We start from the raw sequence: 288,358 nt of genomic DNA, 5'->3' as shown, positions 1-288,358 counted from the left end.
GATATCTTATATAACACGAACCAAATTCGCTTATGCACGATTTGCCTTTGTGTTTACAAGAAATGGCAGTCGAACACAGAATCACCCCAACCGAACGCAACACGATAGGAATGAAGAGAAGATTCTGAAAATGTATTTATGTGTTTTATATCAGTGAAGGGGAAACACATTTCACCATAATAACGTAAAAACCAACACAATTCCAGCAATCGGTATAATCACAAATGCAATTAGATCGAGTTTACTACCAGTTTATAACAGATTCCACTAGCAGAAACGCAACTGGAAATTGTTTTTATTGTTTTATGGTAGTAACCCCTAGAAATGTACTTTAGTAAAATGTGAGGTGTTAATAGTGTATCTCTGCCTTTACGGTGTTGTTTATTCAGTTGCTACATGCGCGCAGCTTTGTTTATGTGTATCAAGCGTGCCTCCTCGTTTTGTAATTGTGCTTTATTCCATAAAAATGAGTAAAATACTTAAAAGGTGTGAAAAGGAAGAGTCCTGATGAAGACACTGCAGATTCAGAGAGAAAAAGAAAAGCAATATCGATAAACAGAGGCAGACTGGGTCAAAATTCTTATCCGGGAAAATTTATAGTGGCCAAAATCACACCGGCACCGGCCCACCAGGGTTTCCCCGGTAAGGCTTATGGCCAGTCTACCTCTGTTGATAGAGAAAAAATATGAAATTGTGAAACGCTTTGAGCGAAATGAAAGACCATGTGATATTGCACATGCTATAGGCCTAAATGAGGCAAAGCCGAGAATTACAAAGAATGCAGAGAAAATAAACACTTTCATACCAGAAACAACTCAAAATGTAATAAAAATCCATTAGATTAAGACACAAAGAACTGGAAGAGATGGAACGGCTGTCATCTGTTTGGATAGAAAATCAAATAAAAAACAAGTTTGCTTACGATAGAAGCAAAAACATTAGCAATATTTTATTACGTAATAGTCGTAATAAAATACTTACGTATTTTATTACGATTATTTATTGTGTTTGATAATGTTTTGGTTACAAATGTGGGTTCAATCTTGGGTGGTCGGCACCTAACTCTATTTTTCCCATAGTGCCTGTTGTTTATATTGCACGATTTTGCAGTTTCTAGGAACACAACTATCGTGCTATACGAGGACTAACTGTACATGTATATATGCATTACTTCTGTAATACATACTGTGAAGAAAAATCTGTGAAGAAGTAATACATGAATATGTCCACACGTCTACTATTTGTTTTTGGTTAAACTATATTAATCTATTTTCTCACACAGATTTAATTTTATCATCCTTAAATATTATAGGCAAGCAGCAGCAATTAAATTATCCATTTTTCCAATTATTTTCAAATTTCCATAATTAATATAATTAAGATGATAAAACCTAACTTTAGTGTAAGTTAGGCTTAATCTTGCAACTTGATGGTTAAGGCTAAACTGACACTAAGTACACTTAAGTTTAAAATACATTTTTTTGCTTTCCAGTTTCTTAAAAATGTCTTGATTTACAATTTCTGAAAGTTGACATAAAATTTAAAAGCAACATTATTCCTATTCATAATGTACTGGTTATAAAAAGATTTGGGTAATAAATTTAAGTTAATATTCCTAATATCATTTGTAAATTTAGTGGGCCACCTTTTGTTTTTTTCTAAGATTACACTTTTAAGGTGTAACTGTTTTTAGTATGTCACTTTATTGTAACTGTGTACATTTTTAATGTATGTCTATATAGTTATGCTTGAATTCCTAGATATTTACTTATAATGAAATGACTATACTTACTCTTTCCTTTAGAAATTGATGTATGAGTATGCAGGTAACCCTCGTATAACACGGTAGTTAGGTTCCTACAAAATCTTGTGTAGTGTGAAACCATGTTATATGGGACTAAGAACCAGTACATAAAAGGAGGGGGTTAAGTTCCAAAAGCTATCAAAAATACACCATTTTTATATAACTATCAGAAACTTAATTTTTATTAAAAATAGTAATAACTGAACAAACGTCTTACAAACCGTTATACATTGATGCCAGATAATGTATGTTCATTTAATTTTCTTCCTCTTCATTGCTGCTAAGCACAATCAAACAAAAACGTTTTCTCTGCTGCAGAATATCTTCACCTTCTGAGCTTTCTTCTGCAGCATCTGGATTTTCTGTATCTTCTGCTCTCTTTAAAAAAATCAGTAATCTGCGATTGTTTGCTTTTGCTTCATAGATCTTTGTAAATTTCATTGTATGGAGCTAAGCATGTTTGAAGCTCCCTTTTGAACTCTGTGCTCCTTTTAGTTGAAGGATTTGCATTTAGAAAATAAGATTCTAATTGCTCGGCTAAGCTTATGCCTTCCCTTATGCTTTTCAGGTAAAATTTGGAACTTCAGAATTTTCATCTGCGCTATCATCCTCTGAATTGATTTGGTTTACCTCCAATGCCATTTCCACCAAATTCGCTTCTTCAGCCACTTTTTTTTTTTTACCAGTAATTCTTGAATGTCTTCGATAGTCATATCATCAAAACCTTCCCTTCCTACCGACTTAGCAAGCTCTACTATCCCACCAATTCTGCTTTCTCCTGGTTCAACCATATTTCCTGAAGGAACTGACCTGGCCTTACATTTTGCCAACACGCTTTTAATGTTGATGGTTTTACTTCTTTGAGCAATAAAGCTATGATTCCAATATAGTCCACAATTTAAAAATGTATCCATGCCTCCATCACTTCAATAGATTTGGAATAAATTTTTTACAAAATCCATTGTAACGATTTTCTGTTTTTATTTACACCTTTCATTGCACCAGGATTAGAGGAGCTATAAACTAGCATAGGTGTTATGTAATCTCCTGATGCATTACTGCACATAAGTAACTTACACGATCTTTTGATAACTTAAAATATGGTGGACTTTACTCTTTTTTTGAAATAAACATTCCATTGTACATTTTTTCCCACCAAAGACTGTTTTCATTGGCAGTGAAAACTTGATGTGGTGTGTATCCGTGCTCTTCAATAATTTTTTGAAATTCTTCTGCATACTTCTTGGCAGCTTCATTATCAGCCAATTCCCTTTTCCCTTGAATTCTTATGTTCTGTAATGAGAAGCAGTTTTTAAGTCACTTAAACCAGCCTTTACTGGCAACAAACTCCAGTTTAACAGAAGATTTTCCATTTTATTTTTAAATGGTTATAAATTTTTAGTGCCTTTTTGTTTAATTACACTGCTGTCTAATGGGATCCTAACACGGATATCCCAACAAAATAAAATACGGGGATTTTCCCGTAATTTTTTTTTTGAATACCAACTAGGGAGTCAACAGCAGGGATTCACAAAAAAGAATGGAAATTTCGAAAAATTAAATCCAAAATAGCAGGGTTTTCCCTGCACGAAAGCTCAAAAATACCGTGTTATGTGAGGTTTGCCGCAATTCTCTAACCATGTTAGAGTGAAACCGTTTATATAAGTACCGTGTTGTGCGAGGATTGCCAAAATTTATCAATCGTGTTTGAACAAAACTGTGTTGTAGAAGTACCTGTTATACGAGGGTTTTCTGTATTTACTTCCTTCACTTTAATAGTTAAGAACTCCGTTGTTTGAAAATTATAAGCTGAATTTATTTTGAAATTATTGTGTTATAGTCATATTTTTTTAAAATTAATTGTTTTGTTATTTTTTTCTCTGTGGCAGTAGTGCATTTAGAAAGGTTTTGATTCAGTTCCTATTGAAGACTGGAGGAATTCCTAAAGGTCTTTTCAATAAAGCTGCTCTTGGGCAGAGAGAATATGCATTCCCCTTACTGCCCGCCATGAATTATTCAGCCTACAGAACGTGCAGGTCAATCCATGAACACATTATATAAATGTAATACACATGGAAAAGGTTACCTGTAAGACTTAATGAATTCAATGGAAAGAGAGAGAGAGAGAGAGAGAGAGAGAGATTAGTGATAATTTTCGATTTTCTTCAGAGGTAATAGCCATTGAGGCCTGAGCACGTTGCATTGCAAAAATGGGACTGTCATTTGGAAGTGAATGTTAGAGCTGATGTTCATGTCATACATGATCTGTGTGTGTCTACAGATTTTTGACAAAGTCCAGTTGTTCAGCAAATATCACATCTGATGCTTAAACTTTTATGCTGGTGAGACTATCAATAACCATTCATATATCCACCACATCAAAATACTATAAAAGTCTGGCATTCTGGAGGTGTTACACATATGCTACAGAGAAGTGACCAAGTCTCTGCCCAAGCACTGCTAATTGGATCATTCTCATCATCCAGTATGATACCACTAACTTTATTATTAGAGGACCAAAGTGGAAATGCATGTTTTGTTTTCAGAACAAAGTGTGATGGATGTCCTTGAAAGTTTGAGGGCATCATGGCAAACTCTACAGTAGCAAAACTACCATACCAACTGGTCTGCCACTGTGTGTGTGGGTGGTGGGGGAGGTGATGGCTAATTTGGTATGGTTGTTAAAGGTCACATTGGGTGGGTCAGAATTTATAGTTTCGCAACTGAAACTCCATCATCCTTTACACTTCGAGATTGCATCTCTAAAATGGTTTAGTATTAGTGTTGACAATGCGGTGCAAGGAAGCTAGGCTTTTACTGGCTTAGGTAAAAATAAATAAAGACATTAACACACTACTTATGTTTTTCATCTCCTCAAGTACCATTTCATCCGGGCCTTTCAATTTTCCCAAGCCATTGGCCTCAACTACCTATGGAGATAACTTATTCTAGCAATTAACTTACTGGCTAAAGGAATCTTTTTATATTCCAATCTATAACTCTACCCCCCTTTAGTTTGAAATTATGTTCCTAGTTCAAGCATCATTTACTACATCAATTCTACCTTTATTTGACTACTATTCATTCTCAGAGCCTTATAAACTTGAGTCAAATCTCCTTCTGTAGCTTATCTCATGGATGCCCTTTTTCCAATCTCATAGGCATGTTGCTACTGTTTATACCTTTCAAAGAAGCTCGACGGCTATTTTTATAAGTATGCCCTTCATACCTGGATGCAGTATTCCAGTTGCATCGGGTTTTGATACACTTGAAATACTGCATCTCATAGCTGCCTTATATAGTGGAATTATAACCTTCTCTCTACAAACAATTGTTTGATAAATCATCAACATGACATAATAGGCCCTCCTTGCTACATGTCTGCACTGCATGGAGAACTTCATGTCTGCCTGGATTGTAACTCCTAAATCCTTTTCTTGCTGTACTGATTTTGATTCAAAGTATATAAGTTATCATGGATCTTTTTTTAACCATTTGCAATTAGAAAAAGAAAATATTCGCACAGTGATATTATAGGCTTCTGAAGATTGGAGTGAAAAAAAAAAAAAAAATGAAACCACGTGACTAATAATTTAATACCATGAAAATTTCACCTTTGAACTAGGTTTCAAAATTTTATTTTTTAAAAAAATATTTACTGCCATTATGAATATAGTAGTTAAGTTTGTTTTTGTAATATTTAAAGTATTAGCATTGACTCTAAAAACAGAAGGCAACAAAAAATATTCATGTGAAGGCACATAAGCTTCTTAAGTTACATAGTACCTGGTTTTCTCTTCATTCGATGGGCATTTCTTGAAGTTTTAGAGAAATCGAGACTGAAATCTTCATGAAAGGTGTGATAAATTACCAGTGGTTGAATAAGGGCAGTTTTATTGTGCAAAAAGAGTGAAAAATTTGATTGTTGCAGTGTGAAAGTTGCCCCATGTAACCAGGTATTGAATTAAGGACCTGAGAAACTAATTGCTATTATGAATATCTTAAATAATTATAAACATCTGTGCTAAAATTTTGTGTTAACAATTTTAATTGTTAATGCCTAAAAGGTAACATGCAATTTTAATTGTATGTTACCTTTCAAGTGCATTTAATTATGAAATAAAGTGCTTTACAAGATTAAAACTACAAACTTCATTGTTTTTGTACATTATAGGTAGCCTCAAGGTGGGATTTGTATAGAACTTCTTGGTTGGAGGTGGAATTTGGGGGGGGGTGTTCACTTATCAACATGAAATTTGGTATAAAGGATCAAACAATTTGATAGAAAATGATAGCACTCCTGAAATTCTTAAAATGTATAAAACTATTTATGTTTTGAGGGGGGGGGGTGAGAATTTGATTTAAAACCTACCTGAGAACTGAAGAACATCCCCAAAAATTTGAGATTGGTCTGACTTTTATTCTACTTTTTCTCTTTTTTGTTCTAAAGTTATAGCAGTGTTTTGGTTTGGCCACTAGTTCATACGGAAAAGTCAGATTTACACCACATTTTCAGCATGTTTTGTTGGATTCAGGCCTAGGTACAATTTCATAGCCCTTCCCCACAAAAAAAAGAAAAAAAAAAGTGTATGTATGTGTATATATATATATATATATATATATATACACACACAGGGCATCCAACAAAAATGTATACACGCTTTATCAGCCCATAAGTCAGTAACCTTTTTTCTTTTTCAGTTGCAAGTTGGTGGTAATGATGGAGAAAACCAGACTTACATTTTAACAGCAGAATTTTGTGTTGAAGTGGTATTGGAAGTCAGAAAATATCAATGAAGTCCAGAGACGGTTTAGGAGTGAATACCACACTGAACCACCAACGTGTCTCACAATTTTGTGTATCCATGATAAGTTTGAAGTGGATGGTACACAAGCAATGATCAGGAAGACCTCGCACATCCAAGAGATCACAAGAGGTGCTGTAACTTTTACGACAAACACCAAGGAAATCTGTCTGGCAAGCTTGTGAAACAGCAATCCCCAAATCCAGCATGCATAACATTTTAAAGCGTGCAAAATGCACTTGCTTCAGGAATCAATCATCCCACACATTCGTGAGCTATTTGAGGATGATGATGAATTTTATTTTTGTAGCGATGTTAGGGCTTATCTGTATGAAACTTTCCCAAACAGATGGATTGGATGAAGAGTCAGTATTCAGTTCCCTCTGCGTTATTCAGATCTAACACCATTGGATTTTTATTTATGGGGATACCTCAAAGATAAAATTTATGCCACAAAACCAGCAACAATCACTGAATTACAGCAAGCAGAATGTGCAGCAGTATCAAGAGATATCTTAGTTGATATATACACTTCAGTTTCTCGACGATGTCAACAATGCCTGGATGAGAATGGAGGACAATTTGAACACTTGCGTTAATACATATTTTTTCTCACATTTTTACTTCATTATAAAATTGAATTTATGAAAATAAACATAGAAGTTATTAACAATCAAAGTGTATACATTTTTTTGGACACCCTGTATATATAATTTATTTATGAGAATTTTACCAAGAATGTAACAGTATATATTATTAATAATTAATGATTTATGGACCAGGGACACTGCCAAAATTAAGCAGAAGGAACCCAACGACCATAATGGACACATAAGTTTTGGGTACATAAGTACTGAGGAGGATGCTACTATAGAACGGGAATAGGAGCCCTGAACTGCCTGAGCATGATCTTTTTCCGTATTCTTTACGCTTTCCTACCATTCTATATTTTTATTTTTCGTGAGCCATTAGTTTACCGAATGTGATATTGAGATGCTCCTTTTCTGCTATAAAACACTTTTCTTGCCCAAACAAAGTTTAGCACTATTTACCTTATTACTAGTTAGCTTATTATTCCTCTCTATTCTGGGATGTACTACTTCGTGTGTTTAATACTTACCCCCAATGCACATCCGTAATTTTAATTTAATTTAATTTTGATTATTTCCTTAACTTGCTTTTTTCCAATTTCTTACACATGGGATCACTAGCATATACCATAAATACTTTATAGCAGACTTATTCGAAACATTTTTTGTAAATGTTCACTGCAGTACAGACTCTCTCTCTCTCCTGCCCTCCCTCTCCCCCCTCGGTCATATACCAACTCGACCTCATTAAGTTATCCTCTTTCGTTTTAACCTTTCACTTTATATTCTGCCTTTGTCGGATCAGCCATGAAATATACGTATGCCTTATAATTTAAATTTCAACCCTTATCTTCTATACCAGCATTTCAAATCTACCATATGCTGCATATATTTCATGTCAGAAACAGAGGCCTTATGTCTTGCTGTTTTTTTCATTTGATTTTGGTGGCTGGCCCTCGAAGAAAGCGTTGAAATCATATGATAAGCAGCGTTAAATACTTCTAATTACTTATTACTTTCTGTCTCTTGTCTCCATAGTTATGATTTCAGTTCCATTAGTCCTTTACCTATTCCACACTCTACCTACAAACTTATATACAGTAATACCCCGACTTACGCGAACTCGGAGTTACGCGGTTCTTGATTTTTTCGTTTGGCAACACTGCTGCCCACTATCTTCAAGGTCGTTTTTCATATGTTATCGATATACGGTGCGACGGTGGAGAGTGAGAGCGAAAGATGAACAAAATTCAACTTTACTGCGCATGAGCTGCACACATATACAAGAATTTGTATTCCAACTGTCATATTTATATGTGTGCATTCAAATTCATGCTCAACGTTTGTCAGAAATTACATCGTTTTCACGAGAGAAATGGATCGCGTCGGTCGAGCCGTATACAGTCAGTCCTCGTATAACACGTGTTTACACTACACGAATTCAATCATACACTATTTATAAATACGGTAACGATATCTTATAATATAACACGAACCGAATTGGCTTATTCACGATTCGCCTTTGTGTTTACAAGAAATGGCAGTCGAACGCAGAATCACCCCAACTGAATGCAACACGATAGGAATGAAGAGAAGATTCTGAAAATGTATTTGTTTTAGGGGAAACGCATTTCACCATAATAACGTAAAAACCAACACAATTCTATCGGTATGCAATTAGATGGAGTTTACTACCAGTTTATAACAGATTCCACTAGCAGAAACACAACTGGATTTTTATTGCTTTTATGGTAGTAACCCCTAGAAATGTGAGGTGTTAATAGTGTGTCTCTGCCTTTATGGTGTTGTTTATTCAGTTGCTACATGCGCGCAGCTTTGTTTATGCGTATCAAGCGTGCCTCCTCGTTTTATAATTGTGCTTTATTCCCTAAAAATGAGTAAAAGACTTAAAAGGTGTGAAAAGGAAGCGTACTGGTGAAGACACTGCAGATTCAGAGAGAAAAAGAAAAGCAATTATCGATAAACAGAGGTGGACTGGGTCAAAAATTCTTACCCGGGAAAATTTATAGTGGCCTCATACTATGGTTTATGGCCAAAATCACACAGGCCCACCGAGATTTCCCCGGTAAGGCTTATGGCCAGTCCGCCTCTGTCGATAGAGAAAAAATATGAACTTGTGAAACGCTTTGAGCGAAATGAAAGACCATGTGATATTGCACGTGCTACAGGCCTAAATGAGGCAACGGCGAAAAGCACGTGACAATTGCAAACTTGACAGAAGGTCTCAGCTCAATTGAAAAGGGCTTAAAAATTTTAGAAAACCTAGACTGCAACGAAGAACGCGTTATAGCTACAAAGCAAGATATAAAAAAATTATTAGCGTGCTACAAAGAAATTCTGCGTGAAAAAAAGAAGTCTCTGTGTCGTCAGACGAATTTGTTAGATTTTATGAAGCCATCGACATAGAAAACTTTTTTACCTAAGTCATTTATTTTTTTAATACATATTTTGTATTAATATGTATAAAGAACTGCAATTTTATTAATATTTTTCTTCTAAACTAGTGTTTTTGTTAGTCCTTGGTCCCAATTAAACAAAATTTATATGTATTTATATGCAAAGTTGTACCCCGACTTATGCGAATTCGACTTAAGCGATTTTCGTCGGACCCACCTATCGCGTAACTTCGGGGTATTATTGTATACACTAGTGTTTAACAAAAATGCATCACCTGGGAATTTCACATTTCCAACTGTTTTTTACGATGGTATGTTACTTTAATGACTAGCATCACAAATAGAAATATAAGCAAAAGATATTTATTAATAGTTGGGGCAAAGCTAAGTAATATTTGACAGGTGCTCTCAAAATATTCCAAAATGAGCATTTGCAACCTTTATACAACAATTGGTAAACACGATAATTATGGCTGAAATGTTATCAGAAACCTTCAGTTTATCATTTTAAATGGAAAACAAATCGAAAAGTTCACTAGGTGCAAACTAATATTTAGTTGAACTGCTTCTGGCCCTGATGACAGTAGCTCACCATCGAAGCATTGACAAGATCAATTTCTGAAGAAAATCAACTGATAGTTTGTGGTTCCAAACACGAATTATGGCTTCCGGAAGTTCATGAAGGTCTTTGTTTTCTTTGTGGCAACTGCAGATTCCACACGATGGCAACAGTTCTCTATAGCATTCACGTCCGGGCTGTTTCCTGGCCAGCTAAGAGTTGTAATGGACCATTTTTTCACTTGTAACAAATGTAAATACATTACAGCCAAGCCTCGCATAATGCAAGTTCGATCAACACGTTTTTCAGTTACTGCTATTTGAAAAAATTATACCACTTTTCACTTTACACAATGCAAATTTCCAGTTAATGCGATCTTTTTTTTTTTTATGTGATAGTTGAAAAATATTTGAATCGCACGTTAAGCTTACTGCTCATCAGACGAGCAATAAACAAACGTTTGCCTGCCTCAGTGTGTTCCATCAACCATCGAAAGATGACGTTACTTGTTTGTCTCCCGCTAATAAAGTCAATGCAGACTTGCATTTAAAAATTCTAATTTTTAAATGAGCCAGATGAAAATGTTACAGTGAAGGAGATAACGGTCGAAATAAATATCACAGAGAACCTCAAACAAAAGGTTTGAGGTTCTCTATGATATTTATTTCACCAGGGCCCAGAGAAGATTGTTGTCGGCTATCGGAAATTGATTGATGAAAAGAGAAAGTCAACATTGTTCAAATATTTCTGTAACAAATTTTTTCTTTGTTGTGTATTTTATGTCAGAGGTTCCCAAACTTTCTCGGTTCATGGCATAGTGTCTCAGTAATTTTTTCACTGTGCATCTAGATCAAAAGAAATACCTAACAGTTCTGTTTATTAAGTAGTTTGCGCTGTGTCCGACAGATGTTGAGTATCGCTGTTTCCCTAGAAAATATAAAATATTCCGTGGCACACAGTTTGGGAACTATTTTTTTATGCAATAAACATTTAATTCCATAATTATTTTCATTATCTTTTACATGGTATACAGTTAAAAAGTTATTTAAAAGGTATTTTAAAATTTTTTTTATGGATGTTCCTGAAGCTTAAGGACCAATTATAATTTTTCCTATTAATTATTATATTCAATTAACGCGTTTCCATTTTGCGCAATGCACTCGCGGGACAAATTAATCGTGTTAATTGAGGTCAGCTTGTAGTGTCAAACCTGTAATGCAGAAATGAAGCTAAAGTAACTACAGAAGTGCCTACTTACACTTTTTGCCCAATGACAAGGAGCAGAGTCATCCTGAAAGATGCAGTTACTTGGCAGGTTGAAATGGTCTAATGGTTGGCAGCAATTTGCCTTCCAATAAGCCAGGTATCCATTGGTATTTATGGAACCTTTTATGAACTGCAGGTGATCTACTCCACGATACGAAATGAACCCCCATATCATTTGGCTGGTAGGGAATTTCACTGTAGACGCCATACAGTCTGGATGGTATTCTTCACCACGTCTACGGTGAATCGTTTGTCTCCCATCAGAGCCATGTAGGTTGAATTTCTTCTCATCCAAGAAAATAACTGACTTCCACTGCTCGGGGATCCATTTGACATGCTCCTTACACCAAATTAATAGGGCTTTTTCATATTTTCTGTGAGGAGGGGCTTCTTCTTAGGACGATGAGCTACAAGTCCATTTTTGAAGAGGCATCTTCTGACTGTTACTGCACTTGCTACCACTCCTGTATGTTCTTTCCATTCTATTTTCAGCCCAGATGAAGAAACTTTACAGTTTTTAAGGCATAACACTTCAAAACGCAGTCCTGTTTTGGTGTAGAGACTTGTTTGCATCCGGTTCCTTTTTTCCTATCAGCAGAACCAGTATTCTTGAGTTCGGAAAGAAATCTACTCACTGTCGACTGATTACAAGATACTCTATAAGCAGTATTGACGAGAAGAACATCCTTCCTCACATAAAGCAACAATAGCACTCTTTCTTTGTGACGTCAACTGCACGTAACTCACCATCCTGACCCAAGCAAGGAATGACTGCAACTCTTGCAGAGTGTGCTTATATAGCTGAAAGTAACAGGTGATGCAATATTACATCATCACCTATGCATGTCAATCTTATCTGATGCAATCTGTAAGAAATATTGCCATATACTTACGTCGTTCGGATGCAATTACAATTTTAAGGGGTGATGCACTTTCTTTGAAGACCAGTGTATATTAAACCAGAAACTTATATATATATGAAAGTATATTTAAAATGCTAACACTTCTAAAGCTCCTGCATAATTTCCTTTAGTAATTGTATTATGTTAGACTAACTGCTTTAGCAAGTGGCTGAAATTGTCAAATAAAAAAGTTTCAAGAAATCAGGTATAAATTCTTAAACATTTATAATAAAGTAAAGTAATTTACATTCATTGAATATAAACAAATTACAGACTGTGTGCAATAAAATTTCAAGAATTCCATTGTAGATTTCTCTTTTTGCTCTAATGATGGGATATAAATGGTGATTTTTTTTTACTACAACGTCAAAAGAGAATTATTTGTGTCAAATAAAAATGTGTAATAAGGACAGATGTTGAAGGTGATGCAGAGTGCCTGTGGAACTCAATGGCAGTTTGATTGGCAAAAGAGGAAACCAGAAAATTAGAATGAACTGTTCTTTGTTATAGCTGAAATTTTGAGCTGTCAACAAGAAAAAAAGGTCAGAAAAATAATTAACAGCATTGCCAAAATGTGTGGAAATATGTTTTGAAGGCCACAGGATAACTATTTTATTACTAATAATCATTAAAGTATTGCAATAAAAACATTAATTTAAAGAAAATATTTTGAAAATTTTAAGTGTCCATCAGCTTCATTTTGGCAAACGTACATAGTAAAAACTGCTTGCAAATTAAAAAAATATCTTTTGTACAGGTTGCAGAATAACTGGAAATGTTCAGTTTTAAGTTTGACCTTACTTATAAAATTCATGTTGATATTGTTTCAGTATGACTGTATAACATAAAAAATCAAAAAAGTGTTATGAATTTGTTTAATTTTTATTCATTGAAGAAATGAGGATTGCATCAATTGAGTATAATGTACTAAATTGTACAATTTAGTGCATGGTAGGTCAGTGTATGAGACAATTTGGTGAAATTAATGGCTATAAACATTTGGTGAGCAGAACTCGGTGTAAGCACAACAATTCATTGTTGTGCATGCTGGCTAGAAATTAAGAAAATTGATGAAGTAAAAGGTTGGGAAGAAAGATTTTGGTCACTTAGACAGTGAGGAATGCAGAAACTAAGAAAATAATAGAAAAAAGAAAATAATGTATATGTTTAACCAGTTTATTTTGTGTAAACATATTCAATCTGATTCTACTCATAGACAAGTTGGAAAATGAATATGTGCCTATTTTCTTCAGCAGAACTGGCCATTCATATTGTAATAACTTTGCGATATGGACTGACAGCCAAGAGAATTAATTTATTGTGAGAAAAAATATAAACCACACATTGAAGATTATAAACACATAATCAATCAATGTTGCTATTCAAGGACCATACAGTCCTATCCAGGACCCCAGGTGCATGGATAGTTTTTGGATCCCCTTTCCTGGAGTCCCCAGATTTCTGTTTGTCAGATTTTAATGAAATGTCAGAACACACTACAAATATTTCTAAAAGAGCTAAATGTAAGATTTCAGGAACATCTGCTTGCTGAAAGTAGTATTATTACATTGGAATGACAAAAAAATAATTGCCAAATGTCTATTGCTCTGATTTTAATGAAACTTAGGAGGGCCACAAATATTTCTAAAAGAACCAAATATAAAATTTTATAAAAATTCATCCACTAGGAGTCAAGTTATTACATGCAGACAGCTGAATGGGCATGGCTAAAAGTAGATTAATTATACATATATGCTAATGCATCTATAAACTAAGGTGATTAATGCATGTTATCAAAAATATGAACCATACTTGGATCACTAACTTCATCTTTTAAAGCAAAGCATTTTGATCTTGCTTTTTTAAACACTGAATTCTCTCATAGAATTCACCAAAATACTCTTACACCAAACTATCATGTACAGAATTGTCACATACAGCAAATTGTCATAATTAAAATAATTTATAGAACTTAAATAATTAAAATAATTAATCTGCTGTTAGGTTTATGAATGTTTATGAATCTGCTTTGGGATTCTGTAAAGTCTGCTGCTCCCGTTTTTACCTTGATCATCCTGATTTGTAGATACAATTACATATCGTAACCATGGATATCTCTGACTTCTGGCTTAAGTATGTCGCACATATTAATTTCACTGCTTCAAAAAAAAGTTTTTTTTCTTTTGCTGTCAGCATTGCTTCTTAACATTTTAAAGATCATAAATCTTCTTTATCATGAAATATTATTCCATGACTAGCTGGTACCTCTTGTTCTTTGGAATAAATGGATTGTATCAAAGCACACTCTTTAGAACAACCTGCTTCCTTACATATTTCCTGAATATTATAATTAGAGAAACTTAAGTCTAATGTTAATAAGTATCTTCTCAACTCATTATGGTACTATAATACAGGAGAATTAGAGGATTCAAAGAGAAAACTGACTACTCAGCTGCTAAAAACAAAGGCCGTTCATAAGATGGGGGGTTGGTTTGAACAAATTTATAATTAAAATGAATTTTGTGTTTATACATTTTCTAATAACTTATGTTTAGGGTTACCCTGAAAAAAAAAAAAAAAAAAAATACTTCCCATTAACAAACCACTCCTGACTGATAGCCAATTTAAAATGACGTCTTTCTGTTTCTTGCTTCCGCCATCATCTGCAGCCTCAAAAGTTTATACTATGTAGTTAGTAACAGGGATTAATTGCAATATCAGAAATTTTAATAAATTTTGAAATAACTTTGATCCATTATGCAGTTCAGAATAATATATTGTTTTAAAGAAACAAAAAACAAATAAAAGAAAACAAAATAAAATCATCAGCAGTGCATGCACAAGCTTTTATTGCCTATAATTAACAATAGAGTATATCAATATTTAAATGGGGACTGAACTATAGATCACATTGTATATAAATTCTTGGCATTTTCTAGGCATGCTAGGAAATATTTTACAAGTTTGGAGGAGGATCAACTGAAAGATGTTCAGCATGTTATGGGTCTTTTAGCTTTTCCTACTAGTACAGATATATCTCCTTACAAGGTAATTTGTTTTTTTCCCACATTTTTAGAATCATATACAAGTATGCCTTTTATGACATACAGAATTTTTATGTTGTTAATTGCAGATTGTAACTACAAACAAAAATGATTTGTATGCTGTAAAAATTGCCAGTTACAGGATTTAGGTAATTAAAAGTGGATTGTCTTTTAAATATTTTTATGTATTTTTTCTAATTTACTTGTAAAGATTTTTTATTTTGTTAGAATTATCATGATTTTTCTTATATTTTATCATACAAATATTTTTAGGAAATAATGAAATTTTAGTGCAGAAGGCTTTAAACTGTGTAAAATTGAAACTATGACAATGTTGTTTAATGCATCCATCATTACTATATAGCTGAACTTTAAGACAAATCAAAATTTGTAACTGAAGGCATAATTTTTTTTAATATCTCATATTGTGAAATCCTTCACGAATTGCCTTTGCCCCTTATACTTCAAATAAGTAACACTTCCCCATTAGAGATAGCTGCTCTTACTTATTCTCATTTGAGTACCACCCAGATAGCAACATTTCAAAGCTTTTTGGCCTCATCGTTGGGCAAGTAGGTACCCTAAGGTATAAAAGCTGACAACCTAGTTCTGACTTATTTACACAATATTTCCCTATACCTTTGAGAAATAAAAAGTGCATCCTTTGGTTTCCCATAGTTGCCCGTGATACATTTATCCATACATCTTAGAGCAGTATAACCAATATACACTCAACATCCACTGATATGTGATTATTCTTCCCTGCCCCACCCACAATAGCAGAGAATAAACAATTCCAACATAATAAAAGATGAGATGAGCCAGCACTGGCCAAGGTGGAACCAACTTTCATATTTGGGGGGGGAGCAAATTACCCTGCCCTGCATATATTAATATATGGCATTTGCTACATATTAACATGTTGTGGTGAGTTTACTATAAGATGCACCTGTGTTTTAGAGGGCAGCTTTTTGGGAGAAAAAACATTTTATTGCATATACAAGCATTTGAAACATTCACAAAACAAACACTTATAAAACAAAATTTCAGTGTAGAATGAAGCTTTTACATATATAATACTAATAATGTGTCGTCACTATTGTCACACTCATCATTACTGATTTATTGTTTGCACTTTCACTTTCTTCAATGATATGCCATCAAGGACTGTTGATTTCACATTTCTGAAAGAAATGTTAACTGTTTCTTGTTTTTCAGCTGTTCACTTTGCTGGGAAATGGTTAGTCACTTCATATGCCCTTTTTGGTATGAAATCATGATTGGGTCCACTCCTCACATGAGATGTTCAACAATTGCAGATAATCCTGTGTTTAATTCAGCAACCATCCTTTATGTTGCCTTTGTTATGTGATCTGAAATGGTTACACAATAAAAGAGCTAGCTTTTTGTTAGAAGGCTGCCTAGACGTTTTGACCAGACTATCATGTAGTCATGGCATGACTAAAGATAAAGACCACTGTATACCCTTAGGCCATAAGATGCAGGAGAATTTTATGCAAAAACATTTTTTTCATGTAAAAGGAGCATCCTACAGTCTGGAAAATACAGTAGTCTAGTTTTGCATTTTTGTAAGTTCACTTAATTTGATGTGACATTTAAAAAAATGTAACATCAAATTAAGTGATTTGACATGACATTCAATATAAGAAATGTTATATTGATTTTAGTAATTTATTGAACAACTATTGGAGTGAATAGTGTAACTCTTACTGTTGTCCTGCTGTGCAACCAAGCTATACATGTACATTAGAGAACATCATGGTATCTAAAAATCACAATATTAGCAAATCATGGAGGTACGTTCTTGTCTATATGAAGATTTTCTGCAGGTGTGAGCAAGCCACACTAATATAGCCAGTCTAATATAGTTTGTGAGCAGGTGTATTTTCTGTAGTTCACTGTACATGTGTGTGATAATTTTTAATTAAATACATAATAAAATTTTCTAATTAACATATACATTTATAATATAAATATTATCTCTAAATGCTCCATAATCATTAACAAAAAGAAATGTAAACATATTATTATAATATTTATTTGATGTTTTATTAATTTTATGCCAATAAGGGATCCAGTCCACGATGAGCTACGTTTTTTCTAATACAAACCTCATGAGGTACAATTTTTTCTAATACAAACCTCAAAGAAAACAAATAACCCTTGACTGAGACCACTGATGGAAATTTTATTTTAAGTGGCATTAGTGGTAGTTTCGTTGTGTGGTTTTTTTTTTTTTTTTTTTAAGCTTGTTTTCTTAAAGTGAATCTTGAAGTAGAATTTACTTTCTTAATTTTAATAGATAGTAAATGCAGATTTATTCGTAGACATTTTCTTTTTTTTTAAAGTAGTACGTACAACTATTTTTTTTAAATAAAATTTACCTCTCACATTAGGTTAAGCTTGTTACAGAGAGCATATAATTTTAATAGGAGATAGATAACCCATTTAAGCTACAACTTACTCAGAACAGTGATAAAATTTAGTCCCTGTCTGGATATTTTTCTGTTTCGTTAAACCTGGGATCCGTGAATTCTGCATTCAAAATCTCCTCAAGATCTCTGCATTACTTGTTGATGTTGAACAATAATACTGTGTGAGACGAATTTGTTATTTAAGTCACTTATTTACTCAGTTTCTAAGTTTTTTTATGTATTAATTTTTTGTTGTACTACTATGTTTATTTATTTATATTTTATATATTCTCTATGTTTTTGCCATTTCAGGAACTTCTCGATGAATCACGATGGGAAATGTTGGTGCAACAATTTCGACAAGAGAATTTTAAGCTTTATCAACTAAGCAACTTCTCTGTATTTTCCGTAGCTTTACAAGCTGGTCTTTCAGCTCTTAAAACTCCGTATCCTTTATGATGTTATTTGTACAAAAAAGGCTTTAAAGTAAATAATTCACAAGGGTTGCTCAGAAATTTGTCCTATTTTTTTTTTACTCTTAACAAAAAGTTATTTAAAAAAAAAAAAAAAGCTGAAAAACTCTTATTTACTACAGTACTCAACTTTCCCCAATAAAGTGGAAAAATTCCAGCAGATTAGCATCGTTACCTATGATGTGGTAGAGTGTCAGGGGTTCTTTAAGGTTTGGAAGAAAGTTAAACGAGACTTGGTGGGCAGTGGTGTACACTCAACAAGAATATGTTTCATTGTAAGAGGAGAGTTGCACCGTGTGCATTGCGGAGGAACGTTATCTGTAAGGAGATAAAGGTGAGTAAGTTGACTGTGGCCAATTCGCTCTCTGGTTAAGATTACTTCCTCCCGTCTGTTTACACAGAAGCTGGAGGACCATAACTGCTGTTCAGGTTTTATTTGGAGGAGTTTATTATGCATTTAGGCTTGCCATTGAATATAAAATAATTTCCATTTCAATATAACCTTGTTCTATCTGTTTATTACAAGAAATGCACTCTCCACTTGGTGAAATTGCCATAAACCAAAATAATTTCCATTGTGTATTTGAACAGTTCTGTAACAGCATAAATTATAGCACTTTACTTCTAGTTTTATAGAGCAACTTTTATAATGCAATTTAACAATTAAACGGATAGCTTTTGGAGTGAGTGGTGCAACTCTTACTGTTCTTGTGCAACAAATCTATACATATACTTAGAGAACATCATAGTATCTAAAAAGCACAATATTAGCAAATCATGGAAAACAACAAAAAAAAAAAAAAAAACCATGTTTACTTATTTCTCAACTTTCCTCACTTTTGGACTACACAATTCAGATGGATGGTACTATAGTAGGCTGTTTTAAAAATGGAATCAGTAAAGCTTGTCAGAACAGAAAGCTGTGGTAGAGATTTTAATAGCAGAGAAGGAAATAATTGATAGCAGCAGTTTTATGATGGGTTATGTGAAAGCATCAGAGAAATGCTGAAGTGAGAAGTGGCTCCAAGGGACTGAAAAGGACTTTTACCAGCAAGGAATACTAGTACAAGGATTGTGCTTTGTACATATGAGTCATGCATGTCGTTTGCATGTGTGCATTATAGCCTTAGTAGCTAATGCGTCAATAAAATTAAAACCTAAAACTAAATCGTTTGTATGCAAGTAGAGGTAGGTCATTAATTAACTGTCCTCTTTGAATGGAATCCAGAAGCTTGAGAGAGTTTTTGATGTGGGAACAGTATTCCATGGTTGAACACAATTGAGATTTGTACAGAGTGAGTATTTGTTTAGAAGAAAAGTAATGCTGAGAGAATAAAGTAAACAGTTTTTTTTTGGTTCAGAGAAAGCTATATTTGCTATGTGTTCATGCCAAGAGAGATTGGAAGTCAAGGTAATCCCTGATAGATAGATAGATATATACTATCTAGAAAGCTGCATGTCATTGAAGTGGTAAATTCCTTTGCAAGAAATAAAATGGAACTGGGTTTTAGAAGAATTGAAGTTTCACCCCACTGGAGAATTACCTGGAGATCGGTATTTAAAGAATTGGTAGCAGATATTTGAGAAGTTGAGGCTGATTGTGCAGGGCAAGGTTTTTCAGACTAGAAATTGAAAAAACTATAGATAGGATTTCCAGTCAGTGGAAGAAGATCATAAAACCATACTCTCAAAATGTAAGGAATATTGCATCTCTCCATGAACCTCATCATAACCTCAAAAGACAAATCATTACTGCATGATAGAAGAAATGCAGTGGGTTGTTGTTGTATTTTGATGCAAGGGTTACTTAGACCATATTGCGCTAAATAACGTTATGAATGTTACACATGCATAGTGACTGTTATGACATCAGTCAAAAACGATCACATAATTTTATCTGTTTAATAAAGTGGAAAAATTCCAGCAGATTAGCATCATTACCTATGATGTGGTAGTCAGGGGTTCTTTAAGATTTGGAAGAAAGCTAAACGAGACTTGGTAGTCAGTGGTGTACAAAGTACACTCAACGAGAATATGTTTCATTGTAAGAGGAGAGTTGCACCGTGTGCATTGCGGAGGAACATTACCTGTGAGGAGATAAAGGTGAGTAAGTTGACTGTGGCCAATTCACTCTCTGGTTAAGATTACTTCCTCCCGTCTGTTTACACAGAAGCTGGAGGACTATAACTGCACATTTCAGGTTTTATTTGGAGGAGTTTATTATGCATTTGGGCTTGCTATTGAATTGTCCATTGTTTGTGCTTTAACATTAAACTTCTCTTTGTTAAAATTTAAAATAATTTCCATTTCAATATAACCTTGTGCTATCTGTTTATTACAAGAAATGCATACTCTCCACTTAGTGAAATTGTCATAAACCAAAATAATTTCTATTGTGTATTTGAACAGTTCTGTAACAGTGTAAATTATAGCACTTTACTCCTAGTTTTATAGAGCAACTTATTACTGCTAAGCTGGTGTTTTTTTTTTTTTTATTATTATTCTGAATAAGCTGTTCAAACATTAAAGATATTTCCTTAATAAGATTCTTTAGCCAGTGTTACATATTCTTCGTATATTACATTTGTAGTTGAGATATGGAACATATTGTGATGATTCTCTGTTGGATGGATGCTTAGCGGCATAGTCCGCACGTTCGTTTCCTGGTATTCCAGCATGGCCTGGGAAATGGGGTGGGTGCCAGTGCTTTACTTTGGAGACTAAACATGGGTTTCACCAATTCAGTTCTCCAATAACAAAGTGGCAGTATTTCACTGAATCATGAGAGTTGTCTACCAGTCAGTGGGCAATATTCGCTGGTGAAACACAGGGTCGGCCATTCCTCTGTATGATATGGATGCCACATTATACAGAGCCCTGCTCATATTGGTTCACACATGGGTGGTCACTTCCAGTATACTAGGTGCAGTGTTACCCACCATCACAGAGGTGCAAATAGAGGATTTGGTTGTCACAGAATGAATGGACTTCATTGAAATTTGACCAAACAGGACCTACATATCAGTTTTAGACTCCCATATAACAACCCCTATCCTGTAAAAATGTTTGTGATAAGCCTCAGGGACCAAGGTTTAGATAGGTAACTTTTTGTATTTAGTAACTTTTTTTTGAGCCTTTTTGGCACCATAGCTGAGTTTGTTTTCTTGGGTGGGGGCCACAGTTTTCTTCTAAGAAACGTTAGACTTCTCACCTTGCAAAACAGGTAAACTAACCATAGAACATAACCGTTTACAGACACAGTATACTGATGTCCGACAGCCTTAACTGCTTAAGCACACATTCTTAACAATTCTATTGAACCAGTCAAACTAGCCAAATGATCTGAAACCAAATGTGAAGAATCAATACACACCTCAAACCTTAATCTGTCAGTCTTTCCAATGTCTGGGCCAGGTCAAATTGAGTCAACTTTCATGTCAGTCACTTAGTAGCTCATTCAGACCAGAAATGATGACATGCCCTTTGCTTCACACAGTGGAAAGCATTTCAGCATTCTTTCATTTTCTATACTACTCACTCTGTTGTCCCTACTAGCCCAAACAGTAAAACGACTGAACAGCCTTTCACTAATAATTCATCTCCTTTGAACAGCTTTCTTTAATTGTTTACCTCCTCCATTCAATTATTTACCTAATGTAAAATTAGTCTTTTTTTTCTTTATTTTATTTGATATGAAATACTAATTTGTCAATTAAGAACTTTATATTTTTTATTTCTACCATATCATGCATTACTTTTTCTCTTAATGTTATACTTCATTTGGTCATTTTTGCCAATACACCCAAATACTCTACAACAGTAGCATTCTATCTTTTTTTTTGGCTACCCCTTGAAACATTTTTGAAGCCCCCCCACCAAATTCAACATAATTTCTATAAAATAAATAGTTTCAGAAAGATTCTACAATGATTCCTTCCAAGACGCCTCCTTAGCCAGGTGGGAAGGAGCAGCAGTGCGTAGCACATGCTTCTTGATTAGACCGGGGTTTGAGCCCGTCACCACCAAATACGGAGGATGCGGAAAGGTCAAGGAATGACCACCGCATATCCCGGAGCAATATGGCCTTAGTTGCTAATGCTCCTAATAATAATAATAACAACAACAACAATGATTCCTTTTAAAATCTATGTTGTCAGATCACTGTTTCCCAGTGAATAAGAGGAACACTTATTTCAGCTTTTATTCTTCTTACAAACTTATCCACAACTGGGAAAGAGAAATGTTTTATGCAAATAAAACTGACTCTGGTCAGGAAATTACTACAGTTCATAAATATAAGAATGTGCATTTTGAATCTAAAAGACATAAGAAATAAATATCAAACATTGAAATTCACAAATGGGTGCACTAGCAATTAGAATGTGCCAAAAGAAGAAAAATTAAGAGTGACATCACATGAATTTTAATATTCTGCCAGTATCATTTTTACTTTCATTTTTAACAGTAATTGTATTAGTATTAATGTATGGCCACAAAAAAATTCAGACAGCAATAGTGCTTTCATTGCTGCTTGCATAATTATGTGTTTTTTGGCATGTTTACAGAGTGTTTTTTGTAGTTAAGTAATCAGGATTCCACCACACAAGATGCAGTTTTTCAACTATTCCTTGTCTGTTCAAAAAATTAACCTGTATATGTGTGGCACCTAAAGAGATATACACAGTAAACCCCCGCTATTCGCGGTATCTGTATTCGCAGTTTCACGATCGCTGATTTAATATAAAATGAAACCTAAAAAAATGTAAATTTTAAAGCGCTGTGAATATTTTCCGCCATAAAAAAACATGGGCGTGGCTAAAATTATCTTTCCTGGTTAAAACAGCTCTCAGTGGGTGGGGGGAGAGGGGTGACAAAATCGCGAGCGTGGATGTTTCTTGCTAATCCTTCTTCAGTATGTGTTATGCGCTTGTCATGGAAGGTTTCGTCGTTTGCTTTTAATTTATATGCTTATAAATTGAATAAATTTATCAATTTATAAATTGATTTACTTACAAAAATGATAAATCTACCGTTTTGCAGTGTAAAACAGACTTTTTCAAGTGTGTAAATGAAGAAAGTGACTTTATTGTGGACAAGTTCTTTCTAACCCGTACAAAAATATGGCTACGAATAACATGGGAAGTGTGAAAATATCAAAGAAGGTGATGACATTAGCGAATAAAATTGAACTATTAGACAAAATTTCTAATGGTGAAAGTGTCTCCTCAGTGGCAAAACATTATAAAATCACTGAGTCAACGGTACGATCAGTCCAAAAATCGGAAGAAAAAATCCGCTGTAGTGTCCGTGAAAACGTGCCAATTGCTTCAAAAATTTGCTCTGTCACTCGTGATGTTAAATTAGAAAAAATGGAAAGGGCTTTAAATCTGTGGATAGAAGACCAAACTCAAAATAAAATTCCATTAAGTTCACTCATCATTCGTGAAAAGGCAAAACTCCTTTATCAACACTTTAGCGAAACTGGTGACAGCACTGGCGGGATAAGTTTTTTTGCTAGCAAAAGCGCTGGTTTGAAAGATTTGTTTGAAATTTCTAATAAATATTACATTTAATATTAAATTATTTCTTATTTTCATTTCGATGCTATATGCTTGCATTTCACTATGTACTGTCTTCATAATATGACTATGTACATAGTCATATTATGAAGGTACATATAATACATACATAGACAAAATTTTAGACTAGTTTTTCTTATATATTACATACTTTTGAATGGGAGCCATAACTCAGTATTCGCGGAACGTAACCCCTGCAAATAGCGAGGGTTTACTGTACTTATATCTTTTAAAAGGTCATTTCAAATAATGCTTCAAAAATATATAACAGATCACCCAGTGAGTGCTATCATCTCTTATCTGTATTTCTGGGTAATTGTAGCCACAATTTATAATAGATGGCAGCATGAAGAAACTTTCTCCACAAAGCTCACTAGTGGAAAAAAAAAAACTCACTGTTCAAGGCCCATACATGTTCAAAAAACCCACTCCAGAAAAGATTACAAGCATGTCTACTCATGTATTTTTCTAATTTTGCTTGCTTAAGGATTAAAGCAAGTGTTCACTATAGTTTCAATAATTTTAATAACAGTTTTCTAAAAGTGAATTGAGTTAATAATTTGTCATAATATCAACTGCACCTCAGAAGTCAAAATCAAATTACAAAAAGATAGTTTGAGATGTGAGTACTTTGAGAAACTAAAATAGACTGATGGAGGTAAAAACTATTCTAGACAGAGAAAGTATAATGCTGAGCATCAGGAACTGTTTTTTGTGCACTGTTAGAGATTGAATGGATAGTAAAAATGACCATTGAAGTGATGTTTCTACTTCAATGGAAAGTACTATTTACTAGTACACAAGGCCCAAAAACCCTGGTTCAGTAATAAAATAGTGCAAACAAGTCAGACAAAGAACAGGCAAAAGGCCCCAGATGGTCTGTAGGTTCACCTGAATGGTCTTGTAGAGAAGTTATATAACAGCTTCCAGGAAATTTTAGTTGACTTATTACCAATGAGATGGAGGGTCAGCATCCTCACACTAGAATGAGATGTTTTCAAAAGATTTTTCTGTCACCCTGACTGTTCAGTTGAATACCACTGTTCTACAATGCTAGTTATCTTCTCTAGAATCTAACATAGCCTTGTTTGTGCTTTAACATTAAACTTAATTCTCTTTGTTAAAATTTAAAATAATTTCCATTTCAATATAACCTTGTGGTATCTGTTTATTATAAGAAATGAATACTATCCACTTGGTGAAATTGCCATAAACCAAAATAATTTCCATTGTGTATTTGAACAGTTCTAGTGTAACAGCATAAATTATAGCACTTTACTCCTAGTTTCATAGAGCAACTTAGTACTGCTAAGCTGGTGGATTTTTTTTTAATTCTGAATAAGCTATTTGTTCAAACTTTAAAAAATATTTCCTTAATAAGATTCTTTAGCCAGTGTTACAAGCCTGAAGGAGAGAGGAATCCTGACTGTCCAGTGTGTAGTCCTTCTCTTAACATTTTAGCTCAGCCATTACCCTATGCTCATTGTTCTCAGTCTCGTTTAGTCTGCTACATATCAGGCCAACCTTTAAACGAACACAATCCTCCTCTCATGTTGCCAAATGGTTATATTTATGGGGAACTAGTAAGTATTTAAATTTGAAATTGTATTACTTAATGAGTCAGCTTGTCTATATAAAGAAATATTTTTTCTTAACTGTAGCCTTTGTTTTTTTTATCACAGTATAATTAAATTGTATTACATTTCATTAGAAATTACTGAGCTGTTGTGATGACATATGATTTCAGTGAAATTTTCTAATAACAAGGTGTACAGCAGCCTTCCTGCACATTCATTAATAGAGAAAATAGTTCCAGCTAGATGCATGTAGTGCATTTAAAAAAAAACAAGATTAAAGGAGCAGATTCTTTTAGATAATGAAGTCGTAGCCAATGTTGATTTAAAATAATAATAAATGTTTAAACACGCTGAGGTCTGTTCAGAAATTATATTTATTGTTCAAGGCAGAGAGAGAACAGCATGTAGTGCAACAAAGTATAAGGTGTTTAGACGTGCTTCATCCTTACCTTCACACAATAAGTTGTTCATTTGGTTATGACAGTCTGTTATTTTCAGCCAATAATAAAAATGTTGTTTCAAACAATATGTGTAAAGTTTTGTTTTAAAATTGGAAAGAACACAAATGAAACAGCATTTATCTCAGTTATCTTAACCAGCATCATTCCCAGTGGACAACTTCTTCTCCACACCAAAAAAAAAAAGGCAAAACAAAAGCCATGTAGCTGGTATCATTTGACTGTGAGGGTGTTGTACAAATTTTTTCTACAGTTCTATGTTAAAGTTCTGAGATATCCTTGGTGATGCAGTTCAAAGGAAAAGAATGGAAAAGTGAAACTCCAAAGACTGGTTGCTCTGTTAGGGATTGCATTCATTGCAGAGTTGGCCAACAATGGAATTACTCATCCAGCAATACCCATAATTCACCAGATGGCTCCATATGACTTTTTTCCCCTCCCCTAGACTGAAAAAAAAATCCTCTAAGGACATCAGGTTGATGACATACAAACAAAGAGTAATTGAACATCTAGGGAAATATATAGGTAGTTTTTCTCTTTTATACATTTCATTTTTTAACTGGTGTGGCTCATCAGTATATGGCTAATACTAACAGTAAAACTTTTTTTAACCAACTTCTATTAATCATAAATTAGTGTTTAATATCTTGATTTCAGAATCTTGAATAATTATAGTCCTCCAGTTTTGTGGGGAAGGTAAAAGAAGAAAAAAAAAATTATTGCTGTCATCGTACAAAGAATGAAAGGAAAAATTCAGTTATTTGAATTTTATTACGTAGTTAAAAAAAAAATCTAAATTTTTGGTTACTATATTTTATATCTAAAATACTTGAAATGAAAGTACTTTGCCTGTGTAAAGCTTAGAATCTGTTTATTACTTAGTCTAAAAATCACATTTTGGATGTTTTCTTCACTCAGGAACTGCAAAATTCATTTTATTTCATTGCAGGTATTTAGATAAAGATAATCTGTGCAACATGCTGTTCAAACATATTAGTTTTTATTATTTTTATCATTTTCTAAATAGTTAAGAATACCTTCATTAAATACAGCAAATAGATTTAAGGTAGTAGTATATTAATCTAATATTTTCTTGACAAAAATCTGCTTATTCTGTAAAAACCTATGTACAATACACAATTATTTTCACAATGACAAGGGATGTCCTGCATGCCATTCACTTAATAATAATGTATTTAAAATGAAAAGAAAGATTTACGTGGAGAGGCTATCACGTGTGTGTGTGGAGACACCCCTGAATATTCATGGCCACTGTTCCATTAAAAATACTCTTAGTGGTTAGTGTATACAAATATAGAAATTATATAAAGTGAAAGGAAGGGATTGTTGAAAGAACTTTCCTTCTTTTGTATGTTTTTTTCAATCACATTTATGTAACTATCTGTGTAATACATGGAAGAGAGCCATCAATACACTTTCCAGAAAGAAAAGCAGGATGTCTAGTAAACCACATCCAGACAACCATTTGCAGTTCTTTTATTTCCAAAGGAAAAATTGGACTGACTGTGCATTCTATTGGCAGCTGAAATAGAAGTATTGCAACAAAAGTTTTATAGTAAACTTTTTTTTTAATTAATTAAAAGTATTATATATCGTGCATGTACTTAATTTCATAATTAAGTGCAGAAATTGACATACCTCCTTAAATTCTTTTTCGTTTATATCAACCTTTAGTAACAATACACATTGAAGGGATTGCAAAATAATTACGTATGCACACTTTCACTGTAGTAAAGTTGTATAATTGTTGATTTATTCTGTTATAAGCTGAAGGTTTTTGGAAAAACATTTTATGCTTGAGCATAGAAACCATCAACAATAAATCAGTTTAATATAGTGATATCGTGTATCCTATGTCTTTAAATTATTTTTAAAACTATGCCAAATAATGGGAATGAAATATTACTTTCTGATTCTCTTGTTTTGCATCACAAAGCAGTATTATGTATTGACTGCTTTATTGTGCAATGACAATTCTCTAGTATTATTTTAAGATGCATTAGTGCTAATTTAAAAATGCATTAATAAATTTTATTTTCAATTGTAGTCCCTCAAACAGATGGCCACAGAAAACAGTGGAAAAGTCACATGCCCAAGGACAAAAGAAATTTTTGACCTGAAAGAAGCTGAGAAAGTTTTTGTAATGTAATACCATGCCAAAATGCTTTACCTCCTCTGCTGGGTTGTCAAATAATTCAGTAATTCAAATATTTTATAAATTGTGATTCAGATGCCATCAAGTGCTTCCTGTTCATGTACAGTTGTGTATAATTTTGAAGTGCTTCAATGAAAAGCATAACTGACATATAAATTAAAATTAATCTTTGAACTGTGCATAGATATGTATTTTCTGTTACTACATTCCCTTTTTTTTTATTATTAAACCTTATATTCATAAATACATAATTTTCATTCCCTATATAATGCAATTGCAGTTATCCAAAATAAAGCTTGGATTTTACATTAATTTTTGGAAAGCTTATTAGTGTATTTCCTATGTAGTTGGCAGCTGCAGGCAATAAGAATGAAATTCATATTTTTTATTCACTAAGATACTGTGTTTGTGAAACATACAAGGATTTTTCTAATCTGTTTTGTATAAGTGTATGTAAATGTACAATCACTTTTTTCCCCCCAGTTTTTAAATGTACATTTACCAACTGATATGTTCCTATTACCACCTTTCTACATTTTTCGACAAGAACTGAAGCTAGATTTTAAAACATTCTATGCCAATCAAGTATTCCCTTATCCAAGCTGCCTTTATCTTGGATAATAGTGGTTGCTAAAATTAGATTTTGTGATGCCTTCCTGAAATAAAAAAGAAAAAGACTATGATCTTTGTGATTTTATATATAAAATTGGCTTGAAGTCTTTGAGATATGTATTGTTAATTTACACAATGCTTCACACAGGTGGCCTAGCAGTTTTTTCCTCTTTCCTTGTTAGAAATCAATGTTTTTTTAAATACGGTCATCCGAATTGGAGGTTTTATCTATACCCACTGTTAACTTTCTTGGATACGTTACCAATTTCTCAAAACTTGATTCTAAGCAGAAAATTTAAGAATGATAGAACTACATTTCTCCGTTAGTTGACATTTGTGAATAACTCTCCCCATAGAGATAATTAAATTGAACACTTTTTTTTTTTACCATTAACGAGTTTTGTTGTACATAAGAAAAGAAAAAATAAGTTGCAGCTTATTTTTTCATGAAAAATGTGCTCCTGAGCTGGTTGTCTCATGTATTGGCCAGAGAACTGTGTTTTTGTGGACTCAGGACTTCAAATATACAGTTCCATTGTTACACATTCAGTGCTATTACATGTAAGATGTTAACTATTCAACTGTAAATTACTCTTGGATTCGGAGCAATATGGCCTTAGTTGCTAATGCTCCTAAAAACCAAAATAACAATACTCTATACATTATAACACTCCAGATGTTTTAGACACTACAATATAAATGGTAGTTACCTCTTTGAGTAAATCCCACTTCAGCACACTGTGATCACTACCACCTGATGGTTCCTTTATCTGCAGATTGTTGTTGTTATTTGGTTTTTAGGAGCATTAGCAACTAAGGCCATATTGCTCCAGGGATATGCGGTGGTCACAGGCTTGAACCCCCGGTCTAATCAAGAAGCATGTGCTATGCACTGCTGCACCTGGCTACAGAGGCGCCATCTGCAGATTCTTAATGCATGAAGAATCACTACTGATAATCAGATCAAGAGTATTACGCCCTCTAGTTGCCTCCCAAACATGCTGCTGTAGAAAACAATCATCCAATAAATCCACAAGCCTTGCTAGTGTGTGAGTGACCAACCCACAAATTCCAGTCAATCTCTGGGAAATTAAAATTTCCCCATTATAACACTCTTTATTTCTCAGCACAATTGCTCATTATACTCATCAGGCCTATAACACGCATCTACTTTCCTTTTCCCAGTACTTATGTCACACCAAACAGACTCAACATTGCATTGTCCACCATCAATTGGATGCACTTCCTTAGATTTTGTTTCTTAACTAACAGCATAACCCATCCTCCCTTCCTGTCCTGTCTATCCTTTCTGTACACATTACACTCTCCAAATTCCAATTCTGCACTAATGTCTGTGTGACACTACATCTCTGATATCCCAACAATAGCTGCCTTTGATGTCTTGACTAGCACTTTAAGCTCATCAAATTTATTAACTATACTCCTAGCATTGGTACACATGCACCTATTTCTACTCTTAGTTACCTTAACACAGCCCATGTATTTACTTGTTCCACTATGACTCCCAGCAGTCCTGGAAATCCCCATTGCCTTGCTTTCTGGGCTGCTGCTCAGTTGCATTTCAATAGAAGCAGTGCAAGAATCACTATCACCTCTGCCAGTGGCTACTCTTAATCTATTATTCCGTGTATCCCCCCCCAAGCTAGCAGCTTTCTGACCCACCAACTAAAGAGAACAAAAGCCCGCAACCACCAAATACGGAGGATGCGGAAAGATCAGGGAATGACCACCACATATCCCCGGAGCAATATGGCCTTAGTTGCTAATGCTCCTAAAAAAAAAAAAAAAAATATTGTCCCAAGAGTGGGGCTATGTCCTTGGTTGGATGCCTAGAGATTAACAGGTTCCTCTTTGCTGCAAGCTGCACTGAGCATCAGAGAGAGTTATGTGACTCATGCTGCTGTTATGGTACAGTTGCAGGCCATTGTTCTGCTCCTAGTCTGGAGACTAGGCACCTGCGAGGTGGTCTGATTGAGGTGTATAAGGCCTTGAATAGGTTGAGCATGCTGAATTCTGATGGGATTCTTCCACCTGTTCAGATTACAAACCTAAGGGGGTATAAATTCAAATTGAGGAAAGACAGATGTAGAATAGATGTGTGGAAATTTGCCTTTAGCCAGCGGGCGGTTAATTGCTGGAACAAACTTCCATATGTCATTGTGGAAGTTGATAGGTTAAATAAATTTAAGGAGGAACTGGACAAACATTTAGAGGGAATTGTTTTGCAATTTTTTTTTTTTTTTTTTGGCTAATGCTGCATAAACTCATATCTTGCTTTCTTGCATCACATGCCACTACTACTACCACCTGTTAAATGATAGTTTTTCTGTGCCATACTGAGTCTGATGGGTTTTCTTAAATACTGTGGTTATTTCCATGGTGACAATGGAAGTTATTCAGGTGGGAGTGGCAACCCTGCTGTTGTTTCTACTAACTATTTTTGGCAATTCATTTAAATATGGAATGCTTCAATAAAGTTTCTTCTCCTTTACTGGTGTGCAGCATTCAGCACTTAGGGATCCATGATGAAGAAAGTGTGGTCCAAAGAGAAAGTATTGTGTGTTGAATATGTTCACCATTGGAGCTTACACAGCATTTTCCCTATGTGATATTTCTCACATCTGTCATGGGGAAGCTATTTGTTTTAATTTTGTTCCCTTTAAACCAAACACTGACATTATATACTTCTCTACCAAACTTGTTTAGTTTTCAGAATTAGAAAAATTGTACACATTTTATGACAGCCTAGACAAGACTCTTGATTTTTCTCTTGGTGGCTAAAATGAACCTCAGCTGTGTAGGACACTAGTGCAGTTGGACTATTGCTTGCTGGTAATCCACCCCAACTGTCCTTGCTGATGGCCTGTCAAAAGTAAATGCACCCTGTAGAGGGCCATTGCCAAATACATTCTGCATTGGATGGTAGATAACTGGAAATGAACTGCTTGTCTGATAAATTGCATTTTCAAGTGCACTATGCAGACGTATACTCCATGAGGTTCTTGAATCCCACTACACAAAGGGTCTGGAGCATGTTTGGATGGGAGATTCTTTGATTGAGTTTATTGGCACATCAGTTTAGATAGAAGAATCTGGGGTCCCTGGTATATCTTCGATCAGTGCCTCACTAGCGACAACTATTTCTGACACCCCACTAGCAGATCTTAGATCACCAAGACATCTTCAATTAGGACAATATTCCATGTCACAGAGCTGGTAGTTTTGGACTGGTTTGGGGAACGTTCCAGATTCATCAAATCAAATTCACCTGATCTCATCCCAACTGAACATGTGTGGGGCATTGTGGAATGAGGCCATTTGGTATCAGATCCAGTACCAATACACCCAATTGCCAGCATCTCACAATGCTGACAGTTCAACGAGTTAATACACTTGTTAACTGTATTAACTCAAGCGTTTAGGGCATAAGCCTCAAGCTATGAAGGAGTCTAGACTATGTATAAATATAGTGCAAATGCATCAGGAATACATAGCTGTATCTGAATAAATCAGATTATTAATAAAACGGCATCGTTTTAAGTTATATCTCATATTGTGAATACCTTCACAACGAGTTGCCATGATATTGCACTACTTCGAATAAGTAACGCTTCACCTAAGGAGAAGACTAATGTTACTTATTCTCAGATGGATACCACCACCCAGACGGCACCGTTTCAGGGCTATTTGGCCCTTCTTCGGTGGGTGGGTAGGTACCCGAGTGATGCAATGATGCCGTTTTATTAATAATCTGATTTATTCAGATATAGCTATGTATTCCTGATGCATTTGCACTATATTTATACATAGTCTAGACTCCTTCATAGCTTGAGGCTTATGCCCTAAACGCTTGAGTCTCAATACATGATACACCATCAGGCATCTCTCATATTGTGGAGTTATACTTCATAACTGTTTTGCCATCATTGCATCACTCGGGTACCTACCCACCCACCGAAGAAGGGCCAAATAGCCCTGAAACGGTGCCGTCTGGGTGGTGGTATCCATCTGAGAATAAGTAACATTAGTCTTCTCCTTAGGTGAAGCGTTACTTATTCGAAGTAGTGCAATATCATGGCAACTCGTTGTGAAGGTATTCACAATATGAGATATAACTTAAAACGATGCCGTTTTATTAATAATCTGATTTATTCAGATATAGCTATGTATTCCTGATGCATTTGCACTATATTTATACATAGTCTGTATTAACTCATTGAACAAGTGGGTTAATATACTTGTTGACACCCTCTAGCATCTCATGGAGTCAATGCTGTAACTTACCCAGTCTTGTTGCACACTAAAAGTGGTGCAACCAGGTACTTGGTAAGTTCCTAATGCTATACTATCTCAGTTTATATATACAACAACAAAATGTTTTATTACTACTAGGTTAATGACTTGCTATGTACAGATTCTTGGAAAAAAACTTGACATTCCTATAGTGGGATACCTACTTATTTTAGAATAAATTATTTTATTTTATAAACTATGCTCAATGATTAACTTTACCCTCAACTGTTTGCTTCAGTCATTATGGAATCTCTCCAGGATTGGACCACCGTTGTTTCTCATTTTCATAAATGACATCAACGAAGGGATAGAAGGCATGATGTCAAAATTTGCAGACTATGTAAAGATTGGTAGAATTGTTAATGATCAGTGCCAAGCAGTCTCCTTCAAGATGACTTGAACAGCCTCCAGGAATGGTCAGAAAACTGGCAGCTAAGTTTTAATGCAGCAAAATGCAAGGACTTACATTTGGGAAAGAGCAACCCCAAAATAAATTATACACTTGAAGTTGAATTAAAAACAGTAGAGGAAGAAAGGGATATGGAAGTTACAATATGGGTAGATATGAAGTTTTCTAAACAGTGTAAACAAGCAGTCAGGAAAGCCCATGGAGTCCTATTGATTATTTATTGAATGTTATCCTGTAGAGGCAGGGAGGTTATAGTCCTACTGTATAAGGCAATTGTAAGACACAATTGCCTTATACAGTAGGACTATAAGGCAATTGTAAGACCACATTTCGAATACTGTGTTCAAGTATGGAGATCATATCTGAAAAAAAAAAAAAAAAACATTGAACTTCTCAACCAGGTTTATAAGGCACTGACAGGGATTAGTAAAATGAATGAAGGTGAAATTTTCACTGTTGTAAAGATTCCAGAATTAGGGGCCATAAATTAAAATTTCAGGTGTTGAGGTTTAGATTAGGTTGCAGGTTTTCTTTTAGCCAGTAAGATGTTGATTACTGGAACAAGTTTCCCTCACAGGTAGTTGAGGCTGACAGTTTGAATAAATTCAAAGGTCAACTGGATAGATACCTGTATGAGGGAAGCATATAATTTGTATTTTCTTATCTACTTGGGGTTTTTTTTGCCAGTGCAGCAAAAGCCTGTGGCTTCCTTGCACTATATCAGTACTTCTCAAAGTGGGTGATATCACCCCCTGGGGGGTGTAGGCATGAAAGGGGGTGACAGGGGCAGATGGAGCACCATCAGTGATTGGCCGTTACAAGGGTTTTATGGCTTATTTAAAAAATGCTGTGCCAAATATTATTACTGTTCATTGTGTCATTCACCGTCAGCATTTAGTTGCAAAAAAACTTGGTGATCAACTGCACAATTCTCTACAAACTTATTACTGCTATAAACAAAATTAAAGCACATTCTTTGAATGATCGTATATTTCGAAAGCTTTGTGATCAAAACAGTGAAGATTTTGAACGATTGCTACTTCACTCCGAGGTTTGGTGGCTGTCAAAAGGCAACTGTCTCAACAGAATTTATGAACTCTTTGATACTGTTGTCAAGTTTTTTGAAGATAGGAACAACGACCTTAGTAATGACCTCAAGAAAATGAAAACTGATATTGCTTATCTTGCAGATTTATTTACTAGATTCAACTCAATGGATTTAAAAGGACAAGATGTAACTCTTATTAAGGCGAAAACTCAAATTTCAGCATTTATTTCAAAATAAAAGTTTTTTATGCACAACATAGGACAACGTGAATTGTATCTATTTCCAAATCTGTTGGAAATAGAGAAAAAAGAAAAAATAGCGGATGAAACTAGCTTTTTGTAATCATCTAGAAATGTTGCACAGAGATATGCAGGAAAGGTTCAAAGATCTTCTTAATTTGAAAATTCCAGATTGGGTTATAAATCTTTTTTTAAATAATGACAATGGTGAACATTTTGTAGAAGAAGAATTGATTGAGTTACAAAATGAAGTTGAACTGAAGCCAAAATTTCAAAATTCATATCAGAAATTTTGGTTACAAAAGAAAATCCCTGACCATTATCCTGCATTGTGGGGAATTGTAAAAAAAAATACTTATTTCTTTTCCAACATCATATCTAGTCGAAACTGGTTTCCGTGCTGTATCTCAATTGCTGACAAAACAAAGAAATTGTCTGGATGTTGTTAAATGTGGCGATTTACGACTTCTACTTACAGATATTAAACCTAATATTGATAAGCTAATAAATCTCCACCAAGCTCATCCATCGCATTAAATATTAAAATATAATTATTTCCATTAATATGACTTATGTAATTAACTTTAATTTTTATGACTTAATTTAAGTGACTATAACTGATTTTATTTATGTAGTTGTAATTTTTTAGGAAGAAGGAATAAAGTGCAGTAAATAGTTTTCTTTATAATTCACACACATACATGCAGGGCTGCATTTACGTTTTTGGAGGCAAACAGACATATTCATTTCAGTTATTTAGCTTCAACTTTATATTGGTGGGCTAAAAAAAAAGCCCTGGCGAGGGCTTTTTTTTTTTTTTAGGGGGACGGTGATCCAAAAAAGTTTGAGAAGCACTGTACTGTATGGTGAATACTATTTTTATTCAATATGCTCAATTAAATAATAACAATATTGTTGTGGTTTATTTAATAAATATACCTTTATTAGCATATAATCAATCATAAATTGAATGGTAAAACAGTATATGTTTTACCATTCAATACCATATATAAATGAAAGAAATTGTGGCTAAAAATTTATTCTAATAATAATAATTCTTTATTTCATAAAATACATAAATACATAAAAATAGGCTCTGGGACAGACCATGTTACATTTGTTATGCAGACTACCACTCAATAACAACAATAGTAAAAACGTTTTGTCAAATTTAGGGACTATTCACATGTTATGTAACTTTTTTTTTAAAACTTTTTATTCCCCCCCCCCTCCCCATGGCAATAGTTTTGATTCAACCTCTCCCCATTATTACATAACTTTTTGTGTAATCACCCCTGCCTGATTCCCTGTAACATTTTATCTGGTCCTGTACAAAGAATTTAGTGCCACTTCATTCACAAACCAACAAGAAATGCTAGTTATTCTCTACAACTCAATATAAGAGCATATCAGCTTCAGTGAAGTTGTAAATAGCACTTGCTGCAAGGCAGCTATGCTATACCAGGAGGACTTTTTTTGGTATGCTCATGATTTTTTACTTTAATCCAGGTACCTAAATCTTTCAGGTAGTACAGGTAGATATGAAACAAATTTCTTGTGCCATATTCCAGTCTACTTTAAAGGTTGGTGGTATCTGGCAACTCAAACAGCCAGTTTGAAAGTTATTAGGAATAAAATGAACCTCTGTGGCACTGGTTCTTTAGGCTCATAGTGAAAGTTATTTACGATTTTATCCATTATATCACAAAAGACAGCGACGCTTGAAAATAGAAATAACAAGCAATTAATTGTATTATGGAAAGTCTAGAGGCATCCAGCAAATCTTGAAAATACTGAAAATCCAATTGATACAGAGAAAAAAAAAAAAAAAACTGTACTTTTCAGTGCCTTTTATAATAACAACCAGGACAAAAAAATTGGTCCTCTGTTCCAGTAGGTTTTGCCACTTCACTTGTTTGGAAAGTTCTAAGTTTGGAGATTGGCAATTCTTAGAAGAATGTAAATCTAATCTGTAGGTACCAATCTCAGTCAAAGGGAGTAGGGTTTCCCCACAAGAAATTCCACTTTTTAGCCTGCACAACATGCAAACTGGCCAAAGAACACATGCACAACAAACCATTTGACTCTGAGTAGCCAAAATTCCAAAGAACAACATGGTATTACTTTCTGGCTAGAAAATACAGTGGACATAGAAATGATCATATAATAAAAGCTTCAGAAAGAAATTCAGTAAAACAACAGAGGTTAGCATTACTTTGAAGAAAAAAGACTGAGCAAATGGATACCGAGGCATTTCACTATTCCAAGATGCTATGTACGCTGAATTTGATACATTATGTTCTACAAATGGTATGCATTATTACATGCTGAAATAATAATGCTAGGAATTAATGCATGTCAACATAAAGATCTATTCACAATTCAAAATTTATGCTTGATAATAACTTGCTGGTTCAAGCAGTGTCCAGCAAACAGCGCAGAAAAACACTCCCTGCTTATGTTAATTCCTTCATAACTCGGCTATATTTTTTGTTGCTTTTTTTTCTACTAAAATGAGTGGTGAATTTTGCAAATACAAATGAACAGAGAAGGTTCATAGTTATAGCATAAATAATTTTAGAAAGAAATGGAGTGAAGAACTGATGAAGGCATTAAAAAACAAATTATATTAGAAAAAATAAAAAGAGATAAAATGCTGAAATATGCTTGAACTTTACTTTCTTTGTTCAGGGAGCGCAAGGTACTTCACTAATCTTGTCCACCCAAGGGCCAAAAATTTTATATGATCCAACAGAGAGCAATTTTCCATACTTGCCAGATTAAAGAGACTTAAGTGTATTCAGGGGCTTAAGGGGAACAGGTATTGTGTGTGTTATCAGACACTCAGTCTAAAACACTGATGGATCCAATATCTTTCTATTACAGAAGATTTAGGAGAAATCCGGTTTGCCTGCCTCTCTAAAATCTACTCATGCACACCTCAATGGTACGTCACTTAAGGTGGCAACGAACGTGCAGAGTGGTTCCCTTCAAGATGCCTGGTCAGCGTGAAAAGGAAAAGATCAAACCCAACAGCATGACGAAACAAATGGCTCTCAGTCCCCAGCGGCTTTCACTCCCCACTCTTACAGCAGCAAGAGGATCAGAGTGGAAGCAGAGGGTGCTAAGAATCTCTGGGTACGACCAGGCTGCTATGCACAAAAACTGAACTTGGCCTGTTACAACATAAGATCGCTCGTCGGTGAAGACAGGATATTAGAGCTGGTAAAGGAACTAGAAAATGTGAATTAGAATATCATTGGTTTTGCTGAAAAAATAAGAAGAAATGAATCACTTATAAGTTTATCAAGTGGAAATCTGCTGTACACCAATGGAAACAGTGAAAGTAGCAAAGGTGGAGTTGGCTTTCTGGTCCATAAATATATAAAAAACATTTTGGAATTCAAAAGTACATTACCAAGGGTGTCAAAACTAATACTCAGGATTTCTAAGAGGTACAAGCTAAAGGTTATGATTTATGCACCAACATCAAGCCATGATGATGAAGAGGCTGAAGAAATGTACACCAAAATTGAGTCTTCTAAGATGAGCAGAAACCCACTACACTATCATTATGGGGGACTTCAATGCTAAAGTTTGAAAAAGACAAAACAGCGCAGAAAGGGGAACTATAGGAAATTTTGGAATTGGTGAAAGAATTGTGGAATTTGCAGAATCTCAAGGATTGTCAGTAATGAACACTTTTTTCAAGAAAAAGGTGAACAGAAAGTGGACATGGAAGAGTCCAAATGAATTAACAACTAATGAAATCGACTTCATCCTCACTAACAGACGATATATCATGAATGATGTTACCGTCCTGAATAAGGTAAATATTGGAAGTGATCACAGAGTGGCAAGATGCACACTTGATATAGATGTAGGGAAAAAAAGGAAAAAACTGACTCGAGTAAATAATACAAAGGTCTTTGAGATAACAGAAGAGGAGAAAAAGCAGTATGTAATGGAACTTAAGAACAAGTTTGAGCTTCTGCAGATGGCTCAGGACCAAGATATCGATGAGGAATATTACAATTTTCTGAAAGTGATAAAGCCCAAGAAACCTATAGGTTAAAAAGAAATCCACAGAAGAAAAAATTAGTCAAGAAACACTTGTTATGTTGAACTGAAGGCAACAAAAACACTGATAAGGAGAAAATTGAGTATACTGAATTATGCAAAGCCATTAGAAAGAGACTCAGAGAGGACATAAGATTTAACACAAGAAAAGTAGAACAAGCATTAAGGGAAAACAAAGGACTTAAATCAGCAGCCATGAGCAGTAATACAGAAAGACAAATGATACTGAAAATGAAGAATAGCGATGGTGTACTTATAAATAGCAGAAGACTACTATAGAGAATTATACAAGGAGCGAGGGAATGATGCCAGCAGTGGGGAAGATGGATCACAAATTAGTAACACATACAACATACCCAATATTCTTCCTGATGAGGTAGAACATGCATTGAAGAAAATGAAGAATCAGAAAGCCCCAGGGGAAGATGAAGTTACTGTAGAGTCGTTAAAATTGGGAGGAAGAAACATAACACTAAAACTGGCAAGACTTTTCAAAAAATGCATTAGAAAAGGTGTGATGTCTAAGGAGTGGAATAATGCAATCATAGTTTTGCTGCATAAGAAAGGAGATAAATCAGAAATTGGAAATTATAGACCTGTTATCCCATATCTACAAGTTGTTCACAAGGGTCATTAATAACAGATGGAAAAGAATACTTGATGAGAATCAACTGAAAGAGCAAGCAAGCTGGCTTTAGGACAGGATTCTCAACTATGGATCACCATGTAATATCATAGCTAATGGAGAAAGCAAATGAATATAAAAACACCATTATGCCTCGTATTTGTGGATTATGAAAAGGTATTTGACTGGGCCAATGTTTCGGGCACTGGAAAGACAAGGTATAGATACCCCATATATTATGATTTTGAAGAAAATATATGAGAACGCTATCTCCTTTATTAGACTAAACAAAGACAGTAGCAAATCTAAAATTGAGAAAGGAGTTCAACAAGGAGACACTATCTCCGAAGTTGTTTACTGCTGCCCTTGAGGAAGCTTTCAGAAGATTAGACTGGTCGCAGAAAGGAGTCAATGTGAATGGAGAGTACCTAAACCATTTATGATTTGCAGATGACATTGTGGTCATAAGCCACAATCCCAAAGAATTAAGAGGAAAATCTTAATCAGTTATGCACAGTTAGTAAGAATATTGGACTAAAGATGAATATGGCTAAAACAAAAGTAATGATGAACAAGTATGCCACTGAAAGGGACATAATGATTGAAGGAGCAGTAATTGAAAAGGTAGAGTCATACTTATCTGGGACAAGTAATTAGCTGTAATAATAATAAATGGCTGAAAGTCAAGAGAAGAATAAATTTTGGATGGATAGCATTCAGGAAATAGAGTAACATACTGAGGAGCAGTATCCCAGTTTGTCTGAAATATAAAATAATGAACCAATGTATACTCCCCACCATGACTTATGGAAGTGAAACTTGGGCACTCACCAAAAGAATGGAAGAGAAGCTGAGAACTACACAGCGAAGAATGGAACAAATTATATTGGGAATCAGACTATTAGATAAGAAGAGAAACACATGGTTTTCTGCCTAATCCACTGATGGATTAGGCAGCAAACTCAAGTAAAGGACATTCTTATCAAAACTAAAATGGTCTTGTGCAGGACACATAGCTCAAAGACATGATGACAGATGGACTAAGAAAATAACAGAATGGTACCCAAGAGGAGCTAGAAGAAAACCTTGAAGACAACGGCAGAGATGGATAGATGAAATTCATGAGTTTGTGGGTACTAAATGGATGGCCATTGCACAAAACAAGAAACTGGAAAGTTGCTGGAGAGGTCTTCATCCTGCAGTGGATTGAAAATGGCTGATGATAATGAAGTGTATTCAACATAGTATTCGTATAGAAAAAAAAAAAAAACTATTTTAAATAGGCTAGTCGATATTAATAAGGAAAGAGCATTTTGGACTAAACCCATGCATCAGCTGTTTTATGCAGTCTGGTAGGCATTATTAATTAATAACACTCTTGATCTTGTTTGTTTTTTTATTATTTTTTTTTAATAATAAAAAAAATAATAGAGAAGGTGCTTTGAATAACCTGGTAGATAGCTACTACTACAATAGTAGTCAGTATGGCACCTAGACAACAATAAGTTATTTTGCAGCCATAAAATAAATAAAATGGATAAATATAAGAACAAGTGACAATCTAAAAAAAAGAGGGAATAGCTAAATTCTAAAAAATTCTTAGTTTATGAATTAGTTATTTAAATGCCACCTGAATGGTTAACCTGTCAGTAAATGTGTAGCTTTTTGTTACAAGTGGAAATAGGAATAGTAGCTATCTCCAAAATTTAGTCCTAAAACAGCCTTTTATGAATATTTCTCATTATTTTGATTCTCACTGGTAATAATGCTATACATATGGATTCTAAAGACAACATTTTCGTAGTGTTTATAGTTATTTTTTTTTAAATTAATTTTGTAAGTAATGCATTTTTTATGGCAATGTGTACATTGCAAATTATAAAAGAAAAAATGCAGATGACTCTCCTAATAGTCTGTTTTTTCGACTGATTAAAATTATGATAAACGTAAAAATAAAACACAATTGAACTTCTCTACAGAAAAATTACAAACTTTGGATTTCAAAGAAATTCATATCTAATTTTATCTCCACACAACAAGATGATACCTCTGTAACAAAATTTTTGGACGGAGTCTTAATTCATTGTCTTATTACTGCATACAATCAAAAAAGGTAACACTGTCCCATTGTTAACTAAGTCTGGGGCTACAGCTGGATTTGTTTTTAATTTTGTGTCTTTCCTTAAAGAAGCCTGTAGCACCTCAGTTGAGAATTTATGGTGAGGGTGGTTGTAATCCACTGATGTTATACAGTTGATATTACCAGAGAATTTGTTCCCACAGAATCACAGAGTTCATAACAAACAAATGAGTGTTTTGATTGACAGCTGCTCATCAGTATAAACTGTGAGAAGTTTTCCCACTGCCATAAGCTGTTTAGCAGTCAGTACTGTATGAATAAGCCACCAGGGAGTGCTTCCCAAGGTCTGTTAGTCTCTCTTATGTTAACTGGATCTGTAAATTAGTATCACAGTTAATCTGGAGTGGTATACACATGCCAAAAAAGAAATGGTTGACTGTCAACCAAAAAATAAAGTATTAGAAAAAAGCTGATAAAGGATTCAAGAAGACATATTGCTGCAAAATTCAGTATATCAACAATTTTAAAAAGTGGAAATTTCGTTTTGGAACAAGCAACTACAGAAAAACTGGAAATGGATGTGACTTTGCATCTAGGAGAATGCTGACATGGTGAAATTGGTGCACAATTTATGCTCATCATGCCATGTGTAAGAATTTGAGTGTGCTTCCAGTGCAAATTAACTGGAAGTGGAAGATGACTGACTGGTTTCTGCAACAGCTGACCAGAGGATTTGGAAATATTTCCTGTTTGTAACTTTGTTTTCAGAGAACACCATTCTACTTATATGTTCTCCTTCTGTGTGCCATTACTGACTTTCCACTGATGATGACATAACAGTGCAGCTGCTTTTTAAATGAAGTAGTGGATATAGGAAATCAGTTGAATCTGTAGTAGTATCTTATTGGACTAACGTATATTGTTTATTTCATGTTTTGAGAACAATGAAGGTGATTACTGTCTTATTTTGTAAGTTCTTCTGGAAAATCCACATCTGAGAATTTGTTTTCTTTCTTTATTTTTTTTTTTTTTTTTTTTGAAATTGCAAATACAGAGTTTTGTATATATATATATATATATATATATATATATATATATATATATATATATATATATATAACTACCACACTTGTGGAATTTAATTAGAGAAAAGGCTTTGTAATTTTTGAAACAGTTGAATCAACCAAGATTTCAAGCTAGTTACAAAAATTTAAAAATATATATAGGATTTTTTGAAAACAATTGCTGGTAAAAGTGCCAACGTAATTAATTGATGAAACTAAATGATTTGGAATTTGTCTATACTCAAAAGTAGCACAAATTTATGGACGTATACAAACTAAAGGATATTTTAATGCTGATGAAAGAGCTCCTTTTTTACCTAATGAAAGTAACTTTTTTGAGGGGAAAGCACAGCAAAGAAAGGGTAACTTTCATGAGTGGGACCAAAATATCACAAGGTGGGAAACTTAATACTTTTACTATTTGGTAAGACTGAAGAAGTTTAAACAGTATCATATCTCTAGGACTTTCTTATAATTGTAATTAAGAAAAAATCCTCAGATGACCAGTGAAATTTGTGAACAGCAGTACAAAAACTTGACAGACATAAACAATGGTACACAATTATTTTATGTAAGGGTGGCTCAAGGTCCCTCACATCTCAGTAATAGTTTGTAGTGAGCAACCTTGAGCTGCTTATCATTTTTCTCCTCACCATAACAGTTCATAACTTTCTTGCTCCTCCACACACTATAAATGAAAAACTAAAATACATCAAACAGTGCTGAATACAATTTCAAAGAATCAACAAATGGACCAAGAGGACACCCAAAATAAAAAATAAAAATTTTTAAATAAATAAAATTGAGAATAATCAGCCAATGATAATGTCATTACAAGATTATATTGTGGGAATAACCAATGCACAGACTGAAGATGTATCACAAACTATTGCAAACTGTTTTGCCAAAGCTAGGTTCAAACCCTATAGGTCTGAGGTTCCCAAACTTATACCCTCTTATACACCCTTCCAGAACAAGTGCAAACAAATAGCTTTGACATAAAATTTAGCTACAAGTACACATACTTTTATAAACAAATATATATATATATATACTACTGTAAATTTAATCTCAAAGGTAGAAACAAAATATACTTCATATCCAGATGGATATGGTTGCCTCTTGAAACAACTTATTCCTGAGACTGGAGTTTTGAAATGAAAATGGCAGAGCCTCTCAGAGTTTGAATTCAATGGTACCATGCAATAATCAACTAAACTACATCAACCAAGCATTTGTTCACAATTCAATAAAAAAGTGATTCATACAAATGTCTGCCAGGAGTAAAGGTTGATGACGTAGAGCAGATATCTTTTAAGGGCACAAGAGGTGATATCGTTGTACACGTTGGAACTAATGATATTAAGTGTAGGAGAACTGTGGATTTACTAAACAACTACAGGTCAATATTGAAAAACAATCGTGAGTTAGGGTTAAATTTAAATATCTGCAATCCTGCCCAGACACAATAGGAGGGATTATATGATGAGAGCCTTGTCAATCAATTCAGCTCTGGAGAGACTGTGCAAGGCTCATGGAGTAGAATTTTTCACAGCATGGTCTGTGCTTGTTAACAGAAGAGACTGCTTCTACAGGAATGGGATACAAATAGAAAGGATGCAAGAATATTTGCCGATGCTGTCAAAGCAATGTTAGTTGGGTTGGAAAACTGCTAGCTTGGGGGATTCACAGAATAACAGTAGGCAGAGGTGGAGTGATTCTTGCACTGCTTCTATTGGAATGAGCAGCAGCACGGAAAGCAAGTTGCTGGGGATTTCAGAAACTGCTGGAAGTCATGAAACAAGTAAATACGTGGGCTGTGTTAGAGTCGCTAAGAGTAAGAACAGGTGCATATATACTTGCATATACACCAATGCTAGGAGTATAATGAATTTGAAGTGCTGGTCATGACATCAAAGGTGGATATCAGAGACATGGTGTCACACAAATATAAGCAGTGCAGAATTGGAATTTGGGGAATACAATGTGTACAGAAAGGATAGGAAGGGAGGAGGGGTTATGCTGTCAGTTAAGAAAAAATCTAAGGAAGTGCATCAAATTGTCATAGATGGGCAATGCACTGTTGAGTCAGTTTGGTGTGACATAAGCACTGAGAAAGCAAAAATCAGGGCAGGAGTTTGTTATAGGCCTAATGACTCTGATGAGTACAATGAACAATTATACAGATAAACAGAGTGGGCCAATGTCTTATAATGGGGGATTTTAACTTCTGGGTTGGTCACTCGCACACTAGCAAGGCTTTTGTGGATTTATTGGATGACTGTTTTTTACAGCAGCATGTTAGAGAAGCAACCAGAGGGAGTAGCAGTCTTGATCTGATTATCAGCATTAAGAATTTACAGATAAAGGAACCACTAGGTGGCAGTGATCACTCGTGGGATTTACTTAAAGATGTAACTACCATCAGGGGTAAAGGAAATGGTTTTTTCTTTTGTAAAGGTGACTACAGTAGTCTCAGAGATTTTTTAAAAATTCTATATAGTGGGACCAACTGATGATGTTACCAATAGCAAATTCTAAATGAGAAGCATTCAAGGAAATAATCTTGGAAGCTACTAGGCTTTTTATTCCAACTCAAGATCTAGGTTTAGGCCCAAATGGATGTCAGATGAACTAATGAGACTTGTGGCAGAAAATAAAAATGCATGGGATGCATATAAATTATCAAGTGACCCAGAAGCCTATGGTAGACATAAGCTAATCTGTAATCAAGTCACAAAGGAGGTTAAGCAAGCGAAGGCAGATTACAAGAAATCCTTGGCAAAGGATGCAAAAAAAAAACAGCAAAAACTTTTTTACTTATATAAACTCTAAAAGGAAGGGGATGAATCAGATTGGTCCACTTAATATCAATGGTTTGACTGTAGCTGATCATTCTCAGATAGCTGCCAAATTAAATGAGTATTTTTCATCTACATTCATACATGAGGAGTTATTCAAGGAGGAGAAGGCCAGATGTTTATCAAATTCTAACAGGGAGTTAAATGATTTTGTAATAACAGAGCAAAATGGAGGAAAAATTTTTGAAGTTAAACATAAGAAAGGCACCCGAGTAGGATGGGATCTATCCAGTTATATTAAAGGATGTGGCAAAGGAAGTAAGCAAACCCTTATTCATAATTATGAGATCATCCTTGGATTCAGGCGAAGTCCCCACGGACTGGAGTTGTGTAAATGTATCTCCAATTCACAAAGGGGAATCAAAGGGTGACACAAGTAATTACAGACCTGTTAGTTTGACTTCTGTTCCAGGGAAAATAATGGAGTCACTGGTTAAAGAAGCACTGCAGGATCATCTAGACAAGACTGCAGTAATAATTCAGGCACAGTATGGGTTTGTTAAGGGGAGGTCTTGTCTGACCAACTGGATTGGATACTATGATGTGGTCATAGGAACGGAATGCAAAAATAATTTTGATATCATATACTTGGATTTCAGGAAAGCTTTTGATACTGTTGCATATGGAAGACTGCTGTAAAAATTGGAGAAGTATGGCATTAACGGCAAGTTGCTACAATGGTTGAAATGATGGTTGTATGGGAGAAGACAGAGTAGTAATCAAATGCAAAGTACTGCATATGGATAGCAATAGCCCCAAAGAAATGTACCAACTGTATAGTGTTACACTCAGTGTAGCGGTGAATGAAAGAGACCTGGGGGTTATTGTGCAGTCAGATATGAAGTTTTCTGAGCAGTGCAGACAGGCTGCCAGAGTAGGTCATGGGGTATTGTCAATGATATACAGAAATTTTGCTAGTAGGGATAAGGAGGTGATTATCCCCTTGTATAAAGCAATGGTCAGGCCACACCTTGAGTACTGCATACAGATCTGGAAGCCTCATTTCAGAACGAGTACAGAGAAGGAGAACAAAGGCGTGCTCTTACAAAGAAAGGCTGAAGTTTGAAGTTCTGCAAATTGCAGCGTCTGGAGTCTAGGCACCTGCGAGGTGATCTGACCGAGGTGTATAAGGCCTTGAATGGATTCAGCATGCTCAATGCTGATGAGATTCTTCCTCTTGCTCAAATTACAAAACTGAGGGGGCATAAACTGAAATTGAAGAAAGACCGTTGTTGAATAGACGTGCGGAAATTTGCCTTTAGCCAGTGGGTAGCAGATTGCTGGAACAAACTTCCAACTGTCGTTGTGGAAGTTGATAGCTTAAATAAATTCAAGGAAGAAGTGGACAAACCTTTGGATCAAATGGATGGGTGAAATGGGAAGGTTTTTTTTTTTTTGGCTGATGCTGTATAAGCTTGCTTTCTTGCATCATATGCCTCTTATAATGCTAACAACATATGCATCCCCAAACCTCTGCTACATGTGGATGATAAGGCTGGAAAAAAGATGAGTTTCCAGTGTGCAAATTAAAAGGATAACAGGATATGTCACAAAGCAGTGGGAGTCAACATTCGAATGGCACTAAAAAAAAAAATGAACTTATGGATGTGATAATTCCTGTCGCAGCTATGTATAGAGTAATTAAAATAAAAATAGCACAGTGATCTATGGAGTTACATAGTCCAGTTTTTATGATTTTAATATGTTATTGTTATTTGGTTTTAGGAGTATTAGCAACTAAGGCCATATTGCTCCGGGAATATGCGGTGGTCATTCCCTGACCTTTCCGCATCTTCCGTATTTGGTGGTCACGGGCTCTAACCCCAGTCTAATCAAGAAGCATGTGCTATGCACTGCTGCTCCTGCCCACCTGGCTACGGAGGCACAGACTTTATTATAATAATTAACTAATCTTGTAGATTACTATGTAGTATAATAAAATAGTTGAATGCAAGCATCAACTTTAATATTATCCTTGATTTGATTTGATAAATGGACATTCTTCGGATTGGGTCAGAGGGTGCGAGTAACCGTTCAGGGATCAGTTCTGGTGTCCTCCCTATTTCTAATCCTCCTTAATGACAACAATGAGGATGTGCAGAAGAAATCAAAGTTTGCTGATGATTTGAAAGTAGGAAGGGTGACTAACAACCAAAACCATGTCATGATTCTTCAAAATAACTTGGTTCACTTGCAGGAACAGAAATTGAAGAATAAACAGAGGGAGAGAAATTGAAAGTGGTGCAGGATGTCAAGGACTTAGGGTTATAATACAATTAGATATGAGATTTACAGTGCAGAGTGTTTTGTTTTTGTTTGTTATTTGGTTTTTAGGAGCATTAGCAACTAAGGCCATATTGCTCCGGGGATATGCGGTGGTCATTCCCTGACCTTTCCGCATCCTCTATATTTGGTGGTGACGGGCTTGAACCCCGGTCTAATCAAGAAGCGTGTGCTACGCACTGCTGCTCCTTCCCACCTGGCTACGGAGGCGCCATGTGCAGAGTGTAAAGAGGTAGCTATAATAGTGTGTTCTTCCAAGAATTTATAGGATCTTTGCAACAATGGAGAAGGATGCCACTGTTCCTATGCATAAAATGATATAGACCTGATCAGATGGGTGAGGGGAACTAACTGATGTCCATAAGAAAAACAGCTTAGAGGGTGTGGACCCACCTGAGATGTATAAAGCCCTAAAGGGGTTCCATAAAATAAATGAGGGAGATATATATTCTCACTGGTAGGAAAGATATAAGAACCAGGGAGCACAAATTTTAAATCTTAGGTAACAATAGAGGGCTAGATCCCAAAGATACCTTTGGGGAGCATGCTATATATATCACTAGAATAAATTACCTGCCAAGGTAGTCAAGATAGAGAGTTTGATAAAGTTGAAAGCAGATTCAGATTATCATATTTTCTGGTTACAGAGAAAGTATAATTTTTTTTTATTTTTTTATTGTTAGAGAGATTAAGAAAGTGTCCACTTTCTTGCCTCATTTAATAATTCTAACGCTATTCTTCTGATATTGTCTTTTTTTTTTGCACAGGCTAGGAATAAAGAAATAGAAAACCAAATTAAACAATTCTGTCATTACTGGAGTACCCTATAAGGCCTCACTTGCATTTCTGCTTGTATTGGTTCTTCACTCTTGCTGATGTAAAATTTTTGTCTATACTCAAAAGTAGCACCCAAGAGAGAATCTTTTCAATGAGCCCATCTAAGGGTGCACTAATTCCTCTATAGAAAAATTCTTCAACAATAAAAATTGAGATTATTTAGGTGTTCTGTTATCGAGGAATTAGATTATGCTCAAGTTTTTTTTTTAATAATATCTTCCCATTTATTTTTAGAGGCCTCATCCATTACTCACCCCATAAAACACCTCTTTTAAGTCATTATATAAGAAACAAATAAGTAAAATAGTTTTTCTCAGTGTTTTTTGTACTACTGGCCATGCTATGAGTGCAAGAACAGAAGGCTGACTTCTGTAAGCAGTGGGACAGGAGTGTTGTATATAAATCAGGACATATAAAAATAAGAAGTGAATGAATTTTTCTGAAAGGTTTCTGTTGTTTTTCTTTTGTAACTGGTTGTAATGAAAGAGAAATAATGACTTTTCTAAAAGGCTTGAACAAGATTGTATGGGAAAGGTTTGAAAAAACACTGTGGATATCTACTATCCCTCTATCTTGACTGATGAGTTAAATTATTACTGTAGAATAATGTATTCTGAATGAAAATGTTACAAAATATTTATTTTGAAATTATGCTTTTGTTAATGAGGACTGCATCATGCTCTTGATGATACTGATAACCATAAACACACTGAAGTCAACATATGATAAAAAGTTCAGTAATACCTTCACAGTGAGGAGTATCTGACCTCATAACAAAAAATAAAAATAAAAAATAAGTGTTAGGTCACTGATATGAAGTAAAGGAACAAAAATTCAAGTGTACATGTCAGTAAATTGACTCCATTCCTCCCTGCTCTAACAATTGTTATTCTAAAATTCTAATATTTGAGAGGCTTAGCTTCTCTACACCTATTCTTCCATGTGAAGCCAAGTTCCTACATTCACAACATTTCACTTTATATTTAACTGTTAGAGATTTAATATTTATAAGTGATTTCTACAGTCAATTGGTCACAATTTTCATATTAAGCAACTTAATCAATCAAAATTTACCCATTGTGTTTCACAAAGCTTTATAATTATTTTAGTTATATTAAATCTGAAAATATTGACCTAACAAAATATTTTTATCGTACTCAGTTTCAAGCCACTATAAACAGATCATAAAATACAAGAAGAAATCTTTATCTTAATATAATTTTAATAAAATATATATAATTAATGTAACATGATTCTGGTAATTATCTACAACTATTTTATGTTCTTATTAGTTTTGATATGAATATACAAATACTGGTAACATTTCATAGTGATATAATATATAAATAAGCTAAGCATTATATGTAGGATGATTCCAGAGTGGGATCATCCTACATATAAATTTAATTTCTTATTAAAAAGCAAATAAAGGGACTAAATCTTGTCAAAATTGGACTAGAAAAACTGACCATGAAATGTCAGTTTTAATTCAGTTAATTACATTTCTGTTAGCTTCTCTCATTTTATTTATTTATTTTTTAATTATATATTAAAACCTACTTCCTGATAAGTAATATTCATCATATTTTGAAAGATTACTTTTTTTCCTTTAAAAAGGAAATTAAAATATATGAAATTCTTTCAACAAAAGCATTTCTATATTACACAAAATGTCATCACATGATTTTCTTTTATGTACCTTGCTTAACAGGCTATGGTGAATATGGTGGAGGCGGAGGTAAACTGTTCAGCTGGGAAAAGTCTCTATGATAAGGCCAAGTATGAGAATGAGGTAACCTTACAGAAAATGTTTCTACACCATTATAATCATCAAGAAGTCCATCATTATCCTGTTCTTCTACAACAGGATAACGGCGCAAGAGATTGGCTGCTGCAGCTATAATGGCTACAGAACTGGCTCCAGTTACAAGGAAATAGCTGATGTCAAATTTCACTTCAACTTTTGTTCCTGTGTTACCTTTTGATTGTTCTTGTTGCTGTTCCATCAATGTAGACACATAATAACAAATGCCAACAACAGCAACAGAGAAGAACACTAATGAAAGAAAACATATCTTGTGTTAAACAGTTCTCTCAAAGCAAAAAAAAAATATAATAATAATAAAAAATCTATTTTTCTTACAATTATAAAGTAAATAAATAAGCAAAATAGTATGATTAACAAGGCATTCTTTTAATAATGAAATTTAACAAGCCAATGCAGTAAAACTACTACAAACAGAGGTTACATAAGTTTTGTTTAGAGAACTGTCATTCATCTTTTTGATTAATAAAAATATGGGTCTACCTCTACAATCAAACTCTACTGTCTTGAATTTCATTAGTTTTACTGGAAACTACTATTACTACCTAAAACAATATATAACTATACAAAAAAAATATATAATAAAAATTAACACAGCTACAAAAATTTTCACAAGACCATAAATACAGGTCTATTTACTCAATTAGTGTGAAATTTGATATTAAAGTGGAACACTTAATCAAAACCTAAATGAGAATTACACAATTCTCTAAAAATATATAAAGTAGAAACTTGTCCACTGGAGATCCTATCTCAGGAACAAAGGCTTGGATGAACAAAAACAATACTTCGGTAACCCCTGAACCATGTCAGTGGGCTGGGTTGAGAGGCTATGACAATACAATATTAAAAACAATGTGAACTATAAGGGATCTGCTAGGATAAAGCCCTGAAAATTAGAAGAAAGGAAAGATAAAAGAGAAACCACTGTACATCCCAGGACATTCTCTTGATGAAAACTTTAATCAGAAATGGAATAAAAATACCTTGTGAGATGAATTATTTTTCTGCATGTGGAATGGGGAAGAGGGTTGAATAATTAAATAAGTTGTAATAGAAGACTGAATATATTATGTTGTAATTAATTTAGCTGGAAAACTTGAAACTGAAATTAATCCTATGTTCATTGCATTTATTTATAATGCAGTTGCCTTATAAGTAAAGGGCTGAAATGCAGTACAGCATTGCCAACTGTTGCTCAAAACATGCCAGGGAGAAATACTAGCAACATGCTTTGTGATGCCTTCTCCAGATCAGTTATACAGGTGACACCCGCATTGATAATTCTTTCCGGAAACACAGAGCGCTAAGTGAATCCGCACTAAGCAAGCGCCACATTCCCATAAGGTAACATATGTATTTGAGAGTTGCGGTCGGTGCCATAGGATATTTCCTAATCAATAATAAATGGTAGTGAAAAGATGCACAAATGTCGGTCAAAATACTTAATATTCAAATATTTGTACATATAAAATATTCTGTATTACATACGTATATAATTATGTGGTAACTACTTAAATATCAAAATTAAACTTAAAATTCTAATTAAAATCATGAATTTAATTGATCTAAATTGATTTAATTTAATTGATGAATTTAATCATGAAAAATGTGTTGATTTTGAGTTGTAGTTTGGCCCTCTTCCTGGTAAACTAAAACTGTTTTAATTTAAAATCCCCCACAGCATTACCACCCAACAATAAAGTCAAGCGATCTTTCACTGCTTTGAAACCTGGCATACTTTTTTTCTTCTTTCAATATGAAACTTCTTTTAGGCATTTGTTTACAAAAAAGTCCTGCTTCATCTAAGTTAAAAACTTGTTGAGAAGTATAAACACATAATACACCTCTTCAATAATTTTAACAAGTTCTTTTTTGAAAGTTTCGGCTCCTCAATCTGCATTTGCGGCTTCTCCCTGGATTTTAAATCTATTCAACCTGCCCTTACTAGTTTTAAATGGTTCCACATTTTTTTTTTTTTAAGTGAGCTTTCTTCAGATCATCATATAGGCTAATCTCTCTCTTTTTTATTATATTTAACTTAACTAAATTCTGCATTGGATATAATCTTCAATAAAATTAGTTAGTCTCTCCATTTCAATCCTAATAGCCGGCCTAGCCCTAGTTGATTGGAGTGGAACAACTGTCTTTCCCACTGATAAAATTAATTCTTTATTTTTATAATTGTTCTTACAGTTAAACCTGCCATTCCTAAATTATGGCACACATTCGCTTGTCGTTGACCAGAATCAATCTGCTTCAAAACGTCTAATTTAATTTTCAAATTCAGTCTTTTTCTTACATTTGTAGTCTTCATACTGCGTCCAGACATTGCTTTTTCATCCTTATCCGCCATTGTTGTTGTTATTTGATTTTTAGGAGCATTAGCAACTAAGGCCAACTAATTGCTCCGGGATATGCAGTGGTCATTCCCTGACCTTTCCGCATCCGGTGGTGACGGGCTCAAACACCGGTCTAATCAAGAAGCATGTGCTACGCACTGCTGCTCATTCCCACCTGGCTATGGAGGCGCCTATCCGCCATCATTAACTCTTTGAATATGTAACTGCGTTGGTTGCATTAATTATGATACAATGTTTGAGTCTGTCTGTTACGCACGATGTCTAATACTGTACCGAGTGATGACTAGACTTCAGATAAATGCATATAATGCAAATATTAAAAGCAATATACTTGATCATTTTTTAAAATGTTGATCTCGGAACTACATAACAAGCCACTGTACTGCAATTTAATTAGCGTGTGAGAAAATTTAACTGAGTGCGGGAAAATTTCTCGTCTGTGTGGGAAACATTTTAATGCTGTTTTTCTATTCGTTTTCAAGCTAACGACTTCATCAGATGAAACATTTTCGTTAAATATGCCAAAAATGCAATCTGTACGCTGGTAAAAGAGCGTTATAGTGATTTGTGACAGCGTTATATTCAGATACCAGTTTATAATATAAGAACAGCATTATAGCGAATCAGCATAAAGTGAACCGTGTTATAATGAGGGCCTGCTGTACTGGATACTGCCTTGAGAGATCACAGAAACAACAAAATACAAATCCATGCTGACACTGTAGGCATTTGCTGTGGACAAGGGCTAAACCTATGTAAACTTCAACTACCTGTCTCAGTATCGAACCATACCAATATTGATACTGAGAAAAGATAGACTCTAGGTTCCTTGGAATTTTTGAAGTTAATTAGCTCACTGAAAGACTATATAAATGCCTTACATATTTTGCCAACATACCGATAACATCAGAAATTGCCCTTTTCATTAAATAATGTAGAAATCAGATATCAAGGTTAATGCATGAAAAAATTACTGCCTTTTTGTAACGGCATATTGTTGGAACAGATAGCAAAGATACATTTCAGATCTACATACTCTTGGCAAGCAGAGTGGTATTTCCTTTGATGGTATATGTGAAAAAGCCTAGTTTCAAGTTCCCTCAAAGAACTTGAACCTAGGGCAAGAGAATTTCAAGGGCTTTAGTCACATCAAGGCTGAATTAGTCTCAGGAGAGAGTTGCTTGATGATTTTTTCTCTCAGAAAGTTGCATTTTCCATGAAGTCACCACACAAATGGATCATAAAATAAATGTAGTTTACTTGTGTCCCATGGCTTTAGTTACTTTGGAGTAATTTCAAAACAAAAAACTCAGGCCTGAATACTAGTAGCAGTGGCAAATGATGCAAGAAATCAAGCTTACATAGCATCAACCAAAAAAAAAATAAATAAATAAACCCACTACACACACTTCACCCAGCCACACCCTGCAAGAATTTATCTAGTTCTTCCTTCAATTTATTCAAACCATCCATTTTTACAACAGATGGAAGCCTGTTCTAACAATCAACTACCTGCTGGCTAAAGGCAAACTTCCACACATCTATCCTGCAACCATCCTTCCTCTACTTAAATTTATGCCCTCTCGTGTGTAGTCTCAGCAAGAGGAAGAATGTCATTCACATTCAGCTTAATCCATTCAAGGCCTTAAACAAATCACTCTGCAAGTGCAATTAGGGTTTGTGTGAAAATTTGTGTGGAATACGATTAAAGTGAAAAAAAAAGTATCTGGTTTTGTTCAGGTATGGATAACTATTTGTAAAATAATAAGAGAAGTTTATCTCAATATAGTACGTAGAACACCTCCGTATGATACTCTCCAGAAATTAAAACGGAAAAAAATACTGATATCAGCGTAGAACATATTGAGCATTACAGCTCTAGTTCATACTATCTAGGTATGGATAACGTATTTCAATTCCCAAGTGACATGACAGTTTGCATATTTCTTAAATTCTCACAAAAAAAAAAAAAAAAAGACAGAGAGAAAGAGATAAATGGAATGCCATCTTGTCCTACAAAGCACTGGATATATGCACTGCACAATATTTGCATTTGGTCCAATTCATCATATACACATATAAAATTTATAAATATATGGTAAAATTCCAAATTCTCAAAAATATGGCATTTAAAAAAAATATAATAAAAATAAGTTACTCCAAAGTTCCACAGTTCAAGTGCCATTGCTTCTGCTATGGCAGATTATACAGGGTGGTTCAAAATTGCATGGAAAAAATGTACAGGCATATTCTACAGCTAAAAATAAGAAAAAAAGGGTCCTATAAATGTATATCTGAAAATTTTATTTCCAAAATATTAAACTTTAATCATAAAATAAAAAAAAACCTCATAAAATGGAAACACATTTTTATATTCAAATAACAAAAATATAACTACATAAAACAGGCTTTAACAGTACAAAGCATGCGTACCAACGGTGACATGCATAGTATTATTCTACCTATTGTCTTGTTACCAGAGTTTCAGATTCTACAATGCCTGTTTTGTTCACAGAAAGCATTTATTAAACATATTATGAAGACACTATTAATCTGTTTACTTTGCCAAGTGAACTGATATGATTTTTATTTATAGCATGGCTCTTAAGAATTCCATAAGATATGCCACTCTTCAAATATGCCAAAATATTTCTGACTTCACAAATGTCAAATCATGTAACATATACTGCTGTAGAGCGACAACTTAGAGAAACAGATAAGCTTAGTTGGTTGGTTTTAATGGGAGTTTATTGGCACAAGGGCAACTAAGGCCAAATTGTGCTGAAACAGATAAGCTGAAACCATTATGAGTAAATGGTGGTATGACAAACTGCAATTCACATAAATTTCCATCTATTATGAGCATACTATCTACGAGCATACAGAGGACATTACATAAACAGTGTTTCACACTGTGGCAACAATTCTTGTAAGCTTGAACAAAAACTGGTTACATTACATATGAATAAATAGGGAAAAAAAAAAGAGGAAGAGAAGTTCTGTCAGTGGCTCATTTTGCAATGTACATGTCATTCCCAGGTTACAGATGAACCATGTTTTATAATAAATGAAATTCTTAATCTCGAAACAAATCTTATACCTAGGTCAAAGAAAACTTGCATTTGATCGTCAGTAATCATTATCAACATGCCTGTTCCTTTAATGTTTAATGTGATTTTCTTGAGGACAATCTCATTCGTCCTTATGTTTTCAACCAGCAAGGCCTTCAGGAATGGCACACCTACATTTTCTGCAAAACAATGTGGGAACTACTGGAAGACATATCCCCCTTAAAAAAAAGCAGAGAATGGATGTGTTTCTGCATGACAATGTACCAGCCTAAATTTTGTGTTATGTTTCTGACTTTTTAAATAGAATACAATAACAAATAGGCTGGTAAAAATGGCATTGTACAATGACCACCACAATCCACCAAACTCTCTGTGTGGGAATACAAAATCCATGTTTTATTCTATGCATATTATTGACAAAAACAAACTAAGACTTCATTGAACAGTTGTAATAGTTCTAACCCTGGAAGACTCTTTAGAATCTTCCAGGGCTAGAACTCCTTTCTCTGATTTTCTTAAACAATACTGACAATCAATTACAGGGCATGATATCAAAATTTGCAGATAACGTGAAGATCGAGCGGGTGGTTAATGATCAGAGCACTCCTTCAAGGCAAACTAGACAAGCTTCAGAGGTGGTCAGACACATGACAACTATGTTTTAATGCTGCAAAATACAAGCTTTTACAGTTTACATTCAGGAAATAACAGTCCCAAAATAATTTTTATCCCAAAGGTCTTGAAATAAAAACAGCAGAGGAAGAAAGAGGTTTGGAGTTATGATCCAAGCGGACATTAGCATTAGTAGAGACATTTGATGCAAGAAAGCAAGCTTATGCAGCATCAGCCAAAAAAAAAAAAAATAATAATAATAAAATAAAATTAGTTAAATAAATAAATAAAAAATAACTACTTCCACTTCACCCCTCCGTTCGTTCGAAATACTTGTCCAGCTGAGCCTTAAACTTATTTAGGCTATCAACTTCCATGACAAGGGATGGAAGTCTGTTCCACCCACCAACCACCCGCTGGCTAAAGGCAAATTTCCACACGTCTATCCTACATCTGTCTTTCCTCAATTTGAATTTATGCACTCTCAGGTGATTATTCTGAGCAAGAGGAAGAAACCCATCAGCATTGAGCATGCTCAAACCATTCAAGGCTTTATACACCTCTATCAGATCACCTCGCTGGTGCCTAGTCTCCAGACACTGTAATTTGCAAAACTTAAGCCTTTCTTTGTAAGAGCACCCCTTTGTTCCATTCACTAATCTTGTTGCCCTTCTCTGTACTCGTTCCAGCATCTCTACGTCCTTCTTGAAATGAGGCCTCCAGACCTGTATACAGTACTCTAGGTGTGGCCTGACCATTGCCTTATACAAGGGAATAACCACCTCCTAATCCCTGCTAGAAAAATTCCTATATATCATCGACAATACACCATGAGCTACTCTTGCAGCCCGTCTGCACTGCTCAGAAAACTTCATATCTGCCTGCACAACCACCCCCAGGTGCCTTTCATTCTCTACCACTGACAGTGTAGTACAGCAGAGTTGATACGTTGCTCTGGGGTTGCTGTTTCCCATATGTAGTACTTTACATTTGTCAATGTTAAACTTCATTTGCCACCTCTCAGCCCATCTGCTCAACCTTTCCAGATCCTGTTGCAGTATCATACTGTCAGTAGTGTCCTTGACAACCCTGCCAACCTTCGTATCATCTGCAAACTTGGACATTAAGCTTGATATACCATCATCAATATCATTTATAAATACAGAAAACAATAATGGACCCAATACTGAACCCTGAGGGACTCCACTAATAACATTAGTCCACGATGAGCAGTGTCCATTGATTACCAATTTGCCTTCAATGCCACACTGTTCCAATTTGTGCAGCAGTCTTCCATGTGCAACAGTATCAAAAGCCTTTTTAAGATCCAAGTATATAATATCAAAGTTATTCCCTGCATCCAGTTCTTTTGTGACTGCATCATAGTATCCAATCAAATTGGTCAGGCAAGACTTCCCCTTAACAAAACCATGCTGTGTCTGAGCTATAACTGAAGTCTTGTCTAGATGATCCTGCAGTGCTTCTTTAACCAGTGCCTCCATTCATTTTCCGGGAACAGAAGTTAAACTAATAGGTCTATAATTACTTGTGTCGCCCTTTGATCCTCCTTTGTGAATTGGGGTCACATTTGTACATCTCCAGTCCATGGGTGCTTCCCCTGAGTCCAAGGAAGCTCTCATAATTATGGCTAAGGGTTTCTTGCTTACTTCCTTTGCTGCCTCCTTTAATATTAAACACTCCAGAAAACAGAGAATACACAGCTGAGATAATGTTTGAATCATTCAAGGTTCCTGGCTTATATATAGCAGTTCAGGCTGTACTGGCATTAGCTGCTTCCTGGACATCACGTCAAGTTGGAGAAAGAACATTAACAGGACTTGTTATTGATTCAGGTGATGGAGTCACTCACTGCATTCCTGTGGCTGAAGGATATGCATTGGAAGTTGCATTAAACACATTCCTATTGCTGGAAGAAATGTTACTTATTTTATTCAGAGTCTTCTTCGTGAAAGGGAGGTAGGAATACCTCCAGAACAGTCTCTAGAAACAGCCAAAGCAATTAAGGAGCGCTTCTGCTATATCTGCCCAGATATTGCAAAGGAATTTTATAAGTATGATCAAGAACCAAGTAAATGGATTAAAAAATATGATGGTTGGAATACTGTTACCAAGCACAGTTTTTCAGTTGATGTTGGTTATGAGAGGTTCTTGGGACCAGAGATTTTCTTTCATCCCGAGTTTGCAAATCCAGACTTCATGACTCCAATATCAGAAATTGTTGATACTTGCATTCAGAGTTGCCCTATTGATGTAAGGAGGCCACCGTATAAAAATATTGTATTATCAGGTGATTCCACAATGTTTCGAGACTTTGGAAGAAGGTTGCAGAGAGATCTAAAACGAGTGGTAGATGCCAGACTAAAATTGAGTGAAACTCTTAGTGGAGGAAGGATCAAACCCAAACCAATAGAAGTTCAAGTGATTTCCCATCATATGCAACGATATGCAGTCTGGTTTGGTGGGAGTATGCTAGCCTCCACACCGGAAAACAAAAAAAATCGAAAATCTTATATTACAGTAAAAAAATAATTAAAAATCAACTGAACACAATTAAATTTAATTGTGTTCAATTAAATTATTTTAATTGTGTTCAATTTATTTTTAATTATTTTTTTACTGCAATATAAGATTTTCGATTTTTTTGTTTTAATTGCTGGAGAGTATCATACGAAAGTGTTCTACGTATTATATTGAAGTAAACTTCTCTTATTATTTTACAAATATTGATATCAATGTAGAACGTATTGAGCATTACAGCTCTGGTTCATACTATCATCTTCAATACTGCACACAGGTTTGGAAGCTCAATTTTAGAGACATAGATCTGCTACAAAGTGTACAGAGAAGAGTGGCAAGATTGCTTGAATGCACAAACGTATTCTTATCATGGAGATTTCAGTTCTGTAACAGCATTCAAAAATCAGACATCTGCAAAGTGATCTCAATGAAGTGTTTAAGGCTTTGAAATGGCTAAGTAAATTAAAGGCATCTTGACATTAGTCTTTAGGACTAAGGCATAAATTTAAATTCTGAACATGTTCTGAAAATTTCTTTAGTGGGAGAAGGTGACATTCAATACTGTTGTGTTTGTTTTTTTGGCTAATGCTACATAACCTTGCTTCATTATGATTCTGCTAATTTCAGTTGCTTGAGATAGTGAGGAAAAGGAAACTTCTAATTCCTATAGAATACAATTATGAGGCTGCACTCAAGAGTATTATGGTTCATGTAAAAGAGCTTCTTGAAAAGATCCAAAGACTGGCAACATGCCTGGTGAAATTAGCAAAAGGGCACTCATATAAGGAAAATTTCAAGTATGTAGCAACTACAGAATTTCAAAACTAAGAACCTTAGATGAGATCTGAGTGAATTTTATGAAGCCCTGAGAGGTCATCGTAAAATGAATGAATAAAAGTAAAATTTTCTTGATATTAAATGACTAAAACCAGGTAAAAAAAAAGTTCACTCTAAAGGGAACAAGCTACAGAATGGACTGGAGGAAGTTTTCCTTTATTCAGTGAGCTGTTAACCACTAGAATAACATACTTCCAAGGGTAGCAAGGCTGACAGCTTTGAGGAAAATTATTCAAAGGCTTGGCTTCTTTGCACCATATGGCAAAAGTCTGACTGGCATCAAGAAGCTATAGCAATTGATGCATTTAATGTACAATTACAATTGTGAATTTTTCTGAAAAATTTGAGTAGCAACACTGCTTCTCCACTCTATCAGAACATTGTATAACCTTTCTACAGTAGTTAACGCTTCGTACACTTTACTATCAAATGCACCATGCAGTACTAGGCTTCAAAAAAAAAAAAGTGGTAAGGTCTAAGTGTCTATGTTGCCAGATTTATAAGGTCCTATTGTAATGATTTTTATCTGCAATAAAAAGTAATAAAACTTGTGCATGCTTTGATTTTACTATTTTCTTCTTACCTGTAAGAATGCTACCAACTGCATTTCTTCTAATGGTTTTTAGCCACTTTTGCATAACTCCAAGTGTATCAAGAAAAAACTGAATTAAACTAGTAATGACTGCAAAAAAGGTAAGAGCGATGACAACACGTAACATATTTACAATCATTGGTGTGGCACAGTCTCTCATTTCTGAAATAGTAAAAGTACCATTACTTTGATCAATCATAATGCAACTAAAATTAAATAAATTTTTAGAAAAAATTCATATTTAACTAAAAAATAAATGATATTCTCAATCACATGTATAAGCCTGTTATTTTCTCTACATTTGCAAGAACCAAACAGGCATAGACAACTGGGTGCAATTCAATATTCCAGCCATATAGAAATGGAAAAATATAATAAATAAATAACTATATAATATCGGTGTAGATACACCATAGTTTAGCCATAAATTTGAACTATGTATGTAGTGTAAAGGCATCGTTTTAATTGTATCTCATATTGTGGGTGCCCTCACAACGAGATAGCTGGTATTGCACTACTTCGAATAAATAATGCTTCTCTAGTAGAGAAGACTACTGTTATTTATTTTCAGTGGATATCACCACCCAGAAAATTGTTTCAAAGCTAGTTGGCTTCATCATCAGTGGGTGGACAGGTACCCTGGTAATGCAGCATGCCATCACAGTTGCGAAGTTATTTCCACAATGGCATGTTGCATTACCAGGGTACCTGTCCACCCACCGATGATGAAGCCAACTAGCTTCGAAACGATTGTCTGGATGGTGGTATCCACTGAAAATAAATAACAGTAGTCTTCTCCACTAGAGAAGCATTATTTATTCGAAGTAGTGCAATACGAGCTATCTCGTTGTGAAGGCACCCACAATATGAGATACAATTAAAACGATGCCTTTACATTACATACGTAGTTCAAATTTGTGGCTAAACTATGGTGTATCTACACTGATATTATATAGTTAATTACCTAAACCCATAAGAAATTATGCCTTGTGCATTTTGTCTTCTTAAAAATAAATAAATAAAATAAATTTTGATTTATTCTCTTGGACAGCCAAGACCAGCAGTTTTCATATTGATCATGACAACATATGTATGGGCAGCTGGTTTCCAGCACCACAGTCAACAATGGGCCATGTATCTTTTGAGACGGTGTACAGGCACAAACATGCAACTCCTTACTTGTGGCTATGCATACTAACTACTGGACCACGACTGGATCTTTAGCATACTAGCCTACAGTTAACTAAAAACAGTTAAATTAATGTATAAATAGAATAATAAAGCTTGGTTCATTTGACAATAATAATAACAGATCACTTTTTCTTCCATCTCTTCACAGCTTTGCTTATTGTGAATTTATTAATTATAAGGTGCAATCGAAAATTTTAGGGATTGAGTTTGTATTGTGGAGTTGAAACTTATGCAGCGAATTAAGTGAATATAGATTTAGTAACATATACAACCACTCATTTATCTACAATTGGTTTGAATAAATGCATAGTGAACATTAAGTGTTCTATACATTTCATCATGTACACCAATGGAAACAGTGAAAAGAGTGAAGGTGGAGTTGGCATTTTGGTCCATAAAGATATAAAAAAACAACATTTAGTAATTCAAAAGTATATCACCACGGGTGTTAAGATTACTACTCAGGATTTCTACGAGGTGCTAACTAAAAGTTATAACGATATATGCACCAACATCGAGCCACAATGATGAAGAGGTTAAAAAAAATATACACCAAAATTAAGAGACTTCTAGATAAACAGAGAACTCACTTCACCATCATTATGGGGGACTTCAATGCTAAAGTTGAAAATAAACAAAACAGCACAGAAAGAGAAACTATAAGAAATTTTGGAATTGGTGAAAGAAACAAAACAGGTGAAAAACTTGTAGAATTTGCAGAATCTCGAGAAGAATGAACACTTTTTTCAAGAAAAAGGAGAACAGGAAGTCGACATGGAAAAGCCCAAATGGATGAAATTAATGAAACTAATAAACAAAACTAATGAAATTGACTTCATCCTCAGCATGGGTTTGGTAAGGGAAAGTCTTGTCTGACAAATTTGATTGGATACTATGATGTGGTTACAAAGGAACTGGATGCAAAAAATAATTTTGATATCATATACTTGGGTTTCAGGAAAGCTTTTGACACTGTTGTGCATGGAAGACTATTGTACAAATTGGAGCAGAGTGGTATTAATGGTAAGTTGCTACAATGGATAAAAGGATGGTTAAGTGGGAGAAGACAGAGGGTGGTAATCAATGGGTGCTGCTCTCCGTGGACTAATGTTATTAGTGGAGTTCCACAGGGTTCGGTGTTGGGACCACTGTTGTTTTGTATATTTATCAATGATATTGATGAAGGTATATCAGGCTTAGTGTCGAAGTTTGCAGATGATACAAAGGTTGGCAGGGTTGTTAATGACAGTAATGGCAGTGTGTTACTACAACAGGATCTAGAAAATTTGAGCAGACTGGCTGAGAAGTGGCAACTGAAGTTTAACATTGACAAATGCAAAGTACTGCATATGGGTAGAAGTAACTCCAGAGGAAGGTACCAACTGTGTGGTACTACACTTTGGGTGGAAGAAAATTAAAAAGACCTAGGAGTAATTGTGAAGTCAGATATGAAGTTTTCTGAGCAATGCAGACAGGCTGCAAGAGCAGGTCACGGGTTTTGTCAATGATATACAGGAATTTTTCTAGCAGAAAAAAGAAGGTGATTATCCATTTATATAAGGCAATAGTCAGGCTATGCCTTGAGTACTGCATACAGGTCTGGAGGCCTCATTTTAGGAAGGATGTAGATTTGCTTCAGCATGTACAGAGAAGGGCAACAAGATTGGTGAGGGGAATGAAAGGATAAGTTCTACAAATTTTAGCAGCTAGAGACTAGGGTCCTGTGAGGTGATCTGATTGAGGTGTATATAATGGGTTGAGCATGCTGAATTCTGATAGGATTCTTCCACTTGCTCAGATTACAAACTTAAGGGGGCATAAATTTAAATTGAGGAAAGACAGATGTAGAATAGGTGTGCGGAAATTTGCCTTTAGCCAGCAGGTAGTTAATTGCTGGAACAAACTTCCATCTGTCGTTGTGGAAGTTGATAGCTTAAATAAATTCAAGGAGGAACTGGACAAACATTTAGAGGGAATGGTTGTGTGAATTTTTTTTTTTTTTTTTTGGCTGATGCTACATTAACTCATATGCTTGCTTTCTTGCATCACATGACTATTACTATGTCATTAATGACATGCTGCTCCAATTTGTACAGCAGCCTTATGTACAACAGTATCAAAAGCTTTCTTGAAATTGAAGAGTATGATATTAAAATTATTTTTTGCATCCAGTTCTTTTGTGACCACATTGTAGTATCCAATCAACTTGGTCAGGCAAGATTTCCCCTGAACAAACCCATGCTGTGTCTGAACTATAATTGCAGTGTTGTCTAGATGATCCTGCATTGCTTCTTTAACCAGTGACTCCATTACTTTCCATGGAACAGAAGTTAAACTAACAGGTCTGTAATTACTCGTATCATCCTTTGATCCCCTTTTTTGAATTGGGGATCCAATTTTGAATACCTTCCCTGAACCCAAGGATAGTTTCATAATTGTCGCTAATGGTTTGCTTATTTCCTTTGCTGCCTCCTTTAATATAATTGAAGAGTTCGATCCACCACAGGTGCCTTTCTTATATTTAACTTCAATAATTTCTCTTACACTTTCCTTTCGGTTATTACAAAATCATTTATCTCTCCATTAGAGTTTGATAAACTTCCGGCCTCCACTTCCCACAGAATTCCTCATGTGTGAATGTAGATGCAAAATACCCTTTCAGTTTGTCAGCTACCTAAGCTGGATCATCAACAGTTGAACCATCGATATCAAGAGGACTAATGTGATCCATCCTTCCTTCTAATGTTTACATAAGGAAAGAAGTCTTTGCTGATTTTCTTTACATCCTTTGCCAAAGAATTCTTTTAATGTGCCTACACTTGCCTAACCTCCTTTGCAATCTGATCACAGACTAGCTTATATTTACCATAGGCTTCTGTGTCATCTGATAATTTATATGAATCACACACATTTTTCTTCTCTGCCAGGAGTCTCATTAGTTCATCTGACATCCATTTAGGCCTAACCTTGAACAGTATTTCTTAGATGGTATGAAAAACCTAGTAGCTTCCAAGATTAATTCCTTGAATGCATCCCATTTAGAATTTTCTTTTCGTAACATCATCAGTTCGTCCCACCGTATAGAATTTAAAAACTATCTGAGACCAACATAGTCACCTTAGCGAAAGCAAAAACCTCTCCCTTTACCCCTGATGGTAGCTACATCTTTAAGTAAATCTCACATCAGTACTCTGTGATCACTGCCACTTAGTGGTTCTTTTATTAATCAGATCAAGAGATCACTCCCTCTGGTTGCCTCTTGAACATGCTCTTGTAGAAAACAGTCATCCAATAAATCCACAAGCCTTGCTAGTGTGCGAGTGACCAACCCACAAGTTCCAGTCAATATCTGGAAAATAAAAATCACCCATTATAAGACATTCTTATTTACTGGCCCACTATTTCTCTGTACAGTTGTTCACTGTGCTCATCAGTCATTAGGCCTATAACAGAATTCGACTGTCATTTTTGCTTTCCCAGTGCTTATGTCACACCAAACTGACTCAACATTGCACTGGCCACCCATGTTAATTGGATGCACTGCCTTTGATTTTATGTTTCCTAACTAACTGCATAACCCCACCTCCTTTCCTATCCTGTCTGTTCCTTCTGTACACATTAACTTCCCAAATTCCAATTCTGCATTCCTTATATCTGTGTGACACCACATCTCTGATATTCCAACAATATCCACCTTTGATGTCTTGACCCACACTTCAAATTCATCAAATTTAATTACTATACTCGTGGCATTGGTGTACATGCAAATATGTATGCTCTGATATCCCAACAATACCCATGTTTGATTTCTTGACCCAGACTTCAAATTCACTGAATTTATTTACTATACTCCTGGCATTGGTGTACATGAAGTATACATACTTGTTCTTACTCTTGGTTACCTAAACAGAGCCCAAGTATTTATTTGTTCCATGATGACTCCCAGCAGTTCTTGAAATCCCCAGAACCTTGCTTTTCAGGCCACTGCTCATTCCAATAGTAGAAGTTAAGAATGACTTTAACTTCTGACTGCAGCTATTGTTAATCTATTAGTCTGCAGCTATGTTAATCTATTGTTAATCTCTACCCCCTTTTCTTGTACCCTTTCTATTTAAGTGTACCCCATCCCTGTAAAAACAGTTTCTCCTGTTAACAAGCACAGACCAACACAGAAAAATTCTACCCATGAGCCTGCCTTACACAAGCTGTCCAGGGCTGAACTGATTGAAAAGGTTCTCATCACATACTCCCTCCTATCGTGTCTAGGCAGAATTGCAGACACTTTCAAATTTAACCATAACTCGTGACTTTCTTTCAACATGTCATTTAACTTTTGCAAAGTCTGGAACCATCTGAGGGTGTAGCATCTTTTTAAAGATGTAAATGCACACTTAATCAAATGTAATCTGTTTTCACATTGCACAGAATGCTCCCCTAAACATTCTTTGTTATTAGAAAATATTAATTTTTTTTTCTAAGGATGATCTTTGCTGATAACACAGCACATGCAATTTTCAAATTTAGACTTCTGCCCAAATTCACTCAAATATGCAAAAATTTTCAAGTCATTCGAAAAGCAGGAAAGAATGCGAATTATTTTAAATACTGTGATTTGGATTTTGTTTTTAACTTTCTGCATTTGGAATATATTGTGTCGTCTTTTTATGTTAGCATTATTTGAGGCATATTATGCAAGAAAGCCAGCTTATACAGCATTAGCCAAAAAAAAAAACTTCCCATTTCACCCATCCATTCACTCCAAATCTATGTTCAGTTCTTCCTTGAATTTATTTAAGCTATCAACTTTCACAACAATGGATATAAGTTTCTTCCAGCAATCAACCGCCTGCTGACTAAAGGCGAATTTCTGCATATCTATTCTACAACCGTCTTTCTTTAATTTGAATTCATGTCCCCTCAGGTGTGTAATCTGAGCAGGAGGAAGAATGCCATCAGCATTGAGCTTGATCAAACCATTCAAGGCCTTATAAACATCAATTAGATCACCTCAGAGGTGCCTAGTCTCCTGACACTACAATTTTCTTCTCTGCCAAGAGTCTCAATAGTTCATATGACATCCATTTATGCCTAAACCTTGAACAGTATTTCTTAGTTGGTATGAAAAGCCTAGTAGCTTCCAGGATTAATTCCATGAATGCTTCCCATTTAGAATTTGCTGTTGATAACATCATCAGTTGGTCCCACTGTATAGAATTTAAAAACTGTCTGAGACCACTGTAATCGCCTTTACAAAAAACAAAAACTACATCTTTAAGTAAATCCCACATCAGTACGCTGTGATCACTGCCATCCAGTGGTTCCTTTATTTGCAAATTCTTAATGCTGAATAATCACTGCTGATAACCAGGTCAAGAGTATTACTCTCTCTGGATGCTTTTCTAACGTGTTGCTGTAGAAAACAATCATGCAATATATCCACAAAAGTCTTGATAGTGTGTGAATGACCAACCCACACGTTCCAGTCAATATCAGGAAAGTTAAAATCCCTATTATAAAACATTCTGATTTACTGGCTTTATGTTATACCTTACGCTATCGAGTTCAAGATATTTGTTACACTATACACTTTATGGGTTTTTTTTATATAATATTATGGTTTGAATTTAAAATTTATTTTGTTTACTTGGAATTTAATGGAAATATTAAATTTTTTAGTTGATCAAAATTTCTAATACATTTTTAAATTCATTTAAGACTGCATTTTAAATTTTACTTCATAATCCATAAAATAAATACTATAAACACGTTTTTTGAACAAAGTATAAATAAGTGTTTTTACAGAGAAAAATAATATTTTGTAGCTTATTACCAGGAAGTTTCATATGTCGAATGACAGCCATGCAAAATTTGGTAATAGAATTAGAATCATCCATCAGTAGAGCAGATACACAACACTGGCAGATGCTATGGTGACTAATCTATTACTAACAGCATATGCTGAACTTAAATCAGTAAACTGGCCCTAACATATAGGTTTTCTATAAACCAATGTTAAAAGGCTCAAATAATTTATATAAACAGACATCTAAAACTGGGTGAGCCCAGACCAATTCACAAATAAACCGAATATCTGACAAAATTATTTCGAGAACCATTAACTCAAATCCTGCTCAGATAATTATAAAACACAATCATATAAAACGCATACCCCTACAAAATTTAATCGGGATGGGAATTCCATAAAATGTCTCTCCAATTCTTCTCTGGCTAAATTAGCTACTAACAGACAAACCTATGGCATGAATCAGTTAAAAAAATATATGATCACCTGATAGTCTTTTTTCAACCTGAACCGATTTTATCTCTTCTTCCTCTGGCTTATAAGTGACTCTAGAATTCCACTATTTGAAAGAGCCGGATGAAATTCATACCAAATTTTAGATGAAATGTGGGAAACCTTTAGAATCTGTCATTTTAAACTTATTTAATATTTTACTGACAGAAAGGTTTTATCCAACATATTTGAAAACAGCATTCAGCAAGCGTTTTTTTTTTTTTTTTTTTAAAATGGCACAGCATTCTGTCCCATTTACAAAAAAAAAAAAATCAAAAACTGCAATAGAAAACTATCATCCTATATAGTTCTTTTAAATCCTTTAGCCAAATTATTTGATTCTATAATATCACAGAAACTAACTGTTTAACATATTTTAAACAGTATATTGCAAATGCACAACCCAGTTTTAGAACTGGAGGATCAGTGGTAACAAATGTGTGTTCCTTTTGGCAACATGTTACCGCTGCTGTCAATTAGGGAAGGCAGGTTTATGCTATTTATACTAACCTCTCTAGGGCTTTTGATCCTGTAAATCACAAGCTCCTCTTGTTAAAACTGCATGCTTATGGTATCCAGGACCTTCTACTGAGCTGGCAAAAGACGCATTTTTCATCATGCGAATACAGGGTAATAATTTCAGGACAAAAATCTTAACCATTTACATTCAATAATGGAGTTCCTCAAGGATCTAGTCTTGGCCCTCTACTTTTCAGTGCTTATGTAAACTATTTGTAAATGAATAAGAGAAGTTTACCTCAATATGATATGTAGAACACTTCCATATGATACTCTCCAGTAATTAAAAACAATTAAAAAATCGAAAATCTTACATTACAGTAAAAAAATTAATTTAACAAAAAAATTGCAAAATGATTTTCCTTCCTGAAGCTGACAATGCTTTTCAACCGTACATCGTGATCACAGCAATGAAAATTAACAAATAGGGGTGAGCATGAAACTTAAATAGGGATTCATCTGTAATGCTACTAAATAACTGACTTGAATCTATAAAACACCTTTAGCATTAGCATATGATGCAAGAAAGCAAGCTTATTCAGCATCAGCCAAAAAAAAAACACACACCATTCCCATTTCACCCCTCCGTTTGTTCAAAATACCTGTCCAGTTGAGCTTTAAATTTGTTTAGGCTATCAACTTCAACAACAAGTGATGGAAGTCGGTTCCACCAACCAACCACCTGCTCGCTCGCCAAAGGCAAATTTCCGCACATCTATCAGACATCCGTCCTTCCTCAATTTGAATTTATGCCTTCTGAGGTGATTATTCTGAGCAAGTTGAAGAATCCCATTGGCATTGAGCATGCTCAAACCATTCAAAGCCTTATACACCTCTATCAGATCACCTCGCCGGTGCCTAGTCTCCAGACTCTGTAATTTGCAAAACTTAAGCCTTTCTTCGTAAGAGCAACCCTTTGTTCCATTCACTAATCTTGTTGCCCTTCTCTGTACCCGTTCCAGCAGCTCTACATCCTTCTTGAAATGAGGCCTCCAAACCTGTATACAGTACTCAAGATGTGGCCTAACCATTGCCTTATACAAGGGAATAATCACCTCCTTATCCCTGCTAGAAAATTTCCTGTATATCATTGACAAGACACCATGAGCTACTCTTGCAGCTCGTCTGCACTGCTCAGAAAACTTCATATCTGCCTGCACAATTACCCCCAGGTCCTTTTCATTCTCCACCACTGTCAGTGTAGTACCGCAGAGTTGATACGTTGCTCTGGGGTTACTGTTTCCCATATGTAGTACTTTACATTTGTCAATGTTAAACTTCATTTGCCACCTCTCAGCCCATCTGTTCAACCTTTCCAGATCCTGTTGCAGCAGCATAGTGTCAGTAGTGTCCTTAACAACCCTGCCAACCTTTGTATCATCTGCAAACTTGGACATTAAACTTGATATCCCATCATCAATATCATTCATAAACACCGAAAACAACAACGGACCCAACACTGAACCCTGAGGAACTCCACTAATAACATTAGTCCACGTTGAGCAGTGTCCATTGATTACCACTCTCTGTCTTCTGCCACTCAACCATCCCCTTATCCATAGCAGCAATTTGCCTCCAATGCCACACTGCTCCAATTTGTGCAGCAGTCTTCCATGTGCAACAGTATCAAAAGCCTTTCTAAGATCCAAATATATAATATCAAAGTTATTCCCTGCATCCAGTTCTTTTGTGACTACATCATAGTATCCAATCAAATTGGTCAGGCAAGACCTGCCCTTAACAAAACCATGCTGCGTCTGAGCTATAACTGAATTCTTGTCTAGATGATCCTGCAGTGCTTCTTTAACCAGTGCCTCCATTAATTTACCTGGAACAGAAGTTAAACTAACAGGTCTATAATTACTTGTGTCAGCCTTTGATCCTCCTTTGTGAATTGGGGTTACATTTGCACATCTCCAGTCTATGGGTACCTCCCCTGAGTCCAAAGAAGCTCTCATAATTATGGCTAGGGGTTTGCTTACTTCCTTTGCTGCCTCCTTTAATATAACTGGATAGATCCCATCCACCCCAGGTGCCTTTTTTATGTTTATCCTCAACAATCTCTCCTCCACTTTCCTCTCAGTTATTGCAAAATCATCCAGCTCACTGCCAATGTTTACTTTACCTACATCATTCTCCTTTATGAATAACTCCTCATGCGTGAATGTAGATGCAAAATACTCGTTTAGATTGTTAGCCACCTGAGCAGGATCCTCAACTGTTGAACCACCAATATCCAGTGGACCAATCTGATGCATCCCTTTCCTTCTTGAGTTTAAATATGTAAAGAACTCTTTTCTGTTTTTCTTTGCATCCTTTGCCAAGGATTTTTCGTAGTCTGCCTTTGCCTGCCTAATCTCCTTTGTGACTTGGTTACAGACCAACTTATATCTATCATAGGCTTCCATGTCACCCATTAATTTGTATGTATCCCCTGCATTTTTCTTCTCTGCCACATGTCTCATTAGTTCATCTGACAACCATTTAGGCCTAAACCTTGAACAATATTTCTTAGTTGGTATGTAAAGCCTGGTAGCCTCCAAGATTAGTTCCTTGAATGCTTCCCATTTTGAGTTTGCTGTTGGTAACATCATCAGTTGGTCCCACTGTATAGAATTTAAATACTGTCTCAGTCCATCGTAGTCGCCTTTACGGAAGCAATAACCCTTCCCTTTACCCCTAATGGTAGTTACCTCTTTGAGTAAATCCCACTTCAGCACACTGTGATCACTGCCACCTAGTGGTTCATTTATCTGCAGATTCTTAATGCATGAAGAATCACTGCTGATAATCAAATCAAGAGTATTACTCCCTCTAGTTGCCTCCCGAACATGCTGATGTAGAAAACAATCATCCAATAAATCCACAAAAGTCCTGCTAGTGTGTGAGTAACCAGCCCCCAAATTCCAGTCAATATCTGGGAAATTAAAATCTCCCATTATAAGACACTCTGATTTACTGGCCCACTCTATTTCCCTGTACAGTTCCTTATTATACTCATCAGAGTCATTAGGCCTATAGCACACTCCTACTCTCAATTTTGAACAACTTTTCCCTACGCTTATGTCACACCAAACTGACTCGACACTGCCCTGTCCATCGATGTCGACTGGCTTCACTTCCTTGGACTTTATGTGTTTCTTAATTAATAGCATAACCCCTCCTGTCCTGTCTATCCTTTCTATACACATTGTATTCCCCAAATTCCAGTTCCGCATTACTTATATCTGTGTGACACCACGTCTCTGATATCCCAACAATATCTGCCTTTGATGTTTTGAGCAATACCTCAAATTCATCAAAATTTATTTACCAAACTCCTAGCATTGGTGTACACGCAGGTATACATGCACCTGTTTCTATTCTTAGCTACCCTAACACAACCCATGTGTTTACTTGTACCGCAATGACTCCCAGCAGTCTCTGAAATATCCTGCATCTTGTTTTTCAGGCTTCTGCTCATTTCAATAGAAGCAGTGCAAGAATCACTTCCACCTCTGCCAGTGGCTACTGTTAATCTATTAGTCCTTGTATCCCCCCCCAACAATGCCTCGACAGCATCAGCAAAAATTCTTGCACCCTTTCTATTTAAGTGTATCCCATCCCTGTAGAAGCAATCTCTCCTGTTAACAAGTACAGTCCAGGCTGAAAAAAATTCTACCCCTTGAGCCTTGCACAATCCCTCCAGGGCCGAATTGATCGACAAGGCTCTCATCATATACTCCCTCCTATCGTGTCTAATAATAATATAAAATAAAATAATATAAAATAAAATAATATAAAATACATACGTACTGATCGTATAACTCTATATTAAAACAAAATAAAATAAATGTTGTATAACAAGAATAAAATACAATAAAATATATAAAATTAAAAGCGATAAAAGTTGTTTAAAATCACTAGAACCACTACAACAGGAGCTTTCGGCAGCAGCGGCCGCCTTCATCAGCTACAGTGGTTGCAGGATGACCGACAATCTATGTGTACCACACATCTCAGCAGGTCTGCGACATGAACTATGGCATCTGCACATGGTTCACTTCTCGTGCATTGGAAACAAAAAGTGGATGGGCCACTCTAAAGCGTTTGTCTCTTCATAGGATAAGGGCTTCAAAGAATGGATGAATGCAACAGCCCTTATTGGCTGCCCTTATCCCTATTAAGACTATAGCACTTGGACGAACATATTCTTAAACTCTCCAGCCATTTCCGGTTCCAAACGCCATGTGTCTTATCCATGATCACAGCTTCTTTAGCAGTAATGCCATGCCCAGTTTCCTAGGCATGTTCCACTCAATTTCATATATATATGAAATTGAATGTCCTGATCGTGGGGGAAACAAAACGCAGACTGCGGGATTGCCTGGGAGAACACAATAGAGACCTTAAGACTGCAAATTACGGAGGTTCAGTTGTAGTGGAACATGCCTGGGAAACTGGGCATAGAATTACTGCTAAAGAAGCCATGGTCGTGGATAAGGCACATGGCTTTTGGAACCGGAAATGGCTGGAGAGTTTAAGAATATGTTCGTCCCAGCGCTACAGTCTTAATAGGGATAAGGGCTGTCGCATTCATCCACTCTTTGAAGCCCTTATCCTACAAAGAGATGAACAGTTTAGAGTGGCCCGTCCACTTTCCAGTTCCAATGCACAAGAAGTGAACCATACGCAGACGCCATAGTTCATGTCACAGACCTGCGAATAAATGCTAGACCAGCCTCAGATGTATGTGGTACATGTAGATTGTCGGTCATCCTGCAACCACTATAGCTGATGAATGTGGCCACTGCTGCCGTGGTTCTAGTGATTTTAAACAATTTTTATCGCTTTTAATTTTATATATTTTATTCTTGTTATTCATTTATTTTATTTTAATATACAATTAAATATACAATCAGTACGCATGTATTTTATTTTATTTTATCATAATAAAGGTGTTTTATAGATTCGAGTCAGTGTTATTTTGTAGCATTACAGAGTTCCTGACTCCAGAGGCCTTTTCAATGAATTAAATAGGGATTATTTGTCTTCACGCATGCACATAAAAAACCATGAATAAGAGATTAGATATGGCCAGCGAACATTAACAGAATTCTCATGTAATTTAATTTCGACAGTTTCTAAAATTTTGCCTTGGTAAGAGAAGTCAATCACTGCAAGAAATGTTGTATACCAGTTCGCAACACAAATAAATGACCTGGTATACAACATTTATTGTGGTGATTGCAACTCGCCTCACCAAGTCCTTCAAACAGGCCTCTGAGGTTGGGTATGTTCATATTGTAGTTTTAAATGTTTTTCACCAACCTTATGTAGAAATAAAACACAAAGAAAACGAAAACTGGAATCTTGATAACTATGTATTTATAATAAGTTATATTTGTCTGTATTTACAATAAATTATATTAACTTTACAACTAAAATATATGAAATATACATATAAAATATACTGGGTTAAAAACAATAAAATACATTAAAATATACTAAATTAAAATCGATAAAACCAAAGCTTTCGAAGGCTCCTGCCTTCTTCTTCACCGCTGAAGAAGAAGGCAGGAGCCTTCGAAAGCTTTGGTTTTATCGATTTTAATTTAGTATATTTTAATGTATTTTATTGTTCTTAACCCAGTATATTTTATATGTATATTTCATATATTTTAGTTGTAAAGTTAATATAATTTATTGTAAATACAGACAAATATAACTTATTATAAATACATAGTTATCAAGATTCCAGTTTTCGTTTTCTTTGTGTTTTATTTCTACATAAGGTTGTCGCCTCACCAAGGTTCTACACTTTTAATTTTATATATTTTATTCTTGTTATTCATTTATTTTATTTTAATATACAATTAAATATACGATCAGTACGCATGTATTTTATTTTATTTTATCATAATAAAGGTGTTTTATAGATTCGAGTCAGTGTTATTTTGTAACATTACAGATGAATTACAGAGTTCCTGAATTTTCGTGTTAATCAACACGAAGCCTCAGTTCGTGCTTCTCATTCAACAGAGTCAGAATTAGCCTTCTCATGCCATTAATGAAAAACACATTTTCATTCAACGAAGCCAAAATACTTAGTGTCCAACAAAATTATACAAGACTTAATTGCAGAAACCATCGCAATTAAATTACATGAGAATTCTGTTAATGTTTGCCAGCCATATATAATCTCCGATTCATGGTCTTTTATGCGCATGTGCAAAGACAAATAATCCCTATTTAAGTTTCTTGCTCACCCCTATTCGGCAATTTTCATTCCTGTGATCACGACATATGGTCGAAAAGTGTTATCAGCTTCAGGAAGGAAAATTGTTTTTCAATGTTTTCATTAAATTAATTTTTTACTTAATTTTTGATTCTGTTAAATTGATTTTTAATTATTTTTTACCACAATGTAAGATTTTTGATTTTTTAATTGTTCGTTTTAATTTCTGGAGAGTATTATACAGAAGTGTTCTACGTATCATATTGAGGTAAACTTCTCTTATTCTTTTACAAATATTGACATCAACGTAGAACGTATTGCGCATTATAGCTCTGGTTCATACTATTATGTAAACTATGTACTAACTTCACTGAATCCATCATTATCAGCCATTTTAGACTATGAAAAAAAACCAAACTATTATATTAGGATCATCAGGTAATTTCTTACATACAGCAAACCCCTGCTATTCGCGGTATCTGTATTCGCAGTTTCGCGGGCGCTGATTTAATATAAAATGAAACCTAAAAAAATGTGAATTTTAAATCAACGTGAACATTTCTCCCAATAAAAAAACATGGGCGTGGCTAAAAATCATCTTTCCCGGTCAAAACAACACTCAGTGGGTGGGGGGGGTGACAAAATCGCATGCGTGGATGTTTCTCGCTAATCTTTGTTCAGTATGTCCCATGTGCTTGTCATGGAAGGTTTCGTCGTTTGCTTTTAATTTATATGCTTTAAATTGAATAAATTTATCAATTTATAAATTGATATGCTTACAAATGTGAAAAATCTACCGTTTTGCAGTGTGTTAGTGTAAACAGACTTTTTCGAGTGTGTTAACGGAAGAAAGTGACTTTAATGTGGACAAATTCTTTTCTAACCCCTACGAAAATATGGCTACGAATAACAAGGGAATTGTGAAAAGATCATAGGTGATGACATTGGCGAGTAAAATTCAGTTATTAGACAAAATTTCTAATGGTGAAAGTGTCTTGTCAGTGGCAAAACATTATAAAATCAACAAGTCAACGGTACGATCAATCAAGAAATGTGAAGAAAAAATCCGCCGTAGTGTCCGTGAAGCGGTAATTGCTTCAAAAATTTGCTCTGTAACTCGTGATGTTAAATTAGAAAAAATGGAAAGGCTTTAAATCTGTGGATAGAAGACCGAACTCAAAATAAGATTCCCTTAAGTTCACTCATCATTCGTGAAAAGGCAAAACACCTTTATCAACACTTTAGAGAAACTGGTGATAGCACTGGTGGGATAAGTTTTTTAGCTATAGCAAAGGCACTGGATTGAAAGATTTGTTTGAAATTTCTAATAAATATTACATTTAATATTAAATTGTTTCTTATTTTCATGCCTTATGCTTGCATTTCACTATGTACATAGTCATATTATAAAGGTACATATAATACATACATAGACAAAATTTTAGACTAGTTTTTCTTATATATTTCATACTTTGGAACTGAACTCCTTTTTTACTATGGGAGCCATAACACAGTATTCGCGTTTTCGGTATTTGCTGCATTTCTCAGGAATGTAAACCCCATGAATAGCGAGGGTTTACTGTATACCCATGTCTGTATTTTGTCTGTAAATTGCATGTGGTCAATTTGCTTGTTTTGCTGGACAAAAAAAAATCCCAGTTTCTGGGTAGAAAACCTTGCTATCTATTCCTGAAACTGACTAACTCAAACACAGAGCGAAAAAGCCCATTAAAGTTCCTCGGGTCATTGACGAGATTCGAAACTGGGACTTTTCCACCCAGTGTGGGCAGGAAGGTGATGATACTACTGTGCTACCCGTGCAGACATCTTAGAGTACACACGTATATTATCTTGTGCAGAATGACACCTGAATGTCAGTTCATCCCCACCTTGGTACACTGTAATGGATACAGAACTCTGTAAAAGGCCAGAAATGTGTGTAGCGTCATGTTTGTGCAGAGAGAGAGAGAGAGAGAGAGTGTGAGTGAGTGTTGTTTAGTTGTTTCTTTGTCATCAGGAGGGTGATCACCTGCAAAGCCTGCCCAATTTCCACCTACACCACGGGGAGGTGGGCCACAACTACACATCTACAGTGGCAGACCTCGACTAGCTCGCTGGTGTACTAATCCTTGTATGTGCTATATTGCACAAATTCCGCAATCACCGGAGGAAACGCTATACCAGAGGGTATCTTAGACTACACGGATGATTTTAAACAGATTGTTTCCTATACTCACATATAATTATACAATATAATTATATGTGACTCTCACATATAATTATACAATAAACTGCACTCCTCTACAAAGAAAATGGGAAATGAAAGATCTAGGAATTATATTTTCATTAAATTGCAAATTTAAGAGTCATATTAATACAATATCCAGAAAAGATTATCATATTTTAAGCTTTATCAAATATTTTTCATACAGTCTAAATTCACATCACTTAGCCAAAAGACTGTATTCAACCATGGTAATTCCTATTTTGGAATACAGATCCTCCATATGGTCTCTTTATCAAGAAAAAAAAAAAAAAAAGCAAAAAATAACTTAATCACCTTAGAATATTTGCAATGATTGTGTACTGTAAAGTACATAATCATTGCAAACTTAAGTTGCTAGTTTTTGGAGCATACATGCAACTAATCAAAGTCTTTCTGAAGCAACAATGACTAGGTTGAATTGCTAATTACCTTCAAACCATCAGCCAACTGACAGCTTTCCACGGATACCCTTTTCAATATCATTTACATTTATCCTCTATCTTTTAGCCAACCTATGCTCCAGCATAAGATCATACCAGTTACTCCAAATTCTTCCAGTTTTTATACCAACATTCCATGGGAAATGCCATCAAAAGCTATACTAAAGTCTATATATATATATGTTGCCAAAATAGTTACCTGCATCCAACTGTTTAATGACTAAATAATAGTAATTTACCAGAATGGTTAGGCATTTTGATCATTCAGTCTGTAACACAGGGGTTGGCAACCTGCAGCTCTTTGAATATGTAACTGCGGCTCTTTAACTTTTAGCCCACATGAAGCACAATTTGAAATGGAGTTGGAGGACTTAAAAATCAAGGACATGTGGTGCAAGACTAAATGCCTTGAAACTGAAATCGAGGATTTGGAGGGACAAAAGGCTGCCCTTGCAATTCTACATAAATGGACAGCAATAGACGAGTTGAAAAAGCAAGACCAAATTGTGTTCGATGCGTGGAATAGCTTACAGGACAAGTATATAAATTTGAAAATATTTGCATTTGGACTTCTCTTAGTTTTTTGTTCGACGTATTTCTGCGGGCAAATATTTTCGACCATGAACTACATTAAAAATAAATCAAGAAACCGTGTGAACAATGTGAGTCTCTCAGAATGTTTAAGATGAAAATTATGGCATACTCGCCTGATGTTGAGAGACTCACTCAAGTTCAGCAGCAAAAGTCACATTAATTCGTACTTCATTGGATGTTTGTTACATTTTTTCAGTATTAATAATAAATAATATTTCAAAAAATATATATTTTTAATAAAATGCCTTCTCACTCAATTCCATTTCTTAAAAAACTGCCCCCCCCACCCCCCAGCTTGAGCCAAGGTGTGGCTCTTTAGATTCTCTCTTTTTTAAAATTAGATCAAAAATTGTTCTTCACTCAAAAAAGGTTGCCAACCCCTGCTGTAACATAACCCCACTATCACCTTCCCTTTACTGCAAATCATCTCAACACACTGACTCAACATCTGCATTACCTTGATCTGACTCTGGGAACATTCCTGCCACATACATGAACTTAATGTCTGCAACAAGGAGCATCTACTTCTTCAAACCCAATAATAAAATCAATTGTGCTTGGAAGGAGGTCATTCTACAGACTCAATAATTATTTCCTTTTAAAATTCAAAACATTATCAAAAAGCAGTGAGATTACCTAGTTGGTTAAAATTTCTGTAATTCACAAAATAGCCAATAAAACTATAATAATTTTGAATTTATTGTGAAGCTGTGTTATACTCAAACTTCAAATTTCATTATGTAAACCACACAAGACAAATAACAGTTAATATAGCATAATTAGTGCGGTAATTCTCTGCAAGCAATAAAATCTTACCTTTATTAAGGCCATGGTATACAAGAGACTCAGATTTTTGTCCATTCAGGAGATTTTCTGGAGGTGCCACTGTTTCAAAATAGCCAATATAAAAGAATTCTTGCACTCCAATATATTTCTGTGTACAACCTCCTCCTTTTAGGTAAAACCAGCGAGGCTGGGCAAGAGATGTAGCCAACGTTGCTATTACCACTATGCTCAATAATGCTGCAGGTATATTTCTTTCTCTTTCCTTCACATGCAGCCTACGCTGCATCCAGAGATGAGCTGGTGTGATGGTATACATTGAAATTTAACACAGCAGATCACCTAGAAATCCATTCATAAGAACATACTTGCCTGTACTTAGGGTAGAAAAATTAAAATAAATCAAAATTTTTTTAAAATAAGAATAATAATAGTAACATCAGTTTCAGTCTAAAAAATATGTACAGAAAATCATATCTCCAAAGCAAAAGCAAACCAAGAGTATAAAGAATAATCTTAAATGTACAGTTGCAAATCAATTTCCAAACTATTTAATATGATTAGTAGTTAATAATACAAGATGACTGGAAATTTTAGAAGAATAAAATATGTCCACCTATTTGAGACATTAGGTTATAATTATAATAACCCATTTGAGATATCAGCTACACAACATCTCAAATAGGTTACTGCCTACTTGAGATAGTGTGGTGCTGGAAAAATGGTGATCAAGTGTTTTCTTGCAAGTCTAGGAATAAACAAGATAAAATTCATCTTACAGATGAATCAATGGGCTTGACTCTAGATTTCAGATTTTGAAAGAGTAACTAGCACACTGAAGAAAATTGTATGCTCTCAAATAAATGTTCTTCAAATGGGTGAACCTAACCCTAAATGAGCGGGGAAGAACATATCCTCTGGTTTGTAGCTATAATTCACCCATCTCAGAGGAGATACATTGAGAAGGTGAATAATGTTTGCAAATACAGGTAGTTTTATTTGTTTCTATATCATTTCACTACAATGACACCAATATTTAATAACAGTTTCCAAATAAGTCAAAGATCGATCGCGCGCACGCACGCACGCTCTCTCTCTCTCTCTCTCTCTCTCTCGTTTTCTACATAGTGAGATAGAGTGCACAGGCTATTTCACCACTGCCACATGTCAAGTAACAGAACATCAAATCTCTTTCAGTTTATTACACATTGTAACAAGGACAGTATACAAACTATATCCAAATCATCACAAACCGTGAACATATATCAAGCATATACTGGCAAAAAGGTGACACAAAAGCAATCCCTTTAGTGGAAAGTAAACTGTTTAAACCAGGGAAGGGGGGAGCCAACCTTTTCCTGCAGTGTGCCACATATTATGTAGAAAATTTGTGGCCACCTAGGGTAGTCCAGAAGCTACTGCAACCAATATCCCTCATTACTGCTCGGCGTCTGGTGCCATCAAATGTTTTCACTAATTACGTAAAAGAAATTTTATTCTAATCGCTTGTAATAAAAAAATAAAAACAATTTTACATTTATAAAATAAATTTAATAAAAGTTTAATTTATATATTAAATTTATCTATAATTAATTATAATAAAATTAATATAAATTTAATTTTCATTTCACACAATCAATCTCATCAGAAACTCTATCACCTCTACTTGCCTGCACTAAATTAAAACTGAAAGGCAGTATAAATATGAGCTGGTAAATAAGATTCCAATCATGTTGAAACCATGTCATAATTTCTTTTTGCATAGTACGTCAGCATCAAACTTTTTTGATGCTGACGTACTATGCACATGCCAAAAATAATTCAACACCCCACCCATTTTGTTCCTTTAACTTTAAGCTGACAGTAAATGTAATACTGCAATAATTAAAGACAAACACCAGCCAAGGAATTAAAAATTTACTATAAAAAATATACAGAAATAAAATATAATGAAAACACTATCGGAAGACTAAAATGTTAAATTACGATAAAATAAACTACGATAAAAACTTTAAAAATATAGTTAAAAATACCGAAGCAATAAAATTATCTAAAATAAACTGGATTAAAAGCGATAAAACCTCCAGTTTATTTTAGATAATTTTATTGCTTCAGTATTTTTAACTATATTTTTAACGTTTTTATCATAGTTTATTTTATCGTAATTTAATATTTTAGTCTTCCAATAGCGTTTTCATTATATTTTATTTCTGTATATTTTTTATAGTAAATTTTTAATTCCTTGGCTGGTGTTTGTCTTTAATTATTACAGTATGGAATTTCCCAGCCCCATAGGCCTGTTTGAAGATATAGTAAATGCAATGATATGAAACTTCCGTTGTTTTGGATCAAACACATGAAAAGAAGAGAGAGAGAGAGAGAGAGAGAAGATGTGCATTACCAGGCAAATGTTTAACCAAGGCGATTTGAAATTGACTGTCATTTATTGCCTTAAAATAACCCCAGGGGCTCACATCTGGTGAGTATGGGCTTGGCACACCCAGGGTCCTGAACTGGATATCATCATTCTTCTCTTTCTTGGTGATTCCCTTCTACTCTCTCTCTCACGGTAACTCAGAATTTTTTTTTTAGCTGGTGCAGCATAAGCCTCAGGCTTCCTTGCACTATATGGCTAGTAATAATAATAAGAGAAAGAACAGGTCCAGAGCCCAACTGCTAAAACTAAACATGTGAAGAAATACATCATAAATTTGTTAATGTATTAATTAACAATTGATTAAAATACAATTAATTACATTGATATATATAGTGAAATGGAATGCAGAGTGAAAACAATGCTAATATTGTGGCAAAATGATTTTGGAAAGCTCTGCTGTATGGGTTCAGCTTCATTTCTGACTTTCAAACCGGCTATATACTTTTTTACTTTTTTTTTTTTTTTTTTTTTTTATATCAAGAGATGATCCAATAACAAGAGCTGCACGGGCCACAAGTGGCACGTGTGCCACAGGTTTATCACCCCTGGTACAGTTCAATATGGGTAAACTGCAATACTTATAGGTTAACACACAACTTATCATAAATAAGTGACAATAGCAACAAAACTTAAAGTATGTGCTATATTGACGGTGATTCCATCAGGTGGCACTCTCACTTTTCATACCATTAATAACTACTATATTTTCCATAACCATATTATGGACAATATGGGAAGGCTGTTAAGTGTGTATTCTGTGGTTAAGAATAAAACCCAGGATGATGATTTACCCAAAAATTGGATAATTTCACATTACTTTTGTTTTAATTTACATAGTAATCCTTATCTGTGCAAAACCTTAAAAAAAAAAAAAAAAAAAGACTTTCTAATCCTAGATACTCCACCTGGACACTCAGTTAACTTGGATAATCTAATCTAGTTGTAATATTCACGTCGTACTGTGTTTTTGCCATAACGCAATTTCATTATTATAGCCTAGGACTTGTGAATGATTCTCGAGCTAAGTAAGTTAGCTAAATCCATTTGGGTCAGACAACGAAAATAAACTCCTATTATTATTATTAATAGGAGTTTAATATTTCACAGGAATGCATCTACTGATTGTACCAATTATTTGAATGGAAAATATGTTTTAAAGCATACTTTCTAACAATACTCCCTTGTCATAAATAGAGGAATACCTATATGCTGGCTGTCCAGCTTGTGAATGTCAGACAATAGTAGATTTTGGCCCACCTGATGGTCAGGTTACAGTTAGCTGTGACTCACCATGGTATAGACAGACACTGGGCAGGCTTTCCTGGTGACAGAGGCCAGAAAAAAATTAAACAACATACACAATGGGCAGAAACATTCTGGCCATTTTACAGGGTTCTGTATAATTACAAAGTACCTTGGTGAAGTTGAACTAACGTTTTGGAGCCACTGTACATAAGATACTATACGTCTGCATGCCAGGAGTACAGTTTTCAAAACAGTTATGTGAAGCCATTCATTTTTCGGGATGAATGTTTTTAATTAAAAATTACATCTAAGGCTTTATGATGGATAATTGGTATAACCCAGCGGTTCCCAACCAGTGGTTCGCTAACCCCTGGGGGTTCACAAAAGTGTTCCAGGGGTTCGCACTAAAAATTCTGTAATGGTGTCTGCTTAAATTTACACAAGTATATTTTTTTAAACTACAAAATATAACTAATAATAAACAATAAAGTAAAATTAAATTTACAGTAAAGAATTGCCAACAAAAGAAACGTCTCCCACAATACCTTATGCTGTAATTAGTTTACTATCTTACAGTATATTGTGTTAAATAAATGTTTTACATACTAAATTTTTTTTCATTATCAAAAATCATTGTTATGTATAGGTACTTAACAATAATTTTTATTATTATGCAATATCACTTACAAAAACGTAGTACTGAAAATATTTTATAATAATAATTCAGAACTATTATATGATTTCAGAGAATATAGACTTATCGATTCACAATTAAAAATATTACGTTGAGGGATTCGCAATAAAAAAATATTACATTGAAAGGGGTTCATGAAGCAAAAAAAGGTTGAGAACCGCTGGTATAACCAAAGGTCACATAGAAATAGGCTTATTTTGGAAACTTTTTTAATGTTTAAATTAACCGATTATAGTTTAGATCAGAGGCCTGGGTTTCAGGAAATTGATGGGGTTCCATGGAATTTTCAATGAGAGATGATTTTACAATCTTTTTTATGTTGTTGTTTTTTTAAAAGAGGAACAATTAGTGTGGAAAATAAGTCTCGGATGAGGGTTTTGGGATATATTAATATCATTTGAAGAAGAAATAAAAAAAAAAGTAGTAGTAACCACTATCATTTACCACCCACACTTTGTACCATCAGCAAATTTAGATAACACACTTAAAATATCAATGTCACTAACAAATATCAGAACAGGAAAGGGTCCAACATTTTCCTCAATCTCCAAAGGAAAAAGTTGAGGGGAAGAGGGCTCAATCTTTGAGCCTCTTCCCCTCAACTTTTTCCTCCATCACATCCTTCAATCCCTCACCTCGCAACACATGCCCAATGCAATTTCTCTCCAGCCTTCCAATTATTTCAGCCATTCTCTTCTCACCCACCCTATTCCAAACCTCCTTCATTTGTCACTTTATCAACTCACCTTATCTTTTCCATATCAACATCTCAAAACCTTCCATTATCTATGTCCATGTTTCTGCTCTATAAAGTACCACACTCCATACCAGACACTGTACCAATCTTTTCTTTAAACCATTTCCTAATCTCCCACATAATATTCTTTTTCACTTTTCAAAAAAGGCAATACCTTCAGTTTTTTTTTTTTTTTTTATCTTAATTCCCATCAATGACTGGTAGAATTTCTAAATTCCACTTCACTGGGGCTATAGCTAGCTGACCTCTAGATTCCATGAGTTATACTAAGTTATTCAGCCTGCAAACATAAGCTTTCACAGACATAATATGTATAGGGTTATATAGTTTCAGCTGTTAATACCAATCATTTATTTTATTATATAATATCGGTGTAAATACACCATAGTTAACCCATAGATTTGAGCTACGATTGTAGCGTAGAAGGCATCGTTTTAATTGTATCTCATAATGTGGTTGCCTTCACAACAAGATAGCTACTATTGAATTACTTCAAATAAATAACGCTTCTCTAGTAGAGAAGGCTACTGTTATTTATTTTCAGCGTACCACCACCCAGACGATCATTTCGAAGCTTTTTGGCTTTGTCATCAATGGGCAGGTAGGTAATACAATAAGCCATCTCAGTTGCGAAGTTATATCCACATTATGAGAGATGCCAGAAGGGTGTGGTGGTAATGTACATTAGAATAGAAATTACATACGCTGAAAATAAACAACAGTAGCCTTCTCTACTAGAGAAGCGTTATTTATTTGAAGTAATTCAATAGTAGCTATCTTGTTGTGAAGGAACCACATTATGAGATACAATTAAAACGATGCCTTCTACGCTACAATCGTAGCTCAAATCTATGGGTTAACTATGGTGTATTTACACCGATATTATATAGTTAATTATCAAAACCCATAAGGATTATGCCTAGTGCATTTAATTTTCCAAATTTATTATTTTAATATAATCTATCCCATTCCAAAAATAAATAAATAAAATTTCTCACTGGAATAGTGAGAAATTTTATTTATTTATTTTTTTTTTTTTTGTGCCAAACCTTTCATGGACGTCCAGTATTTTATGGATACCATCCAGCCAGCTTATCTACTTTGAAATAATTGATGCATATCAATGCATCAGCAAAACTAGTACTTGCTGATAAATGAAACCAGAAATTGCAGATATAGTAGTAGTAGTAATAGTGGCATGTGATGCAAGAAAGCAAGTGTATGAGCTTATGCAGCATCAGCCAAAAAAAAAAAAACATTTTTACACAACCATTCCCTCTAAATGTTTGTCCAGTTCCTCCTTAAATTTACTTAACCTATCAACTTCCACGAGAGATGGAAGTTTGTTCCAGCAATTAACCACCCACTGGCTAAAGGCAAATTTCTGCACATCTATTCTACATCTGTCTTTCCTCAATTTGAATTTATGCCCCCTTAGGTTCGTAATCTGAACAAGTGGAAGAATCCCATCAGAATTCAGCGTGCTCAACTCATTCAAGGCCTTGTACACCTCAATCAGATCACCTCGCAGGTGTCTATAGTCTCCGGCTGCTGCAATTTGCAGAACTTAAACCTCTCTTGGTAAGAGGATCCCTTCATTCCACTCACCAATCTTGTTGCCCTTCTCTTCTCTGTACACGATCAAGCAAATCTACACCCTTCCTAAAATGAGGCCTCCAGACCTGTATGCAGTACTCAAGGTGTGGCATGACCATTGCCTTATACAGAGGGACAATCACCTTTTCCCTGCTAGCAAAATTCCTGTATATCATTGACAAAACCCCATGACCTGCCTGCAAGCCTGTCTGCATTACTCAGAAAACTTCATATCTAACTTCACAATTACTCCCAGGTCTTTTTCATTTTCTACCACCTTAAGTGTAGTACCACACAGTTGGTATGTTCCTCTGGGGTTACTTCTACCCATATGCAGTACTTTGCATTTGTCAATGTTAAACTTCAGTTGCCACTTCTCAGCCCATCTTCCCAAATTTTCTAGATTCTGTTGCAGTAGCACACTGCCACTGCAACCAATAGCTGTCTGATTTTTCTGAGGTCACCCAGCAACCCTATTATCAGCAAGGATATGGACAAAACTTCCAGTTAATGAAGAAAGTCATTAACGTGCAAGAAGAAAAGTGTGGATGAAATAACAAAACCTTGGAACTCTCACATTAGTTGAAAAAAACAGAAGATCCAGCTATCAGACACAGTGAGCAGTCAGGAAAAAAAAAGTGCAAACGATTTTTTTTGTGTGTATGTGTCCACCTGCCTAGCAAACTAGGAATTTAGTTTTTTCAGACCTTGCATGTGGAAGAATTTTGTAGTTACTAACAGTCAGATTCTGTGTATATGAATACAGATTTCATGGTTGTCACACTATCTTCAACAGAAAAATGCCCAAAAAAATCCTCAGTGATAATTAATTTGATTACCTGTAAACAACTCTTGCCAACTTTCATCTCCTCCCCTTTGGGCACCCTGGCAGATTTTTAGGACCACATGACTATTGTTATTAACGATCCCCATCTTTATAGATATGTCTAACCATTCAAAGATACTCAATAATACTAGCAGAATAAGTCAGCCATGTTTTGTTATATTATAAATAATGAATCCAAGCACTATAATCTGAGGACAGGTTTCTCCGCTCCTGAGTAATGATCAACACTTTCACCTAAAATATTCCACATCAGGAAAATGTTACTAGTCTTTCATCAGCCCACCTTCAGTGACACAGACCATTTAAAATGGACACAGCTCTCCATTTTTAATATTTTATAATACTGTATTATCATCATTTGCGATTTAATGATTTTTGTGCATTTAATTTTCATATATTAGTCAACAAATAGAATGTATCGGAGGTCAGAGTGCAATATTGAAAATCACAGTACTGTCAGAGTTCCATCGAAATTCCATGTGTCCACCTGTTGTAAATGTTCAGTTGTATTAATTTATGATCCCTTTTGAACATCCAGATAATTTCACCCATTGAAGGTAATGCAGCAATGAAACTATCTCTCTATCCCAATTTCATTGTTATATGCAAACCTGTACACTGCAACTTGTGGGTAGCACAATGGTAAAATCGCCGTCCACACTAGGTGGAAAAGACCTGATATGGGTATTTGATAGCACTGAAGAATAATTCGCACGAGTACAGACATTGCGATATGCAAGATAAAAAAGTCACTTCTAATAACATAAAATGTGTTGTTATAAAATATAAAATAAAATGTTATCTACATCATACTGGAATGTAACCAAAAATAAAACACTAACCTGGGTATTTCTAGTTACTTTACATTCCTTCTATTACTGTATCTTATCCATTCAAGTATATTTAGCAAGTACACGTCAGATAATCTAAACAAATAATCGCCTTAAAAAAAAAAAAAAACGATGTCAAGCACTTGCCAAATACTTTTGAAATGAAAAATACCTAACACTCAGGTATTGTTACCACCATCACAACACATTCAAGGTTCCCTCATAAAATCATAGCTGCAGCTGCAACAGCGACCTTGATTAAAACGCCAGTCTACAGCGTCACCAGCAGAACCTCGGCTACAATTACAATACACAATATTTATTTAGCAAAAATACTGACTTTCAAATTGCACAATACCATCAATTATATTTTTAATTCCACATGAAACATAATACATTCTGGTAAACCACAGCGGAAATTGCATCAGTGAAGTTCATTATTTATTCATTTCAGCAACATTTTCCTAAGCCACAGGTTCGAATAACACAATCTCATTGCAATCGCACTTCAGGACTTCTCAAAAGGGGTGAACTCAAACCTCGGAGTATATAAGAGAGCGCTTTTTCTAGGGTAGTAGTAGTAGACGCATGTAATGCAAAAAAAAAGCAAACGTTAGCATTAGCATTAGTAGAGGCATTTGATGCAAGAAAGCAAGCTTATGCAGCATCAGCCAAAAAAAAAAAAAAACCCACTTCCACTTCACCCCTCTGTTCGTTCAAAACACCTGTCCAGCTGAGCCTTAAACTTATTTAGGCTATCAACCTCCACCACAACGTTCCTTTTATGTTGATGGGAATGACGCACAGGTCATTCCCATCAGGCCTTATACACCTCAATCAGATCACCTCGCAGGTGCCTAGTCTCCAGACACTGCAATTTGCAGAACTTAAGCCTTTCTTGGTAAGAGGACCCCTTCACTCCTCTCACCATTCTTGTTGCCCTTCTCTGTACTCGCCCAAGCAACTCTACATCCTTCCTAAAATGAGGCCTCCATACCTGTATGCAGTGCTCCAGGCATGGCCTGACCATTGCCTTATACAAAGGGATAATCACCTCCTTTTCCCTATATATATAATCTATTATGAAATATTAGAATATATGTAAAATGTATGTCAGATCAGATTAATGCCATCAATTGTAGATTGTACATTACATCAGTCTGTAATCTAATTACTATAGAAAGAGTATAATTGGTACTATATAGGTATTAAAATTGTATTAAAACTTAGGCATAAAAGTACTCTGCGGGCCATAAGGCCAAAAGAACATATAAAGAATAAGATAGCTTGCGCTGGCCTACACTGCTCCACTGGTATTACTATACTTATTTTTACCTCCTTATGTTGGCATAAGCTTTCTTTTGCACGTGTATAAAATAAATAAAAAATCATCACAACTGAAATTAAAATTATGGTTGGCTCTCTTTTTTCTGTATTATATTCTGTATATTCGTTTCAAAGCTATCTGTCGGGCAATCTGTTATCTTGCCTGTTTACTGTTAAATTTAAAGTATAGCATAAAATGCCTTTATGTTTATTATTTGGATCTAGTTAAACAGGCAGATAACAATCAGAAACAGATAGCCTTGCTAATCATTGTTGGGATATTCAAGCTAATCATTGTTGAGAAGTTCCATTCAGTGTATCCGAATATCAATAATTAGCTACATAATCATTATTTTATTTTATTTCTAGGGTATAGCAGTGTAGACCAGCAAAGGATATATATATATATATATATATATAAATATGAATATATTTATATATATATATAAATATATAAATATGAATATATTTATATATATATATATATATATAACAGTTTTTAAAGGTAAAAAATAATATACTAGCTTATCAGGTAAACCAAAAACCCTTCCGGGTACCCAACGTGACCTGGAAAAAATATAAATATATGACATGACATAAGCAATAAATTATAAAAATATAAAAAACTACCATTAAAATGTTAATTATGGCAATGAGATACATTGAAAGGGACTTTTTCGAGGGCTAACCCTTTCAATGTATCAACCATGATTAACGAGCTATCCGTTTCTGTAGTCATCGTCCAGCATAACTATGTCCAAATGTATGTAAAATAGTAAGATAGAGCCAAAAAGTAGTGACGAGAATAAAATTATGTTGATTAATCCCAAATTTAACAGTAAGCTGGCAAGATGATTATTTTACTCATGAATAAAGTAATCTTAACGCATTCTATACGTCTGTACATTGCCTGCCATAACCAGGATACCTTACTATAAGGTTGCATCCTATGTTAATTATTTTACTTTTTCTTTTCTATTTAACTTTCATTTTCTTATCCCTATTTTTTCATACCTCATGAACTATTAGAGTATTCGAGGGGGATTGAGGTACTATATCTATTCTCTACCTTTTTTCCGTTCGCCTTGGTTAGCGCTAGCTTCCGCTTTTGCTTAGACTACCGTGACTGCATTTACTATCAACTACGCACATATGCCTAATAATAATTATAGCTCTTTCTCTAATTTAAATTTTGACTATCCGTCGGGCTAACAGTCATCTTGCCAGCTTACTGATAAATTTGGGATTAATCAACATAATTTTATTCTCGTCACTACTTTTTGGCTCTAGCTTACTATTTTACATACATTTGGACATAGTTATGCTGGATGATAACTACAGAAACGGATAGCTCGTTAATTATGGTTGATACGTTGAATACGTTGAGCCGACCGGGCTAGCCGAGTGGGTAAAGTACCTGCCCGGCAACCCAAAGGTCGCGGGTTCGATTCCCGCCTCGGGCTTGGATCAAAGCACTGCAAAAACCTTGGGAGGTGCAATATGGCCACAGAAGCCGATGCGCCAATAACTACCAAATCAAAAAAAAAAAAAAATACGTTGAATAGCTCGTTAATTATGGTTGATGGTTAGCCCTCGAAAAAGTCCCTTTCAATGTATCTCATTGCCATAATTAACATTTTAATGGTAGTTTTTTATATTTATATTTTTTCCAGGTCACGTTGGGTACCCGCAATGGTTTTTGGTTTACCTGATAAGCTAGTATATTATTTTTTACCTTTAAAAACTGTTACCATTATTAACTTAACTCATATTCATATTTATACAAACCGATGTAATGTTTAATCGTCTTAGATGGCATTAATTGGTTATGTGACTATTTAATATTTATTATAATATTTATATTTATTATAAAATTTACTATTTGCTTTTTCATACTTGGATATATATATATATATATATATATATATATATAGCCTTTGCATATATATATATATATATATATATGTGTGTGTGTGTGTGTGTGTGTGTGTGCACTGGTGTTCAAAGAAAGTGCATCACCCCTTAAAATTGTAAGGGTCGTGCGAATAACGTAAGTACATGACAATATTTCTTATAGATTGCATCTGATAAGATTGACACTCGAAGATGATGACGTAATATTGCATCAGCTGTTACTTTCAGTTATATAAGCACGCTCTGCAAGATTTGCAATCATTCCTTGCTTGTGTCAGGATGGTGAGTTACGTGCAGTTGACGCCACGAAGAAAGAGTGCTATTGTGCTCTGCGTGAAGGTGCAATATGGCTTGAGCTTGAGTAGCCCTTGTGCCAAAAATAACAATAACAAGCTTTATGTGAGGAAGGATATGACGGATGTTCTTCCGTCATATTGCTTAGAGAGTGTCTTGTAATCAGTCGATAGTGAGTAGATTTATTTCCAAACTCAAAAATTCAGGTTCTGCTGATTGGAAAAAAGTAACCGGATGCAAGAGAGTTTCAACGCCAAAACAGGACCACGCTTTGAAGCGCTTATGCCTTACAAACCGTAAAGTTTCTTCGTCTGAGCTGAAAAGATAATGGAAAGAACATACAGGAGTGGTATGTAACAGTGGCGCAGTAACAGTCAGAAGACGCCTCTTCAAAAATGGACTTGTCATCCTAAGAAAAAGCCTCCCCTCACACAAAAAAATGAAAAGGCCCGATTAATTTGGTGTAAGGAGCATGTCAAATGGATCCCCGAGCAGTGGAAGTCAGTTTTTTTCTCGGATGAGAAGAAATTCAACCTGCATGGCTCTGATGGAAGACAAACAATTTTCCGTAGACGTGGTGAAGAATACCATCCAGACTGTATGGTGTCTACATTGACATTCCCTACCAGCCAAATGATATGGGTGTGCATTTCGTATCGCGGAGTAGGTCACCTGCAGTTTATAAAAGGTTCTGTGAATGCCAATGGATACATGGCTATATTGGAAAGCAAATTGCTGCCAAGCATTAGGGATTTCAACTTGCCAAGTAACTACATCTTTCAGAGGCATCTCCGTAGCCAGGTGGGAAGGAGCAGCAGTGCGTAGTACACGCTTCTTGATTAGACCGGGGTTCGAGCCCGTCACCACCAAATATGGAAGATGCGGAAAGGTCAGGGAATGACCACCGCATATCCCGGAGCAATATGGCCTTAGTTGCTAATGCTACAAACAACAACAGCAATGCATCTTTCAGGACCAATCTGCTCCTTGTCATCGGGTGAAAAGGGTAGGTAGGCACTTCTGTAGTTACTTTAGCTTCATTTCTGCATTAGAAGTTCAACAGTAATGTGATTACATTTGTTACTGGTGACAATTATGGCCAGGAAACAGCCCGGACCTGAATCCTATAGAGAACTGCTGGCATCGTGTGGAATCTACAGTTGCCAGAAAGAAATGAAAGACCCTTCAGGAAGCTATAATTCGTGCGTGGAACCACAAACTATCAGTTGATTATCTTGTCAATGCCTCGATGGTGCGCTGCTGATGTCATCAGGGCTAGAGGCGGTTCAACTAAATATTACTTTGCACCTGGTGAACGTTTCATTTTGTTTTCCGTTTAAAATGATAAACTGAAGTAAATTGAGGGCTTCTGATAACATTTCGGCCATAATTGTCGTGTTTACGAAAACTGTTGTATAAAGGTTGCAAATGCTCATTTTGGAATATTTTGAGAGCACCTCCAAATATTACTTAGCTTTGCCTTAACTATTAATAAATATCTTTTGTTTATGTTACTATTTGTGATGCTAGTCATTAAGGTAACATACCATCGCGAAAAAGGGTTAGAAATGTGAAATTCCTAGGTAATGTACTTTCTTTGAACACCAGTGTATACATAAGAAATGTATATAACTACATATGTATATATGTAGTCATATACACACAGGACTGCGTGCGACACAGTTTTGCGTAGCATCTCATTGGGGATGTTGGCTGCATGCAGTTTAATGCTTGCTTTGAAATCGACAACCATCTGTATGCTGCCACGGTAAACTGTCTTTCAGGGATCCCCATAGCCAGAAATCACAGGGATTGCGATCTACTGATCGGGCTGGCCAGAACTGCGGAAAGTCTCTAGAAATTATGTGATCATTTCCGAATGTTGAACGGAGAAGTTTCTTCACTTGTCGACCAACGTGGGGAGGGACACCGTCTTGCATGAAAACTACGGTCTCCAAACATTGCATATGTGAAGTGCCATTTCCCCTGGTGGCAGAAATTTGAACTAATTTTTTTCTTCTACAAATCGCTTCCCCATACTCTAAATGACATACTCACCGATTTTCACAGCGCTAACTCTCACCGTTTTGACACTAGGGTATCCTGAATAGGGAAACTTATTTTATAAACACCCGGTATATACATATTTCTTGTCTTCATAGTGTCAACTGTAAAGTTCACAAGCCACTTTCTAAAACCCCCTTTTAATTCTTGTAATTTTTATTTTGTTTACAAAATTTTATTTTCATTTTCATCTATTTTGATGACAAAATTTTCTTCTCATTTTTATTCTTTTACCCTTTGGCTTGAAGTTTACAATGAAAACAAATGTCGTTATTTTGCTTGCATTCCTGGCCGTTTACACCTGGTGATAGGCCGATTTTGTAGGTTGTGTGGCAATATCCTTATTTTGTCAATTTCTTAATTATTTACTTCTTATTATACATATTTTATTAGTTATCTCCACTCTATCTCCCTCACTTTATTTCCTATATACATATATTTCTGCTGCCAATCTCAGCACTTAAAGAGCAGAATAAAGGTTATATACTCAGAGCAATTGTAAGCATCTTAAAAATGACACCTGCTTCGATTTTATTTATCTCTCTATCTTTCTCCATTAAAGAATAATTGGATAACAATACTGACAACTAATTTTATCGCAAATTGAAAAACAAAATGTCTTTCATTTCTTGCATCTATTTATAAAATAATCTGGTGAAGCTTTTAGTTACCTATTATATTTCTCTACTGACTAATAATATTTGAGTAGAGCAGAAAACTTGAAACTATCTAAAATTCACACTAATCTTATATTTTCCCACTGCTAATTAACCTTAATTATTGAATTTTTTCTCTTGCCCAACTGACGCTCCAGATCAAAAACTTTCTTGTGATAATTTATGGAGATATACTTCGGCTTTAACTTTATCCTTTGTTTTTAAAGAAATGCTCCCCAGTCTAGCAAAGCAGTTTTTAATCGGGAAATGATGACATGAAGGCCAATATCACTTTTCCAATAATGAAAGGATGAGGATGTGGTGACGAAGGCATCCGCCATAGGTAGATGCCTTGGTCACCACATTAATTAAATTTATATCTCTTGCACTCTCGGAAAGAGTGCAAGAGATGAAATTTAATGGTGCTTGTCCATGAAATATAGTTGGAAAGATATACACAGTACACTTCTAAATAACTGCCATGAGCAGAAGGGAACACTTTTGAATAATGGCATCAGATGCATAAAGATCTCACCCCAGACCTGTTTACAATTCAACCCATAGTGGTTTATTGGGTTCAGGTTTTCCAGTCCATAAGTATCGCATTATTCGCTACAAACAGCCCTACCATAAACCAGACTTCGATAGTGGGACATTGTCCTCTTGAAAAGCTTAAGGTTCTGTGCCATAAATTTTCTCAATAGTTGAAAGAACAGCATTACTGAAAATGTTGCAATATCGTGTGCAGTCCTTTTCAAAATATTTCCAGGATGATTCCACATCTAAGTTCTCTCATCTAATGAAAACAGCATACTGATTATATAAAATTAGCAGATCCAGAAACTCTTTTTAAATCTTCCAGATTTATAGTTTCTTGAAGCGTGATACAACTTCACTCGTAACTGTATGTTCACTTTTATGATGAACACATCCTGAGCAGCAGTTCTTTTGGAAACCCCTGTTGTTTATACAACACTGCATATACATGCAGACTTACACTTTTCTAACACTTTTGCTCTTAAACTAAAACTCTACTCCAATTACCTTTGGCAAATATAATCAAATATTTTGTTATGATATGTGTCTCTATAGATAATTTTCAGCTTTGCGGCGGTCAAATGGTTTCCACTTATCGTAACGTTCCAGTCTTCAGAATATTAACAATTCTTTAAGCAATACTCTCTCTCTCTCTCTCTCTCTCTCTCTCTCTCTCTCTCTCTCTCTTATTGTATAATTTAGAAAATAATTGTATAGTTGTGATCGGTTGATGTGACGAAGAACTTGTTAGGATTATGGGAATCTTGCTCTTAGAGAGAGAGAGAGAGAGAGAGAGAGATTAGTGACGCATTGATAACACTAGTCAAAAAAAGATTTTATCATAGGGAAGGAAACTAACTTTTTTAAATCAATTATAATGATCTATTATTAATTTCGAATCTGGATACGTAAATTTACAGCACACTGCACTTAAAAAAAATAAAAATAAAAGGAAAAACTGATTGTCATCTTTTTTAATAATAACATTAAAAATAAGCATCATTTACTATGGTAATTGTAAGTGTAGCAGAGGAGTAGAGTAGATGTAGGAGAGGATGACTCATAATTATGAATCATCTATAATGTTATATGTTATATGTTAATAAGTTTGGGCAAGTTAGTCATCTGTGTACATTCCAGGTCAGTTGTGTATTTTTTTAATTTGTTTTTCTTTGTATAAAGTGTATTTTTTTCTGACAATCAATAAGGAGAAACAACGCTATGCTGGCTGTGTGAATTCATTAGAATATGGAATAAAGAAATATTTGTCGTTTGTAGGCAGTTCACGTCGAAATTACAATTTCAATCTAAATAAAAAACAGCTAAATATATTTATTATGCATAAAATACTATGCCAAACTTATTAAATAGATGCCATCTGCTGAACTAATCAGTCATAATGACGTCTACTTCTTACAAAAATTGCACATTTTTTGAGAGACATTTGTTAATAAAACATCAAGAGTGTAGATACAATTTACGCCTGTTAAAAATCGGAAGAATCGATATTTTGATACGTTCCAAGCCCTGGCCCTAAGTCAAAGCATATGTAGACACCCGAACATAAGTACCATAATTATGAATTTTTAATCTACAAAAAGAAATATGAAATAGAAACGTGCTAAATCATGTTATTCCTAAATTCGACATTGGCCTGTACCATCAGTTAATTGGAAGTTTCCGATGAAGAGGAAAAGAACCAAGTCACATTTCACAAATTTGCAAAGAACCACACGTAATCGAGTAAAGCCAGGTTAATGACCTATTACCTGATTTAAATATTCGAAAATAAGTGTCAGAACTTTCTATCACGACTGCACGATTGCAGAGGCTAGCTTATGGTGCAAGAATTTCTGTATTTAGAAATAGAAATAAAAAAATTAAATAAATTATATTTTATTGTGAGCAGAGGGCGGACTGACTGCAATTAGTCCTGGTGGTTCCCAACTTGTTTTTTTTTTTTTGAAAGCGGTAACATGTTACAAGCTCCTCCCGTCTTTACCAGTTGTCGTGTGTTCAGATATAAACGGACTGATGGAAGAATTGGAATTTGAACAGAAAGCAGCTATTCATTGATTCATCTGCACTTGCAAAATGATGCAAGGGAGCAAGCTTATACAGTATCAGTGAAAAAAACGAAAATAATAACAAATAAAAAAACGAAGAATAAACCAAAACACTTCCCACATCACCTGTCCATCCACTTTATAAAAATTTTTGTGTTGTTAAATTTCCTATGCAAAATTTGCTATGTATTCAAGGCACTTTGCTTGAATTATGGGGTGTAGTTACTCTCTCTATCTTTCCATTGTTGAATTAAAATTTTTATGAAGACTTTGGAAAAGAAGGTAATAATTTAACTATTTAAAGGAAAATTTTCTAAAGTTAGATGCAAAACTCGATAAGGAATCTTTATTGGACTGCAAATTTAAAAATTATTGTATGACAGCAGTTTTAAACAAAAATTAAACAGTTGGCTGCATAGCAGTGTTTTAAATTCTTGGTTCATGAATTTTCAGGTATTATTTGCAAGGTTTCTAATTATACTCTTGGTAAGATTTCTCCTGCCGAATCTGTGTTTTTGTAACATTCATTGGAGCCTGTTGGCTTAAGCACTCTATGGACCCGATGCAATAAACGGATATTGATTGATATTACTTTTACCCTCTTTTGTGCAAATATTACCATTAATATAATAAAATTTCAATAAACGATCCCTGCAAGAGCAAGCCAATGATAATAATGATGGAAAGTAAACCAAAAAAAAAAAAATTAAAGTGAAATAACTTTTCAATAGTCTTCAGTGCATACAAACACATATTAGGAACTTATTGGAACTTTGATTAATGTGTGAAATGCTTTTATTCAGAGTTAATGAAGAGGAAGAGGCAATATAATTAGCATTGCCTCCCCCATAAAAACAGATCTTTTAAACATGGCAAAGGACAAATAATTCTACATGACAAATAATTCTAATGGAATTGCTAATTAGAAAATCAGGGCTAGCGTCTGAAATGAGCAGGAGAATAAGAACTTGCACTGCTCACACACCTAAATATTCAGAACGAAAAGTAATAGATAAAACTGCCACCAGAGGCTATTTTCTAGTGTTTTACACGTGTTTCTCTTTTCTTCATTGTTATTTTCTACAATGAGTGAAAAAAAGATTGTTTTTTTGAATGAATGTAAGCTGTCTGTGGGTGCATTTTTAAAAAACTTTTTTCTATAATTTTATTTGTATCAGTTCACAACGTAGACCTTTCATTTACACCATTACTTCTCAATTCCGTTGGGTATGCTATATGTTGAATCTCTTAAAAATTCAAATATTCCAATCAGTGATTCAGTTAAATTGCTCACTTGTTGGCCATTGCTAATATGCTGAAAAGTGGATCTAGTTAGTTTTCTGTGATAACTTGACTGAGTTGAATCAGCCAAATGATTCTTATTGCCATTTACTAGTACATGGCTTTGGATACTGGTAACTCCCAATCACAAGAGACTCTCTAGCTGAGACCGAATATTCATACACTGGAGTTTATGAGACCGAATATTCATACACTGGAGTTTATGAGACCGAATATTCATACACTGGAGTTTATGAATATTCGGTCTCAGCTAGAGAGTCTCTTGTGATTGGGAGTCTAATTGGAAAATTTACGAAACGGAACACTAGTTAACAAAATATTTTTTGATAAAAAAAATTTAAAAATATATCCATTCCCAGCCTTGCATAATTCATGGGTCTTGGGATAAATCAGCTCCGTGCCACTAAAGGTAGCTTTATGTTGTTTTGCTTCTCATGAGTGATCTCCCCAGAAACCACCCAAGCACAACCAATATCCCTTTTATTTGGGCCCTTCTTATGACACCACACCTCCAGCTTTAATTTTTTTTTTTTTTTATTAAAACTCAAAATACCGAAAGTATTAGAAACTATAATGTGTAGTACCCTGTGTGGGTTGAAGGTTGAGAAGATGAAATAAGATAGTTGTTGACATTAGACTTGAATTTTTGTAGATTGTAATTTTCAGGAAATGCGTGTGACGGGACGTTGTTCCAGAAAATGGAATTTAAAGGAATAAATAAGGAAGAAGAAAAGTTGGTTCCGTAAATTTGAATTGAACAATAAAAGGATGCTGACTGGTTGCTGCACGTATTCGGACTGGTTGGAAGAAAGAGAAAGAATTATAGAAGCCAATTCAGAAGAACAGTGCTCATGAAAATATCCATAGAAACAGAACGTCTATGAGACAAAGAGTGGAGAGACTTTTTGAATGGCGTCTAGAAGCCTGAAAGAGGTTTTGGGGGCATCATCCTAGATCTTGGAACAATATTCTATGGTAGGGCGGATTTGAGATTTGTACAGGGTGAGTAGTTATTTAGAAGAAAAGTAACGCCGAGAGCGAAAGAGAAAACCCAGTTTTTTATATGTAGATGAAGCAATATTTGTAATGTGCTTTGTTGTCACAATAAAATGAAATTTTATTGTGACAACAAAACACACATATTACAGTATATGACTTAAGAAAAATATCTGATTCAGAAGAATAATTCAGAAATAATACATACATTTAATCTAATAAGTATTTTTACACTACTTGATTTGGACTTTTCGGGTATTTTGGGGTGAGAAATTGTATGTAAGTTCATTATATTTATAATAATTATTATTATTAGCCATATGGTGCAAGGAAGCCTGAGCCTTATGCTGCACCCACCAAAAAAAATTTCCAAAATTTCCCTGAGAGAAAGAGAGAGAGAAGTAGAAAGGAATCACCAAGAAAGAGAAAAATGATGATATCCAGCTTAGGACCCTGGGTGTGCCAAGCTCATACTCACCAGATGTGAGCCCCTGCTGTTTGTAATATCATTCTCAATACAAAAGACATAGAAGGCGGGCTTTATCTTTTCAATTAACACAGCTATTTAAGGAAGAGCTAATTATAAAATTTCATCAAGATCGGTAAAACCATTTTTGAAAAAAATCGTAATTTTCAAATTAATCTTCAAGTAAAGTTCGTTGACCTTGGTAGGTAGAAAGTTCAGTTTCCCAAAAAAAATCACTTAAAAATATTAGTAAAAAACAGCAATAAGCTTTTGAAACAGTGATTTGGAACTCCCTCTGATTGTTATCGTATAGGACAAAGCGCCACTGCAGTACATCTCGAATACCTCCAATTTCTTAATTGTTGCTTTCTTTAATGTTCAAGTCTCGCAAGCATAGAGTACTGTGGACCAGATGAAGCACTCCATTACTGTTAGTCGAAGATTTAGATCCAATTGCAGATTACATAATACACCTTTCATTTTGCAAAAGGCCGACCTTGCTATTTCAACTCTTCTTTTAATTTCAGTTGAATCATCCCCATTCTCATTAATTTCTATTACTAAATAGACATAACTGTTAACTTTTTCAATCAGTCTCCCATTGACCATAAGTGTGAGATTTGTATAATTCTTGGGGCAACTACCATCCATTTAGTCTTACTGGGATTTATCCCAACACCCACCTTATTACTTTCTGCATTAACTATTTCCATGAGTGTTTGAAGATCAGAATCACTTCCTGGAGTGATAACTGTATCATCGGCATAGCGAATATTATTGATGATTGCTCCATTTAAAATAATTCATTCTGCTCTATCTTCCGTTGCCTCCTTCATAATTTTTTTTTTTTTTTTTATATTGAATTAAGAAACCTCAGTCTTTAAATACTGTACTTGCGATATGCATTGCATCACTTATACGCATGCGCTCCAAAAGAGCATGTGCTCGTATTGTCCACAGAGAAGTAAGATATGTTACTACTCTGTGGTATTGTCCATTAATGTTAGTTTTATTTTGTGGTTAAGAATAAAATGTAAACGACAAGATGAGTGGCAAGAAAAAGAAGGTAGTATTTTTGCATCCTGATTTGGGAATTGGAGGTGCCGAACGTTTAGTTGTAGATGCTGGTGTAGCGTTAAAAGAACAGGATTTTGATGTTCATTTTATTACATCACATCATGACGTGTCACACTGTTTCGAAGAAACGAAAAATGGTACTTTGGAAGTTACTGTTGTTGGTGACTGGTTACCTCTCAGCTTTTGTGGATTATTCCATGCCGCGTGTGCTTATTTACGTAGTATTTATGCTTCAGTATATTTAGTTTTTTTTAGTGGCTTGGAACCAGATATAGTATTCTGTGATCAGGTATCTGCAGGAATACCGGTGTTGAAAATGGGAGGTGCCAGCATATTATTTTACTGTCACTTCCCAGATCAACTGTTATGTATTAGAAAACATTTAATAAAAAGAATATATAGATGGCCATTAAACAAATGGGAAGAAGTGACAACTGGAATGGCCGATGCTATACTTGTAAATAGTCGTTTTACTGCATCTGTGTTCAGGGACACGTTTTCAAGCCTAAAGAATATAAAGCTTGAAGTTCTCTATCCTTCTGTTAATACTGCACCTTTTGAAAAACCATTAAAAGGTGATCTTTCAGATTTGAAGCTTATGAATATTAATACGGTGTTTTTATCAATTAATAGGTTTGAAAGGAAGAAAAACCTTGGCTTGGCAATAGAAGCCATAGGTAAATTAATACAGTATTTTCCAGAAAAAAATCTAAAAAAAGTTCACTTAATTATAGCAGGTGGTTATGACAAGCGAGTAACAGAAAACGTAGAATACTATCAAGAGTTAATGGATTTGACTAAGGATCTTAGTCTTACTGATTATGTGACATTTTTAAAATCACCAACTGATGATCAAAAATTATTGTTGTTACATAGTTGTACAGCTGTACTGTATACACCAGAAAATGAACATTTTGGAATAGTACCTTTGGAAGCAATGTGTTTATATAGGCCGGTCATTGCTGTGAGGAGTGGTGGGCCACTAGAAACAATTATACATGGAGAAACAGGAATGTTGTGTGAGCCAACCTCTGATGGCTTTGCTAAGGAAATGATAAAATTTGTTAAAGATCGCAGTTTAGCAAGAGAAATGGGAAATGCTGGAGGAATCCATGTTAGAAAAACATTTTCATTTGAAGCATTTAAAAATCAGTTAGGTCATGTGGTCCAAAGTTTACCAGAGGAAAAAAATAGAGATTTTTCTGTACTGGGTTATGGTCTATTTAGGATAATTATAGGTGTTTTTGTTATGTTGGGACTTGCTTTTTATTTACACAGCATACTTATTTTCAAGCTTTAAAAAATAATGATAATTAAATATTTGAGTTAGATTGTAGTGTTTAATTTCAAAAGTTTTTCTTAAATGTTAAAATTTGCCTTGAGTAGAATGTTATGTAGTAATACTACATAAAATTTATAAAAATCTTATCCTGATTTTCAAATAAATCAAACTTCTGTTTTTTTTTTTTTTTAAAAAACAAAAAAAACAAAATATATATATATATATATATATATTATTTTGTCTTGTGGATAATGTAATAAATGTATTACTGCCTTCAGAATTCTTAGTAGTGGAGTTTTTATTGTAAAGGAAACTAGTTCTATAAAGCATTCTACACGTTGAACTAATGCTGCATTTATGTTATATATCTTTACAGTTGTAAGTCTTAATAAATTTTTAAAATTTATCAGTCTACATCTCATTGTTGAAACTTGTATGAGAAAATAAATTCCAGTCCTATTGGTATGCTATTTCATGTTTTGAATAATCACCAGAATTTTTATAGAATTGAATCACTCATTGGGGCATATTCAAAATAAAGCATTCAGATGTGAGTTAGATTATACAAAGTATAGAAAATATGCATCAACCAAAGATTGTATTCTATGGCCATTCAGACAAAGGGCTTAGCTTGGCCCTTAGGCCACATTTAGCTGTCCTCTCACAATAACCTTTATGAGGAAGCTAGATATGAGCTGGTACCATGCTCAAAAATCCATGATTAGGCTCCATCCAATTTCCCATACTTTATAATTTATATATTAATCATCATTACAAATCAACTGATTACCCTTTGTTGTTTAACTAATTAAGATTCTCTGGAATATTATTTTTTCTATTAGTTTTTTGCATTTGGTGTGCAATTCCCAACCTCCCAAAAAATCCGTAACTACCAAAATTATTTTTTTAATTTGAAAAGTGTTGGGAAACTTTTTGTATATGTGTATGTTCAAATCTTTCGGTAGTGTTTATGTTCAAATCTTTTGGTAGTGTGTGTGTGTATGTGTGCCATTTCACGCAACCCAAATATTCACATTCAAAAGTTTTCATTCAAGTATCAACTCCAAATCAACACTGCCCATCCAAATTAATAGACTATACCTTACTGTCATCGATATAGTGTAAAGGGAATATATTCAAATCAGAAAATCATACAATACAGTCACATATTAAACTCGATGGTTTAAATCCTGTCAAGATAGTCAATGACCAGATCTTAATGTTGAGATCAGTAAAATATGATGTAACTTCCAAAATGACTTACTGTTCATGCATGAAAAATTAAAGGCTAATATCGCACATCTATTTTACAACTGTCTTTCCTCAATTTGAATTTATGCCTCCCTCAAGTGCGTAATCTGAGCAACAATAGCAAGTTGAGTTTTTGAGCTAAAATAGTAAGAATTGTAGAAATCACAAGGTTATCCACGGCTACATACCCAAAATTTGTAAGAAGGGGCTGAAGATAAAGGCATCACTTTTGGAATGAGTGACTGTGGCAAAAGGAGGGGTCCTATTGTCTTAATGAACAGGAGAAGAACCACATTTTTATGTAGGGCAGATTAATCAAGCAGTTGGATATTTTTACCTAGAACAAGCTAAACTTGTATTTAGTATTAGTATTGGCAATATGATGCAAGGAAGCAAAGCTTATACAGCACCAGCCAAAAAAAACAAAAAAAAAAAACAAGATTTTCCTATTCCTTTCAATTTGTCCAAACCTTCCTTAACTTTAATCAAATTACCCGCCTCCAAAATGTTAGGTGGAAGTTTTTTTTATCAATAATTGATTACCCTTTGGCTAAATGTGAATTTCCACACATCTATTCTGTATCCTTTTCCAATTTAAAATTATGCCCACTTGTGTTTCATCTGAGAAAGTGTAATGATGCCATCAGCCTCATTACCTAACTCTTTTAAAGCCTAATACATTTAAATTGGGCCACTATGCTGGTGCCTAATTTCTAGAGACTGCAACATACAGAACTTTAGTCTTTCTTAGTAAGAATATCCTTTTGCCCCCAACAACTAATCTTGTTCTCTGCACCTTTCCAACAGATCTATGTCCTCTTTCCTAAAATTAAGTTTGCAAACCTGTATGGAGTATTCCAAGTAAAGTCTAACCATTGCCTCGATGGTCAGGCCATATGCCTCAATGTATGATCACACTGTTGTTCTTGTTAAGTTCCTGAATATCATTGAATTTCATGCCAGACTGTACAGTTACCTTAGATCTTTTTTATATACTCTGCTACCTTGAGTAACATAACCGAATAGTACATTATTCTGGGATTTATTAGACTTCTGCTAACCCCATCTCTCAATACTACTTCATATGGGTACTGGATTGAACACAAGAGAACTGATCGTGGAAAATCACAGTTTAGGGTATTTAACACTAAAATCCCTAAACACAATGTACTATGTACTTCTTCATGTGTGAATGTAGGTGCAAAATATTTATTCAGTTTATAAGCAGCAATCTATAAAGGATCATGAACAGTTATGCCATTTATATCCAGTGGACTAATGTGATTCAACCTTATCCTTCTATGGATGAATCACATTGGTCTTAGTACTAGCATATGCAAAGCATTCCTTGCTGCTATTTTTTACATTCTTAGTCAAGGACATTTCATAATCTGCTTTAGCCTGCCTGAGTAACTCGATTACACTAATTTGTACTTATTGTATGATCAATCTCCTGACAATTTATAATCATCCCATGCATTTTTCTTCCCTGCTACTAACTTCATCAGTTCATCTGACATATATTTTGGTCTAAACCTTGAATGATGTTTTTTCGTTGGTATACAAGAGAATAGATCGTGGAAAATCACAGTATAGGGTATTTAATGCTAAAATCCCTAGACACTATGTACAGGGGGTCCCCGGTATCTGAGTATTCATTATCTCAGTCTCAGCAGTTATGAGGTTTTGAAAATTAAAGAATTAAAACTTTTTCCCTTGAGAAAATTGATCAAGTACTTTTTTTTTGTGAAAACGATCTTCTTCACAATTGTGCAACAAATGTTAAGCGCAAAGTTAAAGATATAACTAAATGCTATGACACAATTTTATCTGAAAAAATACGACAAAAAAAAACATGAACTCTGGATTCATTCTTTATTCATAAAACTGAAAAATAGTGTAACTTCAATAAACTTTACTTAACCTTACATTGTGTAACATATTATAATAAAAAATGTCTAATAAAATAATTTTCTCAATTTTCAGTTCCTTCATCCATTTTTTACTATGTACAAGTACATAATAAACATTACTATATAATATTGGTGTAGCTACACCATATCTGCTCATCCTTCACGAGTTGCCCATGTATTGCACTACCTCGAATAAGTAACGCTTCACTTGCAATACCAGGGTACCTGTCCACCCTCCGATGAAAAGCCAACTAGCTTTGAAACAGTGCTGTCTGGGTGGTGGTGGCACCCACCAAGAATAAGTAACAATAGTCTTCTCTATTAGTGAAGCATTACTTATTTGAGGTAGTGCAATACATGGGCAACTTGTTGTGAAGGATGAGCACAATATGAGATACAGATGAAATGATGCTTTTCACACTATCATAGTTTTTCTTTAAGAGTTGCCTGTGGTATATCTACACTGATAATATATAGATATAGAATCTTAAACCCTTAAAATATTATGCCTAACTGCATTTAGTTTTATTTAAATAAAAAACATCATGAAAATTGGTCCCTGTTTTAAGTGGAAATTTCCGGAACCAATTATCCTCGGATAACGAGGATTCCCTGTACTTCTTCATGTGTGAATGTAGGTGCAAAATATTTATTCAGTTTATAAGCAGCAATCTATACAGGATCATGAACAGTTATGCCATTTATATCCAGTGGACCAATGTGATTCAACCTTATACTTCTATGGATGAATCACATTGATCTACTAGTCATGATCAATCTCCTGACAATTTATAATCATCCCATGCATTTTTCTTTCCTGCTACTAAGTTCATCTGACATACATTTTGTTCTAAATCTTGAATGATGTTTCTTAGTTGGTATAAAATGCATAGTGGCCTCCTCCAAACACTTCCTATTTGACATTTAGATTTTTTTTAATATCAGTTGGTTTCAATGAAAAGAGTTTAAAAAATGTCCCAGCCCATAAACTCCTTTGCAGAAACAGAAACCCTTTCCTTTACCCTGGCGCAGACTGGCCATAGTTGGCCCAGCTCAACAATTTTGGTTCCTTTTTTTTTTTATAATGGTAACATGCTACAAATGTTATTGACCCTACAACTTATTGCCCTGCCTTTACCCTTGACAGTAGTTATTTCTTTGAATAAATCCCACATCAGTAAGCCAGTAACATAGCTACCCTTTTTCGGGCCTGGAAGCAAAGAACATGTTAGGACCCCTACTTAATTAATGAAAATTGCAAAAACAAGAGACAGCCAAAGACCCCGGGCCCAGAGGCAATTGCCTTGCTTGCCTACATGGTAGCTACGCCACTGCAGTAAGCTATGATCACTACTGCCTAAATGTTCTATTTCACGAAGATTCTTAATACACATGAATCACCGTTGATAAACAGATCAAGAATATTGCTTTCTTTTGTCTCTGTAACGCATTAGTGTAGAAAGTGGTAATCCAGAAAATTGAGAAATGTTTTGTTACTGTGTGATTTGCAAACCCATGAGTTCCAACTGATGTCTGGAAAGTTAAAATCCCTAATGAAAAGACATTCTAATTTGCTGGCACACTTTATTTGTCTGTACAGTTGTTCATTATACTTATCACAGTCATTTGGCCAGTAACAGAATCCAACTCGCACTTTTGCTTTCCTAGTGCTTATATAATACCAGACTGACTCTATCACACTGGTAAACCTGTGTCTACTGTTGTCTGTTTTAGTCTATGTTCTTAACTAAAAGCATCACTTTCTGTACATATAATCACCATATTCAAATTCTGCATCCCTACCAGAGAGATACCCTGTTTCTGCTGTACCTGTCAACATTTGATGACTTAACCAATACTTCAAAGTCATCAAATTCATTTACAATATTCCTAGCATTAGTGTACAAGCAAGTGCCAGGATCATGTAGCTACCAGGATCACAATGATTTTGTATAGTGATCACAATGAGAGCTGGTACCCATCTCACTTGCCACGAGGGGTGGGCCCTCCACGTACCAAGGCAAGACAGTGGGTTAGCCCAATATGAAAGAAAAAGGGGGAAAAGAAGTGGGGGACATGGAAGGGAAGAATAGGGTGATAGTGAGGGTTAGTAGGAGCTGGGATGGGGAAAGGTATTCTCCAATTGTCAAACTGAAGGATGAGGATAGGGGCCCTGCAATGGTGGTTGTTGGGTTTTTAGGAGCATCAGCAACTAAGACCATATTGCTCCATGTATATTGTCTGTAAATTGTGTGGGGTCTGATGTCGATTTTCTGTTTTGCTGGATGAAAAACATGAGTTTCCAGGTGGGGAAAAAACTATGCTACCCTCTCCTGAGACCAATTAACTCAGCCAAGGGAAAAGGCCCACAAAAATTCCTCCCGTTATTGATGGGATTCAAACTCAGGGCTTTTCTACCCGGTGTGGGGAGGACAATGACCTTACCAATTGTGCTACCCATGAGGGCAACAATGGTGGGGTAAGACAAAAGTGGTCAAAGTGATAGTAGGAAGGTTGGTGGGGTTGAAGGATGAGAGATGGAGGAGGCATCCCCCAAGGTGAAACTAAGGAAATGGGAGACAGATTGGACCACTGCTGGGAGAAACCATCTATCTACCATCAGAGGGGAGAAGGAGAAAGGTAAATGCCAAAGGGTCAAGTATTTCCTCTGTACAAGAAAAGAATGCCAGTCAGGTTCCAACTCCTTGGAATCTTCAGGTGGGATGCTTGGAGATGTGCTGGTTTCACACTGGGGGAGTAGCCTCAGTGTCAGCAGTGGTCCTACCTACCAAAGTAGCATTAGCAGCCCCAAAGTGGAGATATTCCACTCCGGCTCATGTTGCTCCAGTGTTAGTAAAGAATCCTACCCCTAAAACAGGGTTTAGGTTAATCCTTGTTGAAGTGATCCCGCATTAGAGCTGTGTGAGCTGTTGGTGCTAGCTGAATCCTACCCTGGTCACCAGGGTTGGCAAGGTGAAGTCCCGAGGTAGGGTATTTCATACTGAAGCACAATGTACCTCACTGTGAGATACCCTGGATACATGGCTAGCAGAGGTGAGTCCCTTCATGGAACTCACACTCTGCAGAATGGACAGATGGAGTCATGCTCTTCGTTAAGAAGCATACAAGATCTAAGGCAACACCCAGTTGACACAGGTTGCCAGTATAATGTTGAGTCAGTTTAGTGTTACATAAATACAGGAAAAATAAAAATGAGAGGAGTATGTTATAGGCCAAATGTCTATGATAAGTATGATGAAAAACTAACAGACAAATAGATTGGGCAAGTAAACCAGAATGTCTTATAATGGGGAATTTTAAATTTCCAGATATTGACTGGAACTTGCGGGTTGGTCATTCACAAAGTAGTAGAACATTTATTGGATGGATGTTTTTTACATCAGCAGGTTAGAGATGCAACAAAAGAAGGCAATGCTCTTGATATGATTATCAACAGTAACTTTTTTCATGCATTAAGAACCTCCAAATAGAGGAACCATTAGATGGCAGTGGTCACAGTATATTGATGTGGGAATTATTTAAAGATAACTACTGTCAAGTGTGGGGGTAGAATTTTGCTGTTGAAAGGCAACGTTAATGGTCTTAGAAAGTTTTTCAATTCTTTTCAGTGGACTAACTGATGCAAATTCTAAATAACAGGTGTTCAAGGAAGTAACCATAGAAGCTACTAAACTTTTTATACCATCTAAGAGAAGATACTGTTGATGCGTTACTTTGGGGTTACTGCTACCCAAGTGCAGTACCTTGCATTTGTCAATGTAAAACTTCAACTGCCATTTTTCAGCCCACAACCCAATTTTCCTAGATCTTGTTGCAGTAGCTCAAAAGTTTAGACTGAAATAGTCAGATGAAAGGATAAGACTAGTGGCAAAAAATGTATGGCGTGATTATAAATTATCAGGGGACACAGAAATCTACAGTAAATATAAAATATTCTGCAATCAAGTCATTAAGGAGAATTTAGGCAAGAAAAGGCAGATTATGAAGTCTGAATATAAAGGAAACTAGCAAAGAATCATTTACTTATGTTAGCATCAGTAGTGGCAGTGGTGCAAGGAATCAAGCTTATATATCAGCAAAAAAAGAAAGAAAAAACTATTTACATAATTTTTTCCATCTCTTCTTCCTTAAATTTATTCCTAGTACCCACTTCCACACTACCACATGTAATTTTGTTCTAACAATCAATAATTCTCTCTGAAAGCAAATTTTTGCACATCGGTCCTGCAACCATCAAATCATAACCACAACAGACATAAGGGAACATAAATTTCAATTTATGTCCCCTTACATACATTGTCCAAGTTTTAATTTACTCAATCCATTTAAAGCTTTAAACACTTCAATCAAGTCTCCTTGTGGGTGCCTAGTTTCCAAAGGCTGCAATTTAGAGAACTTCAGTCTCTTGGTAGGGGTACCTTTTTTACTCTTTAGGTGTCCCTGATTTACTCTTGTTGTTGCTCTTCTTTGTACTCATTGCAACAGGTTCAGAATGAAATTTCCTGTCTTATATGCATCACTCAAGATGTAGCTTAACTATTGCCTCATATAAGAGGATAATCACTTCCTTATCCCTGCTGACAAAATTCTTGTATATCTGACAGAACCCCATGAGCTCTCCCAGCAGCCTATCTGCACTTGCAGCCTTTTCATTTTATCATCACCTTGAGTGTTGTACCACCCAACTGGTATGTATCTAGAGACTAACAAGTGTTACTTCCATGACAGAGAAGATTATGGAGTTCAAGGATTAATATAAAACAGAGCTATAGGGCTCAATAGATTCTACGTTGTATCAATATTTAAAAGAATGAAAGAGAGATTACCTCAATCAGGTCTGTAGAATAACTTCAGGATGATGCTCTCCAAATATAAACGGCTAAAATAATTTTAATGAATTCTTGCACTCACAGCATCATGAATGATTCGACACAGCCTGGAATCGAAGGTGAAGGCCCCAACCCGATGCCAAAACATAACCATCCCGAAACATAACGAAACTGAGTGATAGAAGACATTGTGTCAAAATTAATTAAAATGAACTAAAATGAAAGAATTGATTACGGCAATGAGATAAATTAAATTCACAGCGAAATAAATTGAAACAATTTTACAAAACTTTCCCTTCCTTCGTTGAATCATTCATGATGCTGTGAATGCAAGAATGGGTGTGTTGTGTGCTGTGAGCGGGTGTGTCAAATCATTCATGGTACTGTGAGCACAAGAATTCATTAAAATTATTTTAGCCATTTATATCAGAGAGCATCATCCTGAAGTTATTGAGGTAATCTCTCTTTTATTCTTTTGGAGTTGAAGGATGTAACACAAAATCGTCTAGAGAATTGCAGTATGGCTTTGTTAAGAGATTATGTCTGATTAATCTAATGATTATGAGGTTGTCACTACTGAAATGAATGCAGGGATGACTTTGTCATCATTTACTTAGATTTCAGTAATGCTTTTGATATAGTTCCATATAAACATATCAAATTAGGTTAATGTAGCATTAGGGGACAAGTTACTATTATGGATAAAGAGATGGTTAAGTGGTAGGAAACAGAGAATGGTTATAAATGATCACTGCTTATTACAATACGTACATCAATATCATTAATGAAAATTAAAAATAGTAAGGTACCAACCATCGAAACCTTTGGAGTCCCACAGGTTTTGATGCTTGGCCCCTTACGATATTTCAAGTTTAATGTCTACATCTGCTGATAATAAAGATGGGCAGAGTAGTTAACAACAGTAACCTGGGTATGTTACTTCAACAAAACTTAGTTAAATTATTTTGATGGGCTGGGAAATGGCAGTTTAACAACAAAAAATGCAAGGCTTTGCATTTCTAGTGTTAAACTTCAGCTGTGACCAACAATTCTAGAGTAACAAACCAGTTAGGTAGCACCAAACTTAGATAGTTGATTTGGGATAACCATAGTCTGGTTTGAAGTTTTCTGACCAGTGTAGATAGGCTGTTAGGAAAGAACATGGGGTTTTGTCAATGATATAAAAGAACTCTGTCAGTACAGATAAAGGGATGATGATTCCATTATACACTATCTAGTCAAAACATGACCGCCTACCTATTAAGAGCATGTCCTCTTGCTGCCAGCACTACCATCACACTTCAATCATGTACTTGATAAGCCCCCCGAACATTGGGAGGTACATTTACCATGTTGCCAGGATTGCATCCCATAGACGTGCGACAGTCTGTGTTGGAGCATCCAAATGCCAGACCTGCCAATCTACATAATCCCAGAGATATTCTATGGGATTCATATCTGGCAAATTTGGCAGCCAAGGTAGCAACCAGAAGGCACTTTTGTTTTCAGCAAACCACTCTTGAACAATACCAGCAACAACGGCACATTATCCTGCTGGAACATGCCTGTGCAATCCAGGAAGACAGTCACCATAAAGGGAGTGTACCCAAACAGCTACAATGGATAGGTAGTTCATTTAGCATTCAGAGAGTGGTCTAGGGGTACAAGGGCTCCAAGAGGTTCCCAGGAAAACTTCCCCAATACTGAAACACTGCCACCACTTGCCTCTTTCTGTTGAACCAGGACATCAGCATGATTACTCTCACAGTTTGTTGCAATACCCTCCATCAACTGCCCACACAGCACAGCAGGAAACATGATTTGTTAGAAAAGGAAACTTTTTCTCTTCAGTCATCAGTGGTCCAATGATGACATTCAGATGCAAACTTTAGACATCATTGGTGATGGTGGCTGTATGTAGGGGTACCTTGACCAGGCACCTACTCTGGAGACCCACAAGGAGTGTTGTTGGATTCTGGTCTTGAAAACACCACTAGTCATCTCCTGGTTCAAGTCCATGGTCAGCCATTCCATCATTCTCCATCTATCAGCTCACACAAGGTAGGGCAGCTTATATTCACCATGACCACGAATACTGCCACCCTTCAACCAGTACCTGACAATCACCCTTTTTTTGAAGTCCGTCAGATTACATCCCTTGCTCCTGTTGACCAAGTATCTTTTATGGACTGCATGCCACAAACCTGCAGTATCACATTCACTGGTTATCACTACAACAAATTTCACTAGGCAGGGAGGAAATGGCCGATTGCTAAAATATGGGTTTAGTTATAATGTTTTCATTGGACAATGTAAAAAGCAATGGTTAAACTACATCAAATTTTGCATACAGGATTGGAGACCCTATTTTACGAAAGACGTGGATCTGTTGGAGAAGGTACTGTGAAGGGCAATAAGATGGTTAAGGGCACAGAGGTGTATTCTTATCAAGAGAGAAACAAATTTTGTATTTTAGTGTTTAGAAACCAAGCATCTAGAAGGTGACCCAACCAAGGTTTAAGGTTCATGGTATGCTACTTCAAGATGCAAAAAAAATAAATTATTTTGATTTTTCAACCCATCAAATAATTTAACTTGATTAAATTATTTTGATGGGCTGAAATGGCAGCTGAAAATGGTACTCCTAACACAAGGTCTTACATTTTCTTAAGACCTTAAAATCTTGCAATTTTAAGGCCTTGAAAGGTCTGAGTAGATTGGATGCCAAGGGAATTTTTATACTCAGACCTTTCAACGCCTTAAAATAAACTCCTGCCTACTCTTGTGGCATGTGAAAGTTTATCTGAATTTAAGGATTTGAAAAAAACAAATGGGTAAATGAGATGAGGGAAGGTAACATTGGTTACTTTTATTTTTTAATTATTTTTGCCTGATGCTATATATTTTTTTTTTTTTTAGCCCCAGGGGCTCACGTATGGTGAGTATGGGTTTGGCACACCCAGGGTCCTGAGCTGGATATCATCATTCTTCTCTTTCTTGGTGATTCCTTTCTACTTCTGTCAATCTCTCTCTCTCTCTCTCTCTCTCTCAGGGTAACTCGGGATTTTTTTTTCTTTGGCTGGTGCATCATAAGCCTCAGGCTTTCTTGCACTATATGGCTAATAATAATGATAAGCTTCTTCATTTTGTCAGTACTACAAGGTTGTGCTAAATTTGGAGACTTAAGAATTAAACATGTTTGAAAGAGAAATGCAAGTTATAACTTAAGCCCTATAGTTTATCTTAGACACGTTATACATCACTTGGAACGCCAATTCATCGCAACCACTGACGTAAGTAATATCATATTGACATGCAATAAATTCAAATTCACAAGTTGTCTAGCAAGTATAAATAAGTAATGTTTCTCAAAACAGAGAAGACTATTATTTATTCTCAGTATAATGCCACCACCCAGAAGGCACTTTTTCAGGAATAGTTGGCACTCTTTGGTGGGTGGCTAGGTAGGCACCCATCAAATGTAAAAATAGACAAACACAAATCACAATATGAGAGATGTAAAAAAGGCGTATCAATTAAACATAAGGCAGTGAATTGCACTATGCATAAGTAATATCTTCAAGCCCTGTCCAGAAATAACCAAGCTATACAAATGAATTTCCTGAAGAAAAGGCCCCCAAATGGCCTTTGCACAGTATTCAAGTGTTATATCCAATGAGAAAAAAAAATGCTATAAACATAAGTTTGTCTGTTTTATTTGTTTATATGTATAGAGGGCTACTTGAAGAAAAGGCCTCAAGGGGGCCTTTTCTTCAAGTAGCACATCTGTGAGTTTATGGCAGGCACTAACCAATTAACTTAACCCATTTTTAATATTTCAGTATAATAAACTACACTATGCAAGAAAACTGTACTGCTATATGATAAACATGTTTATCATATAGCAGTACAGTTCACGTTCCAGGCACAGTGTGTTCATGCAAGCTTTATTGGTAATGACTGGTAAGCAGTATTCACTGGCTAGCTGCATAGTGCATGTTACGTGATGCAAGCATCTAGCCAGGAGGCAAATTAATACTTACAAACTCTGATATTCTTTTGAAATATGCACCAGTGTTAACATACCTTGCAAGTTTATAACCTTAATATATATTTCCTACTCATATTATGCCTTCATTATTCAATATAACCACTTTCCATAAAAATGTAAGTAGTATGTTGTGGACAACTGGTGTAAAGGGTACAAGGCCACCACTCTCACTTACTCTCTGTCCCAGAGAAGCCCTTCCTATTTATTCATCTATTTTCTCACTAAACAAAGTGATATATATATATATATATATATATATACATACACGCTATCCTACTTAGTCATGGACACCTCTCTGATTACAGAAAATTGTGACTATAAAATACACAAATATATTGATGTATATAAAAATGATCTGCAGTTAGCCTGGAATTTATTTCAAATATGAACTAGATAGATTTACCTCAGAATTTACATGCAACATGTTTGAAGGAGAAATGCATATATGAATATAAACGATTAATATGTCAAGCTGTTGGCACATTAAAATGTCCAATAACATGTTTGTTACTTCCCTGAAGTAGAAATCTAAAGGTGCAATTCTAATCTGAAGGTCTTACATTGCCTCATATAAACATAAGCAGGGCAAACAAAATGGAGAGAAAATGAACAGCTAAGAATCCACAATGTTTTTAACACACATAAGGCAATGTTATATACAACTGACGGATTCTGAAATGGGTTGGATCACTACATCATCACAAGCTGAATGGTCAACATGGCAAATCATTATTCAAAATTATGTTCCATAATTGACTTCTAAACAATGCATTCTAAAGGCACACTACACTTCAACCCCAATAACACATCTTCATTTATCCTTGCACATTCAGATATTTTCTACTTTAGTTCTGCAATTATTTCTGGGCAATCTTGATGCACAAAAAATTTCAATTGTTCAAGAGGAATAAATTGAGTGGCACCAGATCCAGAAATCACCACAGCCATTTGATCAATATCCCTTGTCTTCCAATCTGTTTATCAGGAAACTTTTCATTAGAGAATTGTTAGACACTAAAGTGTGAAGTGTTCCATTGCACTGTCCTGCTAGAAGATTAATAGCCATACAATGGCAGACAAAAAAAACTGTATCACTTGTGAATTTTGCAAATAATGTGTTTTGCACTGCATTGTGGGTTGCAGAAATATTCAAAATGCATTTGTTAGATGGGATATATATTTCTGTGAATGAAATCCAATAAAAAGACTCCACTGATATATCTAATTGCTATAAATATCTCCTCAAAGAGTAAAATACATAATTAATGGAAATATGAGAAATCATGCAAATGGCAATCACGACAACCAAACATACATTTTATTGCATTTACGTGTACAAATTGAAATGAAAAGTTAACGTAATAGTATTATGTACTGTAAATCAGCAAAATAAGCCCTCAAATATTTTGTTGTTCCTCCTCAAGCTGCAATTACAGCCTTGCAACGATCTGGCATAGAGTTAATCAACTTCTGGATAAATGGTTGCCCAATTTCTTAGTACCACACTCTTACAATGCTGAATCTTACTTGTTGGCTTCTGAGCAATTTTAGACGATATTATGTACCAGCAATTTTCAATAGGGTTCAAATGTGGACTGTTGCCGGGCCAGTTCAACTCTGTAATGCCAGCATTTCTGATGACTGAACCTTAAGGGAGAAAAACGAGGGAACACATTGGTGTAAGTATGTTTTAAGCCTTGTGAGACAAGAAGACAAACTCATCATTAAATCTAAATAGCATAAAACTTGCCAATTTTGCTGTATGGCACAAGGTGCTGAGTCCTGTTGAAAAATGCAGTTTTGGACGTCTGTGTGGTGATCCCTAAAACGGGTTTCAGGCACTCCTCCAAGATAGCAGTGTACGAGGTCTGCATTCATCATTCCGTTAATAAACTTAATTCACCCCACCCCTTTGCTTGTTATGCATCCCCAGACCATCTGACAGGCGGGACTTTACAGCAGGTGTTATGCAGTCAGGATGGTATGCCTCCGATTTTCGTCTTCTGACACATCGCTTCCCATCCAAGCCATGCAGGTTGAATTTCAATTTGTCAAAAAAGATGGTGACCCATTGCTCTTTTGTCCACGAAACATGCATTTTAGCCAAAGAAAGTTGCTTCTTCCTCATTTGTTGGGTCAACAAAGACTTCTTCTTGGGCCGATAGGCATGCAGACTGCATTCTGAAAGCCATCTTTGGATAGTTCATGCACTTGTTTCAACACCAGAGGCCATCTCAAAGTCCAGAGTTTTAAATCAGGAGCACTAGCATGGTGATTACGAAACCACAGCTGTTTCAAATATCGATCTTGGGAAGGCGTAGTCACTCTCTTACGGCCTGATCCAGGTCTTCCCTTCACATCACCGGTTTCATGCTTTAATTTACTGTTGACTGGTGGCAGCCTATTTTATCAGTGATAGCACGCGTAGAAAGCCCTTCCTGGGACAGAACAACAGCTACACTTTTTTTTATTGGGGTGAACTGAACATATGGAGCCATGCTTACACCTCCGCAAAACAGGATAATAATGAGCGTGTATACCCAATGCTGTATTTATAGAAATGGCTGATGCAGTACCTTGCAGTTATTGTCTTATGCAATAGCAGTGTTATCTGACGCAATACCTTTGCTTTGTGACAAACAAAATGACTGTAATCAAACAATATCTTATACGTTTCACTACAAATGTTACTTTTTTTTAAGGTGATGCAGTTTTTTTGTCCGCCACTGTATATACCAATAATATATCATCGTCAAAAAAAGGCATGAGGGATTCCTGCAACATAACCAGATGTTTACCTGTCAAAAAAGTAAGACAGCATTGACTGCTTGTCCCACACTCCTGTCAAAACCATTATTCATGGACCATATTGATTGCATGTTGCTTTAGACCACATTGGTTGTTCATCAGTCCAATATCTAAAGTTATGTGGCTACTAAGATAAAACAAAATCTCACCACTATGAATGGTTGCTTGCAGAAACTATTCAGAGAATTGTGTTTGTATGATAGGATGTTATGGAAACTACCGCGACTGATTTCTCTCTGCTATGAGAGCTTCTACATAGGCTTCTTTGGACTCATTACAAACACAGATATTGCATTTTCTTTAGTAAAGTATCTTCTTGGTCTACTGCTATGGCCATGTCCACAACCACACCCATAGCAGTAGACCTTCTTGGTCTACTGCTATGGGTGTGGTTGTGGACATGGCCAATTCTCTTAAAGTGGTCAACTAATCTCATGATGGTTGTACAACTGATTTGCCAGTTGGGATGCAGATGACAAAATTTCTCTGCAATAAATCTATGAGCTGCCTGAACCTATGGAACAACTTTGACATAGTTTACTTGGATTTTAATTCTCCCTCATGAGAGATTATAAGATGAAACATGGTGGGATTACTTGAAAGATTCTGAGATGGATTGCAGGTTTGCTGCAGGGCAGATGGTTGTGATTAATGGTTATTCTTCAGATTGGTGTAACATTAGAAGTTGGGACCTCCCAAGGTTCAGTTTTTAGACCACCATTGTTTACAAGTTTCATAAATGACATCAATGAAGGAATAAAGGGCATGATTTCAAAAGTTGTGAAGACGTAAAGATTGGTAGATTTGTTAATGATCAGTGGCAAGCAGCGCTTCCTTCAGGATGACTTGAACAGGCCTCGAGAATTGTCAGAAAAGTGATGGCCGTTTTAATGCAGCAAAATGCAAGGGAATAACAACCCCAAAATTACTTATACACTTGGTGGGGTTGAATTATAAACAGTAGAGGAAGAAAGGGATCTGGGAGTAACAATGTGGCAGATATGAAGTTTTCTGAGCAGTGTAAACAGGTGACCAAGAATGCCCATGGTCCTATCGACGATTTATAAAACAATATCTTGTAGCAATAAAGATGTGTCCAAGTATGGAGACCTCATCTGAAAAAAGACACTGAGCTTCTTGTAAGGGTTCAAAGACAGGCAACTTGCATGGCGAGATCAGAAAAAGGGCAACTGTAAGAGGAAAGACTGATTACATGGGATGTAGAGTTTGGAAACTAGGAACCTTAGAAGGGACCTGATTGAGATTTATAAGGCTCTGAGAGGGAGTTGGTAAAATAAATGAAGCAGAATTTTCTCTGTTATATAGAATTCCAGAACTAGAAGGCATAAATTCAAATTACAGGGGAAGACATTTCGACTAGATTATAGGAAGTTTTCTTTTAGCCAGAAAATTGTTAATTACTGAAACAAGTTGCCTTTGCAAGTAGTTGAGACTGACAGTTTGAAGAAATTCAACTTCACAAGTCAACTGGATAGTTACCTACGTGAAGAGGGAAGCACAATTTGTTTTTGTATTTTTTATGTAGTTTTTCTCTTTTTGGCTGGTGCAGCAAAAGCCTGTAGCTTCCTTGCACTATATGGCTAATACTAGTACCTCTCATAGATACCATGGCAATTTTGCTCTGCACTGTTAGTTTTCCTTATATTCAAATAAAATTAAACCTGAACCAAGGAAAAAACAATTAGAAACTAATAGTTTTCCATGACTTTTGGGACACCCTTTATATAATATCCTTAGTCTTTTGAAACAAGATTGAGGTAGGTGGTAGATGACTTTCATCAACCGGTGAAATACCACCACTTTGCTTAATGGAGGCCTGAAGTGGTGAAACCCATGTTTAGTCTCTAGAGCAAAGTTTCCGGCATCCCCCTCTTCCCATACTTCTCCTTCAACCCATGCATGGTACTAAGTACTATAGGTTTTGATACCTTTCGTGTTTGGGGTTTTCATAAAAAAAAAAAAAAAAAAACAGTCTTGGATGGGGGATAAGTGATCTTCTTCCTAGGATCCTTGTCCCTCAACAAACTTTAGAAATGCACGCCAAGTTGCTCTGAATAACCACAAGCAATCCAGTTCTTTCAGATACACAATGTAACAATAGGAAAAAAAAAGTTTACTTCTAAATTTATTAAAATACACTTGATTATGGAATTAATATTGTTACCTTTAGAGAGAATTACAAAAGTATTCTAGTGACTCTGCAATTTTTTTGTTATAGGCAGTTAGGTTAACTCTTAATTTTGACTTAAACATGTACATTGAAAATTGCAACAGTGTTGTGGATACGAAGATTAAATTTTTTATTTTTAAGAAATAAAAATATAAGATGTGGAGGAGGATATTTAGTAGAAGCAGATTTAATGTTATACAAGTTTATCTAATTAAAATGCAACCCAGTTTGTAATACAAAATTTTATTAAAAACAAATACAGAATTTAATTAAAATAGTTACAAAATGTGTTGGATAGTTCCCACTTTGTTCATGTAGACATTCATTCACTTATTTTGGAGTTTTATGTAACTCTAATGGTATAAAATGCAATTCCAAAGCAATACATGCACTCATGTATGAAAACTGTTTTACCGGTATAATTCACATAAGGCATTATTAGAAAATTCCAAAAAAAAAAATCCTTTGAACAATTTTTACGTAACCATAGGATGCTCGTATGGCATTTCACAAACATTACGTCTTCAACAAAATTTTTCTATTTTATAAATTATCAGAATAAAATCAAATCTTCCATATACCTTTACCCATCAATAATCCCTACATTTTTTTTCTTCTTTTTCCTGTCCAGTATTAGGCCTAGTGGCCTGTTATGGTCTCTCTCCATCTTTGCAAGGATCTGCCTCTGTCTCTCCTTCTCTGGGGTTTGTAGTTTAGAATACCTTTCGGATAGTGTCCATCCTCCATTCTCTCCACATGCTGGATCCGTTTCTGTATGAGTAGATATAATTCAGTACTGAGGTTGTCTGCAGTTCTGACAGGATGTCTTGATTTCTTTTCCTTTGATTACATTTTTTTCATTTTGATTTATTAGGGTTTATGAGGTTATGAGAGGTTAACTGTTCGGCTGGAGTTTAATAGACATGATATTTTAATATTAATATTTTTAATATTAAAATTGTTTAAAAAATGTTTAATATATTTTTTTCAAAATTAGCAGGAGTGCACACTGCTCATCCAGCAACTGTAATTAATAGTATATTATAATAATGGTAACAATTACAGAATACAATTTTATTTAAATTACAATTGTATTCTTGACCACTATATGCAATTTCTGTAAATTTCTTTTTTTTTTTTTTTCAAGAAAGGATTTTCTGGGTGAAAAATTGGAATTGAGCAAGTGCTGGGAATTTTGTGTGGGGGGGGGGGGTTATAATAAAGGATGAGCGAAAAAAATATACAACTCAAGAAATTTCAAACAATAAGTGAGATAAATTATGCCCATCTTAATTAAAAAAAAAAACACGTTTTCAATTCAACAACAAAAAAGAAAAAGATGAATTAAACAAATTTTTATAAAAAAATGTTTGTCAGATGCTCATGTAGCATCTGTGTTCCATTTACAGGTTAATGGGTCAAAAGTTAAGTTCACTTACACTTATGATTTTACCAATGTAGATAATGATGAAAAAAAAAAAATTTCCCCTTCCACTGATAATACTAAAGGCCACTGCTATATACACTATTACTAGGGGGGGGGGGCAATTGAGAGAGAGAGAGAGAGAGAGAAATTCATTTTCATTGTATGTAAAATAAACATTTTTAATGTGTAAATGTCAAACACATTTCAAAACAAATATCTGCTACTATTCTGTCATTTTATGATCAAAACTGTATCCTTGCTTTACCTTTTAGTGCGATACATATTTGAAATTTTGCTGTATAATTTTTTGTTGGTACTTGACTTATGGGAGATGTCCAACCAACAAGTTGTACAAAGCTGCTAAATAAATTCATTTACTGAGCCAAGTGTGTAACAGTGCATGTAGAGTCATGACAGCATAACATTATTTTGCTATGTAATTGCCACATGGACACTTTTTCTTTTTGTATGAGTTTTCAAATTTTTTTTCAAACAGATGCTGTTTCAGTGATCTAAAGCAGCAGTAATCCAAGGAAGAAAGTGCTGGAATTTTTAGATGCACTACAGCCCTACCACTTGAACTACTGCTGGATCTGTTTGCTCATAAACCATTTCACTATGCTGATATATTTTTTTTTCTATTCATAACATGTTTATCACATATGGCAACAAATTTTGGGAATTTTATGGTGTCATGTGCTGCCTTCACACCTCAGTGTTTTGTCCATTTTTTTATCATCACTGCCATGTTTTTACTGACATCATATAACATGAACAAACATGGAGCTCTATGCCATCTTGTTGCATATACTGTTAATCCCCAACAGTGTAAAGAAATGATATTCCTAAGCATTCAATTCTTTCTACATCAATTTGTTCCTTACTTTTCATTCAATTCTAATCACAGATTAAGTGTATTTTTTTAGGTAATTCAGCAGGTGCTACTTTTCAGTTTTATTTTACTTATTCTTTTTTTATACAATTTATATCAAGATATTTTGGAAAAAAATCATCATAAGTAGACCCCAACATTTTTCATTTAGAGAGCTGAAATAAAAATTATCTTCCATCTGTCCACATAAAGACAACATCAATTACATCATTAAAGTTAGTGAAGCATCTGTTTTGTGTTTCTGTCTGTATGTATATGACCTGACAGTGAACGTTGGGAACTGATTTATTTTTTATTTATGGTGATGCTAGCAACTTTTTAACACCCAAAAATGTGCAACACCGCAGTATGATATATCACCTGCTTTATGATATATCCAAGACTTGTCAAATGGTTGAGAAAATAAAAGTTATAAAATGTCTTAATGAGAAGGAAAAAATATTCACAGGCATATGTGAGAAAGCAACAAATAAAATTATACAAAGCAAACAGTTGAAGCACAACTTCAAAGAACCATATCTAGCATGTGGGCTGTTGTCATTGTTTTCTGTGCCAAAGTATAAGATTGAGTGGCTTATGTGGGTTGTAGGATTAACACCCCTTAACTTTTTTGGAAAGCTGAAAGCTCTACAGTTATTTATGATGTGCAGAATTATTTTTCTCAGATCTACAAAGTTCAAGATGTTCATTTTTTTAATAAAAATTTATCTGCCCCAGTTTGCAGAGTTAAAGAATCATCTTCAAACTTCTCTCTCATAATTTAGAATAAAAATATATTTTTTAAAGTCTGAAAATGTATGTGGGGACTTGAATTCAGCAAATGATCATCCATCATCAGAGATCGTATTTGAAATGAGGTAAGATAAAAATATTCAAATAAAAACTGACTAAATAGTATAATTTATTCTTTTAATATGAATTACAACTTTCATTTAATATTTTTATCACTGCAGTCACTCAACACCCATACACACACAAGGTCCATAACAAACAAAGGCTGTTCACTAAATTCTGGTATTGAGGAAACATACATCCACGTATTTAATCACTTTACTGAATTCAATATATTTACAAAGAAGTTTCATGAATGATGAAAGGTATTTACAATAATTATGCCAGATTTCTTCTTAAGAAAATCACAGAATGCTTTTGTGTAACAAATGGCTAAAATCCTCCTGGGTTCTCCCTTGAATCTCTTGATTTTGATGATTTATACCTAGAAGCCATAAGAGATCACAATAAGCTATATATTAGTCCTAATATCTAAATATAGGCCAAGGTTTATATAACATTAGAAATTTCACAATATGAAATTACTATTAAGTGTAATTCATCCACCTGATAAAACTTTGCAATACCACTTATGCAGTTCAGATGTATAAATCTTGATGAATTGATGCTAATTTGTTTAATCATTAGAATAAAAAAATATTTAGTCTTATAACATTCACTTGCTAAAAGAAATAGTGTTTTATCCTCAACACAACACACTGTATAGTACTACAGATACATTAAAAATGGTATGTTTATGCAGGGTTCATTTAAAATGAACAGACGATCTTAATTGTGTTCTTATATTAATGCATTACATTAGCAAATACTTGATAACTATATGACCAAATGTATTTGGACATCCTTCCATTATACTGTGCACCATGACAAAGTGCCTTGTGCATGTATATTGGCTCAGACACACCATTATAAATCTTGTGGCTCTGCAGGTGCAGCAGCAGTGTTACAAACCAACATGTGTTATGGATTGGAAATTATGCACTCTCAAAGTGGAATGGTCATTAGATGCCACTTCAGTAATCTTTCTGCATGCAAAATTGTGATTTGTGGACTTGAGAACCTCCCAAAATTCACTGTATCAGATATTATTCAAAGAAGAAAGATCGTAGGTGATGACTCCATTAAAAAAAAAGGGGAGATCTGGATGGCCTTTTTCAGGTGTTATTTTCTGATCTTCGATCCTGAACAAAACAGCAAGCTCAACGATAATCCAAATCTAATGTCAACAAGTATCTTCTTCTGTCTTCTCAATCTTCAACCCATGCACAGTGCTAAGTACTACGGGTTTTACCTTTTGTGTTTGGAGTTTGAATTAAAAAAAAATAAAGCCCCCTTTCTGTCTGGATGAAAAGGTGTTCAATCAATTAAACCAACAGACTTATACTGAATTTTTCATATATTGGAATTTTGTGTAATTATTTTTTTTATATTCAAAATAAAGATATCCAAATATAACAAACTGTGAGGTCATCTCTATTTTTAAAGATAAAAAAAACATTTTAGTTGGTTTTTATTATTTGTTAATTTATAAGTTCAGTTGCTAAAGAACATATGTAAAATATTAATAATATAAAATGTTATTAATAAAAGTGCATAAAAATTCTCTGTACACTATTTTGCATATTAATAACTGCATAAAAATTGTGTTTATGTCTAGAATTATACTGACCCCACTTGACTGCATCAGGGACAATAGATTTGAGAGAAAGCATTACATCTAAAAAAATCAAATGGAGCATACCTTTCCCAGTGCTTATGATTTAAATGACTAAGATCACCAAGCTTTGCAATCTCTTTTAAGTATTTACCCAGCTTGATTAATTCTTTATCTTTGTCTCTGTTCAAGTGTGCTTCCTTGAATGGCTTAATCTGGAAGAAGTTAATTTAGTAAGCCACATATGCACATTTCTTTATATTTAAAGAAAATTTAAACAAAATGTTTGAAAATTAACCATTATAAGATAATCCCAAGTATAAGTATCTAATCTGCTTAATGAAGTATTAAATTTTATTAAGCAGATTAGATATAGAAGGTATTCAAAAAACTACATTTATATATTGAACAATTTAAAATTTGTGTTCTTTAACTAATCATAGCCCCCCAAACACATAAATAAAATAAAATAAATATAGCTGAAAAAAATATACAAAAATATTTAAAAAAAAAAAAAGGCAAAAATTAATTTTTGTATTTTTTTAGCTGAAATAAAATCTCTGTAATGAAGTTTTGATCAAGACCTTGTCAATGTTTTCTCACTACTCCAGACAGACAAGTGAAGTATGTTGAGTCCAGGCAGCTCCCCATTGTTCAAAAGTCTTTGCAATCAGCTTGCAGAGATTCAAAAAAAAAAAAAAAAAAAAAAAAAAAATATATATATATATATATTATTTTTTTTTTTTTTTTTTTGTATATATATATATATATATATATACACATACAGGTAGTCGTCGACTTACGATCATATGAGGTTCTGACCGACCGGTCGTAAAGCGATCCAGACATAAGTCGGACCAGTTTAGGTAAATCAGACACTCTGTACAACACAACTGGTTCACTATTTACAAAAATAAAAAATATGAAAAAGATATCAAATATTGTATAAAATCTAAAAAATTTTGTTTCCTTTTCTGCTCGTAAATTTCATGGTATGGCCGAAAAGCATCTTGTACCATTCTTTCAATCCTAGCAAACTGTTTGATGTTTGGGTCCATTTCCTCAAAATGTGTAAGAAGTTTATTTAGTACAGAAAACCCTTTAGATAACCCTCTAGTGGTGAATTTTCATTCTGGTTCTTCCTCATCTTCATTTTTCTCTTCTTCCATCCTTTCTTCTTCGGCCATTCTTTCTTCTTCCAAAGTGATAAGTTCTTCATTAGTAAGTTCTCCAGATTCTTGCTCTAGCAGCTCCTCAACATCTTCCACTTCAATCTCTAAAGAAAGTCCATTTGCCAGTGTTACAATATTTTCCGTAATCATTTCAAGTTCACTATCAAATTCATTTACCCTTCTTCTTAACAAAACGGTGGACACAATTCATGCATTTCTTTGTCACAGCCTCCCACGCGGTTGCAATATTTTTGATGCATTTATAAATATCGTACTGTTTCCAAAACTTTCGCAAAGATAGTTCTGGGTCGGCGTCTATTGTGGCTATAGCTTGGGCGAAAGTGGTTCGAAGATAGGGCCTTAAATGTGGAAATCACCCCTTGGTCCCATAGGCTGAATGAGTGGAGTTGTATTTGGCGGCAAATAAACAACTTTTATATCTGGATGGAGGTGGTTTAGGTGAGGTGCATTATTTAAGATTAATACAATTTTTAAAGGAATTTCTTTCTTGAAGCAATATTCACGAACTTTAGGTACAAAAAAATTTATAAACCAGTCTTCAAACAATGTTTGAGCCATCCAGGCTTTTTGGTTTGAACAGAAGTATACAGGCAGAGTGTGCTTGTTTACATTCTTGAATGCACGGGGATTTTCAGATTTTCAGAATGATAAATTAAAAAAGGCTTCAGTTTAAAACCTGCGATGTTCTCACCAAGGAGCAAAGTCAGCCTATCTTTAAGTGCCTTAAAACCAGGCATGCTTTTGGCTTCTTGGTGAATGTAAGTGCATTCTGGCATCCTTTTCCACAAAAATCCAGTCTCATCCACGTTGAAAAGCTGCTCTGGTTGATACCCTTCTTCAGTAATTATTTCATCCAGACTTTTAACAAATTCTTGAGCTCCTTCCACATCTGCACTTGCTGATTCTCCAGTGACTCGAACCCTATGAAGGTTGAATCTTCTTTTGAATCTTTTGAACCATCCTGTACTTGCTATAAATGTCTGAGTGTAATCTTTTCCGGCATGTTTCATCAGCGTCTGAAAGAGACTTCTAGCCTTCGACTGCACTGTAAGAAGGCTTAAGGGTGTTTGCTTCTGTATCTGATCTTCCATCCAAAGAAACAATTTTTCCATTTCACGGATGGGCCCTGTACGTTGTTTCGTTATCACTGTTGCTCGCATGGGTGCCAAACCTTTAACAACTTCACGAATCCTTTCTTTGTCTTTCAAAATTGTCGACACTGTAGAATGAGATAACTTAAAATCACGTGCGATCACGTTCACCTTTCCTTCTTCATGCTGCTTGATCACTTTCAATTTTGTATCTAAATCAATGGCCTTTCTTTCTTGACAGGTCTAGGAGTAGAAAAAGGCACTTTCCTCTTGGTTGACATGTTTAGGGGTTTTAAAAAAATGCTAATTGTAACACAAATATAACTGAACCAAAAATAGTGAACGTAATGTATGCAAACAGAGATCGAGATGCATGAATCACGACATACATACATTGGTAAGATGTTTTGTTCGACTGTGATGGCAAAGCTGACTAAACGGATTAAGACTAGCTTATTCGTACCAAACACATGTTACTGGGCAGTGGGCTGACTCTACACGCACAACCGTTCCCATTAGGCTTCGGGGACCACACTGATAGGGCATGTGAATGTAGTAGAAAAATCTAAGAGCACTGCATTAAGAGAGGGTTTAAGTGCATATAGCATTCTTCCTAGCAACAATCTTGTATGTATGCTCAGTTCAGACTGAAACGCGGTGCAAGGTGCAGTAGCAGCCGTAAGTCGATCAGTCATAAAGCGCATAGGTCATAAGTTGATGACTACCTGTATCTACAGGGTTGTTAAAATTAAAGTATCCCTATGTAGAGGGATCTGGAGCGAGTTCTAAGGCTCGTATTGAAGAGAAATTTGGACAACAGGTGCAATAAAGAATGCACTCACCACCATTTATTGGAAAAAAAAATTGGTAGTAGTGGTATGTGATGCAAGAAAGCAAGTGTATGAGCTTATACAGCATCAGCCAAAAAAAAAATCACACCATTCCCTCCAAATGCAGGTCCAGTTCCTCCTTAAATTTATTTAACCAATCAACTTCCACAACGACAGATGGAAGTTTGTTCCAGCAATTAACCACCTGCTGGCTAAAGGCAAATTTCCGCACATCTATTCTACATCTGTCTTTTCTTAATTTGAATTTATGCCCCCTTAGGATTGTAATCTGAACAAGTGGAAGGATCCCATCAGAATTCAGCGTGCTCAACCCATTCAAGGCCTCATACACCTCAATCAGATCACCGCGCAGGTGCCTAGTCTCCAGCCACTGCAATTTGCAGAACTTAAGCCTCTCTTGGTAAGAGGATCCCTTCATTCCCCTCACCAATCCAATCTTGTTGCCCTTCTCTGTACACGCTCAAGTAAATCTACATCCTTCCTAAAATGAGGCCTAAAGACCTGTACGCAGTACTCAAGGCGTGGCCTTATACAGAGGGATAATCACCTTCTCCCTGCTAGCAAAATTCCTATATATCATTGACATAACCACATGACCTGCCCTGACAACCTGTCTGCATTGCTCAGAAAACTTCATATCTGACTGCACAATTACTCCCAGGTCTTTTTTATTTTCTACCACCTTAAGTGTAGTACCACACAATTGGTATGTTTCTCTGGGGTTACTTCTACCCATATGCAGTACTTTGCATTTGTCAAAGTTAAACTTCAGTTGCCACTTCTTAGCCCATCTGCCCAAATTTTCTAGATCCTGTTGCAGTAGCACACTGTCATTACTGTCATTAACAACCCTGCCAACCTTTGTATCATCTTCAAACTTCGACACTAAGCCTGATATACCTTTATCAATATCATTGATAAATATACAAAACAACAGTGGTCCCAACCATCCTTTTATCCATTGTAGCAACTTACCCTTAATACCATTCTGCTCCAATTTGTACAATAGTCTTCCATGCGCAACAGTGTCAAAAGCTTTCCTGAAATCCAAATATATGATATCAAAATTATTTTTTGAATCCAGTTCCTTTGTAACCACATCATAATATCTTATCAAATTTGTCAGACAAGACTTTCCCTAAACAAACCCATGCTGTGTCTGAATTATTGCTGCAGTCTTGTCTAAATGATCCTGCAATGCATCTTTAATCAGTGACTCCATTATTTTACCCGGAACAGAAGTTAAACTAACTGGTCTGTAATTACTTGTGTCACCCTTCGATCCCCATTTGTGAATTGGGGATACATTTGCACATCTCCAGTACGTGGGAACCTCCCCTGAGTCCAAGGATGCTCTCATAATTATGGCTAAGGGTTTGCTTAGTTGCTTTGCCGCCTCCTTTAATATAACTGGTTAGATCCCATCCACCCCAGGTGCCTTTCTTATGTTTAACTTCAACAATTTATCCTCCACTTTGCTCTCAGTTATTACAAAATCATTAAGCACCCTGCTACAATTTGATAACCTTCTGCCATTTTCAAACCTTAATAACTCCTCATGTGTGAATGTAGATGCAAAATACTCATTCAGTTTGTTTGCTATCTGAGTAGGATCATCAACAGTCGAACCATCGATATCAAATGGACCAATCATATTCATCACCTTGCTTTTAGAGTTTATATAAGTAAAGAAATCCTTGCTGTTTTTCTTAGTATCCTTTGCCAAAGATTTCTCGTAATCTGCCTTCGCCTGCCTAACCTTCTTTGTGACCTGATTACAGACTAGCTTATATCTGCCATAGGCTTCTGAGTCGCTTGATAATTTATAAGCATCCCATGCATTTTTCTTCTCTGTCACGAGCCTCATTACAAAATTAAATTAATGTAGTTACAAAATTTGTCACTATATGGTGCTGTGGAAATACAAATCACTTGAACAGCGCTACAATTGTTCAATGTGTCCTCCAATTTGGTCAACAACAGTTTCCATTCAAAGAGCAGCATTTTCTACAGCAGAACGTAACATGTCCACTGGAATAGCCAGAACATGACATCTACTGCTGTTCTTCAGATCTGCCAGAGTTTGACATCCTTCTTGATATACCTCGTTCTTCAAAAACCCCACAACCAGAAGTCGCATGGGGTGAGGTCCAGTGATGGGGGTGGCCAAGATGTCTGGAAACAACGGCTGATAACCTGTTCGTCTGTAAAGTGTTGCCTTAGCAATCTTTGGACACAATGGTGGATGTGGGGTGGCACACCATCTTATATGAATATGGTATCCTGAAGGCACAAACGTTGTTGCAGCTCTGGTATTGCGAAATTTGCCGACATTTCATATCGCTCTCCAGTGACAGAACAGGTGAGGGGTCCAGTTGGTGTTACCTGTTCAAAAAAATATGGCCCAATCATGAATGTGGCCACCACACTGTCACTTTTGGAGAATGCAATGGGACCTTTAGCATTAGCATTAGTAGAGGCATTTGATGCAAGAAAGCAAGCTTATGCAGCATCAGCCAAAAAAAAAAAAAAAAACCCACTTCCACTTCACCCCTCTGTTCGTTCAAAATACCTGTCCAGCTGAGCCTTAAACTTATTTAGGCTATCAACCTCCACCACAAGGGATGGAAGTCTGTTCCACCAACCAACCACCCGCTGGCTAAAGGCAAATTTCTGCACGTCTATCCTACATCTGTCTTTCCTCAATTTGAATTTATGCCCTCTCAGGTGATTTTTCTGAGCTAGAGGAAGAATCCCATCAGCATTGAGCATGCTTAAACCATTCAAGGCTTTATACACCTCTATCAGATCACCTCGCTGGTGCGTAGTCTCCAGACACTGTAATTTGCAAAACTTAAGCCTTTCTTCGTAAGAGCACCCCTTTGTTCCATTCACTAATCTTGTTGCCCTTCTCTGTACTCGTTCCAGCAGCTCTACATCCTTCTTGAAATGAGTTCTCCAGACCTGTATACAGTACTCTAGGTGTGGCCTGACCATCGCCTTATACAATGGAATAATCACCTCCTTATCCCTGCTGGAAAAATTCCTGTATATCATTGACAATACTCCATGAGCTACTCTTGCAGCCCGTCTGAACTGCTCAGAGAACTTCATATCTGCCTGCACAACCACCCCCAAGTCCCTTTCATTCTCTACCACTGTCAGTGTAGTACCACAGAGTTGATACGTTGCTCTTCGGTTGCTGTTTCCCATGTGTAGTACTTTACATTTATCAATGTTAAACTTCATTTGCCACCTCTCAGCCCATCTGTTCAACCTTTCCAGATCCTGTTGCAGCAGCATAGTGTCAGTAGTGTCCTTGACAACCCTGCCAACCTTTGTATCATCTGCAAACTTGGACATTAAGCCCGATATACCATCATCAATATCATTTATAAATACAGAAAACAATAATGGACCCAACACTGAGCCCTGAGGGACTCCACTAATAACATCAGTCCACGATGAGCAGTGTACATTGATTACCACTCTCTGTCTTCTCCCCCTCAACCACCCCTTTATCCATAGCAGCAATTTGCCTCCAATGTCACACTGCTCCAATTTGTGTAGCAGTCTTCCATGTGCAACAGTATCAAAAGCCTTTCTAAGATCCAAGTATATAATATCCAAGTTATTCCCTGCATCCAGTTCTTTTGTGACTGCATCATAGTATCCAATCAAGTTGGTCAGGCAAGACTTCCCCTTAACAAAACCATGCTGTGTCTGAGCTATAACTGAAGTCTTGTCTAAATGATCCTGCAGTGCTTCTTTAACCAGTGCCTCCATTAATTTTCCTGGAACAGAAGTTAAGCTCACAGGTCTATAATTACTTGTGTCAGCCTTTGATCCTCCTTTGTGAATTGGGGTCACATTTGCACATTTCCAGTCTATGGGTACCTCCCCTGAGTCCAAGGAAGCTCTCATAATTATGGCTAAGGGTTTGCTTACTTCCTTTGCTGCCTCCTTTAATATAACTGGATAGATCCCATCCACCCTGGGTGCCTTTCTTGTGTTTATCTTCAACAGTTTCTCCTCCACTTTACTCCCAGTTATTTCAAGATTCTGTAGCTTACTGCTAGAGTTGAATACACCTCTGGCATTCCCCTCGCTGAATAACTCCTCATGTGTGAATGTCGATGCAAAATATTCATTTAGTTTGTTAGCTACCTGAGCAGGATCATCAACACTTGACCCATCAATATCAAGTGGACCAATCTGATTCATCCCCTTCCTTCTAGAGTTTACATAAGTAAAGAACTCTTTGCTGTTTTTCTTTGCATCCCTTGCCAAGGATTTCTCGTAATCTGCCTTCGCCTGCCTAACCTCCTTTGTAACTTGGTTGCATATCAACTTGTATCTATCATAGGCTTCTGTGTCATGTGTTAATTTGTATGTATCCCATGCATTTTTCTTCTCTGCCATATGCCTCATTACTTCATCTGACATCCATTTTGGCCTAAACCTTGAACAATATTTCTTAGTTGGTATGTAAAGCCTAGTAGCTTCCAAGATAAGTTCTTTAAATGCTTCCCATTTTGAATTTGCTGTTGGTAACATCATCAGTTGGTCCCACTGCATAGAATTTAAATACTGTCTCAGTCCATCGTAGTCGCCTTTACGGAAGCAATAACCCTTCCCTTTACCCCTAATGGTAGTTACCTCTTTGAGTAAATCCCACTTCAGCACACTGTGATCACTGCCACCTAGTGGTTCATTTATCTGCAGATTCTTAATGCATGAAGAATCACTGCTGATAATCAAATCAAGAGTATTACTCCCTCTAGTTGCCTCCCGAACATGCTGATGTAGAAAACAATCATCCAATAAATCCACAAAAGTCCTGCTAGTGTGTGAGTAACCAGCCCCCAAATTCCAGTCAATATCTGGGAAATTAAAATCTCCCATTATAAGACACTCTGATTTACTGGCCCACTCTATTTCCCTGTACAGTTCCTTATTATACTCATCAGAGTCATTAGGCCTATAGCACACTCCTACTCTCAATTTTGATCTCCCAATGTTTATGTCACACCAAACTGACTCCACACTCCACTGTCCAGCGATGTCGACTGGCTTCACTTCCTTGGTTTTTATGTGTTTCTTAACTAATAACATAACCCCTCCTCCCTTCCTATCCTGTCTATCCTTTCTGTAGACGTTGTACTCCCCAAATTGCAGTTCTGCATCCCTTATATCTGTGTGACACCACGTCTCTGATATCCCAACAATATCTGCCTTCGATGTTTTGAGCAATACCTCAAATTCATCAAATTTATTTACTAAACTCCTAGCATTGGTGTACACGCAAGTATACCTGCACCTGTTTCTATTCTTAGCTACCCTAACACAACCCATGTGTTTACTTGTACCGCAATGGCTCCCAGCAGTCTCTGAAATACCATGCATCTTGTTTTTCAGGCTTCTGCTCATTCTAATAGAAGCAGTGCAAGAATCTCTTTCACCTCTGCCAGTGGCTACTGTCAATCTATTGGTCTTTGTCTCCCCCCAAGCTAGCAGTTTTCCGACCCACCTAACACTGCCTCGATAGCATCAGCAAATATTCTTGCACCCTTTCTATTTAAGTGTATCCCATCCCTGTAGAAGCAATCTCTCCTGTTAACAAGTACAGTCCAGGCTGAAAAAAATTCTACCCCTTGAGCCTTGCACAATCTTTCCAGGGCCGAATTGATCAACAAGGCTCTCATCATATACTCCCTCCTATCGTGTCTGGGCAGAATTGCAGACACTTTCAAATTCAACCCTAATTCTCGGCTTTTGTTCAACAGTGACCTGTACTTGTTAAGTAATTCTGCCGGTCTCCTACTCTTAATATTATTAGTGCCAACGTGTACAACTATATCACCTTTTGTGCCCTTAAAAGATGATATTCGCTCTACAACGTCATCAACCTTTGCCCCTGGCAGACATACCCTGGTCCTGTTCCACCTATCTTTTTTACAAAGCATGTTCCCCGTTTCCCTGACAATAGAGTCACCAACAACTACTAGTTCCTTCGGGACCAGCGCATTCTGCCTTAGGGGTTGTCTCTGTGTCACGCGATGCCCAAGTGCAAGCTCTGGCGTTGATGTGGGCAGCTGAGAGCTTGATGGGCCCCTCAATTTAGTTTCTTCGAGGGCATCCATCCTGTCCTTCAAGCTCTCATATAGGCCCACAAGAACGCCGAGTTGTTGCCTGATATCGATACACTCCTTGCATCGCGCACACACAAAGACATCCCCCTTGGCAGTATCATGTCCCGTACCCGATTGCTCTGCAAACATCAAGCAAACAGTGCATTTTATAAGGCTGTGAGTCAGAGGACAACTGCCCCCCTCAGTTCTGCTCTGAGCCACAGCACTTCCATTAGCTTGAGCCTTTTGCTTTGCTGCTCTGGTCTGAGTCATGATTCTATTAATTTATTAATTAATTTTGTTATGTTATTAATTATATTACGTTTGTAATCTAAGTCGTTATATGTATTTATTGAAACGTACAATAAATTCAACTAACTAACGTTAGTTAGTTAGTTGAATTTATTGTACGTTTCAATAAATTCAACTAACGCTATCTAGTACGGTATCACAATGGCGGGAAAGTTACTAACGGTAACGGTAGTTACGAACACGTGGAAACCCTTACCGATACTTTTACAAGGCCGAGTAAAGAATAAATACACTAAATTAATCAAAAAATCACAAAATAATGTTATACTACTAAATTTAAATCAAAAGTTTTAGAAAAACAATAATTTCAAATCAATAAATAAGAAAAATCCACTTAGCGGCTTTGAACACAACCGTCACTAGTAGCCTCGTCAGCAGACCTCTTCGATAACACGAGGGATTTCTGTTGCCCAAATGCGACAGTTGTGCGTATTCACTTGTCCATTTAAGCAGAAGTGTGCTTCATCACTCCAAAGGATGTTCCATGACCAAGTAATATCCACTGTCATTTGCGACAGAAACCGAAGTGCGTATGTGTAACAAATATCTGCATCACCATGCTTTAGCTGTTGTAACATGTACATCTTGTAAGGATAGTACCGCAACACCTGACGCATTACTAGCCTTACAGTGGAATACGGCATGTCCACTCCATGAGAAACAGTTGGCACACTTGCACTACTACATGGAGATTGACGTGATAAATCCACGACAGCCATAGCCACATCTTCAACACAGAGGAGTTCACTCGTTTTCGACCTCTACCTGGTTGAACACCAAGATGTCCTGTAGCTTCAAATTTTGCAATTTTGAGGACAGCACAAACTGTCATAGGTACACACCTTATGTGCTTCTGACACCGGAATTCTCTGATAGCAGCGGCTGCATTGTTGCTGTTCTTATAGTACAGCTTCACTAATAGTGCCTTTTTCGTAATCTGCAAATTATGCAAATAACGTAAGTTACTTGCATAATCGTAACTAAGATAGTTACATGCCATACAGTGACAAATTTTGTAACTATTTTTTTTCCCAATAAATGGTGAGCGCATTCTTTATTGTACCTGTTGTACAAATTTCTCTTCAGTACGAGCCTTAGAACTCTCTCCAGAGCCCTCTACATAGGGATACTTTAATTTTAACAATCCTGTGTATATATACAGCTAGGCCTTGCATAACGCGAGTTCGATTAACGCGATATTCAGTTAACGCTATTTGAAAAATGATACCACTTTTCACTTTACACGATGCAAATTTCCAGTTAACGCGATCTTTTTTTTTTATGCGATAGTTGAAAAAGATTTGAATCCCGCTTTAAGCTTACTGCGAGTCGTACAGTCAATAAACAAACGTTTGCCTGCTGCCCACCTCGGTGTGTTCCATCAACCATCGGAAGAAGACGTGTTTGTCTCCTGCTAATAAAGTTAATGCAGACTTGCATTTAAAAATTCAAATTTTTAAATGAGCCAGATGAAAATGTTACCGCGAAGGAGGTAACGGTAAAAGAATTAGATGAAATCTTTCGTATCGCATAGAACCTCAAACAAAAGGTTTGATGTTCTCTGCGATATTTATTTCGCCACGGCCCAGAGAAGATTGTTGTCGGCTATCGGAAATTGATTGATGAAAAGAGAAAGTCAACACTGTTCAAATATTTCCGCAACAGTAATTTCTTCATTGTGTATTTTATGTCAGAGGTTCCCAAAGTTTCTCGGTTCACGCCGCCTTTAATGTCTCAGTAATTTTTTCAAGGCGCACCCAGACCAAAAGAAATACCTAACAGTTCCGTTTAGTAGTTAGGTTCAAACAACTTAATAAGAAATGCTGAAACTGTGAACTACATCGAGCTAGTAGTTCGCGCGGTGTCCGACAGATGTCGAGTATCGCTGTGTTTCCCTCGAAAATTTAAAATATTCCGCGGCGCACAGTTTAAGAACCGCTGTTTTATGCAATAAACATTTAATTCCATAATTATTTTCATTATCTTTTACATTGTATACAGTTAAAAAGTTATTTAAAAGGTATTTTTAAAATTCTTTATGGACATTCCAGAAGGTCAAGGACCAATTATAATTTTTCCTATTGGTTATGATATTCGATTAACGCGTTTCCGTTTTGCGCGATGCGCTCGCGGGACAAATTAATCGCGTTAATCGAGGCCCGCCTGTATAGTGACTGCTGCTGAATGTGTAAAATAGCCAAAATGAACTTGGAAAAAAAAGGGGCCATTATAGTTTATAAACTGAAGTAAATTTTATCTGCCACTGATGCTTTTTTATCTTGCATAAATCTGCAATGGCCATATGAACATTTTTGTTCTGAAGCTTAGTCATGTGACACCAGCAAGAATTGACAGCATAAAATTCAGAATTACATTTGCTAAATTATATCCTGCATAAGGCTTTTAACTTTTATTTCTCCATGCAACTTACTGAAGAGCACTTAAGCTCCTCTTTGTTTCCCAGAAATATAAAAACTAGTGTGAGAACATTCCCACTAGCAGCTTAGTCATTGTCATCCACTGGCAAGCATTTCACGAGCACTACAATACTATCATCAGCAGTGAGAAACACATTCACTTAAGTGTCAATTTCAGAAATTGAGCTGGCTAATTTGTACCAGTGGTCCAAATTAGAACATATACAAAACTGTTATAAATTAGAACATATATACAATAATCCAAAATACAACTAGCCAACTGTTTTTACAAATAACCATTAAAAAAAAAAAGTTATGCACCACATTAGCTTCTACTCTAACACAAAGCTTTACAGAATTGTTTTAATTTTACTGCTATATACAGAGAATCTCCCTGGGCTGCTACTGAAAATTTGAGAGATTTGCATCAGATGAAATACTTTTTTAAAAAATTCTTTTAAATTAAAAAAAAAATTTAAATTGCATCTGCTACATTTAAAAAAATTTAAATCCACTATATATGCATCTTTTAAAATATTTTTTTTGAAAGATGCACATGTAGTGGATTTAAACGAAAAATTGGTCTTTTTAGACCAATTTTTTGTTTTAGATTCAGCAAAAAATTAAGACATTTTTTAAAAAATATTAATGTTCTGATATGCTTGTATAGTTATACATCTAATTTAACAGAAAAAAAAAAAATACACAAAACAAACTGCAAGTGTACTAATTCTTAACATAGTACTTTTTTCAGAAATTTGATTACTTCTCTGTAGTGCAATTTCTCCATAATTTATATAGTGATTAAATATTTCCTTACAGAGAGGTTCAACTGTATATATGTGGTTCCTTAAGTTATTTTTACTATCTGGGCAGACCTAATATTGCTGCTTCTTGACCCTTTGTGAAAAAAACCAAAAAGTAAAGAAAGTATAGTTTAAAAGAATAAATTTGACTAGCAGCCAAATGTGTAATTCGCACACCGCAAACCTATGCCTCAGGTTGGCCTTGTATATAGTACAATGATTACAACTCCCTAATTATTTCAGTATTACATGTATAGTAGTAATTCAGGGAATTTTTACCATATTCTGACCAACGCTAAAAAGCTGGAGTAAAAAAAAAAAAAAAAAAAACAATAACAAAAAAAAAAACCCTCCCATTTCATCCCTTCATTCGTTCCAAATGCCTGTCCAGCTCAGCCTTAAATTTATTTAAGCTATTAACTTCCACAACAAAAGATGGAAGTCTGTTACACCAATCAACTACCCGCTGGCTAAAGGCAATTTCTGCACATCTATTCTACAACTATTTTTCCTCAATTTGAAACTGTGCCCCCTCAGGTTCTTAGTCTGAGCAAGGCAAAGAATCCCATCAGCATTCAGCTTGCTCAACCCATTCAAGGCCTTATACACCTCAATTAGATCACCTCGCAGGTGCCTACAATTTGCAGAACTTAAGCCTTTCTTGGTAAGCGCACCCCTTTGTTCCCCTCACCAATCTTGTTGCCCTTCTTTGTACTCGTTCTAGCAACTCTACATCCTTCCTAAAATGAGGCCTCCAGACCTGTACACAATACTCTAGGTGTGGCCTGACCATTGCCTTGTATAACGAGATTATCACCTCCCTGTCCCTGCTAGCAAAATGCCTATATACCATTGACAAGACTCCATGATTTTCCCTGGCAGCCCGTCTGCACAGCTCAGCGAACTTCATATTTGGCTGCGCAATTACCCCCAAGTTTTTTTCATTTTCCACTTCCCTGAATGTAGTACCACCCAGTTGGTATGTTTCTCTTCGGTTATTACTACCCATATGCAGTATTTGCATTTGTCAATGTTAAACTCCAGTTGCCACTTCTCAGCCCATTTTCCCAACTTATCTAGATCCAGTTGGAGTAGCATACTGTCATCACTGTCGTTAACAACCCTGCCAACCTTTGTATCATCTGCAAACTTGGACATTAAACCTGATGTACCTTCATCAATATCATTGATAAATATACAAAACAACAATGGGCCCAGAACCGAACCCTGGGGAACTCCATAAATAACATTTGTCCACGAAGAGCAGTGTCCATTGATTACCACTCTGTTGTCTCCCACGCAACCAACCCTTTATCCATTGTAGCAGCTTACCCTTGATGCCATATCTCTCCAATTTGTACAGCAGTCTTCAATGTGCAATAGTATCAAAAGCTGTCCTGAAATCCAAATATAAGATATCAAAATTATTTTTGGCATTCAGTTCCTTTGTGACCACATCATATTAAGCAATCAAACTGGTCAGACAAGACCTCCCCCTTTGACAAACCCACGCTGTATCTTAACTATTACTGCAGTCTTGTCTAGATGATCCTGCAATGTTTCTTTAACCACTGATTCCATTATTTTCCCTGGAACACAAGTTAAACTAAAAGGTCTGTAGTTACTTGTGTCACCTTTTGAATCTCCTTTGTGAATTGTTGATACATTTGCACACCTCCAGTCCATGGGGACCTCCCCTGAGTCCAAGGAAGCTCTCATAATTATGGCTAAGGTTTGCTTACTTCCTTTGTTGCCTCCTTTAATATAACTGGATAGATCCCGTCCACGCCAGGTGCCTTCCTTATGTTTAACTTCAACAATTGCTCCTCCACTTTGCTCTCAGTTATTACAAAATCACTTAGCTCCCTGTTAGTGTGTTTGTTTGTTTGTTTGTTTGTTATTTGGTTTTTTAGGAGCATTAGCAACTAAGGCCATATTGCTCCGGGATATGCGGTGGTCATTCCCTGACCTTCCCGCATCCTCCGTATTTGGTGGTGACGGGCTCGAACCCCGGTCTAATCAAGAAGCGTGTGCTACGCACTGCTGCTCCTTCCCACCTGGCTACGGAGGCGCCTGTTAGTGTTTGATAAACGTCTGGCACTCCCCTCATTGAATAACTCCTCATGTGTGAATGTAGATGGAAAATACTCATTCAGTTTATCAGCTACCTGAGCATGATCATCAGTAATCAACCCATCCTTGTTAAGTGGTCCAATCTGATTCATCCCTTTCCTTCTACAGTTTACATAAGTAAAGAACTCCTTGCTGTTTTTCTTTGCACTCTTTGCCAAAGGTTTCTCATAATCTGCCTTCGCCTGCCTAGCCTCCTTTGTGACTTAATCATAGACTAGTTTATACCTGCTATAGGCAGGTATAAACACCTGATACTTTATATGCATCCCCTGATATCACCTGATACTTTATATGCATCCCATACATTCTTCTTCTCTGCCACTAGCCTCATTAATTCATCTAACATCCATTTAAGCCTAAACCTTGAACAGTATTTCTTAGTTGGAATGAAATGTCTAGTAGCCTTCAAAATTAAGTCTCTGAAGGCTTCCCATTTAGAATTCATTGTTGGTAACATTATCAGTTGATCCCACTGTACAGAATTTAAAAACTGTCTGAGACCTCTGTAGTCACCTTTACGAAAGCAAAAGCCCTTCCCTTTAGCCTTGATGGTAGTTACATCTTTAAATAATTGCCACATCAATACAAAGGGTACTAGGAAAGTTCTGCAATACAGCTTTGTTTATTTAATTTTTTCAAAGTAATTTCCTCTACATTCAATACACCTCTCCATCCTCCGAAACCAATCTTTAAACCAGTTCTGCCAAGTTTCACTAGGGAGTAAAGCACACTCGTCCCAAGCCCGTAGAAGGTCCTCATCACTGGAAAACCGCCTCCCTTTTAGCTTCATTTTCACATGCGGGAACAGTGCAAAGTCGCAGGGAGCAAGGTCTGGTCTGTAGGGAGGGTGCTCGAGAAGTTTCAGTCCTGTCGTGGTCAAATATTCGGTGCAGGCTTTGGCGCGGTGAGCTGGAGCATTTTCGTGATGGAGGTACCAGGTGTCCATTCTTGACTTTGGCCGCAGGTTCTTCATAGATCCAATGACTTTAGGCAGGCATTGTTCAGTATACCACTTAGCTGTGACTGTCTTCTGCGTGTCCAAAACAACATGTTCCACAATTCCACTCGATTTGAAAAATACAGCTATCATTTTCTTCTTTACAGATCGGGATTTTCTGACAATTACGGGTGTGTCGTCATCATCAAAGACCCAAACTTTGTTTTGAGCCTTGGTCGGCAGATCGTAATAGTACAGCCAAGTCTCGTCACCTGTCACGATGTTGTTCACATACCGAGATTGTCCCTTATCAAACTTTTTTAACATCTCCCGGCACCAACTCACACGTCGTGTCATCTGCTCTTCAGTCAGTTGATGCGGCACCCAGAGAGAACAAAGTTTCTTCACGTGCAAATGATCTTGCAGAATCGAACGAATTGTTGGTGCATTTAGGCCCAAAGTATCCTCTATCTGTTGGTAGGTCACTCGCCTGTTTTCGTCAAGCATTTTCCTCACAGCAGTAACGTTTTCCTCCGTAACTGACGTTCGTGGCCTTCCTGGCCTCTTAGAATCCTCCAGAGTGAAATTTCCCCTTTGGAATTCTCTATACCACCTGAATATCGTTGTACGATGTGGACAATAATCATCTAGTGCAAGAGTCATTTCTTCTAAGCACTGGTCTATGGTTAAAGCACGCACGAAATTATACCGCAAAACTGTCCTTATCTCATTTCGTGACCACGATGCCATCGCAAGCACTTTACACTTTCACTACTAATGAATAACTGAGCCCATCGACTTGGCGCGGCGGCTACTATGCACGTATGAACATGTCTCAACATGCAGCAACAAGCAGCTTCCTGTGATTCATTGTTGCGTCATATTGCAAAACTTTCCTAGTACCCTTTGTACATTGTGATCACTGTCGCCCAGTGGTTCCTTTATCTGCAGATTCTTAATGCATGAAGAATCACTACTGATAATCAGATCAAGAGTATTACTCCCTCTGGTTGCTCTCGAATATGTTTCTGTAGAAAACAGTCATCCAATAAATCCACAAAAGTCTTGCTAGTGTGCGAGTGACCAAATCACAAGTTCCAGTCAATATCTGAAAAGTTAAAATCTCCCATTATAAGACATTCTGATTTACTGGCCCACTCTATTTCTCTGCACAATTTCTCATTATACTCATCAGATTCATTAGGCCTATAACACACACCTACTCTCATTTTTCCTTTCCAGGTGCTTAATTCACACCAAACAGACTCATCACTGCATTGTCCACCAACATCAATTGGATGCACTTCCTTAGATTTTATGTGTTTCTTAACTAACAGCATAACTCCTTCTCCCTCCCTATACACATTGTACTCCCCAAATTCCAATTCTGCACTGCCTCTATCTGTGTGACGGGATCCGGAAAAGTTGCCCCCCCCCGCATTTCGCCCTCCGCATTTCGCCCCCAGTAGATAATGAATAGGCTATAGAAATGTAAATAATACACCTAATTTTTTATTAATTCTAATTTATTTTGTTTTAATAGAATGAATCAATCAAAGGTAAAGGTAATCGAATCAACGGTAATCAATCATAGAATAAATGCACATTATTATTGTTTAAAACTCGAAATTGTATGCAATGCCTCTAAGGTAATCAATCACATTATGATTTTGAAAATCTTGGACTATTCTTTTGATTCTAGCAGAAATTGCAGCATATTTCTTGTTCAATCAGAAAACCACTCCTGGCTACACGCCAATAATTGAAGATTGTTACTAGTGGAAAAAATAAGCATGCGACCCGGGAGCAGTTCGTCCTGAGAATCATACATTAAAACTGTTTAATAGATTTGATAATTGAGAGCTATTAAGTGCTCGATAATTCCTATATTCTATTATATTATAAATCAACAGGGATTACCTTTATTTTAGATATAGGAAGCTCCTTTTCCAACTCTCCTAGTCCAACTCGCTAATAATTCTTGAGGATGGCGATATCAATTTTGCAAAACAGGTGGGACATCTTCCCTACTGTCAGAACCGTAGTGTTCAGACCGTGCGGTCTCAACAATGAGCACTCAAGACTTCTGTCTTCAAACACCATACCTCTGGCAGCAAGGAAACCATTACGTGGATTGGCATAAAATTAGATTTTTGAAGGTCTAAACTGTTTAATAAATATAGACCGATTATTTCTTTTGGTCCTGTAGCTGGACTTCAGAGTTAAATTTAGGGGTCTAATAAAATTGGATATGGGGGGGGGGGAAATTATTCTTTACATTCCTTAAGTCAGACTAGAACTTTTCGGGCGTCATGTTCACAGGAATAGAGTAACTCACAATTAATCATTGATATCGCCATCCTCAAGAATTATTAGCGAGTTGGACTAGGAGAGTTGGAAAAGAAGCTTCCTATATCTAAAATAAAGGTAATCCCTGTTGATTTATAATATAATTAAAAACTGTTGTACATTGCCATCGATAATAATTTCTTGATAATTTTGTGGAATTACTAGGTCCTGGAGATTGCTCGGTAAAGCAGAAGTACCATTGTTGCATCGAACATGACGAATGGTTCGTTTAAGTGAATCCTTTTTAGGAAGTAACGCAGTAACATTGGTATGAGCCTCTGCAATAACTGATGCAACAATTTGCTGTGGCCGTTCGTTCGTGGTTGTTGCATGTTGCCGTATTTGACCAATCAATTGCAATGCTTCCGACCTTGCAGCTTGAGCTGCATGGTTATGTTTAGTTTTGGCTTTCACAACTGGGCCTTCCAAACTCTCTGTCCAAACACACCCTTTGTAGGTGGAACGTTTTTGAATTGAGCAAGAGTCCACTCTGTATCTTAATTCTCTGTGGAGGCGGTGAAAACAGCAAACGCACGCTGTCGATTGCGCCACGAAATGTGAGGAGAGCCAGATGCAGGAACTTTTATTGTTTGAATTTAGACAAATCAGAACAAGATTCACTTGTTACAGAAAAGACTCCTATAAGATTAGTCACTGTTCCCTCCCCCACGTCCGTCACTAACCACGTGACTATCACCCTCGTGGTCGAGTATGTATTCTTTCCATTGTGAAAGGATTAACAGTTCCAGTTAATCCTTTCACAATGGAAAGAGAACCCTGAAGACAAACAAAATGGGGGAAATTAGTTTAAAAGCTATGTGACAATTTGTACACGAATGTCATTTTGAAAATTTGTTCGGAAAAGTTAGAGTTATCAGAAGTTCAGTTCGAGTAATCCAGAGAGTTTAACATGGAATCTCTACTAAAGGGGCTGGGACTTCAATAAAAATTCGAGTTATCGAGAGTTGACCGTACAGTATTTGCATTTCTGTAGCCTATTCATTATCTACTGGGGGCAAAATGTGCGAGGCAAAATGCGGGGGGCGAAATGCGGGAGGCCACTTTTCTGTAAACCCTGTGTGACACCATGTCTCTGATATCCCAACAATATCTGCCTTTGATGTCTTGACTAGCACTTCAAGCTCATCAAATTTATTCACTATACTCCTAGCATTGGTGTACATGCAAGTATACATGCATCTGTTCCTGCTCCTAGCCACCCTAACACAGCCCATGTATTTACTTGTTCCACTATGACTCCCAGCAGTACTGGAAATCTCCAGCACCTTGGTTTACAGGCTGCTGCTAATTCTAATAGAAGTAGTGCAAGAATCACTTTTGCCTCTGCCTGTGGCCACTGTTAACCTTTTAGTCTGTGTATTCCCCCACGTTAGCAGTTTTCTGACCCAATTAACACTGCCTCGATAGCATCAGTAAATATTATTAGAGCAAATATTCTATTAGAGCAAACATCAGCAAATATTTCTTAGAGGTATATAAATATACCTCTAAGAAATCATCCTGTAATAAAGGTTAAGTGAAAATACTATTAAAATATATACATAAATTTATATAGGTAGTTACTAATAAAAAATACTAATCAAATTTATGTTTATATTTATATCCTAATTCACTTGTACTTGATTAAAGGTGTGTTACAGGCAGAATGTTAATAATATTTATTAGCAAAGAATATTATAACATATAAAATACAGCTAGCCAAATGGTTTATTATAAATAACCACTAAAAAAAAAAAAGTATGAACTACATTAGCTTCTACTCTTCCATCTCTCTTGAATTAACTGAATTCACTGTGCCTTTTCTTTGCATTTTGCATGACTTTTTTGGTTAGCCAGCTAGTACTTGTTTGAAAACCAATATTTTCTTTTATGTGTTCAGGTGTTAAGTATGATTTTTGTTATATTATGTATATTTCTGCCTATTATCTCTATCTCCAGGATGTGTGTTTGTTATAGCTATGGAACTATTTGATCTGCCCAAAGGTAATTTGCTTTAATTTCGGAAGGGGTTGCATGTGTTTGCTGATTGGTGAAATTGAACATATTTTGGTACAGCAAACCTTCTAGTGCTTCTTATTTGATATTTTCCTGGAATCCAGGCAAGCTTCTCAAAGTTCTGGCCATGTGCTGTCGATGACAGGTCCCTCTTTCAAGTCATTAAGCCACCCTTCAAAAGAGGTTTGTTTGTTATTTGGTTTTTAGGAGCATTAGCAACTAAGGCCATATTGCTCTGGGATATGCGGTAGTCATTCCCTGACCTTTCCGCATCCTCCATATTTGGTGGTGACGGGCTCGAACCCCGGTATAATCAAGAAGCGTGTGCTATGCACTGCTGCTCCTTCCCACCTGGCTACGGAGGAGCCTCCCTTCAAAAGAGGAAAAACTCTTGAAGGGCAACTAAGATACTAATATTATTTTTACACTATTGAATTTCTTGAAGATTAGAGTGAACATTTTCCTTTCATATATTCTTAAGACCTTGAGAGTGAGATTTTCAGTAAGAAATATGCCACTATTAACAAGGTTTTTGATATGATACCTGCATCAAGTTATCTGTCCCTTTTTGGTTATAGTTACTGCACCAAATTTATTGTCAATGTGTACCTTCTCTATGCCTGACCATGTGGAACCTCCCCCATATGAATATTGTCTTGTATAATCCAAATTTCTCATCTGCACGAGCCTATGAATTATATGTTCATAAAGAAAATAAGCACTTTGATGCAAAAATAGCTATACCATGACAAGCTCTCCACAATTAGTTATTAACGTAGTCCAACTTTTATAATAAACATCCATGTCTCATATACATGAAAGAAATATGTAGAGTTACCAAAGTTGCTATGGAGGTATGGAGGGAAGAGAAAAAAAAAGAAAAAAGTTTTGGAATAAGAATTAACATCATAGTTTTATCATTAGGGAAAAGGAAAAATCACACTGAATTATTTCAGTATATTTTTATATCTGCAACTGATGATAAATGTATAAAGGAAGAAAGAAAGAAAGATTATACATGGATATCTTTCTTCCAGGCTTGCCAAATATTTGTCATTTATTTGTGAATGAATCCGTAATACATTCAAAACGAATTTCCCTTCCTTTTCTTCATCAGCCAGCATTTGAAATGAGCTGGAGATAATTAAGTCTTTGAAAAATCATCTTCTCAACTGGAAGCTAGTTTTAAGGCATTTATAAAATTTACAGGTAGGAGAGGATGTTAATATTTTTAATCTAAAAGAAACTGCCAAACCAGATTGGACAGCACAAAGAACAGTGGTCTCTAAAAGTTTTTAACAAAAAAGACCATTAATGCTTTCCTTTAGTTACTAAATTCATCCAAGCAGTGATGCTTGAAGGAATAAGAATACTTTATTTAAAACTCATGGCATTGCAAACAAGTTATATGAGATTAAATTGAACATTGGCAGTCTAGTCTGCGCAGGAACTGTAAAGAGGAAGTTGTTCTATCTTGGCTGCACATAGGACACAGTCATCTGACACACTCCTTTCTGCTGAGGGCTGATGACCCTCCTATGTGTGAGCAATGCAACACCGTTTTAACTGTAAAACATATTATATCTGACTGTCCCAGTTTTAGAAATGCTCGTTTTAATGCTTTTACCCATCTGACTGAGCCATATACACTCAGTCAGATTTTAAGCAACAATGACCATGTGTCAGCAGTTTTTATACTATAAAAGCAATTAAAATATACACACTTATATGAAATATTCAATTTATTTTTACTCATATACTGATTTTTATTTATTGATATCTATATATACAAACTTTCTGATGAGGTAACCTTTTTAATGGTTACCAAATTACTCATCTTTTTTGAATTTTAAAATGTCATGACACAATATAACCTTGTCGTTTTTGTGCCATAAAAAAACCAACCAACTTTATTTAAATGCAAATGATGAGAGTAATTTTATAATAAAAATGCAGCTTTTGCATTTTAGGTGGCCATTGAATGCATTAAGACACAAGGTTTATATGTTAAATATTGTAAATGTTATGTACCAAAATATACCCTATTTATTTTTTAAAAAAGTTGTCTTGCGTATTAAGAAAAAGAACACTACACAATTAATGAAAATAGGGCTTTCCAAGGACATTCAAATGCCTTGACTTGTTCATATTTCAAGGGAAATATGAACAAGTCAATACTATGAACATACTAAGACTTGGACATACTAAGCAATTTCCTTTTTTTTTTTTTTTTTTTTTTTTAAGAAATACTCTTTCCTTAATCTTAAAGGGAGCATAGGAACTTTTGGGAAATAAGAAAGTGTTAAAAATTACACTTAAAAGTGTCTACAAGTCTATAAGAGGTGGAAATTTTTTGTAGAGCCAAACAAGAGGTTCAAATATAGTGTTTTATATTTCTGAGATTAATAGAAAAAAATGACAATACAACCAACTGTTTATTGAGAGTTTTCTTATTTACCTAGCTCAATGTAAGACTATATTTACCAAATGTCTAGTTTCTGAAGCTTCTATCAAGCCAAGACGAGAGCTAGTACACCTGGAAGTTCTTTAATGGAAAATACCTCAACATGCTATGAGCCTGCCTGCCCACCCTCTCTGCATAAGATAACTGAACAACTGCTTCATTAATAATGCTGGCCTTTATTTCTCTGATGCTGACATGTGGTTTATTGATACCTTATTCTCAAAGAACAGAAGACTGCCAAAATTACTTTGGACTATTAACCCTGCCCAGGGCATGTAAGGCAGAGTTCTGCCGTTGTGTTTTTTGTTCTTTTAATTCAAAAAAATATATTTCTCTAAGGAGGCTCGGTGGGTTCAGAGAAATATATTTTTTCAAGAAAGCCCGAACGTTTTAAAATTTCTAGCAACCTGAATATTACTATTCAGATTACATTTCTATGTAAACTACAACATGTTTGCAAGTCAGAAGTGTAATGACAACTTGCAGTAGTAAGACATCATTTATAAAAAACAAAAACCCTTAAATTTGTTCCCATGTTATCGTCAAACTAATTCATTTAAGAAGCATGGGAAGGAAACATTTCAGTCATACTTGCACAAATTTTCACTGTTGAAGCATTTAGCAGCCCACAGGTAGTGGGTGACTCCATCCAATAGACAGTCACTAATCAAAACATGACAGTTTGTAATAAAAAATTAAAATATTTTTCTCCTGCACCTCTTACATAAACTACAACTAGTCTGTAAGGTGGAGAGTGTAATGAAACAGCTTTTTCTTTAGACACTTGTAAAGCAGGCAAATGAATACACCATAGACTTGGCGACCTACAGGTGGGTTTGCCCTGCCCATAAAACTAGACAGCAATCTGCCAGTAGGTCCTTCTACCCAATGAATAATCACTGAACAACCCACTGGTGGGTTGCACTGGCATGAACATATTAAACTAAGCACATCATTTTGTTGATAACCCTTCTGATTTTAGAACTTGAAATGTAACTTTTCGTTTAACTCATGAATGATTATTCAACATGTGGCGAATTTAAACTAGATTATGCTAAATGCCTATTAGCCACAATTTCTCTGTGTGTGTGTGTGTGTGTGTGTGTGTGTGTGTGTAATTTGTTTCTATTATCACAATAATTGTAGAATTTTTGAATGATATAGACAGTTCTCTGTTCAGAGAACTGTCCATATTGTATTCTTCTGAGTATGCTAAAATTACAATAATGGAAATTTAATATCTAATATCAAATATAAGATGGCAACAGCCCAAGTAATCCATATCAGAATGCAATACAAGTCACTTAACATATTACTTTGGTACGGCAATTCCTGATAATGCAGTTTATATAACACTGCTCAATTATTAAATATTTTATTCAAATTTATTATGTGTTATCACAATAAACTGAATTAATAAAGGAATAACAACACTAGCACAAAATCAGCTTTTTTTTAATGAATTCATGAGATACTGAACTACGAGTGCTATTTCCATTTTACTATTAAGATATTCATTTATTCTTCACAATATCAGTAAAGTTGCTGCAGGAATTGATTTACCTTTAATCCATTTTGGGGATTCATTAAAAAGTTCCTTCGGACATCATCAAACATAATGGTGTTTGTACTATTGAATTGATTAAATTTTCCCCATATCACTCCTAATGGTTTTACCTATAGAAATACATAAGAAAACTAAACAAAAGTAAAAAAAAAAAAAAAAATGTTTACTATGCATCAGACAAAACAATCGCACTTCAAATCTGCTTCATTGATTGAGGGTAGCTTTTTTTTGGGAATGAAGTATTTAAAATTATAAAATAAATATATAAAATTATATAAAATTTCCTATAATATAAAAATCACTATTGCCATGGTCAACAATGAGATCATTTAAAATATATACACTAAGCAACAAAAACTGGGCAACGTGTTCTGTTTTTCAAATTTCCTATGGCCTTGTGCAAATGTTGTGTGCTTCATATGAAAATTTATATCTCCTTTACCAAAATGCAGATATTATATTTAATTTAACTTCAGCTCATACTGCTGGCAAGGCATCATTGACTATGGATGAGTGTTACATCATATTTGTCAACTGCAAGGAACAACAGTATCAGAATGATGAAATTACGCAATGAAGTAGAATTTTTCTACCAAAAAAAAAAAAAAAATCCCAACATTCACACTTTTCCCAATGCCAAAAAATGTGGCCATCCATTTCTGCTTTAACCAGCATTACCAAATTCTCAGCCTTTGTCACATCAGAAGGTAATTTTTTAAACAATCTACAACATGCTGCCTGAAGATAAACTTCACAAAATGCAGCCCTCTGTTATTTCCTAAAATTCTATAATTGTGCCTACTGGCTCTTACAAATATCTCTATCTCTCTCTCTCTCTCTCTCTCTCTCTCTCTCTCTCTCTCTCTCTCTCTCTCTCTCTCTCTCTCTCTCTCTCTCTCCCCCTTCATTTTAATGATGATTCCTTGTAGGGCCTTATACAGTTCAGTCAAATGTATAAGACACGTAATCCTCCCCTCCCAAAAATGTCTACTTGCCAATCTTTGCAGCCTGATTAGTGGACTTGGGTAGCAACAAGTTAAAGTTAAATTAGAAGTTATCATTTTTGATAACTTTTAACTCAATTTGTTACTTTTTTCTACACTTACTAAGTAACTTAATAAGGTTGAAAAAATTTAGTAAACTTAATGGATTTCATGTTAAATTAGTTTAGAAATAATGTCTTACATTTTTGAAATTTTTTTTTCCTTGAGAAAATATATCTAACCAAAAAATTTATATATAAAAAAAAAACAAAAAACAAAAACATTATCAGAGGATTAGCTCAAATATTCCAAACAAATGTGAATATTTTAAGTACAGCAGGTATATATTTCAAGTGGAGCTATATAATCTACCACAAAGATTACCAGGATCCCATAAGCCAACACATTATTTGCACACAAACTGTTAGTTCCTGTTCATAGCAAACACTCCACTACTATTTTAGATGTAAATAAAAGTTGATTTCTAATTTGGAATCATCACTCAAAACAGTATCAATTTGTACTTTGTACAAATGCTAATTATTCCATTCTCCCCCCCCCCACTCCAGATTGTGGGTATGTGAAATAAAATTCTATCAATGACATTTTAGAACAGTGCAGGAAGTTAATTCATTCCTGTATAAAAATTAACTCCAAAACTTCAGGGTTAATTTTTATACAGTAATGAAAACACTAGAAACTTGAGCATGAAAGATACAAATAACATTCCATATTTATTTTCCAGAAAAAAATTCAGTCAGTTTTATCAGTTTCCCTGCAAGGAACAATGACACGTTGTCAATAACTCTAAGCACCATACATTTAGAAAATTTTACATACACAGAGAATACTGTGATATTTTTGTGTGAAACTAATATGAAATTTATGTGCAAAACTACCAAAATTTATTTATATGTAACTTTTATTCATTGTGCAAAACACTTTTGTTAACTAATTATAGTACACATTCTGCTAAGATGGCACTACATTCAAAAGAAATGTACTTAAAACAAATTAATATCTTTATCAAAAAGGGTATGCTATCAATTTAGTAACAAGGTTGCAATCTATAGTTCATTGCTGGTTTAGAGATGGCCATTAACAATACTGTCAGATCTGTTTAGCACAAAACCAGTATTACTAGATACTTGTTTAATTTATGGCAGGCTTGTTTCTGAGAATCCAGGGATTAGGTTTAATTTGTGAATATAAAATAGAATCATATAATTAACCCAGGTCTTTTTCATTCTCCACTGCTCTGAGTGTGATATGTTAATCTGGTATTACTGCTCCCCATATGAAGCAGTAATACCAGATGACACAAATGTTGGCACGATTAACAATTATGCCAACATTTGTGTCATCTGCAAACTTAGACATTAAGCCTTACATGCCTTCATCACTATCATTAATAAATATTGAAAACAACAATGGGCCAGCACTGATCCCTGGGGACTATACTAATAACATTAGTCCAAGAAGAGCGGTGCCTACTGATAACCACTCTCTAACTTCTCCCACTCGACTATCCCTTTACATATAGCAGCAATTTGCTCTTAATGCCACACTGCTCCAATTTGTATAGCAGTCTTATGAGCAACAATATCAAAAGCTTTTCTGAAATCTAAGTGTGTAATGTCAAAATTATTTTTTGCATCCAGTTCCTTTGTTATTGTGTTAAAATATCCAATATGTAATATGTTTATGGTCACAAAAGATTGTCCCTTAACAAATCCAGGCTGTGACTGCAGTATAACTACATTCCTGTCGAGATGATCCTGTATTAGTTCTTTAATCAGTGACTGCATTATTTTTTTTCCTGGAATAGAAGACAAGCTAATAGGTCTGTAATTACTCATGGGGATACATTTGCACATCTCCAGTCCATAGGGACTCCCCTGAATCCAGGGAAGCTCTCATAATCTTGGCTAAAGATTTGCTTACCTCTTTTTGCTGTCTACTTTAATATAACTGGATAGATCTCATCCATTCCAGATGCCTTTTTTTAATGTTTAGCTTCAACAATTTCTCCTCCACTTTCCCACCTCAGTTATCACAAAACCATTTGGCTCCCTGTCAGAATTTGGCTTACTTCTGGCATTCCCATCCCTAAAAAATTCCTGTGTGAATGTAGAAGCAAAATACCCATTCAGTTTATAAATAACCAAGTAGGATCATAATAAAAAATTTTCAGTTATGCCCAAATATTTCTTAATTTAATGGTGAAATCCTTTCTGAAACTTAAATATTACCTGTAATTGGGACAGCATGCAAATTACAGGAAGATGAAAATTTAACTACCACTAAGGTGGGAGTATTTAAATTTTCACAGTTCAGAAACTGCTGGTAACTGACAACTTTATCAAGTTATAGAAAACTAGAACTTGCTGCAGTGGTCAGTTTCTGGATTATAGTATCAAGTTCAGAACTTCTCAAAGGAAGTCCAGCTAATGTGAACAGACAGACCAAAATCTAAGTATGTGAAAACTAAAATATGGGATATCATGTGAAATGATGCTGTGCTCACATTAAAAAAAAAGGTTGCCCATTCAAAATCAGCATATTTCTCAACAGAAATATGGTATACACTAACTCTATCATATTTCTATTCAGAAAAATTTTTCACCATTCAGTGTTTGTTATTGTTTATTTGGTTTCTAGGAGCATTAGCAACTAAGGCCATATTGCTCCGGGAATATGCGGTGGTCATTCCTTGACCTTTCTGCATCCTCCGTATTTGGTGGTCACGGGCTCGAACCCCGGTCTAATCAAGAAGCGTGTGCTATGCGCTGCTGCTCCTGCCCACCTGGCTACGGAGACGCCACCATTCAGTGTAGTCACTCCTTTAATGCAAGTGTGCATTCAGCTATGATGCATTTCTTCTAACAATTTATGACTGAAATGAATCATATTCCATATACTTCGTAGATGCCAGAAGAAATATGGAAATAGTAATTCTTGAAGCACTTTATGAGACCATGATCCAAGAGCTATTGTTTTGTTGTTTTAGAAGTTTCTGATGTACATCAACTACTGTGTCACAGTATGTCAGTTTATATGGTCTTTATAATATATGTATATAAGTGTGCAAGAATCACTAACTGCAAGAAAGAATAACACAAAGAGAGCAACAAGAGAAAGTAAGTTCTCTGATGCACTGCTATGTGCATCTCGCCAGAGTGGGCTGAGGGCCACAGGCCAAGTTTGCAACAGTTATGCACAAACTATGGATGATACTCAATGCTGGTTATTATGGCTGTTAAAAAGTATGCAATTGAATGGAAATTCAAAAATATAGTTGATAAATCATTTTTTGCTGAGGGACTACTGCATTCAAAATGTATCAGACATTTAATATAACTTCTGCCAAGAAAGGCTAGTTACTATTCTTGTGGTACTACTCACTTTTTTTTCATCTAAATTTTAAATTTAATATACAAATAACACAAAATAAACTCACATCTACCAGTCCATACTTAGGTGTATGAACACTAATCATGGCTGATCCATCTAGATAAAAGAGTATTTTGTAACTTGGATTGTCAGCAACTCCCAACTCTTTCATCTTTACTTCAATCCACTTCATACTTGTAGCAGCTAGAAAAACATTTAAGTGTAATTAAACAGAGAAATATTCATAAAAGAAGTTAATGAAAATAACAAGATATACATTTAGTTATAAAATAGGGTATTTGCTAACACAAGCTGCAAACTTCAGCTGGTTAACAGCTATTGGCAATCAGTGCTATTGTGAAGCTAACACAAGTTTTGAGATTTACACTATGTTTAAGATAAAATGAATAGTTGTTTTGAGAATCTCTAACACAACTACTTTGTAAGGGTGCACCAGTTCATATGGTCTTTATCATGTCTATAAAAGTATATTTAGGGACTGATTTATATTTGTGTAGGTTGAAAAACTAGAGGACACACTCCTACTACAGATTAATTACAGTTCCAATCAAAGAGGCCCTTAAGAATTCCTCAGTTTTTTTCACGCTCATCAAATGAGCAATAAGTGCTATATCCTTAAGTATGATACAATTTATTTAATACTTTGACTGCTCTTCCCCATCAGATGAACAGCTCAGTGCTGCACTTGAACAATTCAATGAATTAGATTAAGATTTTTTAATTAGATTTTTGAATTAATTTAAACTAATTTAATAAACTTTTTTTAACTCAACAATTTATAGAAATTTCATTTACCATTTAAATGGTAACTGCAAAAATCCAGTCATTAACAGGACTTGAATCTAATTTTTATAGAATAGGCTGCTGTCATCATGAAAATATAAACAGTCTTTTCATAGTGTGAAAAGACAGTGTTTTCATGATGATAAAATAAGACATTCTATAATAGATATTAGCAACCCATGGTACTGGCACCAAAAGAGAAATCTGAAATTAACCTGAGTGACAAAAGTCAATTTTATTTAATCATCCCAACAAGACACTGCAATGAGTTAAATTTAATTTTGAAATGAAGCCTAGTACCATTTTTTCAAAATAACAACAGGTAGTTTTGTATAAATAAACCCATGTAAAAGACCTGATTTATAAAATTCACTACTGGCACCAGAGGTGCCATAACAGTAAACCCAGCAATGTAAATTCCTGACCAGAATAACCACTAAAAGGACCATTATTTGTTCTATAAGTTTTTATTGAATGAAATTTCAAAAACCACTTGTTTTCTTTCACAAAGAGTTATCACAAAACCATTTGGCTCTCTGTCAGAATTTGACTTACTTTTGGCATTCCTATCCCTAACAAATTCCTGTGTGAATTGTAGATGCAAAATACCCATTCAGTTTATAAATAAACAAGTAGAATCATAATAAAAAATTTTCAGTTATGCCCAAATATTTCTTAATTTAATGGTGAAATTAAAGAAATCCTTTCTGAAACTTAAATATTACCTATAATTCAGACAGCATGCAAATTACAGGAGGATGAAAATTTAACTACCACTAAGGTGGGAGCATTTAAATTTTCACAGTTCAGAAACTGCTGGTAACTGGCCACTTTATCAAGTTATAGAAAACTAGAACTTACTGCAGCGGTCAGTTTCTGGACTATAGTACAGGTAGTTCTCGACTTTACGAGTTAATTTGTTCCTAGCACGCACTCGTAAAGCGAAAACTTGAAAAGCGGGAATTTATTTCCCATATACACAATGTTAAAAACAGGGGTTACGATTCGCGTGGAGTAACAAGTTTAAGAAGCTTAAAAAAAAAAAAGGAATGAAGAGAAGATTCTGAAAATTTATTTATGTTTTTTATACTACTGAATATTTCAGTGACGGAGAAATACATTTCACCATACAATTCCAGTTATCGGAATTTTCGCAAATGGAAGAAGATCGAGTTTACTATCCATTTATAATTGCTTGCAGTAACAGAAGAGTCCAATAAAACAGAAAGTGCAAATTGTTTTTATTGTTTTATGGTCAATGTGCTTTAGAAAAATATCACAAAGGCATTCAAAATTGATTCTTATAACGGAATATATGATAACAATGAAAGTGTAATGCATTTTAATTATTTAAATTGGTAACTAATACAATTTAGTTACCAATTTACCAATACAATTTACAACCACGCTCATGACCTTTTATATGGCTTTAAAGTCATGCTCGTGATCTTAAAAATGACATTTTAGAGAGATAAATACCTCGGTTATACAGCAAAAATTTCAACTTCCGAGATCTTGAAACGAATTACCAAAAAACAATGTGTTGTTGGGTTCACATTACGATATTTTAACGATACGATGGTGACTCTGGAACTGATTAATATACTAAAGCAGAGTACACTGTATTGTATAGCTATGCATGTGTGGTTTGGAAATACAGTATTTATGAAAAATTAACATTCATTTTTTGCAATTAATGTTCATATTTTTGATTTTTGTTGATACTTCGGAAACAAACTCGTACACCCGGAAACTCGTAAAGCGAAAATTCATAAAGCGAGAACTGCCTGTATCAAGTTTCATACACATATACAAGTTACATCATCACTAAGTTGTCAAATGCAGCACTGATGGAATGTTGGACCTCCTACCAATGAGATAGCAGCCTTCTCTGAATTGTAGCACACACCCCCTGTGCACAATGCAACAAAACTAACTACAGGTAACCCTTGTATAACATGGTAGTTTGGTTCCTACAAAATCTTGTGTAATGTGAAACCGTCTTATACGGGACTAAGAACCAGTAGAAAAAGGAGGGGGAGATTATGTTCTAAAAGCTAACAAAAATACACATTTTTTTTTTTTTAACTATTGGAAACTTAATTTTTATAGTAGTAGCAATAACTTAATATTTTAACTTTATTTTTATAATAGTAGTAACTTAAATAGTGGCACCTCCGTAGCCAGGTGGGAAGGAGCAGCAGTGTGTAGCACACGCTTCTTGATTAGACTGGGGTTCGAGCCCGTCACCACCACATACGGAGGATGCGGAAAGGTCAGAGAATAACCACCGCATTTCCCGGAGCAATATGGCCTTAGTTGCTAATGCTCCTAAAAACCAAATAACAAACAAACAACAAACTTAAATAGTAATAACTGAACAAATGTCTTACCTTACAAACTGTGATATTTATAAGTCAGATAATGTACATTCATTTAATTTTCTTCCTCTTCATTGCTGCTAAGCACAATCTCTTCTGCAGCTTCTAGAATTCGTGTACCTTCTGCACTCTTTAAAAGTCACAAAGTGCAAGCTTCGTTGTCACAATTTTTTATGGTCTCAAACAAGCACAAGTTCAATAGCACAGATGTTGTTTGATTTTTAGGAGCATTAGCAACTAAGGCCATATTGCTCCGGGATATGCGGTGGTCAGTCCCTGACCTTTCCGCATCCTTCGTATTTGGTGGTGACGGGCTCGAACCCCGGTCTAATCAAGAAGCGTGTGCTGCACACTGCTGCTCCTTCCCACCTGGCTACGGAGGCGCCCCAATAGCACAGAACCTAACCCAGTGATCTCCGAACAAAATACAGTGGAATTTTATAATTGATTACACTAACAGAAAATACCAATAAACCAGAAAGAGCAAATTGTTTTTATTGTTTCATGGTAGTGACCTCCAGAAAATACAGTGGACCCCCGCTTAGATATAAAGCACAAATTTAACTTTATTACCTTACCAATTAACAAAGTTAAATGATACATGAAAATTGAAAGAATATTTTCCAGTTAGCAAAATAAAAATAAATTTATGCTTATGTGCATAGCTTAATTAATAAGTACTGTAATATGTACATACTAGATAATTGATATTTCTGTTCACTGACTTTTTTTTTTTTTTTTGTAAAATTTAAAACAGTAAAAATGATAAGCAATTAATAACAAAGAACAGGGCATGCACAAGTTGCAACAAACATGATATGCACAAGTGAGATACAGAGTAATGAGTTTCTGAAAATTTGTTTTTTACATGACTGAATATTTTATGGAAGGGGAAACACATTTCATCATAATGATGTGTAAAACCCACAAAATTCCACCTATTGGTACTATCACAAATGCAAGAAGCTTGAGTTTACTACCCATTTATAACTGAGTTCACTAACAGAAAAGACCAATAAACTGGAAAGTGCAAATTGTTTTTATTGTTTTATGGTAGTGACCTCCAGAAATGTGCTTTAGAAAAACATCACAAAGGCGATAATGACTAGTGAGTCAACTGCAGGGATTCACAAAAAGGAATGGAAACGTTGAAAATTACATCTAACATAATAGCAGGGTTTTCCCAGCACAAAAGCTCAGAAATACCGTGTATGTGAGATTTCCCACAATTCTCAAACTGTGTTAGAGCAAAACCATGTTGTATAAGTACTGTGTTGTGCGAGGATTGCCGCCATTCTGAAACTGTGTTAGAGTGAAACCGTGTTGTAGAAGTACCGTGTTATATGGGGGTTGCCTGTAAATGTAAAATTTTTAATACAGTAAAATCCTGTTGCAACAAATTTCATGGGGAAGGGGAAGGATGCATAAGTTATTTTGTTATACAAAAATAATGAACATCAGCAAAAATTATTTTAAAAGAACCACTATTTGTTCAAATAAATTAATTTTGTTGTGTTCTGCTGCACTTTTATAATACATAGAAACATGTATGTTATAATTTTATTTATTTATAATTGATTTTAAAGTTGAATTTAAGTAAAATAAAAGCAGATAAACAAGAAGTAGTAACTTCTGCTTTATTTTATTTAAATATCGATTTTAAAATCAATAATAAATAAATAAAATGATGACATACATGAAATGCATAAGTAAAAATATTATGTTCAAGAGAGTATTGCTGAAAGCCCATTCTATTTATAAGAAATGCCACACATTCAAAAATATGATACAGTAGATACAACATTTTATTGCTTTTCACAAGTTATGTTAATTTTTGGTTTTAATGCTTTAAACCTTTTTTTTTTTTTAATCACATTAATATGGAATTCAAATTTAGTGTTGTAATCTGTGCAGGTTCAACTTTCACTAAGGTGAATTCAATTACTAATTCTGATACTTTTGTTACTGATCGAGTGAATTACTTACATGAATATAGAAGAGCTTGAAATCATAAAAACAAGGTCTGTTTCATTACTGCTCCTAATTCGCTTTTTGTATGTTTTCTTTGACTTGAGCATTTTTAAAAATTTACTCTTCAAAATAAAGAAAAAATAACTACAGATTACCATAGGTTTGCAATCACACAATTTTTTTTTAATGTTGCCAGAATTTGTTTTTAAACATTGACCGATTCGTTCAAAAATTCAGAAAACATAGGGTATAATATTAAATTCCTTTACTGTATTTTTTAAAACTTTTATATTTTCTTCACATGAATGCATCCATAAATAAATCACAATTTGAACTACACGTGCCTTTCATAATTTTCCAAAAAATTTTCTTTCTCTGTAAACCAATAAATTTTCTTTTATTATAAACTAGTAGGCATAGGTGAACTTAAAATAATTCATTGTACTGAATTTTTTGACAAAACGATTTCATTTGACCATACGTACAAAGTACAGTGGGCCCCACGCTTTATGATTGGTTCGCTGTACGATCAAATTACTTTATGATGGACTCTCCATAACAAAATAACGTTCACTATACGATATGTAGTAAGCACTGGTCATTGTGATCACTTTTGCAAATTGAATTTTAATTCTATTAAATGGCGATTTTAATAAGTGATAATAGAAGGAATATTATCGACAGGCTATAAAAGTAAATATATAAAGCACAAATTTACACTTTATTACCTTACCAATTAACAAAATTAAATGATACATGAAAATCGGATGAATATTTTCCACAGGTTAGCAAAATAAAAATAAGTTTACGCTCATGTGCATAGCTTAATTAATACTGTAATATGTACATACTAACTAAATAAATATTTCTGTTCAATGAAATTTTGGGGGGGGGGGGTGTAAAATTTAAAACAATAAAAAATATAAGCAGTCAATAGCAAAGAACGTGGCAGGCATAAATTGCAACTAACACGATACACGCAAGTGAGATACTACGGAGCAACAAGTTTACGAAGCTTAAAAAATAGGAATGAAGAGAAGATACTAAAAATTTGTGTTTTATATGATTGAAGATTTCATGGAAGGGGAAACACATTTCACCATAATAATGTAAAAACCCACAGAATTCCAGCTATCGGTATTATTTCAAATGCAATAAGATTGAGTTTACTACCAGTTTATAACAGATTGCACTAAATTCTTCAAAATTAATTCTTATAACCGAACATATGTTATTTTGTTATTTGGTTTTTAGGAGCATTAGCAACTAAGGCCATATTGCTCCCGGATATGCGGTGGTCATTCCCTGACCTTTCCGCATCCTCCGTATTTGGTGGTGACGGGCTCGAACCCCGGTCTAATCAAGAAGCGTGTGCTACGCACTGCTGCTCCTTCCCACCTGGCTACGGAGGCGCCTACCAAACATATGATAAAGATGAAAGTGTAGGGCATTTTAATGGTTTGAATTGATTTTTTCAAATTTTATAAAGGAGCTGATTTTACTAACCAGTGATCATGTTAACCGGTGCCCACTTATTTCATTATTCCATCTGTTGTTGTGGTAGTTTACAGTTTAAATAAATTCCGGAAAGAAAGTTTTTTTTTTTTTTTTTTTTGACTAATGGTTTACAAGCTTGCTTTCTTGCATCATTTTCCACTGATAATGCTAACTATCCAGCTGACCAGAATTACCCTAAGTTGTCAGGCTCAACTGATGGAAGTAGCTCAACCTACAGTGCTAACTTATTCCAGTAATTATCAACTTATTGACCAAAGAAAAACTTCATATAATCCAGTCTAAATCTCTTTCTTGTAATTTGAATATATGGCCATAACATTGCCATAAACGATGGCAATGTTATAGCCATCATTAAGGTGGCTGATTGCCAAGTTCTGTTGCTTACATACATAAAAGTTTTTCCTCATATAGGTACCCCTTTTGCAGATTTCCCCAAGAAGATTGCCCATCTTTGAACTGATTTCAAAAGCTCAATGTCTTTTTTTGAGGTGTACTCTCCATGCTTGTATACAGTATTCTAAATGCAGTCTTACAATTCCTTTATACATTAGGATTATGAGCTCCCCATCTCTACAAGCAAATTTCTGATAAATCATCAATAGGACATCATGGGCCTTCTTTGTTGCCTGTCTACATACTGCTCAAAGGACTCATAGTGCTTTGATTTATAAATGCCTAAAAAGAAACTGCAACACTTTACAACACTCTTGAATGCTAATCAAGCCTCCACTTTTTTTTTTTTAGACAATTGTGAAATTATCATCTTTCAGCAACTCCGATTTGTGGTGCAGCAACAGTATAATGGCAAGGAATTTAGCATCAGTTATTTTAGGAAATTTTGAAATAATTAACAGTACCCAAGCAACTCAATATTATATTCACTTCCAAGTATGAGATTATAATCCATCCAATGATCAGCCTTAGCCCTGCTGTCTGATTCACACAGAAAGCAAGCTCAATCATTATCATTAGCATTAGTAGAGGCATATGATGCAAGAAAGCAAGCTTATGCAGCATCAGCCAAAAAAAAAAAAAAAAACCCCTTCCACTTCACCCCTCCGTTCGTTCAAAATACCTGTCCAGCTGAGCCTTAAATTTATTTAGGCTATCAACTTCCACAACAAGGGATGGAAGTCTGTTCCACCAACCAACTACCCACTGGCTAAAGGCAAATTTCCGAACATCTATCCTACATCTGTCTTTCCTCAATTTGAATTTATGCCCTCTCAGGTGATTATTCTGAGCAAGAGGCAGTATCCCATCAGCATTGAGCATGCTCAAACCATTCAAGGCTTTGTACATCTCTATCAGATCACCTCGCCGGTACCTAGTCTCCAGACACTGTAATTTGCAAAACTTAAGCCTTTCTTCATAAGAGCAACCCTTTGTTCCGTTCACTACCTTGTTGCCCTTCTCTGTACTCGTTCCAGCAGCTCTACATCCTTCTTGAAATGAGGCCGCTGGACCTGTATATAGTATTTAAGGTGCGACCTGACCATTGCCTTATAGAAGGGAATAATCACCTCCCTATCCCTGCTAGAAAAATTCCTGTATATCATTGATAAGACACCATGACCAACTCTTGCAGCCCATCTGCGTTGCTCAGAGAACTTCATATCCGCCTGCACAATTACCCCCAGGTCCTTTTCATTCTCTACCACTGTCAGTGTAGTACCACAGAGTTGATACATTGCTCTGGGGTTGCTGTTTCCCATATGTAGTACTTTACATTTGTCAATGTTAAACTTCATTTGCCACCTCTCAGCCCATCTGCTCAAACTTTCCAGATCCTGTTGCAGCAGCATAGCGTCAGTAGTGGCCTTAACAACCCTGCCAACCTTTGTATCGTCTGCAAATTTGGACATTACGCTTGATATGCCATCATCAATATTACTTATAAATACAGAAAACAACAATGGACCCAACACTGAACCCTGAGGGACCCCACTAATAACATTAGTCCACGATGAACGATGAGCAGTGTCCATTAATTACCACTCTCTGTCTTCTGCCACTCAACCATCCATTTATCCATAGTAACAATTTTCCACCAATGCCACACTGCTCCAATTTGTGCAGCAGTCTTCCATGTCCAACAGTATCAAAAGCCTTTCTAAGATCCAAATATATAATATCAAAGTTATTCCCTGCATCCAATTCTTTTGTGACTACATCATAGTATCCAATCAAATTGGTCAGGCAAGATCTTTCCTTAACGAAACCATGCTGTGTCTGAGCTATAACTGAATTCTTGTCAAGATGATCCTGCAGTGCTTCTTTAACCAGTGCCTCCATTAATTTTCCTGGAACAGAAGTTAAACTCACAGGTTTATAATTACTTGTGTCAGCCTTTTATCCTCCTTTGTGAATTGGGGGTTACATTTGCACATCTCCAGTCTGTGGGTACCTCCCTTGAGTCCAAGGAAGCTCTCATAATTATGGCTAAGGGTTTGCTTACTTCCTTTGCTGCCTCCTTTAATATAATTGGATAGATCCCATCCACTCCAGGTGCCTTTCTTGTATTTATCTTCAACAATTTCTCCCCCACTTTACTCTCAATTATTACAAGATCATCTAGCTCACTGCCAGTGTTTACTTCATCTATGGCATTCCCCTTCCTGAATAACTCCTCATGTGTGAATGTAGATGCAAAATATTGATTTAGTTTGTTATCTACCTGAGCAGGATCATGAACAGTTGAACCATCGATATCAAGTGGACCAATCTGATTCATCCCCTTCCTTCTAGAGTTTACATAAGTAAAGAACTCTTTGCATCCCTTGCCAAAGATTTCTCGTAATCTGCCTTCGCCTGCCTAACCTCCTTTGTAACTTGGTTATAGATCAACTTATATCTATCATAGGCTTCTGTGTCACGTGTTAATTTATATGTATCCCATGCATTTTTCTTCTCTGCCATACGTCTCATTAGTTCATCTGACATCCATTTAGGCCTGAACTTTGAACAATATTTCTTAGTTGGTATGTAAAGCCTAGTAACTTCCAAGATAAGTTCTTTGAATGCTTCCCATTTTGAGTTTGCTGTTGGTAACATCATCAGTTGGTCCCACTGTATAGAATTTAAATACTGTCTCAGACCATCGAAGTAGCCTTTACGAAAGCAATAACCTTTCCCTTTACCCCTGATGGTAGTTACCTCCTTGAGTAAAATCATGTTTCACCTCTTTTAAATTAACCTAAACTTTTACACTTGTCAACACTATCAATGAAGAATCTCCATTGTGATGAGACATACATAACACCCAGTACATTTATTAAATTATTAATAACAAAAATTAACCACATATATATATATATATATATATAGAAAATTATTTTAATGTTATGTGCAAATCTTTAATTTAACTTATGCTAATAATGAAAATACCGTGTACCCTGGGAGCGATGTATGTTGAATAAAGGGGGGGAAGAACGGAAAAGAGTAACGTTATAAACAAAGTGCGAATTTTGAAAAATGTAAAATTTGAAAAGAACGAAAATAGAAATAGCAGATTATTGAAAAGAACGACCAAAGTAGAAATAGCATTGCAGTATCTTTCATAATTTCTGTGTCATCTTCAGAGGTCATCCACCTAAATTATGAAAAAGAACAGCAATACTCTTACTTCTGTTTCTGACAGTTCTGTTTCTTTTTCATAATTTAGGTGGATGACCTCTGAAGATGACACAGAAATTATGAAAGATACTGCAATGCTATTTCTACTTTGGTCGTTCTTTTCAATAATCTGCTATTTCTATTTTCGTTCTTTTCAAATTTTACATTTTTCAAAATTCGCACTTTGTTTATAACGTTACTCTTTTCCGTTCTTCCCCCCCTTTATTCAACATACATCGCTCCCAGGGTACACGGTATTTTCATTATTAGCATAAGTTAAATTAAAGATTTGCACATAACATTAAAATAATTTTCTATATATACATTATGGTTGTAGGGTACCTTTGCTCTTGCAGTGTCCCTGATCCATAATTCATATTATTGATATTCCATTTTATCTCTATTCAAATTCAAATCCATTTTCTTTCTTTACTTAATTTTAATTTTTATTCATAATTATATATATATATATATACAGGAAACCCTTGATTAATGCAGTTTTGAACAATGCGGTTTTAATTAGTGCCCAAATTTTTTTTGATACTATCCCCTTAATATATGCGTTATCAAATTTGATTAGTGCGCTGTTTTTTTCTTGCGGTGCTTGGCAATCACAACGGCGCCTAAAGCGGCAAATACGTGATACGCACTCACCAGGGTCTTCTAACTTAAATGAATGGGAATCGACTCCAAAATGCTCGACAGCAGCACCCCATACCACTCTGAAATTGAAATTTGCTCTGGTAACTCATATTCTTTTATTCTTTTATTATTAATATTAAACTTCTTTAATATTATGATATTAAAGAAGCAGTTGAGAACATACACAAATCGTGGGAAGAAATGACGAACAGCTGCATGAGAGCTGTCTGGCAGAATCTTTTGCCTGAATGCGCAAATGATTTTTGCGGTTTCATTAATCCTGTCAACAAAGTTATTGATAAAATTACTACAATTGGAAAAGACCTCGGCTTTGAGGAAGTAGATTCAGAAAACGTTAGAGAATTATTGGAATCGCATTCAAAAGACTTAAGTAACGACGATCTTCTTGAAATTGAGCATCAACATGCATACGAGGAAGACGACGAAAATGAAGCAGAAGAAAAGCAATTTGCTCCCAAAGAAATTTCATTCAAAAAACTTGAACTATTTAATACACTTTAAAAAGCAAAAGAACTCATACTAGAGATTGATCCAGATGCAGAGAGAAGCATGAACGTTCGTTGAGGGTTAGATAAGCAAATTGATTGTTATCGCAAGATCATGGAGGAAAGGAAGAAAGCTACCACTGTTCAATTGAAGTTAGATAAGTTTTTTTTGCGAAAAATAAAATTTAAATCATACTATCTTTTTTTAAATTTATTCCTTAATAATTTAAGAACTATGCAGTGCATTATAGGTACGTATTGAGTAAGAAAAAATATATTTTTACAATTTCATAATTTTCAAGGATTCATTATAATTATTCCCATTGTTTCTTAAGTTTGATTAGTGCAGTTTTAATATGTGCGGTATATTTCAAGGATTCATTAACCGCACTAATCAAGGGTTTCCTGTATATATATATATATATATATCTCTGACCAAGACACCTTGAACTGCACTTTATAGTGAGTAAAAATTCCTACCAAAAAATAACTTGTAGGCTGAAGAACCATTGTAAACAGAAACACTCCTCTTGAAGAAGATACATAGTTAATACATATATGTATATATTAACTTGTAGCAGAAGGGAATGAATTTTTTTTCTTTGTACCTATTTACACCTATACCAAGCAACAAAGTACCAGGTGCCAACTAATTCATTTAACTCAAACTGGAGCCTAAGAGCTTTACTGAATTCTTTGGTAGATCCAAGTATCATACCAGGTCAATTCATTCGGCTCATGTCTTCTTTACATTCATTATGCTAACTTGGTAAATGATGGCAATCCGATTTCATGCTATCAAAGTTCTAAGATTTAATTGAAATTGGTACATCTTTGTCACAAGAAAAACAGCTAATAATAGCTTTACTATTGCTGCTATATCCTGTAACACTGCACATACAATAACAGCAATCCGAAGTGTAGCCTCAGGGTTCATGCAACACAATAGGTACACCAAATGCAAAGGATTTTCATCCCATAATAAAACCCACTGACTCACATTTTCAACACACAGATGGCAGACAATGTGGAGCCCATGATGTCTTGTCCACCAAATTTAACACTAAAAGAAGCATGAGATGTTTGCTTGTAAAAGTCAGCAATTCTTTGCTTCTCATTTTGGGATGTAAAATTTCCACAGGTGTAGTAGTAAATTTCCACAGGTGTAGTAGTAGTAGAAAGGAATCAGGATTATTGACACCATCTACATAAAACAGTTATATTAATAATAATAACAGCACATATTAATGAAATATTAACAAATAAAGCACCTACAGTACTTCTAATGTCATTTTCTGAGCACACTGAGGCATGGGAAAAAAATTACAGTGGAAAAAAAAATTACAGTATAATGCTATTTTCTGAGCGCTCTGAGGCATGGGAAAAAACATAACAGTGGCTTTCCATTAGGTAGGGAATAAAACTGTGCTCACAATTTTCAGTGAGCAAAAAAATCTATACTACTGTTACCAATGTTATTTTATTTAAAAATTATAATTTCAAAGCTCATTGTATTTCTATTGTTTTAGGTAAGTTATTAAAGGAATTGGAATAAATAAGTACAGTTACAAACAGTTTTTTGTAGTTTTAAAAAAACAAAACAACTACTGGAACTATGCACATAATTTATTTTTAACATGTTAACTGCGTGTTGACACACACCTACACCATGGGATTTGGATCCAAATGGATAAAGTGTAAAGTGTGTTCATGTCAAACGGCACCAGGGGTTTCCCCCATCTCCGCGTTGTTTTCATTGTGGGTGTAACAGTTCACTGTTAAGGCCAGAGATTTAAAAGTGTATGGGATTTGGAAAGTATTGTGTTGTGTATCATTGTTCCTCTGGCCATTTAGCCCCGCTACACCCCTGATGGGGCCCAACGTTGCCCACACTCAGCCCCGTGGAGGCAGACCAGGTACACCCAGCATAATTATTTACTCTGGTACGCCCTGCCACCTAATTTCCTGAGATTTCAGTGGCTAGGGCCTAAAAAAAAATAAATAAATAAAAAATAATAATAATAATAATGCGATTTTAAGGGGTGGTTCGCTAATGAGGTTAAGTTTCGGAATTGATGCACGATTTGGCTGTTATAATTTGGAAGTTTAAGTTTTTGTCGTGTGGGGCGTACACTGTGATGTATAGAGAGAGTGGGGGAAAGACTGAAGACTGGAGGGGAAAGACAGAAGTATGAGGCCAATAGGGAAGACGACCCCAGATATCAGTGCGGCATGGGCATGATGCAGGAGGGGAGGGAACGGTCCCCCCCACCAGGATATGGAGAGAAAGTGGGCCAGACTAGGTGTCCAACCCAGATCGCCAAAAGGCGAGGCAACAGTGTAGCTGTGGTCACAGTCATGGTTTTTGATTGCCAGTTCAGAATCACTTCAGGTGGGTTACTGCGGTCACAGTCATGGTTTTTGGATGTTCAGTTCAGTCTCACTTGTCTCGTGTTCGTTTTATGGGGTTAGGAAGAGGAGTGATGACTGCTCAGTTTGTAGTACTGCTTTGATGTCAATTCAGGTAGTCATATTCGTTGAGAGCATCAGTCCTGGCCATTTGCACCAGGTCATGAATAGAGAGTTATCTTTGTTGGTAATTTCTTCTGATCGGTTGTAGTCATATGGTATGTTCATGCTGTAGTCTTGAATGCCTCCTCCTTGGTTAGTTTCAATGGAGTTCTTCTATTCAGATGTTTCCATATTGTTGCGGATAGCAATTTCCGTTCTCCGTCTGTTAAAGATGTCCTGGGCGTAGCGGCTGAACGCGGTGTACTCGTCTTCCGAATCCAGGAGGTGATGCTCATTGTCTTTTGGTACAAACTTTATACTGGTGATGAGTACTGATCTTTGTTCCTCATAGTATTCACATTTGTGCATGATATGTTGCCACAGGTGCAAGTTGGGTCCTCGGTCAGTCCGAGTGCATTCAGTTTTGCGTTAAAGGGGCCCATGGCCCGTCAGGAGGAAGGTGGTGTTCAGTCCTGGGTAGAACCATTTGGGGGCTTTTGGATAGGTCTTGTCTACGTAGGGTATAAATTTCCGTGTGACTTCACCCTTGGTCGTCTCTTGCCACCTCCCCTGCCAAGTTTCTTTCAGGTGTTCCATGATTTTCTGTTTTTCCATTTGGTGGTTGTTTGTAGGGTCCAGTGTAAAAGTATCAAACGTGGTCGGTGTTCCCTTTGCCAGGTAGTACAGCAGCCCACATCTCGCCACCTCCAGGTCCAGAGGGAGAGTTCCCGGCAGGACTTGCAGCGCACAGGTACTCACCGTGTTACATGCCCTGGTGATGGTGAGGAGTATTTTTCGCTGTATGGTTTCAAGGATTCTTTTATTTACTGCGGTTCTTGCTTTGGCGTACCATATTGGGGCTCCATAAGTAATTGCTGGGACGAAAATCGCTTTATAGTAGAGGGATAATGTTCTTTTGTTTAGTCCCCAGTCTCTGTGTGTTACTCTGACTACTAGTGCTGCGTATTTTCTCAGCTTCTCCTTCAGATTTTCCAACCTGTCCTTTAAACAACACCTCTTATATCTATAAGAGGTGTTGTTTAAAGGACAGGTTGGAATCTAGGATAATGCCTAGGTATTTCATGTTTTGCTAGTTTGATTGTTCTTCCCCTTACTTTTATCTGAGGCGGCCGTCTGATGTTGAGTGTTCCTCTCAGTAGAATTGAATTCGTTTTGGTCGGGTAAATCTCCAGTGTATGCAGGTTTGCCCAGTCCTGGAGTACTTGTAGTGCATGGTTCGCACGGGCTTCTAACTGTGATCTAGAGCTCGCTGCCACCGTTAGGACGAGATCATCCGCGAAAGCTTGTGTGTTGACATCACCCAAGTCGAGTGCCAGGAATTCATTAAAAACGATGTTCCACAGGAGCGGCCCCAGGACAGATCCCTGTGGGCAGCCCCTGCGGACCGATCTTGTCAGGCTCCGGAACGGTGCCATTACCCTGATTTTTCTATCTGAGAGGTAGGATCTAATGCAATTATATAAATTCATGGGGATTTTTGCCTTGCGGAGTCTGCCCAGGACGCTCGGCCACCAGAGGGTGTCGAACGCCCCGGCAAAGTCGACTGCAATTACCAGGAAGTACTTTTCGTTACATTGTGCTGCGCTTTCTAGGAGGTTCCGAATTGCTTCAATTGTGGAGAGTCCGGGTTTGAACCCATATTGTCTGGGTGACTCTAGGTTAGCTTCTTTGTAGTGGCTGAGTATTCTTCGATGTAGTATTCTCTCCAGGTGTTTACTTAGTGTTGATAGCAGCGCTATGGGACGGTAAGAGTTTGGTTGTTCAGGTGGTTTAGTTGGGTTTTTCAGGATGAGCTTGAGATGTGCTGTTTTCCAGCTAGTTGGGAAATGGCCCACTCTGAGGCAGCAGTTGAAGAGGTGCAGCAGGGGTTCCGGTATGTGCTCCACTGCCCTCTTAACGAGTTCTGGGTCCAGGAGGTCAGGGCCAGGGCATTTCTTGTTGCGCATTTGTGTTGCGGCTTCCTGTAGCTCATCCATGGTAATTGGCGGCTCCATTTGTTGGGTGTTATAGGTCTTGTTTGCCTGTATGATAGCTTGTTGGTCTTCCGTGAGTATATTCGGTGGGTCTTTTATAATGGTGTTCAAAATGTTGGCCACTGAGTCGTCCCATGTTGTGGTGAGGGTGCGTTGTGGCGTTATAGCTGCTGTGGTTATTTCCCCCCTCGGGAGTTTATTTGTTGTGATCTTGTAGACCACTCCCCAGGGATTCTCATTACCTTTAGTTGAGACCAGTCGTTCCCAGGAAGACTTTTTACTTTTCTTTATACTCTCAGTATAAGTATTTCTCAGTACTGTATATTGGCGGCGCAGGTAAGTGACCTCAGCAGGCAGCCACGACCTCCGTGCTCTCTGATATTCCTTCCTTTTTTGTTGGACTAATCTCCTTTGTCGTTGCAGCTCTGGGGTCCACCAGGGCATGGTCTTGCTCGAAAGCGTTTTTCTTTTTATGGCGACTTCAGCTGTCTTGGTTATAATGTTTGTTATTATTTGTTGCAGTTCGTCTGGGTTCTCTCTTATTTCTTGGCCATCCTGTCTGGTTTGCCCTCTTCTATCATGTTGGGCTCTACTAATAAGCTGTTCTCGGTAGAGTTCCCAATTGGCTTTGGAGATTGCAAATCTGTTTAGCATCGTCCTTTCTGTTGCGGTTCTTGCTGTGGTTCTCTGTATCCCGTAGGTGATGGTACGGTGATCCGATGTGGTCCAAGCATTTTGCACCGTCCAGTCGGTCACATGGGAATCGATATTTCTTGTGGTTAGGATGATGTCAATGGTCGCCTCCCAAAGTGTATTACAGAAGGTTGGGAGGCAGAAAGGTTGATTTTTAACCGTCAGTATTGAGTTAGCCAGGAACTCTTCCAGTCTTTGGACGTTTCTGGTGCCTTGCCGGTCCGGCGTGGCGCTGTGCCAGACTGGGGATCGGCAGTTGACGTCGGCACCTATTATGATCCTCTGTCCTGCTAGGGTAGTTTGGACATCCTGGAGATATGTAATGGCGAAGTCAATCTCGACGCCAGATCTGCAGTAGAGAGAGACTGCATATAGGCAGCCGACAGAGCTGATTATATGAGCACATGCTGCCCATGGCGTGCATAACTGCGGGATCTGGATAAAAAAATCACCTTACTTTAAGAATAATTTTCTTCTAATTTGATAGAAGAAAAACCAGATATTTTTGTCAAGCAACCTTTGCAGTGGCCAACTAATTCAGCCATAATGAAAAGAAAGCCCAAAAATTTCTCTGCCCTCCTCAGTCCACATTGAGTCAATCTCACAATTTTTGAATTCAGTTCATAAAGATCATAAGTCAAGATTGGGGGGGGGGCTTTTCATTCTAAAATACTCGCATGTAGGAGCATCAAACTGAAATGACAGTTAACAGTCAGTTGTGAGGGTTTAATATGACTATTACAATAACAGAAATTATTAATGATGATAATAATAATGAAAATTAATGTTATTATGAAAATATTTTAAGCAAAGGTTTAAAATTGTGCCAGATACCTTTCAGCCACTAGTTCAACATTGAACATAATCTACACTATAATTCAGCATGTGGCACTTTTACAAAATACTGAGGTTCGGTTTATATTCTGTCGTGATGTATATTATGTTAGAAATGCACAGTAATTGAAGTTTGTTATGATTACTTTTATTTATATAAAAACATAAAAATAAAGTATACACCATTTAAATATAAGATAATTTTGGATTACCAATGCTTTTAAATTATTTGTGCTTCCATGGGCCTGGATAACTGGGAGTTTACTGTCATTTACATATAAAAAAGTCAAATTTCACAATACAAACAACAATAATATCATTACAAAAAATATTAATGGCAGAATGAAATCAGGATTCAAGTTTCAGTAAAAAATTCAAATCTCTAAAAATGGTATTACAATAAGAACAGTTACAATATTTTATCAATACTGTAGAGTAGTTTTCATAGTAGCCTATCATTATTAATTAAGAGGCAGGAGAAAACATTTTTAATCTTGGAAATGCATAATACACAAAGAATAACCATCATTACCTTTCATTTCTAGAATGAAATGAAAGGCAATAGTGTCTATAAATTATTGTGGAAACAAATATAGGATTTTTCTCTTACACCATATGACTATGTCATAGTCTTCATATGCAGTTGCTAAAAATTCATGAAGGAAGGGCCTCATTAATTCAGCAGCACACTGAGCTGTAGAACGATGGTCTAATGGAAAGAAAAGGAAGTACACAAGCTTTTAATGCTGCAACAATTCAAAAATGCTACAAAACAGCAAAATTACATACTATATAATAAATAAAGCACTCACAAAAATTCTATGAAAATTTTCAGTTTCTATCTGGTTAAATAAAGTCTGTTTTGAAGTGTTGTAAGGAGTGGGGGAAGCATTAATAAAGAAAGTTATATAATTTGTGAATGGTCCAATGAACCACTTAATCCATTTTTATTCAAGAATATATTCAAAAACTGTCAATTTTTAGTACTTTCCAAAAACTATTTGGTTTATGGGCATGTGCATGCCTGTATTTTCATTCTAATAACATTTATGTTTACAGCCTGTTTGAAACCCAGTGGCAGTGTGTTATACCTTCATGGGGCCCAAGGCAAAATGGAATTTGGGGGCCCCATTTAAACAAAAAAATAATAAGTACATTTTCAATTTCATTTTATTGTGACAACAAAACAAACAAATTATATGACACTAGAACTAAATATAAAATTCATCAAAATTGGTAAAATCATTTTTGAAAAAAAAAAAAAAAAAAACAACGCAATTTTCAAATTAATCTTCAAGTAAAGTTCTAGTAAAATTCAAGTAATACCTTGGCAGGGAAAGTTCAGTTTCTGATAAAAATCACTTTAAAAATGTTAGTAAAAAAACAGCAATAAGTTTTTGAAATAGTGATTTTGGGCCCCCCTCTGATTGGGGCCTAGGCAGATGTTTTTTTTTTAGGATAATGCACTGCTGTTTTGAAACAAAATTTATAATAATTTTAATAACACTCGATAGCAATTGCACTGAAAATATGATTATTTTAAAAAAAAAACTAACCAGTGATGGTCAATGGTACTTGTTTTACTATTCATTTCATCATTACTATTCAGTTTTTTGGGTTTTTTTTTAAGTTCATGGTGGACTGCAAAGCATATTCTGGTTGATCAGAACAAATTTTCAGGAAAACACCAATGCTAGAAAGCTTATTAATTACTTGCTTGATATAGTTTCAATTTTACTAAAAATTTTAATCTGTATACTTATTTGTTTCTTTCAATAAAAAAAATTTATTAGAATTCTAAACAATCAGCATATTTTATTTAAGATAAGCGATACAGATGTAAAAAAAATTATGACAGGCCAAACTCAAGACTTTGTTTATATCTGAGAATTCTGGCTCCTGATTTTGTTCATTAATATTTTATATATAGCAACATTAAAATATTTACATTTATATAATGCACGTGATGAAGATATAAAATGATTATCAAAAAACAGTTAAACAGGAAAAAATAATGGTTTTATTGCACTATGTGAGAATGATGGGGGTATTCCCACCCTTAAAAGATATCAGTGTGTGATAATATGGGAAAAATACTGACATTCTCACATAATGAATGTAAAGAAAAGACAAAGGTATCTCATGTATAATGTGATACTTTAAGTGGAATTAATGAATTTAAAAATAAGTTGGATTTCACATTTCAGATCACATAACTTTCAACATTTTTATTCAGAAAAAAAAAAAAATTAACAAGCAATGACAAGAATTATCAGCAGCAGCAATAACCTTTATTCACTTACATTTGAATGTAATAGAAGCTTTCAGGATGCAGTGGGAATTGAGCCAGTTTTATTATTTCTAGAGAATGGTTTTCTAGGATTTGATATGATGTGATTTATCTACATTCAAAGGACTGCATGATGCAGTGTCCTTGGATGTACATACCTGATTTTAAAAAACATCTGAAAATTTTCATCAGGACATGCTATCACAAGTGTCACTAATATCAAAACAATTTTTTTTGCTAAGATATCTAAGTAAAAAACTTTGTAAATCAAATAACTCTGGAGTTTCAATTTTTAACTTAAACTGCATATTAATTTCAGCTATTTTTAAAAACCCTGTTCATAAAAATAATAACAAAAAAACAACCCATAAGTTTATTTTTCATTGACCTATAAGTTTTTAGGTTCCCACACTAGGTAAGGGGCACTATAACTGCTGGGCAAGGTGAAGAGGGTTGGGAAATGTCACTGATAAAGGAAGTGCATGTCATTAATTTTGTCCAAGGAGTTTGCTTATATATCTAAAAAATAATACAACCAAGGAAAATTTAATTCTACTAGAACTAAAAAATGAGACTAAAGTCTGCAGTAATATATTTACCGAACAAAGTATAATCAATATCAAGGACAAGCAACTTTTTTCCTAGACGGGGTTCATTCATAATTTTTATATTATATTCCTTAATCCTTCTTTCAACTTTTGCTAAAAATATATCCCTACTTTCCACAGCAACTTCTTCTTCATCAATATCAAAGTCATTAACAACTTCTGGGATATCATCAGGACGTGCTACCGCATCCGCTATTTCAGTTTCCAAGCTGCCTACCATCATTATCTTTGTTCGTGGTTTCAATTTCAATTGAGATAACTGCACATCATCTGGGGCTGATTTACCTGAGATAAAAAATATAATACATTAAAAAAAAGCTTTTAATAAGAACTACAACAACCAACTATTTTGTGTATGTTGTTATGGAAGATTATTGTGATTATTTCAGAATATCTCTGCATTAAAAAAAAAAAAACTTACATATCAATTCATTAATCATTCATGCATAAGTTTGCACTAAGAATATTTTTAATTTCTTCAGTATGTGAGCTGAAGTGCTTAAACACCAAAGTAAAAGTAAAGTTACATTACAAGTACTACAAATTTAAACCAAATGCTAAAACAGACTAACTTCACATGAAAAAATCTACCAAGGAAAATAGTATTAGTAATGGCCACATGGTGCAAGGAAGCCTGTCAGCCTTTACCACCTATATAGGTTACTTATTCCAGTAATTTATAACTCGCTGGCTAAAATAAAACTTCCTGCAATCCAGTCTAAACAACTCTCCCCATAACTTGAAATTATGGCCCCTAGATCTAGAATCATTTATAACCATGAAAATTTCGTCCTTATTCATTTTGGTTATGCCTCTCAGAGCCTTAAACACCTCAATCAAGTCTCCTCTAAGGTGCCTAGTTTCCAGGCTCTGCAACCCCCATATTCAAAGTATTTCCTCACATGGATGCCCGATCTCACCAGGCGAGTTACTCATCTCTGGACCCTTTCAAGAAGAACAATGTATTTCTTTAGGTGCAGTCTCCATACCTGAACACAGTATTCCAAGTGTGGTCTAACAATAGCCTTATATAATGGGATTACGACGTCCTTATCTCTACTAGCGATCGTTCGATAAATCATCAATAGGACACCATGGGCCCTCCTTGCAACAAGTTACAATGCTCAGAAAACTTCATATCTGACCTTATCATAATACCCAAGTCGCTTTCCTCCGCTACCAGCTTTAGTTCAACTTAGCAAAGTGTATAAATTATTTTGGGGTTACTGTTCTCCAGGTGCAATACCTTACACTTTGCTGGATTAAAGCATAGCTGCCATTTTTCTGACCATTTCTAAAGTCTATCTAGGTCATTCTGAAGAAGCTCTGCTTGGCGGCAATCATTAACTACTCTACCAACCTTTACATCATCTGCAAATTTAGACATCACGTCCTCTATTCCTTCATTGATGTCATTTCTGAAAATCAAAAACAATAATGGTCCTAATACTGATCCTTGGGGAACCCCACTTCTTACATCAACCTAATTTGAGGAATAACCATTTATCACAACCATCTGCCTCCTGCCCTGAAGCCATCCTGCTATCCATCTAAGGATTTTCCCTGTGATTCCAAACTGTTCCAGTTTATAAAGTAACTGCTCATGTGGGACTGAGTCAAATGCTTTGCTGAAATCCAAATAAACGTCAAAATTATTTCCCAAGTCCAGCTCTTGAGTGACCCTGTCAAAATAGCTAACCAGATTAGTTAAACATGATTTTCCTTTTACAAAACCATGCTGAGTATCCTTCAGAATTCCATTTCTATCTAAGTGATCCTGAATGCCACCCTTGATCATAGTCTCCATAATTTTCCCTACTACTGAAGTTAGACTAACCGGCTGGTAATTTCCCACTTCACTCTTAGAACTGCCCTTATGTACTGGAAATACACTGGCACTTTTCCAATCCAACAGAATCACTCCCAAGTCCAGTGATGCTCTCATAATTAGCCTCAATGGTTCAATGCACTCACTTGCCACCTCCCTTAAGATTATAGGGAAAATGCTATCAAACCCAGGAGCCTTACTGGACTGTAGGCTCGAAACGTTTTTCATTAAATAAATGTGTGAAATTTCAACATCATTAATTACATTTTTTTCAATTTCACTCCCAGAATTTCTCATTGATGTGAAGGGTTTTTCTTTTGTAAATATTGATGCAAACTAACTGTTGAGTTCATCTGCAACTTCAACTGGGGTATTTAATACTATCCCGCGTCCATTACGTAAGGGTCCAATCTGGTTTGTCCTTCTCTTCTTTGCATTTATATATGTGAAGAATTCCTTATCCCCCTCTTTGCTAGCGATTTCTCATAATCTGTCTTTGCCAGCCTGAACTTTTCAGTGGCATCATTACAGATCAATTTGTAGCTGTTATAGGCTTCAGTACTTTTTTATTGCTCTGTTACTTTTCCATGCCATCTTTTTCTGCTCAAGTAATTTGGCAACTTCACTATTCATCCAACTTGGAATCCTCCTCATGGAGTATTTTTTAACGGTATATAAGCATTCAAGGCTTCTGTGATAAATGTTTTAAAGGTATACCATAATTCAGTTGTATTCACTCTCTGTGAGATATCTACCGAGTTAATAGAGGCCATGTAGCACCCTAAGGCATCGTAATTTCCTTTCTGAAATTATAACCCATTCCTTTGCTTTTAACCACTGCTACCTCTCTCTTCATCATCCATCGCAGAAACTCCGTGATCACTTCCTGCTACTGGTTTCTGTACTGTCACCCCTATTATGTCATCTAGTTCATGGGTGTTGATGATGAGGTCTAGAGTTCTTTTCCCTAGTACTTTCCCTGACATGTTGATACAAATAACAATCATCTAGCTGATTTAAAAATTGTCTCCCATGTGGAGTTTCCTTCCCATTTGCTCCAATCAATTAGAGGCAAATTGAAATCGTCCATAATAAGACATTCACACTTACTTGCCCATTCCATTGGCATGTAGAAGCTCTCATCATAATCTACAGGCCAGGTAATTGTGACCACTCTCATTATACCATTGCTTCCAACTATTTCACACCATACAGATTCTATATTAGCAAGCAAAACATCTGAATCCGGGAGGGCTTTTGTCACGCTCAGGCTGCATTTTGATAAGAAGCATAACCCCACCACCCCTTCTATCTTCCCTATCCTTCCTAAATATATTATACATACCATACTAAAACTCATCAACCCTTATCTCCAGGTGGCACCACGTTTCTGTAAGCCCTATTATGTCAGCATTACTTGTCCTAACAAGCAGTTTGAATTCACTCATTTTATTTATGACACTTCTGACATTACTCTATAAACAATTAAGACTTAGTGTTCTTGTATAGCTAACTATCCTGACACATCCCCTAAAGTTATTTAAGCTCGCTTTCCTGGCATTTGCTACCTGCTCATTTGAAACGCTTTTGCCCTCACAACATCTTGCTGCTATGTTCTGTTGCGGTAACAAACAAATCTTGAGGTATGTGCACAAGTTAATTTGAGCAATACTATCAGATAAATGCATATCCATATTACTCTTTTCCCTCCCAAACTAGCAGTTTCCCTGACCCATTAACGTATCCTCAATAATACTGGCAAAAACTTTTGACCGCCTTTGTTTAACTGTATCCCGTCTCTACAAAACGGATTCCTTCTATCTACGAGTGCAGGCCAAGCTGATAGAAATTTCCCTACAAAAGCCTTGCAGAGTCCTTTAAGTCTTGAGTTAATCCACAAGGCTTTCAGCATATAATCCTTCCTATCGTGCAAATTGCAGACACATAGACATTGTCAGCTAACTCGCGATATTTCTTCATCATGGTCCTATATTTGTCTAACAAATTGTCAGATCGTGTATGCTTAATGTCATTAGTCCGCACATGAATAATAATATTCTCTTTATCCCCTTAAAATCTGACAGTCTGTTGGTGACATCATCATAGTTGCTATTGGCAGACATACCCTGGTTCTAGTCCATCTATTCTTATTACAAAAAAAAAAATTTCCCGTTTCCCTGACAGTGGAGTCTCCTAATAGAACTAAGTCCTTTTGAACCAGAGTAGTTTGCACTTGGTTATTCTGTTCTGGTGGCCAAATTGGGAGCTAGAGTCTTGAGTCCCTGGTGAGTCTCCAGTTACATTATTCTCAAGGGCAAGAACCCATTTTTTCAGTGACTCAAATTAATCTAGAAGTGCACCAAACTGTAACTTAAGATCGGCGCACTCCTAACAATAGTGAAAAAGAAAATAATCTCCAAATGAACTAGAATTATCCACTAGGTCGACCTTGGAATACATGCCACAGGTTCTGCAAAGGATAAAATCATGACTCACCTGGAAATCGCCATAGGCTATTTCCATATGAGTCATAGTCCCCTCTGACAAAGTGTTCGAGGCAGATCTTTTAATAACCATTATGAAATTTACTAATTATTAATAAAACAAACTTTCAAAAAATTATATTTATAATATAAAAAAATAAATCAAACTATTATGGGGATAAAAAACTTATTAAAATAAACTTTACAATATACTAAAAACCTTTGAAATCTGGCTCTACTTCACTAATCCTACTTTAATCACCTCTAAATAGCTGATATCAAAACATTAACTGTTTTAATTTATACCACTATACCTATACTTTGGATTAAAGTCATATTTTTAACATAAGGAGTAATACCAACATTATTTATCCAGTTACACATCTAGTGTTGGTGGATCTGGAATCAATAGATCAGATATTTTTCATGCAAGGAGCTAGGTTACTAACCCAGTTATACAACCACTGCCAATGGATGTCAAGTGTACTGGAGTATTTTATCATAAAATCAACAAGAATTTTTGGATTATAAGTTCTTACAATTATTATAAGTTTATAATCATTTTACAGTTAGCATTAGAAAAGCACAATGCAAGAAAGCAAGCTTACATAGCATCAACAAAAAAACCAAAAAAAAAAAAAAAAAACCACAAATACAGTAAAACCCCCGCTATTCGCGGTACCTGTATTCGCGATTTAATATAAAATGAAACCTAAAAAAAAATGTGAATTTTAAAGCGCCGTGAACATTTTCCGCCATAAAAAAACATGGGCGTGGGTAAAATTATCTTTCCCGGTCAAAACAGCGCTCAGTGGGTGTGGGAGAGGGGTGACAAAATCGCGAGCGTGGATGTTTCCCGCTAATCCTTGTTCAGTATGTGTTATGCGCTTGTCATGGAAGATTTCAACGTTTGCTTTTAATTTATATGCTTATAAATTGAATAAACTGATATGCTTACAAAAGTGATAAATCTACCGTTTTGCAGTGGAAAACACTTTTTCGAGTTAACAGAAGAAAGTGACTTTATTTGGACACATTCTTTCTAACCCGCACAAAAATATGGCTACGAATAACAAGGGAAATGTGAAAAGATCAAAGAAGGTGATGATATTAGCAAATAAAATTGAGTTATTAGACAAAATTTCTAATGGTGAAAGTGTCTCCTCAGTGGCAAAATATTATAAAATCAATGAGTCAGCGGTACGATCAATCAAGAAATCGGAAGAAAAAATCCGCCATAGTGTCTGTGAAAACGTGCTAATTGCTTCAAAAATTTGTTCTGTAACTCGTGATGTTAAATTAGAAAAAAATGGAAAAAGCTTTAAATCTGTGGATAGAAGACCGAACTCAAAATAAAATTTCGTTAAGTTCACTCATCATTCTTGAAAAGGCAAAACTCCTTTATCAACACTTTAGCGAAACTGGTGATAGCACTGTCGGGATAAGTTTTTTTGCTAGCAAAGGTGCTGGTTTGAAATTTCTAATAAATATTACATTTAATATTAAATTGTTTCTTATTTTCATTTCGATGCCATATGCTTGCATTTCACTATGTACTGTCTATGTACATAGTCATATTATGAAGGTACATATAATACATACAGCCCGTCACCACCAAATACGGAGAATGCGGAAAGGTCAGGGAATGACCACCGCATATCCCAGAGCAATATCGCCTTAGTTGCTAATGCTCCTAAAAAAAAAAAAAATAAAAAATAAAAAATAATAATACATACATACATAGACAAAATTTTAGACTAGTTTTTCTTATATATTTCATACTTTGGAACGGAACCCCTTTATTACTATGGGAGCCATAACTCAGTATTTGCGTTTTCAGTATTTGCAGCATTTCTCAGGAATGTAACCCCCGCGAATAGCGGGGGTTTACTGTATACAATTTCATTATATAATTTTGATATATAATGTATTTTATTATTTATAGTACAGTCAGTCGACACAGATGGCCAATACAATGTTGTCAGTTGATGTCAGTTTGGTTTGACAAACACTGAGAAAACAAAAACTAGAGTACGAGTGTGTCACAGACCTAATGACTTAAGAGTATACCGAAGAACATAACAGAATGTCTTAAAATGGGGATTTTAACTTTCCAGATTTTGAATGGAACTTGTAGGCTGGTCAAGCAAGCAATCAAGGCTTTTGAGATTTATTTGATGACCATTTTTTACAGCAGCAAGTTAGAGAGGAAACAATAGGAAGCAATACTCTTGATCTGATAAGCAGTGATTCTTCATGCATTAAGAATCTGCAGGTGGCAGTAATCACAGTGTGCTGATGTGGGGTTTGCTTAAAGACATAACGTCGAAGGTAAAGAAAGCCAACATGAGAACCATGGGAAACTTCGGTAAACTTACTGGGCAAACTCGTTTCCCACTACTGCAGATTCTCCCTGCATTCTTAGTAAACAGATGGTGTGTGTTATCAGTAGTGGCAATAAAGTCGATAACGATGTACTGATTAGTTTTTTCTTATTATTAAAAGCAGATTATTGGAGTATGTAATGCCTTCACGGCTGAAATTTACTTATGGGTATACATCCTCCAGACTGCCTCAGTCTTAGGGTGTTTATCCACCACTTCCTACTGTTTTAACCCAAAAGGAAAACAACTTCTACTGCCACTACTTATAACACGCACCATCTGTAGACGTCGTTTTCATATTGGGTTAAAACAGCGGGAAGGGGGGGATAAACATCCTAAGGCTGAGGCAGTCTGGAGGGGAGGGTGTATCCGTAAGCAAATTTTAGCCCACTCATGAACTTCGATAATCTGCTTTTAATAATGAAAAAATCTAATCAATACATCATTATCAACTTCTACTGCCACTACCGATAACACGCCCCATCTGTTTACTGAGAATGCAGGGAGAAACTGCAGTAGCAGGAATCACATTTGCCTGGTAAGTTTACCAAAATTTCCCGTGGTTCTTGTGTTGGCCTTCTTTACCTTAGCCAACATAACTACTGTTATTGTTATTTGGTTTTTAGGAGCATTAGCAACTAAGGCCATATTGCTCCGGGGATATGCGGTGGTCATTTCCTGACCTTTCCGCATCCTCCGTATTTGGTGGTCACGGGCTCGAACCCCAGTCTGATCAAGAAACGTGTGCTACGCACTGGTGCTCCTGCCCACCTGGCTACGGAGGCGCCTGCCAACATAACTACAGGTGTCAAGGGTAAAGGGAAGGGCTTTTACTTTCGTAAGGGTGACTACTGTGGTCTCAGACACTTTAAATTCTATGCAGTTGCACCAACTGATGATGTTAACTACAGCAAATTCAAAATGGGAAGCTTTCAGGGAAGTAATCGTAGATGCTACTAGGCTCTTCATACCAATTAAGAAATATGGTTCAAGGCTTAGACCTAAATGGATGTCAGATGAACTAACAACTCATGACAGAGAAGAAAAATGCACAGGATGCATATAAATTATCAGTTGATACAGAAGACTTATGGATATAAACTATTCTGCAATCTCAGATATGACTAGTCTACAATAATGTCACAAAGGAGGTTAGGCAAGCTAAGGCAGATTATGAGAAGTCTCTGGCAAAAGGGACAAAGAAAAGCAGCAAAGACTTCTTTATTTATATTAACAGTAGAAGGAAGGGACTGAATCACATATAGCAACATAATCAACATTAAGTCCACTTAATGTTGATGATCCTGTTCAGGTTGCCAATAAACCAAATAGGCATTTTACATCTACATTCACTCGTGAGGAATTCTTTAGGGAAGAAGATGCCAGAAGTTTATCAAACTTTAATGGGGAGCTAAATGATTTTGTGATAACTGAGAGGAAAGTGGAAGAGAAATTGCTGAAACTAAACATAAAAAAAGCACCTATGATGGATGGGATCTATCCCATTATATTAAAGCAGCAAACTCTTAGCCATAATTATGAGAGCATCACTGGATTCAGAGGTGGCCAATCAGATCACCTGCGAGGTGATCTCGTTGAGATGTATAATGCCTTGAATGGTTTGAGTAAGCTCAATGCTGATGGGATTCTTCCTCTTGTTCAGATCAGTCACCTGAAGGGACATGAATTCAAATTGAGGAAAGACAGCTGGAGAATAGATGTGTGGAAATTTGCCTTTAACCAGCAGGTGGTTGATTGTTGGAACAAACTGCCATCTGTTGTAGCAGAGGTCAACAACTTAAATAAGTTCAAGGCAGACTAGAGAAACATTTGGAGTGAATGGATAGGTGAAATGGGAATGATTTTTTTTGGCTGATGCTATATAAGCTTGCTTTCTTGCATCATATGCCTCTACTAATGCTAATTCTGAATATATATTTCAGGTCCTTTATATGCAAAATGTAATAAAATTTACCAAAAATTTTAATGACTTTGCAAAATTAAAACACCAAAGAGTTAGTTGCAAACCGCAATCAGTGATGGTGAAGAGATCCCAAACACATCCAGAATCATTCACAAAATGATTATGGATTCAAACAAATGCGTCAGAAATGCTCTTGTGATGGTTTTCAAGTTGCTTATCACAATTTCTTTCCTGTCTCCATATATATATATATATATCATGTCACAATTTCATTTACATTTAAAACAGGAAACCCTGTAGCATCAATATCATTTTCCAGCCATGCCCTTGCATCACCTTCATCGCAATCTTCAAACCCAGGGATTGAAATAACAAGTTAATTGTCTCAATCAGTATTTGTTCCGCACCTCCTTCAGTTTGATTCTGCTGATCTCCTATGGTTTCTTCTGTAATAAGCAACAGGTTTTTTCAAGCATTTCTTAAATTCTGTACAGTGAGTGATTCCCTCATGTCAGCTAACATATGGCAGCTGTCCTTGAGACCGAGCTATTACAAAAAAAAAAAAAAAAACTTCAATGCTTTCTTTGTTGCATTCTGCTAAAAGTAATCGATGCAAAAATCGATTTTGTAAGTTCTCTTTTCAACTTTTCAATGACTCCCTGGTACACCAGTTAGAGGAGTGTGGTAACGTTTGGTGAATGAAACATGACCTTACCCATCATCTATTTTGTTTAAAATTTCTACTGAAAGATGTGATGGCATGTTGTCTAGGATAAGCAAGACCTTGCCCAATTTGCCTTCTCATTCATGGCATTTTTTGATGTTTGGAATAAAATTGTTGGTAAACCAATAGGTTTACCAACAATTCCTGAGTTTACAAACACTTCTGAGTTCATCCATGCATTTTTTGCACTTTATAACTCACAGGGAGGCAGGAGGCATTTTTAAAACAACGGGGTTTCTTTGATTTTCCTTATCAACAACAATGGCAAAGCATGAGTCCCACTGGCATCAGCGCAAACCATAGCTGTAACTCACTTTAAACCAGGAGCAGCTGTTTCACAGTGAGATGCAAGAGATGCTTAACATTGGCAAATGCAAAGTACTTCATATGGGTAGCAGTAAACCAAGAGAAACGTACCAACTATGTGGTGCTACACTCAGGGAGGTGGAGAAGGAAAAAGACCTGGGGGTAATTGTGCAGTCAGATATGAAGTTCTCTGAGCAGTGCAGACGAGCTGCCAGAGCAGGTCATGGAGTTTTGTCAATGATATATAGGAATTTTGTTAGCAGAGAAAGGAGGTGATTATCCCTTTGTATAAGGCAATGGTCAGGCCACACCTTGGGTACTGTATACAGGTCTGGAGGCCTCATTTTAGGAAGGATGTAGAGTTGCTAGATTGAGTACAGAGAAGGGCAACAAGACTGGTGAGAGGAACAAAGGGGTGCGCTTACGAAGAAAGGCTTAAGTTCTGCAAGTTACAGCATCTGGAGACTAGGCATTGGAACAAACTGCCATCTGTTGTAGCGGAGGTCAACAACTTTAAGTTGTTGACCTCCGCTACAACAGATGGCAGTTTCAAGGCCTTATAAACTCAATCAGATCATCTGCGAGGTGATCTGATCGAGGTATATAAGGCCTTGAATGGTTTGAGCAGGTTCAATACTGACAGGATATTTCCGCTTGCTCAGATTAAGAACCTGATAGAGCATAGATTCAGGGAAGACAGTTGTAGAATGTGTGTGTGAAAGTTTGCCTTTAGCCAGCATTAGCAACTAAGGCCATATTGCTCCGGGAATATGCGGTGGTCATTCCCTGACCTTTCCGTATCCTCCGTATTTGGTGGTCACGGCTCGAACCCTGGTCTAATCAAGAAGCATGTGCTACGCACTGCTGCTCCTTCCCACCTGGCTACGGGGGCGCCCTTAGCCAGCAGGTAGTTGATTGCTGGAACAGACTTCCATCAGTTGTTGTGGAAGTTGGTAGCTTAAATAAATTTAAGACTGAACTAGACAATCATTTGGAGTGATCAGATGGGTGAAATAGGAAGAGGTTTTTTTTTTTTTTTTTTGGTTGATGCTGTATAAGCTTTCTTTCTTGCATCATATGCCTCAACTAATGATAATGTTGGAGGCAGTCACTTCCAGTTTATTCCAGTCTTGTCAGAGTTGCATACATCATCTTTGGAATATCCTTCACTTTCCATAAGATCAATAAACTTTTTTTAAATGGTTAAACATTAAAATCCAGTGCCTTTTCACACAACAATGGTCCAGATATGGGTTCTCCTAAACTTCATCTCTGAGTGAACCACGGATGGCATCTTCGAGGGATGGGTCATTAGCTGTTCTCATAGTTTTTCTTTTTTTACACCATCCCTGAATCAAGTTTTGATGCAAATTTTAAAATTTTTTCCTTGTTTTAATGTCTGTTATGGTTGACTTTCCAACCTCAAAATTTTACTAACAAAGACCTGCTTTCTCCCTTTGAAAGTCTGTTGAAAATCTCAATCTTCAATTCAATCATTAAAAATGTCTGCTTCCTTTTAAAAGATGGCAAAGAAGAAGCCATAACTACAGTATGGTAAAATAAAACTGTAAATAAATGTTCAGAATCTTTTTACTCTGTATCTCACTTGCATGTATTGTGATAGTTGCAATTTCTATGTGCTGTGTTCTTGTTACTGATTGATGCCCATCTTTTTTTACTGTTTTAAATTTTACAACCAAAAGTCAGTGAACAGAAATAGAAGATTAAAAGTATGTTCAATAACAGATTAAAGTGTTATGTTTAGTGTTTAGTTATTACTGTATGTATATTAATTAAGCTATGTACGCAAGCATAAATTTATTTTTATTTTGCTAACCTGTGGATAATATTCTTCCAATTTTCACATATCATTTAATTTTGTAATTGGTAAGGTAATAAAGGTGCAAATTTGTGCTTTTTATCTTCATTTTATTTGCTGATGCTATCGAGGCAGTGTTAGGTGGGTCGGAAAACTGCTAGCTTGGGGGGGAGACAAAGACTAATAGATTAACAGTAGCCACTGGCAGAGGTAAAAGAGATTCTTGCACTGCTATTTGAATGAGCAGAAGCCTGAAAAACAAGATGCAGGATATTTCAGAGACTGCTGGGAGTCATTGCGGTACAAGTAAACACATGGGTTGTGTTAGGGTAGCTAAGAATAGAAACAGGGTGCATGTATACTTGCGTGTACACTAATGCTAGGAGTTTAGTAAATAAATTGATGAATTTGAGGTACTGCTCAAAACATCAAAGGCAGATATTGTAGGGATATCAGAGACGTGGTGTCACACAGATATAAGGAATGCAGAACTGGAATTTGGGGAGTACAACATCTACAGAAAGGATAGACAGGAAGGGAAGGGGTTATGCTATTAGTTAAGAAATACATAAAATCCAAGGAAGTGAAGCCAGTCGACATCGCTGGACAGTGCAGTGTCGAGTCAGTTTGGTGTGACATAAACATTGGGAGATCAAAATTGAGAGTAGGAGTGTGCTATAGGCCTAATGACTCTGATGAGTATAATAAGAAACTGTATAGGGAAATAGAGTGGGCCAGTAAATCAGAGAGTCTTATAATGGCAGATTTTAATCTCCCAGATATTGACTGGAATTTGAGGGCTGGTCACTCACACACTAGCAAGGCTTTTGTGGATTTATTGGATGATTGTTTTATACATCAGCATGTTCGGGAGGCAACTAGAGGGAGTAATACTCTTGATTTGATTATCAGCAGTGATTCTTCATGCATTAAGAATCTGCAGATAAATGAACCACTAGGTGGCAGTGATCACAGTGTGCTGAAGTGAGATTTACTCAAAGAGGTAACTACCATTAGGGCTAAAGGGAAGGGTTATTGCTTTCGTAAAGGCGACTATGATGGACTGAGACAGTATTTAAATTCTATACAGTGGGACCAACTGATGATGTTACCAACAGCAAATGCAAAATGGGAAGCATTCAAAGAACTTATCTTGGAAGCTACTAGGCTTTACATACCAACTAAGAAATATTGTTCAAGGTTTAGGCCTAAATGGATGTCAGATGAACTAATGAGGCATATAGCAGAGAAGAAAAATGCATGGGATACATACAAATTAACACATGACACAGAAGCCTATGATAGACACAAGTTGATCTGTAACCAAGTTACAAAGGAGGTTAGGCAGGCGAAGGCAGATTACGAGAAATCTTTGGCAAGGGATGCAAAGAAAAACAGCAAAGAGTTCTTTACTTATGTAAACTCCAGAAGGAAGGGGATGAATCAGATTGGTCCACTTGATATCGATGGGTCAACTGTTGATGATCCTGCTCAGGTAGATAACAAACTAAATGAATATTTTGCATCAACATTCACACATGAGGAGTTATTCAGAGAGGGGAATGCCAGAGGTGTATTCAACTCTAGCAGTAAGCTAGAGAATCTTGTAATAACTGGAGTAAAGTGGAGGAGAAATTGTTGAAGATAAACAAAGAAAGGCACCTGGGGTGGATGGGATCTATCCAGTTATATTAAAGGAGGCAGCAAAGGAAGTAAGCAAACCCTTAGCCATAATTATGAGAGCTTCCTTGGACTCAGGGGAGGTACCCACAGATTGGAGATGTGCAAATGTGACCCCAATTCACAAAGGAGGATCAAAGGCTGACACAAGTAATTATAGACCTGTGAGTTTAACGTCTGTTCCAGGAAAATTAATGGAGGCACTGGTTAAAGAAGCACTGCAGGATCATTTACAGAAGACTTCAGTTATAGCTCGGACACAGCATGGTTTTGTTAAGGGGAAGTCTTGCCTGACCAATTTGATTGGATACTATGATGCAGTCACAGAAGAACTGGATGCAGGGAATAACTTTGATATTATATACTTGGCTTTTGATACTGTTGCACATGGAAGACTGCTGCACAAATTGGAGCAGTGTGAGATTGGAAGCAAATTGCGGCTATGGATAAAGGGGTGGTTGAGGGGGAGAAGACAGAGAGTGGTAATTAATGGACACTGCTCATCGTGGACTAATGTTATTAGTGGAGTCCCCCAGGGCTCAGTGTTGGGTCCATTATTGTTTTCTGTATTTATAAATGATATTGATGATGGTATATCAAGCTTAATGTCCAAGTTTTCAGACGATACAAAGGTTGGCAGGGTTGTCAAGGACACTACTGACACTATGCTGCTGCAACAGGATCTGGAAAGGTTGAACAGATGGGCTGAGAGGTGGCAAATGAAGTTTAACATTGACAAATGTAAAGTACTACACATGGGAAACAGCAACCCCAAAGCAACGTATCAACTCTGTGGTACTACACTGACAGTGGTAGAGAATGAAAGTTACCTGGGGGTGGTTGTGCAGGCAGATATGAAGTTCTCTGAGCAGTGCAGACAGGCAGCAAGAGTAGCTCATGGTGTATTGTCAATGATATATAGGAATTTTTCTAGCAGGGATAAGGAGGTGATTATTCTCTTGTATAAGGCAATGGTCAGACCACACCTAGAGTACTGTATACAGATCTGGAGGCCTCATTTCAAGGATGTAGAGCTGCTGGAACGAGTACAGAGAAGGGCAACAAGATTAGTGAATGGAACAAAGGGGTGCTCTTACGAAGAAAGGCTTAAGTTTTGCAAATTACAGTGTCTGGAGACTACGCACCAGCGAGGTGATCTGATAGAGGTGTATAAAGCCTTGAATTGTTTGAGCATGCTCAATGCTGATGGGATTCTTCCTCTCGCTCAGAATAATCACCTGAGAGGGCATAAATTCAAATTGAGGAAAGACAGATGTAGGATAGACGTGCGGAAATTTGCCTTTAGCCAGCGGATGGTTGGTTGGTGAAACAGACTTCCATCACTTGTCGTGGAAGTTGATAGCCTAAATAAGTTTAAGACTCAGCTGGACAGGTATTTCGAACGAACAGAGGGGTAAAGTGGAAGTGTTTTTTTTTTTTTTTTTGGCTGATGCTGCATAAGCTGCTTTCTTGCATCAAATGCCTCTATTAATGCTAATGCTAATAATCTTTCAACAAACAAGGAAAAAGCACTGAAATTCTTATTCATGAGAAAGTCCTAGTATATAAAAAAAAACAATGGTCAACAGCTGCAATTCATTTCTTATATCTAGCATTAGTAAAGGCACATAATGCAAGAAAACAAGCTTATATAGCATCAGCCAAAAAAAAAAAAAAACCTTCTCATTTCACCCATCCACTCACTCCAAATGTGTGTCTAGTTCTGCCTTGAATCCATTTAAGCCATGAACTACAACAGATGAAAGTTTGTTCCAGCAATCAACCACCCGCTGGCTAAAGGCAAACTTCCACACATCCATCCTACAACTGTCTTTCCTCAATTTGAATTTATGCCATCTCAGGCGATTATTCTGAGCAAGAGGAAGAATCCCATCAGCATTGAGCATGCTCAAACCATTCAAAACTTTATACACCTCAATCAGATCACTTCGCAAGTGCCTAGTCTCCAGACACTGTAATTTGCAAAATTTAAGCCTTTCTTCGTAAGAGCAACCCTTTGTTTCATTCACTAATCTTGTTGCCCTTCTCTGTACTCATTCCCGCAGCTCTACATCCTTCTTAAAATGAGGCCTCCAGACCTGTATACAGTACTCAAGGTGTGGCCTGACCACTGACTTATACAAGGGGATAATCACCCCCTTATCCCTGCTAGAAAAATTCCTGTATATCATTGACAAGACTCCATGAGCTAATCTTGCAGACCATCTGCTCTGCTCAGAAAGCTTCATATCTGCCTGCACAATTAACCCCAGGTCCTTTTCATTCCCTACCACTGTCAGTATAATACCACACAGTTGATACGTTACTCTGGGGTTACTGCTTCCCACATGCAGTAGTTTACATTTGTCAATGTTAAACTTCAGTTGCCACCTCTTAGCCCATCTGCTCAACATTTCTAGATCCTATTGCAGCAGCATACTGCCATTAGTTTCATTAACAACCCTGCCGACCTTCGTACTGTCTACAAACTTGGACATTAAGCCGGACATACCATCATCAATATCATTAATAAATACAGAAAACAACAATGGACTCAACACTGAACCCTGGCGGAGTCCACTAATAACATCTACATAATATGGGCAATCAAAAATGAGATGTTCAACAGATTCAAGAGCACCACACTGACAAAGAGAAGTATCAAATAGTCCGAAGGCAAACAGTTTAAAATTTATACTTCAAAGACCAGTAATCAGAAAGGTAGGGAACAGTCCAGTAATAAACCAAGCATGCTGTTTCTTATAGTCAGAGACTTCAGGTAAAAATTTATAAGTTGTTCTTTCTAGTCCAGAATGCACCCAATCATTTTGCCAATCCCTGGAGAACTGCAATCTAATTCTTTTAATGCAACCTTCTCCTAAATGGCAAAATTAACAGCGAAACCTCTCAAATTAACTGTAAGAGTTTTCCTTTTGTAATACAGAAGGTAATGTAACATTATCCCATATTGTATTGGGAGTCAATGACACAATACCTGTAATGCTACCAAAGACACAGTTAGAACCCGAAGCCCCAGCAGCATAGCAGACAATTGGAATAAAACCACGTGTAATACAAACTAAGAGTAGAAGACTTAATACCATATGAGTTTCTAGTTAACTTAATAATTTTACAAGTTAAGGTTTTAAGTTTCCGAAAAATAAATTTAGAATGGCTAATGAAATTAAGCCAATCATTAAAAATGACACCAAGGTATTTATAAATTCTTGTTATTTTTATTGTTTCCCCATTCAGTTGAATATTAAGAGGTCTGTTCAAACTTGAGATTCCCTCTCAACAGCATCTACTTTGTCTTATCAATAGAGATCTCTAGTTTGTGAGTAAAACACCATATATTAGGATCCTCTAAGATATCATTCGCCCTGTTTTTCAGATCTAATCTAGAATGTCCAAAAATTAAGATAATAAAGTCATCAGCATAAGCAACTTCAAGGATGTTGTCTTGATCCACAGAAAGCCACTAATCAAGGACCACGTTCCAGCACACAGGGCCCAGAACGGATTACTGAGGACAGCCTCTAATAACAGACCTTGAGACAGAACAAAATTCCTGAAGAAACCAAAATTTTTTGATAGGAGTAGATAGGAGCAGCAGTAGATAGGAGCGGCAGTAGATAGGAGCAGATACCTTGGTCTCCCCAAACCTTGCCAGGCCACTTTGCCACCATACGGTGGCAAAGTGGCCTGGCGAGGTTTGGGGAGCTTTGTGGACTTCAAAGGCCCCACTGAAATCTACAAAGAGGCCATGACATACTTTGAATCAGAATTCTGGATGGAATTTAAAGCCACACAAATAGTATCAAAGGTTGATTTTCCATGCATAAATCCAAATTGATTTGTGCTTTCAAACCTTTGTCCAGATAATATATATTTTTTGGAATCAGAATATAATTTCTCTAAAGTGTATCCCAGGATCAATAAAGTGTATCCCAGAGCAATAGGTCTATAAGAGGAAGGATCATTTGGGGGCTTATTATGGCTTTTAAGGAGGTGCTTCAAATGCAAGGAAAGGGCAAAGGGAAAACTCCATCAACCAAGCAAGTATTAAATAAATTTCAAATCATTTAAAGACAAATCTGCCAAACTCGCTTAACAACAGCTACTTCCAACAAATCCAGACCAGGACACTTTCCATTCTTCATGGAAAGAATCGCAGTTTCAGTATTGGGAAGAAAGACAAACCTAGCTTTCAATGGGTTGATTAGGCAAAAGAAGTAACTGAGCTAACTAGAGATAATAGCAAGGATTGCTGGGTATATAGAAAATATATGCGGTGAATGTGAAGTAGTTTGTCCCTTTTAGTTTTGATGCCAATTTGCAACTTATTTTTGTTGTGAACACAGCAAAATGTAGTGTGAATTGTAATTTTTTTTGACTGAAGGGGGGGTATGCTTGATTATCATGTACTTCTTTTCACTGTGGCAGTACTTCTGTACTACCACAGTGAAAATTATTACTCAGTTGTTGATATTGCCATCCAGAATCTACACTAGAAAATGACTGACCAATGATTAACCAGGTATCAATTCCCACAAAATTGAAGTGAAGGAAAAGGTTAAATAACAGGGCCAACTGCAAATTTTTACGGGTATGCATAACGAAAAATTAGGTGGTGCAATAAGTTTCTAAACTGTGTTGGAGCTTTTTTTACAAAATAAGATACTAATTATTGTTTAAAAAAAAATTCTCATCCTTGTTCATAATACAGAACTCCCCGACTTACGTAAGGTTGCATTCCGCGAACGATACATAAGTCGGAATTTCCCTAAATAAGCATTTAGAGAAATTCCGCACTCGCAACTATGTGCACTGAATTTGATAGAAGCAAAAAAGAAATGTTTGATGAACATGTAAATAGAATTATTCAGTTTTTTTTTTATCTTATGTGCAGGAAAAATTACAAAGTGTATAAAATTACAAAAATTTCAAAATTATAAAATTATAAAAAAATTATATTGAGAGGAGACAGGCATAATGTCAGCAAGCATCATTGCCAGAATTAACTCTCCAGCTAATAAGCATGCAGCTGCAGAAGTTGAGGACTATGTAGATTTAGAAGGGGTTTTTTTGCAACACATCACAAAATTTCTCTGCAGCTGCAGAATCGGCACTGGCGACTTCAACGCATATTTTAATGTTTTGGAAACCAGCGCGATGCTTGAACCTATTAAACCACCAGTTGCTTGCCACAAACTTGGCTTGGGGTTCGCTGTACTTCTCCTTAATATTTTCATAAATACTTCTTGCTTTTGCTTGAATGGCCATTGGACTCAGGGGCACTAGTTTCTGAATCTGATTTTCCTTCCATATTATTAATAGCTTTTCCATCTTCGATATAGTACTGTCCCTTAAAATAGTATTCACTGTTGAAGCAGCGAGACTTAATTCCGTGCAATAGATGACAAACTTTGTCCTGCTTCATAATTCTTAATTAATCATCTTCATTTATAAATCAATTTTGTTTTGTTTTGTTTCGTTTCCTAGCACTGCCAGCACTTTCACTTTCCATTGGTAGCTTCCCCTTCATCAATGTAATAAGTAAATAGGAATGAAGAGAAGATTCTGAAAATTTGTGTTTTTTATATGATCAAAGATTTCAGTGAAGGGGAACACATTTCACTATAATAATGTAAAAACCCACACAATTCCAGTTATTGGGATTATAGCAAATGCAATAAGATTGAGTTTACTACTTGTTTATAATAGATTGCGCTAACAGAAAAGACCAATAAAGCAGAAAGTAAAAAATTGTTTTTATTGTTTTATTTATGGTAGTGACCTCCAGAAATGTGTTTTTGAAAAATATCACAAAGGCGTTCAAAATTGATCCTTATAACGGAACATATGGCAATGATGAAAGTGTAGTACAATTTCCATTATAAAATTGGCTTTTTAAAGAGATAAATAGCTTAGTTATATAGTGGAAATTTCAACTTCGAGGTCTTGGAACGAATTACCAAAAAAAAAAAAAAAAAAAAAACAATGTATTATTGGATTCACATTATGATATTTTCATGATACCTCCATTTATTCTTACGGGATGAAAATACATTTCCCTGATTTTTTTTTAAAATTTGCATTGGCTAGCAAAAACTTACGTAAAGTTGAATTTGCATAAGTCGAGTCTGGGAGTTCCTGTATATATAATTTCACTTACAGCTTCAAGGTTTTACTGGAAAATATGTGCACTTATTCAAATATAAGGGAGGAAAATAGGCAAAGTAAATGAGGAAAAGACTTTGTAAGACAACAAAAAATGTAATTTTTTTCCAAAAGTTTTTAAATTACAAGATCCAACTAGACAAAATGAGGTGGTTTCTCCAATTATGAATTTATTGCACCAGAACACATCCATGTTCAGACTACCCCCCCCCCCCCCCAAATATTGAGCATTTTTAGACTTTTGTTTCAAAATAACCATTTTTCCCACCAAGTCAGCTCTTCAACCACCCAGGCACCACAAACTGTTCTCACTCCCCATAGTTGAGCCATGTCTTACATTCAATTCCCACAGTTAAAATTCCACTTACGACAGACATCCTTTTGGTTGTCAAGTTACATTAGAAAGTAACTTTCTCCAATAACTGTCAGGTTGTTTCCAATATTAGTCAATTACATTCATAACTAGATTTTGGAACCTATAAGAACTAATTAGGAAGCACCTACTATTTCCCTAATAATATATATGAGGACTGATCATTAGGTAATAGGAGCTAACACAGTTTCAGGATGACAGAAGCTGGTCACAGACACACATTCTAATCTTAATGTGTGATGGTCTTGTCTAGACAAGCAAAACAAGCCACCGTAAAATTCTGATGCTGTAGGCCAATGAGTGGCATGTGTCAGAAAATTAGCTGGCACGTAGCCAGTCATGAATAAATTTGTCCTCAAATAAAATGTTTTTATGTCACAACAAATTTGCTTTATGGTCAATTAGCTATATCTAGCCACAGAAACAATGTGTAACTGTATGCAGAACCATGCAGTAAAACTTTCAAGTATTTCTATCTGTTTTATAATATCAATAAAGAACTCTTTGGGTGATTCCACGTCAAGTGGCCTAATTTTTAAGATGGTCCCTGCTCGATCATCTTCAATTTTGTTGAAACTTGGTGTAGAGGTTTAAACAGGTTTCCAAAGAAGCTGTGCAAAAATTCAGTTCAAAATATAGTATGCTTGAGGCACCAGCACCGTTTTTTGTGGAGGTCACTTGTGTTACGCGGAGCAAATCACAAAAAATTTTCAAAAGTTAAGTGGTTTTTTTTTTTTTTTTTTTTTTTGTTAGTTGTTGGTGCATTGGCCTCTGTGGCCATAATGCACCTCGCAAAGTTTTTGCATTTTACTCTTATCCAAGCCCGAGGCGGGATTCAAACCTATGACCTTTGGGTTGCCAAGCAGGCACTTTACCCACCTGGCTTGCCAGGTCAGCTGTTTTAAGTGTTACTGTTGCACACCATTGAGAGGCAGTGCTCTGAAACTTGATATATCTAGTTAACTTTTGGCAGAGAATGCAAAATGTTTGGTGTCCAGGCTCAAAAACCTTCGCATTTTTTACAATGCAGTCTAAAACTGGTACCAAAAATTTGTTGCGACAAATTTAAGCAAGACTTTTGAAAGTCATAACTTCGAAATAAAAACCTTTGGTACCTTCTTCTTTTGACATTCCATTTAACATCGGGCATGAATCAAGCCTAACTAAATATGAGCTCTTACACTTGTTTGCTAGCTGAGATATTTTCCTTCCAAGATAGTCAAAATTTGACCTATCTTTTGGGGCAAATATCTTAATGTGGGACACCTTTAATTCTCTCGTTTTTGCCACTATTGGAAAGAGCAGGTTTTAAGCAACAAGAATCATGGTTTTTCAGTTTTGTGTCTTGCTACTTAAGGCCTAAAAATGGCCTTAAACATTTTATATTTTCCACGTAATATTTGCAAGCTTATTTGATGAAGTTTCACATCTCAATAAGGACAGGACTATTGCATTTACAAGAGTGAAATTTTCTGCAATTACTCTGCCCTTTGGTTTAAGGAGAAAGGATATATTGCCAATGCACAAAAATATTGTATTTTTTACAATGGGGGTGCAAATGGCAAGAAAAGAAATTGCATGGGTTTCTTTAGTGCAAGTTCCCAAGCTGAAAAGTGGTCTTTATTCAGGATTCCAAGCATAAAGATGTTCTATTGGTTTCTAAGCTTGAAAGAAGTTATAACTGCAACAAAATTTATTTAAAACACAATACAATTTGAAATAGGCAAGTGAGTGTAAAGATATTGAATCACTGCTTCATAATGGACTGGAATTTTTCATTGATGGTTGATTTTACTACTTCAGGCAAGCTATATTGTCGTCCCATTGTTGTTGTTTTTGGAGCTAGAAGATTGGCAATAATTTGTGGTTCAGGAATCCAGCAGAGATCTAGCAGGCCAGTGAAATGAGCGAGCTGCTCCATGAGGGTGCATGAAATTTACCAATACATCATGTTCTTCAAATGAAATTTCACAAATATTTCCAATCCACCAATAATTGTCATAAATACAGGCCAGGTTGTAAATTAACAACTGGCACATATTGAATATTGGTTTCACTAGTCTGATCTACATGAGCTACAAATGATGATGGTGTGTCATTTGATACTCTGCAAACACGAATCTGCCTTGCATCAATAGGAATGAAGTGATAGTTTTCTCTTGTTCCAGCAATAGTATGACCGTCTATGAATCTTTTCTCTTGAAATGGCCTTACTTGCTCAATTTCCTCTTTAGAAACAAAACAGAATTTTATTCCAGTCACATGCTTGTCACAAAATTCAAATGTGGCTCTTGGTGTCAGGATTTGGTTTTCGATTGGGCATTGGAGACTTGCACATGCTGCCAATCATTTTATTGTTCCACCAATTCCATCACATGGTGACTTGCCATGGCTAGTGCCAAAGAAATTCCATTCAGCACTGATATCAAAATCCTTCTGATGATGACACAAGTTCATAAAATTTTTGTATTGAGCTGCAGAACCATCAATGAAGTAGTAAATGTGCCTGATTTCCGTCACGAAACTCTTCAAATATTCAATTAAGTTGGTTAGGAAAACATGCACTGCAATTGCGTCATGTCAAAGGTAGTCACTGATTATGCAGAAACATATTCTGAAGTTCAACATCCTTGTAATAAATGACAAATGGATGCAATGTAGCCTGGTTATTCTTCCAGTGGAACCCTTGAACAGCATCTTGCACAACAAATGAATAATTTTCTGCAAAATCCAATTCCCCTGTCATTAGGCTTTCCTTTGTTGACTTCAAATGGTAGCTCTATGTTTAGCAATGTAGTGATGACAGGAAAGGTTAAATATCTTTGTACTCAACTCTTCAATAAAATCTTCTGTTGTTAATTGCTTTGTGTCCAGTATATCTTTGTCAGTGTGTATCCACTGCTTGAATTCAATAATATCTTCTGGTTCATTGTTTTCAAAAATATTCTCTAGAAACTTTTAATTCATCTATTCATGGACATTTTTCACACCGACAAAGCATACAATCTTTTGACTCCAAATCACAGACTATTTTACCAATGAGAACATTGTAATCACATTCAACAGGACTTTCTGCTAGCATTAACTTGACATTTTGATGGATTGTGCATACACATACAGAATGTGTTCCTGGTGCACCAACTGTGATACACCACTTGGGTCGAAGTCTGCAAAATTTAGAAAATCCAATGTCAGACCCATTTCTATCTTGATAGGTTATAAACATTTCCTTCAAGTTGCTGAGTAGTAGTTGCTTTTGCATTTGTATTCCATCTGCATTTCTAATGGAAATGTAATCTTTCTTTAAAGGGCATATCTGATCAAATTCGTCATCTTCAAAAAATTCAATCACCTTTTGTTTTACTTGCTCAAAGCTTTTTTCCTTGCTTTTTTTTCCAGGAATGGCCATGATTCCTTCTTCTGCTTTAAGTTTTCTAGCTTTCTTCACCATTCTTTCTGAGACACTAAACTCTTCCATTGTTTTCTTTATAAACCAACTAACTGGAGCTAGTGTTAATATTTGAAATATTTCTGAATGACTTGATACTATAAACTTTTCTTTCAATTCTTTCAGCAGCTCAATTTAATCTAAGCAATTTCCACACTGATGACTTGCATTTGGCTTCATGATGTCATTTGGATCCAAGCCATCAACAGATGCAATTTTATTGGCATCCTATACCTGATTTGCTTTCCTTTTGACATAGCCTTGTGAGTCTCTCTTAGCCATTTGCTGAAATTTCAGAGGAGAAATACCAATAGCCATCAAACTTGTGTTCAAGCTTTCAGTCACATGCATTTTGTCATCATGGTCTGATCCAGATGAAGTTGATGTTCCTGTTGCTGCTTTTCGGCATGATTTGCACAGCTTCTGGCCAGGTTTTATGTCTATCTTTGTTAGGTCTTTCAGGTAGTCTGCCATTGACAAATCAATTGGTTGTAAACGTTTTTTTTTTCACCATATGATTTTTCTTCTGGAAAGGATTGCAATATGAATGCTACAAAAATTCAAATTTTGTCAAAAGCAAAGCTTCATAATATAGACAAATTGTGTGTTCTTCACCCAGTTTTAATTCACAACGTCAACCTATCAGCTGTTGTTCTTCAAATTCAAATTTTGTCAAAAGCAAAGCTTCATGATATAGATAAATTGTGTCTTCTTCATACAGTTTTAATCCACAATGTCAACCTATCAGCCATTGTTCTTCGAATTCAAATTCTTTAAATAATTTTAACCCAGTTTTGTGTGTATAGGATAGCACATGACATTTAGAATTATCCATATGATTGATGGTGCACGAGTCCAGCTTATCTCCAGCAAAATCTTCTGATTCCATGGCTTTCATACTGACTAATAAGTGGACGTTTCTGCAAGCAATAAAAACTTAATTAATTTTATTACAGTCAAAACAATAAAAAATAGAAGAACAAAATAAACAAATTGTTCATCATGAAGATAAAACACATTAATAACAGTATGATTCAAATATCAGCTATTTATACTTTTTTTGTATGATTCTAGAATATTCCAGAGTTCTAGAATGTTCATCAGTTTTTTTTTGGAATTCAAGAATATTCTAGAATATTCCAGAATTCTAGAACATACTCTATTTCTAGATTATTCTAAACATTACGCAGGATTAAGGAAGTGTTCTGCAACAAAAAAAATCTCATAAAATAGCAATCATCATCATCATCATCAGCCATTTTCAATCCACTGCAGGATGAAGGCCTCTCCAGCAACTTTCCAGTTCCTTCTGTTTTGAACACTGGCCATCCATTTACTACTCAAAAACTCATGAATTTCATCTATCCATCTCCGCCTTTGTCTTCCAGGTTTTCTTCTAGCCCCTCTTGGGTACCATTCTGTTATTTTCTTAGTCCATCTGTCATCATGTCTTCGAGCTATGTGTCCTGCCCAAGACCATTTTAGTTCTTTAGTTTTGATAAGAATGTCCTTTACTTGAGTTTGCTGCCTAATCCATGTGTTTCTCTTCTTATCTAACAGTCTGATTCCCAATATAATTCGTTCCATTCTTCGCTGTGTAGTTCTTAGCTTCTCTTCCATTCTTTTGGTGAGTGCCCAAGTTTCACTTCCATAAGTCATGGTGGGGAGTATACATTGATTCATTATTTTACGTTTCAGACAAACTGGGATATTGCTCTTCAGTATGTGGCTATATTTCCTGAATGCTATCCATCCAAAATTTATTCTTCTCTTGACTTCCAGCCATTTATCATTATTACAGCTAATAACTTGTCCCAGATAAGTATATGACTCCACCTTTTCAATTACTGCTCCTTCAATCATTATTTCCCTTTCCGTGGCATACTTGTTCATCATTACTTTTGTTTTAGCCATATTCATCTTTAGTCCAAAATCCTTACTAACTCTGCATAACTGATTAAGATTTTCCTCTAATTCTTTGGGATCGTGGCTTATGACCACAATGTCATCTGCAAATCGTAAATGGTTTAGGTACTCTCCGTTCACATTGACTCCTTTCTGCGACCAGTCTAATCTTCTGAAAGCTACCTCAAGGACAGCAGTAAACAGCTTCGGAGATATTGTGTCTCCTTGTCGAACTCCTTTCTCGATTTTAAATTTGCTACTGTCTTTGTCTAGTCTAATAAAGGATGTAGCACTCTCATATATTTTCTTCAAAATCATAATATATGGAGTATCTATGCCTTGTCTTTCCAGTGCCCGAAACATTGCCTTATGCTGTATGGAGTCAAATGCCTTTTCATAATCCACAAATGCCAGGCATAATGGTGTTTTATATTCATTTGCTTTCTCCATTAGCTGTGATATTACGTGAAGGTGATCCATAGTTGAGAATCCTGTCCTAAAGCCAGCTTGCTCTTTCGGTTGATTCTCATCAAGTATTCTTTCTAATCTGTTAGTAATGACCCTTGTGAACAACTTGTAGATATGGGATAACAAGCTAATTGGTCTATAATTTCCAATTTCTGATTTATCTCCTTTCTTATGCAGCAAAACTATGATTGCATTATTCCACTGCTTAGGCATCACACCTTTTCTAATGCACTTTGTGAAGAGCCTTGCCAGTTTTTGTGTTATGTCTCTTCCTCCCAATTTTAACAACTCTACAGTAACTTCATCTTCCCCCGGGGCTTTCCGATTCTTCATTTTCTTCAATGCATGTTCTACCTCATCAGGAAGAATATCAGGTATGTCGTATGTGTTGCTACTTTGCAATACATGTTCCCCACTGCTGGTATCATTCCCTCGCTCCTTGTATAATTCTCTATAGTAGTCTTCTGCTATTTGAATTATGCCTTCTCTGCTGTTTATAAGTACACCATTGCTATTCTTCAGTTTCAGTATCATTTGTCTTTCTGTATTACTGCTCATGGCTGCTGATTTAAATCCTTTGTTTTCCCTTAATGCCTGTTCTACTTTTCTTGTGTTAAATCTTCTTATGTCCTCTCTGAGTCTCTTTCTAATGGCTTTGCATAACTCAGTATACTCAATTTTCTCCCTGTCAGTGTTTTTCTTGCTCTTCATTTGTCGTCTTTGGTTCATCATGACAAGTGTTTCTTGACTAATTTTTTCTTCTTTGGATTTCTGTTTCCCTATAGGTTTCCTGGGCTTTATCACTTTCAGAAAGTTGTAATATTCCTCGTCGATATCTTGGTCCTGAGCAGTCTGCAGAAGCTCAAACTTGTTCTTAAGTTCCAGTACATACTGCTTTTTCTCCTCCTCTGTTATTTCAAAGACCTTTGTATTATTTACTCGAGTCAGTTTTTTCCTTTCCTTTCCTACATCTATAGCAAGTGTACATCTTACCATTCTGTGATCACTTCCAACATTTACCTTATTCAGGACGGTAACATCATTCACAATATATCTTCTGTTAGTGAGGATGAAGTCGATTTCATTAGTTGTTAATCCATTTGGACTCTTCCATGTCCACTTTCTGTTCACCCTTTTCTTGAAAAAAGTGTTCATTACTGACAGTCCTTGAGATTCTGCAAATTCCACAAGTCTTTCACCTCTTTTATTTCTTTCACCAATTCCAAAATTTCCTATAGTTCCTCTTTCTGCACTGTTTTGCCTTTTTCCAACCTTAGCATTGAAGTCCCCCATAATAATAGTGTAGTGGGTTTTCTGCTCATCTAGAAGACTCTCAATTTCAGTGTACATTTCTTCAACCTCTTCATCATCATGGCTCGATGATGGTGCATAAATCATTATAATCTTTAGCTTGTACCTCTTAGAAATCTTGAGTATTAGTCTTGACACCCTTGGTGATGTACTTTTGAATTCCAAAATGTTGTTTTTTAAATCTTTATGGACCAGAAACCCAACTCCACCTTCACTCCTTTCACTGTTTCCATTGGTGTACAGCAGATTTCCACTTGATAGACTTATAAGTGACTCATTTCTTCTTCTTGTTTCAGCCAAACCGATGATATTCCAATTCACATTTTCTAATTCCTTTTCCAGCTCTAATATCCTGTCTTCACCGATGAGTGATCGTACGTTATAACAGGCCAAGTTCAATTTCCGTGCATGGCAGCCTGGTCGTACCCAGAGATTCTTAGCACCCTCTGCTTCCACTCTGATCCTCTCGCTGCCGTAAGAGGGAGAGTGAAAGCTGCTGGGGACTGAGGGCCATTTGTATTGTTGTGCTCTCATTGCTGGAGGGTTTGGTCTTTTCCTCTTCACGCTGACCAGGTGTCTTGAAGAGAACCACTCTACACGTTCGTTGCCACCTAAGTGACGTAACAGGGCTTACCATCGAGAAGGTGTGCATGAGTAGATTTTAGGGAGGCAGGCCAACCGGACTTCTCCTAAATCTTCTGTAATAGAGAGATATTGGATCCATCAGTGTTTTAGGCTGAGTGTCTGATAACACACAGGATACCTGTTCCCCTCTAAGCCCCATAAAATAGCAATACAGCACATAAAACTATTTGATGTTTACGCTTAATTTTAAGGCCTTAAGTGCAAAGACACAAAACAGATAAACCATGATCCTTGTAGCAGAAACTCCGCTCTTTCCAGTGGTGGCAAAAACGAGAGAATTGAAGGTGTCCCACATTAAGATATTTGCCCCTTAAGATAGGTCAAATTTGAAATTCAAATTTTGAGTCAATCGTTGATGGAAAATATCTCAGCCAGAAAACAAGTACAGGTGACCCCGTTTAATGTTGATAACTCATTCCAGAAAAACAGTGCTAAGTGAATCCATGTTAAGCGAGCACCACATCCCCATAAGGTAACATATGTATTTGTGAGTTGCGGTCGGTGCCATAGGATATTTCCTAATCAATAATAAACGGTAGTAAAAAGATGCACAAATATCGGTCAAAATATTTAATATTCAAATATTTGTACATATAAAATATTCTACATTACATATATATATATAATTATGTGGTAACTACTTACATATCAAAATTAAATTTAAAATTACAATTAAAATCATGAATTTAATTGATCTAAATTTATTTTATTTAATTGATGAATTTAATCATGAAAAATGTGTCAATTTTAGGTTCTACTTTGGCCCTCTTCCTGGTAAACTAAAAGGGGTTTTAATTTAAAATCCCCTGCAGCGTTACCACCCAACAATAAAGTCAACTGATCCTTCCTCACCTTGAAAACCTGGCATGTTTTTTTTTTCTTTCAATATGAAACTTCTTTTAGGCATTCGTTTCCAAAAAGTCCTGCTTCATCTATCTTAAAAACTTGTTGAGAAGTATAAAAGTATAACACATAATACCCCTCTTCAATAATTTTAACAAGTTTGTTTTGAAAGTTTTGGCTCCTTGATCTGCACTTGCGAATTCTCCCTGGATTTTAAATCTATCTTATGAGCCCTTACTAGTTTTAAATGGTTCCACATCTGGTTTTTTTTAGGTGAGCTTTCTTCAGATCATCATATAGGTTAATCTCTCTCTCTCCCTTTTTTTTTAATAATATTTAACTTAACTAAATTCTGCATTCTATTTATCTTCAATGACCAGAATCGATTCACTTCAAAACGACTAATTTAATTTTCAAATTCAGTCTTTTTCTTAAATTTGTAGTCTTCGTACTGCATCCAGACGTTGCTTTTTCATTCTTATCCGCCATTATTAACTCTTCGAAAATGTTACTATGTTGGTTGCATTAATTATGATACAATGTTCAAGTAAACTGTCCACTGCGCATGATGTCTAATACTGTACTGAGTGATGACTATACTTCGGATAAATGCGTATAATGCAAATATTACAAGCAATATACTTGATCATTTTTTAAAATGTTGACCTCGGAACTACGTAACAAGTCACTGTGTGCAATTAAATTAGTGTGGAGAAAATTTCACTCAGCATTGGAAAATTTCTCAAGTTGTCATGGGAAACATTTTAATGCTGTTTTGCTATTCATTTTCAAGCTATCAACTCCGTCAGATGAAACGTTTTCATTAAATATGCCAAAAATGCAATCTGTATGCTGGTAAAAGAGCGTTATAGCAATTTTTGACAGCGTTATAGTCAGATATGGGTTATAATATAAGAACGGTGTTATAGCAAATCAGCGTAAAGCAAACCACGTTATAACGTGGGCCTGCTGTATAAGAACTGATATTTAGTTAGGCTGAATTCATGCAGTTGGTAAATGGAATGTCCAAAGAAGAAGGTACCAATGGTTTTTATTTCAAAATTATGACTTTCAAAAGTCTTGCTTAAATTGGTTGAGCCAAATTTTTGGTGCCAGTTTTAGACCGCATTGTGAAAAAATGTGAAGGTTTTTGAGCCTGGACATCAAAAGTTTTGCATTCTCTGTCAAAAGTTAATTAGGTATACCAAGTTTCAGAGCACTACCTCTCACGATTGTACAACAGTAACACTTAAAAAACTTTTAATATTTTTTGTGATTTATTCCACATAACACAAGTGACCTCCACAAAAAAGGTGCTGGTGCCTCAAGCATACTATATTTTGAACTGAAATTTTGCACAGCTTCATTTGAAACCTGTTTAAACATTCACGCCAAGTTTAGACAAAATTGAAGATGGTCGAGCAGGGACCCCTAGGCCACTTGACATAGAATGGCCCATTTCCTAATTTTAGTCATTTTTTTTGACAGACAAAAATTTTTATAAATATAAAAATAGAATAAAACCAAAATTGGTTTCAGCTTATTTTTGCGACTGCTGCTTAGACAGTTACCAATGTTGCCTTATATAGGTATTAATGGGTCTGATTATGATGGTAAAGAGGCTATTTAATGATTATAATTACAGTGATCACATCTGAATACAAAGCAAGGCACATCCCCTTATAATGTGCTACATCATAAAGAGATGCCCAAAACACAAATGTATACAGAACACAAATGCCATGCTGAAAGGTAATCCCAGAATTTAATCCCTGCTCGTCTGCTGCAATCCTTTGCCTGCCATTGGATGTACAATTTATGTTATAAAAATCTTTTGTTTCTTTTATTATACTTTTAACAACTAATACCATTATGTTAAGAACAGTTATGCAAAAAAAAAAAAAAAAAAAAACAGATATCAACATAATTAGAAAATGTAGGACAAAAGAGGTACAGTAAAAAAAAAAAAAAAAAAACAAGGCAGGTTCATAAATCTAGAACTGTCCTGCTAAAAGCAGGAAGTTTAGTCACCTCAGTGGTAATTTATGCTACAGGTATGGTTTCTGTTGGCAGGATATGTATATAATACATACTGATTTATTAATACAAGGTCAGACCATTAAGTAATGCCTCTTTTGGCATAAAAGTATTAAAACAGGCAAAAAGTTGAAATTTATATCATTTATTAAACACTGGGAAGCATGTATACATTATTCTATATACTCACCTTGTTTATCAATACATTTCTGCCATTGTTCTTTTCAACTTGCCTATGCACTGCAGTAAAATAGGCACTTGTTAAAGCTAGCGTGTCACTTTTTCAGCCTCTCCATCACTCAAAAAGTGCTATCCACAAAGGTATCTCCTGATATGTTCAAATACAAAACATCAGCATGCCAAATCCAGACTACACACAGGATGAGGGAGAAACTGTCCACCTTAGGTCTGCAGTTTTTATCTAATTCATATGGACAAGTGGCATAGCATTATTTGTTTTATAGCCCTATTAAGCTTAACACTTGATAAAGTGTTAAGTAATATCTTTTCTTATTTATGTCTGCCCTTTCCTCTAAAAAAAAAATCAACCAGAATTGGGCTTTTTCTGTCCCAAAACACAGTAGCCATAATTTTGTGTGCCAATTCAAGGTTTTTTTTTTCACTGGAGACGACGGATGTATCCATTTCATAGACTGGTGCTTAGAATAAAAATCATAATGAAAGATCCATGCTTCATCACGTGTTATCAGGGCTTTAAAAAACAAATCTCACTGAAAGTTATTGCAATCCTGCAACAGGTCTTAGCAGATTTCCTGTCTAGAGAATTTCATCTTTTGTTAACAGCTTAGGCACCTATTTGCAACATATTTTCCTATAATCTAATGTGTCTAAAATGGTTAATACTCTTCTCTTTGAATATCTTAGTGCTTGCATCAGTGCATATGTGGTTACTGTTCTGTCTTTTTGAATCATTTCATCCAAAATCTCAATGTTTTCTTCAATGAACACAGAGTTTGGTCTTCTGCTGCTTGGCTGGTCACAAATGTCAGCAACTACTCTTCTAAAAAATGCAAGCCATGTTTCAGAGGAGTTGCTACAAACACTGCTTATATCAACTGATCTTGTTGGTATACTTTCCTCAATTCTTCATGAATCTGGACAGCTAAGCTTTTTCCTAACTTGAAAAGGAACTCTATTCACAAACCGTTGGTCAAAACTGACAGTTTTACTATTCATACATTCAGATCTGTAATAGATGGAAACTTTTATTTTATCATGTTTATGTTTTAATATCTATACTAGCAATGTATAAAACTTCACAATGCTAACTCAATCACAAAATTTTTGTCATCCGAGAGGCACTGAATTACCACGGTTCAGGCTCGCATGACTACTAAATACAATATACTGTTCTTGTAATTTCTCTTATCTTGTGAAATCCTCTGGCTCAGTGTGGGCGCCCTGGAGCATAAAAAGAATATATATATATTTATTTTTCACTTATGGACCCCTCGTAACTGCACTTTGCTGTACGAAGGAAATCGAATATTACTGTATAAGTCCTTCGCGGTCAGGAGACATGGGGTTGTGAATCATTACTGGTATCCTTCAAATATGTTTGCAAAATGGTCCATGTCTGTATATATATAAATGTATCAGCAATTTATGGCTTACCTCCAAAAATTGCAAAAAGTGATGAATTGCTCGTTTGAAAATAATTCGTGTAATTATAAGACTTCACTAAAACTGAATAGATAAAATCGGGTGATTCCGAAATTAAACTGCTATATTTAATTCCACTAACATTAGACTCAAATCAGCTACTTGATTTAAAATTTGTTAAAATCTTGCTATACGCAATTTACACTTCTATTAGCAGGTTCACATACAATCTCTTCGGAATACAAGGACCATACCTTTCAGTTTTAGTCCTATTAGTTTCTGTCGTGTGGGTAAAACACCTGTTTTTAGGTGAATAGCATGCTTCAGATCTAAAACCGTATCTGTAGCTAACAAATTGTCTAAAATATATTCATTTCCACTCCATTTAACAATTACTTCTAATTCTGACATGCTTCCCTTAAAAATAATCCATAAGAAAAACAAACCACGACACCGACAACTATCAACGTTTCTAAGCGCCACCAAGTAATCACAACTAAAACACACATAAAATCCAACTATAGTACTGTATTATATACATAAAGCATAATTAAGCAACATTCGAACACACGCAGTCAAAGTGTGTCTCCACCTGAAAAACCACTCCTTCTCCAAAGTAAGAATTTTATATTGCACATTTCTGTCTTAGTTTAAGTATTAATTCTCCTTTCAGCTGTAGTACTCCCTTGTTTAAGTATTATGTCTCCTCTCAGCTCTCCGTAGCCAGGTGGGCAGGAGCAGCAGTGCGTAGCACACACACGCTTCTTGATTAGACCGGGGTTCGAGCCCGTGACCACCAAATACGGAGAATGCGGAAAGAGAATGACCACCGCATACCCCGGAGCAATATGGCCTTAGTTGCTAATGCTCCTAAAAACCAAATAACAACAACAACCACTCAGCTGTAATATTCCCACAATGGGCAGGGCTAAGTTTTGGATATGTTTTTGCCAAAGAGGTTGCCAATTTTCGCCCCCATCTGAATCATTTATTATATCATAACTATTAATCAATAACCCAAATTTACTGTTGCTCCGGCAGCAGTAATGACCCGGTCGCCCAGGCTAGTCTGCCCCAGCATTGCACAATTTTGTGGTATTTGGCCCATCTTATTTGATATGGCCAGCAAATAAAATAAAATGTTTTGTTCACCCGCCGACAAGACCACCTAGTTACTGAAGAATAAGTAATCATTTTATAATGAAAATTATAGTTAACCGTATTTTATGGCCAAGTATTGCTATCAAGATTACTATATTGATACGGATTAGAGAATGCTGTAGGCTGCGTTTTAGCTCTTAAAATGTATACTAAAATTTTATTATATATTTCAGTGATTAAATTTCTCATTAAAAAACTCTCCTTGCGCCTGAATATATTTATTCCAGCGATGTTGCTACTTACTAAAGCATATAGCCTTTGGTATTCTCTAACAGCATTGTTTTCATAGCGCCCTTCCTGTTGAGAAATGTTCTTTCAGACTGAACTTTCAGTTTAGGTAAGAGCAAGGCCGGACTAGCAGATTTGTCCACGACAGTTTCTAACAATTTTGTTACCATCTAAATGACTTATCATGCCATAATTATTAATCGATGACCTAAATTGCAAGCCTGTTGCATGGGCCAGTCCAACCTTGAGTAAGCGGAAGAAATCGCAAGGAGAAAACTAGGGAGTAGGGAAGATACTGTACCTAGCAATGATGTATTTTGCTATTTATTTAACTACAGACAGGACAATATAACCACGCGCGTTATCGTAATGAAGAAGTAAGCAAATATATTCCCAGTTATCAGTATTTTCCTCTGACCGAATCATTCATATGCGCTAAAATCTTTCGATAGAACGTTTGATTCACAGATTCAACTTTGCAAAGATATTAAAGTAAGTTGGGCTTCCTGTTAAAAAAAATGCTAACATCACCGTGACATTTAATTCGGTCTTCCATGTCTATTTGGCGTTTTAAGCTTTAAGACTATAGAAATGTTTCATGGCTTAAGCAGGAAGAGTACAGTGGTTGCAAAGTACCCGGGTTCCCGTAATAAATGGCCTCAAATCTATACAAAGGGAAGAACTTCATCAGTCTCAGCAAGGAGAACTGGATAGATTCAACATTAATTCTTTCACATATGGGTGTCCTAAACTTCAGGATCGACCATGGGATTAAGGTTTTGATGTTGAATGATGCTTGCAATATTTCGTGTTTCCAAAACTATTTTTCCGAGTTTAACAGATTTTAAAATATATACGTTGTCCCTTGAAACACAACAATGTGAAGGTAACATATGATGTCGAAAACTATGAATGTCGTGTTTGAAGTGATCTCACATGCTTTTATAATTTAACTTATTTTTTTTATCTTTTTATGCAGTCTGTTTCTTATTTATGCAATCTATTTTCTGGTTTCTTATTCTAAACTATGTATATTAAAATTTTTATCCAATCTGGCCATTTTAAAGAATTTTCGAATGGATTTTAATCCCGGCTTTTCATGCAATTTTGTTTCTGAAAGTGTACTGCTCTTCCCAGAAATTATTCCACCTAGAAAGAATGGACAGAATTACCTGAAAATTTGCATGCACAACTGCGACCTATATGGACGTAAACGAGTAGAAGGTTAAACCAATCAGCGCAGGAAAACGTTTAATAACGTGTCTGTTACCTCACTGATATAGGAATCCGAAGCTACTATAAAATTGTGGGTAAACTTTAGCAGGAAAACGCAGTGGTGAGTGAATACCGTCTAAGCCTATCAAATGCCTTTAAGACGCGTAAATCAACTTTATGTACAAATGAAGGAATTGAAATGGGTCGGAATTTGGGAGCCATTGTGTTCCCAGAAGTTGGATGATCAACATGGCAAATAACTGCTGTTGTGGGTAGCACAGTTGGTATAATCACCATTCCCGCCAGACCGGATGGAAAAGACCCGAGTTGAATCCTGTCAATGACACGATAAATTTTTATGGGCGTTTTTGACAAGGTGGATGGTTACTCGATCTCAAGCGAGGGTAGCATGGTTTTAATCCAGGAAGTAATGGTTCACATGACTGCCATTACACTTAATGACTAAAGATTATATAAAGTCGGCGCTGTACTCAACCACTTTGACGATCTTGTTCTAATAATGATAACTTTGAAGTGTGTTATCAAGTCTTGAATTAAAAAAGCTTGTTGAGTTCAAAACAGTCTGCGCGTGTAGCACAGTGGTATCGTTACCGTCCTCCCCCTACCGGGCGGAAAAGGCCCGTGTTCGAATCCCGTCAATGATGCGAGGAACTTTAATGGGCTTTTTTCACTCCGTGACTGAGTTAGTTGGTCTCAGGCGTAGATTGCAAGGTTTTTCCCCCCAGAAAGTGGAGTTTTTTCTTCCATCAAGACAGACAAATCGACCATAGAACACATGCAATTAACAGACATAAGACACGCGGCAGATGAATTTAATTATTCGGGTGGCCTAAATATAATTGTTTTTTTTTTTTTTTTTTTTTTTTTTTTGGTGATGAACACTAATCCCCAGAAACTGGGATGTTTCGTCCAGAAAAACAGACAAAACGACCAGAGAACACACGCAATGTACTGACCAATACAGAGGCCCCAGGAAAAGAATGGATATATGTAAGAAATTACTGGGTGACCCTAACATAATACTGTAGTTTGGTTTTTGATGGCTACTGATATCAGTTGTTTCAGTAAGGGTCACAGTACTGCTTATGGGATTTTAGATATCATAATCACCGTGACTGATACTGCAGATCACTCATCAGCTAAAATTTTAGGAGCCCTACAAAACTGATCAGAAGCACTGCAAAACTATCCTTCCCTAAGATGGAGTCCTCTCTAGATAGCGATCCGACCTTACGAACAATGAGCCCGCCCTCGATCTAGTTTACAGGGCCTTTTACTACATCAATGACTACTACACTCAGTGATCACTGAATTATGACCAAATACCTAATACCGTGTTGGACCACCATTCTCACCGATAACAGCGCTATTCGCATAGGCATTGACTCCGCTGGATGTCTGAACACTCCGCAGGGATTTGCAGGCATGCTGCCTGCAAATAATAGTTAAAAATACTGACCTTACAGTCACAAAGGTTGGTCACCTCTGCTCCCCAGTGGGAGTGTGTGCCCATATTACGAGTGCTGTAGGACAGTTTTACATTATTTCACTATATTAAAGACCAGGTGAAGATATAAATCCAACTATTGAATACCTACAAGTAGTCACAAACTTGCTACCTACTGCAAATATCATAGTGTGTGCTGATGTCAACTGCCGGTCAGCCTTATGGCATAGCCGTACAGAAGACAGAGCAGGCACACAACGGCCACATACTTTCAGACTATATAGCCACCTCACCCTTTAAAGTGCTAAACCAACCAAATAACCTCCCAACTTTTAGCAGTACCATGTGGGACAGTGACATTGATGTCACTCTTGCCACCAATTCAATAGCTTATAAAATCACAGACTGGTGTGTCCAGCCAGCCTGGACCACATCAGATCACAGAGCCATTTCCTTCAAACTAAACAGGCAACAAACAACCCAACACTCTCTGTTGGATATCAAAAGGTATAACCTTAAAAAGGCAAACTGGCAGATTTTTGCAGAACATACAGCAGCTGAGCTGCAAAAACAGGAAAATGAGTGGTCTAGATCAGGCAACTGTAGCCCGGACGAGCAAGCACTGACTATGACAAACATTTTAACAAAAACAGCAACCCTGTCTATCCCACGGAAAAAACCGAGGAAGCAGACAGTTCCCTGGTGGTGCCCCGAACTGACTATACTCAGAAGTAGGGTACACCAGGCACGGAGACATTTTCAAAGAGCCAGAACACCTTGGTCACAAAATGAGGTGGATGCACTGAGAGATTCTTATAGAACTCTCAGTAATCCGTATACAGCCCTCATAAGAGATAAGAAAAAGGAATGCTGGAAGCACTTGGTGGGAACTACTGGAAACAATAACCCTTGGGGAGTTGTCTACAGAATAGTGACCAACAAGCTGCCAAGAGGAGATGTCTTAGAAACTACTGTCAAACCAGATAGAACGCCAACCCTGTGTTGGGTGGATTCTGTAAATAACATCCTAGACAGTATCATTCAGACTGAAACTGCAAATCATTCCCCCACCCAGCTAGACATTATAAAAGAAAACACTGAATATGACAATGCCAATATTGAACCTCTGTTCACTATACAAGACTTAGAAATAGCACTATCTAAAACCAAAAACAATAAATGCCCAGGTTTTGACCTCTTAGAGGTTGAGATTATCAAAAAATTAGCGGAAATAGCACCAGATAAATTAATAGCACTATATAATAACTGTATAACAGAAGGTATATTCCCAAAAATATGGAAACAAGCTGTGTTAAGGTTAATCCTGAAAAACCCTGAAAAACTCCCTACTGATCCCAAATCATATAGACCAATAGCCCTACTCCCTGTACTAGGGAAAATATACCAAAGTTAATATACAGCAGATTAGCTCAATATTACACAGAAGCAGGCTTGCATTCCAACAATCAGTATGGTTTTAAGCAGGGCAATTCTACGGAGGATGCCATGCACCACCTACTGACAACGGTTAAAAACACAGAGGAGAAATATATGCTGGCAATCTCCATTGACTTTGCTGGGGCATTTGACTCACTGTGGTGGCCTAGTGTCCTTAGGAGACTTCGCCAGGCAAATGCCCCCCAAAACCTCTATAAGGTAATAAACAGCTACCTTACAGACAGAAGTGTCTCAGTACGCACAAGGTTCCAGGAATTGACACGCCCTGTGAATAAAGGCTGCCTGCAGGGATCAATCCTTGGCCCTTTCTTTTGGAACATTGTTCTGGATGAATTTCTGGCCTTGGATCTGGGCCCCGTGGAAAGCCTGGCCTTTGCAGATGACATGATTTTCCTTATAAAAGGCAATTCAAGAGTGGTTGTAGAGCAAAGATCAAATGCCGCTCTTTTGCAGCTGCAGGAGTGGGCACAAATGCACATGCTCAAAATATCGCCTGAAAAAAACCAAACAAATACTTCTAAAAGGCAATTTGGACATAAGAAGACGGCAAATCAAAATTAACACAACCACTGTAAAAATGGTAACAGAACTAAAATATCTTGGAGTGGTCTTTGATTCAAAATTAACTTTTTACCCCCATTTGATCTACTTGGCAAAGAAAGTGAGAAATTATGCAGGTATGATTGCCAGGATCAGTCGAGCAGACTGGGGACTCAAAAGAAAGACCCTGGCAATCATATACCGTGCAATGTTCCTACCTGTTATCACCTATGGAGCCGGTGCGTGGTTTATCTGCTCGGCCATAGTAAGAAATAGGAATAAATTAGAATCGATACAAAGGACAATACTACTCACTATTACCAGAGCATGTCGCACAGTAAGCACACCTGCACTACAGTTTCTAGCCGGAACTCTCCCACTTTACCTGGAAGTAGCCAAAAGAGGCTTATATTATAAATTTAAAAAGGGCATACCCACAGAATTTCTGGGGATAGCCCTTGATACAAGCAATACCTTCAATGATGAAAGAAAAAGAATAGCCACAAAGCTCCACGAGCTATGGCAAACAAAGTGGGAGCAGGAAACCAGAGGTCTGGTTCCCAAACGGTTTCTGCCACGGGTGTCAATGGTTAGCCCAACGCCACCTAAGTGGTATGCCCCTGGACTTTTTACAACATTTATATTGACAGGTCACGGCTCCCTAAAGGCGAAACTAACCTCCTTAGGCCTGACCGATGACCCAAACTGCACCTGTGGCGAAAGTGAAGACTGGGCACACATTCTATATGACATCCCCAGAACAGAGCTAAAAGCACAGATTGGTCCCCTTCCCAGGGGAGAAGAACATCTGTTCATCATAGAAGAGCAAAATTATAAAGCTTTTACATCTTTCACACAGAAAGTATTCGAAATGCGCAGAGCAATGCAAAGAATGGCAATTCAGCCCCCCCCCAGCAATTAAACAATAATCAATAGTAAAATTGCCCAAGTTTCCCACCACACCCAGATGATGACTTAAAAACTGTTAGGATAGCAGTATTCTGCACCCTGACAGAAACCTGACATAACAAAACTCCCCATGACATGTGTAGGAACCTGGGGCCTCATACCAATGTAGGGGAGGGAGATGGGAATGCATGCAGAGAAAGTGAATGGGAATGAGCAGAAGAGCAAATGTAATTGGCCGAAAGAATACAAAGTCAAAAATAACTTACATAACTTTATATATACTGTACCAACAAACATTTACAAACCACATAAACACTATCACTGCATTCTCCCCTGGCCTGCAAAAAAAAAAAAAAAAAAAAAAACTTGCGGCTAGGCTTGCACCACAACCGAAGAATAACAGTAAGTTGAGGTGCCAGGAGAGTGCAGTGCAGAAAGTAAGAGTCGAATAAATGAGATGAGAGCTAGAAGAATAATTAATAAAAGTGTAAGCGTGTGAGAAGAGAACACAAACCATAAATGCTGAGTTAAGTACACACTAACCCTAGTTTTAATTAGTATTTAAATTTACACTACATATCATTGCATCCCCTCCTGGTGTGTGAGAAAAAGATGAATGAGTTGAGTGAAATAAAAAAAAAATTAAAAAAAAAAAAAAAAAAAATATATATATATATATATATATAAAAAAAAACTTGGGAAAAAAATTATAAAATAAGAAAAAACTATTAAAAAAATAATAAATAAATAAAAAAAAAAGATGCGAGTAGAGTGAGAATGCACATTACGAATGAAGTAAATGTGTGTGTCTCCCACTCCCACCTCACCTGGTGGGTTCCCCACTGCCAGCTAACATATCCCACCCCCAGAGCGGGATAGGCAGCTAGACCTTCATACCGGATTCGACACTCCTTGGACATGACACCGACGAAGACATTCTGCGGCTTTGCTGCCAACACGCCATTGGCGATCCGAACCGGGTACTCTTACCTGGTTCCCTTTAAAACCCCATCCCCAGGCAGGGAATGGAGGAGACGGATCTCTGTCTCCTCTCCTCCCTGCTTACCCCCGATACTTCGCCTGGTGGGGCTCGTCTCCACTGACCTCTTTGGGGATGCCTACTCTATCGTCCCTATTCTTCTATCTGTTTCCCCCCTAGTCTTCAGTCTCCCCCCTCTCTCACTAAATCGACTGGGTACATCCCTTAACAATGCCGCCAAATTATAACCAACGTCTAAATCTCTAAGACAACTAACACTATTAGCTTTTATCTAGCGTATGGCCTTACATGTGTAAATTTAATAACATCAAAATTTTGCCCGACCTATTTGGCCTTTAAACACATCTCTTTAGGTTTCAACCCTAACCAGTGATTTCCTAACAGCAATCCCATTAAGCATTAATGTCAAATGCATAATTTTTTTTTTTTTTTTTTAGGCCCAAGCCACTAAAATCCCAGGAAACTAGGTGGCAGGACCTGCCAGAGCAATTTGTTGTGATAATGGATACACCCGGCTAGCCTCCACGTGGCAGGGTATGGGCAACGTCGGGCCCCACTAGGGGCCTGGCGGCCAATAAGCCGGATAAACAATGGGCACAACATATCACACTGCACAGACACGACCCACACACTTTCAAGTCTCTGGCTTGACAGTGTATTGTCCTCGATACAGCGAACACACGCGGAGATGGGAGAAATCCCAGGTGCCGTCTGACACGAACATACCTTATCAGTACACTGTTATAACTGGCACCCAGTTGGTCTTCGACCTGCAGATTCTTAATGCATGAATAATCACTACTGATCATCAGCTCAAGATTATTGCTTCCCCGCTCCAACATACTGCTGCAGAAAACAGTCATCCAATAAATCCAGAAATGTTCTACTACTGCATCAGTGACCAATCTATTTGTTCCACACAATATCTGGTGAGTTAAAATCCCCATTATAAGGCATTCTGATTTACTGGCCCACTCTATTTGTCTATATACTCATCACGGTTATTAGATCTATAACATACTCCACAGTTATTTTATCCACCGAATACAGCTTCAATGGTATCAGCAAATATTCTTGATCCATTCCCCATCCCTGTGAAACACTCTCTCCTGTTAAGAAGCACAGATCAATCCATTATTGCTAAATATTTAAAAATAATATATCAGTAAATTGCTTGTGGTCGATTTGTTGTTTGCTATAATAAAAACCGGTGTTTCCGGAGATGAGACCATGCTACCCTCGCCAGAACCTCTGCACTGATAACACAGTGGTATCGTCACCGTCCTCCCACAGGGGGTGGAAAAGATCATAGTTCCAATACCGTCACTGACACGAGGAACTTTAATGGGCATTTTTTTACGCAGCACCTGTGTTAGTCGGTCCGAGGCGTAGATCGAAAGGTGTTCAAGAGGCGCCAACACCACCTGTAATAAGCAGTGGAGAGACTAACAATAGCTCGGAAAGAGGAAGGAAGAGGCCTGATAGAGCAACAGAAAACAGCGATAGTTAACTTGAAGGATTACTTAGAGAATAATACAGTACCACTCCATGGCCATAAGGAAGATAGATAAGTGGTATACCCCACTCAACCCAAGCGAGAAATCCCCTCCCACCCAGACGGCACAAGAAACAAGGAAAGATGGGCAAAGAAGACACCCCATGGCAGACACTACAATGACCTCCATCAAGATCACATCGATAAAACTGCTTCCAATGCATGGCTCACAAGCGGGATGCTCTTCCCCGAGACTGAAGGATTCATGTTGACCATCCAAGACCAGTAATCAACACCAGGAACTATAGAAAATACATTGCCAAGGAGCCCGCAGTGTACAATGACACGTCGACAATGCCAGCTGGTGTCAGAAACGATCCAACACATCACCGCGGGATGCAAGGTGATCACGCAGACTGAGTACATTCATAGACACGACCAGGTACCTATGATAATACATCAGAAGCGAGCGAGGAAAATACCAGTGGACCAAAGAAAGTGTACCCTAATACAAATACGAACCCCAGGCAATACTAGAGACCCGAACACACAAGTTATACTGGGATCGGGCCATAATAACGGATAAGACCATCCCGCACAACAGGACGGACATAACCCTTGTGGACAAGATGGAAAAGACTACATATCTGATTGACATAGCGGTGCCCAACACTAGCAATGTCCAGAAAACCCATGAGGAAAAAATTAGGAAGTACACGAACCTGAGACATGAAGTCAAGGAGATGTGGCATATACAAGAAGTATCGATCATCCCGATCATCGTGTCAATTACCGGTATGGCGCCAAAGACTCTACATAGCAGCCTGGCAGCAATAGTTCTCCCAGAGAACACCTACAAGGAACTCCCGAAAGTCGCAATCCTGAACACCTGTAGGATACTCAGAGATTTCTTCGACCCACAGAAACACCAGACATTACAACCACCCTGTGCACTTGGTAGCAGTACCCGCACGTCACGGAGTGGAATCCCCCAATCAGGGAGAAGTAATATAAGAGCAGCAATAATAATAATATACGGATATAAGTAAGGAATTAAGGGTTGCCCTAATATAATAATTTCAATTAATTTTTTACCCTCGCCTGAGACTGACTAACCCAGCGACGTTGTGAAAAAGACCCATGATAATTCCATAGGTCATTGACGGTACTCGAATTCAGTTCTTTTCCAGTCAGAGTGGGCAAGGCAGGGATTATACCACCTGTGTCCACGAGTGTTATTAACAGGAATAAACTTCACCATCTGAAGGAAGGTGAGTGTACTGTATCTCTTGTTAGAATAAATAAAGCACCGTCGCCCATCATGGACAGCACACTTCTCAGGAAAACTAGGTGGCTGGTCCTCTGCCACCTAGTTTCCTGAGATTTCAGTGGCTAGGACCTAAAAAAAAATAATATTAAAAAATTAAAAAATAAAATCCATGTATATGCGTACATATATACATTTGAGAACATTAAGACGCATGAGGGTATATCGCTAGGTCTTAGATAGTCCCAATTTTGGGCGAGCAGTAATTCGGAAATGTTAAAATTTTGATATGTAGGGCATATTTCCATTGTCACACTCCATTGACCCCACAGAGGTGGGGTCAATGGAGTGTGACCCTCGCAAGCATGCCAGCATATTTTTTCATCTTAGCCTGTATATATTTTAGGTGTGGGGTGAAAGATAGATTACGGTCCAGGATAACACCCAGATACTTTAGTTCTGTGGCTAGCGTAATTCTTCTATTGTTGATTCTTATTTGCGGCGGTCTAGTTGGGGTTAGGTAGCCCTTAAGCAAGATGGATTTGGTCTTCGTGGCCGAAATGGTGAATCGATGCCTTTCCGTCCATTCTCGCAGTGTGGTTCCTGCTGCATTCGCGAGAGTTTCTAGTTGGGCTCTTGAATCTGCAGTAAGGGTTAGGGACAGGTCGTCTGCATATGCCAATGCCTGTACGCCCCCTAAGTCGAGGGAGAGGAACTCGTCCAGTACATAGTTCCACAGGAGAGGTCCTAAGACAGAGCCCTGCGGGCATCCCCGGTGTATTTATGGCAATTATAGAGACCCATGGAATTGCCTGGGCTGCATAAACACACCTTTCAGGATCTTGACTACCTAGAAGCAGGGATCGCCAGAAAGGCTGCTTTCAGATACCACGGGAAGGTGGGCCAATTCCAGTAGATGGGACACTTTCGGTCTCAGTTTATGAGACAAAATGAGAAAAAAAAATTCATGTAATATAAAAAGCCCAGAGTTAATATGAATTAAGAATCTAATGCATTAGAGTTTTAACTTATATCATACACCATCAGGTATCTCTCATATTGTGGAGCACCAAATTACATGTCCATACTCTGGATTTTGGCGAGTAGCAAGCATTTTTTTTTTTTTTTTTTTGTATAGTTGTATAAGTTCTTTTTTTTTCTCATTTTGTCTCATAAACTGAGACCGAAAGTGTCCCATCTACTGGAATTGGCCCACCTTCCCTTGGTATCTGAAAGCAGCCTTTCTGGCGATCCCTGCTTCTAGGTAGTCAAGAGGCCAGCACATCACAACGATACAACATACATAAAATACACAAACATCACACTATTCCATGTCTGGCCTAGTTTATAGAGTGTGTTGAAACCTACAGTAATATGAGGCGGATTTGAACTAACCTTCTCGGAGCCACCCTAACAATAACACATGTCTCCTGTTGGCTGAAACAAGGCGAGACAGACGTAGACGGCCACGTTCATCCATCAGTATTCCCGATACACTCTTGATACTGTTGAACGGGAATAGTGCAATTTCTGTACCAACGCTGCGACAGAGTGACCCATGCATCGGTACCCACTATCATCGCTCTTTCAAAGTCGGTTAACTCGCGACGTTTATCCATACTAACATTGAATACCGTCTACGTGAATACAGTGTAGTTATATACCTGCCAAGCGGTGGGCTCTTCCACTAACTAGAGGGGGGGATAACCTCGCGATGCCCAGGAACCAGGTGTATCACGATCTGTCCTTTCAGTGTAAACTCAATAAAAATGTTGTTGCCGGACGTTTCTTGCATTCAAGACAATCCCACTGACATTTGTCAATAATATTGACTTAATGTTCGTTATCTTGAACAGATTGTATATGGGCATAAAAAATAAAATAAAATAAAATAATAGTAATAAATAACGACTGGACGCGACATCAGATCTTTTCATAGCCCTTGTGGGGAGAACGGCGAACCTACCAACCGTGCTTCGCACGAGGACACCGACTTTGTAACGTGTTATCTCCACCAGACATTGACTTTTGGATTTGCACTATAAAAGTCGCAGTTGACATGCAATTTTCATCATCTCGTATCAGAACATTTATTTATAAATTCAATCAATTTACATCAGGAAATGTGTCACTGCTAAATTTCCATCAGATAGAGGGTGTGTGTAAGAGGAGGTACTGCAGTGCTTTGAAAGAGGTAAAAACCACCTCTTCATAAATTGGTTGTAATTGGTAGTCAAAACTTGCTGTTTAACTTCGTGGAAGCACTGCAATGGGGAACATAGAGTTGGAGCAGAAGGTGCAGAACCCATCCAATTTCTAGAAGGATACTTGGGAAGGATATTTGGGAAAATTGTCCCAAGGAACCTTGGGACAATTTTCCCAAAGTTCCATGATTTTCGTACGAAAATGACGATTGTAGGAAGGTAATATCCCTCATTGCAGACTACAAAGGTAATTATGTGCTTTCATTAGCTCCAAGCATGTGCGAGGTGACGTCATTTTCTGGTTTGGAGGGTGGATTTTTACATGAAATTTCTACTAATGATCTGAGCGAGAATCTGAAAGTTTCTTAACATTCGCTGTTCCAGAGGGAAAGATTATATTGACTCGCAATATGCACTTCACATGGGGAAAGGCTTTTGTGCAACGCTCTTCAATCTATTAAGGATCCAATGTTTCATGTCCACGGATACGTTGTGGTCAGTGCCAAGGGTTGTTCATGTTCCGTTAGGCTCAATATTTTAACCTATGATCAAATTTGGGAGAAAAGTAAACAAAAGAAGTGACTTACAATGAGAATCTGTTGCCTTTGAACAATAATAAGTGATTTGGTTGAATTGTTCACTTAACAATGGAATGTATATCTGACAATACATACGTCATTGCTCTAATGTATATATACTGTGGGTGTATCCTTGCCTCCCTACTCGATATTGTGATTAGAATATCGAGGCTGCAAGCGATATCCAGCAGAGTGAAAGAGGTGACGCGAAGAACTTTAATGGTCTTTTTTCACTCCGTGGCTGAGTTAGTCGGTCTGAGGCGTAGATAGCAAGGTTTTCCCCCCAGAAACTGGGGGTTTTGTTCCAGCAAAATAGACAAATCGACCATAGAACACACTCAATTCACAGACATAAGACACGCACATGTGCGTGTCTTATGTCTGTGAATTGAGTGTGTTCTATGGTCGATTAGAGGCACGGCCGATGAATTTAATTATTTCGGTTGGCCTAAAAATATATGTTTTTTTTTTTTTGGAGTTAAACAGGTGATGAAATTTGGTCGAATAATGTAAATCTGCTGGTTTTTCATAGTAGTCTGGTGTACAAAACTTAAGGACCAGCAATATTTCTAAAGGTTACAACCACAAAATCTTTACTTAAGGTACTCGTTACTGATGAGGATAGATTCAGTCTCGACAGCGATTCTGGTCAGCTAATCTTCAGAGAGGTTGGCACACGGTATCACCCCGTAAACATCACTGAAAGGGATCGATATGGCGGCCGAGCTGTTCTCGTCTGAGGAGGCGTGATCTTGGATGAACGTACACAACTCCAGATACTGGAAGGCGGTACTGTAACCGGTGCACGCTACTGTACTGAAATAAGCCTTCCTCACGTGCGTCTGTTCCGAGGTGCCACGGTAATCTGACAGGTCCTTAAGATTTGCACATCACTGTATTTGTAAGCCTACATTCAAAATTAGAAGTTTTATGAGTGGTACCTACATTCAAAATTAGAAGTTTTATGAGTGGTATCACCTTCTAATCTTAATACGTTTCAGGTGATTATAGCAATATCATAGGGAGAGGGTGGAGCAGACTCCTTAGCGGACTGTGGCGAAGAAACTAACTGAAGTTTGACTTCAGCTGTTAAATTTTGTTACTAGAGGCGAGGTGTGGAATTCGGAGAAGGTGAGGTGAGGTGAGGGTTTTTCTGCATGTGGAAATGCGTGGCGAGGAAGTGGTGGGTTGTAATTTCGTACATTTTGAATTTCATTGCAACATTTTGAATTTCTCAACTCTTTCTTTGTCTTTTTATCTGCACGAGCTCTTCTCCTGCTGATGCATAGCTGGTTAGATCTCCTTTAATAATATATAAACTCAAATCCTCAAGAAATGAAATTTTCCTCGGCCTGCAGACAAAATTAAGTGCTTTCTTCCTTTTTTTTTTTTTTTTTTTTAGTAGCATCACTTTATTTATGCATTTATATATTATCATATTTTTTTTTTTTTTTTTTGTTTGCTAATTTATTTGGCTTTTTTCTTTTTTTTTTTTTAGCAGCACCACTACCTTCTTCCATTTTACTTATTTTATTTATACATATATATATATATTTTTTAATTAATTAATTTATTTTATTTTATTTTATTTTATTTTATTATTATTATTTTTTACTCATTTTATTTTATTTATTTTTATTATTTTTATAAATGTTTTATTTTAATAATTTCGGTTCCAAATCCAGCACCACGGGTGATCATTTTTTTTTCTTTCCCTCTGGAATGGGCCCCCAGAGGATCCTGGCCTACCTTCTGACAACATTAGGTGGGTCAGAGTCTCTCTTGAGACAGTACGTGCTTTACATAGACTGGCCCACCTTCCCGTGGTGTGGACGAGTACCCAGAATCATCTGTTCAGGTGACTGGTGCTTCTGGGTAGCCAAGCGGCCAGAACAGAACAACAGAACACGCGCATAATACACACAAACCGACGTCACACACATATCTGGCCCATCTGTAGTGATACTGTTCTTCACAGAGACACGAGGTGGAGTTGAACAAACGTTCTAGGAGCCGCTCTTTACATATACACATGTCCACATGTCCACATATACGATATTTGTCACCACCTAAAGTATCTAGCCAACAAAATTCAAAGGTACAGTGCTATGATAAGGCGAGTCAGCAGGGCAGATTGGAGGCTGAAGCACAAAGCTCTTACTCTGATATACCAAGCGGCATACGTGCCAATTGTGTGTTATGGTGCCTCCATCTGGTACCGAAAAGCCATCCTAGCAAGAAATAAACGTAAGCTGGATTCAATCCAGAGATTCATGCTCCTTTCAATTTGCAGGGCGTGCCGCACCGTCAGCACCCCTGCTCTGCAGGTATTAACTGGATGTCAGCCACTATACTTAGAAGTGGTTAAAAGAGGGCTTTTTTATCACTTCAGGAAGGGAGTTCCAACCCAACTGCTAAATTTTCAACTTGACACCACAAACAGCACCAGACAGGAAAGACAACGGATAACCCAACATCTACAAGAGATATGGCAACATGACTGGGACATTACAACAAAAGGGGCCATCACAAAACGATTCCTTCCATCCATAAGTTCAACTCACCCAGAACCTCCACACTGGTTTTCGCCTGGCCTCCATGTGACCTTTATCATCACCGGCCATGGATCCTTCCGACAAAAACTGACCGCCATGGGAATCGAGAATGATCCACGTTGCCACTGCGGCGAAGAGGAGTCCTGGGGGCACCTCATGTATGAGTGCCCCAGCTACGACAACATTAGGCTTAAATTCCTCACCGCAATACAGAGAAACCCTCGCAATCAAGAATCCACTCTGCTACTTGAGGAAGATACCTATAAGGCATTAACCACCTACGCACAGGAAACATTTACACTTAGGCGAGCTAAGATTGCAGTACTCAGAGCCCAAGAACTAAACTGGACCGGCGTGGGATAACTCTCCATTCCCCCGGAAAAACGCAGACATAATCATGCAAACCCCAATAGGGTATAATAGGATCTATTGTAGGCACCATCCAAGGTGCGGGATGCTAACACTCCTCGAAGTGCGGGATTTAAAAGTCATCGCAAACCCGAAATGGGTAGGATATACTGCTGGCACCGATCTAGGTGCGGGATTGCTGGCACTGACCTCAGTGCGGGATCTACAGGCACTATACCATTCGCAATTACACAGGGCACCTGTCACCTGTGACTTTTAAACCCACACTCTTTCCTATACTTCGCCTAAATTAAGGTGGATTTATTCTCCCCTGTCAAACCCACCCAAATTCATTCCCCCTCATATCCTCTCTTCTTCTATGTACACAAACTTAGATCCTGAGAAAGGTTATCAGCTATGGAGGATCAGTAGTTATTAGTAGTGCAGAGCATGCGATGTTTGATGTCTTCAAGTATTGATGTTATAATAATTTCAAGTGATTTACGGTTCTTGAAGAGGCACGTGAAGGGGCTAGGAAACAAAGATTCAGCAAGCGAAAAATCAGTTTGTGTAGACACATTAGTAAACGTGATAGAAGGTGGGGAGTTCCTTCTTTGGGGATCTGCATGCATTGTCGGCTGTGCATGCGGAATATTGGCGAAGTCTTCTGTTTGAGTTGCTACAGTGGCGACACTGCGATGGTGGAACTTATACTTTGCGTCTGTTAAGTTAGAGAAGCTAGAGTCTTCATCATCAGGGTCAACCAAACCAAACCGTGTTAGTGATATCACAATGGGAAATAAGCCGTTCCACGGATCCGGCCCTTATATCAGGGAAGCAGTCAGTTGGATGAAATGTATCAGCAGCTGAAGTGCTGGAAGTGGGTGATGTATCATTATCATCTGCTAATGGAACTGCGATCGCTTTACCAAGTTGATTATCTGTGCAACCGGTAAACTGCTCGCAGGACCTAAATTTTTTCGGCTGGTTGTTCTTGCAAGGAAGACACGTGAAATTCTTGCGACGCGGGGCATTTAATTTATGTAGGGATTTTAAGCCCGAACATGATTCGCAAAGCAAGGAGAAACATAATTTACACGAGACCGCTTCACTGACTTGTTTGTAATCATGTATCCATCATAAGAACGTTAATTTTTGTGCAATAAAAGCAGAACACAGAATTTATCTATCTTTATTGGGAGTAGCTGGTACAGGAAGACTGACACATTGTGACCAAAGTAAATATCTGTTTCCATGACAACATATTATACGGTTACAACAGTACATTTTCGTTCGTTCTTTTTCTTTTTTATATTTTTATTATTTTTGTTAATTGGTGAGCATTAATGGAATTAAAATTTTTGCTTCATACTACAGCAAGAATCAACGAATATAATAACACATTCTGTCATTTTTGTTGCGTTTCTTCGACATCTTCTTCTGGAGATTCTTCGTTCGTGTAACTGGCATACTGAACCACGCTGTTGTTTAACAATGACTAAAGAAATATAAAATATCTATTAAAGAACGAGAAAAAACTTTAAAAATATTTTTATTTCAATAAATTACCAAATATTACGCAGTTTATTTCTCCCTCCCACCTCAATATACATTGCATTGCTCTCATCATGCCATGGTGAAAGAACCAGATAATTTTTATTGCTGAAATGGAAACTAAAGTTTAACATTGATAAATGCAAAGTACTGCCTATGGGTAGCAGTAACCCAAGAGAATTCTGGGCCCTGAACTGATTATAAAGCGAAAGGAAGACAAAGAAAGTTATAAATAAACATCGCCACATTTTATTTGGAAATTTTCTGTACAACTGGATTTGTTTATAAAATATTTGTTTACTTACTTTCTTTTCATCCCGACTGGGAGGCTTCCGTAACAGCAGCATCAGGGGAGCGTATATAAAACACATGATAGACACAGTGTAAACCAGTCTGTAATAATCAGAATATAATTAGAAAACTGTAGTTGGTTCACAGAGAAGGCAAATGATAAGAATTTAACAAATGAAGTCAATCTTCACAACTCTTAAATTATTTCTATAATTTTGGAATTGAATAAATTTGTATTGGTGAAAATATACCATGCTTTCCTTGACATTAATTTTATCATTACATATAAAATATTTCTTTTTAAACATCGATGTGATACAATTAATTTTTCTGTCTTTTTAAGAACAGCAATAAATAGCGGCTTAGCATTTAATCAATATCTGCAATTTATTTTTTCATGCTTAGAACACAGGACTATTTCATACTTAGAAAATCCATGTGATTTTACAATTCCTGCACTGAAGGCTGGTCCTGTCAAAAAGAAAATCATTCAGTCAGTAAGACTGGTTTTTAAATGTTGGAAAAAAATGTGTAAAGAAATAAACAAATTAGTAAATAAAAATACATACTAGCAAATAAAAGGTGTCAAAGGGCCAAAGCTGTATTATAAAATCAGGTTGAGTGGGAGACAGCAGACAGTGGTAATAAATGAACACTGCTCTACATGGACTAATGTCATTAGTGGAGTCTCCCAGGATTCGATGCTGGGCCCATTGTTGTTTTGTGTATTTATCAATGATATCGATGAAGGTATATCAGGCTTAATATCCAAGTTTGCAGATGGTATAAAGGTTGGCAGAGTTGTTAATGACACTAAAGACAGTATGCTACTGCAACAGGACCTAAAAACGTTAAGCAGATGGGCTGAGAAATGGAAACTAAAGTTTAACATTGATAAATGCAAAGTACTGCATATGGGTGGCAGTAACCCAAGAGAAACGCACCAACTGTGTGGGACTACACTTAGAGAGGTGGAGAATGAAAAAGACATTGGGGTAATTGTGCAGTCAGATATGAAGTTCTCTGAGCAGTGCAGATGGGCTCCAAGAGCAGGTCATGGAGTTTTGTCAATGATATATAGGAATTTTGCTAGCCTAGCAGAGACAATGAGGTGATTATACCTTTGTATAAGTCAATGGTCAGGTCACACCTTGAGTACTGCGTACAGGTCAAGAGGCCTCATTTTAGGAAGGATGTAGAGTTGCTAGAACGAGTACAGAGAAGGGCAACAAGGTTGGTGAGAGGAACAAAGGGGTGCTCTTACCAAGAGAGGCTTAAGTTCTGCAAGTTGCAGCATCTGGAGACTAGGCACCTGCGAGGTGATGTGATCCAGGTTTATAAGGCCTTGAATGGTTTGAGCAGGCTCAATGCTGATAGGATACTTCCGCTTGCTCAGATTAAGAACCTGAGGGGGCATAGATTCAAATTGAGGAAAGACAGCTGTAGAATAGATGTGCCGAAGTTCACCTTTAGGTAGCGGTTAGTTGATTGCTGGAACAGACTTCCATCTGTTGTTGTAGAAGTTGATAGCTTAAATAAATTTAAGGCTAAACCAGACAAACATTTTGAGTGACCGGATGGGTGAAATGGGAAGGGTTTTTTTTTTTTTTTTTTTTTTAGGCTGATGTTGTATAAGCTTGCTTTCTTGCAGCACATGCCTCAACTAATGCTAATATCAGAAACTTTATAAATAACAATGCGCAATGACAGTGCAAAATGATTGGACTGTTTATAATTTGTGCAGAGGTGACAAATGAAAAAAATAATAATAATAATAATGCTCGAGTAAGAGAGATAAACTAACACTGCCACAGTGTGGAACAAAGACCAATAAATAAATAAAAAAAAAACCCTTCTCCCATCCTTTCAAAAGTATTTCGCAACTTCAGCCAATGGGGACAGTTTCAGTTGGGAGACTTCATGAGCACATATTTTATGTGGAATTTAAATTGATCCTACATCCTTTCCACACGATGTGAGAAAGTAGCAAGACTATCCAATTCGTTACCTACAGGATCCATAAGCAAAATATATGACCAGTTAAAGCACCCGGAATTGAGTGTGCCCGAAGTTACTACATCTGTCCTTCCAGGAGCAAAGGTAGGCAGGGGGCAGAGGGGGCATATGCCTCCTTAACCATGTGTATAAGTGTTCCTAGGTCTATCTAAAAAAAAAAAAAAAAACACTCAGACCTGGTTTATGCATCACCCCCCCTTACGATGATACCTCTATACGATAGTGTACCCTACTACATGTACTTCACAATGTCGAGAATTAAAACTTTTGGTGTTACGCTGTAACTTTTAATTAATAAATATCCTTATTTTTTCTCTAGACTGCAGAGGCCAGAAGAGTTTACAAATTCATTGTGACTGACTGCATACATTAGAATTATTAAGGGCTGCCGAGTTTTCAACGTCACAATTTAATTTTTTGTAAAATGTACAGGCTCGAATCTGTAATCTCCTTGCATCTGTGTACGCTATCCACTGAAACTTTGAATAAGTTTTGTTTTCCTTGTAGTATAAATGTGCAGTGGCAGTCCCAGGATTTTCTGGTGGGGGGGGGCTAAAGTATTTGGGGAATCATTAAGCTTTATTTCTTCTTAATTTCAAAGGAATGCTATCATCAACACGATCCATGTCTTAGTATAAAACTGTTTCTTACATGGACAGTCCGAAGTTAACTAAAAAAAAAAGACTACTAATACTGATTTCTAAAGGGCTAGAGATTTTTGGTTAAACTATTATCTGTCAAGTTTCTAGTTAGAATATCCTTTTTCCAGACGCACGCAATTATATCAAGGCGCCAAACCCATAATAAAGATTTCCCAACAATACTTTAGAAGCTAAGAAAGTTGCCTCACTATAAACTGACTTCTAACATACTTTTCTAGGCTGAAAAATGTATATTGAAAATAATTACGCTTAAACATTAAACTACTTTATAATTGAAGTAAAATTAATTACATAATTATAATATGAGCAATTTTCTTAATGTGGTACTTTTTATTTCTAGCTTTGCGAAGGAGCACAATTGCACTTCCTTGTTAATAATTATACGTAAGAAGGTTATTTAAAGGTTCGTGGAAATTCGGTAGTTAAAAAGAATCGAGAAATTTATCAGCAAAATGAGTGCATTTACAAGCTTTGATAATTTCAAATGGCGAGATGCAGTTTTAAACGATTTTAACTATAATAGCCAGTTTCAGAGATTTAATTAATGACATTCGTTAACTTTTGCTAAGTTAAAACCAAGCACTAATTATTATATTTTACATTACAATTATAATTCGAAAAACTACTTAATTAAACATTGGTTACATTATGAATAATTATAGCAGCAATTATACGAAATAATTAGTGACTGACCAGTTAGGATTAGTGTATGGTCGGCTTATTGCTTACAGGATGAAAAATTGAATATCTCTGCGGTTGCATCTGCGTGGTGACCCAACTGAGATATTTAAGGCTTTAGTAGAGTTGGGTAAATTTAATAATGAGAATCTTCACTCTTTCTCAGATGACATACACAAAGCTATATAAATTTCCACTGAGGAAGGCTAATTTGCCTTTGTCTTAAGAGTGGCTACTGGAGTTGCAGTGAAATGGTCAGATTTATGTTTTTTTATTATTATTAATACTATATTACATATCACTTTGCCAATACTAATACGCTATACAGTAGGGGCACTCACCTTTTATTGTTTAGGGGTAAAAATAGACAAGTGACAAAAGTAACGGACTGGTTGATTGGTTGTTGTTGGGTTTTAGGAGCATTGACGACTAAGACCATGTTGCTCCGTGTATATTGTCTGTAAATTGAGTGTTTTCTGAGCTCAATTTTCTCTTTGCTGGACGAAAAACCCGAGGTTCCAGGAGAAAAAACCATGCTACCCTCACCTGAGACCGACTACCTCAACCACGTTGTGAAAGAGGCCCATAAAAATTCCTCCCGTCATCGATGGGATTCGAACTCAGGTCTTTTCCACCCGGTGTGGGGGGATGGGGATCCTACCAATTGTGCTACCTACGAAGACTCACGGACTCAGGAGCTGTGCTATTGGATACCACTGTTGAGTTGTATCCAATGGCACAGGTGCACAGCGGTTTTGGGGTCTCTGTCTCTTGTTAAGCTATATTACAACCATTTAAGAAGCGCTTGGGAGTCCCCATTCTGTGTTGGGGCCCAAATGCAAACCACAGTGACTCATATCTGGTGAGTATGGGCTTGGCACACCCAGGGTCCTGAGCTGGATATCATCATTCTTCTCTTTCTTGGTGATTCCCTTCTACTTCTCTCTCTCTCTCTCTCTCGGTGTAATTCAGAATTTTTTATGGCTCGTGCAGCATAAGCCTCAGGCTTCCTTGCACCATTTGGCTAATAATAATAATAATATCCAGTACGTGCCCCCCTCCCTTTTTTCATGGGATGGGCAAGAACATTTTTTTTTTTTTTTTTACAATTATGCATGTTTCAAAGTAGGATTTCATTTTTGTTGGTTAACGTTTATATTTCAACGTTTAAACCCATGAAACTCGCCGAGATGAGAATAAAGATTATTTATTTATTTACAGTATCCTTTTTTTTACATTTAATCTTAAATACGAAAATCAAAAACAATTATTACATGGTTGTAATAATACTGCTAAATATCGAGGAAGATATATAAACCATCATAATAAAGCAATATAGAAAAATGGAATATTACTAAAAACTTGCTTTTTCAAAAGCTAATGTGAAGCTACGTTTTGTAAAACCTAGCTTTAAACTGGTGGGTGAGAGAGGCGCATAAGACTTGGGGCCGTCTACATGGTTGCAGACGTGCACAATGTGAAGGAGCAGGCAAAGACAGCTGTTTAATTAATAATTCCTTAAACTTTGCTGCGGAGGAAGAAGAGTGATTTACTTTCGCGATGAGTAACTGATGTTAGCACATATAACAGGTGTTTGCATTTCCCTTCACGCTTCTTTTTTTTTTTTTTTCTTTTATGAGGAAGGGGATAGGGAAATTTAACGTATCAAGCCAGACTAAAATACAGTAATACCAATGTCACTAATATGTTATCAGTGTGGGCTATACTCACCTAAAGCAAAACCGGCACAGAAGGCAACATCTCCAATCGCATAAACACTACCATAGACGGAAGTATGCCGGATGTCTACAAGATGACCTAGCATTGGCATCATTGAGGAATCCACCATACCTGTATACGTAAATAAATGCATAAAGGTAAAACATCTTGCAGACAGAAAAGCAAAAAGACGATGGCAATATGGAAAATATAATCCGGGCTACATGGCAAGTTAGAAATACATCCACCCTCCTTCACTGAATGAAGGTTTTTACTACAAAGCAGAGCAATACATACCTATTGCAAATCCAATTCCAGCATTAGGAGGGATCAAATGGTTGGCATTGCGAGCTAAAGGGATCTGGAAAAAAAGTATATGAAAATCTTTTTAAAATCAAAATGAAATACTTTTTTACAAAAATTTCAACTGTAAGACTACAAGGCTACGAGACAAGTTCCAGTTTCGATAATGGGGATCATTCTGTACCGAAAACGGAGACCGAATACTCTGTGCTAAGGCTTGGTTCAACATACTACAACTAAGTTGAACTGAATATTGAATAGTCGAATTGGATTAGTTAAATTGAATCGAACAATTCAGTAGCGATGCTCAACTACGTACAGCTTGGACTTATGTTTAACAAATACCGGTTCTACCTAAATTACTAATATCTTTTTAAATTGGGTAGCATCGGTAGAACAGATGAATCCGTTATACATTTAAAAATCCGAGACACCGTCCAGTTTTTAAAAATGTGTGTTCACGAGTCGATTTGCACGTTGTTTGTGCGAGCTCAAACATCCGGAATAACTCGAGGGAGAAAACTGTACTCCTTCTCCTTAAGATCAGCTAAATGCAGCCTCTATTGAAGAGGGCTTTAGAAATTTTTCTAGTCATTCAGGGGAATTGAACCCAGACCTCTCCAAACGTATCATGCTGGCTAAGTTACCTCCGAGGACATTGTGTTCCATTTTTGAGAAAAACAATATAAGTCGGCTTATACGCCTTAATATATGTAATATAAAGTCGCTGATTTCTTAACTTGACTCACTGATCTCTTATGTATAAGAGATCAGTGGAATTTTACTTATAAGTAATATATATTACTTATACTTTTAATTTAGTAATAAAATATTTTTGAAATTCGATTTATTGAAATATATTTGAGAATGTGTGCTGTTAGGAGTGAGCGTTATAATTATACGTTTAGTAGGGTTTTTTTTTTTTTTTTTTTTTTTTTTTTTTCAAATTCCATATGCAAGGCAATACTTTAAATCTTACACGGTGGTACGCTGGGTTGTATCAACTTTTACTGAATATCTTCTTAAGTTATAAACAACAGATCTTAAGAATACAGGTAAGAGATAAACAATCATAAATAATGATTGCAACAATAAAATAATCATAAATAATTCAATTAGGATAAACACTTATATATAACTTCAATTTCTGAATAAGGACTTTTTGAAACAAGCCTAAAGTACTGAATGATACTTAATCATCTTGTATATAATAAGTTACATTAACTCTTTCCTTCTGCATTTGATATCCCAAAAGGGATCATCATTGATTACATTTAATTAACAGTCCGCTGTGAAACGTAATGGAAGCTAAAATATATGTGAATACTTACGCAGATTAGGCATATTCCTATGATGATTAAGCCTATCATGGAAGCCAACCACCTGAAATAAAAAGAAACTTTTAAATCAGTCAGTTGTACAATAACGGCAATAAAAAAAAAAATTACAATTTACTACACTTACTGTAATATGTTCACAGAATACTGAAGAGTGTCTATAAGTAAGATGCCCAAAATAAAAAGCATCATTTCCTCACATGGTGGGAGAATAATACTATGGGCATTAACAACTATCAGAGTGCTTCACATACAAGTATATTCATGTGATTGTGATGCCAATACAAATATGGCAACGAAATTAGAAAGTGGGCACACATTATCCTAACCCCAGGGGCTCATATCTGGTGAGGTATGGGCTTGGCACACCCAGGGTCCTGAGCTGGATATCATTATTCTTCTCTTTCTTGATGATTCACTTCTACCTCTCTCTCTCTCAGGGTAACTGAAATTGTTTTTTTTTTTTTTTTTTTGCTATTGCAGCATAAGCCTGAAGCTTCTTGCACCATATGGCTAATAATAATAATAATAATAATAACATCTATTGGGACTTAAAAAAAGCATCTGGTTATAAAAAATAAATATTTAATTCTACAGAGTATGGCATACACGGGCACTAATAACATCAGTAATCCTTTTGTGAGACGCTTTCTACAAGTTTCTGGTACGTGAAGCTGTAATCCTTTCTCATTCCGCACATAAGGCTGTGGCTAGTTCTTTGGTCGAACTAGGACTTCTTGTTCTGGCTCTCAATTGATATTTCTAAACATCCCAGAGATGTTCAATTGGATTCAGATCTAGACTCTGAGGTGGAACTGGCAGATTAGTGTTTGTAGCGCCTGAGGCAAAACCTTGTCAGGCGCCTAATTTATATCGTCCTCCCCCATATCACGCATATATACATGGTAGCGCATTTAGCAGCGCCTATTTTAGGCGGCGCCTGTGTCAAGTGCCTCACTTGCGCACCTCTAGCCCCGAGCCTGTTCACCAGATCATTCTCCTCAAACTACTGCTGCACTGACCGTGCTTTGCGACATGGAACGAAATGTTGGGCAGTATTTCTATCCACATAGAGTTGTCATACTGTTACAAATATGATCCTTCTCCAATGCTTATTATTAAGCAAAATTTCATTATTTATTGTTGAATTTCAATTACAAAAATAGCACATTAATACCACCGTCGTCGTGTACAACAACCTATTCCACCCAGCAACTATTACCGTAGGCAGTCTTCTGGAGGAAAGGGTCTCGAAAAAAGCTTTTTTGTTTGTTTGTTTTTTAGAACCCTCTTTCTCTGAGAAGCCACATCAATCTCCATAGATTTCTATGGAGATTGATTTATATTAATCGTATAACCAGTCATAAAGGTTTAGATTATAGATTTCAAGAATCACTGTTTTGACTATAAAGAATAAGCCACAACTGACAAAATTATCTTCCTGTCCAGAAATTTTTCGATTTTTAAAGTCAGTAAAAGATATAGACAAATAAATATTTAATTCAAATTAATATGTTTCATACAATTATCTAGGAATACACGATTCAAGCAGATAACACTGACACTAAAAGTTATGTTTTTAATAAAACATTATCCATTTTATATAAATAATTCATTTTACATCGGCAGCTTGATTAATCAGTCATATGGCATCCCTGGCAAACATATAAACAGGATGAGACAACAACAACTTAATTGGACTTAACATTAAAAAAAAAAGAAAGAAAATCTGCACTATTTATACTCGTACTATATCACGGCCCATTTAATTACCCTCGAGGTCGGATACAATTTTGGGGTTCAAGGTATTTGGAGTTATTTTAATTTTGGGATTTATCATGCTGTAGAGAGTAATCATTACGTCCTATTGCACCATAAATCCAAAAATTAAAATAATTCGTAGTGTCTACTTACTCTGAAAAATTTCTGGAACATTTCGTAATACAGAAGTTGCGGTATTATATGCAGCATTAATAAATGCTAACAGATTTCAATAATATTGTTTTACTCTTTTAAATATTTTTACGACAACAGCAAAAAAAAAGACATTCATTTATCGAAGTAGACATGCTTCCAGACACGAAATCCATGCATGGAGAGGTTGCGAGGAAATGAATTCTTAATATGTAATCAAGGGATGTATATAAAGTAAAGCTTGTTCACCTGCCCATCTTGTGCCCCATTGGGCCAAATACATTTGTGCCTATAAGATAAGAAATACTAGCCGGTAGGAAAACTGCTCCTTGCTGCCACTTGGCCGCACCCATGGTGTCCATCATCCACAATGGTAGAGAAGGCTCAAGGATTGCAATTCCTAAATTGGAAAACGTGATGGCTCCTGAAACAGAACACAAGGTTGGTAAATAAAGGTTTTAGTGTGCAGATCAATCTATGTGCTGTAATATTAAGACTGCCTTTGAACTTTTCCTTTGCATTTAAGGGCTGGGAAATCATGCGTGTGTGCAACCATGCATATCAAAGTGTATACAGCAGAAGAATATTTCGAAACATGTTATCAAAGTGACAGTTACCAAGAATCTCAGAAGACAATTCGGTTTAGCAAGTTAGATGCTAATACTGTAGAAATACTCACCTGCAGCTACTAGAATATAAGGATCTTTGATGAGAGTAAAGAGAGATGGACCTTCTTGTGGTTCCTTTGCCACCTTGGGCTGCAATACTACAAGCTGAAGGACTATCAGAAAAAAAATACATGAACAGTATTACGTGATACTATAAAAATTAAAAATATGTAATTTACATTTATCATGATCAAATATTAATCTGTCTTATAAACATAAGTGAAAGATTGTAACTTACGTCCATCCATTAGAGCCAATGCAGCAAGTACGAGAAAAGGAGCAGACTTGCCGACAAATTCGTACATTACTCCTCCGAACGGTGGACCTATTAACACTCCTAGTGCCAGACCTCCAAGAGCAAAGCCCATAGCATTCCCACGCTCCCTGTCGTCAGGATAACGGGCCGCTACCATTCCCATCCCTAACGAAAGAAATTATAGACTTAGTTGAAAGAAGTCGCAAAAAAAAAAGGTATTTATTTTTAAATTCAAAATTTCATACCAATATCGCGTTTCGTGACCAGTCGAATTCTAAGTCAATTGCACTTATTGAATAGATATACTTCTATGTGTGGGAGCAATTAGTTTATCAGAATGAAAAATAATGCATGCTATGTAAATTAAACTCAACAGTAACATGAAAGATAACTTGCCAGCTACACTGGTGCATGCAGATCCCACACCCTGTAGAGCCCGTGCTATAAAAAGTGTTGGATAGGTCCTGCCGATAGCAAAAACTGGAAAGAAACAAACGTTTATTAGACAATTTAGTTTCGTCCTTTTATCTTTATTTTAGGACAAAAGGTGGGATATTTGGATTATATATATTTTTTTTTTTATAAAAGAAACATATCATAGATAGAGAGAGAGAGAGAGAGAGAGAGAGAGAGAGAGAGAGAGAGAGAGAGAAACAACAACTTACTGATGGTCGAAACAAACATAATGATGAATCCAGCAAACATTGGAATAGTAAAGCCAATTCTGAAAAATATTATACAAGATCGCTAAAACATGTTCGAAAAAATAACCAAAGGGCAATAAAAGTTTGTTAAAATATCAAAATAATTTTCGTCTTAAATTTTTGTACTGAAAAAAAAAACTATTTTGTCAAACAAAACATTTGGGATTTTCCTGACTAAACTGAACAGTATTAACTGAATGGTGTTGTTCAGTACAATAAGAAGACCTTACCTGTTACTCAGTGGCCCAATAAAAGGATTGGTGATAGCTTGAATAACTGGTTTCGATGCAAACATCACTCCAACTTCCACATTCTCTTTCGTTAGCTCCTCGTGTCGAATTGTTTTCTCTTTCTGCGATTCAGCGTTTTCATTTTCATCTTCAGTGGAGTTCGTAGTCAGTTCGTGGCTCAGTGGAGTGGTTGTGTCCCAGAAGTCCTCGTTAGGGACGAGAGTATAACCAGGTAATTCCCACTTTGTTTTGCTCCGTCTTGGAGATGGTGCAAAGCGAGCCAAAAATTGTGGCCCCTCTTCGCTATCTTCGTCTTCGAGGTTGAAATGTTTTTCAACAAAGGACGGGAATGTACCAAGAGGAGGTTCTGTTCCAGAGGTCGGAGTTGCATCTGGAAATTGAATAGCCTCTTCCTGATGAATTTGGTACAGAAATGCGGGGATGATGGGAACTAAGAAGAAGAAAAAACATTACAGATTACGCACATCACAACTTTTTTTCCAACTTTATTGTGGTTACTCATCAGATTACCAATTACACTTTCAAAGACAAATGGTAAAAACAAATACTGCTTGTCAATTTTTTTACAAATATTAAAATAGTAGACAAAGTAAATATCCCTGCAGGAATTCTTCAGAACATTGCTGTTCTCTGAGCGAAATTAAAAATATTATGTATATAATATCTGGATCACAACACGTTTTGGAAACTTGGCATACTGCTTGATATGAATATTAAGACTTCTGAAGTGCTATGAAACCTTTCGGAAAATTCTTCAGCTAACTATCTAAAGGCCTAACTTTAATGAAACCAATGATTTGCTGCTATAGAGCATTTAAAACTTCAAAAACTTCTGTGCCTAAAATAATGTAACAGCAAAAGTGACGACAGGTATTTATTTTAAATACATTTCATTACACATTTAAACACATTTTTTTTACACAAACTAGAGCTTTTAACAGCAAACAAAATGGAAACTGTGGATATCATTCTGGTATGTTAAAAATACGTTTAGTATATCTCTCTGCTATCTTTGTTACACTTAATTTAATTCTGTCGTAAACAAATGAAATAGCCTGTAACGTGCTGAGTTACGTGGTACAAGAAACCTATAAGAAGAGCAGAAATGCAACGGTGGATTAAAGGTATACCGTGAGAGAAGCAGACGAAGTCAGTCACCCCATCAGAGGCATAATCATGAGTGCTGATACAGTGGGAACATTGCTACGTGCAGTGGTAGAGTTCATCCGTGTATCGATGTAGACAGTATCCACGATCTTCAGTCAATGGTAACTGTCCGAAAACGATGAAAAGAGCAAGTCCGGCAGGAAGCAGATACTCCACCACCAGGATGTTAAATGTCTGGACTGCCATGTATGTTTCTCGTACATGGCAGTCCAGACATTTGAGAGTCCTCTTACGTAAAATTTGAAAAAAAAAAAACCGTTGCATACAATCGCCAAAACCTTCAACACTGGATGTCAGGAACCGATTTCCACCTAGAGCCTAAGTGTCGGGAACGACGGTAATGATTCGGAGACAATGAAAACATGTAATGTAATACAAATTATGATTCACATTATTTAGCACTGAAGAACGCATAATAGATGTGGAAAACGCCCCAAGGAGATACCAGCTACCATTTTTTAATTACTCGATAGATCCAGTTGCTGATATCAGACGGGAAAAGACACGCCTTGCAGCCTTCCTTACCCAATCCTGGAAATTCAGATGGAACAACTCAATAAAAGGACAAATCACTTACAAGTTCATCCCAGATATCTCTAAAGTCTATTCAACATCGTCCCCCTGATTTTCTCTGGGGTTATATACTACGTTTCTCCTCACTAGCCACGGCTCTATCAGCAACAAACTGGCAACCATTGGCATTATTGAGGGTTCTAAATGTCACTGTGGAAGGACTGGGAGCGTCTTATGTAAGTCTGTCCAACATATGAGGACCTTCGGCGCCGACTCATTACTCAAATTCAGGATCAACCACAAGGACACGAATTTTTATAAGTCAATGAAGAGCACTACTATCAAGCCTTTTCCCGCTTTGCCCAGGAATTCACCCAGAGAAGATCACTACTTTCACAATTGCCACTGCAACCTGCCAATGCTTCCAGACTAGTTGAGACACCTACCTAGCCTTTCCAGTTACGCTACTACCAGGAACAACCACACCTACTGCAGTCATCGACGGACTCATTCTACCAGATTTGACTGTAGTAGGTGTGGCAGTGGAGCATATGGGCTTTGCCAGACCAAGGGAATGCTTTCGTCTATTATTATTATTATTATTATTATTGCGAACATCATTTTATTTCCACATCAGTGGGCACCTCTGGAACAGCCTGGTTCGGCTAGAAGGGTGCACATTATGCAAATTCCAGTTGATTATATTGATTGGAATTGCAAGAAATCAAAACAGATTGAAAATACACAACAAAATAAAAATAAATAAATAAATAATAACAAGTAAAATAACTAAATAATAAACAATAAAAACACAACGGTGAATCCAGGGAAGCCTTGGCAGGCAATTCTTTTCACATAATGCTTATTGTTCATGTTTAAAGAGTTCTTTCAGTATATCTTCTCTACAGCGCTTCGTTCATGTTTAAAGAGTTCTTTCAATATGTCCTTCTATAGGTACAGAAAGATGAGGCATCAATTCCCAGGGAGTTATATATTTCGAACGTATTCGCAGGAAACACTGACCTAAGGTATTGCACGTTTTTCAAAGAAGATTGTGGACAAGGCGTTGAATTGCACCGGGTTCGTTCTGAGGTCCGAGGGTTTGTAGAAACATCCCAGATGTCAGGCGAATCCATTTGGCCGCTTAGAAGTTATGCCAAGGTGTGTAGGTTCTTCTCTTTGATGATGGTTCCCAGGGTTTCATGCCAAGGTTTGCATAGAACAAACCTTGGCATGAAAGGGTAGCCCATCACTCTGTTTAGCCATCTCAGGAGCCAATATTCAACCCCAAGAAATCAATTTAGCTGAGTAGAGGAGGCTCCTGACCAGAGTACAGCAGCGTAGAGCGGTACGGGTGTCAAATTCCTTCGGACGTATTCCAAAAGGAACCCTCGAGACCGAAGACCGAACAACTCTTGCCGGATTGCCCAGAGCGCCGCAAACGTTTTTAGCCTGGCCATCTTGAGGTGATCTTTGAAAGTAAGCTCGTCATCCCACTTCAACTCCAAATCCTACATCCCCTTACTTCTCTCTTTACCCTCCATTCTCTCGTACATTCTGTACTTTCCCCATACTTTATCCCTCCTCTACACCACTTTTTTTTTTTTTTTGTCTCCATCCAGGAAGTTCAGGCGATGCTGGCGGACAACCGATCAATCAGTGATCAACAAATCTGGTAGACTTAAAGGTTATTCTCAAAGAAGAATAGAACAACATCAATCTGATCATAAATGCGGGAGCAGGATTACCATTGTCACCGCCGCTAAACCTGCTTACTACCAGGGTAGCTTCTAATATTTTGGCAGGGCAATGTAGGTTGCAAAAGTGTGACAAAACCTAGCAAAAAATTTAACAAGAATCTGCGATAAAGTTGCAGATCCTCTGGCTGGAGTCATTTACAGAATATGAACAGAAATATATTTATTTATTAAATAAATTGTTAACCCCATGCAAATTCTGTTTTAACGAATTTCACTGCATTCATTATCTGAAATAATAAAAATTATTATTATTATTATTTTATATATTTCATTGAATATTTTGTCCACGAAGTAGTTTACTGACCTTGTATAATCAAACTTGGTATTCATTTTCTCTTCTATTCAAGTATATTTAAGCCGAAAGCAAACCAGGAGATTATTCAGTAAATGCCAAGATTATGTCAAACCAATCCTTCAATCCGATTTCTTAAGGCCCAAAAGCCGGAAGAATTACGTTGCGAGATTAATAGTCATTCTATGCGGACTTCCTGGGAGTAATAACAAACAGCACACGCAGACGATGCACAATATTCTGTTGGCACACCTGCACCAGACAGATAGAAACCAGAATCCTCCTAACTGCGAATTTTCGCTAGAGTTTCGGCTAGGTACTATCCACCAAATTCCATCATAATACTTCCAAGGATTTAACTAGACCTAGTTAGCAGTAAATTAGATATTAATATCAAACCTAAATAAACATTTAGTTTTACCTGTTAATTATTTCAAAACGATGGCGTTTCGCAAGCAGTCAGAGGCACGCATTTATTTATTAGTTGCGAATTATTAGAATAAAAAAATAAAAATTGACTTTTATCAATTGGACCTTTTAAGTAAAACAAACAGAAAACTTAAAACTTTCTAAATTTTAAATGTTTTTTAAATATAAAACCATTTTCATACGTCTATAAAAATCTGTATGTACAATATCAATAAACAAAGAGGGGGCTGGGTAGTTAGCGATTTAATTCAGTGGGAGAAAGGCGTAAGTAAAAGTTTGTCAAACGCTGACGTATGTTCGTACTATATAGTGACCAAAATATTAGAAACCCTACCTCAGTATTATTATAATTATCATAGTCAATAACAGAAGAAGAACTCTTTATTGCATGCAAAAGGCACACGCCGTACATAAATTGTTACCGCTCGGTGTAACAATTTATGATAATTGCTAAATATTGCTTGCTGGGAAAAGTGAGAAAAAAAGTGGATTTCTTCTATAGAGGAGGTTCAGTCTTTCAAAATATCACATTGAAGTGTTTCAGCATAATTTCCTCTGCCCGCAAAACTCAGATTTTTCATCGCATGTAACAAATAGACCCAACCATACAAAACCTGAATTTCACGATATATTGACCCTCCTGGCTTATGACCTTAGTTGACTGAGCTCTTATCCAAAGCAATCCAACAAACACGACATCTTTGGACTGTTTATCACTGGAAAATAAAAACCAACGTAGAATTCGAAAACATGATGTTGATAGTTGATAATGGAAATCATGACACATTAACTCCTACAGTACTTAACAGTTTCAAAAAGAAAACATCCAGAGATGTCTGGAATAAACCAAGTCGTGTACGAGTATCAATCATCATTACACCGAGCGGGTTGCTTAGAATAATTGCAGATGCAGTTAAGGTAATTAAGCATTGGTATATTGTGTCTATATACTTTGTGTATTTTATAATCGGGTTGCCTGTTTTGAGAGATGTAAAACACCGAGCTCTGGAAGAAAAAAACTATGCAACCCCCACTTGACTAACTTAACCACGTTCTGAAAAATCCCATAAAATCCCACTTTCCTCTTTTTTGAAGGAAACAACACTCAGATCTTTTTTCCGAGGCATGGAAGAACATCGATCGCAATCATTGAAATAGCTAAAAGACCAAGACCATCACATCGATAGCAACACTCAATCCTTTCTACAATACTGAAACAATAACAAGATTATACAGAATAACAAGACTGCATAACAAATAAATAAATGATCGATCATCTTCTTTTTTCTAATTGCGGCCAAAATTAATCAACTGATCTAGGAATAATATTTTTTTTTTTTTTTTTTTTTTGATTTGGTAGTTGTTGGCGCATCGGCTTCTGTGGCCATATTGCACCTCCCAAGGTTTTTGCAGTACTTTGATCCAAGCCCGAGGCGGGAATCGAACCCGCGACCTTTCGGTTGCCGGGCAGGTACTTTACCCACTCGGCTAGCCCGGTCGGCAGGAATAATATAAAATAAATAATAAAAAGATATGTTACTTTTATTAAAATTGAAAATTTTTTCACCTTATTACAGTTTTAATATTTTAATTATTATATATATCATTATAATATAATATTTATATATAATTTTATTTTATTTTATTTTTTGTTTGGAATACTCTATATTTTCACTCTTTACACTTTTTCAGACTGATTATTTTCCTAACTAAAATGTGTCTGCATATTTATGTCTATGTATTTATAAAAATACATCAATCTATTTAAAAATAAATAAATATTTATTTATATATCTTTATGCAATATTGTAAGGCACTTAATACGCTCTGTGGAAATTTATCGTCTGCCATGACTGATATATATTTAAATTTTTTTTTTTTTTTACCACAACCGCTTTTTCTTTTTGAACGGCGCCCAAAGTATCAGATAAAATGTCGTTCAAAGTCTTGACTACTTTCGTATTCAATTAAATATTAAGCAAAATAATAGTGAATTTCCTGCTCTGGATTCAAGGTAGGATTTTTATTTATTTAATATTATTTATTTGATCAAAACGAAATCAGTATATATATATATATATTGCTTACTGAAAATGTTTGCGTCCAGTTGTAGAGCTGCTTGCGTCCACTTGTAGAGCTGCCTAGTAAATGTCGGTTGATACCGCTTTTTCAAATATGGGATTTATATCTTTCTAAACTTTCCTTGTGGCTTGATTTTAAACTATCTTAACGTGCGAAATATTTACAAGAAAGTAGCGTGCGTATGTGAAACCCCTACGAATTTTCATAATGAGTGCCTTCGCGATGGCGCGAACAGGGAAGATAATATTGAAGTATCGTTTGAACGACAGCGCGTGCTTATTCATTGCGATTGTAGTGAGGATTAGCAGCCTTTCAAATGCTAATGAGTAACCGCTGCCTCTTTTAATCTCGGTTTATAACTGAAGAAGGGCAAACGCCCCTGTCATTTGGAGACTTTAATATCCTTTAAAACTAGTGTATCTGAAAATCATCTCGAAAGTTTATTTTTATTTTTTAACGGTAACATTACAGCGATATGAATGGACTTTTCAATCGAGGCTTAGCTCGTCTTGTGGGTTGCGATGTGACTCGACATTTTCAGTCAGGAGAGTTGCGAAAATGAATATTATATATTATTTAATATTTATATTAAATAACCGCAACATTGAGTAAATAACATAAATAAAGTAAAAACATAAATTATAATAAAAAATATTCATGTACCTGAACCAGCCTTATAATTGATATATAGGCCCATTAAATTCGATGTTACTTATAAAATGATTATTAAAAGTACTGTAAATCAGGGGTGGGTGGGTAACCTCCTGCCCTCCGGTCGTTTTCCAAATATATATAATATATATTTTTGAATTAATGGAATTTCTGACGTAAATACTCTGCTCATTGCTACGACAAATATTGTTATACTGATAAAAAATAAACCATCAAATCTCCCATTAAATATTAAAAAAATAAAATATTGCACTTTTTGTTACCGGAATTATATTTGTATTTTGTTACTATAATTGTATTTTTATAATTTTATCTTGAATTTGTATTTCGTTTTTCTTATTAATAAAATTAATTATATTAATTAATTATGTATAAATATTACAATAAATAACATAAAGCTGTTTATGACAATTTTATATTATACATCATTTAATAATCCTAAAAATCATAGAAAGCTTAAAAAAAATTTGGCCCGCTTGTACCTCACAGACATATTGTTTGTCCCCCCCCATTTATAAAGGTTGCCCACCCCTTCTATAAATTATAAATCTGCATATTTCGCCAAAATAATACGCCATCCATCATAGGAGTGAAATAGGGTAGAGTGCGGTTATTTTAGACTACGAAGGCAAGTCAGGCCATTAGACAGCATTTCATGCGTGTAACTTGTGGGTGATAGTGTTTCATATCAGTAAATGTGTGTTATGAGGCCAGTGTCCTGTTTTTATGGAATCCTTTCCATTTAAGCCCCTGGTGACGTAGCCACAAGGGCTTGAATGATGAAAAGTTAATAAAAAAGTAGTACTGTTTACACGGTGTTTGTTATATTGAGGCTGCTTAGAATTTTTTTCCCTATGCAGGCCGAAAAAACTCATAAAAGGAAAGCGTAGTCCTGTGCTCTTCGTTAAATAAATTAGTTAAATTTTAGCTTTATTAGACTTAAATGATAAGTCTTAAATAACTTATTTAAAATAGTTACTTAAAAATTAGTAGAATTTATAAAAAAAAACAGTTAAATCATGAACTGGTTTACTGCTTCATGAATGCCATTGCCACAATGAAACTGCCTCCCATCTCCCCTCTTTAAAAATACGTACTTCACTCGGTCTCTGATAATACCCCGGCAAGACCACATAGGGCTGGTAGAATTTATAACTAATTAATACTTTTGATAATGTATACAATCATTAACTGTATTTAAGCAATGACGTGGCTAGAATCACTGTCAAAAACAAATGCGTGTTTTACCACGTTTATGCACGACCACTCTGCTAAGTCAGTACTTGATACATGCTTGCAAATACAGTGGCACCTTATGCAGCTAATGCAAATGCAGTGGCACCTTGATTTTTTATTTTATTTTTGTCTAAGCTAGCGGATTGTTGAAATCGGCTTGCCGTAAAGACAAAACAGTAAAGATTATGGCATTTACAGTAAACATACCGTGGATCCACAATGACTGAACTTCTCGGAAGCGTACAGCCCCTGTGTGGCAGCTTTGTCGGCTGCCACGCAGGGGCTGTACGCTTCACGTTGCCGTCTGCCACTCGTTTGGGGAGTTCTGCATTTGATTCCCATCAACGACTGGAGGAATTTCTACAGCCCTCTTCATTCGAGGCTGCAGTTAGTCGATCTCAGGGCGAAGATTTCCTCCCCCCCCCATCACGTACGCCCTTCCCGATTTTTCAGCATGCAAATTGGCTCGTGAACACACTTTTTACGGATATAATAATACACTTATGGTTATGAACGCACATTTGGGGACCGTACCAATGTTTTTATATTCTTCTCTTCCCCAATACCTAGTATGATTGTTTTCGTTGAAAAGCAATAAAAGTGTCACACTATTTTTGTATTCTGTATGGATCTTTTCCTTAATAAAATGTTGACTTGACTTAAAGGTGTCGTTTTATATTAACGGAAAATTAGAACCAATGTAGGGTAAAACATTTTCAACAGAAAATCAAAAGGTAATATTAGATTATTTTGTGTAAGTTAATTTTATCTTCCGTTCCTTTTCAAAAAAAAAAAAAATTAAATAATAATAATACATGTAAAATTAAGTTACATACTCAGATAAATTTCTCTCGTGAATAAGTACACTGTACTACTATACTGTACATGCAAATCGTACATTTCCTTTGATTATTTTGATTATAATTTAATTACAAAATAATTAAATTATAATTTAATTATTTTGTAATTGATTATATATGCCTGTACTGTAAACAAATTGCTTTTTTTAATTAACCGACATTAGGCTCATCGTCATTACTACTGTAATCAGGGTTTCACTGTAAGACAAAAAAAAAAAAAAATAAAAATAAATAAATAATAATAATACTGTATTGGTGCCTTTTATTCTTATAAATTCGCAGGTATATTACGATTCAGCCATTTTGTTTAAAACTAACGTAACTCACCAACTGTCGTAAGAAGCATGTTATCCAATAACAGGGCAATGGCCACAATTAGAAGCACAAGGCGTCTTTCATCCTGACATTTCTTCAAACAAGAGAAGCATTCGTATCCCGATTCGACTTCCTGGTGTGTCATCACCTTTATTTCTCTATAAATGGTCTGAAAAAGGGAGGTGAAGGCTGTAATAAATTGTCTTGGTTTTTGCTTGATTTTAATAGATAATATTAATTTCTTAATTGAATTAAACGTATTATTGCTGTTTATTTTCCTACACATCGCTCTTATTAAACCTGACACACTGTCTATCTTGGAATGGATTTTTTTTCTATCGATATCAGTTTTTTTTTAATATTGTGAGTCGCTCTAAGTCTACATTTTTGTTTTTTACTGTTACTGTAAAAATAAAAAACAGTAAACATATTACTGTTTTTTAAACAATTTTCAAAATATATGCTGAGTTCTACGTTAAAACAACAGGGAAAAAAATCTGGCTAATTTTACCCCTATCCTATTCGGAGATTTAAATATGCCGTTTACATTAAACATATTATTATAAAGTTGCCGGTTAAGGCACTGTTCATAACAAACAGCTTTAAATTCCCTATCCAAAAATAAAATATTATAGGGTAAAATCGCAGACTTTTCTAAAGTATTTGCAAAAAATATTATTGTGAAGAAATATTCTCTTTGTGAATCAGAGTATGTTTTTTTTTTAATTTATTTATTGCAGTAGTAGTAGTAGCATGTGATGCAAGAAAGCAAGTGTATGAGCTTATGCAGCATCAGCCAAAAAAAAAAAAAAAAAAATCACACCATTTCCTCCAAATACCTGTCCAATTCCTCCTTAAATTTATTCAACCTATCAACTTCCACAACGACAAATGGAAGTTTGTTCCAGCAATTAACCACCGGCTGGCTAAAGGCAAATTTCCGCACATCTATTCTACATCTGTCTTTTCTTAATTTGAATTTATGCCCCCTTAGGTTCGTAATCTGAACAAGTGGAAGGATCCCATCAGAATTCAGCGTGCTCAACCCATTCAAGGCCTTATACACCTCAATCAGATCACCGCGCAGGTGCCTAGTCTCCAGCCACTGCAATTTGCAGAACTTAAGCCTCTCTTAGTAAGAGGATCCCTTCATTCCCCTCACCAATCTTGTTGCCCTTCTCTGTACACGCTCAATCAAAACTACACCCTTCCTAAAATGCGGCCTCCAGACCTGTACGGAGTACTCAAGGCGTGGTCTGACCATTGCCTTATACAGAGGGACACATCTACAAATTTGGGCATTAAGCCTGATTGCCTTCATCAATAATCATTGATAAATATAGAAAATAACAATGGGCCTAACACCGAACCCTAAGGGACTCCACTAATAGAATTACTTCAAGAAAAACAATATCCATTGATTATCACTCTGTCTTCTCCCACTCAACCTTCCCTTTATCCATAGCAGCAACTTGCCCTTAATGCCGCACTGCTCCAATTTGTACAGCAGTCTTCCATGTAGAACAGTATGAAAAGTTTTTTCCGAAATCCAAGTATATGATATCAAAATTATTATTTTTTTTTTGCATCCAGTTCCTCTGTGACCATATCGAAGCATCCAATCGATGTGGTCAGACAAGATTTCTATGCTGGGTCTGAAGTATAATTGCAGCCTTGTCTAGATGATTCTGAATTATTTCTTTTAACAGTGATTCCATTATTTTTCCTGGAACAGAAGTTAAACTAACAGGTCAGTAATTACTCGTTGTTCCCCCTTCGTGAATTACCATCAATTACCTTTGATCTCCCTTCGTGAATTGGAGATACATTCAGACATCTCCAGTCAGTGGGGACCTTCCTTGAAACCAAGGATTTTCTCATAATTATGACTAAGGGTTTGATTACTTCCTTCGCTGCCTCCCTTAATATAATTGGATAGATTCCATCCATCCCAGGTGCCTTTCTTATGTTCAACTTCAACATTTTCTCTTCCACTTTCCTCTCAGTTATTACATATACTCGTAGATGAAAAATAAAATAAATGAACCTTAAAATTTGGACTGTCTGTGTACGGTATACACAGGGCCGCTCCCAGAGTTTAGGAAGCCCAGGCGCAAGAATTGATAATAATAAATTTTCTGTTTATACTCCGGGACGACCACTCGGTCAGAGGAGTTGACAAGATACAGAGAATACAAGAAACAGCACCGTATTTAGTGGTCACGGGCTTGAACCTCGGTCAGTCAAGGCACGTGTACTTATGCACCCTCGCGTGTGACCACTTAGCTTCTGGCCAACCAGTTGTCCTTTCTGGGGCTTAAAGGTAGGGGCCCAATTTGTTTGGATTTGGACCTTTTCAATTGGAGGACTGGATACGTTGTACAAGTGCACTGTTCCCTATATATAAGTGTCTGTGCTGTAATGTTATACGGTAATATTTAAAAGTACTTAAATTTAAACATATTTAAACGTGATATGTCTAGTGCAGCGAAGTTTGCGAAGAGTTAATCGACTGTTTTTTTTTTTTTTGTTTTTTTTAATACTATGGTGAATTTTTCGTACATTTGATGTTATAAGTCGATACAGCATTACATGCTCGCTGTATGATATTCATTTCTTATTGGTTTCTACTGGTCATGATCTAACAATCACTGTGAATTAAACTTTCGTTAACAGCTACCTGAAATTAAGCCTTGTGGCAAGCTTCCAAGTTTTTTTCCTTACATCTTTTTTAGTAATCTAACCTTATTTAATAACGCTAGGGTTTCTTAAATGCCTACGTTTAAAAACAATACTAATTATCCTATTTTAGATAACCTTATTAAATAAGATTAGGTTAGCTAAAATAGGGTAATATTAAAGAAGATTAGGTTACCTAAAATAAGATGTTATATAAGGTTAGGTTACCTAAAATTGTCTAAGGCAGAAAAAAAAAACTTTGAAGTTTTCCACAAAATTCGATTTAAGGTAGCTTTCAGTAATGGCAATTTAACCGAAAACAGGTATTTCTCATTCCGTAGAAACCAAAGAGAGAGACGAATAGTGAGATTGTCAAGCTACCGATCTACATAGGAAAATTGCTGAAATCTTCTCCGTAGTTTTAAAAAAGTCGTTACGTCTTTAAAAAAAAAAAAGGTTTTCAACTATTTTAGTCCTATTCAACCATATTTTGAACGTAAAGTAGAATTAAATGTTAACCTTTTTTTTAGAATTTATGACGCCCCTTTGCCTTAATTTATAAAAACAATTTTTGGTCTTCCATTTATTTCAGCGGGCTTTGTTGTTAAGTCTAGGCATAAACGGAAAAATCGTTTTGCTGATATTGAACTTCCTGCTAGCGAAAAGTAAATAAAAAGAAAGTGTAGGGGCCCAACTTCTTCTGCTAACAGCAGTTAAGAGAAGAAGTTGGTTTTTCTAAATAGTAACAAAATAATATATTTACTAACAACTATGACTAAATCCCATGATGGTACTCGCCACCCTTTTCATAAGGTATCGCACAACACAATGAAAACAGCTCTGCGTGGAAATGAAGCGCAACAAATAATTAACATTTATATATAATTGACAGTAATTAAGTTCGGAAATTTTCTCTCTCAGCCCAGCTCTTCGGACTGGAAGCTGAATATTAGGAGCTGTAAAACAAGAGAGTGAAGAAGAGTTTTCGCAGCTATCGAGGGTAGAAAGATAGCCGGTCGTTAAATACCCATCTCGTTGCCATGGATACTACGGAATTTAGCCTTTCGACTCGATCTTTAATCAACCCGGGCTATTTCCGGAATGTCCAGTTTGCCGTGTGCCGCAGAATATGAGAAATTCTTCGCGACTTCTTTCCCGAAGAAAGGCATTTTGATTGGCACGTGACGCACCTTCGTCATTATTACATATCATAGAAAACGCTTAACATTTGGTGTGAAAACTTGCTGGAAACTATCCAAGGGGCCGATTTATGATGTTGACTGACTGATATGAATAAATAAACAGTATATCTAGGTTACAAATCGGTCAAGAATTTTTTATGTCCTAAATCTTATTGAGCCCTATCCGCAGATGCGCTCCTTCAGCTGAAGCCACCGGCGATAACAGTTATTGTTCGTGGGTGTTCAGAAGTGGAAGACTGTTGCTCCCTCGATTCTCCTTCCCCTCCAAAAAAATGTGGTGATGTCCATCCAGAAAAGTGCAGTAAAATTCAAGAAGATTTTGCCACTGCGTATTCTTTCGGAAACAGTTTCAGAATTTCAGACGTGTCGGATATATCCTTCTAAGAGGATGTGCAGCTCAAAAATGTTGAAAAATATTGTTGAGCAATCCAAAGCCGCTACATATAGATGCAGTTGCAAAAGTATGCGTAGAAACTTCTGGAACGTATTCTAAGATCCAAAATAAGAAAAAAGTTATGCAAAAATGTATCCGCCTTTGTAAGTTTGCGAATATATAACTCCACAACCATATTTAAACTCACACAGTTCTAACTATACAGAATCGGACACGTGTTTGTTTGTCTTTTTTCTCCTTTTGGACCCTAGAATACGTCCTAGAATTTTTTGCGGATACTATAGAAGTTATGCCTATTAATGTCTAGGGGAAACTTTTTAATATTAATATTAATTTGTTTGTATAACAGTTTCAAGAAACAATACCGATTTATTTACTAACTTGATTTTTAGTGAAATATATGCCATTGTATTTTTGGTGAGCTTTTTCTCCCAAAGAAACAGGATGTTGAATTTAAAAAAATCGATTTGTTATTGTGGTTGGTGGTTGGCGTTGAATACTGTGGTACGAGAGTGAGTCAAAACAAACCAAATTGTTATTTTTCATAGATCGACCTATGAAAAATAACAGTGGTCACTTAAAGTTCACGAGATTTTCTTATGAAGTGAACATTATCTTAAACTGTTTATTTTATTTCGCTGAATCATTTTACTTCTACTGTAAAACAGCACTAGTTCGCTGAAGAATCCCGAAAAGATTGACGGGGTTCTTTGGTTACACTTAGATTTTGAAACTACTCGCAAAGGAAGAAAAGAACAGGGAAAAAAAAGGTTAAGGAAAGTCTGTTGACGGACTAAAAGTTATTGGACACGAAAAGCTTTCATATTTTGTTCTACCTTATGTTTTAGTGGCATGTAGGGAAGAAAGCAGTATGTTTCTTTCTTTCTTTCTTTCTTTCTTTCCTTCAACATTTATGTTGTAATCGGATCGCTGTTTTAGATCACAAGCAGACATCTCTTCAGAAAGACTAATGCACCGACTTAAGACGAAATGGAGCTGTCACTACAGGTTTATATGATAGAAAAACACGAGAGAATCAACAGGTCTGCAGTCTACATCGGCGAATTGTAAACTCTGTCACTGCCTCCCCTTTCATGCGTGCATTCAATTTGTGCCCCATTTCTAGGCACGTTAGTATATATGCAAAATTTAGTTAATGTACGCATTGCGTACATTAACTAAATTTTGTAACTAAATTAACTAAAATCCATTTAGTTAATGTACGCATTGCGTACATTAACTAAATGGATTTTATGATGTTAAGTCATTAACTAAATGGATTTTATGATGTTAAGAACGATTTGTCAAGCCTTCCCAAATTTCATTAAAATCGGCCCAATAGAAATCCGGCAATTACTGTTATTTTATTTATTTATTTTATTATTATTGTTTTTTTTTTTTTTTTTTTTTTCTTACATGTCACAATGGCTATCCATATACCGTATATTGTAGAAGGCTGAAGAACTGCATATTATGTTTGATGACCTGCATTAGTTGGAGGAATGAATGGACAATTCCGTAGATGCGCAGAAACGAAATTTTCTGGATTCGCGCATAAAAGTCCTTGCTTTTTGCTCTTTTTTTTTTTTTTTTTTTTTATTTTGCTATAAAACATAAACTATTACTGTTTGCTAAAGCGCCTGAAATGTAACACGTTGCGTACATTAAACAACTTGTTTATTTATTTCATTTTTGTCGTTGTTTTAGAGTTCGTAATACAACAAATTGTGATCATCCCCTACAACCTTCTCAAGGAGGGGGCAACAAATTCGCTCTAGTGTTATGTAGATTTGCATTTAGTAGAGCATAGGTTTTCAAAACTGAGTTCCGTAAAATTTGTAATGAGAGATGATTTTAATTATACAACTTCCTTTGATTCTTTTGTAATGAAAGAGGCAGAAAACAGTCTCAGATGGAAGTTTTTGAAATATATTGACAGTATTTTAATATGAATTAAAAATATTCAAGACAGAACTTTTAGATCACTAATTTTCAAAGTATTATTTCGCGAGATCCTGGAGTTTTGCAAAGGAATCCCAGATGTTCTGAAATGTTCCTTTAATTTTCTGTTTATTGTTTAAAAATTTAATTTGTGTACATTAACATGTACACAAATTAAATTTATTTGCTAACAATTACTGCTTTTAAAGATATTTGTTCCACGAAAGATGTCGGTTTACAAAAGGATTCCGCAATCGAAAAAAGATTGAGAGAAAATAAAACAGTTGTAGTACGTATCACTGCTATAAAAAAAAAGTGTCTTAAAATGTTTATTTTTAATGAAATCAATTTTATTGATTTCATTAAAAATAAACGCGCTTCAGAATATGATAGCTTACAACATAATCCGAAGCAGGATGACAAACATAGTTTTTTAATATCTAAAAGACATTATTTCATTAAGGAACTTCATATATGCATTTAAAGTCTAATTATAATGTACTACTTGGCTGGCTTTAGTGCTGCACCATCCCAGATTAATGTTCGTTCACAGAGAGAGAGAGAGAGAGAGAGAGAGAGAGAGAGAGAGAGAGAGAGAGAATGGCTGCTCATTATAACTTTTGGTATTTTTCCCCACTCGTGACGTCACGTACATTAATAATTGCGAGAGTTGTCCAATAAACGGTCGCTATTTTGATCTCAGGCTTTGACTGCAAATATGTAGATAGACTGGGGAGAAGAAAGGAACTATATTAGGTCTTGAGAAATCGCCAGTTATTAATCATATAATACGTCATGCAACAGGCTCCTAGACTGAGAAATCTCATTAATGAGGTCAGTTGAAAATAAATGGAAATAATACCAGGGCATGATTAATTTTTGCATCAAGCCGTGTTGCGAGATTTATGGACTCGAAATAATTTTTCCTACTTTTGTACAACTAGATCACCTGCTGTTAACCTATTTGAGGAATTACGAATTAATTCGCAAAATTGAATCTGGAAAATTGAAGGAGTGAAATATATGTGCTTCAGATTGTTTTCTAACAAATTCAACATATTGGAACATCTCTCCTTAAAAAATATAATAAGAAAAACGGTGGAAAAATATATCGTCCCTGTAAGCTTTCTTTTATGTCAGCTTGTATTAAATGATGCAGCGTCTGTCATTGGCACTATGTCTGTTATATGAAAGAGCGATATGACCAACGAAAACCGCATAATTAAATAAATAATTTTCTGTTAACTCAGGGACGGCCACACAAGGGCAGAAAAGTAAATTTATTCAGGCATATTGCATTTTTTATAAGATGGCTTTGAGATTACTGCAAGTAGTGATGTAGCTATCAAACACTTTGATAAGAAGACTCTTCAGCTCCACTATATTATAAATTTGACCCTCTTTAGCAGCCCTAATCCGCACGATACATCGCTGATTTCCACTCGTTTGGAGAGGTTTCGGTTCGATTCCCGTAGATGACTGGAGGAATTTCTAATGTCCTGTTTATCGAGGCGACGATCTACAGCCTCGAATACGCTTATGGTTGTGAGCGCACGCTCGGAGCAATTAATACCAATATCTATTTCATTTTTTGTTATAAATTTGGGTAAGTTCTGGCCAATGAACCTAACTTAAGAGAAGTAGGTTCATTGGCCGAGAGTTAACCAAAAATAACAATTAAAATCTGAAAAATGTAACGTGATAAATTAATATGATAGGATTAAATTATCTCATTACATTTTGGATTTTAAAATTTCGCGCATCGGAATTGCAAAGAAATTAAGAAGAGATTCAGTCTTTGCTCATCGGACAATTTTAACAAAAATAAATGTTTTTTCTTTAATTTCGAGGTTTCAAATGGCACAACTATAAGTATGCCGATGAAAATTTAGTATCATCTTGTTTAATTATGTGGCTAATCATTTGAATTTGAATATTTTCAATTTTTTTAAATCTCTTATATCAAATAACGTGATGATAATTACATTAACCCATAAATTCTTAACATAATGGATTGATTTTATCATAGTAATAAGCAATATAGTGAATTGCATTATAAAAATGTACAGTATTATTGTGTTATAATCGAGATGGTACAATTTATTTAATTATTAATTTATATATTTATTTTATTAATTAGTAAATCACCCTCATAAGTTTGAATTAAATTTTCATATTCTCTCCTTTTTGAGCGTCCTGGTACTATTTTTTGCTGCTTGTGTCTGCAAGGTATTGTAGCATTCCATGTAGCCCATCGTGCTGGTCTTACGAAGGAAGCACTTCCGAATCAGTCTGAGACTTAATCCAGGACCTGGCCTCTTTAATCCAGCATTGCATTTATTGACCATAAGTTGTTATCAACAATTAATTTAATAATTTTGACTTAAAAAAAAGAAAGAAATGACTGAAAAAAAAATTAGATTATGAAGCTGGAAGGCCGAGCAAAGTGGAAGAGGAATGCAATTTTGGAGTCGTAGGATTCTTAACTGAAAAGGAGCGCTTAATGAAAAGCACAGTCCACTTTAATCACGTCCTCGCCTTTGATGTTGATTGTCTGAGCTAATCTTTTTAATCAAGGTTAGTTCAAAACAATGACGATCAGACAGTCCCGTAATGAACCCACCTTAACAGAGGAGCTGCCACACGGTGAACGTGGAGGCTAACAGAGAGTTAGGAAAGAAAGAAAGAAAAAAAAAAAAACTCCTTTCACGTATACTGTACACTGCTCTACCATTAGTATGTGGGCACCTGCATATCTGGAAATAACCTTTATATAATGACTATAAAACTAATAGCGCTGACATGACAGCTCTAGTCTCCGTGGAACATTCCATCAGTTTTTTGTATATGCTCTCCGATATCTTACACCATTCGGCCCTAAAAGCGGCGACCAGTTCAGCACGTTTTTTTGAGTAGTCTCTCCTCACACACGCCCGAAGATCGAATTCATCCCAGAGTTTCTCTATAGGATTGAGGTCCGGGTTCTGGACTAGCCAATCCAACTTTTCGACGTTCGTGTCCTCAAACCAGTCCATCACAACGCGAGTATGACATAGTCTGTTTGTAGGTTTTAGGCGCATCAACATCTAAGGCCATATTGCGCCATATATATTGTCTGTAAATTGCGTGCGTTTGTGGTCGATTGTCTGGACGAAAAATCTGAATTTCTGGGAGTAAAAACCATGCAACCCTTGCCTGAGACATACTGACTAAGCCACGTAGTGAGGGGGAAAAATCCTCGCGTCATTGACGGTATTCAAACGCAGGCATTTTTCAATGGATGTGAGGAGGATGGTGATTACTGTATCACTATGCTATCGAGAGTGGTCTCAGGTGAGTCTTCCACGGTTATTTCCTGCAGATGCTCGGATTTTTCATTCATCAGAATACCCAAAGTGACCATAAAATCCACGCAGTTTCAGAACGAATATACTGATACTTCACAGTTACTTAGTTACTTTGATGCAGAACTAGTTTCATAAAAATATTTGCCGATGGTGAGCAGGATTAATTACTGAGAATCAAGACATGTTATTGCAGCAGGACACAAGACAACTTAAACAAATTACAGTACTGTATATTCTTCTGGTCTCGGCAGGAAATAAATGCATTTATTTTCTAAGAAGCAGAAGTTAAGCTATAATGCTAATAAATTCAAGGCTGTGCATTTGAACTACCGTGATTCCAAGTTATATTTTAAGCTAGGGAGGGGGCACACTGAATATTGTTGAAGATGCAAAGAATCTGGGGTTATGATGCGGTCTCATATAAAGTTCTCCCAACAGTGTAGTAAGGGTACTAGGACAGAAAAATGGAATACGATCGCTGATATACAGGAATTTGGCTAGTGGAGATAAATTGATAATTATTCCACTGTACAAATATTCTTGTGGCCCCATTTCAGGAAAGATATTGACTTATCGACTTGCTTGATAGAGTGTCAAGGACTAGATTTCGTTGCAAAGAGATTTATACTCAACAGGAAGAGAGTCCATTTATGCAAGCTGCGAAGTTTGAAAACTAGGCATCTGCGTAGGGATCTGATTAAGGTTTTTAAGCCTCCATCATTAAATCTGCTTAATGGTGGACGCTTATTTTCTTTTAATAACATGAAGCAAACAAGATTCAAATTATGGAAAGGTTTAATTATTATTATTATTATCTGATTGGGGGATCCACCTCGTGACGGGTATTGCTACCAAGTACACTGACTGGTTGTTATGTCTGGTGTTATTGTTAGTCGAGGAACTCTCTAACTATCCCACATGTGTTCAGGATCGCGACTTTCTGGAGTTCCTTGTAGGTGTTCTTTGGGAGACCTATTGCTGCTAGGCTGTTATGTAGGGTCTTTGGCACCATACCTGTAGTTGAAACGATGATTGGGATGGTCGTAACTTGGTGCATATGCCACATCTCTTTGATTTCCTGTCTTAGGTTCGTGTACTTCCTCATGGGTTATCTGCAAGTTGCCAGTGTTGGGTACCGCTTTGTCAATCAGATAGGTAGCCTTTTCCTTCTTGTCCACAACGGTTATATCCGGTCTGTTGTAGGGGATTGTCTTATCCGTTATTATGGCGCGATCCCAGTAGAGTTTGTGGATTTGGGTCTCTAGTACTGCCTGGGGTTCGTTCTTGTAGTATGGTACACTTTCTTCGATCACCTGGTATTTCCTTGCTAGCTTCTGATGTATTATCCTGGCTACCTAGTCGTATCTATGAGTGTACTCAGTCTGGATAATCACCTTGCATCCTACGGTGATATGTTGAATCGTTTCTGAGGTCAGGTGGCATCGTCGACATGTGTCATGGGACACTCCGGGCTCCTTGGCGATGTATTTTCTGTAGTTTCTGGTGTTGATTACCTGGTCTTGGATGGCGAGCATGAGTTCTTCAGTCTCGTGGAAGAGCGTCCCCCTCCTGAGCCATGCATTGGAATCAGTTTTATCCATGTGATCTTGATGGAGATCATTGTAGTGCCTGCCATGGAGCGTCTTCTCTGTCTGTCTTTCTAGCTTCATTTGTGCCTCCTGGTTGGGAGGGGACTCCTCGCTTAGATTGAGTGGGGTATACCGCTTGTCTATCTTCCTTATGGCCTGGTGGAGTGCTGCTTTGTGTTTCTGGAAGTAATCCTTCAGATTTGCAATCGTCTTCTGTTGCTCGATGAGGTCTATCAGGCCCCTTCCTCCTCCTTTCCGAGCAATTGTCAGTCTCTTCACGGCTGACTTCGGGTGGTGTAGGCGGCTCTTGGTCATCATTGTCCTTGTCGTTCTCATGATATCCTCGAGCTCGGTGTTAGTCCAATCTATGACCCCGAAGAAGTATGTTAGCACTGGGATTGCATAGGTGTTTATGGCTTTAACTGTGTTCCCTCCGTTCAGCTTTGCTTTCAGCAGGCTTCTGAGTCTCTGATAGCATTTTTCGGTCGGGAATCTCCCTCTGCCATGGCTTCGATCTCTTTGCCAGTCTGCAGCTGCTAGTTTCAGTTGACTAATCTTCCCTGGTGGAATTCGTGGGTCTTGCATTTTCCTAGACCAAATTCCATCCTAATATCATTGCTGAATTCTTCGGTGATCCGGAGTAGTTGCTGGAGTTGATTCTCGGTTCCCGCGTAGAGCTTGATGTCATCTATATACATCAGGTGGGTGAGAGAGTACAGGTTCTTCCATCCTTCTTTGAGGTTATATCCGTACTTGCTGCTGTTGAGCATGGTGGATAGCGGGTTAAATGCTAGACAGAACCACAGTGGGCTCAGGGCACATCCCTGAAAGATGCCTTTCCTGATGGGGATTAGCCTGGTCGTGATGTTCTCGACCTTAATGGTGGTACTCCATTTCGCCATCGTTTCTCCTAGGAAATTTGTCACTATCAGATTGACTTTGTAGATGTTCAGCGCCTCTATTAGCCAGCTATGAGGAACGGAATCGAAGGCCTTGAGGCAATCGATGTAGGCTGTGTACATGTTGCGGCGCTTCTTGTAGGCTTGCTCTATAACCGCGGCATCTATGGTTAATTGCTCGTTGCATCCTTTGCTCAGCCGCTTGCATCCTTTCTGCTGTTCGGCCATTATGTTCTGGCTCTCCAAGTGATCTGATATCTTCGTTATGCAGCTGGTCAGGATCTTGTACATTGTTGGGAGGCAGGTGATTGGCCTGTATTTCGCCGGCTTTCTTGTATCTTCGTCTTTAGGCTTCAGATATGTGATTCCTTGAGTGAGGAACTTCGGGATTGTCTCTGGGTGTCTTATCATTCGGATGAACTGCTCTGCCATTTACTTGTGTGTGCAGGCGAGCTTCTTGTACCAGTAATTGTGGACGTTGTCTATTTCTGGAGTTCGCCAGTTGTGAGAGTGCTTGATCGTCTGTTTTACTTCTTCTTCCCGAATCTCCCACTCTCTCATCTCTTGTACGTCCTTGGTTTTCTTGCGTTCTAGTTGTATCCATAGGGCTCGGCTCGTTTTGCCCCAGAAATCCTCAATCGTCTTCTGCTCAGGTGGTCCGTTCCCTTCTTTCTTGGCTTCGACAGGAGTTTCTTTGGTCCTCATCGAAGGTTCGGTTGTTTATTTTCCTCTAGGAGCTCTCTTTGTATCGGCGTAGTCTCCTGCTGAGTGCGAGTAGGTTCTGCTTCAGTGTGTCCAAGTACTCGCCTATTCTCTGATTTTTTGTCTCATGTTTGCTGTGGACGCTGTCTCTATTGAGGATGCTCTTCACTTTTCCAATCAATTTCTTACTCCTGTTACCCCGTTGGTACTGGGTCAATTGGTCTATCTTGACTTTTAATTCTTCTATCTTCTGCTGAAGTCTTCTTTCCCAAGCTGGCGGTTCCTTCTGTTTTCGGTTCTTCTGCTGCTGGTCTCTCGTTTCTCTTCCATTAATCCTAGTGGCTGCTATGGCAGTACGGCTGTGTGGATGGCCTCCAGTGTTGCCCCATTGTTGTCGAGGTAATGTGGTATTATTTGCCGATTGATGTGGTCTGTGATTCTCCACAAGGTTCTTTTGGGCCTCTGCTTCGGTATCACGTGGGTCATTGTGGGGTACATCCCTTCGAATTCTGTTAGGCCTTCTCACTCGTCCTCTATTCTTGATATCATGACCTCCTCGTTTCTTTCCATTTCAGCTGCTGTGGGTTGTATTTCTTCTTGCTCTTCCTCCTCTGGTTTGGTGGTGGTATGTTCCTCCTCTTTTTCCGTATTGACCATATTCTTTATCCTTTGTAGTCAATCGTTCACATCCTGCTTGATTTTTTCCAAGATTTCAGGAGCTATCAGGTTCTTCGTGACTATGGTCCTTCTCTGTTTCACTGTTCGCTGTTCGGTGACTGAATATCAGGGAATCGTTCCAGCCACTTGGTATGTAGTCTCGCCTTGTACGTTGTCATATCGGTCTCCAGCTTCGTTATTTTGTAGTATGCTTGCATGATGTACGTATTCATTTCAATGCTCCGCTTCATGCGTGGGCATTTCTTCCTTCTTGGGTGGTCACTAGCGCAGGAAGCACTTCCACTTGCCCTTCTCTTGTGGTAGCCGTACGGGAGATAGCACCACTTGCTCCACTGTCTTCCTCGGAAGATTGTCTCTGATTTTTCGAACCAACCCCTCTGCCTAAGTCCTGAACGCGAGTGACTTTATCCTGCGCCACACTCGATGCAGTATGATAAATATTTCTCTGTGACATCCATCTGTGGAGGTGGACCTGTTTAGCTTCGGCTTATGTCCAGTGGTAGTTCCCTGGATTGACACCAGATGGCGCCACAATCTGCCCTATCCACCACTCCGGCCTTGGGGTAGGTAGGTCCATTGGAGCAACTTTCGCGATGTTTATTTATTTATTATTATTTTTTTACTATTAATTTTATTTACTATTATTAGTCTAATTTATTACTATTATTATACCGGTCTCCCGGCGTGATGAAGCCGCGTTCGCTTCTGCCAAGGCGGGACTCGAACCCGGGTATATCAGGCTGGTAGTCCAGTGTCGTAACCACTGGAATTATTATTATTATTATTATTATTATTATTATTTTTTTTTTTTTGGTAATTGTACAGGTGGGGGACAGCCTCAGTTTGTTTGTAGTATTGAGCACACTAAGTTTAATCTCATATTGCGAAGAACTTCTCCACGAATTCCCTCGGTATTGCACTACGCATTTTGAATTTAAAAAAAAAACCACTATAACGGTATAAGTATATTGTTATTTATTTAAAATGTATGCCATTCCCCCATACTCAAATTTCGACTCTTTTGGGGGGGAGTCCCATTGGTGGGACTCTTTAAAAATATACTTTAAAACTTGTTCAATTTGGATTTATAGTTCTCATAGCAAGAGGCCATTCCCCCAAATTGTTTGAGCTTTTTAAAACTATCAACCCCATCAAGCATGTCACATATTGTGGATAATTCTCATCATTGAGTCATCAAATCATTCACATACGGTGGCTACTTTCCTACCCCAGAAGAAACCCCAGAAGTGCCGAAACCCTAATATAGAAAATGGCACACATTTTGAATAAATAATACTGTATTGTAATATACTTTTCTATTGGAGTGATGATTTTTATTTAAAGTGTATAGTGCAATACCGAGGCAACTCGTGGTGAAGGGCTTTCATAATATGAGATCGGTGCACTTAGCAGAAAACTTTCTCAGTTCGACGTAGACAGGCTATTCCCGATCTTGTACAATGTTTTATAGCTCTCTTGCTGCTTGAGGCCTTTTCCCGAAATTTTTTGAGCTTATTATTTTCATTCATTTATTTTTTACGACAGGTGCTATATAAGCTTTGCTTTCTTGCACCCTGCGGCCATTTCAATATTAACATTAAATTTTGCCGTAAATAAAGCTTCAGCTGTTACTCGAGGATAAATTTAATTAATCACGCCTTGATCGTACGAAAAAAAAATAGCCCTTTATACTTTTTATGTATAAGGGCATATTTTTATGTACAGTACTTGTATTTTGTAAAATACTCTGAAGGTTCTGATATAGTAATTCTCTTTAATTTGGAACTGTTCTCTTTCAGGTGAAAGCATGAGTCATGCTTTCATCAAGTTTATGTGAGACGTGCTGCCTCGAACTGGTCACGCGAAGGCTGGTTTAGCACTGCATTTATCAGATCAAATATTATGATGTTTATAGCTATTAGTATATAGTTATTATAGCATTTATTATGCAATATAATGTTCCCACTGGAATATCAGATCTCAAATAAAGAAAATGGAGTAATGTGCTTAAGGAAGTAAGTACACAGTGTGCGGCAAGTAAAGTATACCGAAAAATTAATAAATTTATTAGCAATTCGTGCAACCGTTTGAAACGAGAAAAAAAAAAAATCCTATATTCCGAGACGACCACAGTGAGAGCAGTTTACAAGATACAAAGAATACGAAAAACAGCACCGTATTTAACGGTCACGGGTTTGAACCCCGGTCACTTAAAACGCGTGTATTTACATACCCTCGCGCCTGATCACTCGGTTACGAATGTCAATCTGCGAAAACATGGCATCCTTCATACTAGGCAGTACCTACAACCTTCAACCTGTTTAATAACAGATGAGGCGTGAAATCACTGCGTGCTTAAATTACAGATATTAAATTTGTTATCTAATTTTAGTGATTGGACATATTAAATATATTATTACGTCGTAAATTTGCCCTTGGTCTGTTAAAGGAACTTGTTCAAAGATGATTACAACTGAGGAAAAGGAACGGCTCTAAATTATTTTCTTTCCAAACCTCATCTCGAGAATCCAGAGTGCTAGAGTAATATATGTTTCTATAATTTTTCGTGATCATCATTAAAAAAAAAAAAAGTCCAAAAAAAGTTCTTAGTGTTTTCATGGCTTCGACCAGTATAGAAATATTTACTGTTCTTTTATTGTGTCATTAAACGAAGCAAATTGGCTATTTAGGGAGAGGGGTAACGCCTTACTCGATATTGGATAGACTGTAATTTTCAATTTTTCTTAATTCTGGGAATGGTGTCACTGTGCGGCGGAAGATATTTCTGGAATTGCAGAATAATAAAACTGAATAACTAGATTTGCATATATATTACGTGCCTTTTCTAGTGATGATTTTTTTTTTTTTTTTTTTTTACTTCAAGGAAGCATCAAATATATAAAGCAGCGAAATATTTCAGAAAATTTTATTGGACTTATCGATAATCTAAAGAACTGTCCATGGCATGAGGTCGCTGTCTATGTAAATTTTGACTGTGTATGACATCAGAATCAGTTTATCATTAATTAGAGATAAAATATCTAATATTATATACAGGTTAACTCAAAAGTAGCTTCAAACTCAACTTGATAAATATTTACTGTCTACACACACGAGATTATAGGCGCCTCCGTAGCTAGGTGGGAAGGAGCAGCAGTGCGTAGCACATGCTTCTTCGAGCCCGTCACCACCGGATGCGGAAAGGTCAGGGAATGACCACCGCATATCCCGGAGCAATATGGCCTTAGTTGCTAATGCTCCTAAAAACCAAATAACAACAACGAGATTATAATCTACATACAGAAAGGTTGTTTCAGTTTCATTTAGATATCAACCCCAACAACAGTTCTTAGTTTATAAGAACCAACTTATTGCTCTTTCATCGTGATCATTCCTGCATATCTCTGTTAAAGCGGTCTTTGCCACTGCGAATATGTAATGATTTAATGCAGAAACTTAAAATATACTATTCTTACAAGGAACTATAATAATTATTATAGTACACCGGAGTACAGTATTGAATTATTAATACTGTACTCCGGTGGCATAGCGTACATTATTAATACATAGTGGCATAGTTGAGTCCCACAGGGTTCGGTGTTGGGTCCACTGTTGTTTTGTATATTTATCAATGATATTGATGAAGGTATATCAGGCTTATCGAAGTTTGCAGATGATACAAAGGTTGGCAGGGTTGTTAATGACAGTAATGGCAGTGTGCTACTGCAACAGGATCTAGAAAATTTGGGCAGATGGGCTGAGAAGTGGCAACTGAAGTTTAACCTTGACAAATGCAAAGTACTGCATATGGGTAGAAGTAACCCCAGAGAAACGTACCAACTGTGTGGTACTACACTTAAGGTGGTAGAAAATGAAAAAGACCTGGGAGTAATTTTGCAGTCAGATATGAAGTTTTTTGAGCAATGCAGACAGGCTGCCAAGGCAGGTCATGGAGTTTTGTAAATGATATACAGGAATTTTGCTAACAGGGAAAAGGAGGTGATTGTCTTCCATAAGAGAGGCTTATGTTCTGCAAATTGCAGCGGCTGGAGACTAGGCACCTGCGAGGTGATCTGATTGAGGTGTATAAGGCCTTGAATGAGTTGAGCACGCTGAATTCTGATGGGATTCTTCCACTTGTTCAGATTATGAACCTAAGAGGGCATAAATTCAAATTGAGGAAAGACAGATGTAGAATAGATGTGCGGAAATTCCTTTAGCCAGCGGGTAGTTAATTGCTGGACGAAACTTCCTTCTGTCGTTGTGGAAGTTGATAGGTTAAATAAATTTAAGGAGGAACTGGACAAACATTTAGAGGGAATTGTTTTGTAATTTTTTTAATTTTTTTTTTTTTTTTTTGGCTGATGCTGCATTAGCTCATACACTTGCTTTCTTGCATCACATGCCACTACTATTACTGCATGTAGGGAATCTGTGCCATGCGCTGGTGCGTTCAGCCAAAGGGGGCCCCTGATCCCTCTGGCAACCTTATATCGAACCGATGAAATTAACGATCGGGGCCTCAATGATTCAGTATGACATTGCCACACTGAATCATTGATGACTACAGCTTTCATAGAGTTTCGTAAAAAAAAACAATAAACGTATCTTAATCCCTATCAGCGTCTCCGACGCTTTCGTCGCAGCAACTTTGAAAACGCAACGTTTCTGCAATTCATTTTACAGTTGGAAAATCCAGTGATATTAGCGAAACTACAAATTCTGTCGCCTCCCTGCGGGATTCTCGAATGGTCCCGCATGCTCTTTCACAACCATGCTAAATCAGTCCTCCAGGCCCTCTTGGTCCCTCACAATATGATAGTTTCGCCACTAACATACGGCGCAGATGTAGGAAACCACCGGTGGCGCCTGACCCAAAATACTATGCCACTATGTCTAATGAGTAAGGTGTTTTAATGCCGTTATTTCACGTTTAGTTAGCCTTTTTAAGCCGAACATTGTCATGCATTAAAATTCTAGTGTCCTTGAAGACATTTATCCCGTCTTTTTATTCTGATGGCATATCTTAGACGACGAAACACTTCCACCGTACAGCTATTTAGTCACAATACGAGCCTTCTGATGTAATCTAAAGTGTACGATTGCTTTGGTGAAGTGATGCTCAAAAATATCTTTCAGCATCCCTTTATCTTTTGTACGTTCGGAATTTCATATCTCATATACTCAGCTGAGCTTTATCCAATTTTCATGCATTGTTATTCGCTGGCATCCGTGTGCCGTTCGGATGGTGACTTTAATAAACAAAATTTAGTTTTGTAACATTGCTTGCCCCAGTGTTGGAACTAGGTATTTTTCTGCTCCTGGAAAATCTTAAATATGCCTCCCCACCTCCAAATTGTTTAGCTAGAATGCCTCTAGCTATATCCTTGTATGGATTAGTATTCCCTGATCTTTTTGCGCCTGGAAAAAGTGTTCCATCTGTCAAGCGCGGCCCTAAATTTTTTTTGGCTCTAGGGTTTTTGGCGCTCTTGATGTACTTTTATTAAATATTGTTATAATAAAAAATTAAATTTCGGCGCCCCTATGCTCTGCTTATCAGGCATATCGTGTTCCGCCGGCCCTGCCATCTGTCCCGTCCTTGTTTCAGACAAAGATGTTAGTTCTTTGAGCGTAAGCTTGAGGCAGTAACAAACTGTCAGAGCCTTATGGAGAAAAGTTTAAAAACTGATAATGAAAACGCTGCCGAGGCTTCCTATAGGATAAGTTACCGTATTGCACTTGCAGGAGAAAGCCATACAATCGCAGAAACCCTAATTAGCCATGTGCGGCGATGGCAACTTTTGTGCTTGTGGAACAGTCGAAAAAGAAACTTGCAACAGTTCAGTTGTCTTATAATACTGTTAAACCTCGCATTCAAGAACCGTCAGCAGATATAGAAAAACAATTGGTGTCGCGACATAAATCCAGCTTTGATTTTTCGTTGCAATCTGAAGAATCAGCAGACGTCTCAGGGCTAGCAGTATTACTTGTATTTGTACGTTATTTGACCAGAACGAAATCGAGGAAGTGTTACTGCTGTTTAAATCTCTTGAAAGTCGCGCGACTGGGGAAGAAATGTTTAATGTCATAAATAGTTACCTGATAGAACATGAAATCAGCTGATAAAAGTGTGTTACTGTGTGCACTGATGGGGCCAGAGGGCCAGGAAAAATGGCAGGGATGGGGGGTATATCAAAGAGTTGGCCCCTTCTCATTCGAGTAGTTACCACGTGTTCCATCGACAAGCGCTTTTCGCCAAAACGATGGAAAGAAGCCTAAAAACTGACTTTGTAGGATGATGCTGTAAAGATAGTGAACCACATTAAATCTAGGCCACTAATAATAGCACTAATAGGAGAGTGTTTAAATTATTTTGCGAAGAAATGGGCAATGGACACACAACACTGCTGCTTCATAAAGAAATAAGGTGGCTTTCTAGGGGAAAAGTTCTTGTTAGAGTTTTCGGAAATTTATTCTTTTTTTATTAATCACCCATTTTCCACTTTCTCACTGTTTGGTAAATACATCTTGGCTACAGAAATTGGCATACTTGGCAGACATTTTTACAAGAATTAATGAACTAAATCTTTTTAGTTCTAAGGAAACCTAAGGAAAGAGCGTGTCGATATTCAGAAGGGACAGAATTGCGTCTTCTCAACATAAACTTGAATTGTGGAAGAGGTGTGTAGAAAAAAGTCACTATGGATGCTTTCCAACTCTGAATGACTTTTTGGCAAAAAGAGAATCTAGCGTGGAAGAAACTATTTACGGTAGCATCTTCCAACATTTAAATGGTTTGCAAAAGGCGTTTCCGAAATACTTCCCATTTTCTACTGATGACGCTGCCTGGGTCGGAAATCCATTTTGTGTTTCACAGTGACCGGATGGCATGTCTGTTCAAAATTACGAGAGTGTTTGATAGATATTACATCTGATACTAGCTTGAAACAGAGCTTCCTCTGGTTGAATTCTGTAGCTGGCTTCTTCAAGAATATCCGCAAGTGTCTAAATATGCAGTGCCCAAACTTCTTACGTTCCCCGCAACTTATCTGTGAGAAGCTGGATTTTTAAGGTGTGCGACAACAAAATCTAAATATCGTTACAAACTGGATGTAGCATCCGACATGAGAATTCAGTTGTCTACAATTACTCCCAACTTTAAAGAACTTTGTAAGACGAAAGAACAACACCATTCTTTATACTAGTAGCCTCTGAGGTACGATTGATGGTATATGTACTCAAACAGTAAGTTTATTGTTATTCACTTATTTTTTGAGTCAGTCTGAAAAAGGTAGATTGTAAACATAAAATAAATCAGTTCTGAGATATAAATTTTTAACTTCGAATACCTATCACCCGGACATCCTATATTTACGTGGGCAAGGATGTGAGGATCTGTGGTTATTTTTCGACGCCGAAAGAGGTCCACAAGCAAAAAAAGTTTAGGAAACACTGCTGTAGATCATTAACTAGACCACCAAGACAAGATATCTTTCTCTCAGCTTGCCCATCGCAGTCGGCGCTCGAACACCACCCAGTTACTCGGACGCTTTGCAGCAGCGATAAGAACGTTGATATCAAATCCACACCATTCAAAATCGTCAGCAAAGACATGGTCTTTATGCGAAAAGACTTATGGTATATATTCATTCAGTGCCTAACGTCGTAAGACTGGAAGAACATTCGAATATTTATTTATTGTAATCGGACTGACGAAGAATGGCGCGGTGTGCTCTGAAGAGCCCAGGTACGGCTTGCAGTCGGATTCTCATCGAGTCCTAATATGGCGTGTAAGAGGAACCCAAAACAACCCTGTGTGCGTATAGGAACACGGGTCGGTGGAAGTGGATTTCTCGCTGGTATGCCCCTCACGGTAGTACAATTGGTATAATTACCGTCCTACCCACAATGGGTGGGTAGGACGGTAATTTTTACGGAGTTCGAAAGCGTCAGTGACGTGAGGAATTTTTATGGGTTTTGTTCACAACGTGGCTGAGTTAGTCAGTCTCGGGAGAGGTTAGCATGGGTTTTTTCTCCCGGTTTTTCATCCAGCAAACAATAAATCGACCACAGTGGACACCAATTTACAAACAGCTGTGAATTACAAGCTCCAAAAAAGATCAGTGTTTTGCTATTTTATTTACTTAATTATCATATTATATTGTACTTTATAGTTCTAGTTACGCTCATTATTTTTATTTTTAATTTAGAGAGAGTTTTTTGTAGGTTACCAGTTAATATACGTAAAACCGTTCTTTCGAACCTTGCAGCCATTGTTTTCGTATAGAGTGAGTGGTAGGGAATTAAAATTTTGAATTGTGGTAAATAGGTAGCTCCAACGTAAAACTAGATAGCGTAATACGAATCACTGAATTTAGGAACCTATTAGATAGTATAGTATTGATAATTAATTAATTAAATTTATTAATTTTCATTGTTAATTTCAATTTCATATCCCAGACTAGAGCAACTAAGCAACGTGCACAAAGTAGCAGGAGTGCTGTAACTCGGGGGAGAACCGAGATGGGCGATTCTTCAACGCATCACAGCCTAAAAAAATGCGCAACTTGTGAAATGTTTGTAGAACTCTCTGGAACAGGACATGATCTAGCCAAGGAGGATGTTTTTGTGTGTGCTAGGTGCAGAGAGTGTCAAGAAATTAGACGTCAACTCAGCGTCCTGATGGGCGCTTATGAGAGTTTGAAGGGTCAGGTAGAAGGTATTAAAATGGGGGGTCCATCAAGCTCTCAGCTGCCCAGCTCAACGCCAAAGCTCTCTCTTGTGCATCAGGCAACACAGTGGCAATCTCCAAGGCAGAATGCCTTGGAGCCCCCGAAAGTTAGTTATTGGCGGTAACTCTATTGTCAAGGAGAAGGGTAATATGTTGTGTAAAAAGGATATGTGGAACAGCACCAGGGTACGTCTGCCAGGGGCAAAAGTTGATGATGATGTAGAACAGATATCATCTTTTAAGGGCACAAAGGGTGATATTGTTGTACACGTTGGCACTAATGACATTAAGAGTAGATCTGCAGATTTACTTCACAAGTACAGGTTAATGCTGAAAAAAAGTCGCGAGTTCTGGTTAAATTTGAAAGTGTCTGCAATTCTGCCCAGACACGAAAGGAAGGAGCACATGATGAGGGCCTTGTCAATCAGTTCTGCCCTGGAGGGATTGTGTAAGGCTCATGGGGTAGAATTTTTATCGGTGTGGTCTGTGCTTGTTAACAGGAGAGACTGCTTCTACAGGGATGAGATACACTTAAATACACTGGTGTTCAAAGAAAGTGCATCACCTAGGAATTTCACATTTCTAACCCTTTTTCGCGATGGTATGTTACATTAATGACTAGCATCACAAATAGGAATATAAACAAAAGATATTTATTAATGTTAAGGCAAAGCTAAGTAATATTTGACAGGTGCTCTCAAAATATTCCAAAATGAACATTTGCAACATTTATACAACAGTTTTGGTAAACATGACAATTAGAGCTGAAATGTCATCAGAAACCCATAATTTGCTTCAGTTTATCATTTTAAATGGAAAACAAAATGAAAAGTTCTCCAGGTGCAAACTAATATTTAGTTGAACCGCCTCTGGCCCTGATGACAGCAGCACACCGTCGAGGCATTGACAAGATCAATTTCTGAAGATAATCAACTGGTAGTGCGTGGTTCCAAACACGAATTGTGGCTTCTTGAAGTTCACGAAGTATATTTGGTTTCTTTCTGGCATATTCCACACGATGCCAACAATTTTCAATAGGGTTCAGGTCCGGGCTATTTTCTGGCCAGCTAACAGTTGTAATGGACCGTTCTTCCAGCCATTTTTTCACCTGTAACAAATGTAAACACATTACTGGCGAACCTCTAATGCAGAAATGAAGCTAAAGTAGCTACAGAAGTTCCTACTTACACTTTTCGCCCCATAACAAGGAGCAGAGTCGTCCTGAAAGATGCAGTTACTTGGCAAGTTGAAATAGTCTCTAATGGTTGGCAGAAATTTGCCTTCCATATAGCCAGATATGCATTGGTATTTACGGAACCTTTCATAAACTGCAGGTGATACGAAATGCACCCCCATATCATTTGGCTGGTAGGGAATTTCACTGTAGACACCATACAGTCTGGATGGTATTTTTCACGACGTCTACGTCGAATCGTTTGTCTCCCGTCAGAGCCATGCAGGTTGAATTTCTTTTCATTCGAGAAAATAACTGCTCGGGGGTCCATTTGACATGCTCCTTACACCAAATTAATTGGGCCTTTTTCATTTTTTATGGGAGGAGGGGCTTCTTCGTAGGACGACGGACTACAAGTCCATTTTTGAAGAGGTGTCTTCTGACTGTTACTGCTACCACTCCTGTATGTTCTTCCCTTTCTCTTTTCAGCTCAGACGAAGAAGCTTTACTGTTTTTAAGGCATAAGCGCTTCAAAACGCGGTCCTGTTTTGGCGTAGACTCGTTTGCGACCGGTTCCTTTTTTCCTATCAGCAGAACCAGTATTTTTGAGTTTGGAAAGAAATCTACTCACTGTCGACTGATTCCAAGACACTTTCAGCTCGTGTACTCTGTGCAGATGAACCAGACTTAAGAGCTGCAATTGTAGTGTAGTGTTTAATAAGGACATAGTTATTACTGTTATAAATTCGTTATGCTCTTCACAGATGGTGTGAATAGGGGTAGAGTCAGATCTTGTATCATTCTATCTATGTTGTATGTATTGTCATCACTCAACAGACATTAATTTCTACATCAGGTACATGTAACTGGTTCAAAATCGCTTGGGTAGTAATTCAGTAATATTTGCGATGGATCCTAACTCAAGATCAGCATCGTGGGTTGATAGATTTACAAATGATCGTGGTCGTCAACTAGATGAATTCTTGGCTTGTTGATCTACCAGGTTCAGATAGTACTTTTTTCACTGTTAATGGAGAATCAAATATTGACTTGAGAATCTGTAACGTAAGAATAGCTGGTATCGTGGACGATTGGCGATTAAGAGCAGACTGGTTCTGCTCTGATCATCGGGCCATTGTATTTTCTGTCAGGGACATAACAAAACTAGCTCCGTCTCAGGAACAGTTACGACAATTTGCTATCGAAAATGCAAAGTGGAACAGGTTTGACGAATATATTCATGTCTGACTTGGGAATCTGGATATTTGGTAATAGGATTCCAGTTAAATGGTGTTCTGGTGAGTTAAGCCAACTTCAGAAGCAGGTTCATAAAGCGCGGAAAAGGTACCAAAGAAGTAAGCGTAACAATGGGGAGGAGGAAGTTAATGTACTTAAAGTAGAGTATCAGAGGATACGGAGTGCATACGTGCGTATGATATCTAAATCAAAATTAACTGCCTGGAGAACGTTGGTTAGAACAGTGGGCAGTGAGAACCCATGGGGAATTGTATATAAGCTATGTACTGGTAAGACTAAAATATATAATGGAGATACAGCATACTCTATTGGAGGTGTCGACCAGAAAAGTACGAGTTGGAGAGAAAGTATGTCTGCGATTTTGGATCATCTGATTGGAGATACTATCTCTAAGCAAGACGATGAGGAACAGATGTTGATGAAAAGGCTTAATCATGCTTACTCTGGGGTACATGACGAGGATCCCTTTAGCCTGATTGAACTCTGCGGTGCAGTACAACGCATAAAGAACAATAAATACCCAGGGATGGATCTCATTGAAGGAGAGGTCATTAAACGGGCTCATCGACTGATACCTTCTTGAAGCTTTTAATAGCTGCCTGCGTGACGGGGTCTTTCCATCACCATGGAAGGATGCCCTGTTAAAGCTGATACTGAAGGAACCATCTAGGCCAAAAAAGATCCACGATCTTATCGACCTATTGCCCTCCTCCCTGGATTAGGAAAGGTGTTTGAAAGGATGCTGGCGAGACGGATTACTGACTATACTGAAAAAAACTTAGACTGGTCTGGCAGACAATATGGTTTTACTCCAGGTCGTGGAAGAAGATGCGCTTTGGGCATTGCGAAACTATATATTAGGCTCGAACAGAATGTCCTTGGAATCTTTATTTACTTTGAGGGAGCTTTTGACTCCATTCAATGGAGCAGCGTTCTTATGATGTTGAGACTTGCAGGCTGTTCAACTAAGATCTTTAGGGTGATAAAGGACTACTCCACGCACCGTACAGTGACTGTTAAGTTGTCGGTTGATCCATTGTACGAGAGGTGACCAGGGGATGCCCACAAGGATCGGTTTTTAGACCACTAATGTGGAACCTAGTTTTGGAGGACTGGTTGCGTAGGGACTTCGAGCATACAGAGATGGTGACATATGCCGATGATCTTGTGTTGCTTATTGAAGGATATACATGGATGCAATTAGAAACCAGGTCACAGCAGGTTTTGTTTAAACTTAATAACTGGTGTAGGTTACATAAACTGACTGTATCAGGAACCAAAACAAGGACAATGGTCTTCAAGTATCAATTTTCGAGTAGAAGCCCCCCGGTTGTTAGAATGAATGGGTCGAGCCTAAAATCGGCAAGGCAATTAAAATATCTAGGCATTATGTTTGACGAATCTTTCAACTCACATGTTACTTATCTATCAGAAAAGGAGAAGAAATTTATTGGGATGATTACTCGAATCACTAGAGTTCGCTGGGGAATAAAAGGTAAGGCGCTGAATTTGCTGTATGAATGTGTATTTATCCTCATGGTAACGTATGGTGCACCAATTTGGTTTGAACGTGTAAGTGGAAAAGTATTTACTAGAAAGCTCAGTTCCATTCAAAGAGTAATGCTCCTTAGGATGTGCATGGCATGCAGAACTCAAAAAAAAAATCAAATTATTATTTTAGGGTTGCCCATAATTAAATACATTAACCCGTATTTGTGTCTGTAAATTGTGTATGTTCTATGGTCGATTTGCCTGTTTTGCTGGACGAAAAAATCCCAGTTACTGGGGAGAAAAACCTTGTTATCTACGCCTGAGACCGACTAAAAAAGCCCATTAAAGTTCCTCGCGTCTCGAATTCAGGCCTTTTCCACCCGGTGTGTGGAGGACGGTGACGATACCACTGTGCTACCACCAGACTTGGCATGCAGATTGTGACTGGAAAATTGCCTGTTGATCTGCATTTATTGTATTGTGCATTGGCTTACTTCATCCGCCGTGGCATTCCCTGTTGTTTTCTGAATATACAGGTTGACATTTTGGCAGATCCCAGGAAGGAAAGGACAAGAATCTGGGATGCTTTGGTAAAAGTCTGGCAAGAGCGTTGGAGTGTTTGTGATAAAGGGCAGATTACACAAATATTTTTCCCAGATTTAAGAAATGCAGCCTCGATAAAATTCAAATGGTTTGCCCCAAACTTACAAGCTATGTTCCTATTAACTGGTCATGGTTCGATTAATGCAAATTTGCATGATTTAGGAATTAATGAAAGATCTAGTTGCCATTGTGGCGAAAGAGAATCATGAGAACATATTATGTACAACTGTGAGGAGTACTGCGATCTACGAATTGAATTGGTATCTCGCGTTAGTAATCTCAGTCTTATGGCAGAAGGCTGCGAGACAATTCTAGTTGATAAAAACTTAAGGACCAACACTATTTCTAAATGTTACAACCACAAAATCTTTACTTAAGGTACTTTTTACTGATGAGAGTAGATTCAGTCTCAGTAACGATTCTAGACGTCAGCTAATATGGCGAGAGGTTGTCACACGGTAGCACACCGCAAACATCACTGAAAGGGATCGATATGGCGGTCGAGGTGTTCTCCTCTGGAGAGGCGTTATCTTGGATGGACGTACACAACTCCAGATATTGGAAGGCGGTACTCTAACCCGGTGCACGCTACTGTACTGAGGTAATCCTTCCTCATGTGCGTCTGTTCCGTGGTGAGATTGGCGCCGACTTTGTGTTTATGGATGATAACGCCACACCCCATCCCACTGCAGCTGTTGATATTCTTTTGGAAAGTGAGGACATTGTTCGTATGGAAATGGCTTGCCCGTTTCCGCCAATCTAAATCCCATCGAACACATATGGGACGCTCTGGGGAGACGCCTAGCGGCACGTCCACACCCACCAGAAAATGTTCACCAACTGAAGATGGCGCTGACAGAGGAATGGACGATGTTACCGCAAGAACTTATCAATAACATTGTTCTAAGTATGGACATGCGGTGCAAAGCCTGCATCGACATTAGGGGTGGTTATATCTCCTACCGAGGACCACCTCTTCCCTTTGTTCTATCTTTCGCAGTAATGAATCTGTATCATAGCAACCAGTGATATGTTGCCATTTTTGAATAAAGTCCCTCTGTACCGTTTTGTTTCCGTTGTTGTTTCCTTCATCATTTCTGTACCTCACGAGGTTCCTTTGGAATGCCTTTCCCATATTCAGGCCACTCCTATGAGAAGCTGCAGGTGAAAACCTGACTGGTCCTTAAATTTTGCACACCAGTGTATATCAGGCTTAATGTCAACGTTTGCAGATGATACAAAGGTTGGCAGGGATGTTAATGACAGTGTGCTACTGCAATAGGATCTAGAAATTTTGGGCTGATGGGCTGAGAAGTGGAAACTGAAGTTTAATATTGACAAATGCAAGGTACTGCATGTGGTAGAATTAACCCCAGAGAAACGTACGATCTGTGTGGTACACCACTTAGGGTGGTAGAAAAGGAAAAAGATCTGATAGTAATTGTGCTGTCAGATATGAAGTTTTCTGAGCAATGCAGACAAGCCAGGACAGGTCATGGGGTATTGTCAATGGTACACAGGAATTTTGCTAGTAGGGAAAAAGAGGTGATCATCCCTTTGTATAAGGCAATGGTCAGGCCACGCCTTGAGTACTGCGTACAGGTCTGGAGTCCTCATTTTAGGAAGGATGTAGAGTTGCTTGAGCGAGTACAGAGAAGGTTGGTTGAGGGAAACGAAAGTATCCTCTTACCAAGTTCTGCAAATTGCAGCGGCTGGAGACTAGGCACCTGCGTGTTGATCTGATTGAGGTGTATAAGGCCTTGAAAAATCCCATCAACATTGAGCGTGCTCAATGTTGATGGGATTTTTCAAGTGATGGGACTGTGCGTTCTCGACCTCCCCAAGGCAAAGGATGGGCATCGCGGGTTTCCACTATGGGGCCCTGCGGCCATAGGGTGGGAGGAACAACACAACCTAATACTTCACTACGCAGACAAACACTAAAACACACAATATATGGCGTTTACAGAGTTTGTATTGCAACACAAAGTCTACCAACGAGGAGTTGGGGGCCACCCGGTACCACTTGACAATGAACGCTGTATGACAATCAACACACTCATGTGCGCATGAGCCAGTCGCGCAGTTGCTATGTGATGTAGCCTGATTTGGTCTTAAATTCCGCAGCTCAGCTAGAAGTAGAAAGCACTACGCTTGTTCATGAAAAATTATGATCATTGTTTATTGAATATCTCTTGTAGTTAGACGATCTGGAGTAGTGGGAGCAGCGAATTTTCTCCATGAGTTATTTTAGAACTTTTTAGTCGCACAACATGGAAATCAGCGCGCGCGCACTTCTACAGGTGCGTGCGTGTGTGAAGATTTTTGCGTTGATCTGATTAGTATGGGAATACCTGTGCTCGTAGCAGATCTGTGGCCTGGTTACAGATGCCCTTGCTGGTAACTAGTTGGTGGCAGCCTGCTGCCTGCCAGCTAGGTTAAGTGGCCACTCAGACAACCCAAACAAGATAACCCAGCACTACACTGATTGAATTAATTGAATTATTTCTTGTTTATACTCCGGCACAACCACCAGGTCAGTGGGCCTTTATCTATACGGTATCTACCTACACACTTTATACTGCGATGTTGCCATAGTTTGGTTTTGACTGCATTCCACAATAATAAAAAAATAATAATAAATAAATAAAATCAAAGATATCCTGTTCACGGAGATTATTCGATTTAGAAATACCAAAATGGACACTGGCCAGCATTTTTAGAAGAAATCGAAAGATTTTATGTTCGCCCATTTTTTTTTTTTTTTTTTTTTGATGGAATGAAAAAGCTGACAACTGAGAGTGAGTGCATGCACTACATGCTGACCTGCATTTAATCGTCATAGGTTTCTGAAAACTGGGATGAGGGTTCTAGGTTTTATGATGTCATATGTTCTTGTACATGATTGCTGCTCTTTTGAATCGACTGAATGGTTTTTTTTTGTTGTTGTTTTTTTTTTTTTTTTGGCTGATTCTGTTTCGCACTCGGCTAAGCGGCTGATCACTCAACGCAAACAACGTAACCTAACACCACACCACGCGAACATAGACGCCACCGTAACTGATTGACTTTTCTGGGTACAGTATCTTTACCTATACACGGGTATGGTTACCATTGTCTAGCCCGGGCCCCTCCACACTAGAAATAAACAAAATCTCTTTTCTTGTAACACTGCACATTCAACTCAGTATTCCTATCTTTGCCACATGTAAGCTCTGTTCCTGTTGCCTCTTTGCTGGCCAACACTCCGCTCCATACATCAGTGTTGGTCTCGCCCGATCGCATAGCACCCCATTTACCTGCCTACATCCACCCTGCACCTGTTCTACTCGTTGCATCCTCATCAGTCTCTGCATTTCTCTGCTGTAGGTTAGTACAATATTGTCAGCAAATATCAAACGCCACGGGATTTCCTCTCCTGCACCTTGACTGTTAGCTAATTCAAGATGATAATAAACAGATTTGGAAACCTGGTTTTAGGCCCACGCTTACTAGAAACGTTCCCATTTCCCAACAAACACTTCTTACACTCTTAATGGCTCCTTCTTAGATATCCTGGTCAGCCTTAATATACTCATATAGGATCCTCTTTCTTCTCATTTACTACTAGATTACTTCCCTTGGGACTCCTGTCTATCATAGGTCTTCTCTAAATAAATAAAGATCATATGAATATTAGTCCTCTCCTCTTTTAAACTTCATCAATTGCCTCAGTGTAAAAATTTCCCCAATAGTCGATATTTTTGGTATAATTGTTCCAATAATTGACATTTTTAGCATAAAACCAAATTTATTCTCCGAAATTGCAATTCTTTTCTTACTATCGCTCCGCAATCCTCTCTCACAGCTTGTATGTGGGAAAGGATCTACCATCCAATCTCTTTTTCTCCCATTACAGTCCATACTTCACCTGGTATACCATCTGAACTTACAGCTTTTGTTGTTTTTATCTTTGCCATCGCCTCTTTAACGTCTGGAGTGGAGACTTGTTCAATCAAACCCATATTCGGCGCTACCTCACTGATTGGTACTCGTGCTGCCCCTTCATTCAGCAATTTTATATCCTGTTGTTTACTTCTCCCCTTTCCACCAAGATTCTTTGGCTCTCATTTTTGATACAACTGTCCTCCATGACGGTTTAGTGGTTTCGCCATTCGTTTAGAGCAGGGGTTCTTAACCTTCTTAGTTCCACGGACCCCTTCTCAGAATAATGTTTTTAATGCATAAAATAAAATTACAAAAAAACTAGTTTAATGAAATAGTTACCAAAATTAAAAAAAAAAACATTATACAGTAATATATGTGTTTCTTTCTTAACACATTGAATAATAATACAATACATTTAAAATATAGGAAAGTTTAAGTTAAATTTTATTTTTTAAGGACATATCAGTGTGAAGACGAACTGTGGTGTGGTATTTGACAAGGCAACACGCATGTCATGTTGGACATCTAATCGATTTTGATTTTTTGTTTTCATTGTTACAAGTGCTGAAAATCCCGATCCGCACAGATATATTGTTGCAAATGGTATCAAAGCTTCCATGGCTCGCTTTACAAGACGAGGGTAGGCTTCTCTCAGGGAATACCAGAATTCTCCAAGGCTTTTTGAGGTAAACTCCAATCGTAGTAAGTTTTTTGACCTAAGATCAATGAGTTCATCTTTGGTTAAGTCAACATCTTCGATACAGTTTATATCAGAAAGAAAAGGATTTCGGATCCATGGTTCAATTTTCATGCCATCAAGATAGAAATAACTTTTAAAAGAGTTCTGTAATGGAGAGAAGTTTGCATTTCAACTACATCTTGGTAAAGCACTTCCTGCAACAGTGGAAAGTTTGCAAGAATGTCGGTCTCTACTCTCTTCTTCCATATTGGTAACTTGGCCAAGAAAGCTTGTAATATTTCAGCTGCATCCATAATGGTGACTTCATGCCCTTGAATGGAAAAATTTATCTCATTCACATGGTGAAAAATATCTGCCAGGTAAGCCAACCCATGGATAAAATCCTTCCTTTCAAAATGTTCCAAGAGTGGGGTTTCTCTTTCTTCCAGAAAAAGTGAAACTTATGCCTTTAGTTCGAACAAGCGCTTCAAGACTTGTCCTCTTGAAAGCCAGCGCACTTCTGTGTGGTAGAGAAGCACTTCATATTCTACTCCCATTTCTTGACAAAATCTTTTAAAAATACGATGATTCAGAGAACTTCTTTTGATAAAGTTGATAACTTTTATGGCTGTTGACAATACTTCTTTCAGGGTTGTTGGAAGAGTCTTTGTTGCCAGTGCATATCTGTGTAAAAAGCAATGAGTGACGACGACTTGAGGAGCTTCTTTTTTCATTAAAGTAGAAAAACCAGATGTATTACCAAGCATCGCAGGAGCTCCATCAGTGCAAAGAGAATGAAGTTTTCCTTTCCATTCAAAGTTTCGTTTGTAAAAAAAACTTTTTACATTTCGAAAACGTCGACGGCCTTTGTGGTTTCCGAAAGAGACTCACAAAATAAGAATTCTTCTTTGATGGCGTCAGCATGCACATAGCGAACAAAAAAAAAAAGGAGCTGGCTACATTGAGAAATGTCTGTAGTCTCATCTAATTACATACTGAAGGGGAATGGCGAGGCTGCCATTTCCTCAATGACCTGCTTCAAAATATTAAAAGACATATCAACTATTCTAGAATGTATTACATCATTTGACAAGGGAACAGCTTCCAGTTTTTTTCTCTGTTCCAGTCCACAGACCAGTTCGACCATTTCCAGTGCACATGGCTTTAATAAAGTCTCTCCAATAGTGTGGGGCTTCTTTTGCTTGGCAATCCGGTAAGCAACTTTATAGGATGCTTCAAGAAAAAGTTTTCGTGAAATGGCAAATCCAAGTTTTGGAAGTGTCCCTGCTTTTTCGAATTTAGATTCTTTCGCACGAAAAAAACCAGCATCTTTAGATGCATTTTCAGCATGGACAGACTTGAGATGGTCTTTCAGTTTTGCTGGCTTCATACTTCCTTTCGCAAGAATTTTTCCACACAAAAAACACTGCGGTATTTGAGTCCCGTCAAGTTCATTAATGCAAGCGAAACCAAATAATACATAGTTTTAATCATACTTCCTTTTCTTCGACATTTCAACTTAAATTTGGTCTGTAACAAATGTTAAATAATTAATGTAAAAATAATTAGTGCAATATTAGCAACTAAGAAAGATATATACGAAGACTATGCATCGACAGACACACGGTACGGTGGACGTGCATACACGCCTGCAGCACTGTAGGGGCCTCCACCGTTGGACCGGTATACACGCACATAGCATCGAAAAGGTTAAATTACACACTTCAACTGTTATCTAAACCGTAGGGCGTGTTTGGACATACCTGGTTTACACTCATAGCCAGCGTGTCTATTTGTGTTAAAAGTGGCCTACTAGGCCCTGATTTGCCGGATAGTTTGCCAACAACTTCATATCCACAGTTACTTGTGCTGATAAGTTGCAGATGTCTTGTTACCAGTTCTATGATGCTAGCCGGCACGATAAATTCTCCATACTTTTGGTTGGTATGCCAGTGGCGCATATCCTTTATCAGCCTTCAGGTCCACTCCTTCTCTATGAATCATTAATAATCGTTCGAAATTGTGCGAAATCGGAAGGGCTTTTGCAAGGAGATTCCTCCTAGCAAAAGCCCTTCCGTTGATTAACTCCCTCCAGTGTCCACGTTCGCAGCAGAAGACAACTACAGACGCTCACTCGCGGATTGGATTGCACCCTAGTGTGATGTATTAAGGTCTGTCTGATAACGTGTACACGTTATATGTGTATGTGTGCTGCGTTTGCGGCCTATAAATGACCAGTTAGTCATTTTGCCCACGATGTGTGTCATCATATCAATATGAGTATGTTAAATGTTGGCCCCAGTTTTGCAGTATCCAACAATGTCAGTTCTTTTGGAAACACGTGACTGTTGTTAAAATTGACTGCTATTATGTCAGTCAGTGCTATGAAATCGATATTGGAGAAAATATTGCAAACATGATGTAGTAATCTTATTCTGTAATGTGAATGTCACACACTGCTAATGGCAAGATGTCTCCTAAATTTTACACCAGCGCATAATTATATCTATAGTATATTTTTTATCAAACCGTTGAAATTGTTCCCGTGTTCTTTGTTCTTAAAGACAAAGTGAAATTGATGATCACGGGGAGATTCTTGGGTTGTATGGTATCTGTACCATACAACCTTACTAAGCTTACTAAGTTATACGAAGCACCTCTCGTTTGAAGAGGTATTTTGTATAACTTAGTATAACATAACTTTCCTCTCGTTAGAAGAAAAAAGTTAAAGAAGCAGTTATTTTTGGTCTTGCAAAAGACTTGCAAATAAGTATTACATCTTACTATTTAAGATAATTTTAGTTAATTTCTTAAATTTTATTAATATTTTCATTATTTGGTAAACAGTTAAAGAATTTTCTTTAAACTTTACTAAAGTTGTTTGTCTGTTTATTTTATGAGTAAAACTAAATATTTTGAAACTGTTGAAATGGGACAATTCAGATTATAATTTTAGAGCTATCAAAATCATTCAAGTGTTATGTTTAGTGTACTTCATTTACAAACTGAAATTCTGATTTCAATTTACTGATTTCCTCGAATAAGTAATGTTTCACCAATGGAGAAGACTATTATTACTTATTCTCGGCGGATACCATCACCCACACGGCACCGTTTGTAAAATGGTATGGGATAAAAAACTGTGTTATCCACACATCTGTCCCTATTAGACTTAGGAAAGCAAAAAGGTAGAGGAAAGTAATAGTAGTAGGAGAGGAAGCAGAAGAAATGCCGTCGAAAAAGGAAAGGGGCTGTTACTCCTCACTCATAAATCCCTCGAATAGGCAACGCTTCCCCATTAGGGAAGAGTGTTGTTAGCTATTCTCGGTAACTTTGGTAGCATCGGGGCCCCATAGACGGCACCGTTTGAAATATGGTATGGGATAAAGATCTCGGTTATCCTCATACTGTTCCTATTAGACTTAGGAAAGCAATAAAGATGTAGGAAGGTGATAGTAGGAGAGGTAGAGGAAGGAAATGCCGTAGAATGAAGAAAAGGACAGTTACTCCTTCACCTCACACTACTCAAAAGCTCACAAATTCCTCGAATAGGCAACGCTTCCCCAGTAGAGAAGATTGTTGTTACCTATTCTCGGAAACTCAGCGGCCATCAGGTCCCCCAGACGGCACCGTTTCAAAGCTGGTACCCTGGTATTACAATGATGACACTCCAGTTATGAAGTATAACTCCACAATATGAGAGATGCCTGATGGTGTGTAACTAGTTATCAGACTGAAAGCATTTTAGGGCTAAACCCTCATGTTGCGTCAAAGTTTACTGACGAACAAGTTAGTGCAAATGCATCGTTTTAGTATGCACCAGTCTACTAAAATAGCTAAAAATTGGCATCATGTAGAGGGCTCTGTAGCAAGTTCTAAGGCTCGCACTGAAGAGAAATTTGGACAACAGGTACAATAAAGAATGCGCTCGCCATTTATTGGAAAAAAAAAAAAATTAGTTACAAAATTTGTCACTGTATGGCGCGTAACTATCTTATTTACGATTATGCAAATAACTTACATTATTTGCATAATCGTAAGTTATTTCCACAGCGCCACTACTCAGCTCTACTGTATTGTATAAAAGCAAATCAGTCTCTTCAAAATCATACAGTAGATGTTTGCCGGCACTACAGTAGCAGTGCCATGCAGGAAAAGGCGCTATTAGTGAAGCTGTACTATCAGAACAGCAACAATGCCGCTGCGGCTATCAGAGAATTCCGGCGTCAGAAGCACATAAGGCCCACGTGGATCTATGACTGTTTGTGCTGTCTCAAAATGATCGCGAAATTTGAAGCGATAGGACGGACATCTTGGTGTTCAACCAGGTAGAGGTCGAAAACGAGTGGACTCCTCTCGTGTTGAAGATGTAGCTATGGCTCTCGTGGATTTATCGAGTTAATCTCCATGTGGTAGCGCAAGTGTGCCATCTGTTTCTCGTGAAGTGGACATGCTGTATTCCACTGTAAGGCTAGTAAGCGTCAGGTGTTGCGGTACTATCCTTACAAGATGCACATGCTACAGCAGCTAAAGCATGGTGATGCAGATACAGTAGACTCTCGATTTTCCGGGATAAATGGTAAAAAACAAATCCCGGATAATCGATTTCCCGGTTAATCCAAAAATACAAAGGTCCCCGACATACGTAAGAGATACGTCCAGGACTTCTTACTTTGTCGAGTTTTACGTAACTCGGGAATGACTAATAACATATTGCTACTATATTATTATTATTGACAAATCCTAATTCCGCGCGATACTTGTTAATGTCTGGCCATTTTGATACATCCTTATTATAATGATTCCTTAGAGCAGTGGTTTTCAACCGGGTGCCACGTAATTTGGGTTTAAGTTACTTAAACTTATTATTATTTTTTAATTTATATGTTTATTTCATTATAAAATGGTGTACAGTATCTTTTTAATTTTGTGGTGATCTATATATAATTGATGTTTACTTAGTATTTCTATATAAAGAATAAAATTATATACTGTATATATATATAATTTGTATTATGAAATGTAATTTTTATAATTATATTGTAATAAATATCATATAACATATATATTTTTTAATATTATATATATTGTGTTCTTACTGAAGACTATAAAAATGATATTTGGCAAAGTTTACCGTATTAGGTACCTGACAGTTGTGCAACGTTAATGCTATTGCACATAGGGCAATTAGGCATTATACGTGCCTCCGTAGCCGAGTGGGCAGGAGCGGGAGTGCAGTAGCACACGCTCTTTGAGTAGACCGGGGTTCAAGCCCCTGACTGCTGAATACGGTTGATCTGCCAACCCGCACTGGACCAGCGTGGCAGATTATGGTCCGTTTCCCTCAACATGAATTGTTGAGGAGGCTTCCATCCTGCAGTGGGTTGATAATGGCTGCACTTTACTTTTACGTGCATGAAATTATATTAGTCGATTTTATTTAATGGTATCTATCTGTAGGGGTGCATAAGGATCAAACTAACAAGTTAGTAAAAGTAAACTAGCTTTAGTCTGGAAGGCCTATATAAAATTATATTAATGAAAATTAATATAATTTTATATAGGCCTTTCAGAGGCTCCCCAGAGCTCCCCAGGAGCTCACATTCACCCCCAGGGACTCACATCTGGTGAGTATGGGCTTGGCACACCCAGGGTCCTGAGCTGGATATCATCATTCTTCTCTTTCTTGGTGATTTCCTTCTACTTCTCTCTCTGGGTAATTCAGAATTTTTTTTTTTTTTTTTTTTTGCCTGGTGCAGCATAAGCCTCAGGCTTCCTTGCACCATATGGTTAATAATAATAATAATAATAATAATAATAATAATAATAAAATGGAAATAAAAATAAAATGATGATGAACAATGAAATTGTAAATATGATAATAAACAATGAAAATTGTAAATATGATAATAAACAATGAAAATTGTAAATAACATTCTCTCACTTGGTCATCGGTCCGCTACTTCTTCGGGGGCTTTGAGCAGACCGATAGCCAGACTAAAAGATTGTCTTATACCTACCCGTTTCTGTTGTCCCCATTCCAGTTTTGCCTGGAAAAAAAAAAAAAAAAAAAAAAAAAAAATTTACTGTAAAAAAATTCCGACATCCCTGACATAAATAACGGAACAAAATTTGTCCTTTTTCGCTGCAAAGGAATACAACAATCGTATCGTCGCGACGCACTAAATTAAACTAAACATTTTTTCTTTTTTTCTTTTTAAGCGGCGGGTGTGAAGACAGCGGGGATTGCAAGATAATAGGTACACTATCTCTCAATGCCGCTTGTCGCTTATTTACGACTTGCAAAATATCTGTTTATACCTAGAAAGTTATTGATTTTTTTTTATTTGGAGTCTTGAAGTGTCCCGGTTAATCCGATCCCGGTTAATCGAGAGTCTGCTGTATTCGTTTCACATACGCACTTCAGTTTCTGGCGCGAATGACAGTGAATATCACTTGGCCATGGAACATCCTTTGGAGTGATGAAGCGCACTTCTGCTTAAATGGACAAGTGAATATGCACAACTGTCGCATTTGGGCAACAGAAAGTCCTCGAGTTATCCAAGAGGTCCCATTGCATTCTCCAAAAGTGAAAGTGTGGTGTGGATATACGGCCATATTTTTTTTGAACAGGTAACACCGACTGGACCCTGCAACTGTTCTGTCACTGGACAACGATATTATGAAACGTTGGCAAATTTCGCAATACCAGAGCCGCAACAACGCGGATGCCTTCAGGATACCCTATTCATGCAAGATGGTGCATCACCCCACATCGACCGTTGTGTCTAAAGATTGCTAAGGCAACACTTCACAGACGAATGGGTCATCAGCCGTTGTTTCCAGACACCTTGGCCACCCCGATCACCGGACCTCACTCCATGCAACTTCTGGTTTTGGGGTTTTTTGAAAAACCAGGTGTATCGAGAAGGATATCAAATTCTGATAGAACTGTAGGACAGCATTAGACGTCATGTGCTGGCTATTCCAGTTGATATGTTACGTTCTGCTGTAGAAAATGCTGTTCTTCGAATGGAAACTGTTGTTGACAAAAATGGAGAACACATTGAACAATTGTAACGCTGTTCAAGTGATTTGTATTGCCACAGCGCCGTATAGCGACAAATTTTGTAACTAATTATTTTCCCCAATAAATGGTGAGCGCATTCTTTATTGTACCTGTTGTCCAAATTTCTCTTCAGTACGAAATTTCTCTTTAACTCGCTCCAGAGCCCTCTACATAGGGGTACTTTAATTTTAACAACACTGTATATCTCATATTGTGCATACCTTCACGAGTTGCCATGATATTGCACTACCTCGAATAAGTAACGCTTCGCTAATGGAGGAAGACTATTGTTACTTATTCTCGGCCGATACCACCACCCAGACGTACCGTTTCGAAGTTTATTGGCTTCTCATCGGTCGGTGGGCAGGCACCCCGGCGTTGCGATAATGACAACCCAATTATGAAGTATAACTCCACAGTAGGTTGTTGCGTACTAAAATGATGCATTTGCACAAACTTGTACGTCAGTAAACTTTGACGCAAGACGAGGCTTAAGCCCTAAAATGCTTTCAGTCATGGTGTGACATTTAAGTGAAAGTAACAAACAACAGTTATAACAGCAATAGTCAGGGGGAATATTGCACTTAAAAACATGTCAATATTATTAAAAGTTTCGTTATACATAATAAATGATATTTTTGGTGCTATCAATCGCTTAGAAATTATTGGACTTGTTTGGAACAGAGGTGGATAGACTCAGAGTCGGCACGTTCACTTGACATTGAAAAGCCGGGCAGTCAATTTTAAAATTAAGTAATTTATATTTTTTAAAAAAGTGTGGGGGGGATAAAAAGCATTTTACTGTAACCAGAGTGAGAAAGAATCCGTGCAATCCACGTTGAAAACATTTGTAGCTATTCTGTATATCTTTTGTACAAAATATTTTCTGCAATTTCACAGTAAGTTAAATGGTTGTACAACTATTAAAAGTGCTTTGAGTTGAGTAAACTGTTTATCCCCCCCCCTTTTTTTTTTCTCTTTCTCACATTTTAAATCGTACTTTGTGACAATTATTTGTACGTTCTTTACAAATAACAATGGTCTTAATATATGGGGAATATTATAAGGAATTTCTAAATCGCATAAATCTCCTGTTAGAAACAGAAACTGATTTGATTTGATTCGAAAAAAATTATTCGAACTGTTTTATTTTCGTTAGATGATTTCAAGACAGAACACCGATGCAAATATAATAAAAACTTCTTCATACGAGGCAATTTGTAATGAATAAACATCGTGAAATTCTTACCTGCTTGTCAAAAGGGTGTAATAGAGAAACACCGATATGAAGATATCTTTCCAGTTGTTTGCTTGCTTTTATTATCTTTCTATCGCGGTTTTGTCTTTCCCACCTTCAGCTGAAGATTCCCGCATCACATAGAAACCGAGCGCTACCGTTTTACTTTCTATTCCCAGTGATGTGCGCGACGGAAGCGAAGAATCGCGAAAGTCAACTCCTTCAATGCCAAACTGTGGAGTCGATTCTGTGATGACGTCACGCGATACTGTGATTATCGCGGGCCATAGAACGATACTCATATGAGTTTCCTTAACTGTTTTAACTTAACTCAATATTTTTGTGTTGGTGTGTGGGGGAGGGAAGGAGAGAGGGAGGGGAGTTACAGTCATAGATGAGTTAATTTCCCAGCTTCGAGAGTCAGTCTTGTTAATTATAGTAATAGATGTTCACAGTAAAATTTAATATTTTTATAACTAATTTTATAAATAGTAATTTTAAAAATATTATATTATATAATTTTTTATACAGGCAGTTCTCGACTTTACGAGTTAATTCGTTGCTAGCGCGCACTCGTAAAGCGGGAATTTATTTCCCATAGACATAAGGTTAAAAATAGGGGTTACGTTCGCAACAATGAAATTAGTTAGCTAATTAGTTTATGTTTAAACAATGATTGATTTATCCAAATAAATGAAAATATAGCCTGTAAAATCAATCAAATTATAATAATAGAGAAAATATTTATGACTTAAATGTTAAAGAATGTTTATTCTTCATCATCATCATCGACTAAATGCACACTCGTTGATCACTCATTGGCTCGGCACTCGTTGGTTTGTTGCACGAGGAGTATTCTTCAGAAATGCTTCAAGAGGCGTTTATTTCCAAAATAATCTTTTTTTATATATAAATTTTAATAGCATGCATAAGCATTTTTTAACGGAACGCACAAATTGCAACTAACACGATTTGCGCGGAGTAACAAGTTTACGAAGCTTAAAAAAAAAAAGGAATGAAGAGAAGATTCTGAAAATGTATTTGTTTTTTATACGATTGAATATTTCAGTAGAGGGCAAACACATTTCACCATAATAATGTAAAAACACACAGAATTCCAGCTATCGGTATTTTCACAAATGCAAGAAGATGGAGTTCACTACCCATTTATAATTGCTTGCAGTAACAGAAAAGCCCAGTAAACTGAAAAGTGCAAATTTTTATTTTTTTATGGTTGTGACTTCCAAAACGTGCTTTAGAAAAATATCACAAAGCCGTTCAAAATTGGTTGTTATAACAGAACATACGATAACGATGCAAGTGTGGTGCGTTTAATGATTTGAATTGGTAACTAATACAATTTACACTATAAAAACGACCTTTTAGGGAGTTATACAGCGAAAATTTGAATTTCCGAGGTCGTGGAATTAATCACAAAAAAACAATGTGTTATTGGGTTCACATTATGATATTTTCGCGATACGATGGTAACGGATTAATATCGTAAAGCGGGGTACACTGTATTGTGTAGCTACGCGCATGGTTTGAAATGCCGTATTTATGAATATTTAACATTCATTTTTTGCAATCAATGTTCATATTTTCGATTTTGTTGATACTTGGAAAAAATAAAAATAAAAACTCGTAAACCCGGGAACTCGTAAAACGAGAACTGCCTGTAATTTCTGTATTTTAAAAATTCATATTTTTATGCATTTGTTGTTATTCTCCCCACACACATTCCCTACTGTTTTAAGATATATATCAATTATAAAACCAACCCTCGTTACCAGTGGCGTAGCTACCATGTAGGCAGGCAAGGCAATTGCCTCCGGGCCCATGCCCTTTAGGGGCCCGGCGTCTTTGGCTGTCTCTTGTGTTTGCAATTTTCATTAAGTAAGTAGGGGCCCGAACATATTCTTTGCTTCCGGGCTAGAAAAAGTGCCGCTACGCTACTGCTGGTTACCTCTATATTAGGCTATCTTGGATAGTGGGTGATAGGCGAACTAAATCTTTATTTCGTGTCGCGTGATCGGACTCGTTTATTCACGTCTTTTTAATTTAAAAAAATTTTTTTTTTTAAATATGAAAAGTAACGGCACATTTATATATATATATATATATATATATATATATATTTTTTTTTTTATTTTGACATCGCAGTTTTTCGTGTTATTTTAATTATTGGTTATTTCTCTTTTATTAATGTATTTTGTCTTAATTGTTTATTAAATATCTTGTAAATCGTGTTTTAAAAAGTTACCACACAAGGTCTCTTAAGGGTTTTTTTACAGACTTAAAATAGCACCTATCAATAAATAGGATTTAAAAGTTTGTTTTAATAAAGGATATTTTTTGCAATAAAGAATTTTTTTCCTATAAATAAAGATCTTTTTTAGTTTTAAGAAATAAAGAATTTCTTAAAACTAAAAGCACTTTTGACAGTTGTACAGCTAACTTAAATGTGAAATTGCAGAAAATATTTTGTACAGAACAGGCACTTAAAACACTGACGTACAGTACTTTAAAATGCATACTTTCTGTTATAACTCAGTGTTTTACCTCAATTTTACCTTATTTTACTCATTATTACCTTAATTTTTTTTCTGATTATTTTCCAATAAAGAAAATTTTAAAAAAACTTATCTATCACTGTTTAATCAAAATTGCTTATCGGGTATCCCCATAGCCAAAAATCACAGGGATTGAGACCTGTTGATCGGGCTGGACAGAACTGCGGAACGTTTCTAGAAATGATGCGATCATTTCTGAATATTGAACGGAGGAGTTCCTTCACTTGTCGATCAACGTGGGGGTGAACAATCTTGCATGAACAGCAAAGGCAGTCTCCAAGCACTGCCTTTCTTGCAGAACGGGAATAATGTGATCTCTTAGAAGAGCGCAGTACCACGCACCAGTTACCGTACACCTTACGGGGCCATGAGGTGTAGACTCTTCAAAGAAAAATGGTCCGATTATAAACTCTGCTATGAATCCACACCATACTGTAACGTATGGACTTTGTAGTGATCTTTCATGCACAGCAGATGGACAAGTATATTCGGCAGATTTGTGCATTTACAGCCCCATGAAGAGTGAAATGTGCTTCATCAGACCACAAGCCCATGTATCTTCAAGTTCCCTATGAGCCAGAAATCGTAGAGCAGTCTATTCGTTGTTACTGATCACAAGACTTTAGATATTGCACTACGTGAATCTTGTACAGGAGGGAACCAGCGTAAAATTATTCGAAGCATTTTATGTACAGTAGACCAAGGAAGGTTCAAGTCTCTTGACACCCCTCTGGCAGGCACTACTGACTGATAGGGTTTCACATTCTGACCATTGCAACGACAACTTCATTGTCCCCTACCTGGAATTATACCTAAATCCCCGGTTGCTTCAGATTTCTTTATTAGTTTTCGAAGCCCCACTGATGTCAAAGGTCCTTTACGCAAACCTTTTAAGTTTCCGATATTCACGTAGTGCTGCATTAGCGTTACTATTATTCTAGCAGAACAGTTTTACTGAAAGAGCACGTTCCTTTGTAAGAGCCATAATGGTTATTGACGGTGGCGTTGGCCTTCCTGCTTTTATCTAACAGGATGTCATTTGCATAGGCAGCGTGTCTTGAAGCAAATGACAACTTTTACATATGTGCAGCGCCGTTTTCCCCCTAGTGGTGAAAATTTGAACTATTTTTTTTTTCTTCTACAGATCGCTTCCCCATACCTTAAATCACTAACTCTAACTGTTTTGCCACTAGCGTCTCCTGAATAGTGTTAGTGTGTTTAGGGTCAAGCGCCACCATGGGTTTCCCCCATCTTCGTGTAGTTTACGTTGTCGTGTATTACAGTACGCTGTAAATGCCAGAGATTTAAAAGTGTGTGGGTCTTGGATAGTTTAGTGTTGTGTACCATTGTTCTTCTGGTCGTTTAGCTGCTGTACCCCTGTTGGGGCATAACATTTCCCCACTTATGCCCTGTGGAGGCAGACCAGGAACCCAGCAGGTTCTGCCACCTAATTTCCTGAGATTTCGGTGGGAGGACCTAAAAAAAAAAAAAAAAACGGGGGACAATTAAGTTTATAAAAAGCCAAGAGAGGTTAATGTGCTTCAGGTTTCAATTTAGAAATCGTTAATTTTGATTAGTTGTGTGGGGTTTACGCTGGTGTATTAGTCAGAGTAGAGGGAGAGACTGAAGACTGGGGGGGAAAAACAGAATATGGGGTCGATAGGGAATGCAACCCCAGGTGGTCAGTAAGACATGCCCATGCTTCACCAGGTGAAGTATACGGGGTGGCAGGGGAGGGAGGAGACAGGTAGACCATCTCCTCCTCCCCCCTGCTGGGGAGAGGAAAAAAGGTACCAGGCAAGGGAGCTGGTACAGATCGCCATTTGGCTACATGGCAGTGAGGCTGCAGCAGTCGTAGTGTAGTCATATAAGATCATGTCCGGTAGTAGAGTCGCTCGTGGGACAGTGTCCCATGCAGGTTGAACGTCTTTGGTTTCCCATCTTCGACGGTCAGTAGATTTGTCAGATTCGCTTAGGTCCCACATTTGTTGGTACATAGGCAGGGTTTCTTGATTCCAGTGTTGGTTCGTATCATTGTAGGAAGTGCACAGTCACTATTCCTAGGCAAGACAGCTAGTATCTTCAACATAATTATCATTCAGGGTGTGTCCGAAAGGATGTTTTGATTTGTTATCTGGCTGGTCGTCTTTCAGTCCTGGTGTATTGCATTTAGTGTCCTCCTTCTTGAGTGTCTCCTGAATAGGGAAACTTATTTTATAATCATTTGGTATATGCTTGTTAAGATATGATATGAATTAGCACCGTTATAAGGTCTTACCTCAGGCACCATAAATGCCATAAGTGGGCGGTTTGCCGAATACATTTGAATTATGGAATACTTTTATAAACAATGAATGCTCACATATATACCTTTAAGAAGATAATGCAGGAGGAGTATACAGAAATGGATGCCTGTGGAGCTGGCTGATCAAACAGAGTAGAAAAAGATTGCATGGAACTCCCATTTCCACTTTTTTACAGCGTCATAAGATGGAAAATTCTGCCCACACAGCTTTCATTTCTTCATCAATTTCTGGCACTTTCTTGTGCTGCAAATGCAGGAACTTGATCATGGCTTGATACTCTCCTTGTCAACCATAGCGTCCTTCCTCAGATTCTGGGCTCCACCTCTGGTGTATGATCACTTACAAAAATGAAATTTCACATGTCAGTTATTGAATATGTAGACAACTTATATTAAAAATGGGATCTTCCTACTGATTTATCTAGATCAGGGTATGAACTTTTTGATACCCCTCATAAATGCAAGTAAGGCTCCCAGAGTTGTTGGCATATACCCTGTAGTTTTGAGGGAGAGTGCAAGGGAGTATATTAAACCATTGAAGTTAATTATGAGGGCATCTTTTTGGACTCAGGGGAAATTCCTTTGGATTAGATGCACCAGTAAACACTAAACCAACCAACCAACCTTTGGATTGGAGAAGTGGCAACATATGACCAGTACATAAAAGCAGTTCTAAGAGCGAAGTTGTTAACTACAGACTGATTAATCCGACTTCAGTGGTAGGAAAATTCTTAGAGGCAATGATTAAGAGTGCAATCCAAAGACATTTAGATAGATATGGCATTCTGAAGGACATAACATGGCTTTGCTAAAGGAAAATTATGTTTAACTAACTTAGTAGGCTATTTTGACATAGTAACTCATGAGCTAAATTTTGAGAACAATTTTGACGTAGTTTATTAAGATTTTAGCAAAACATTTGACCCTATCCTTCATGAGAGGTTATTGTATAAGCTTGAACAGGTTGGGATTACTGGTAATATTCTGAGATGGATTTCTGGGTGGCAGCAGAGCAGAGGGTTGTTATTAATGGATATTCTTCAGACTGGTGTAACATCAGGAGTGGGGTGCCTCAAGGATCAGGTCTTGGACCACTATTGTTTCTCATTTTCATAAATGATATTAACAAAGGAATAGAAGGCATGATGTCAAAATGATTGGCAGAGTTGTTAATGATCAGTGCCAAGCAGTGCTCCTTCAGGATGATTTGAACAAACTTCAAAGATGATTAGAGAAGTGGCAGCTATGTTTTAATACTGCTAAATGCAAGGTCTTACACTTGGGAAATAGCATCCCACAAATAAATTATACACTGGGTGTGGACAAATTAAAAACAAGGGAGGAGGAAAGGGATCTAGGAGTTACAATATAGGCAGATACAAAGTTTTCTGAACAGTGTAAACTGGCAGCCAGGAAAGCCCATGGTGTTCTATCAATGATTTATCAAACATTATGCTGTAGAGATAGGGAGGTCATAATCCCACTGTATAAGGCAATTTTAAGACCACATCTGAAAAAAGACTGAGCTTCTTGAAAGGGTCCAATGACAGGCAACTCGAATGGTGAGATCAGCAGAACTATGACCATATGAAACTCCGATTATGTGGGCTACATAGGTGACCTGATTAAAGTTTATAAGGTTCTGAGAGGGATTAGTAAAATGAATGAAGCCAGAATTTTCACTGTTATAAAGAATTCCAGAAGTAGGGGCCATAAATTCAAATTACAGAGGTTGAGGTTCAGATTAGATTGTAGGAAGTTTTCTTTTAGCCAACAAGTCATTGATTGTTGGAACAAGTTGCCCTTGTAGGTAGATGAGGCTGACAGTTTGAATAAATTCAAAGGCCAACTGGATAATTACCTATGTAAGGAGGGAAGTATATAATTT

At 36.5% G+C, this 288,358-nt stretch overlaps 6 protein-coding genes across 9 annotated transcripts in view; 3 read left to right on the top strand and 3 right to left on the bottom strand.

The window, feature by feature from the left end:
- Nucleotides 1-28,152, top strand: part of Kaz (E3 ubiquitin-protein transferase Katazuke) — a 157,322-nt gene extending 129,170 nt beyond the window's left edge. For 3 of the 4 annotated variants that reach the window (XM_090371159.1, XM_090371160.1, XM_090371161.1), the window contains exons 8-11: nt 15,283-15,391; nt 18,135-18,268; nt 25,265-25,457; nt 27,978-28,152. In XM_090371159.1, coding sequence (XP_090227285.1) covers nt 15,283-15,391; nt 18,135-18,268; nt 25,265-25,457; nt 27,978-28,079 — 538 coding nt within the window. In that variant the 3' untranslated portion in view covers nt 28,080-28,152. The remainder of the gene's footprint in view (nt 1-15,282; nt 15,392-18,134; nt 18,269-25,264; nt 25,458-27,977) is intronic. The other variant, XM_090371162.1, reaches the window with a different exon arrangement.
- A 21,999-nt stretch (nt 28,153-50,151) lies between these two features.
- On the bottom strand, nt 50,152-87,287 carry LOC150087379 (transmembrane protein 127-like). Its single transcript, XM_090372035.1, has 4 exons — nt 87,099-87,287; nt 78,714-79,057; nt 60,367-60,537; nt 50,152-50,593 (listed from the first exon to the last, which is right to left on the bottom strand). The coding sequence occupies exons 2-4, from the start codon at nt 78,997-78,999 to the stop codon at nt 50,250-50,252; spliced, it is 801 nt and encodes a 266-aa protein (XP_090228161.1). The 5' UTR covers nt 79,000-79,057; nt 87,099-87,287; the 3' UTR covers nt 50,152-50,249.
- Nucleotides 55,348-58,958, top strand: LOC150087380 (actin-related protein 3C-like). Its single transcript, XM_090371273.1, is given in 3 exon segments — nt 55,348-55,454; nt 58,062-58,300; nt 58,303-58,958. Coding segments are annotated over 3 exon segments (1,002 nt in total).
- Nucleotides 87,288-99,700: 12,413 nt separating the features above from the next.
- On the top strand, nt 99,701-101,084 carry Alg2 (alpha-1,3/1,6-mannosyltransferase Alg2). Its single transcript, XM_090372460.1, has one exon. The coding sequence runs from the start codon at nt 99,753-99,755 to the stop codon at nt 101,082-101,084; it is 1,332 nt and encodes a 443-aa protein (XP_090228586.1). The 5' UTR covers nt 99,701-99,752.
- A 20,352-nt stretch (nt 101,085-121,436) lies between these two features.
- On the bottom strand, nt 121,437-204,339 carry Ublcp1 (Ubiquitin-like domain-containing C-terminal domain phosphatase 1). Its single transcript, XM_090372034.1, has 7 exons — nt 204,143-204,339; nt 171,896-172,189; nt 169,617-169,715; nt 151,605-151,741; nt 147,158-147,271; nt 122,982-123,109; nt 121,437-121,664 (listed from the first exon to the last, which is right to left on the bottom strand). The coding sequence occupies exons 1-7, from the start codon at nt 204,297-204,299 to the stop codon at nt 121,613-121,615; spliced, it is 981 nt and encodes a 326-aa protein (XP_090228160.1). The 5' UTR covers nt 204,300-204,339; the 3' UTR covers nt 121,437-121,612.
- Nucleotides 204,340-221,492: 17,153 nt separating this feature from the next.
- Nucleotides 221,493-281,788, bottom strand: LOC150087376 (synaptic vesicular amine transporter-like). The gene is made up of 14 exons (XM_090372033.1): nt 281,605-281,788; nt 242,006-242,162; nt 232,647-233,097; nt 232,378-232,436; nt 232,109-232,192; nt 231,695-231,877; nt 231,468-231,569; nt 231,038-231,212; nt 228,869-228,920; nt 227,532-227,595; nt 227,247-227,366; nt 222,585-222,630; nt 222,174-222,261; nt 221,493-221,812 (listed from the first exon to the last, which is right to left on the bottom strand). Exons 2-14 carry the CDS (start codon nt 242,136-242,138, stop codon nt 221,723-221,725), a joined length of 1,647 nt encoding a protein of 548 aa, XP_090228159.1. The 5' UTR covers nt 242,139-242,162; nt 281,605-281,788; the 3' UTR covers nt 221,493-221,722.
- Nucleotides 281,789-288,358: the final 6,570 nt, after the last annotated feature.

Source organism: Mastigoproctus giganteus, chromosome 4, assembly GCF_048544385.1.
Source record: "Mastigoproctus giganteus isolate SK-2022 chromosome 4, ASM4854438v1, whole genome shotgun sequence".
Taxonomy (NCBI): Eukaryota; Metazoa; Arthropoda; class Arachnida; order Uropygi; family Thelyphonidae; genus Mastigoproctus; species Mastigoproctus giganteus.
Note: the sequence above shows the minus strand (reverse complement) of the source record. Positions and strands in the feature narration are given on the sequence as shown.

Coding starts and splice junctions, on each gene's coding strand:
- LOC150087379 (XM_090372035.1), bottom strand. CDS start 78,999: ATGTATACCATCACACCAGCTCATCTCTGGATGCAGCGTAGGCTGCAT. Junction 60,538..78,713: donor ATACCATGGCCTTAATAAAG/GTAAGATTTTAT, acceptor TTACTATTTCAG/AAATGAGAGACTGTGCCACA. Junction 50,594..60,366: donor AGTTGGTAGCATTCTTACAG/GTAAGAAGAAAA, acceptor TTCTTTCATTAG/TGTTCTTCTCTGTTGCTGTT.
- Alg2 (XM_090372460.1), top strand. CDS start 99,753: ATGAGTGGCAAGAAAAAGAAGGTAGTATTTTTGCATCCTGATTTGGGA.
- Ublcp1 (XM_090372034.1), bottom strand. CDS start 204,299: ATGTCAGAATTAGAAGTAATTGTTAAATGGAGTGGAAATGAATATATT. Junction 151,742..169,616: donor CTATGACATAGTCATATGGT/GTAAGAGAAAAA, acceptor ATGTTTTTCTAG/CTGCTACAAGTATGAAGTGG. Junction 121,665..122,981: donor AATCATAAGCACTGGGAAAG/GTATGCTCCATT, acceptor TATGGCTTCTAG/GTATAAATCATCAAAATCAA.
- LOC150087376 (XM_090372033.1), bottom strand. CDS start 242,138: ATGACACACCAGGAAGTCGAATCGGGATACGAATGCTTCTCTTGTTTG. Junction 227,367..227,531: donor TGGAATTGGATTTGCAATAG/GTATGTATTGCT, acceptor TTACGTATACAG/GTATGGTGGATTCCTCAATG. Junction 221,813..222,173: donor CCAGTCGGGATGAAAAGAAA/GTAAGTAAACAA, acceptor ATATTTCTTTAG/TCATTGTTAAACAACAGCGT.